Consider the following 224,993-nt stretch of genomic DNA (forward strand, 5'->3'; position numbering starts at 1 on the left):
AGAACACTGGAACACAAAACTCCTAGGACAAGTGTCAAATGAATGCCAAAAATTTTGTCTGAAATTTGGTGGCGCTAGGTGCAACGGCACTCTCGCCCAAGGACAGAGCCCCGCTAAGCAAAGCTTGTTGCGTAGCCCCTATCCAGCGCCGAGTGTTGCGAAAAATGCATCATACCTACATTAGGCCATACATTGTACAAGGCACTTCAGGGCCAAAAGTTAGTGATGTTCATAAGTTCTCAATGTAAAAGGCCTTGTCCATTTCCACAGTGAATGAAGTTTACATTCAAAACGAGCGAGTCTAGAACAAAAAATCATGATTGGGTGTGATAAGGTGGGAATAGACGCCTCATCGAACTTAACCTTAGTGACGCGTGCCCACGCCGTTTAAGTATCAAACATCTAAAAAGTCCTTTATCTCCAGCAATGCCAGATAGCTTATCTGATGCATCGTTTGGCAGCTTCAATGCAACAATACTTCCGCAATACGTGGCCTTAATATTGATCAGACAAGCAAGTAGTTCGAATGACGGCATTGAAGCGAACTTAAAGCTATGTGCCACGGTTTAGTGTTTAGGGTGATAAAGTAGAAAAACCTGATTGGTTGACAGTTTTATATCAATTGACCTAAGGAGAAAACATACATGTCAATGGATGTTTAAACGTTCGATAAATGTAAGCTTTCATATACGTAAGTCGAAAGGTTGGCCTATGGTAGGTACAACACACCTTGCTCTCCGATAACAAAGACTTTTTGGTCAAGTGTGCTTGGGTGAAGGAACGGATTGAGAGAAAGAAGCCCAACTTATCTACTTGAAAACGAAACACAATTATAAAATGGAAACACTTCAGGATCGGTGACCAACGATACTCGTTCAGTCCCCTCGTCTAGGTCACGATCATGACAAGCAAAGAAACGTATGTAACACGGTAGATATAATATTTCTTTAGCGATCTCTCGCAAAGCTATTGTAGACAACTGTCACTTTTTATGAAATTAGAAACATTAACCACTGAAGTCATACAAATCATGATTTAATGGCAAAAAACATCAGTGGAAACACGATTAACTACGATTAAACACGACATTGCCATGTCACATGTTATACGGCATTGTTCGTATAACGTGTGAAATGGGCTACTCATTTTGCAATTTGCATGTTAAACAGAAACCATCAATAAATTTAGCAGAAAACTGTCAAATGCCACTGCATGCAGGACTCGTGCAGTGCTAAATAAACGCCGGCACGGCCAGGCAAAAGGGACACAATCGACCTTCCATATCTTTCGCTACAATGATCTTGCCCGATCAGTTGATCTTTGTCACGCGGCAGACAGCCTGAGTACCTCCCAGACGCAGATCTCAGACCGTTACATGGTTCCGACTCTGATCACTGGTAAAATCAGCCCGCGACGAATTCCACTCACAGAGGCAATTTTCCTTGATGTGCTATCATAAATGAACGTGTGGATAAGGCCTGAGAACTCACACACACACACTGCTAACTAGATATATAGATGATGAATGGAACTGCCGACTTCCGTATCATGCATAAGTGCCTTTGTCCCGAGCGCACGGCTATTATTTCTTACCTCCTAAACCAAATGCACGCATAATGGTACGAGAATATCTAAAAGAGAAACTTTATCTTTAATACTTAAAACATAGGTTTTCATCTCTCGTTTCTTTGTCAACAAAATTTCATGGGCAATCAGAAGTGTGAGCTCAGTATGACCTTCCAGCCACTTGATATAGGTTATATAGTCGACTGCAGAATGATGTTTGACTCCTCAGAAGCTATCAGTTGACCGGAGCGCTAAGTTGTGCCGTTTATCACGCAATTTAGCGTGTCGATTGTGAGCATTGGAACAAAGCTATAATTTGTGTACTCAGCCCGTGTGATGCGGCACAGCCTACCACTCCAGGCAAATGTGGAACATCATTCTGTAGTCGACTTTATGTACTTCAGGCCCTTGGGCTCTATTTAGGTATATATAAAATCTTGCCCTTCACAGCGCTTGTATGCGCTTGAGTAGGTACCTAGGCATTCAGTTCTTAGTTGCCGATACGTAAGGCACTACATGTGCCTTTCGTGGGAAGACAAAAGTCCAGCCCCAACCCGGCATGGGTTGCATCAGTCCCCAACTGAGGCAGTTATGAAGAGTTATCTTACTGAGGAGTAATGTAATCTTGTCTAAAGATAGTCTTATGGATTATTAAAGAGTAGTTGGAAAGTAAAGACACTTGAGACGGAAAACTGACTCATCACATAATACGTTTGGCCATTTTTGTCAAATGTTGAATATTGGTAGAGACTTTGCGTCCTGGAAATTGGAATAACTAAAAATATAAGTGCAATCGTATCGCATTCATATAACCAGTAAAACGCCTTTTGGGCGAAGAACGAGCGAGCGAGATAGTGAGCCCGGCACGTGCGGAAGGGCGAGAGGGTACTTCCAACGGGCTTGTGCAAAGCACCCTTCTAACCGGTCGCTAGCGGTGTGCCAAATTTGAACGCAATCGGCCGTTCCTGAGATCTGGAAGCGGCATTCTGCACGTGCGCACGTGCAAACGGGGTCCAAAATGACTTTTGCACGGCACCCTACTAACCGGTCCCCAACCGTGTACCAAATTTGAGCGCAATCGGCCCAGCCGTTCTCGAGATCTGGAAACGCCCCCTGCACGTGCGCACGTGCAGTAGCACCCTAACCGCAACACATGGGAATGCATTGCCTGGTGGGTGCCTACCTGTATGCCAAGTTTCAGCGAAATCGCCCCAGTAATTACCGAGTTACTGAAATGGGAACAAATTTGGCACCTCTTATTGTTGTATTTTGCACGTGCACTGGGGGTGACCCACATGCATCGAGAGTATCCTATTTTGGGTAGAAGGGATGCTGCTGCCCTACAAAATTTACCGCAAGTCAATCGCCCAAGCGGCTGCTGAGATATGAGCCTCTCAAAATCACTACTTTTGCAAAACAGCTTGAACACCCTTGACTTTTCACGTGGCACGTGCCACGACGGTCACTGAGATGTATCAAAAGTAGTCAATTACGGGGTAGAAGGGATGGGGCTACCCAACAAAAAGGACCGCAGGCCAATCCGGCCAGCGGTTGCTGAGATATAAGCCTCTCAAAAGCGTTACAGGCCGGGCCGGGCCGGGCCGGGCCGCTCATACTGAGATTTTTCCGTTATATTGAAAAGACTCACTTCGCTCGCTGCGCTCGCTCGCTCGTAATAAGAAAATTACCACCATAAAGTGTGATAGGCTCAGCTATGGAACAAAAAACAAAGACTGGTAATTCACCCACTGCATCGCAACAAAAGAGTGACAAATCGCGGAAACCTGTAAGCTTTGTGTAGTTGTTATGTGCAGTGGCATCGCACGACAGGATACCAATATTTCATTTTGCATTGAAATTCTTTTGGGCCGCTTACTGATTTTCTATGATTGTGGATGCAGCATTGACACGCTACGCTACTACATATCTGAGAACTTCGTCGTTAAAACAAAGTTTTCGTCACTATAATAGACTTCATAGTTCATGACTACAACCGCGCATTGCTTCATCACTCGCTCAATACTAAGAAATGTGACGATAAAACACCCGAAAATAACAAGCTGCAATAGCACACAAGTATTCCAACACACCTTTTAGCAACAGGGTGGTATGCTAGTGTTCGCCAAATAAGTCACGGTCTTACAGCGATCGAAGTTTTGATAATCTCTCGACGTGTCGGAAATGGTCCAAACTATCCTTGTTCCGCACCGGCACTCTTGGGAGAACAACTAGCCCACGTTTTACGCTGAATGTCCGTTACAGCCGGCCGCCACACGGATTCCACGCAGAATTTGGCGATAGTTTTCCTTGATGGGGTCCCATGGGCGACGAGGGGTGGAGCTAGTTAAGGGTGGTGACTGGTGACGATATAAAATCACTGAGATCACTGACGCAGCATCAGTTGGCTCTGGACCTTCACACCACACACCAGGATGAAGGTAAGCTGGCATACCATTGCATATTGAGGTTCGAAGTAGAAGTAAGAGATTCCATGTTCATGTACCTTAATGTTAAGCTTACAGAGAAAATGAGCATCTGCTTCAATTTTTTTTTAGATTTTTTTTCTTCGACGTTTAGAACTTTGATTTAGAGAAGTCCTTAAAGTGTTCTATTTTTTCAAAAATCTTGTCAGATCCCACAACAATTTTCATGAAAATGGCATCTCAGCAGAAGGACTAAACAAATGACGCATCGTAACTGTTTTGCATTGAGTTTTATGCGTGGATGTTTGGCAGTGTATTCAAGACCCTAAATAAACGCAAACATAATTCCTCTCTCTCTCTCTTTCCCTCTCCCTCCCTCTCTCTCCTTCTCTCTCTCTCTCTCTCTCTCTCTCTCTCTCTCTCTCTCTCTCTCTCTCTCTCTCTCTCTCTCTCTCTCTCTCTCTCTCCCTCTCGCTCTCCCTCTCGCTCTCTCTCCATTTACCATTTCTTCTTTCCGCAGCTGATCGTTCTCTGCGCCGTGCTGGCCGTGGCCTGTGGCAAGAGCTACCCCAAGAGTGACATCAAGACGCCCTCCAAGACCTACGGAACTCCCAATAAGGATGCCGAGCTTGTCAAGAAAGCTGGCAGCGTCGCAGGACTCGCTGGAGGCCCTGCCGCCAAGCTCACCCTCGGGCGTCGGTCCCAAGGACTTGTCAGCAACCAACTCGGAGGGTTCAACGCCTTTGGAGGAAGATTCAACTCCTTCGGTGGCCTGAACTCGTACGGTGGATCCTACAACCCGTACTTTAACGGATTCCCCGGTCCGTATTACGGCCCGTACTATAACGGATACGGGGGAGTCGAAGGTCTGCCGTTCTCTCAGCTGTTCGGTTATGGCCCGTACGGGCAGGTTTACGGAAACTTCAACCAGAGGTTCGGAGGACGGTACGGATACTATGATAACTACAACTACGGGTTCCCCCTGAACCTTGGATACGGAAATGGATACAACAACTTCCTTCCGTACAATGGATATTTTTAAAATTGAGCTTAAAGTCTGCGGTCATTTTTAGCTGAAACCACTAGGTAAGGTTTCAGCGTATTGCCAATTGGAAGCTCGCTGGCAAAAATGTGGATCAGGTTCATCATTTACAGATGCATGAATCCAATCGGCGAATTTTGCGCTAACTACTTGACCAGCGATGACAAGAAATCGACAAGAGTTAGAAAAACGGATACTTCACATATGCTGCTACATCAAAAGCAGTGCTGCATGATGATTTACATTTTGCAGGATAGCCTGTCGAGATTGGCCCACATAATGTCCTGTCATTCATCCAAATGAAGGAACTGTTGCCACTGCCTGCTCACTTTTATTCATTCGTGCGTATGAGACACCAAGAGCGTGCGTACATGTGCCATTTAAGAGGATTCAAAATAGTTAATGCATGTTTCCCGTTATTTGTATGTGCCACTGTCCGTGTCCTGTTCAGTCAATAAGCATGTCATCGTCCAGATAAACGTGTTTTGTCTTTTGTGTGTGAGAAACACAGCGAAATAAATCCACCATCGCAGGGAAATGCATTATTTGGTCGCTAAGTGTGGTAAACTGATAGGCGTTAACATAAAATCGGATAATGGATACATATCGAGACTGTTGTCCCATTTGTTCGATAAACGTAGGATCAAGCCGTCACAAAGTTTCTTATTCCAAAACGTACGTTATATCCAACTGATACCTATGCAATGCATCAAACGCACCAAGATAGTCCCTGGTTGGTCTGAGATGGTCATTGATCGCCGTCGACATGCTAGATTCTCGGTCATTCATAGATTCCAGTTGATAAGTCTCAGGAGGGAAGCAGATCAAACGCAAATCTTCATTGCATAGCTCCTGTCACCGGGTTTCCACATTTCCACATTTTCGAACAAACAAAACACTAAACGTCATTTCAGGATGTAATGCCTCGAAACGTGTTCAAATAACACTATATACAGTGGCTCACAGTTTCAAACACTCACAAAACTCTCAGAACCTGAATGAATCTATATCACCTCCCTCCGGGTTTGTAAAACCGCCCACACCTGGAATGATAGTATCCGGAGGAGTTGTGAACCCTCTCAACGGAATATCACCAGGTGGAGGGTTAATAAATCCTCCAAAAGGAATAATGCTGCTATCCGGGGGTGTTGTAAAGCCAGTCACTACGCTCCTGTAGCCACTGTTGACGAGGTAGGAACTACAGATCCCTCCGGCGCAGGGGCCGTGCTCGGTGCCGTAGTCTACTTCAGAGTTGTGGGTAGAGACTTCACCGCGGCGGAGATGAACGCGAGATACGCCGGATGCAAACGCCGACGCTGCCAGACAGAGTAGGATTACAAGCTGTGGAGAGAGAGAGAGAGAGAGAGAGAGAGAGAGAGAGAGAGAGAGAGAGAGAGAGAGAGAGAGAGAGAGAGAGAGAGAGAGAGAGAGAGAGGAGAGAGAGAGAGAGAGAGAGAGAGAGAGAGAGAGAGAAATGGGGTCAGTCTTTGGTGAGGTTAGATATGAGGTCTGCTGCGCCAGAATCACTCTAAAATAACTTTTATCACTCTAATCCCTTAGATAGTGCACTCGCCTTGTATTCCTTCATTGCCGCCGACGCAAAACGAGTCGCACAAAGTTTAACAGTCAGCCAAACCAAAACAACAGCCCAGTCCAACAGTCCAGTCGTCTAGCAACACGCCCACACGCCCTCTGCTTCCGTGCTTCCAAATAGCTTACCGCTAAATCACTCAAAATGCGTCATACCTAGCACATGACAGAGCTCACCTTCATCCTTCTAAAACAGAGACAAAATTGACAGAATAGTGCAGGTGCTCTTAAATAAGACGCTGAAATGCGCTGAGTTGGTGTGCAGGAGCACTTTGACCGAAGCTTTGTGCATGACAGCCCAGTGCAGATCAATGACATCCAGCTTTTGCTGTTTTTTACCGAACAATGATCGTGCACTGAGTCAGATCACGATCTTTATCTCTTTGAAGGATCTTGTCTAACGCTTGACTGGCCTACCTATTTTTGGATGCTTTAGCAGCCTTTGCGGAAATCAAAAGATTGATATCAGATAATAAAATGATCGCGCGAGGTTTCCTTATAACAACAAGTTTGACTGCCCTCCCTCAAAGCCAGAAAGGTAGTTTTTAATTGAATAAAGTATGCGAAGCACCCTGATATGGGACTAACGACCGGAATGTCATAGGATCGTTTTACGTAGAAAAAATTCATTGGTCACCAAAACCCATTTTCATATTTCATTACACCCAATCGTATATAGTTTCAAAGAAACTATATACGAATGACAATTCTCTGTCTGGTGAACTATTGCCGTCCAAAGTTTATTGTACTTGTTGGTAAGATGATGGGGCTGCGGTAGATCAGACCAAGTTATGCGCGTCATATTTATTGAATAACACAAGAATCGTGCACACCAAATGTATTGTTCGACTTCATCATGGCATCGGAAACATCAAATGTTGCACATAACACTACGCACATATGCATTAATGATAGCCCATTCCACCAATGTCGCGATGGTTCATGCCTGAATCCATTTCCATGACTAATTGCATGAACTACCACGTATGGGCTGTGGCAGCGCCCAGTTTGAAAGCCTCCGCTGTTTTGAATCCACGGTAAGCTCCAGAACTGAAGCTGAGTCCTTGCCCAGTCTGGTATCTCTGTGCTTGACCCACACCAAGTCCTAGTTGGTGGCCAGCACCAAGACCAAGGCTGTGACTTGCTCCGAGGGTAGTCCCGTAAACTGATCCTGGAATAATGCTCGACACATGATCAAGCCTGTGACCCTGCCCTATACCAAACCCGTGACCATAGTTGTAGCTCGGTCCAGAGCCAATGCCGTGGCTCGTTACAAGACCAATCCCGTGGCTCGTTCCAAGACCCAGATCATGACCCGTGCCAAGACCGATACCGTGACCTGCACCAAGACCTATTCCGTGACCTGTTACAACACCAATCCCGTGACCCGTTCCCAGGCCACCAGTAAGACCTGCGCCCAGTGCTCGCGAGGGCAGGTCATTCGTAAATCCGCTGTTGACGACGTAGGAGCGACAGGCCCCTCCGATGCACGGGCCGTGCTCGGTACCGTATTCCACGTTGGCGTTGTGAACAGCGGGTACACCCTGCCACCGCTCCCGGCGATTGATTCGGACCTGCGAGAGCCCGGCAGTCGCCGCCACCAGACACATCAGTACCAGAAACTGTGAAAAAATGGGGGATTGTTGGTCAGCAGGGCAACGGAAAGGGTTAGTTTGATGGCAAGGGTTTAATGCTGCTTGAAAATGCGCCAAAAAGTAAGCTTGATTATGCAAGGTCATACTTTTAAACTTTGCTTTGCTCGGACGGAAACTTTGCTCTATACTTTTCATTTTTAGTTTTTACTTTCTGTTTACTACTTTCAGTAAGACTGACGTTATACGTTTAGTAGGTAAGCGAGTACAAGTTTATTCAAAAAAGTAGTCTTTGGGAGTTGTTACCTTCATTGTAAGCTGAGATACTGATCGGTAATCAATGATGCTGACTTTGAATGAACACTCTCTTTAAATATGTTGCTGCCTTTAAACGAGTTAAGTTAGGTAATCATATGCGCGTGCAAGTTTTCCTCAAATGTCGATCATAGCTCAATACCCGTCCCCAGATTTCTCTCGCATGTTTGAGTAGAGTTTGCATGTGATTACGAAGAAAGCAGGCCGTAGCACAGAGCAGCTCTGAGCAGCGAGTCTATACCAGAAGCCAATTGCTACGGTGAAAAGAAAAAGTTACATGTGCGCAATTAAGACAAGGAGGGCGCCATCTGCAAGATGACGTTGGGTAGAGATGTGTACAGTTGTTGCTGCATGTTCACATAGAGTTTCCTGTCATTAATGGACTTATGAAATATCTTGATGTTCTTTGTGAACACGAAACACGATTTCGGCCTGATTAATTGATAAATCGGATATCTGTTAATAAACTGTTGGCTTGGCATTGATAGCTAAATATTTATTCGGGCGACCAGTCAAAACGGATATAGAGGGGTGGGTTGTGTCAGTCTACATGGGTAGACGGCAACCGTTCGGTACTGGATACTGCACCAACACTTCTCATTTCTCGATAAAATACTTAATGATAACATGAATTTAAATGGTCTCTTTCTCCCTTTCTCCCCCCTCTCTCCCTCTCATCCTGTCTCCCCACTTCTATTTCTCTCTCCCTTCCTTCCTCCCTCTTTCTTTCGCCTCACCTCATTTTGACACACATTACACAACGTAATATCTGGCTCACTCGAAGCACCCTGCAGTTAGTTTACCGTCCCGTGACGGCTACTCCAGCGCAGCAGTTGGCGCAGCCAGTGACCTTCGGGAGCCAGATGAAGTTCTCACGCAGCTTGCAGATCGAGTGCACGCTATTGCAGGTCGCAGTGAACACCATGTATCGATTGCTGATCTAAGAAGTGATAAGTCAGCTTCCAGAAATCCGATAGAAGTGGAAGCTGCATGTCAGCAAACGAGGTGATGCTGTCAAGAATACGCCTGGAAAAGCAGAAACACACATGTTAGTTGTTGAACAAAGGTCACTTCCGTCTGATTATGTTATATCTGTGCCATTGTCATTTTAATCCTATTATTCATCATTTCAGTTTATTTTGGAATGAAAAAACATATAGATTATCGTCATAGTTGTCAGGAAGTACATTATTATAGACTTCATCTCTTGTTGTAATCATAGCATGTTTAGATAGCGATATGCTGGATTTCACACTAGTAGCTTTTGATTAGCAAGAGCAATGGGGCAAAGTCAACCTGACCTGACATAATTGAATATTTAGAATTGAATGTATGTTTTTATTTATCAGCATTTAGGGTCACATTGCATTTTTTTTGCATACCCTTCTCGCATTATCTTTTATGTGAAATGGCACGAGAAATATAAGCTTATTTATGAGGGATGCCAAGCTACCCGATTTATCACCTGTGAAAAGTAAACGCTTGACAGTGGACAGGCCACCGAGGCCGTCCAACGTCCATGCGCGCCTGTGAGTCCGTTTAAAACCACTTCTACGTTCGCTTTTTCTCCCTGACGAAATATTTTTTTGGGTGCCATTTCAGCAAGGGGTAGCACACTTACCGCGCACACTGAGTACCTATAAGATTTCGGGCGAACGCCTAGTATTAATTTAGCGCTCATAAATACACTGAACGCCCTGAAATGATGGTCAAGCAACGACTGTAGCTTCGCCAGTCCGAGCGAAACTGATTTATATTTACTAATTTTCATTTATGCCTGCGTTTATTTATGCGTCACTAGCATGAAAGCATTGTCAGCGGAAATTAAACAAGATGGCAGTCAAGCGGCAGTGAGGTCGATGCGACGTTTCCATTGGTGAATGCATAAAAAAACGAGGGCCATCTCCATGGAAAATTCGTCAACGCCAATGCCGGGCAGTCACTATCGCCAATTCTATTCCCTCTTGGGAGGGGTCAAAGACACACCTCTTCTCTGTTGCTGGTGAGCTAGATGTAAGAATGATGCCGAGTTTCATGCGAGTTATAAGTTCAATGCATGCTGGATCATAGCTATATAGGGATACGAGTGAAGTGAGTGTCTGTGAGTGAGCTTTGAGTAATACGTGTGTTGTGTAAGGGAAGCGAGTTTATCCCGCGCCCTGCTGGGGGGGGGGGGGTGTTTGAACAGCCCCTTGTGGTTTTTCGCGAATATCTCAAAAACGGCGGCGCGGAGCCTCCGCCGCCGTTTTTGGTACACCTTATCATACATCAATTCTACTCATGTTGTGAAAATTTCAGACGAAGGTCAATCAAGGTCAGGTCACCAGGTCACTTGAAGTGACCTCACCTCATAAAAAGTTTCAATGTCTGCCATAGCTACACCGAGTGACCGATCTCTTTGAAACTTTCAGCGATTGATAAGGTAACAGTATCTATAAAAAAAAAAATTATCTCGGAATTTTGATATCGGTGACCTAAGGTCAGGTCAATTTTGCGACCTCTCCATTATTGGGAGAAAATTGAAATGCGCCTCTTTTGGACGAAAGACATTATAAACACTCCCAAACACTGAATTACAAGTGGTTTAGACACACTTAACATGAAAATGGTGTCCGTGACCCCTATTTATGCCCCTGAGGTTATCTCAGGTCACGAATGGTGTCTAACAGTTTTTCGCAAATAACTTTTGATGGAGGCATGCTAGAGCGGTGAAAATGCCTTAGATGTGCTCAGCTTGACGATACGGATCGACTGATATGCAACATGACCCTTTCCGGTCAGGTCATGACCTTGACCCGAGGTCAAATTTTCAAGTTGACCTTTCAAGGTCAAGTTATAGTTCATTCGATGCGTCTTGACGAGAGAAACACGATGCCGGTAAAAGTAAGCTCGTAAAAGGCTTGGGTCAAAAGTTATTGCAGAAAAACTGTTTCCGAAAAATCGGCTATTTTTGCAGTTTTTGCCCCCTGCAGGCAAAACCGTTGACGTTAGGTCAAATCTGAGAGTATTACACAGAAAGGGCGTTAAGAGGGTTATCGAATGCGCTTTTCCGCGGCGCTGTATCTTTATTGGTTCCCGAGTTATGCGTTGGCTTCCTGGAAATTGTCGACATTCGACCTGAAAATCGGCGAAATTTTGCCTTCAATGACCTCTGGTGACCTGACTTTTGACCTGACCAAAAAATTGACTGGAGTGATTTCGTCATTATTTTTGGCGCTCTTTCGAACGCCGCCTTCCGCGTATCGCTAAGTGGCCCAGGAGCCGAGTTAGAAGGGGGTGTTCAAACACCCCCCCCCCAGCAGGGCATGGAAATCCAGGACCCCCAGCCGGGCGCGGGTTAAGGTGAGCTTGAGGAAAGTTCAAGGTAAGTTGGAGGTGAGTTAGAGGCGAGTTGGAGGTGATTTGGAGGCGAATTGGGGGTGAGTTAGAGGCTGGTCGAAGCGAAGTGATTTGGAGGTGAATTGGAGGTGTTTTGGATTTGAGTTGGATGTGAGTTGAGGATGAGGGCAACAAGGAAGAGACGGTAACAACATTTGAAATATTCCAAATAAATTGTCTGGAGTGTTTTTCGGTAGAAGAAAGAGCAGCTCGACACGTATTAAGTTTCGCTTGTTATCATTTCGTACTGTTCTGTTCTTATTCTATATCCGCTTTATAAATTTACATTCCAAGTAAAATGAGATAGATTAATCAGGGATTTGTGTTACAGCGAATTCGATATCCTGAGATTATCAATAAGATCACCCGAAATAAGATCAACAATTTGCAATGATTCGTGTGGAATCACGCATCCTTATGTGAAATGGGTAATGAGTGAGTCCTCTTTCATTTACGAACACATGTATTTCGTTACCCATGTGATCCAGCATTGAATTCCAATGTTTAGCCACGAAAGTTAGCTTGATATCATGTGTTCTGTGCTTTAGGATTTCCATTGTAAACTTTAACGAGTTAGACGTCCGGAAAAGTGGCCAAATTGCACGGAATAAGCCACAGGGTAAAGGCCTGGCTACACTATGCGTTTTCTGCGTGCGTTTTTTGCGTGTTTGCGGGTTTTCGTAATATCGTTTTAGAAAAATAAACGACATTACGTTTTTGTGATTTTTTTATATTCAATTGTAGTTAATATAAGAGTTATATTAACTTCTGCATATAACTAATGTAAAAATTATATAACTGTTTACTTTTTTCTAGAACGATATTAGGCAAAAAACGCAAACCCGCAAAAAAACGCACGCAGAAAACGCATAGTGTAGCCAGGCCTTTAGACGATATAAGGACAATATCACCCACGAGGCTAATTAATTCAAACTAACTATACATATAGAGCAGTTCATTCATGAGTAGCTCAGTTGGTGGATTCAAACTCCCATGGCGAAAGTCCGTGTTTAAGCCACTCTGGCGTTTGATACATGAGTATTGACTATTGGTATTGAGTCTTGGTGGGAGCAGTCGTAATCAGTTGAAGACAGTAAGTGTGACAGGGGACATGCTAGACTTTGCTTTAAATTCAACCCAGAAGCCCGAAACTTTCCCAATCGGACGGTACTTTGTCAGTACTGGTAACAGGCCATGCGCTTGACGAGGTCTCCAGAATATAAAGCTATTACCTCGACACTTCTGTCGTTCAATTTTCAAAAGCGTCGTGCCTAATTGGTAAATGACATACGATTCTATATACATTCATATATTGTCAAATGGCATGTCTGCAAGTTGTTAGTTATTACAGCCAATGCTTTCACCGTGATGAAATATGGTTCGGCCAGCATACAGTAACTAAGCGCCAAATGCCGGAAGCGACTTATTAAGCTTTATTAGTGTGGGACATGCACATAAGCAGTAATCAAGCCCGGACATAGTTGTTTTGAAATGTCAGCAATTAGTCATTTTTGCCTAGGTAGCTTCACATGGCTCCTGGGTAAAATCAAGGGAAATTTTCTGATTAATAATGCATATCCTTAGCGCTAGGAAACAAATGCAGTGGATTACTAAAGTTCTTGATTTCGGTCATATGTAACATGGCACAATGTCGACACCTAAATAATTAGTTAATTAGTTAACAGCAAAGTGACATATAGGTTACGTATATGCAAATAGATACAAAGCTGAATACCAAATTTACAACAGAGCCATAAACGTGCACTTGAGAGCACTCGCGCTCATGCACACTGCGCGTAGTATGCGTTTGTGTGCACCACTGTCGACTACTCTCTTATTTTGAAAAGCCGTCGGGAATGTCTTCAATGCACGTCCCTTCTCATTCCAGATTTATCACAATGAAGCCGTCAAGACCCGACTGTGGGGTACTGCTGCTGCTGCTGCTGCTGCTGCTGCTGCCGCGGCCCGGGTCTACCGCCGTCGTGCTGCAGCTCTCGGCCAGCGGACACCGTTTCACCGGCTCACCGCTACGGACCGAGGTCGGCGGCTGGGTCACGCAGTGCGCCATCCGCTGCGCCCAGCTCGCCGCGTGCACCGCCATCCAGCCGGGCGGTGACCGGTGTCTGCTGCTGTCTGCGGCTCCCACCGCCGAACAGCTCACCGTCGCGCCCGGTACCGACATCTTCGTCAGCCGGCTGGAGCTGGGGGTGTCGACGGACGCCGCCGAACCGACCTCGGAGACAACCACCGACCTCACTGCAGCTGAGGCGGCCTCAACGACAGTCCCCACTACAACGACGGCAGTAGCTTCTACAACAACCACCACTACAACAGCGGCGACAACCACTACAACAGCGGCGACAACTACTACAACAGCCGCACCAACTACTACAACAGCCGCACCAACTACTACAACAGCTGCCACCACCACTACCACAGCAGCAGCTAGTACCACGTCAACCTTTGCCTCCACCACGACCAATGCCCCCACGACCACAGTCATTGTAGACCCAAGGGTGCCGCAACCTTGTCCCGCCGAGGGCGACCGCGTCGGCAACGGCTGCTACTTTGTCGATTCGGTGTCAAGCATCGTCACGGCTTCTTGGAGCCAAGATGATCAGCACTGCAAGTCCAACCACGGAGAGAACGCCACACTGGCGACTTTTGACGACGCCGAACAGTTTTCGTATCTCACAGGCAAAGCCGCTAGCCTCGCATGGGTCAACATTCGCTGCTTGGATGGCCAGTTTCAGATGCTGGGTGGCTCTCCCTCCACCTACTGGTCGCAGATGTGGCAGGGGGGCTCTCCGCCGGCACCATCCGAAGGGCTTAGTGTGATCGTCTCGAAAGACGGATACATTGCCGTCTCGGATTTCCCAATCAGTCGCTCCAAGGTTATATGCATGGTGTTCGCTGGAGAGCCTTGAACGTCAGGTGTAGCTGACCAGCTAGCTGACCGGTTCGGCAGTTTCATCTAGTTTAGTTGTCTTGCTTTTGATTTCGTGGAGCTGATTGACGATTGCGGTAGAATTCAACCATGACCCATGGCCGCTCAGTGCAACGACTAAGGCAGGTAACACAGGCCCCTTTGTGCCCCTATACTGTATCCCGCATTTTTATCCAACTCCTTATTGTATTTTTACCTCTATTTCCCGTACTACTATTAATATTTTTTTGTATGCGCATTTGATTTGTGTAGCCTGTAGGTATTTATCAAAAAAGCCCATCAAATTTTCCCTTGTGGTTCTAACTTCTACCCTTCAGCCATGAGCCATACCTTATTGAGAACATTACCAAAGGCTAATTTTCTGAGCTGGGCGAAAGCTGGTCAGTGGTCCTGTCATCTTATCCACACGGCACACGGGCCTTCGTTTCCCCGAATGAAATGGCTCTGCACTCTGCAGTCTGTATTTTCTTCATTAGGGGCAACGAAACATCGCTTGGTCGCCACTCTTTTTAGATGTGGGTGAATATGCTTTTGGAGCGATAGTCGCTTTCATAATTATATAAGAATAACCTCATAATATAATTCAGAAATAGGAGCCAAAAAGTTATATTTAAAATGATCGAATATTTCGCTCCTGGAGCTTCGTCAGCGATGACGATGACGAAGCTCCAGGAGCGAAATATTCGATAATTATAAATATAACTTTTTGGCTCCTATTTCTGATTTATATTATGAGGTTACTGGTTATTCTTATATTATTATTATTCATCATGAGCCTCAAGCAGAGTTTCAGTCTTTAACCCGCGCCCTGGTGTGGGTCTGAGCCACCTTCGCCCTGGTGGGGGGGGGGGGCCAAAATGACCCCCCCCGTCTAACTCGAAAACGAAGAGGGCTAGGAAGACGCGGAAAAAAGCAAACGAAAGCCCATAACAAGTACGTTCGAAAGTATTTCGGTCATTTTTTCGCTAAGGTCAATATTGAGGTCGCTAGAGGTCATCATAGGTCAAATTTCAGTGTTTTCGGTGTTGCCGGACATATTCCGCTGTAGCTCGGAAACTAGAAGAGCTAGAGAGCCGCGGAAAAAAGCAATCGATAGCTCTTTTCAAGCTCTTTCGCCAAGGTTCGTCAGATTTGACCTCAGCTCAACGGTTTGGCCTACAGAGGTCATGCAAGGTCAACTTGGCAAATTTCGTTGAAAATGTTTTTAACTATAGCATGCATTCACGAGAAAATAGAGAAACGATTCATGCACCATCGTGCTTGGCTCGTCGAGACGCGTCGAATGATATATAGTTTGACCTCGAAAGGTCATTTTGAAAATTTGACCTCAGGTCAAGGTCATGACCTTACCGAAATAGGTCATGCTGCATATCATTCGATCCGCATTGACGAGACAAACACGATAAACGTCGAACGGAGTCTCTATCTCTATTCAATAACAAGTAAGTGCAGAAAAACCGCTGGTGACCTCTGGTGACCAGGGAGATGACCTAGCGTGACCTCAGCGAGGTCACAAGCAAATGGTTTCACATGGGCTGTGATTTGCTGACCCAAGACACTTCAATAACGAAATATAGGAACAATCACGCCCGATTTAGCTGAAAAACAACTACTTTTCGATTCTCCCATTGACTTATAATGGGGAGCAGCGATGACCTGACCTGACCTTAGGTCACATTTATAAAAAATCCGAGATAGCCATTTTGTAGAGCTGGGTGACATCTTCAAGTACTGTAAATTTTACATCGATCGGATAAAAGCTGTGCCTTTGAGAGAGCTTTGAACTTTTTTAGAGGTGGTGTCAGTTTTGGTGACCTTGTGACCTGACCTGACCTGACCCGAACCCCCAAAAAAAGGACATGATGTAAAAATGTTGAATAAACAGCTATACAAAGTTTCAGGGCGCTAACTCAAGTGGTTTCTGAGTTATCGCTGAAAAACCACAGGGGGGGGGGGCCAAAATGCCCCCCCCCCCCACCAGGGCGAAGGTTAAGATAGTCGCTTTCAGCATTTATCCCATGTTTATGCAGTAGTGATGAATAAATAAAATGTTTGGTTTACTTTTGACTTGTGACTGTCTTCACTGTTTTATTTGACACACGATGACGATAACAAGACGGTAGAAACACGCCGCGCTCCATCAAACGTTATAGATTGAGGCATGCCTAACATTTTTAGTGTCAGGACTCAGGCATTACTGCAGACTCAAGTGCAATGATGATGCATTTGAGAAATATGAAGTGCATATGCTACATATTCATATTTGATATTACATATATGTACATTTGCAAAATGCATACCTGTTTAACACAACTCAGCATCTATTGCCCACAGTAAATACATCGCTTCCATTTACATTGACACGATCAATCAATGAGAGAAGGCGAAGGCCAGGCCGAGAAGGCGAGGCAATTACAAGGCTCAGCCGTGGAACTGCCCCTGCCGACGTATACTGGTATATGACGCCAGTGCAGCGGCTACCGGTACCGGGATGGGCGCCGGATGCCGTGCTACTTGGGGGATGTGACCTAGTGTTGGCCTCTTGGCTCTTCATGTCAAACGGAGAAGAATGCCGTCGAATGGCATAGGTCGCGTATTCTCTACTCCAAGAGCTCTCGCTCTGTCTCGTGCGAGTTTCAGGTACATCCGATTTTCAAAGTGTTCCGAATCGGGGTCCCTCGCAGGTGCGCCCCCCCCCCCCCATAGGGTTTTTCACGATAGCTCCGAACACGCTGGCGAAAGAGAGCTGAAAATTGGCATACCTGACCTATGATTCAAGCCGGATCTTTTGACACCAACCGCATTTTTAGGTCAGGTCAGGTCACTGACCTATGACGTCATAAGTGAACCTCTGCACGGCCTTCAGATGTCGCAACTTCGCAACACCCTCACTGCCAGAGAAGATGTCACAGGGAAATGAAACTTGAAGGATCTAGTATCCATTATGAGTCTCACAGCTTGTATATCTCAGATTTTTCCTAAAGGTCATATGAGGTCAGGTCATTTTCGTGACCTCACCATATTATACCTAAGTCAATGGGGAAAAATGAAAACTGCTATTCTGGCGCCGGGAACGATCTCCAACTATCTCAAGCACACAGAATCGTGATTTGATGCACTCCTTGCCTTGCAAGGATACTGATGCGTCACTTTTGCAATGTTGACCTTGCTTGTCATCAAGGTCATACTAATCGGTTTTCGTCAATATCTCCCAATCAAATTGAGCTAGCGAGTCGAGAAAGCCGCCAATGGACTCAGGAAGACCTGCCGAATCGAATGACATGCGACAAGACCTCTTTAGACCGATTTCGTGACCTGGGGGCGCTGACCTGACCGTAACCTGAGGTCAACACCCTAAGTTGACCTGACCCAAACAAAAAGTATATCATTCGACGCGCCTGAGCAAGGCAAACACGATGCTGCCAAAATCTGCGAAGTTATTCACCAAAAACTGAACCGTACCTTGGGGCACCTGACCTGACTTCAGAGGTCACCGGTTGACCTAGGACCTTAAAATCGGGTACCAATCTCTGCGTCTCGTAACGGCGCACACGCTCCTTTTTTCCGCGACGCGCTAGCTCCACCAGGGGCGAAACAGCGAGGGGGTCGTTCCCGCCCCCCCCCCTCGGCCGGCGCGTATGTAGAAAACCAATGGGTCCGGCGAGGGTTAAAGCTGAGCTGGACCTTATGCTGTGAAAATCTGGGGTCTGTGACATTTGGACTTTACTGACCTATTTATATTTAGTTTGAACCTTGGTTTGATTTTTGAACTCGGCAGAAAGTTTGGTGGAAGTCAGTTAAACCACAAATGGATTCGACAACGCATTATCTACCCCAGGGGCTCTGTTGACTGTGTGCGAGTTCCAAGTCAAGGAAAAATGAAATGTTCCTATTATTATTATTATTATTATTATGTCAAACTGAATTAACTCCGACTCTCGAGCCGAATCTGGGCTGGGCGCTATATAATAATCCGTTTCAAGATTTCGTTACTACTCATCCGTAGGACCAACGTAGGACGGCCGCCCCAGGCATTACTTTACGAAGCGAGAACTTTTTGTATGCAGCTCATTGCTGCCAACTTCCGGTATGGTGCGTATTTGGCGTCCAAAGCACAAAATTGGCGCAAAGCTGGACTACTGTTTGTTGTCAACGGGCACTACTCCGTAAAATTGTTTATATTCAGGGGCTCCGCCACGGACTTTTGGTTGGGGGGGACGGTCTGCTCTTCGCCCATCCGCGCCCTAGTATCTCCTCTAAACCTAGGGTACCCCCAAATCCAGTTTTCTCATCGGATTTAGGCCACTTGTTTTTCGTCATAGCCCTGATAGTTGATACGATGATTTTTTAATTAGAAAAAAAGAAATAAAATAGAGAAATGGTAGGCCACCTTGTGGCTGGTGCCGTGGCGAGTCGTGCTCTAAGCCGGATGAAGCCGTTCCAGTGTTTGGGATTCGCAACTTGGGATTCCACACAACGACGGGCTGGGAAGTTCCCTGATGTGGAGCCGTCTCCCCCAAACACTTAGATCGGCCAAGGATAGCGATGTATTTGAATCAGCATGAGCAAGCTATGTAGTGAACGCAGCGATGAAACCATAGTTCGTTTTGGCAAAGTTAAAGACAGTACAAGGCAGTGAGAAAACGTATATCAGAGCGAGAGATACTTTCTAGAAGAGTGCGTGAATGCCCACACGATGATGAACATTATGATACATACACACGAACATACATTTCTAAAACATTAATAAATCGGACATAGAAAATGAACAAGTGGAGCAGAGCCATCTGGCGGATATCGCTGAACCTACGCCTCGCGTCAGCTGCGACAGCAGCGCCACGTTGAGGTCGACGGTGGCGCCGCCCCGCGTCGGAGCGCTCGCCAGTCGCCAGCGGCGGTAGTGCCGCGCCGCGTCGGAGAACGTGCGGCGATGCACTACATCACCCTCCCCCTAGAGACGGCACTGCGAACGTGACGTTAAGAAAACGCGTTGGTGGCCGTACAGCACGGCCGGAGCGGGTCGTCCGTAGGCACGGCGGTGGGGGCGCGGGCGGAGGCGGCGGCTGTAGCGGCAGGTCGCCACGCGGTGGCGGAAGCGGCGGCCTCGGTGCGCGAGGCACTGGCAGGAGGAGCTCTGGGCCGGAGGCCGGTGTTGCCGAGTCGGCGGAACGCGCCGTGTCTTGGACCGCAGACGGCGATGCTGTCGGAGTTGGAGCAGGTGGGGGCCGTTCCAAGTGCGCCGGTTTGACTCGGTCGATGGAGATAACGTCGGAACGACCGCCTCGGTCCACAGTGACCGTCTTCGCCGATCTGTGTAGCACCTTGTATGGTCCGTCATAACGCGGGGCAAGCGGCGGCTTCACTGCGTCGTGGCGCACGAACACGTGCGAGGCGTGGTCCAGCGCGCGCGGCACGTACGACGGCGCGCTTGGTGCTGGTCGTGGTGCCGTCGGGCGCAGTGCCGCCATGGTGCGCTGAAGCTCGGCGGCGAATGATTCCGGCGTAGGAGGCGCGGTGGCGGACGGGGTGATGAGTTCACCAGGTAGGCGGAGCGGCGCTCCGTACACCAACTCGGCAGTGCTGCAGCCCAGGTCTTGTTTGAGCGCCGAGCGGATTCCGAGCAGCGCCAAAGGAAGAGCCTCCGTCCAGCGGGCGGGCGCGGCGGCGCGCAGCGCGGCCTTAAGCTGCCGGTGCAGGCGCTCCACCATCCCGTTGGCCTGGGGGTGGTACGCGGTGGTCCGGCGCCGCGCGCAGCCCAGGAGAGTGGACAGCTCAGCCCAGAGCGCCGACTCGAATTGGCTGCCCCGGTCGGTGATGATCTCGTCCGGGACGCCGAACCGAGAGATCCAGCCGGAGATCAGCGCCCGGGCGACCTCTCGCGCCGTGATGCCACGCAGCGGGATCGCCTCCGGCCAGCGGCTGTACCGGTCCACCACCGTCAGAAGATACGAGTAGCCCTCAGACGGCGGCAGCGGGCCGACCAGGTCGGCGTGCACTTGTCGAAACCTGTCGGCAGGTGGCGGGAACGATGCGGGCGGCGCTGTCGTGTGCCGGTGGACTTTGGTGCGCTGGCACGGGACGCAGGTGCGCGCCCAGAGTGCGGCGTCCTTCTTCACCGACGGCCACACGAACCGCCGCGTGACCAGGTCGACGGTGGCGCGCACTCCCGGGTGGGCCAGATCGTGCACGTGCCGGAAGTAGGCGCGCCGGAGCGGTGCCGGGATCCACGGCCGCGGTACACCCTGGGACTCGTCGATGACCAGCGTGCGGCCGCTGGGGAGCCGGGCGTCTCTGAGTTTGAGCCCGTGCTCTGTCGAGCGGAAGCGCGCCAGCTCTTCGTCCTCTAGCTGGCAGGCTGCGAGCTTGTCGAAGTCGTCGACTGGCGGGCACGGTGCTGAGAGCATCGCCACTGTTCGACTCAGAGCGTCCGCAGCTGCGTTTTCTTTCCCAGGCACGTGCCTGATGTCGGTGGTGAACTGGGAGATGAAGTCCAGGTGCCGGATCTCCCTCGGCGAGTAGCTGGCTGACCCGGACGAGACTGCCGACACGAGGGCCTTGTGGTCGGTGAAGATGGCGAACTGGCGGCCTTCCAGAGTGTGCCGGAAGTGCTTGACCGCCAGATACGCCCCGAGCAGTTCGCGGCCGAAGGTGCTGTAGCGTGTCTCTGCTGGTTGGAGTGACTTCGAGAAGAAAGCCAGCGGCGTCCAGGTCCCGTGCGAGTGTTGCTGCAGGACAGCGCCGACGCCGGTGTCAGAGGCATCGACCTGCAGACTCAGCGCTGCGCCGGGAGTGGGGTGCGCGAGCTGCGTGGCCTGAGCCAGGGCAGCCTTCACGCGTTGGAAGGCGTCCTCAGCGGTTGGCGTCCACTCCACCGGCGCCGCGCGTTTGCGTTTCTGGTCCAGCAGGTGGTGAAGCGGTCGGAGGAGGCCGGCAGCACCAGGCAGGAACCGGTGATAGTAGGTCACCAGGCCGATGAACCTACGCAGTTGGCGTTGCGTGGTCGGCTGCGGAAACTCCTGGACTGCGGCGACCTTCTCCGGCAGCGGGGCGATGCCGTCCGGGGACACATCGTGACCGAGGAAGCTGATACGGTTGACGCCCAGCACGCACTTCTTTGGGTTGATCGTGACGCCGAACTTGCCGAGACGTTCCAGTACCTGACGGAGGTGACGGCGGTGCTGCTCGACGGACGTGCTGGCGATGAGGATGTCGTCGATGTACACGTAGCAGCACGTCAGCCCGCGCATCACCTCGTCTATGAAGCGCTGGAATGTCTGACTGGCGTTGCGAAGACCGAAGCTCATCCGCTGCATCTCGAATAGCCCGAACGGTGTGACGATGGCCGTCTTCGGGATGTCAGCGGGTTCGACCGGGATCTGATGGTACGCGCGGACGAGGTCGATCTTCGAGAAGATGGTACAGCCGTGCAGGTTCGCGGAGAAGTCCTGCAGGAACGGTATGGGATACCGGTCCGGGACGGTGGCGGCGTTCAGGGCGCGGTAGTCGCCGCACGGGCGCCACTGTCCGGGCTCCTTCTTAGGCTCCATGTGGAGGGGCGACGCCCAGCTGCTCTTGGATGGGCGGGCGACCCCGAGGCTGATCAGCTTGTCGAACTCCTGACGGGCGATGCGGAGGCGGTCGGGTGGCAAACGCCGAGGGTGCCCCACACGAGGAGGTCCACGTGTCACGATGTGGTGAGTGACGTTATGGCGCACGGGCAGGAGTTGCGCAGATGTGGCCGTCACTCGAGGGAACTCTCTAAACAAGTCTGCGAGAGTGGGCGCCGCGCACATGCGCACACCGACGGAGCCGATGTCGGCTCGGGTTCCCACGGCGCACGTCGTGCCGTGTTCAGCCTGGAGGAGCTGACGGCGCATGTCCACCAGCAGACGATGATGGGCGAGAAAGTCCGCTCCCAAGATCGGCATCGATACGTCGGCGACCATGAATGTCCATGGGTAGTCCACTGTTCCGAAACGCACCGAAGTCGAAATAACGCCATGGAGCTTGATCTCTGTGCCGTTGGCTGCTTCCAGTCGAGGCGCGTCGGGCGGCTGCACGGTGGTGCCGTCGGCCACGACTCGTGGTGGGACGACACTCACCTGTGCGCCGGTGTCGACGAGGAACCGCCAGTTCCGGGCAAGGTCGGTGACATAGAAGAGGGGCGCCAGTGTTGGCCGGCCCGTCTCCGCTGGCGCTAGCGCGGACAGGCGGGCTAGTTTCCCGACCAGGAGCACGGCGGTCTGCAGCGGTGGGCCTCCGCGCCGTACTTCTGGTGGTACCAGCAGTACCCTTCATCAGGTGTCACCGATGCCGGTTGAGAACTGCCAGACGAGGCAGGTGCGGGTCGGCGCGGACGGGAGCGGGAGCGGCCACGCCGAGGAGCGTCGGCACCGCCCCGCTGGAACACGGCTTCGATTCGTGCTACCGCAGCGGTGAGGGCGGTGACGGCAGCGGCCATGCCGGCGTTACCGCACCCGCAGGCGGCGGGCGGTCCGGCGGCGGCCACCGCGCTGGCCGGCGGGGCGAGCGTGACCCCAGGGCCGGCCGGCGGGCCACAGGCGGCAGCGACACCGGCCGTCGGCGTGCAGACAGCAGTCACGGCGGCGCCGCCAGAGGCCTCCTGGAAGCGGTCGGCCGCGCTGGCCAGGTCGTCAATACCAGTGTCCTCCGGCAGCAGCGCGAGGGCGGCGCGGGTCGTCGGCGGCAGGCGCTGCAGGAACAGCGTCCTGAGAAGGCCGAGGTCGTGGCCCGCGCTGCCCAGCATGTGCTGCATGCTGCGCAACAGCTGCGTGGGTCTCCTGTCGCCCAGCTGGTGGTCGCGGAGGAGTGCCTCGAGGCGTGAGGCGCGCGACTGGGCCAGGCGCGTGCTCAGGGCCCCTTTTAGTTCTGAGAACGAACCGGTCTCGGCTGTTATCACGTCTCGAACTTGTGAAGCGACATGGACAGGCAGGTTGGCCACCAGCAGCCGGAACTTGTCGTGGTCATCCGTGATGCCGGCGACGGCGAAGGCACACTCGACCTGCACCAGCCAGAGCTCGGCTTCTTCAGGTGCGTAGGCCGGCAGCCGGAACGACGCGAATGGCCGCGTCGGCGCGTCCTGGGCGGCACTCCCCGGCTCGATGGGTGACGGCATAGTCACTATATACAGCAAACACTAACACTAGAGGCACACTGAAAGACTGTCGGTAATCACTAGGCGCTCGCCGCGCTCACTGCGCTGCACTGCGTTGGCGCTCGCTGCGCTGCACTGCGTTGGGCGCTCGTTGCGCTGCACTGCGTTGGCGCTCGCTGCGCTGCACTGCGTTAGGCGCTCGTTGCGCTGAGGCTAGGCCACGTCACCAGCGCACTATTCACCACGTCACCAGCGCACTATTCACTGTTCGCGGCAGCGGAAGCCGGGTGAAGGTCACCCATTCTTGCCGAGGCGATGGGGAGGCCAGGTCAAAGATGACCTCTTCTTGCCGAGGCGGAGACGATGACTTCTTGAGCTACCGATCACGTCGGGGTCACCATTTGTGGCTGGTGCCGTGGCGAGTCGTGCTCTAAGCCGGATGAAGCCGTTCCAGTGTTTGGGATTCGCAACTTGGGATTCCACACAACGACGGGCTGGGAAGTTCCCTGATGTGGAGCCGTCTCCCCCAAACACTTAGATCGGCCAAGGATAGCGATGTATTTGAATCAGCATGAGCAAGCTATGTAGTGAACGCAGCGATGAAACCATAGTTCGTTTTGGCAAAGTTAAAGACAGTACAAGGCAGTGAGAAAACGTATATCAGAGCGAGAGATACTTTCTAGAAGAGTGCGTGAATGCCCACACGATGATGAACATTATGATACATACACACGAACATACATTTCTAAAACATTAATAAATCGGACATAGAAAATGAACAAGTGGAGCAGAGCCATCTGGCGGATATCGCTGAACCTACGCCTCGCGTCAGCTGCGACAGCAGCGCCACGTTGAGGTCGACGGTGGCGCCGCCCCGCGTCGGAGCGCTCGCCAGTCGCCAGCGGCGGTAGTGCCGCGCCGCGTCGGAGAACGTGCGGCGATGCACTACAACCTGACCCATGCAATATTACCCAATATTTGATTGTACCTTCCTCATATTGACACACCAGACAGAAAAAAACTTGAAAAACAAACTTCAATTTTTTACTGGTATGTAGCTCATAGTTTTGCGCTGAATCTGAATCCATTTTTAGCATTTGGCGAAGATCGGGTCAGGTTAGGTGAGATCAACAAGTGCGTGTCCCGCCGGCTAGCCAAAAAAGGTGTCAACCACCACAGACGGCTTCGTAAGTAACATGTTGCATTGGTACCAAAACTACTTCTTAATGTTCAAATGGATGCTTAACCCTCGCCGGACCTATTGGTTTTCTACATACGCGCCGGCCGAGGGGGGGGGGGGGGCGGGTACGACCCCCCCCCCCATCGCCGTTTCGCCCCTGGTGGAGCTAGCGCGTCGCGGAAAAAACGAGCGTGTGCGCCGTTACGAGACGCAGAGATTGGTACCGATTTTAAGGTCCTAGGTCAACCGGTGACCTCTGAGGTCAGGTCAAGTGGCCCAGGGTACGGTTGAGTTTTTGGTGAATAACTTCGCAAAAAAGGCCACAGGGCCGCGATTTTGGTCGCATCGTGTTCGCCTCGCTCAGGCGCGTCGAATGATATACTTTTTGTCCGGGTCAGGTCAACTTGGGGTGTTGACCCAAGGTCAAGGTCAGGTCAGCACCCCCAGGTCACGAAGCTGGTTGAAAGAGGTCATGTCGCATATCATTCGATTCGGCAGGTCTTCCTGAGTCCAGTGGTGGCTTTCCCGACTCGCTAGCTCAATTTGATCAAGAGTTATTGACGAAAAACTAATATGACCTTGATGACGCCATAAATGACGTCACGCAAGGTCAACATTGCAAAAGTGACGCATCTAACCTTGCAAGGAGTGCATCAAATCACGATTCTGTGTGCTTGAGATATTTGGAGATCGTTCCCGGCGCCAGAATAGCAGTTTTCATTTTTCCCCATTGACTTATAATGGTGAGGTCACGAAAATGACCTGACCTCATATGACCTTTAGGAAAAATACGAGATATACAAGTTGTGAGACTCATAATGGATACTAGATCCTGCAAGTTTCATTTCCTTGTGACATCTCAGGCAGTCAGGGCGTTGCGAAGTTGCGACATCTGAAGACCGTGCAGAGGTTCACTTATGACGTCGACCTGACCTGATCCAAAAATGCAGTTGGTGTCAAAAGATCCGGCTTGAATCAAAGGTCAGGTATGCCAAGTTTCAGCTCTCTATCGCCAGCGTGTTCGGAGCTATCGCGAAAAAACCCTATGGGGGGGGGGGGGGCGGCACCCCCCCCCCCTCGGCCGGCGAGGGTTAATTCGACATCATCCCCAAAACGTTTCCTAGTAACATGCCTAACTCGAAAAAGTGAACCAAATTCATCTAACGGTATAATGACCTTGACCTGATACTCATGTGACCTTGACACCTACCATAATTGCATGTGTCTACCGTCATTTCAACATGTTGGCTCGGTTTTATGACATAACAAGTCTGGAAACGTATAGATAATGTGCGCTGACATACACCGAATCGGTGTTTCGGCCTGACATGGTCTGGAGAAATAGGCTACAGGCCCAAAAGTCATGGCCCATGGGGGTTAGGATCATGAAATTTTCAGAGGATGTGTAAAATTCCCGGGAAATACTAATAGTTTCGACACGATAAACCACTTATTACGCGAGTTATGTACTTGCGAAAAACTGAGGGGTGGGTGTGGGTCAATCCGACCCACCATAAGAACGAGGGTTAACCTCTCAAACACTGGAAACAAACAGCTTCTCTCATCCTACAGTTCTGCGATATTCTTATTTGACAGCTGGAAGTTTCCTCTAAAAGAACGAACGCGTTTACCCGAAAGAATTATCTCCGTATTGAGCGTTTAATTGATTGAGAGATCCTTATCTGATATACCTACTGGATTACCTACTGGATATACCTACTGGATACCTATACCTACTGGATTCACCATCGGAATGGGCCGAATGATTGCGAACATTCGTCAGTAGACTCACGTTGATATACCTAACGCGAAAACGCCTGTCGATATGATCTACTAAAAAAAACCTGAACTCCTAGGCCCCATAACAGAAAAAGACTAAAAAAAGCACAGCGACAATAGGTATAGTTATCGACGACAGGTTAATTAGATTCTCATCACGTTTTTTCTTCGGAGATTCTTTGCACCTATGTTCTGTATTCGGTGTCAGGAACAAGAGTCGATTTATCTACCAGCGGGAGAGCCGATTATTGGGGGGGACAAAAGATAGTATGTCCCACCCAACATTTTGGTTGGGGGGGACATGTCCCACCCGTCCCCCCCGGTGGCGGAGCCCTTGTTTATATTTTCAGCCATCAGAAGTAGTTGAGAGTTCCGGTACGTCGTTTTAGCATGTATATACTTATTTGTGGTTGTCGTCATTGGTATTTTTGGCTTTTGTATTGTTCTTTTGTAGCAACATGGGCTCTTACAGCGTACTCTTTCGTAATTCGTAACGCAGAGTTCGGGGGTGTTTTGACTGGTTTCTTTTGGTTTTTATCGGTGGGTAGGTACCTACGAAATTGATAAATTCAATTATAAAAAGCAGTTTATTTCCACATTTAACCAGAAGTTTCATCTAAAAGCCTTTACATGCACTGTTTCCATTATGTGTAATCGAAGTGGATGAAATTTTATTTAGGGCCCATGACTGCGGTAACAATGTTGATCAGTTGAGCATAGCATCATTTTGATGTACTCATTCCATCTACTGTGCTGGATCCAAAGCTGAATATGATTTTGCTTAGATTGAATTTGCTGATCTGTTAAAATATAGTTTTTTTTTGTTTTGTACTTCCTTCAGCAATCAGTAGCTAATCACTTAACTCACAATTCTTTACCTATTCTTCCTTCCAACTAAATTGGAATAAATTGTTTCATTATACCCGATATTGTCTGTCAAAGCATTGCCACCAATTGAATTGTTAGGATGTTTGAATTGATTATGACTGATGATAATTTCACTTTTCAGTTTTCATTCACCAAATTGCAGGCTCATTGGATGAATTGTATCTCTTATTTTTGCAGTTTTCAGCTCCCAACTATTCATGGAATCCTTTTGACTTGGAAGCTAGGCTGTGCCTAAACTTGTGTTAATCCCTAATATTATTACTAGTTTCTTTATGCTGTAGCGAACTGCCAAGTGCAGTTTATGACAAGGACTGACTTGACTTGGCCCAACTCGTCTCAATGAGCAATAAATGTTTTAAATGCTGACTTATTGTTTCTTATTAAATTAGAGCTTCAGAAATAGGGAGCTGCTGGTGACTCTTAGCTTGTCTGGATGTGAGCTTGTGTAGATCATGCTAGTAGATATAGGTAGCAGGTTCACTTCAAACCAAAGAAAATGTCAAAATATTATGGTGAGCTGCTGGGTCAGTACTCCGTTGCTGTCTTATTATGTTCCTCAGCTACTTATAAGCATGACCTTTGCCATTCTGTTGGAGGATTCAGTCACCAGTCACCACCCATGAGCAAGCTAACCCTCAGCTATCATACCTACAAGCAATCTGAGCCTTGGACCCTGTCTGACTGGTATAATGCCAGCCATGAGCCTTGAATACATCCTCAGGCCTCTCACTTGAAACATATTACATACATCACTGCTCCTCAGAAATTCAGCCACCAAAACTGAGCCTGAAAAAATGTCAACCCTCTCATGCCCAAGCAGTTGAATCACTTACTCACTCTTCAAGAATATCAGGCTTTACCAAACATGGAAAGACAGGCCTAAAATCTTACACCCCAAACTAGCATGGTCCCTACTCCTGTCTCCCGCAAGCTAAGCCCCCAAATATGGAAAAGCCCCAACCTCTCCCCCAACTAGCATGACCCCTGTTCACTATTCCTCTTTCCAGCGAGTTATATCATCCAACATGGACAAGACAGCGCCGGATCCGACGGTGGCGGCGATAACGGGGCAGATGGAACTATCAGTTCGCGATGCCGCCGCATCGGTGCTGGTGGCGCTACTGTTCGGGTTCCTGGTGCGTCGCTGGGTAAAGCGAACGCCGCGAGTAATGGCCAGGGATACACGGCGTGGTCACCGCTGGTCCCATACGGGCATGTTTTCTCAGGTAAGTTAGAGCAGAGAAGGGGAGTGTGTGAGTGTGTGTGTGAGAGAGGAGAGAGAGAGTGAGAGAGGAGAGAGAGAGAGAGAGTGAGAGAGGAGAGAGAGAGAGTGAGTGAGAGTGAGAGTGAGAGTGAGAGAGAGAGAGAGAGAGAGAGAGAGAGAGAGAGAGAGAGAGGGCGAGAGTAAGAGTGAGGAAGGGGGCGAGATTGAGAGAGAGTGAGAGGGAGAGGTCGATAGTGAGAGTGGGAACTGGGAGGACGAGAGTGAGATTGAAAAGGCGAGAGTGAGAGCGAGAAGGTGGAAGTGGAAGCAAGAGCGAGAACGAAGGAGAGTTTGAACTGGCATATGACGTCATCGATGACCTCGATGTCAGGTAAATTAAGTTTCGATTGTCATTTTTGAACTGGAGAGTTTGAACAAGGAGAGTTTAAACTGGCATATGACGTCATCGATGACCTCGATGTCAGGTAAATTAAGTTTCGACTGTCATTTTTCGACTGTTATGGCGACTGTCATTTTTTTCCGGGACAATTACACGCCTTTGGAATTTTGAAAGTCGGACCATCAGTCTCGGAGATAGGAGTGAGTTCTGTCGAGGCCCCTTCCCTTCCCCCTAAGTCACTCGCGTTGTGGAAAATAGTTACCCCGGGCCGGGCGCATAGTACGTGAGATGCCTACAATGAGGACAACAATTTCGACTCGAAAGACGCAAAATTGTCATCCTCATCCTGCCACCTATTGTAGCCATGACCCATAGCCCAGTCCCGAAATGCAATAAATAAAAACAAACAGCCAAGAACCCATTACAATAAGTATTGCCAATAGGAACTTGAACCTTCGCGATTCCAATTTTGCCCCATGTCCTATTCGGAATCCGGTTGGACAAAGGCAGCAGGCGTTGGACAACATTGGACAATCACCTGCTTTACCCCAGCATTTGTACAAAGCAATCGTTTATAGCATTGATTCAGATTGGTGAATAGAGAGCTCAGCTCTCAATGTTGATACACTTTTGGGCTGTTAATAGTGCATTCAAGGCGAATTTTAAGAAGTGTTGAGAGTAAGTTATGGCGTAGTTTTCCGACATCATTGAACAAATGGCTGGCTTGGACATTTTTGGACGGAAAGTCAATGAACATACTGGACACCGGACGGACATTGGACATCCATTTTTAGAATCTGGCACCTCTTATTACAATACAGCGTGACAAGAATCCGAAAGGAATAATAAAGTCACGACTCACGATGCCAACAACCAACGACTACGATACGAACCAACCGATTCACAATATCATAAATGCCCCAAATATAAACAAACCAAAACTCACCGTTCAGGCAAACATGGCGCCTCGCCGCACGATCCGCGTCCTCAGCGCACGGCACTCTGGCAGTCTGACCCGGTGAGCGCATACCCTCGGGCGGTACACGGCGTCCGCTGATTGGCCGATGGTGTCCCGGCGCGGTCACGTGATAGAGTGGCAGGTTTACGGGCACGAGTCGCCGGATTATTCGATGCTTATAGGATGGAATACCTAAGCGTGTGAAAAAGTTGTTCGTATTTCGATTCGTCGATCTTTCTTGAAAATGAAGTGGGGATTTTTTAATGGACGGATTGACAGAGCTGGAACCTACGCTAAGCAGGGCTTGTTGCGTAGGTCAGTGGTAGGTCAGTCCATCGCCCCAGGTGGATACCGGTGCCGCTTGGGTTCACCAACCGGGCACCAGCTCATTGGTCTGCCTTAGTGGTTGCCAGTTACCGTCAACTCAATGTGCGTGAAGCGCGTAAAATCACAATGAAAAACAATTCCGACATAACCCGACTTTAGAGGAGCTCCTCCAAAAACTGTGCCTCCCGGGCTATACCAGAAACGTGTAGTAGTCGCGCCATTCGCGTGCCGATCGCGGTCGAGTTTCCCGTTTTGTTATGGAACAAATGTCATGAATCTTCATGCGAGACAGGCAGCTTCCATTGACCATACGTTTACTGTCATCACAGGTCACCGGACGGCGACCACCTCCCCCTCCCCCCCATCCCTCTGCAACCACTTCCCTCGCTGCGCCGGCTGCGGCCGCCTCGTGTCAGGCTTCGGTCAGTGCTGCCAGTGGCTCTCAAACTTTTCTTCTCAACCGTGGCCGGGACAGATGGCGCCCTCCCCTCAGTGGAGCGATACTTTCGAGAGACTATAGGCCTGTTCCAGTCGCACTTCCTAACACCCCTAAACTTCCTCCAAGATTGCTTCCCTGTTCCAGTGGCAGCTCTAGCCCCTACGAAGCCAAGGAGGGCCCTTCTCCAACCTCCTCTATCTTGCTCTTGGAGGAGTTTAGAGGTGTTAGGAAGTGCGACTGGAACAGACCCTATAGGTCTCGACCTCGACCCGGCGCACCGTCAGATCGCACTATTCCGAGAAACGAAACCATTGATGCCTATTCTAATTGCGCCAATCAAAGCCGTACACGGCTTGTCGACTGTCCCACCCAGCTGACTTCAACTGACTGGCTGCTCACACCAAGCATGGTATGGTAGATCGGGCCGACCGTCCCTGTCTGGAGTCTTGTATGGAACGCCGGCGCGACTCGAACCCGGGCTCTCACCAACGGAAATCAAAAACATCAACTTAGCTGCTGGGACGAACAAGATTTCTTGTTAACAGGCTAATTTTTTTGTTACATTCTGTCTTGAAAGTATTGCTCTCTTGCCTTTTTCATTACTTAATGTCAGCAATTTTTGAGCGCACGATGTTTGATCCGAGTCCCGATGAGACTATAAATCGACTATATTGACTGTCGTAATTGTTCTGTTTTCCGTTTTTATAACCGTTTTCTTCTTCTAACGGCGGCGCCCTGTTTCCAGCCGAGCTACTGTAACATCTGCGAGTCTCTGCTAATGACGTCACGTGGGGCGTTCTGTGACGCGTGCGGTGTCTGCGCGTGCCCCACGTGTGTGCGTCCGGCCAACAAGCAGCTGACCTGCAAGGCGGTGACGTCACGCGAGGCGTCCCACAAGCACCACTGGGTGCAGGGTGAGTGGCACTCACTCAATATACCCTGAGTGTCACAGCCGGGTGCCCTATGGGGATGAGGGTTACAGCTTTGGAGTGCTTGAGTGCCACTGGGTGCTGCTAGGTGCAGGGTATCGGTCCTGGCTGAAAGGTGCTGGTTGATAATCGGTTTTTGACGGAGGTCCGGGCCCTGTTTCACGGCATCGGGCATGCCGCTACCCGCCGCTATCAAGTATTCATGCTTCGGTATCTATGGAAACGTAAGCAAATCGGCAAAGCTGGTTACGTTTCTATGGGAAGCGAGCGTCGATACTTGCTAGCAACGGGAAGTGGTGTGCCGTGGAAAAAGAGCCCTGGGTTTCGGTCTTGGGTACCAAGTGCATGACTCATCGTTTGGGGCTATATACCTTCCTTATAATCCTCATAGTAATTCTCGTGTGGCTTTATTTCAACCCGCCGACCAACCCCTGCAGATATTAACTTGTCTCGTCCTGTGTGACTACATATGTATTTTCTGTAGCTACACACATACCTTGTGTTACTGAACGCTCGACATGATTGTCCCTCAGGTAACCTACCGTTCAACTCGTCCTATTCTATGTCGCTACCTCGTGTGACTTTATTCTAATCTAACCCACCGACCCATTCCCGCAGGTAATCTCCTGTTTGACTCGTCCTGTATAACTTTATTATTTGTTGCTTCACATTCACAAAGCGTCTCTGTAAGCTAACCCGCGGACCCATTCCCTCAGCTAATCTCCCGTTGACTCGTCATGTGTGATTATAATCTCCGTAGCTACATGTATACCTTGTGTAACTGAGCGTTCGATATGGTCGTTCCACAGGTAACCTGCCGTTGACTCGTCATGTGTGATTATAATCTCCGTAGCTACATGTATACCTTATGTAACTGAGCGTTCGATATGGTCGTTCCACAGGTAACCTGCCGTTCGACTCGACGTGCGAGGTGTGTGACTCCAGTGTGGGCGACTCTCCGGAGCTGACCGGTCAGAGGTGCTGCTGGTGTCACCGCACCATCCACGACCAGTGCCGCAAAAACATCTCAGAGGTGAGACTCACTGCCGCTGCTGGCTCTATAGGGCAACGCAAAGGCACATGATATCCGCATTAGCCTTTAAAAAAAGATAATGTGTAGACATGGCCGAGTGTCAGGAAACTTAAACGTTAAAATGAATAAGTTGCTAGACAACTAAACGTTGGATAGGTCACCTTTCTGATTTACATTTTGATCCGAGCGGTTAATGATACGGAGAGACTTCCGAAGCCAAAACACATGCTGCTATAAGCAGAGCTTGTTGCACAGATCCTGATCTTTACCACTCTATCGGGGAAGTCCGGGTGCGGGAAAGAATTAGTTGACATAAGCCTTGGTCCGTGGCTACAAGACTCTGTTTTTGTCCTCTCACACTCATGCATTACGTACTATTGAGCGCAGAATCCGCGCTCATACCGGGACCGAAGCGGGACAGGTCTGGTGTATCAGAGAGTGTACCGATAGTGCGCTGCGGAACAGTATCCCATCCAGGCGGCTGCTGTCTGGTGAACTTGGGTCAGCCGCCGCACGGAAGGCAGCCGCCCCGGCCTCCCTCCCCCCGAGTGGGGCAGGGAGGCCGGGGAAGGGGAGCGATTCATGCAGTCGCAGCCCGCGCGGAGTTAGTGCGGCAGTGTGTACTGTGTATATTGAGATTATTTCTCCAGCAAAGTTTTGGGTTTGCTTGAAGTCCACTGATCACGGTGGCTGTTTGCGGGGAGCGGGCCCGGGCGGTGTAGCAGATAGCTGTTCCCCTACACAGGCAGGCCACAGACATGGTGAAACGGTGTAGGTATTACTGTAATATGGCCGACCAGCCGGGGAAAGACCCCTTTCTGTAGGAATGCGATTAAAGAGGCTTCTGTATTTTAAGGTGTGCCGTTACGTAGTTTCGGATCGTTCTTAAATTCCTCGCCCTCTTTGCTCTCACCGCAACGTTTTATAGAAAAACTCCTGATGTTTTTGGCCTTGCTCCTTGCTCTTAACCTTGCTCTTCCAGACCATGAGCACACTTTTTATTAACTATAAATGGAAGTTTGCCATGTTTCTCAAAATGCTCAGCTCACCTTAATAAAAAAATCCGTCCCTATTAAATAAGTACCGGAAGCACAAATCTCACCGGAAGTCTGAGCCGAACTAAAAGCGAAAATGTCACAACTTCCCTATGGCCATCGCCATTCTGTCTGAACTAGACTTTTTGTTTCTCCAAACTAAATGGTAACATAACGTCAATGTGACATAACAATTCACATTTATTGGGCTGGGGCATGCGTCACGAATGCGTGCCCCTCGGTATTACCGTTATGAAAGTTGCCCGAATCGGCGCTTAAGAACTTTGCAATTTAAAAATTTAACCCTCGCCCGTGGACGGCATTTCGCCATCCTTTCCAGTGGAGGGGGGGGGGGGGGGGGGGTACGACCCCTTCTGCCGTTTCGAAACGCGTCGTCGTAGAGCTTAGCGGAAAAACAGCGCATTGCTCTCGACGAGAGCTCGCGATTGCGCGCATTACTTTTGACCATAGGTCAATATTTGACCTAGGTTTGGCAGGTTAAAGATCAAAGTTCGGGAAAATAGGCATTTTTAACTTTGCGCGCCTGTAGCGTCGCCGCTATGGCAGATATCGTCATGAAATTTTCAACATCGTATTTCTGGATGAATTTGGTGCATTTTGGTGTATAGTTTGTCACATTTCACGCGATAACTTCCGGGGCAGAGCGCCCGGAAGCCGGCGGGGTCGCGTTCGCGCCCCGGGTGGTCGAAAATGCCGTCTGACAGTTGGGGTCGGAAATGAGATCTAACCTGTCGGCGACTTCTTTCTCCTTGACCCTGAGACGCTCAATAAACCAAGTGCCCGAGCTTTATTTGGCCGTCAGATTCGAATTCAGGGCCAAAAATTACCGCCGGAAAGTCAAACTTCAAGAGGTCACCAGAGGTCACTGACCTGAACTAGACCTGACCTGACCTTGACCCTACATAGGTCAATGGAGGGTGTGTCAGTGCCATGTCAGGCACTTTGACCCAAACAATGCCAAAGTGTAACCGATATCATCGTTAAAAGCACGAAAAACTACGATTTCGTGCAAAATCGGCCTGACCTTGTTACCTTTGTGACGTCATAGCTCTGTTACCTGACCTGACCCAGTCATTTTTTCGCCAAAAGCTGCGCAAAGGATGGTCCATAAGGTAGCCGGAAAGCTGGCGGCACTACGTGCCGCCTTTTTCGCTATTCGTGAAAAACCTCAGGAGAGTGCGGCCCTTTCTTCGGGCGACAATTAAAATAAATATCACATAGTGCACCAATCTTCCTTTTCATCTTTTGCACAACCGTTTTAGGAATCCTCAATGCAAAAGATGTCGAAGCCGGAACCGTAGTCGGTCGGAGTGAACAGTTTTATTAGTAGTCGGAGTCATTCAAAATTTGTCGAAGCCCTGGGTGCTGATAAAACTCTCGCTGTCAATGAATTAGAGTTGACTAATTCATTGTTAGAGGAAATGACTCCAATAGAGGAATGACTGCATGCTAGTAGCAGTTACATCTAAAAACGAAGCTTAACAGTTTTTCAAATAATAAAAAAGACATCCCAGGAGTGTCAGCTATATATTTCTTCAAGTGAAGTCCTGGGATTTGTCGGAAAAAGGTTGAGTAATCAAGTCTATTCTCACTGCACATAATCCAGCGATGCTATATACAAGTGCTGCTGATCATAGCACTCCTAGCTCGCACTAATAGTTGAGACGTTTCAAGCCCCCTGAATATCACATCACGAAAAAAAAATCAGGCATCAGCCTCTTGTCACTGAGTCACATTTGTACTAATATACATCTTGCACACTTATCACATGTAGGTAACATAAAATTTATAAACAAAACACTGTTCTTTAACATAAGATGACAAACAAACAGAACGGTTTAGTAGGAGGTGTGGCCGCCCGCTGCCTCGGAGCACTGCTCCAGCCGCTGCCTCATCGAGGCCACCAGGCTCCGGAAGTAGCCGGGGCGGCGGCGGAGCTCCTCTCATTTCGCCAAGACGGCGGCCCAGAGCTCGTCCTGGTTGAGCTGCCGGGCCGGCTGGCGCAGCTCCTCCTCCAGCTCATGAACCATTAGAGACCACACATTTTCGATAGGGTTCAGGTCTGGGCTCATTGAGGGCCAGGGGATGGCACGAACCTGCGAACAAAACCATGTTTGTTACTCACTGTAACGTGATATAGGTTGACACATCGGTCATGACTATGAAGCTGTATGGTGCAACGAATAACACCTGTTGGAAAGTGTTTGATCATTACTGAGCAATTTTGTAAGACATCTTAAGAACTTTAAATAATTGTTTAAGTTATCTCAATAAGTCTATAACTGGCGGGGACGAGGCGACCAGGGGCAAAGCGGCCTCCCGCACATAGCCGTAGGCCTCGCCTCCTCTAATTGGGATGCATTGCTGTTGGGGTGAAAATGAATAAACAGATTAATAAATAAACAGCATCTCAATATATTTTTAAATAATGCCATCAGGTCACCAGTCACCTAGCTAAACCATACCACAACTTAAGGCCGCCCCACACTGGACCTCGCATGCGGGTTGCGAGTTTGCGGGTTTTGAGTTTGCGGGCATAATACTAACTCATAGGAGTAATTAGACCGTACCCTCATGGTCACTTCATGAATGCTGTGAAGCCGGTACACCTTCAGAAAACTACATATAGTCGCAATACCAGCATGAAGGAACCAAAATTCGACTCCAACGAAAAACCCGCAAACCTCGTAGAGCTTGCAGACCTCGCAGCGAGGAAAATCGGAAGTTGACTCAAAATCAACTTTTGGAATGCGATGCAAGGTAGCTCGGAAGCTAAAAACATGCAGACTCGCTTGTTAGATAGTAGTGTGGGTCGCTAAGCTAGATTGTATTAATTGATTTTGAAGAAACCCGAAAACCCAAAGACTCGCAACCCGCATGCGAGGTCCAGTGTGGGGCAGCCTTTAGAGTTAGCAGCCATGATAGGTTTATGATGCCACTTACTGAGTCTGCGTGGTCTTCGAACCACTGTTTGACTGCCCTCACTGTGTGGATAGGGGCGTTGTCTTGCATTAGAGTCCAGGGTCGCTCCTCGTCGGGGCGCATTTCCTCCACGGAAGGCAAAAACACCTGCCGGAGTAGTGAAGACATATTTAACAACAATGAAAAAATGCACATGTTAACAAGGGTATACGTCAACTCAACCAGTGACAACTTAACCAACGTGGTTTGTGACAATAGAGCCAATGCATTTAGCGCACTGGTTGAGTTGTCACTGGTTGTCACTGGTTGTCACTGGTTGAAATGTCGCTGGTTGAGTTGTCACTGGTTGAGTTGTTACTGGTTGAGTTGTCAATGGTTGAGTTGTCACTGGTTCAGATGTCACTGGTTCAGATGTCACTGGTTGAGTTGTCACTGATTGAAATGTCACTGGTTGAGTAGTTGTCACTGGTTTGACCTGCTTGAAATGTCACTGGTGGAATTGACATGGAATCGTTTGCAAGAGTGCGGGGAAGACGGCGTGCTGACTGCTGGGCAAAAACGATATCTACCTGGATATGATTTGTGCAATCGAACGTTTACTGGCATTTGACCTGTTACACAAAGACCATAAAACGTTTATCTTAGGTTTTGTCTCTTAGACACCCAGAGGGCAGGAAACCGCCAACCATTGTTCAGTTGGTTAGATTTTTTTATGTGCTCTGATTTTGTCTCACAAACTTAACAAGCATTCAACATGAACATAAAATGTTTGAGCTGTGGCTCTTGCGACATTAAGCGAGATCCGAAAAAAATATTCGCTATTATTATCAATCCTATCTTGAAGTAAATAGTTTGACACTTTTCTATTTTGAAAATGTTTGAAAAAGACCTGTGGTCGAAATAAATATTACATTCCGTCAAGTAAAGTATATATTTGTACAGCATTAGTTTTGGTAATTTTCGAGGAAAAAAGGTCATGTTTTTACATTTTCTACTATTTATAAACATGTTCCTCGTACAAGTACTAACCTCATTAACCCTCGCCCGCACATGGGGGGGGGGGGGGGTGGTTGCCACCCCCCCCAGGCAGTCTTTCTGCTCTGCACTCAACATTTTTAGAGCTAGAAGGCTGATTTTTCGTATAGCTGCTCCTCTATCCTTTCTTGATGTCCACTGAAAATTTCAAGTTTCTGTGATTTTTGGTTTCGGAGATATGACCTTGTTTTTCAGGTCATGTCATGACCCAAATGGCCAATTCTCAACATCTTGCGTTTGCCATGGGCCTTGTGAGCTTTTGACACCCTGATTTCGGCCTTTTTTGCCAGTCTTACCTCCCACCTATCATGGAACATGTTGTTCGACGATGTACAGGGGTCAAGGTCAACCTAGGTCATCTAAGATAATTGCGTTTTAGGCAAGCTGAATTTACTTTTTGTGAAGTTTTTTGACTGCATTTTTGGTAAAAGCTTCTCAGATCATGATTTCATGTGATATGGACCCAAAAACAATCGGTGCACACATCAGTATACACACAGACACACACAGACATACAAACACATATAATTGACCTTGACCTAACTTGACCTGAAATGACTTCAGCAGCAAAATTCTGGTCGGATAGTGTGACAAAGAGGTTCTAGCTGGCTTGGCACCAGAAAACAGCATCGTCATCGGTATTTGATAAGCAGCGCACTTGATATCCAACGGTGACCCAAAACAGCAACATTTTTTAGTTTGACCTGACCTGGAAGGTCAATGACTGACCTGAGAAGGTAAAACTGGGTATCATTGGATTCGTCTCTTCCCAAAGAATCTTTTTGGTCTTTACTGCTAAGCTCTATCTCCAACAGGAACGAAATGGCGCGGGGGGGGTGGCAACCACCCCCCCCCCCCCATGTGCGTTCTAGGATGGGAAAATGGCATGTGCGGGCGAGGGTTTTCTTCCACACTTATCATAGCGCGCTTTCAAACCCCTTTCCCCTTCCTGCTCATAACGGTGTTTCCACCGTCTGGCAGTAGTTAGAGCTACACCGAGAATCTCTGCCACCTGCTTGACAGAGTGACCTTGATCGAAAAGCAAGATGAACCCGCCCTTGTCACTGAGGTGTGCCATCACGCTCACGTTGACGTCTAGCCGCACACACTCCACGCGGGCTGCGGCCGCATACTGCGGCTCTCCTTCCCCGGCTTTCCGCCCCACTCGGAACAGAAACAGCCAGGTCATGTCATTCCGTGACCCTCAAAGGATACTGTGCCGCATCACACTAATCGGTACACTCTCTGATACACCAGGCCTGCCCCGCCGTGGCCCAGCCTCGGTCCCGGTATGAGCGCGGATTCTGCGCTCAATAGTACATCCCATTTCTAATTGAGCCACCCCCAGCTACACTGTGTCTTTCTATCCTTCCTGTCCGATCCCCTGTCTAGCTGTATTATCTGTCTAATCTACCCCGCACTAACTGCCCCCCCCCCCGCCCCCTGTCCTCAGGTGTGTGACCTTGGCGAGTTTTCCCAGTACATCGTCCCACCCACCTGTGTCAAGGTACGCGCCACGACCACCGTGCCCCGTCGACTGACCGTGGCTCAGGTCAGCCGGCCGGCCACCTCGACAGGGGCCGGCGCCGACAAACCCTGGACGCCGCTTATTGTGCTCGGTGAGTGAGGGTGGGTAGACGAGGCGGAGGCGGGGAGCATGAGGGACAGTGATTGGGCTGGGATACAGTCAGGAAGAAGGCGGGAGTGGAGGCGGGAAGGAGTTTGGGATAGAGACTGGCAGGAAGTGAGGAGGGAGATGTGAAAGCGATGTTGGCTTATGCGACTTTATGCATGGACTTGTTTCTTGGTTGTAAATGCAACCGGAAACGGAATATGGATCGGTTTAGACTCTTGATCACGTATCGTAACCCGTAAGGAATATATGATGTTGAACTCTTGAGTTCCACGCAGGGTTCACCAGCCTGTGGATTGAGCGTGGTTCACGTAATCGTTACGACTTTCTCATTTGTATCGTGCCCTGTTTTCACCGACAGGTAACAGGAAGTCTGGCAGCACGGACGCAGAGCAGGTGCTGTCTGCCTTCAGGAGGTACCTGAACCCGGCCCAGGTTAGTGTGGGGGAGATATGGTAGGGAGTCTTTGGGGTGTGTTCGGGAGGGCGCGGGGAGAGACGTGGTTAGCTAGTCAGGACGGGAGTTGTAATTAGTGAGCCTGCGGTGCAAATTTTAATTTGATATGTTTTGAAAATAGCTTTTATTTTTCGCTTATTTGTGGCATAAAAACTAATATTTTCTTACATATGAAAAAACATGAAATTTGTGGTGGAACTTGCAAAGAGATAGTCGATCAAGTAAAGGAATTGGTTTTCTGGTTGTTTACGCTCAGCCACTGACCACCTGTCCGTCAGTCTTGAACGATTAGTTCGCGTTCCGTCCGCCAGGTGGTGGACCTGGGCGACCAGCGGCCAGAAGACGGTCTGGAGTGGTGCCATCTGGTGGGACCGGAGAGATGCAGGGTCCTGGTGGCGGGAGGTGACGGCACCGTGGACTGGGTGCTTAATGCCATTGAGAACCTCAAACTGCAGGTGAGAGCATATAGTTGCTGGTGAGAACATTCATCTGCGGGTGAGAACCTTTAGGTGGAATACAGGGAGAAGGGGTGGAATGGATGAAGAGGATAGGCTAGCTTCATCCGACTGGCCGATTCCTAAGGTAGTGTTGTATCAGCTGGTGACTGAGTGTGAGGATGATGTTCCAGAATTCAGGTTGTTGAAGGTGATTCATTTATTCAGTTATTCAGTTAGTCAATCCTTCAACGAATTCGATGAATGAATACTTTCATCTTGTTTAGTTTTAACTTCTTGGTCCTGCTCATTCTCAGTAAAGGTTATCTCTCTTACATTATCATATTTACTCGTCCAAACGAGTCTCGTCCAAACAAATCCCCCTCCCTTTTTCAGCCGCCCCCGGCGGTCGGTATCCTGCCTCTGGGGACCGGCAATGACCTCTCCAGGGTGCTCGGCTCGGGAGAGGCCTATGTCGAGGTCGACCCTGAACAGGTGCTGCGGAGGCTGCAGAGAGCCGAGGTCATCAATGTCGACAGATGGCTGGTGAGGGGGTGGAGCCTGAACCGCCCCTAAGGCTGCTGTGAGGTCATAAGGATATTGCTGAAATATGGTATCACTGCTCGACGCTCGTCCTGGGTGAAGTTACCTCATAATTGTTTTCTGCTTGGGGGATGTCACGAGGAACTGTGATGATGCCAGCAGCCAGAATAATCATAGCATTTGACGCGCCCATGCCTCTTCGCCTTGTTCTTACACATTTAGCTCGTATTGACACAGGACGTTCCAGCAGTAACTGACTGTATTAACCGACAACAACGTCTGACAACGGTAATGGTAAGAAGGCACAACTTCACAAGTTCGCCAACAGATGGCGACATCTGTCACACTCCCCACGTTAAGTTTCCTCGTAACGTTTCCGACTGGGATCGATCACCAGGCGCGCCGGCGGACCGCACTGACGACGGGGACGGGAGTCGCTCCCATCCGGATCCCGGCGGTAAGCGCTCTCCGGGTCTTCGGATGTGGCGTCGCGGAGGCAGCCGTCGCCGTCGTCCACGTCGCCGTCGTCTACGTCGCTCTCCGTGCCGTCTGGAGCAGGTTCGGAGTGCCCGGACGACGCGTCGGACTCCAGCCGAGGGACCTCGTCGGGCTGGGCTGCGGGGCGTACCAGATCGTTGTAATGGCGGATTTTAATATCGGTTCCTTTGCCCGTACCAAAGAGTCGCGACACACGGTACGTCCACCCGCCTCTCAGTACCTCGACCACCTTATACAACTGTGAAAGGACCGGTGACATTTTCCCGCCCTTTCGACTCCGTTCCGCGTGGGTCAAACGTAATCGAACTGCATCGCCGACCTCGAATGGTTGTCCCCTCGCCCTTGCGACACTCTGCTGCACACGAGCGTTTTGTACATTGCGTACACTTACTTGCGTCTCACGGTGCAGCTCGTCTAGCAGCCGCCGCCGCTCAGCCACCTCACCGCTGTAGCCGCCGGCCGCCGGTAGGTGTCCCGGTTCACCGTCAGGGACACCCTCGCTGACGGCAGACTCGGGGCGACGAGCCGGCCTGGCGAACAGCAACTCGAACGGAGAGAACCCGGTGGCGGAGTTGACGGACGTGTTGTGACTGAACTGCAACTGAAATATTTTCTTGGGCCAGACCCGCACATCATTGCAACACACACAACGCAAGTTAGCGATCAACTGATTCTGGCGCTCCACCTGCCCTTGACTCTGTGCGTGCTGTGGTGCACCCATGCGGTGGCGCACTCCGGTCCGACGACACATGGCACGGAACGTTTCTGCTGCGAAGTGTGGTCCTCTGTCCGACGTGATCACCAGAGGGACGTCGAACGTGCAGATCCACCGATCGTAGACGAGCCTGGCCGCCGTCTCGGCCGTGTTATCCTCGGCCGGCATCAGCATCAAGTAGCGGCTGAAGACGTCCTGGACCTGCAACACATACCGGAACGGGTGATCGTCTGAGCGAGGAAACGGCCCGGCAAAGTCCACCTGCAGGTGAGCGAGTGGTCTGTCGGGAATGTCGGTGTGTTGCATTGGCGCGCGCCCCGGGCTCTTGGGCAGCTTGTTTCTACCGCACACTTCACAGCTGGTGACATATAAATATAGGTCTTGCTTCATGTTAGGCCACCAGAAATTATCTCGAGCTCTCTGCCATGTCCGGTCTCGACCCATGTGACCGCTGAGCGGCGCATCGTGAATTAAATGCAACGCTTCTGCCCTCAAGGACCTTGGGATCACCGGCAATAGTTTCCTCCCACCATTGAACGCGTAGCACAGCATGCCATCATGTCTGATTGCTAAACGACGGCGAAACCGATACAAAATACGGGCAGAGTCTGTGTACTTGCTTGGCAGCTTCTCGTCGCTGAGCAGAGCGACGCGAACTGGGGATATCTCCGGGTCCATCTGTTGTTCCGCTCGTATCCGGTCAGAGCTGAAGCCAGTCGACACCAGGTCCGGTCCCAGCTCTTGAGTCTCCGACTGGACCGATGCCACCAAACCAGCCGTTGCGCCGACTCTGGAGAGATAGTCTGCCATGGTCATGTCAGGGTGCTTCCCGGCCCTGTGCACAGGCCGAATCTGGAACTGTTGAAGGAAGTCAATCCAGCGCCCACGCCGGCCCCGTTCGTCGTACGGGTCCAACGAGTTAAGCCAACGGAGCGCTCTGTGGTCGGTGATAAGTTCAAACGGCGCGTTCGACAAATATACGCGAAACCGTTTCACGGCGAGCACCACCGCAAGCAGCTCTTTTTCCGTTGTACTGTAATTCCTCTCATGATTGGACAATGCATGATGAAAAAATCCGACTGGTTTCAGTTGGGCGCCGTCCTTGTTGGCCAGCATCGCTCCGGTGCCCACATCGCTCGCATCAGTCACCAAGGTGAAGGGCTTGCTAAAGTCGGGTATATACAACGCTACAGCATCGGACACCTGCTGCTTCAGCTTACCGAAGGCGGCCGTCATTTCGTCGGTCCAGAGCAACTTCTGCCTGCCGTCCCTGTCAAGAGCGTCGTACAGGGGGCGGGCCGTCTCAGCTAACCCTGGGATCCATCTCTGGACGTAAGCAAAGGATCCCAGAGCCCGACGCAGTTCATGTACGTCACGGGGAAGAGGCAGGTTTCTGAGCTGCTCAACTCGCGCTTCACTCATACTTATTCGCCCGTTACTGATGATCGCGCCCAGGTATTCTACAGTTTTCATGCCGAACTGACATTTTTGAAAAGACAGGGCTAGTCCAGCCTTGCGGACTTTCTCGAGGACCGAGCGTAGCCGTCTCTGGTGCTGCTCCCAGGTCTCTCCCCAAACCAACACATCATCCAAATAGCACAGGGCCTCTGTAAAGTTGGATTCTCCTAGAACAGCGGACATCATTCTCTGAAACGAGAATCCTGCCCCATGCAGACCGAACGGCGTCCTCTCTGCCCACTCATACTGTCCCCAGGGGACCACGAACGCTGTCATCTCGCTCTCGGAAGGGTTTAACGGCAACTGATGGTACCCACATTTAGCGTCTAGAGCAGAAAAGAATTTGGCATTACCGAGTCTGTCCAGCAGGTCCTCCATCAGCGGTATCGGGTGCAGCGTTGATGCAGCCGAGACTGCGTTCACTCGGCGGTAGTCAATGGCCAAGCGAAGTCGACCGTCCTTCCGGCGTGCACATACCACCGGCGCGGCCCACGGGCTGTGGGACTGCCGGATGACGCCCATGGCTTCCAGCTGCTGCAGCTCCTTCCGCACTTCACCCTCCAGACGGGGTGATAGACGCCTGGGCCGAGACGCCACCGGACGAGTGCCAGGAGTGACGTTGATTCTGTGTTCAACACCAACATGGACGACCGGCAGCTCGCCACCTGCGTAGAAAACGTCACTGAACTCAGAGATCAGACGATTCATGTCCTCACGTTGTGCGTCTGATAAGTCTGCACCAATGTTCGCTCTCTGTCCAGCCCCCTTTCCGTTAGGATCATGATTCAACACTCCTTCCAACGTGAAGTCCGTGCTAGCAGTGGCCACCACCTCATTTCTCCTCAACACTTCCTCAGTTAAACTGACATTGGCCACCCTCACCCACAGCGTGTCATCAGTGGTAGGCCTTATCACACACGAGGCGGCGCAAACCGGTGAGTCCTCACCTCCTACTGACTCCAGCAGGTACTCCCCACCTGGCCGTAGACCGCCACGCTTCACCGGGACGAGTGCCTCGGTGGCCGGCGGCACGGTGACGTCACGTCGAAGCTTCAGGTCGACTCGCTGAGCAGAAGTCGTGTCCTGCGGTTGGGAAGCGCTGAGCAGCTCGAGCTCCACGCCCTTCTCCTCCAGCAGCAGCCGGCGTGCACGCAGATCCAGCTTCATACTGCCAAGGCGGGACCAGAAGTCAATGCCCAATATGGCGGGAACGACCAGCCCGCGCACAACAACAAACCGCTGGTCACGCACAATCAGTCCGCCCACTTTAACGGTGCGCCATACCTCACCGAGTACTGGGATATCCTCGCTGCTGACGCCCCGACCACGAACATTTGACGGCCTGATGGCCAGCCGCTCACGAGCCGTCAAGTTCTCATCTGCAACTAATGACCAATCAGCGCCCGTGTCTACCATGGCGCGGCCATTAACCCCATCACCCCATTCAACGGACACGTATGGGGCGCTTGTGAGAGCTCGGGATAAACAGTCGCGAGCGGACAGATCGGACATGGCTGGCATCGATGCGCTACAGCTGGCAAAAGAAAATTGTACGACAGGTTTGTGCCGCGACCAGCACCGCACATCCGTTGCTCCCGGTATGCTCGGTCCCTCCCCGGGTTTTGCGACTGGGGGACTGCTTAGTAAAAATCCTGCTGCTCACCTGGCTGCTCGTTGAACACGGCGGGCGCAGCTGCACTCTCCCGACGCGGTGACCAGTGCGGGTCCTCAGAGAGACGCTTACGGCACCGGTACCAGCCGCCCTGATGAGGAATGTTGCAGTAGTAGCACCGGCCCACTGACCGACCGACCCTCCCCGCCCCAGCGCGCGGGCCAGACTGCGGAGCCGGCGTCCGACCCGACCGCGCCGCGGGCGGTCCGGTCAGCTGACCGGGCGCCGACCCGAAGCGGCCCGCCCCCCTCTGCCAGCGAGCGGGAGGGGGAGGGGAAGCGGCCGTCTGGGGCTGGGCGGCGAGACATGTCCCACCAACCTGATGGCGGTGACCCGTGAGAGCCGCCGCCTGCTTCGATGTTCTTGCGATCTCTGCGATTTTGAGAATGTCGTCATACTCCTTAGCATTTTCGTCATCCTTCATCCAGCGTTCACGAATGAGCCGTTCCCGTACATCTCTGTCGATTAGACCGTCCAAAAAACGCCAAACAACGCGTTTCCGTCTGATATCGGCCGACTCGCCGGCGAACGCATCCCCAGCTAGCCGCTGCAGCCGCGTAAGAAAATCAGCAAGGCTTTCCTCTTCCCCTTGTTTAGCTTCCTCAAATCTGATAATCCTTACCCCTATGGCTTCAGTCGTAACGTACCGTCTCTCCAGATGCTCAAGGATTTGCTCGTCGTTTTGAACCCATTTCGAATCTTGGGCGGCCTCCTCCCGTACGTATTCTGCTGGGGCCCCGGTGAGGCACAAACGCAGCTCAACACTCCGGTAGACCGCGTCCTGCCATACCGTCACTCCTCGTGCGATATTGGCCTGCTTCACCAGAAGAAAGTGGTCCTTGAAGCCTCTCCACGCTCCTGGCGACAGGTCGTCGCCGAAGACCCTGCTCAGCGCCACGGCGCGGTGCCCCTCTCCTGGCGTGGGCATGATCGGCGCTGCCACCAGTGACACAGGACGTTCCAGCAGTAACTGACTGTATTAACCGACAACAACGTCTGACAACGGTAATGGTAAGAAGGCACAACTTCACAAGTTCGCCAACAGATGGCGACATCTGTCACAGTATTATGTTTGAAAGGACGGGTTAATATAGTCAGAGCCCGCGCCAAACAAGATCTTCTGCACTGCCTTCGACCCTTGCTGTCGGATCTGACTATTCAGAGTTCAGTTGATTGGTGCCTAAATTCAAACTTACTCATCAAAACCGTGCGGTGGACTCAGTCCATCCCACTCAACTGACTTCGCTCTGCATTTGACCGCCCCCTCCCTTCCCCCTCTCCAGGTTCAACTGGACCCCGTGCGGCACGTCCACCTTCCCGGCTCCACAGTGAGGATGACCAACTACGTCAGTCTCGGCGTGGACGCGCTGGTCACCCTCAACTTCCACAAGACCAGGGAGTCGCCGCACTACCTCTGGAGCAGCCGACTCGTCAATAAGGTGTGTCGGATGGACGGGAAGGTAGAAAGAACGGTCGGCTGGTAAAGTTGTGCGAAGAGGGGGCTTCGCGACAACCCATGCAACAACAATTTGACCGCAGTTGTGAAAAAGGGATGGCCACGGCGGGCGTAGACTTTTATGGTCGAGACTACGCATTAACTTGAGTTTTGGAACCCAATATTTTTTTCTTTGCGTTGTGCCTTTACCGTCTTGGTGTTTCTTTTTATTGTAAGAATAGCGGGCGTTTCGTTTGGAGCAGTCTCCTATAAAAAATGCATACTAGTATGCATACTAGTAAAAATGCATACTAGCATGGCATCACTATCAAACTGCTGTGCAGTCGACTCCGCCTCCTCGATCGACACACAGCTCTGTTCTTCTTATCGAAGTACGTAGCTGCCCCGCGAGTGCAATATCTCCTACGTTCATCGCCAGCCTATCGGGAGCCTGCAGAGCTATCCCGAATCGACAGCACAGTTCGTCTCACGCTCCAGGAAGTTGGTAACGTGGCACTGACAGACGAGGCCTGGGAGCAGGCTGCACTGCCCCAGAGGCATGGCGGGCTCGGCGTGCGCTCCGTGCACGCTCTCGCTCTGCCCTGCTACTTGTCGTCTCTCACCGCTGCAGCACCGCTGGTGTTATCTATCTGCCCTTCAACCTTCACGGGCCCTGAGCCAGCGGCACTGCAACCAGCCACGGAGCAGTTCATGGCTGCAACTGGCATCGAGACTGTTCCAGAACGCCCGGCGGCCAGCCTCCAAAAGACCTGGGACGACATCGCGTCAACTGTCACCGCTAACCGCCTGATCACCGGAGCCAATCAGATACATCGCGCTCGTCTCGGTGCTGCTTGTATGCCGCATACTGCAGCCTGGCTGCAAGCACCTCCAATCCCCAGCCTGGGACTGTACATTGATGACGAGACCATTCGTATAGCGGTAGCCCTCCGACTAGGCCTGCCCATCTGTGAGCCCCACCAATGCAAGCTATGTGGATGCCCTGTGGACAGGCTGGGACACCACGGCCTATCATGCAAGAAGAGCGCCGGTCGCTTCCCACGGCACGCAGCCCTAAATGACGTCATTAAACGAGCACTGGCAAGCGCTGGCGTACCATCTGTCTTAGAACCTGTGGGGCTAGACAGAGGAGATGGAAGGCGCCCCGACGGACTGACAACGTTCCCCTTCAGTGCCGGTCGAAGCCTCACATGGGACGCCACATGCGTTGACACGTTTGCTGAGTCACACGTGGTGAAGTGTGCGGTGGATCCCGGCGCAGCTGCAGCCGCCGCCGAGAACCTGAAGCGCATGCGCTACGCCATTCTTGCAGACCGCTACATCTTCACTCCAGTAGCAGTGGAGACTACCGGCGTAGTCGGAGAAGCAGGGTCAAAGCTGCTTCGGGATATCGGCGGTCGGATTTCTGCGGCGACTAAGGACCCCAGAGAAGTGTCCTGGCTTCTACAAAGAGTCTCGATAGCAATCATCCGGGGAAACTCCGCCGCTATCCTCGCCACAGCCCCTCCTGAAGCTGGTCCCCATCACGTTGGGTGTGTCGCAGGACGCGCGTCTGGCCCGGCAGAAGAGTCGGACTCAGCCGTAGACGCAGAAGTAGCTCCACCAGCTTCTTCATCAAAATCCAGCATATTTGGCCAGCTCATCGAGAATGGGAGAAAGCTAGCCCCAAGCGACTTCGAGGTTCCATGGGGCGAAATATTTGGTGCAAAACCAAAGCACTAACGGCATATGAGTGGTAGTGTCTAGTGTGTCATCGAAATGTACCCTGTGGTAATGTGAAATACATCAAAGTTACGGCTGCTATTCATAATCCAGAATGAATTTCGTCAGTTTTTCCTCTCTCTCTCGTCCCTTTCTAGTCCCGCTAACCTCCCATCTCCACCCGCAGCTTATCTACTTCTGTTACGGCACCAAGGACGTGCTGGAGCGCGAGTGTCAGCACCTGCAGCAGAAGCTGACGCTGAAGATGGACGGCAGGGAGGTGGAGCTGCCCGACATCGAGGCGCTGGTGGTGCAGAATATCGCCACCTGGGGAGCTGGCGTGCGGCCCTGGGAGCTCGGACAGGGTAGGTGCAGGCGGCGGTTTTTATATCCAGTTACATGTAATGATATTGTAAGGTATCTTGTCAGCTATCATTCTAGTTTAATTGGATTTGGGGAGCATCAGCATGGGAGAACGGTAGAGTACTTTTAGGCTAGATTTCATCATTGGCTAAAGTGAGTATTAGGCTGTCAAGTTTTGTTTGAATGATTGATTGATTTTATGAATGAATATAGTGGACGCCCGACCTGAATTTTCTCCCTCCTGCTCCCCTTATACTCCCCTGACTCCAAGCTACCTCCGGCCTCCCCTCCTCTGGTCTAACTACCCTCCCCCGCGTCCCCAGGCGCCGGGGCGGCCGGAGTCCAGCGGCCCGATGATGGTCTACTGGAGGTGTTCTGCGTCTATTCGTCTTTCCACGTCGCTCAGATGCAGGTCGGCCTCTCCGAGCCACTGCGACTCGGTCAGGCACGATCAGTCGAGGTGAGGCTTCGTGTAGTGATTGCAGCCATCATGACGCTTTTGTTCTATCACTTTATTCTTTTCAACATAGGGAAGAGACATAAGACTTCAACATAAGACTAGGCGCGATCAGGGGGGGGGGGGGACTGAGTGTGTGTGTGTGTGTAGGGGGAGGGGTGAGGGATGGCGCGTAATGACCTCAGCTGCTGTCATGAGTCCTGAGTCTTTTTATGTTGTGGATTCAAGGCGCATGTAAACTTTTTTCTTTTTAATATTAACTCTACACTCGGAATAGTCTTTTTATTATGAAGTATGTTTGCCGTTTAATACCAGTATAATGCCTTATGGGCGACTAACGGAGCGAGCGAGAGGGTGAGCCTTGCACGTGCGAAATTTCGAGGGGGTACCTCCAGCTGACTTGTGCACGGCACCCTACTAACCGGTCTCTAGCGATGTGCCAAATTTGAGCACAATCGGCCAAGCCGTTCTCGAGATCTGGAATCGGCACCCTGCACGTGCGCACGTGCAAAATGGGTCCCAACTGACTTGTGCACGGCACCCTACTAACCGGTCCCTAACTGTGTACCAAATTTGAGCGCAATCGGTCGAGCCGTTCTCGAGATCTGGAAACGACCCCTGCACGTGCGCACGTGCAGCAGCGCCCCAACTCTGGCACATGGATATGCAGTGCCTAGTGGATGCTTACCTACATGCCAACTTTCAGCGCAATCGACCAAGTAGTTACCGAGATATTGCAACAATTACAAAACGGACACCTCTTCGTTTTGCACGTGGCACGTGCATAAGGGGTCACCCACATGCATCAGGAATAGTCCAATACTTGGTAGAAGGAATGAAGCTACCCTACAAAAATTACCGCGTGTAAATCGGTCAAGTGGTTGCTGAGATATAAGCCTCGCAAAAGCGTGACCACGGCCGGCCGGCCGGCCGGCCGCTCATACTCAGAAGTTTCCGTTAATCTAAGGAAAGACTACGCTCGCTTCGCTCGCTCCGTAAAAATACAGTGCCTCTCCTTTCTTTCCCTCACCGAGAAAATACGTACGTCCTATTTTCCGCACCGAGACAATGTCGCCGCTTTGTTTTCCCTTACTACTATGACACGCGTCCTCTCCGTTTTCAGATCTCCCTGCGCTCCAAGGTGCCGATGCAGCTGGATGGAGAGCCGTGGGAGCAGGGACCGTGCGTGATTCGGGTATCACACCATAACCAGGCGAGAATGCTGCGGATGTCCCGGGCGTGAGGCGGGTGTCTGTGACGGTGGGGTGAGGTTTGGGAGGGAGGGGAGGGTAGGCGCGAGATAGCTTGGCGGGTCTGTGATGGTTGGGTGAGGTTGGGAGGGAGGGGAGGGTAGGTAGGCCTGAGGAAGGGAGATATAAGTCAGGACGGGGAAGCGTAGAACTGACAAAGCTAGATGGTTTGTCAGAACAGGGGTGCTTAGGCTTGAGAAAGCACGACACGCCAGAAACGTGGGATGTGTTGTAACTAGGTTAGACCAGGCAAGGCCTCATGTCAAGTCAGAACAGAACACTCTTGGTCAGACCAGGTCAGACCTGCTGAAACCACATGAGACCAGGCTAGGCGAAGGCACATCGCCACACCAGCGTTAACCGAGTCAGACTAGACCCGAAGAATTCATATTACCGTTTGATCTCCAGGTTAGTCGGACACTGACCTGTATTTAACCTGACATGCCCTGAAGCCTGGCGTCAAGCGTGCCCGGGGCATCTCAGACCACATTAAACCAGACATGCTGCCTGTAGCAGCCCAGATAAATCGGTCCAAATAAAGCACGGAGCGACGCAGATAGAAGGACCAGTCTAGACCAGGTTCGTACACCTTACAAGCCCAGATCGGTGAATCGGTGACCTGTAGGTCACCTGAGATCGCTTAGAGGTTACTCAGATGACCCGAGTTTGTCCTGAAGCCAGTTTATGGTCAGTTTGGAAGCGAGCTGGGGTCCGCCTGCAGTCAGCCAACGGAAGGGACATTTCTGGCCCGATCTAGACAGCCGTGGCTTTTGGGTCGGTCAGAAAGTATGCGCTCGCTTGGATGTTCTGCACTTGTCTCTGTCGGATAGCTCGGGTCAGGCTAGTGTCGGTCGGGTCAGCCGAGTTCAGGTCCAGATCAGGTCGGTTTCAGTCGGGTCACTCGAGGTCAGGTCAAGGTCTGGTCGGTTTCAGTCGACTCACCCCTATTCGAGTCAGGCGAATGCTACTGCCGCAAGAGGTCAATGTGCAAGGATGCTAGTTGTCTCGGGCTTTGTCTTTGCTCTGTGCTAGTGAGACGAACACAGTCCAGGCATTGTTGTACCGTGTTAGTGTGAGCTGCTGTGTAAGAAAGGCACTGCCTACGTTATAGGCCAGACTGTTGTGCTGCAAGATGCGTCCGTGTCAAATGTAGGCAGTTGTATAGCTGTGTGCAATTTGTGCATTGTGCTGTATTTAATGTGCCACAATGTAACTTTCAAATGTTACCAGTTTCGTGACACTATGTATTAGATGGTCTTCTGAAGTGCATGAGTTCCTGACTGTCACACGACACTTCGCTCTAAGGTTTCTCTATTGAATGATGGACTTCCAATGAATTGCTCTCCTGTCATACCACACTACGCTAGGTTTCTCTATTGAATGGTGTACTTCCAAGTTCCAACTACATGTATTTGTACAGTAATGCGGGTTGCACGTCAAGTGCGTGTGGTTATGTATGTCAGGAGAATACCAAACAGGGTTTTATAGCCTAACGCAGATCAAGTCATGCAGGATACACACTAAATAGTTGCGTAAACTTTGGTGGGACCTTAGGTGGCCCTCATACTTGCAAGCGACTATATCTAGTTGTTAGTGTCAGCTGTTGATGGTATGTAGATTCGGCTGTTGTAACTAGCAATCTAGTTACAAGATTGCTAGTATGTAGATGATTGATCTTGCTAATCCATTGGCATAGCTATGGTATAGCTATCCTGTGACATTTGAGCTTATGTTATATTTTGTTTACTGCCACGGGCATGTAAAATATGCTGCTTTAGTTTCACATGTTAAACGTGTGCTTTGTTCGGGCAATTTGTTGGTATTTGACTGACGATTTTAATTTTGTAGATACAAGAGCGTGATGGTAATGCTTAATTTGATTTAGTTGTGTTCACGTTTTAAAAATGTGTTCACAACATAAGCTTCAGTCGTTTACATGTTCTCACATTTTCGCAAATTAGGGCGTTTTCGCTTCGTGTGGGCATCATTATTAAATGCGCAGCTTTAGTTACACTTGTTCAAAATGTATTCAGGTGATCTAAGTGGCCTTTACGTCCTTTGTTTATGTTGTGGATAACTTTCTATGAAATAGTCATTCTATCCCCTCCATACCTATGTTTTGACCGGAAGCATGGGTATTTCACAATTCAGTTTAATCTGCAGTAGTCTTAAGTAGCTTCGGTTGCTAAAAGTAATCGGATCGTCTTACCACTAAGCTTCATCTTTGTCTTTTAAATTATTCGGATTTTACTACGTGATGCAATTACTAAGCCCGTATCCCTGAATGCTTCAAGAGTATCCTTCACTGTATAAATATGTTATCTTCATTTCGTTTCTGCTGTGACCACTTTTTGTACTTTCTCATTTCTAAATATGCCGGGATTGTATTGGTTATAATTATTTGTATTAAATCACGCCATGAGCCTTGTTGCATAGCAATCAGTACCTCATGACATGCGTTGTTTTGTATGTTGCTTTATGTTGTGATTTTTATCTGCGTATGAGTATAAAGTTGAACATAGGTACTGTGTGAAGTGTGATTGCTGCGTGATTAGTCATACTGAAGTGAGCTGCGTGTAATCGTATCATATGTCGTACAGATTGTGTGAAAACGTCAATATAACGCATTCCATGGTAAAATTTAAGTGTTAGTTGGTTCGTTTTAGGTCTGACTTGTGATTGCAGAAATGCCGGACAGTAGTCATTTTAGCTTGGTTTTAAGGTAGTGTTTTATTCGTATCGAGCGCTAATGAAGCTTTCATTTACCTATGCATAGCGCTCATTTATTTGCTTTCTCGCTTGGTGCTTACGTTTTTCAGTTTTGTCAGCAGAGCCACATAAATTTAACTGTTTTATTCGTTCACAAAAATAGTGTGGGCATGCAAGTCTAACATAATACATACTTTTCAAGTTGTGTTATTGACAAGTGTTTCACTGGTAGCAATGGTTGCTTTGCTAACGAAACTTAAGTTCCAAGTTGCGTTTCTTGCGTTTTTTAACTTCCATTTCACTGTGTCAATTTTCTGACTCCAGGCCCACTTCTGACGGTTCGCGTAAACTTCAAGTAGAACAAATGTTATCGCGTAGTACGTTGTTAGTGATGGCAAAGGCCTGGTTGACATTTCTGCAGGCGCGCTTCAGAATTGTGTCTTACACTGGCAACTGTCACCCAAAGCACGCTTGTGTGACTAGAATATACAGACTAGCGCTGGGTAGAAGAAAATAGGATATTAGTACACAAACCACATACCAAAACACTCTGTTCCATCCCAGTGGGGACAAAGTAACTACCAGGGCCCATACAATTCTCGGCCAACCGACCGGCGGGGCCTTTCACACATTATCACAGGCTGCTTCAACGCTTGGGGAATAGTGTGACTGTGAATTGTGTTGTGCACACAACCTGGGTTAAAGGGACCCTCCCACCTTCAAAAAAGTTAATGAATTTGCATGAAAGTGATGTCCCTTGGTTCAGAAAGAGCGAAAACGAATATCTACCAAATTTCACCGAAAAATATTCACTGGTTTTCAAGATATTAGGCTTTTACTTTTGTTTACTTTTTGGGATCTCCCCTGTTACTAGCGACTTTATTTGGAAGCAATAATTTGGCAGCCTTAAAGTGCGGCAGACGTTGCGCGCAAAGCAGCGTATACCACCACGTGTTAACGATGGTTTTAGTCTAAGATTTAAAAATCGTTAGATCTCCGCTGACGTCACAAATTCTAAGGGGGCATTCCAATGCATTAGCCCCTTAGAATCCGAAAACTGCAAGTTTGAAATTCCATATCTTCGAATTAAAGCATTTTTCGATGTTGTGAGTGCCCAAACCGGTATTTGCAGGCCATGGCCACCAATTTGGCTATCTCAACTCAAAACTAATGTTAAGGTGGGAGTGTCCCTTTAAACGGCTTGGTGCGCAAAGTTCATTGTACAGTTGTACACGCAGTGGCAATCGCGATGGGTTGAGGGTGCCGGATTGGGGTTTTATATATCGATAGGTGATTTTGAGATCGATTTATGTGAACCTTATTTTGCGAATACGGGGATGTGTATGGGGGCGGGAGGAGAGTGCGGGGTACAGTGCTGGAACTCGGTGACACTTTCGCACATAACGGACGTATGCATCGGCATCGCACATTCGTTCACTTCACCCGCCCTCGCAGCTCATAACTTCACTAGCACGGATGGTTAAGATCTTAAACGATTTAAATTAATCGTCCAAAAGTAAATCAAAGCAGTGGTCGCTCGAAGAATGGGCGCTTTAGGGCAGGATTGACGGTGAACTTAAAACAGTGACTATGGGGTATATATAGCAATCAGAGAGTCAAAGTCGTTCGCAATGCTAACAAATGCCGTAAATAAACAACGGTCACATCTTGCTACCATACATGTACTCGTATCTATGTTGCTACCTGGTAGACAATAATTCGTTATAAAACAATATTAATTATCGTTGCCACTCAAGATTCTTGACATACAATCCTATTCAAATAATCAGCCTGGCAATGCTCAAGCCTACATATGTAACGTAGTGCTTAACGGTACCTTAACTGCACACATACACAGTTCACACACGCTCTAAACGGCAAACTATATGGGACAATGCGCAAGATAGGGCAGCAATATTAAATGTCTCGTCATCCTCCACTGTCTTGGCTGGGTGTCTTTTATCGGCGCATTTTAGACCAGAAGACGTTGTCGTTGATCTTGATTCCCATGCCGATGCGCTGTTCCAGGTGCCAACGTTGGTGCAGATGTTTTTTCAGACATTTGACTCAGTATGAGCCCGAGTAATCTGTGAAAAATAAATGGAGAGATAAAACGAGCCAACAGCCAAGTGGATTCAGCCTGTCGTTTTTACTGTAATTCTACCTCAATTCTTCACAAAAATAGATTGTTTTACTACGGAGGTATAATGTGGCAATGTTAGACCAGCAGACCGTCACTAAAAGGGCTCTATAGCTGAATTTGGCGTTTGTCGAACACCCAAGGTCAAACCGAGATCTCAATGAAACCGCACCGCAGCACCAGACCATACGGACGTGTCATACAACCGGACACCGATCACCGTTATCGGGCGCACTGAATTTCAAAATATAATCATGCTTACGGCATAACATATCGCTGCCCGCCCCCTCATTTTTGAGAGATCGCATAAAGACTGTTTTGAGGCTGTGGTCAGACTGAGGTTCTGACCACAGACCTTTCTGACCAGACGTCGTGTGCAATGTGCATGGATCTGGGTGTTGGATCTATGATCTTGGTGGATCTCCAAGAATATTGCGATGTGTGTGGTAGGTAGTGGAAAATCAAAACCCAGTCACAGTGGCCCGATGGTGACACAAGGCTAAAAGAACCACTCCCAGTTCTGTATGGGCTCTGAACTCAAAACTGCATCAGACAATGTCACACAGACGTTTCGAACCATGGTGTCAGCATGCTCGGCATGCTATTACATTGGCGTTAAGCATTGCACAATGAATTGAGCAAACTCGCCACAGCGGGTGCTATGGTTCCGGAGGAGTGAGGATGCTGTAAGTACATGGTTTTTTGGTTCTACTTGTACCGTTTCTGTGTGCTGATCTCCCTCGGACTCCAGTGGGGTGAGTGGGTCTCCTTCTACTCCGCTCCATCTTTTGGAGATTCTTCGGCGGCCGGCGCGTCTTCTTTGTTTTCTGGTTCCGCTTCTTTCTCAGGTTCGGGCTCGTCTTTTGGCTTTTCTTCTTCGTCTGGTTTGGGGTCTTCGTCTTCAGGTGGTTTCGGTTCCTCCTCTTCTTTTGCAGGCTCTTCCTCTTCTGGTTTTTCATCTGGCTTCTCCTCTTCTGCCTCCTCGGGTTTTTCTTCTGGCTTTTCTTCTTCGGGTTTTTCCTCTTCCTCCGGTTTCTCCTCTTCTTTAGGCTTTTCCTCCTCTGGCTTTTCTTCTTCCTCTTCCGGTTTTTCTTCCTCTTCTTCTGGTTCCTCCTGCTTCTGTTCTTCGGGTTTTTCCTCTTCTGCCTCCTCTTCTGGTTTCTCCTCTTCTTCTGGTTCTTTCTCCGCTTGATCTGGTTCGGGCACTTCCGGCAGCTCCTCAGGAGCCGGTGGTTCTTCCTCTTCTGGTGGCGGCTCTTCCGGCTCTGGCTCCGGCTCTGGCTCCGGCTCCGGCTCAGGTTCTTGCTCTGGTTCTGGTTCTGGCTCCGGTTCCGGCTGCTCTTCCTCTGGTTTAACTTCCTCCGCCGGTTCAGGCTCGGGCTCGGCCACCGGCTCCGGAGGAGCTGGATCTTCCGTCTCGTCAGCAGTGAGACCCATGTCGTCCAGCTCCGACACTGCTCCAGCAGCGTCTTCCACGCCCAGACTCGCCACGGCAACGGCAGGCACCGCGGTGTCGCCCTGCTTCTTCTTTCTGTGGGCTGTGGTTGAAGCAAGGATGTCAGCTGGGTGGCGAGTGGGTGCGGGAAGGCCTCTCGGGAAAGCGATAAGCATTGAAAGCATTGCACAAAGCGGTAATTCAGCGTTTAAGTTATATACATGGGCAAGAAGAACTACAGAAGACATTGTATTTGGAGCTAGCAGGCGAGCAACACGCAGAAGCACTTATATGCAACATTCAGTAGACACACACAAAAGCCTGCGTTTTGAGCAATAAGCGGGAACATTTGGTACAACATCGACAAGCGCTTGCATCATTTTTTTTTTAGGTAGCATGCAATGAGGCTATGAACCATGGCAGAAGAAGGAATAAAGCGAAGCAAAAGCAGTTGACTCAACGTATCCAGATTAATATTACTAGAATAATTATCCCAATATTATCGCTATTATACCCGTGAGCTTGATTTCCCAAAACAAAGTCAATAATCAGTACTTTACGACCATAGTCATTCAAAGCAAGCAGAAGATATTTACAGAGCAGGCTGTTAGCAGCAGCGCAGAGGGATTGTGCAGTGGTAGGGAGTGGGTGGTTACCTTTTGGATGTTTGATACGGTCTTTGAGGTCTCTGGTCTTGGCATCAAGCCGCTCCACGTCTCGCTTCAGCACCTCCGTCTCTTGTTCTCGCTGTCCCGAAGGATAACAGAGAGTCAGCTTTTTGTGACACGCACAATGCAACGAACCTACAGTGCTGATGTCATTGTGCTCAACGGCAATGATAGCCCGACCTTGGTCTCCACGTTGATGGAACACCTAGGACTGCAAAATTATGTGGAGCGTACTTTTGAGTTCCACAGCAAACGAAGTTCAGAAGAGACCAATAACGATTCGTAGGAGTTTTTTTTTTAGGTTGAGGTACTTTCGAGTGAGCGAAGGTGTGTATTTAATTCCTGTTAATTGGTAGTTAACACTGTTTGACCCAGTGGTTCTACGTACCATCTTCTTCTCCTCCTTAACCTTCTCCGTGAGCGTGACCTTGATGATCTGCATGGCCTCGGCCAGCTTGGTGACAGACGTCTGTGTGTCGTCCACGTCCTGCTGCACTCGAGCCTGGACGACAAGAGAACATGGTCAGCACTGAATGCTCGCAACAGTTACAGGCTAGTGGTCAACAATAAGAAGTTGCTCTTTGACCCTATTTGATGTTTTCGCGACAACATGTAACAACCGACCCTTAGATTAGTTTCTTTCTTTTTCCCTCGCTGCCCTGGATCCCAATTTTGAGGGGGGGGGGGTTGAGAGGGAACTCATTTTGGTTCTCATTAGGAGTCTTACTAGAATGACTCCATCCGTCTCCAATTCATCCTACTTCACCTTTCTGGAATTTACCAAGCTGCTTGGGCCCGCAATCACCATCCCCTATCTCATTGCACCTTTCCTTGCGTCCATGCCCCTTCCTGTTACTCACCAGACTGGTGGTTCCCGCCGTCTCCTCGTGTCCAGCCAGCCGCCCCAGGTCCCTCCTGACGTCCTCGATGTCCTCAGTCCGATCTCGGGTCTCCTGATCCAGCTTCTTGTTGAGGCGCTCCTCGGTTTCCTGGAGCTGCTCCTTGACCTCGGCGATTTCGCGTGGACATTCCTGCGAGGTCGGGGGCGAGGTTTTACCCGCCGCTATCGCTAAGCAACAAAAGCAACATCAACATTTCGATTTTTCATATCCCTTGTATTTCGCTAAGGAAAGTTGTGTCTGCCTGGCACGGGAAGACAACAAGAAGTCTCGCTTCAGCTCATATCTTTTCCATTTCATTTCGCCTCGAAAATCGCACTCTCTCTCTCCCTCTCTCCCTCCCCCGCTCTCACCTTCACCGAGTCCTCCAGCTGGTCGACCTGCCTCTTCAGCCGCTCCTGGGTGAACATGACAGAGTCCATCTTCTGCGTCAGCTTGTCACCCATCATGTTGTTCTCGTTGTCATCCGACCTCTCCGCCTGTAAGAGTTAGACACAAAGACATCGTTGATAAACAGCTTTGTGAAAGCACCATGGCAACGAAGTAGGTAACGCGTGTCCATAAATTATTTACTGTTGTTTAGGTTGTAACTTGTAACGTAGGTAGGGATGCCCCCAATCGCCGTCGCTTTGGAAACCAGCAGTGTGTCCTTAGCACCGACTCCCTTTCTGGTAATTATCAGACGTCGTGCCCCATTAGGTCCCTATTGTCCTACAGGTTCTTTCTAACGCCCGCTTTCCTTGCGGGTCCTAGGTTTCGCAAGTTCCAATGCAGGCCAAAAGACATACAACTGACACCAGGAGCCAATCGCCTGTGGATTCTCCTCTCGCCCGCGCCCTCGCCCTCACCTGTTTGAGTTTATTCTCGATGACTTCGTCCTGCTGCTCGACCCTGGTGCGCAGCTCGGCGATCTTGGTGTCCACCTCGGCGATCGACTTGGCCATCTGCTCCCGCACGCCCTCGTTGTTACTGTTCTGGAGTCGCTCGATCTGGAAGAACACGACATGATAAAGAAAACTAGGCGGTATTGGAAGGAGATGCAGTAGCATTCGTTGGAAACAAAACACAAGGCTTAGAAAAGGCTTCTGCACGGGGCTTAGGCTTAGATGGGGCCCGTAAATACACAGACCAACAGTCTTGGTTAGCATTCTTAAAATGAGTGACTCGGTGATCAGCCTTTCAACTCCAAACAGTAGTAATAGGGAATAGCGCACAAGCCCGAGGAGGCACAATGCATCCTTGCGTACGCTGAGTCGTATGTCAGGTTCATAGGGGTCCAAACCAAACTTAAAATATGGAAAAACGTCGAGGAAAGCCAAACGTACGTACTAAAGCACCTTTCCAACCGCACTAAATCCTCTATTCGCCACCCTATCGCCCACCTCTTCAATGGAGAGGCCGGGACCGGCGTGTCCAGTACCGCCGCGGCTGTTGGCCTCTCCAAGAGCGGACTGCAGGGACGCCATGCCGATCCGCAGACGGTCACTGAGGTCATCCACCTTGGCGTCCATCACCTGTGGACGAACGTTGGCGCTTCTTGTGAGGAAGGCGGAAGTTTTGGGGTGGAGGAAGACATAAATCGAGTTGGAGACACCATGGGCCACGATATTGACAAAACCGGAATATTGTGACATTGGCAAGAAAAAAGTCGCCGAGGAATAAGTTTGAATTATTTTTTAGACAATTCAGGCTATGAGGGCATCGATAACGTAAAACGTTTCCTTTGAAGTTCTGGAAGTAACTTTTTGCGGTAAACAAGGTTAACATGGTTGCTCGCAACAGATTTGACTGCATATATACAAAACGATGTTGTTGCCACCGACCTTCTCGAGGTTCTCTCTCTCCTGGGCCTCCTTGTGCAGCTTCTGCTCCGTCTCCAACTTGTCCTCGTTGAAGTTGCCCTCCAGCAGGTTCAGGCCGTCGCTGAGCTCCTTGAACCTCTGCCGCGTTTGGTCCTGCTGAGCCTGTGAGAGAGGATGGCGGTGTCCGATCATTGTGGAAATGTGTCGGAGTTAGATCATCGAGAAGATGGCGAAGTCAGAGCTGCATTGCGAAGACGACGGTGAATGCTATGGAACGGGTCAAGATGGACCAGGAGAAGGAGTAAAAGCATTGTAGAAGAGGAACCAATATGTGTTTTATATCTCATTCATCAGGTATTTCGAAACTGAAGACCGATATGCTATTCCAAAACAAAGGGTTCCGTACTGAGATCGATGATACCTGTGTAAGTAACTAATATCAGCTTTTGACGAGCCCTTAAGTTCCCAATCACTATCGCTATCACCCACCTCAGTCATCTTCCTGATGCCGTTGAGTCCCTCGTCGCTGTAGACCTTGATCTCGTCCAGTTTCTTTTCGACCTCGTCTCGGAGGGCCTTCTCTCGCGTGGTGCGTGCCTTCACCTCCTCATCCAGCGACCTCTCCAGCTGCCGCACCCGCTCGCCAGTCTCACCCTGCATCTTGTCACCTCTGTGCGGCGGGACGGGGGCAGGAGAGGATCAGTCTTTTTCGCGATGGATGAGTATCATTTTGTTTTTTTCATGTAAGGAATATTTGAGGATGAACGGGCCACCAAGCATTGCCATGTGCAGTCACTCAGTTATTTCAGTCCGCCTGAGCCAATATGAGGTTCAGATGTTCCTCATGTTATGTTATTAACGCTATGCGGCTAATCTTTAATGATTACGGAACATCGTGAATTAAATATGACCTAAACGGTCCGTGGTCAAACTAACCAGTAGAACGCGGATTGAATCGTACTTACCGCCCACCCGCTTCACTGCAAGACAAGGAAAAATTAGTTAGCAATGGGACAATTTTTACATCTGTTAGGTGTGCAAACCACCGGGCTTCCTACCAGGATGTTCGAGGTAACCCATACCCAAAGTCAAACAAACCACCCTGTGCTACTGCATTTGGTTACGATATTGCGATGGTGTCGCTTACACACGATGCCTGAAATCAAGGAAAAAACTGATGAACTGACGCCTTGTTTTCCTGCGGTTACTCGCTGAGACATTATTCGGTCTCGTCGAAATTGAGTGACTCGGTATTCAGCCCTTGAACCCCAAACATCTCACTTCCCGTAAGTCCCAAATAATTCTCAGTGCTGGAGATTGGTCTCAAATCCCATACCGAATAACTCACTTGGCCTTGAGTTTGGTCTCGAGGTCGTTCTGCAGACTGCTGATGGCCATCTGAAGGCGCTTCTTCTCCGATCCTGTCATCGACGACATCTCCCGGGTCTTCAGCTCCAGGTCCCGCAGGTCGTCCTCCCTCTTCCGCTTCACCTCACCCAGCTCTGCCCACACGTCGTTGATCCTGCCGAAGAACATGACGTTGGTTGGAAAGGACGTTGTGGATTCAAACAAGTCGGTGACGGTGCTGGCCTAGACGTATTGCGTCGATCGCATACGTTACTGCAGGCAGACACGTACGGAGCTTCATAAGAAGAAACACGTAGACATTCTACATGAAACCTCTTCCTTATTCAGGGTCACATACAGAACGATAATGTTTGTTTTTTATAGAAAATTCTGCAGAAGGAATACTTGTAGCTGAGCCATCATTTTATTGTGCCCGATTCTGAATGTGTCATGATGATTATTCCGTTTTTATATTTTCTAAGACGCCAACAGCCCCAATTGTCTTTCTCGTCGACTCCCTCCGCCCCCCCCCCCCTCCGTTTCTCACCGCTCCGTCTGCTGCTGTTCAGCCATGTCACGGTTCTTGGAGTCGTGAACCAGGCGAGAGTTGACGTCCATCACGTTCTGCTGCAACTTCACCACCCTGCAGGGATACGACATCGTCAGCGTAAAGCGGAAATGGACGCAGTTCTGACGTCCAATAGTCGCGCTTGGTACTGCGGTTTTATTTTCCTGAGGCAGTTGTCATTCGTTGATTTGTAGTATATCAACCGTACCTCTATTACCAGTGCCGCATTTTTACCGGAACATTTAAGGGGTAATCTTGATTTTAGGGTAGGCCTTGGCTACGAGCCTTAGCATAGCCCGATATAACTTTATCGTGTTTTGCGAAGGCAGACGATGACCTATGTAGATCCCAGGAAAATGACTCCACTGGCTTGTAGGTTGATAACTTATTTAACAGCAACTAGCGGGTTCTCACAGAGGGCTAGTTGTACGTAAAACATACATGGCGATAGGACGTTTTTAGACTTCGATGTGCTTTTTAGTTTTTAGTTTTTAATGAGTCGCATTGTTTTAATGGGGACTGATTTATGAGCATTCCTCAATTTGAAGTTAAGGAAGCCAATGCGCTAGCACTGAGCTCATGCTGTATTAATTTTTCATTCAACTACTGTCTTTGATGTCACATCTTTGATGAAATGTGACGAGGGTCAATTTTATTTCTTTTAGCATTATTAAATCCACCCAGATATTCTACATAGTCAAGATACTCGGCACTTTTGCATTCTTAGTTTCTGGTCTACCCCTGATCTTATCTACGCTTACAACCACAATCGCCGGCGACTTACTTGGCTTCTAGCGCCATGGCCACGGCGTTGTTCATTCCGCCTCCACCTCCTGACGCCTGCGCCTGTACAAATGGTGGGAGTCCTGTCAGAGAGTAATAACTCAATGGGAGGTAGGACCGAGGGTTTTTGAGGATGCATAGGAAGGCAAGAGGGTGACCAGAGAGTATTAAGTTTTGACGCTGATAAATGACAATGTAAAGTTAAACTGAGCTGTTAACGTGAAAGCTTCACAAGTTTGCCTAGGACCAAGACCCTAAGCGCACTGAACGAGCATGTAAATCAATTGTAAAGTGGAAACCATCCAGCGCACTGACGTTTTTCCGAGAGCCTTCCTCGATCATCCTGGACTGGAGCTTCATCGTGTGGTCGACGGCCTGAACGTCTCCTTGCAGCGTCTCAACCTGTGGAAGAAAGGTAAACGGCGTCATGAGGAGGATCGCCAACTTCGTGAGCAAGATGAGTCAGCGTTATGACGAGAATATTAACGTCTTGAGACGTTCGTGTTTTCTTTCTTTTTTGATGGTACAAATAATAAAAGAAAACGGAAGGTCGATTTACATGCGCCTACCCAAGGGTCTGACACGAACTTTACAAGTCGTTATTCACACACAAAAAAAAAAATACAATCTATCCTATTCTGCATTTTTATTGTCTTCGATTTTTTCCCGATCCGCTCGTACCTTCATGTGGAGGTCCCTGACGTCTTCCCTTAGCGAGTGTGTCATCCTGTCCAGCGAGTCCTTACTCTGGTTCAGACCGGACACCTCGTGTCGAAGCTCCTGTAACCTGTGGAAAGAGAGATGAAAGGTTGGTTGAAAGGAGATGAAAGGTTATGTTTCAATGCTTCATAATCCCTGAGCTAAGCATGTCTAGTCTCGCACCTCTCGCACGACAGTCTGGTCCGTCGTTTCCTAACCGCCTGTTCCCGGCCTCCCCATGGCCTTATCGCACACAGGCCAATCTTCGCCTGTTTATGGTCTGGTCTCTGGTCCTCGCCTAACATGGCCCGGCCCTTACCTGGCCATGGTCTAGTCATCACCTGGGTATGGTGTGGTCCCTGGTGCTCACCTGGCCATGGTCCCTGGTCCTTACTTGGCCATGGTCTGGTCCCGGCGCTCCCTGGTCTCGTTAGTCCCGTCCCCTATGGTCCCCGGTCCTCACCTGGCCATGGTCCCTGGTCCCGGCCCCTCGTCCCCTTTGGTCCCTGGTCCTCACCTGGCCATGGTCTGGTCCCGGCGCTCCCTGGTTTCTCCACTGCTCGTCATCACCGCTCTCTCCACATTCTTCGTGTGCATCATCAGCGACTGAATGGCGTTCCTGCTCTCTTTGAGAGCAGACTCTGTGCGGCCCTGGCGCTCCTCGATCTCGGCCATTTTGGCCTGCGTGGCGCGCAGAGCCATCTCCATTCGACCCCGGTTGTCTCGCTCTTCTGTTAGACTGTGCTCGTTCTTCTTGACGTTGACCTGTTGGGGAAGGGGGGAGGGGTCAGTAAATAGAGAGAAATTGGAGAGTAATATGAGTAATATGCTTATTAATAATTTCAATTCTTTTGCATCGTTAATATTGGTACAAGCTACTTGCATACACTCGCAATCATTTAACTTTGTATCACACTCTCAAAGAAGAGGATGGTCGCTAAATGTGTCAGGATGTGTTAAAAGGCGAGATCACAATTTTCAAAATGTATCTTTTAGGAGATCTGATGATGGGCTATGCCCGAAACTGTTATCTCTTTCTTCTCGGTCGTAATTTAGAATACATTCATTATTATGAGGCTTCGGTTTTCTTTCATCATTGTACTTATGAAATTGGAGAGTTTGCTTTTTTGCTTAAGCTATTTTTTTCACGGTGCTTCAGTGTTCCATCGCTTTCTCTGTAACACATACAGGTAATTCGTTTTGACATTGTACGAGTATGTATTGCTTTCCCAGGAAAAAAACGCAGTTCTAATATAAAATAAAAGTGGTATTTTTGGAAGCTTTATTTTCATTTTGTGCCTACATATCAAACAATTTTATGCGCATTATCTATTGTTCGTGCTTGCGTTCTTCTGTTCATACGAGTATGAACAGCTACTTACGCTTTGCTTCGTAGTCCCGAGACTCGGACCTACAGTTCAATTCCGAACTGTCAGTTTAATTTACTATAACAAATTCACTGTTATACTAAATCCACTTTTATACTAGCAGGCTTAATTGAAACGTGTATCCACCGCACGGTTACGAGCGGCAGTAAAGCTCCACACCGCAGCCATTCCGTGACTTAAGCCGGTGTCTGAGTGGATTAATCCTCATACCTCAGTCGCACTGGGTTGTCAGCTGACAATCGATTGCCAGCATGACGTCATAATTCAGTGCTGCTGACCCGACCCGCACGCAGCGAAGGAAACAGCAGCCAAACACTGGTGGTTACTATGGGCGATGTGGCTAGGGTCGAGAGGCGAGGCGACCTTGGTTTGGGCACATGACCGTTCGCTCTTGTTTACGTTGGTCCGGTATTGAATAAGTGAACCAAATATGTATCCAAATAAAGATCCTGATCAGCTGAATTGCAATAGAGAAATACCACGAACTCCATTCTTCATTCAACCTGCAATGATTGCTATAAATATGTGCTACTCGAGGTTTGAAGACATGTTTCATAATGGTTGCATGACAGAACTCCAGCGCTCTCCCTCTCCCGTCTTCGCCGTCTTCTGATCACAACAAACCCTGATTTATTTCGCCTTGTTCCATGGCACGGCTTACATCATAATTTTCCTTCCCCCATCCTTCATTTCTGTCACTCTCACCCTTTGCCTAATTTCACTCGCCTTTTCTCTCGCCTTTTCCTCGCCTTTTCCCTGGACTCACCTTGGTCTCCTGCTGCATCCTCATCAGTTCGTCGAGCAGAGACCGGTTGGCCTGTTCGGCGGCCATCAGACGCTGCTCCAGGGCGTCTATCCGACGGGCTGCCAGCATGATAAATAGACGTGACAGATAGGTGACAAGACAGGTGACAGGCAGATGACAGAAGAGCGGATGGCAATGAGGGACTGTCTGTTGGTGACTGAAATTATGATAGCGGTTTCGCAGCAGGCTGAGAGAAGGGCTGTACATCGCATGTAATGTTTTTCAATAAACGGGTATCAATAAACTCACAAATAAACAGGTAGGTGAACGTTATTGTTCAAATCTATAAACAAATCATGAACACGCTACGGACAGTGCATGCCGGTATTATGCCGGTAATTATCAAGCGGGCCTCTAGGGACACCTAGGGTCTAGGAAGTCCCGAAATGGTATCGATTCGTACGATGACGATGGGCATTTAGACAGTGAATTGACATGGCCCGTGAACATTGGCTGACATCTTGCCACTTGGCGAAGATGATTCACATCCACATGATACCATTTGCAATGCAAAATGCAACCTTACGTACCGCTACCGGAGTCTGGCATTGGCATAGGTGCCGGCTGGCTGAAGACGGGCGGCGGCGCCGGCGCCTGCTGCCGCTGCTGGTACCGCGGGCCGCTGTTGTTGGAGCCCAGGCCCGGCAGTGAGTTCGGATTGCCGAACATCGTGTTACCCTTGCGGACGCTGAAACATAGACGAGAGGTGAATTGAAGGATGGGGAGAGAATGGCAAGAATTATAACAGAACGAGGTGGACGGAAAGCTGGCGATAACAATCAATCCAACAACTAACGTAGGTATTATAGGATTACTGTGACCATCGTTTCCATGAATGCCGTTTATCCAGGTGACTAGCTTTTCATTGGACATTTGGCATCAACCTTCTCTTTCACCCGCGCCCGGCTGGGGGTCCTGGATTTCCACGCCCTGCTGGGGGGGGGGGGGTGTTTGAACAACCCCCTTCTAACTCGGCTCCTGGGCCACGTAGCGATACGCGGAAGGCGGCGTTCGAAAGAGCGTCAAAAATAATGAGGAAATCACTTCGGTCAATTTTTTGGTCAGGTCAAAGGTCAGGTCACCAGAGGTCATTGAAGGCAAAATTTCGCCGATTTCCAGGTCGAATGTCGACAATTTCCAAGAAGCCAACGCATAACTCGGGAACCAATAGAGCTACAGCGCCGCGGAAAAGCGCATTCGATAGCCCTATTAACGCCCTTTCTGAGTAATTCTATCAGATTTGACCTAACGTCAACGGTTTTGCCTGCAGGGGGCAAAAGCTACAAAAATAGCCGATTTTTTCGGAAACAGTTTTCCTGCAATAATTTTTGACCCAAGCCTTGTACGAGCTTACTTTTACCGGCATCGTGTTCCTCTCGTCAAGACGCATCGAATGAACTATAACTTGACCTTGAAAGGTCAACTTGAAAATTTGACCTCAGGTCAAGGTCGTGACCTGACCGGAAAGGGTCATGTTGCATATCAGTGGATCCGTATCGTCGAGCTGAACACATCTAAGGCGTTTTCATCGCTCTAGCATGCCTCTATCAAAAGTTATTTGCGAAAAACTGTTAGATACCATTCGTGACCTAAGATGACCTCAGGGCATAAACAGGGGTCACGGACACCATTTTCATGTTCAGTGTGTCTAAACCACTTGTAAGTTGTAATTCAGTGTTTGGGAGTGTTTATAATGTCTTTCGTCCAAAAGAGGCGCATTTCAATTTTCTCCCATCGACTTATAATGGGGAGGTCGCAAAATTGACCTGACCTTAGGTCATCGATATCAAAATTCTGAGATATACATTTTGTACATGCTATTGCTCTTAGCAATCGCTGAAAGTTTCAAAGCGATCGGTCACTCGGTGTAGCTATGACAGACATTGAAACTTTTTATGAGGTGAGGTCACTTCAAGTGACCTGGTGACCTGACCTTGAATGACCTTGGTCTGAAATTTTCACAACATGTGTAGAATTGATGTATGATAAGGTGTACCAAAAACGGCGGCGCTCCGCGCCGCCGTTTTTGAGATATTCGCGAAAAACCACAAGGGGGGGGGGGGTCGTTCAAACACACACCCCCAGCAGGGCGCGGGTTAACAAAACTTTGAAGTGAATGATCATTCCGTTGTTACGTCAACCTTTGTTTATTTGCACGTAATGTTTAGTTAGCTCTTAGTTGTAGCTAGTTAGCTTTTAGTTGATAGGCCGTCTAAACGGCATGAATAAAACTCTGCATAAATGACAATAGTATTATCTCTTTCAGTGAAGAGTTTTGGGAATTGTCCTACCCCTATAACATAGTCAAGATTATCCTCACTTTTCTCCATCTGCTCAGCCAGCGAGCCCCAAATCAGTGCCTGCCCGACCCTGCCTACGCTGTCTAGGCTTTTTCCCATTTCTCCGTTCAGCCAGTGAGCTCCAAACAAGTGCCTGCCCTGCGCTGCTGAAGTTTTTCCTCATTTCTCCATCCAGCCACCAAGCCCCAAATCAGTGCCCGCCGGGCACTGCCCGCTTGGCCGTGCCCGGTAGCCACCAACAGGCGGCAGGTACCCGGGGAACCACACAAACACTGACCGACCTCACCGGCGGCGCCCGAGGCGGTCGATAGGCTCTGAGCGGTGACCTCACGTGCCGTGGGGTGAGGAAAACCCTGACCGTGACCGGGGGATGGCTGGGGGGACGGAGGATGGGAGAGGGTAAAATTGTGGTAGGGGATGATAGTAAACGAGATTGACGGAGGGTGGTAACTTGGTGACAGAGAAGTAGTTATGGTAGACTGTAGGTAGAGGAACTGCAACTGGGGAGAAAGAATAGAAGCAGGAGATACCTACCATAACTATGGGATGCCGTCAAAAATCATTGACCTTACCTAACGGATAACAATAGATGGATGCTGACAAGTCGGGCAAAAGGTCGAGCATATGCAATATAAACCCTATCTCCAACATGCTTTGAGCACTCTAAAAACCTCTAAGGATGACACCAGACCCTAAATTAGGGGAATCACATCGAATATTTGATCTCGCTCAACTTACAGCCCGTGCAGGCCTCAACTGAATGCCTAGTGCCGTGCGGAACAGCCTACCCACTCAGGCGCAACACGTGCTGCCATCTAACGGCTGCCACCGGATTGATCGCGACTGCCCCCGAGACCGTTCGCAAGGCACTATAAGTTGTTTGGCTCTAAGTTTATAATCGAATCTGTCACGTGAATTGCGACAGCTTGTGGAGCTGACCCCTAATTCAATATACCCTGGAGCTGACCCACGAAACTCCATGGCCAATCGCTTCAGCCTCTTAGATCTTCTGAACGGTTTCGTGCCTAAATTAGGGGGCGGTCGCGGACCTAACGCGACTGCGATGCTGAACAGCTACCTACAAGACAGAAGTTGTCGTGTCTGGAAGACATTTTCCGTCGCCTTCGATTTTTGCATTCGTTATAATATCCTTTTTAAGATGAGTTATCGAACAACCATAGCCAACCTCATTTCCATTACGCTATGTCATGCTCTCATTCTCACAGCCTCAAACGCCCATCGATTGTCACGCAGCGCCTGACCTTCTCATGAGTCCAGTCTAGCGTGCGACCGCGAAGGTAGCTCTTTATCCCCTTTAGCAATCTTCAGGCACACACTGTCGCAGCCATCTTCTCTAATCGGTTATTTCTCAATCACTTGCATGACCAGTTGAACACAGATACGGCCAGAGCTAGCACAAGTGGACTCAGATTCGACTGACTCGAGTAGGTTCTGAATAAACACAGGGACAGCCGAAAAGCAACTGTCCGGAGGCACGGCTGGTGCACACTGAGTGTACCGCACCGCCACAAAGCACTGTGTGACGATCACACGGCGCATGCCGATCACATGACGTTCACACGATGGATTCACACGGGTCACGTGATAGGTTCACACGGCCAGATTGGTGACGCTCGTTAGGAGGTATCACTCTCTTGTACATACAGTGCCCTTCTTAGGTTAACGAGTTCTACCTATATGCTTCATATTAGCGGTAAAATACGGGAAGATACATTTACCCCTCTCGGCTCTTTAATTCAACAGCCCAGCCCATTAATAATATAGGTCGTTTTGTCCTTATCAGTTATTTGTTTGGACAGGTTCAGGATGCCGGTCAACCACCTACGACGCTTATGCCACATTTCTTCAATGTTTTTTTTTTCCACTTTCCAGCCTACTCTCACCAGCTACCTACATTTGATTGGACGACGCGTTTGGTCAGGCCGGCCGGCCGCCCAGTGGACTTATGCTCCGCCCGGTAGATGGCAGCAGGTGTCTGCGCCTGAGTGGGTAGGCTGTTCCGCACGGCACAATGTCACTTGTGAGCGACCGTTGGCGCGGGGCGGCAGGATCCAGGCATGGGAAATAACTTTTTGTTTTTGTCAATGATGATTCCGTTTCTTAATGCAACTGCTGAAAGTGTCTTTACTTGTAGGAAAGCAAAATGGATTGCGTGTAGAAGCACAGTTTATAGGGTGATATGCTACAGCATAGCAAAAGTTGATTAGCCTTAGCCGTCTCTTCCTTTGGCATCAGTTACAGTGTTGCATTGCTCTAATGCTTACCGCCATAGGCGGCGGAACGGGGAGGGCACCGGGGCACCGTGCCTCCCTTTGATTTTGGCATTTTAACATTAGCCCTATGGGCGTCGCATGGAAAGAATGGGACCAAAAGTCGGCAGTGCCCCCCCCCCCCTTAATTGAAGGTGTTCCGCCGCTACTGCTTACCGCCATTACCAATATTTACGAATAAGTTCCAGTATATATCTTATCTATCAGTCATCAGATAGTTCATAGCTACAGACTATACGAACACCCCACTTGGAATCGAAACCACACCCAGCAATACTTACAACATGGTGTCTGAGTGTGTGGGCCGGTGGCGGCAGGGCAGCTGTCAACAACGGCCGCTCCGCCGCGCCACTACATCCCTCGACCACGTCCCAGCACGTCCAGAGCACGTCCTAAGCACGTCCTAAGCACGTCTCCGAGCTCATTTCGGCCAGACACGGCTCGAGAACGCCTCGGCACGGCTCGGAAAACGCCCTATCACGGCGCGGCACGGCCCACACGTCTCGAATTTGATATCGCCACTGCCCAGGCGGGTCCGCCGGCCGACTGACTTCATCGGCGTGCTGTTGGTCGCCCGGAGACCGGTGGACGCGACGTAACCTGCGGCCCTGCCCCTCCCCCCCTCCTTGAGTCCTGAGCCCCGCCCCTGCCCAAGCGTTCGTATTCCATCAGCGGCGACGGGGGAATTACGAGTACTATCGTGCGCGAAAGTGGAGCAAGGCGGGGGGGGGGGGTGTTCTTTACGCACTGTCATCGATGTCATGTCAAAAACTGGGTCACAATTAGGGTTCTTAGTCTCGTGCCCCCTCCCCCCTGCGGTCGCTAGTGCGACAACTCGTCTGTCTTGCGGTAGATGGTTTTAATGACAGGGTAATTGTGGAATAGTTGACTTAGTGGCTAATTACGCTGTCAGCCATAGTCAAGGTTTTCTGAAAAAAAGATCATTGCATATGCTTTGAAACGTATGTAACGACTAAGGTCATCATGTGGAACAAGCCCCAAAAATGAATTGTGTAATGTGTAAGTGTGGTTTTGAAATACATATTTCCAACTTTACCTATGCCTTGGCCCATAAGCACCGCTTAAAAATGTTAGCGATGCATAAATTCAAGCGTCCTAAAAGTCTAGCTCCGTGAGTAATCTCCAACTTGTACATCCATTACGAACGTCGAACACTGATGTTTGTATTTGTAGAAATAACCACTGAACATCGCTAGCCGAAACCCCGAAGGAAAATAACAGGTAACCGATTCTCGCCATTTATTCCAGTACATCACATTCAACCGTGTAGCCTTCATAACAGCACTTCCAACACTGATATATCCGGCAGTTCCATCATTAATCACCAGTCCTGACGTCACTAATACCTAGGTGTGACGTCATCAGCACAAGGGTTAGACATCACCTGAGAGAACTAACCCCATGTTGTGACGTTACGTCAGCTAAAGGCGGCCAGCCCACAGTTGTGACATCACTAGCTCGTAAAGACATTACAAGGCCATGTGTGTAACGTCACATTCATACGTCATCAGTCCACAGATATGCCGCCATCAATTCACCAGTGACGTCATCAATCTCGACAGAGAATCTCGCCTGGGTCGAAGCGCATTCGAGGCACAACTCTCACTCATACGGACGGATACAAAGTTTCAGCGATTCTCACGGTACGGAAGCCAGCTTCTTACAACACACAGACGCGGGGTGCGGTTTGGGGGAATCGTGTGGGCGGTGATAGCTCTAAAGTCATAGGGCTGGGTACCTTATACAGGAGGGTAGTTTCATACGAGGATAAGTGCTATTGCCCTTTTGTAAAGGTAGTACGACAGCTTGACAAAATATCAAGCCGTTAACATCAACAAAAAAAAAGACATTAAATAAACCTTACGATGCAACAGCGCTAAGTCGCCATAACACCGAGCTATAAGTAGTAGTTATTCCTAATGATGAGCATTGCTTCTATCCATAATTAGTTCGAAAATGACAATGCTACAAAATATTCAAAGCGTCATATATACCGTTAACAAATTCATATGTTTCAACTGTTAAAAGACCATGAAACATCCATGGGTAAATTGTAAAAGCCTCTTCAAAACATGCAATGCCTGAGATGAAGCATACCTGCATGTGTTTCATTTTGAGCGAACGGAAACAGGACGATATAGTCTTTCAAAGAAGCGGTCAATCCGCCTGAATATACCAATAACTGAGTGACAAATATGCAATGCATGTGCTTATTACACTAAAAAAATGGTTACCAGTTACCAAACGGTTGTGAGCAAATATATCGTAATTATTCCAGTAACACATCAGTCTTACTATGCTACAACGTTAGCTGGCGTAGGTATTGCACTATTATTTGTGAAATTAGCACCACTTAAACCCTTAAATTTGAATTACAACAGGGCGCATGAACATCACTGGAATGGGAAATCAAACGGATCTCGGAGACGATAAATGCACTAAAATCACAAACAAAAATCGAGCTAGGATGACAAAGGTCAAGAAATTCTTTAGATCACTCGTCAATGTACTTATTATAGCTGGAAGTACAGAAATGTTAACTTAAGTGGCTACAAAAAAAATCCGGCTTCTTCTCAACATAAACCTAACCAAAATTCACAAAATACATCTGAGCAGGAACGTCACACGTCACTAGAAAAAAAATCACTACTGAAGTGTATACCTGGTAGTCTGGAAGTGTTCTCAGACGAAAGCATTACATATCATACCCACCATAAGCAGACAGTGCTGCACACACTTCAGGCAAGGGACAACCAGTACTTCTCACAAGTGGATTTTACGATACTTGTGGGCTGTGGCCGTCTCGGTATTAAAATCATACATTTCTCCAAACAGCTTCACGATTAGTCCCCTAGACATGCACGCAATAACATACTGGCCTAACAACTACCCGAGGTTACATCAATATGCATATATCCATCGTTGTGTGGTCTACTTCATATACGTGAATCTACAAAGCTACGTATCGCTACGCCGTACGGCGCTGTAAACTGGCGCCCCTACCCCTGGTTAATAATGCTGGAAGTACTGAAAGGCGCAGGCGGTGGGCGGCTGGTCACTAATGACGTCATACTGAATCAATGACGTCATTTTACGGTTCGCAGAGACCGCATTCACAGCAACTGAACTGGCTATGGGCAGTGCTGCGGTGCCCAATAATGGCACAGACTGGGTAAATAAGTACGATAATCGGTCGATGAAAATCTTGCTGCCAATGTCCCCACATGCTGCTGAACATTCTTCTTCTTTTTTGACGGCAGCGCATCTTTTATATGGCGCTGAAGCATCTCATCATGTGTTGTCCACTGTTCAGCAATTCGCAATAGCAGGGCAGGGCATTTATCGTTGTCTGGAACCTGTACAGTATATCATCAAATATATAGCAACTGGCCATAACTAATATCAATATCATCCCTTTTAGTATTGCAACAACTACGAACAATATCTGTGACACGTGAGTCCCAACTGAGTAAATATACCACCATCGAAAATTACAATATCCTACCTACCATGGATGTTTTCAGGCTACATCCCAACCCATACGAACAGTCGCTCGCCACTTCGTAGACGCAGATGTCGCTATAGGCAGCGGGCAGCAGCCAGGGCCGCTCCATAGGCGGCGCTAGTCTCGTCTGCCATCTGAAGCGGCACCTGGTAGGTCTTCTGGAAGGCTCGACGGAGGGCAGCGTTTCTGGCCAGAGCACTGCCTGTTCCCACCAGACGAGTGACGCCCCGTAAGGATAGCCACTCTCTGGACATCATACTGGAAACGGGAGGGGGGGAGATGTCAGTGGTTAACCAATGATTTGAGGACAAAGATTCGTATCGTAAAAGAACGTAGGACAAAAGTACGCACGCAAATGTTCATAAGCATACGTGACCTGACCTAAAATGACCTGATCCAATCAAACATAACCTAACCCAACCAAACATAACCTAACCTAGCCTAGCCTTTTTGTTTCTATGTTCTTTGCCTTATGGACATTAACGATACGTACTTTTGTTTTACGGGCATTTGGTGATGTCTATTTGCAATGAGGGCATTTGAGATATTGCCAGTCCCCCCTCTCTCTCCCTCTCCCCCCCCTCTCTCTCTCTCTCTCTCTCTCTCTCTCTCTCTCTCTCTCTCTCTCTCTCTCTCTCTCTCTCTCTCTCTCTCTCTCTCTCTCTCTCTCTCTCTCTCTCTCCCCTCCTCACCTGTCCAGGTTAGCAGCGATGCCTCTACAGATGGCATCCGTGACGTGACCCAGCCCGGTGTTATCCACCGTCACGCCCGTCACGGTGGCCCTCTGGTGTGGCGCGTGACGCTCGCCCCTCACGGTTGGTACGATATGGAGCTCGGTGCTGGTGGTGGTCGGTGAGGCGGCGGCGGAGTCGGCCAGGGAGAGAATCTTGGTCCATACCACCGCTGGAAGAGAGAAAGAGGGAGGGAGGAGATGGTGTTGGTGAGACGGCACCGCACAGAGACTTAGGCCTATCGATTGGCTTGCGCATCGAGGTATGTGATTGCATAGATCTGGAGTCTTTATGATAAGAAGCTTCAGGAATTTTGTGGTAAGAAGCTTTTAGGTATATCAAGATCGTGAAGCGAGTGACCTTACACGACATCTATGGTTCCTAAAATGGGTTAACCAAAAACAATGCGGGGATTGTGTTAAGTCCAACTCCCATCGTGCGAATTCTAAACCCAGCATCCTACCCGTTACTCATAATGCCCATTTCCCACTGAACCATCCCTTAATTCCCAGTCTCTCTTCCTCCATCCCCGCCCATCACTCACACTGCGGCACATTGAACCCCAGTTCCTGTGTCCACCTCTGCAGCATCTGTACAAACGCCGCCATGGCGTTGCCGCCGGTCAGGGCGGCCGCCACGGCCAGGTACCGTCCGTCCAGGAACGGCAGGTAGCTGATACAGCCAGTCTCGGCGGCCGCTGTCGGCGGCTGGAAACCCTGTGGACGGGCGGGGAGGAGCGGGCGAATGAGATATCTTGGACGGGGCCTTGTAGATGATGAGGGCTGAAGACCACCAGGTAGCGTATTCCATGGCGATATGTGATTGATTAAGCGATAATCTTGTTTCTTTTCTTGTCATTAAATGGGTGCTGTTTCAACCTTCCCGATAAGTTACGATTCGTCTTACTTTGAGCAGTTGCACCGGGCCATGCCACTGGCCTGCACAAAAAAGACTACATTGTTGAATGAATCGTTAGCTTTTATAACTGCAGTAACTGATATTCCCATCCCTTACAATCACTTCACTCTCCCGTTCCCTTCATTTTTCTTCATCCTCTCTCTTTCCCTTTCCCCTTTTCCTTACATCTGGCAGCAGCAGCGCCAGCTGCGCCGATGTCGACACATTCAGCGCCGCTGTGGCATTACAGGTGAGCAGCGGCAGAACGGAACACTGGAGATCCCCCAGGGCAGCCATCACTGGCGTACCGGCCGGTAGACCCAACCAGGACGAGTGGAGACGGCCGGCCGCCTGACCCGAGCCGACGACTGACGGGAGGAGACTCAGAGGTAGACCTGTGGGGGAGGGGAGGAAGGGAGAGAGTGAGTGAGAGAGAGAGAGAGAGAGAGAGAGAGAGAGAGAGAGAGAGAGAGAGAGGAGAGAGAGAGGGGAGGGAGAGGGAGAGAGAGAGAGAGAGAGAGAGAGAGAGAGAGAGAGAGAGAGAGAGAGAGAGAGAGAGAGGAGAGGAGAGGAGAGGAGAGGAGAGGAGAGGAGAGGAGAGGAGAGGAGAGGAGAGGAGAGGAGAGGAGAGGAGAGGAGGGAGGGAGGGAGGGATGGAGAGTGAGAGAGAGAGAAGGAGAGGGGGGAAGATCATCAGAGATCAGAGAGGGAGGGAAAGATCATCAGAGACCAGAGAGGAAGGAGAGACCATGGAGAGACCAGAGACCATCATGGACCATGGTAGAAGTTTGGGAAAGGATGGAAAGAGGATAGAAGAGACTAACCGGTGGCTATCTTTGATTTTCTAGGAAATGAGAGCAGAGGGGCGGGGACAGAGGGAAGTCGGGCCGGTAGGTAGAGGGATTGAGGGACGGGTAGAGGGCCGGAGATAAAGAACTTCGCGGTCACGGAAAGACATTTACTAGAGACCGCAGATGGATGGCCGAACTCAAATCGAACACCAAACTTTGTGACAAATGTCGGGGAGAGTTCTGACAGAAAAGAGCGAGCTGAAAGAGGACATTCTCAGATATCGGAAAGCCCGTCAACTGGTGGTACATCGTAGCAAACACGGAACGGACAACTTTTCAAGAATTCAGAAAAAGAAATGTTAAGTAAGCCGTAAGCGTTACACCAAGAAAAATGTCAAAACAGATATCATAAGATCAGAAATGACAGAGTAAAACTTTCATAAGCACACATAATGACAAGATGTTAAGCAAAACATACACTGCATACAGTTGTAAAAATGACACGCCACATCCAATTCTTCGCTGCAGTTGTAAGATCGCTTGCATTCTGAGTTCTTACCAAGTGGAAAAAAGAACATCGATAAACAACAAGCAGCTGAATTATAAGTTAAAGATTTATTAGCCAGCGGTAAGTTTACTGCGCTAAGAGTCAAAGCAGATGAGTTTTGGAGGACTTCCGTAAAATCACGTAGCACTTAGCAGAAAGCGGCCAGAGCATTCCATCAAATGCAAAAAATCGTGGATTTTCAGCTACCTGTCTGGTTTCCGCGACGTTCGACTTATTTGTACATATTCTTCATTTGCCATTTGACGTCTGAAAAAAAAATAACCAGCGGAATACTTACAAGTTCTTTTAGAAACGAACGGAATTAGTTCTTTTTCAGGCGTAGATAACGCAAGACAAACGTCTCAGCTTTTGAGGTTTCTCTCATATTTGGCTTAGTTAGTTCATCACTAAAAATTACCGAACTGCATACTTCTACATATTTGTGCTCTCCATTATCAATCATCGGAACTATGGCAACAACGGCAATGGCCATGCCGAACAACGCATGCCGTTTTTACGACTGCCAGACATTGCAACACGGCAACAAACTGACGCTATTTCTCACCGCAGTAATGCTATTACATTAAGAGCGTTCCCTCTCAGCCATCCGTACAAATGTGCCCGTACCATTACGTTATTACATCGCCCCACATCTCATTCCAGCACGTATTCCGCTTTTCGTGCGCGATACATTTCAACACAGAAATAGCATCCCGTGGGTTAATCAACAGCAATGGAAAACAGTTACTTTGATAATGGAAGTGTAAAATATGACCAGTCAAACCAACACACGCTGTATGCGGTACTTAACGTCACTCTCTGTGACATGCCCGCAAAATGATAGTGCAAAACCTATCAAATAATTATGGTGTGGGCCATTTACATTCGAAGGAAAAAAACGAACACAACTGGTTGCTAACCAATCAGGTAAGACGGAAACAATTTCAGCAATGGAAATTCCCAATTAAATACTAAAATTCTAAGTAATTACCAAGTAACGGTAACAACTACCTAAGTTGGGAAGTATGTATTCCATCTATTCATCGGTGACAACTGACAGTAACTGCATAAAGACTGGATTTTAAAACATACTTAAATATTTCGAACCCTTTCATGAGAAGTTCTAATGAACAATTATCATTGAAATACGCGATAATTACATATTAAATAGGCCATTGATGGGCTGAATGCCTAGCTGAAATAATCGGTCCTATTGAGTATTGATAGACCAGCCGACTGAACGGATTTAAATGAAGGAAAAGGTCGAGGCGTTAGGGCTGTTTGCATTGAGTTACAGAACAGCTCTGTGCAGTAACTTCGGTGTTACAATCGGCTACAGAGTGAGTCAGTTCACGCCTTGGTGCCTGACTTAGTGACTGAATGACTGTATTTAGTAGACCTACTCATTGACTGGCCTTTTTCAGCAGTTCGGCGTTCCACTGGGCAGTCTGTGTGTTGGTTGTGAAGTGTAAAATGACTGACCGGCTCCTTTCAGCAGTTCGGTGTTCCACTGGGCCGTCTGCGTGTTGAAGTAGCCCCAGCTGGCGGCGTTCTGTACGGACATCACGGGCGTGTCCAGGTCACACAACATCGCCACCACCAGGTCCTGAATCGTTCCTGAGGAACAGAAATGGGGTATCAAGGGTCGCTCTGGGGTAATACCGAGGATCCGGGTCGTTCATGAGGGATGGACCATGGTGAAGGCAGCTGTAAATTCACGGTTGGAGATTGAAGGGCCAAGCCATGAATGGGTCTTGTGAGACGGACAGACTTCTGAATGAGATACATGCACGCCATAAGCTGTAATCTGAGTAGATTTTACATAGTCTGAGGACTTGCCAGCAAAACGAGCCTGTCAAAAGCAAGCAGTTTTTTGCTGTACCGAGCCTGCTCACCTCACAGACCCACAGTTTTCGGGTCCGGCAGCCCGTAACGCACCTGACCTATCGTAGAGCTGCAGTTTTTGCGGCTTGTGTCGCAGGAACCAGAGCAGAGTGGCCACTCCGTACCCAGAATGAACTCCCAGATGGCTGTCAGGAGCCGGTAGTGACGAGAGAAACTCCGGGGTGCATCGTGTGTCCTGTGGAGAGGGAGGGGGTGGGGGGGGGGGTCAGATGGTCAGAAGAGTTAGATGTGCGACGGTTGGCAAGACATTCTCACCGCTAGACGAGTCAATAGAGAACAGGATCGGTAGGCATGTTGATGAGCTTGAAGTCTACTCAGAGTGGCTCAATTATTACATGCAGTTATGCAGCCAACCAATATGAATGAATACCACCATAGACTCTATCAACATTCTTTTCGTGTTACATAGGCCTAAAACGGACCTAAAAGCAACATGTTTCAAGTGGAAGAATATATATCTCTCGTTATACGTAAAACAGCAACAAATTGGCGCGATATAAAATAGACTTTCATTGACTAACATTTCACTTGTAAACCAAACACCTAAAAGCAAAAAAAAAATGAACAGCTACCGACCAAAGGATGTCTTTCTCACCATCTCTTTTTCCCGTCCCTCCTTCCCATTCCCCGGAGGTCTCACCTGCCACGTATATAGGTGAGAAACCTCATCGATATCGTACGTGTTCGTGTCGGGTTTCCTGCTCCAGGCCCGGCCGCTCTTCCATAGGACACAACCGTGCATCTGGCCACAGATTCCCACCTTTTCTACCCGTCTGGAATCAGGGGACGGTGTAATCAGCGGACCTTTTCTATCCGTCTGCAATCAGGGGACCTTTTCTACCGTCTGGAATCGGAGAACGGTGTAAATTGGCGGACGGTGTAGGGAGTAAGAAGACCTCCAAGATGAATGTGAAATAGGAGTGAAGAGCGAGACTGAGAGGTATGATGGAAAACGTGTTAAATTAGGTGATAAGTTTCAATGTATCGTAACGTGTAACCTAAAATACGTTGCTTTTGAAAATACTACGCGAATTCAGACAGAGCACACAACGCTCGATTGCAATACTGGTGTCACCATAGAGGAAACACTGCAACCCAACATTAAGTCCTGCACCTCGCAAATCTTCATCCATTGATTCTAAATCTGTAGATTTCCGACAGGTCCAATAATTGCCCTGTCGAGAAGGATCATTACAATTTCGACAAAACACAGCATTTAAGTTTTCACACACCGCCCGCCGCCAATCTGGACTCAGCCCTGCGTGCTATCAACACCCGATGAATAATTGGAAGCCCGACCCCGGCCCGCCGCTCCGTCCAATAACCACGCCCCAGTGCGATATCCTTGGTCCGGTGGATCAGTTTGCTTTAACATCACGTTCAGCTTTACCACGCAAAGTCAAGGTCATCGAAAATGTATCGCTTCGATCAACAACAGGATGGACCGCGACATAGCGAGAATATGTCTGGGCTAGAGCGATAAAACTTCAGCCCAGAATGCGACCATGATATTCGCCAGTTGTGCAACGATATATCCGGACATTTGGCTCAAATCTGTAAGCCATATGTAACTTCCTAAAGCTTTTTTAACAGGGTTTTGCCTTGCTTGTAAATTAGGGGAGGGCCTAGACCTCGCATTGATCGTTTCCTTGGAGACGAAAATGGTGCCGCTCTGGAGAAGGATACAAGTATTTCCAAAGAAACTTAGGCAAATAGGTATAAATGATATAATAAAAACATACAATAAATACAACAATTGTCCGGGGCAGCTAACTCGTTAACGGAAAGCACCCACCCCACCCCACTGACCATGCACACATGACACGATGAACATTCCCTCGGCTAGAATACCCAAAAGACAATGAATGCCAAACACCTCCCTTTGTGAACATTTCACTTGCGGCTTAGCAAGGTTAAACAACTGACCCCAGGCGCAACCTGACCTGAGTGCTTCGCGAGGCAGCCTGGAGATACATCCGTGAAGGGCACTGATTATTTTCGGTACGTGCTGTTTGTTGCCCTCACTGCCCAGTTCGCTGGGCACGTTGGCCTGAAATGGGTTATGGAGACGGTAAATTAAATGGTAAATGGTAACTACCGGCATTGATCGGTAAGTCACCGCGGGAATCCCCATAAACATTTGGTGACACCAGACCAAACGAAACAAAACAATCATCAGTATTCAGTATGCATCAGATAGGCCTATTATCAGCCCTCGTATCAAAAGGGTTGGCAACGTAAACAGTAGATTACAGTCACCAACAGACAGCAGTTACAAGATAACGTCAACAGCTGGCAAACCAGTGACAAAATATACCAGTGAGTCGAACCCATGTTCATGTAACCCCGACCGGCGGTCAGTCGAGGTTGGGCAGTCAGCGATAAACTGTTACGGCACAACCAATATCCATCCGAACACTCCGAGAATTCCCGTAGGACACGGCCACTAAATACCGACGGAGATAGAGGTCGGTTCCGACGGCTGAACACAGACAAATCGGATGGAAATTTCAGATTGTGCAGCATCGATCGGATCAAACGGGCAGCTTCAGGCTCAGCCGTCCGATGCTTGGAGACAAATCTGCATTCGACGGTCGAGACAGCTGGTGCATTTCAACAGAAGAAATATGGGATCGCGATGGTTAAACTTAAACAGTCTAGCCGTATCTGTTGAGCTTCCTAATACCATATGGATGACTATACTGTATAGAGCGAGGGCTATAGCTCGGCTAGTCACTGTGCTAAGCTGCGACTGCCTAACCGCGAAGTGTAGCATATGTAGCTGCGTAGCTAACCCACGCTCCGTGTATCTGATTACCGTCGGGTTGGCAGGCCATCAACTGTCTGCTGTGAGCTATACTCTGTCTGACAGCAGCTGGCAGCTGCAGCTCGTCTCCTGTCACCCTGCAGGGTCGTTAGAAGAGCACCAGGCCCGCCCACCACTGCCTGAAGCAACACCGAGACGCACCGCCCACCATTGTCTAAGACAATACCATAGCCTTGCTCATTATTTGAATAGAAAAACACAATGCTAACGAATAGCGTTTGTCTAACTTTCAACCAACCCGCGGTTACCTGTGTCTTAATTAACGCAGACACCGACCCCTGCGTCTAAACTCTAAAGTAACACTAGCCCTGTCCACCACTGTCAGAACTCAGAAGTAACACCAAGACATCCACCAAGCAGCCACACCACCACATCTCGGGCATCCTCGGAATATCGTGGAAATGTACAACCTCACTAAGCTGCAAAGGCAATTAAGCTACCTATCAGCATACAACGTCCCGATTTTCATTATCCAGCGCACTCTCCCGTTCCTCTCAGGTCAACGACCCTGCATAAAGATCCCCCGTCAGATCCTTCACTGAACACAATGCTCCGTCTACCACAAGGCTATCGCGCGGCGGTCTGACCATAGTCCACTCACCTGAGTATCCTTAGAGAGCTGCTTGATGCATTTCTGAGCGGCCGAATCGATTATGCAGACTTTGACGGACGTTGTGCCGATGTCTACTCCGAGAATGAGAGAACGATCACCGTGGAGGCTTGTGGAACTCTCCTGTTTTCGTAGTAATTGGTCGGCCATTGTGGAGTGCCTGCAAAGAGGGAATATGGTAATGACAATGGTGTTGCTATTTGCTAAATGTTGTTGCTGTTGTTTTGTTGCTACTGCCGATAATGCCGATAACGATGGTTGAGATACCGAATTACGAAAGAGGGAAACATTACAGGGAGGATAAAGAAGAAATAAGGAAATCTAAAGCAGGTTCGACCGTTCCGTCGTTTCCATCCTCAGGACAATCGAATCTTTCTCCTCCATCCCTCAACCCCCTGTTCAGGACCGAACTAACATTATCATTCCATGCGGAAAGCTCTCATAGGAGCACGCCCGTAGCCGGGTGCAGAAAGTATCAGTGGGCTGGGTGACTGGCCTTTCCATTTGGATGGGCTCAGCCCAGTCATGACTCACTATAGGGTGCCTGCCCAGACTAATGTCTTCCTCTAATTCCTGCCAACCTTCCGACTCTGCAACGGTAACAATTGACCGAAAGAGCCTAACCCAACAAGACAAACAAACAAACAAACAAATATAAAGCCCTCCGGATGCCCACAGACAGAGAAGTTCATGCCCCTCCTTGTTGGCTTCCTCCCTGCCCATCATCAATGTCTCGTGCCTGACCCAATCGAAACCCAATATCGAGTCCCTCATAAAACCTTTGCCATCCACCAGCTCAGCCGCCGCCATCCACAATCTCCGTTTGCACACCGCCGGGCGCGGCCCAGACTCCGGCAACTTACAGCAAATAGCCTGTCTCGAGGGGCAAGACCGGTCACCACCCGAGCTCATCTCTGAGGGTGTTCGATAGGGGTATTTTTACCACAGGCTATTGGCAAGGTCAATAGAGCAGCTGAACGCAATCGGGCTGCTATTGACAGCAATCAGATGAGAAAATGGAGAACTATGGCCATAGGGACACGGGCGGTAAATAAATAGAACGGAGATCAGATACGAATCTGGATAGGAAGTCAGTCACTTCGAAAAACTCTGAATCCATCGATTCGCGAATAATTGGATTTACTTGAAAAGAATAGCATTATAAAAGCAGTTTGTTGAAGAAACACGTAATCGTCTGCGGCTTACCACGCGGGTCACACGATTCGTCCTCCGCTCGTCCGTCACGATTACGTAACTCGTCACTCCCTCTCAGACTCCGTGATCGCTCAGCACAGCTCACTCCTGAAGCGCACCACCCTCACTCCGCACCGCCTCTCAGGTCACTGAGATGGGCCGAGCGACCGACTCAGACTCCGAGCAGCGCCCCGGGCGGCGCACGGGCGCGCCCAGGCAGTCTAACCGGGGGCGCAGCGACCTTATCCTTGGCGCCATAATCAAATAGCAAGACACTCTAAATAAGTGAGTAACCGGAATGAAAAGAACAAATACGTACCAGAAGAAAACCCACTAGACTCGAAGAATTCGAATATGTAGGTATGCCAGGACTCGAAGAGAATCTATGAGAGACCGTCAAATCACTGCACCAATCATATGCTCTGGACGAAGGCACACCACCGACTATTCCCTCCTGGCCATTCCAGCAGTGAAGGACCACCCATAGAGCTGACGAGACAAATCGATAGGTAAGGCCGGGTGGACGTGTGCGTGTGGGGGGGGGGGGGTCGATACGTCACTTCCACGTCAGCTGGACGGGGGGAGGGGGAGGGGGGCTGGAGGGAAAGAGGAGAGACGGGAAGTGGGGGTGAAAGCGGGTGATGTGATGAATAAAGCTGGAAGGTAGACGGTTACATTTACTGCTCGTTTATTTGCCTACATTATGCCGCATGCACTATGCATGTATCTGCTGAGTGCCGGCTTGCAATTAACTTCGTACTTATCTCGACCGACCAGCATTTCAAAAAAGACTATCCATCATCCAAAATACATCAAAAGTTCCAACCCTCAACCGGCTACCCAATAAAAATAACCCAGCGCCCATCCACGCATTCCCAGGCGCTCTCTCGCCCATTTGAGGAGCTCCCTGTGATAAAAACGGTGATAAACACCCATCTCCCTACCCACCATCATTCAGTGCAGAGTCAACATCACGGTGGCACCCGCCGCGTCAACGGTTGGACCCTGCCCGCCCCGCTACGAGATCAATAAACACCGCACGAGCCGCCGGCTAAGAGAAAGCCCTAACCAGCGGGAGGGCGCCGCGCTAACAGAAAGTGAGCTGCCGACTCGGCGGAGCAGAGTGCTGACGCGGCGATTGGTGCGCTGTTATGCTAGTGAGGCTGGCTCGGGATAGGTGTTGGAATGGGTAATGTCATGTCAGAGTCGGTGATGAAACGGTGACACTTTTGTAAGATGAGATAGAGCATTTGGTGCGGAACCTCGATGACAGGATCACTGATTTTTGAAAATGATGGATGGGATGCGGGAATTGTTAAATCCCCTACAGCATTTTTCAGAATAACACTGCCGCAGTGAATGAAACGACTCGCATTTATCAAGCACGATGACGGGTTTCCCCGGAAGTTATGAAGCGCTACCAAGAATCTAAGTGAGATAAAAACTCTTGGTTATATCCTCAAAGACGGCCACATCTCAGGTTCTCAGCCTATCAAAGCAACCAGATGTTGTGTCCTCAAGCTTAGTCACAGGCTACGCTTAGAAAAGGCGGTTTCTCAGTAGAGTCGTCCCGGAGTTCGTTTACCAAATCAGAATACTGGCCATGAGCAATGGCCTGCAGCTTCAACTCAGGGCTGAGAAAATGGATCGCATGTAACAAATGTCCGACATTCAGACATTCAGATTAATGAGGCAGATGCAGTTTTAATTCAAACGAAGTATGTGCTTTGATATGTGCCATTTGGCCATGACTTCAGCTTTATCAGTGACTTGAACATAGCAAAATGTTTGAATTTAAAGTGGCAATGTCTCGTAAATCACTCGTTCCCTCCCATAACTTAGAGGCAACAGCCGTGGATGACGTGATATTGGATGCACTGTGTTGCTTATAGCGTCACCTAGTAACCTCTCGCTTCTTTGCCTGAGCACATACACGCTGAATTTTGAGGTATTTATGTTCGCTGTTTGACCATTAATTCCTATAACGTAACAAATAAGCGAGATGTCTGAATGTCTGCAAAGTAGCTCGGTGAGAACGGGACCTACAGGCCAAGTGGCCATTTCTATCCCGATGACCTTCAAGGTAAGGTAAGGTAAGGTAAAATATGCGCACTGCATAATGTGCATATATCTTGCACTTGACCTGGCCGTGAGCTTTTGCATCTGAAGATATCATATTACGCGCTTAGTCGCAATGAAACAAACGGGATAAGTGCAGAATATCTGTCGGTAGAGAGAGGGAGGGAGAGAGAGAGAAAGAGAGAGAGAGAGAGAGAGAGAGAGAGAGAGAGAGAGAGAGAGAGAGAGAGAGAGAGAGAGAGAGGAGAGAGAGAGAGAGAGAGAGAGAGAGAGAGAGAGAGAGAGAGAGACCAATAACCATGTATGTAACCCTGCCCCGCCCTCCACTGGTCGTCCCTTCTGGCCGACAGTCTTTCATAAATGACCCTCAAATAGCCGAACGGATTACGTCTAATTAGGTCATATTGGCATCCCAGACGATCCCTAATGAGGCTCTATGAGATATCACCATCGCCAGTATTGACATGTGAAGCGTCCATGTTCGGTCTAACGGAGCTTTGGGGTCTGGGCTGTCCAGAGTGCCCTGTTACAGAGAGAAAGCCCCACTGACATTACTGCGATATTTGTTACAAATGACGATGAAATAGCATGTACACGTGGAAAAATTGTACGTCTGGAAAGCAATGAGAAAAATGTGTTGATAGTTCTTAGAAGACACGATGGCAATATTTTACCAGATGAGGCCCAATATGTTGATGAGATGCGAGATGGTATCATGAGAACCATTCTCACGCTGGCGACTTTAATGGCAGCCTATTTTACGGGGTCCCAGGGGTGACCATCGCAGATGGCGGCTTAAACCAGCACGATGGCTACAGGGTTGGCATAAACTTCAGTTCATGGCCTAATGTTTACAGTTGGCGGCATCTCATTTTTCAACAGCAACTGATAGGGTTTTTAAACGGTCCATAAATGTCCAATAATGTCGGCAATTTATTTTTAGCGCGGCCTGTAAACAGACAGGGATATTCTGAACCAAGCCTGTCGCTCCTATCCAAGAAATGCGCCTCAATTCTGCAATAGATCTTTCAACAATTCCACGAAGGCCTTTTTGCTGGTTTGACCAAGACAAGGCAGTAGGAATGAATTCAGTGATGTAGGTCGATGTTAGATTGTGTATGATTCAGGGGACGGCGTTGTGCTGAAGTCATTCTAACAGCAAGGTGCACGGAACATTCGAACAGATGAACAGGAAAACTACACGGGAGCAATTCAAACTGGCACCAATTGAGAAGCACAGATACAAAGTCGTAAAAAAGCTAATCGTAAGACTCGTGATGCCACTTCCCACAGCCGCCGTGCTATCGAGAGGGATTGTAAGCTGCGCGCGATTGAAGGCAGTAAAATTGACTCTCGGCAAACAATGATAAGATCGACATCAAATGCAGACACTGTAAGGGCGCAAGCACTTGAATTAGTTCTCTTGATCTCGAAGTTTCATGATCCTAGGTATCTTTCAATTGGTGAGCAGCAGCCGCTTCATGGGCTTAAGAGTTAAGATGAAGCAGGACATATAATATCCGGTTTAAAAATATGCTCATACATAAACATTACTTGAAAGTTGAACAAAGCCGACTCTATGATCACCACAGGTAAACACTCGATTTCAAGCCGGTAAGGTTTATTGGACTACGGCTAGCGGCGAACTAAAAGGCTCCGCTTTCGATTGGAGTTGGAGCCAGAGTAGGACATCAGAGATGCAATGGCTAAAATTTCGGATAACTTCAACCACCTACAGGAGCAGCATTCATTGTTGTTCGTTCAACCATCGGGACCATGAATAGAAATGAGAAAAAAGAGAATGACAGGAAATCACGACCTGTAAACAACAATGCTGTAACTGCTGACAAGTCTGCCGCGTTCTAACAGATCCAGAAGGTAGCAATTTATCTAATTGGCAAACATCCCAAGCAGAAGATGTTTCGCTTTACATGACAAGAGAGCATGCTGGAATGAGAAATCTTCAATTTAAGATGGTAATTCAATGTAATCAAGTGTGATTGCATGCAATATCATTAGCAATGCATTTGCATCAACAATTCTCATGCATAGGAAAGGTACACCATTTTCTCTCCTCCAAACATGGTCATTGGGCATCGCGCCCCATCCCCTGGCCATTACAAGCCACAACTCACATTAAAAATCCCACCCCTAGCCAAGATCTCTCCCAGCCGCCGCGGTTTGCATTCTCGTCATGACTGCTGTCCGCTCCAGCGGAGGCGCATGTCTAACAATAACCTCAATGTCAGTCGACGGTATGTCACCACGGCCGCCCCACTTGGCAGGGCTATAGGGCAGGACAGACAGTGTCAGCCTGCGGGGACGAGGGAGAATGTCATGGGTCGCTGTCAGGCGAGTATTCTTGGTCAGCTTTATGATGGAAGAACAGCCTCCCATATGAGCCGATGCCGGTCTTTTATGTGTTTTACCGACGGCGAAATGACCGGGGATTTCCGCCAGATGGTGACCGCTGTGGATCACTGCGAAATGAGGCTGAGTTGGTTTATTCAGCGGGGTCGTCTGAAAATGAGGCGGTATGGATGCTAATGTTTTGGTGCATGAAAGGTAATTTCAGGCTGAGAACTCAATCGTGCCTTTTTTCTTCTTATTTACGGTACGGATGAGTAAATGTCGGGAAAAGATCACATTCACGAATAAAGCTAAATTGTCGTCATAGTTATTCTATGAAATTTCTATACAATTCCTACCCTTTGATGCTCCAGGGCCCTGAAGCCTATCAGCCCATCCATTTCCCTGTTCTACTGACAGATAATAAATCAGCTAAACGTACGAGATAAACATGTTTTCACGTAAACAGGTGTCGGCGGTGATAGCCACCACTTGGGCCTTTTGCCGAGGCTGGGTTTTCGGCGCCGGCTGAAATGACTAGGTCAATTAGTCTAGCCGTCAGATATACAGCAAAACAAGTTTGTCGCCATCAACTCAACACCTGAATTTGTAATAAATATAGCTGTTAGATACTGACTAACGAAACAAATCACCATGCTTCATTGTATTTTAGTTTATACAATTACCGAGTGATTATGCTCATGAATGAATAAAGTGTTCGAAGTGATAGCCGCTAAGGCGTTCAAACTAGCTATATCGGTCGCAAAACATGTGCCTCTGTCCCAACAAACCAAATTAAATTGCACTGCAAACTACTGGTGTCGCATAGATCCTCTGCATGATGGTCAAGCATAGAATCTCAAATAATCGCAAGTAATAATGCAGTTTATTTTTTATGATACGAAACCGAGTTACTTTTTACACCGAGCAGGGTGGTATAATGGAAGCCTGACGTGTCATATTTCATAATGACAGTAAAATTAATCATATCGCGTAAACAGGACAGTGAAGGGAGGGAGGGGTGTCGGGGTATACGGGGGAGGGGAGGGGGCAAGAGCACACTGGGCCGGGGCGGGGCGGCACGGGCAGTCAGCTGTTGTGATCCGGTATAAATACAGCTGATATCAAGGCTCATGAATCATTGTCGAACATTTCATTTCAACTGGGCGACATGAAGACAACATTGAGCTACACATTGGTAAGTGGTAAAACATTTTGTCAGGTGATAGGTGACTTTCGACGCCTATTAGTTTGAGGTAAAGGAGTTTGTTAAACGTTTGATCAGTTTAGAGCTTCAGCAGCACGTAAATTCAAAAATGGGAAATCAGAATTCATTTTGAGCCGCACCTTATAGGACGGACCAGATTAGAAATACACTGCTTCGGCCTTCGGGTGAGCCATCGTGCTGAAATGAACATTAAGTATGATAATAAATCATCATTTTTAGCCGTTGATGGCTGCTGGCTTGACTTTGTTTCCCTAGTGACGTAGTGACATTAGCATATGCTTAACATTGCTTACCTATCACACAATGCATTGTCGGCATTTCCCTAATTGTTCAATCAAACACTTATTAAAAACCTCGAAAAACATCTTACCAAAAATGAAATAAGTCGTAACGTTATGCTCCATTTTCAGATGCTTCTCGGTGTTCTCTGCGCCACACTCGCAGTGACCGACGCCGGTGTCAATCGCCGCGGATTCCGCATTTCTGACAACGGTGGCTCCCATGAGCGCGGAATAGGCGGCGGAGTCGAAGGCGGAGTCGAAGACAGAATCGGAGGCGGCTACGGAGGCGGGTACGGAGGCGGAGCGAGAGGCGGATTCGGAGGCGGAATCGGCGGCGGATACTCGGGCGGAGACGGAGGATTCAGAGGCGGACTCGGAGGCGGATTCGGCGGCGGCGGATACGCGGGGGGAGGAGACGAAGGCAGAGCAGGAGGCGAGCTCACAGATCTATTTATATGCGGCGGGTACGGCAAACCGCTCTGTCCTACGCCATCCCACGACCCGCTGCTCCCTGGTACTACCCCTTCGGTTTCAATGGAAACATCTACAACGCAACTTTCGTGAATGCGTGACACACCGGCGTCGACAATTTTAAAGCCATGCCAAATCAGCATCCGACGAAGTGTTAGGTGAGAGACGCACAACAAAAACCGAATTGTAATGAACTTTTCAGTACCTATTTAAGTAGGACATAGGCGGCAATTAGGTACTACCTATACATGGGCAAACTACATGACATGAAACTTTTGAAGGTTCGGCTAATATATTTTCAACAACTGAATGAATGTTGATAAAATGCCTGATAAATCTAATCATCGTAAAAACTCCCGGAAACCATACAAGTATTTCGTTGTCACTCATGTACGATCGCCAGGTCAGATCCGTACATCGACGCCTGGTACGTCGCGTTGACCCGTATCTACCACCACTGGTAAAGTCTAACATGGCTTGTGGTTGTGCGCACCGCGCCTTCTAAATCCCTTATCAGCATCACCTCAGGCCGCAGAGGCGAGGGTCGCCTCATTTCGGCGGGAGTTTTCACGAAGAGCTGCCAGCGCTGCAGGGTTATTGGGAACGCTCTCGAATCAGCGGCAACAATATGAAATATGACCGTCGAGTGTCGTCTAGAGCCGGCGTGGAGGTCTCTCAGATTACCACTGAAACCTCGGGCACCTCTGGAAATGGAATCCGCTTAGGTCGACATGAGCCACTCCAGGTTTCCATCTAATTGGTCCATTGAGTTCGAGAAATCAGTGGCGGAACGAGCCGTGCGATTTAGTTGTTGTTGTCGTTATTTTTCTTTTCGGGGAGGCTAGGTAGCTCATGGCCGCAGGCTAACAGCTGTTGACCGGAAACCGATCTGTCGAGTCAGGGCTTGGGAGAAGAGAGTTAGTTCAACGTATAACCCGCATCCAAATAAATACGCTAATTTAGCCAATAAACGCATTTTGATTTGGAGTCAATCGCCCAAGCGGCTGCTGAGATATAAGCCTCTCAAAATCACTACTTTTGCAAAACAGCCTGAACACCATGACTTTTCACGTGGCACGTGCCACGACGGTCACTGAGATGTATCAAAAGTAGTCAATTACGGGGTAGAAGGGATGAGGCTACCCAGCAAAAAAGACCGCAGGCCAATCGGTCCAGCGGTTGCTGAGATATAAGCCTCTCAAAAGCGTTACAGGCCGGGCCGGGCCGCTCATACTGAGATTTTCCCGTTATATTGAAAAGGCCATGTTAGACTTTACCAGTGGTGTTAGATACGGGTCAATGCGACGTACATACCAGGCGTCGAGGTACGGATCTGACCTGGCGATCGTACATGAGTGACAACGAAATACTTGTATGGTTTCCGTGAGTTTTTACGATGATTAGATTTAGATCAGGCATTTTATCAACATTCACTGCCTAGTGCCTTTTCAATATAACTGAATGCCGATAAAGGGGCAAGGACGCATGCAGGTTCGTTCAATGACGACGGGACCCAGGCATGTCATTAGCACTCTTTTGACGTCCGAAACGCTTATAAAAGGAAAAAATCGTGACGTGTGTCCATCAACGTCATAACACCGTTATGCATAGGTACGAGACCACTGCTTCACAATGCCCGTATCTACGTGTTATGGCAGCATAGCTAAGTCCGTAGGCCGTAAAGAGTTGTCTACCAATGGTCAGTAACTAAATGCAACACATCACAATGCTGTAGATGGCAGAATTATTTAACCCTCGCCGGCCGAGGGGGGGGACGGGTGCCGCCCCCCATAGTTTTTTTTTCGCGATAGCTCCGAACACGCTGGAGATAGAGAGCTGAAACTTGGCATACCTGACCTTTGATTCAAGCCGGATCTTGTGACACCAACCGCATTATTGGGTCAGGTCAGGTCACTGACCTATGAGGCTATGACGTCATAAGTGAACCTCTGCACGGTCTTCAGATGTCGCAACTTCGCAACGCCCTCACTGCCAGAGGAGATGTCACAGGGAAATGAAACTTGCAGGATCTAGTATCCATTATGAGTCTCACAGCTTGTATATCTCGGATTTTTCCTAAAGGTCATATGAGGTCAGGTCATTTTCGTGACCTCACCATTATAAGTCAATGGGGAAAAATGAAAACTGCTATTCTGGCGCCGGGAACGATCTCCATTCTCCAACTATCTCAAGCACACAGAATCGTGATTTGATGCACTCCTTGCAAGGTTAGATGCGTCACTTTTGCAATGTTGACCTTTCGTGACGTCATTTATGACGTCATCAAGGTCATATTAGTTTTTCGTCAATAACTCTTTATCAAATTGAGCTAGCGAGTCAGGAAAGCCACCAATGGACTCAGGAAGACCTGCCGAATCGAATGATATGCGACATGGCCTCTTTCGACCAACTTTGTGACCTGGGGGTGCTGACCTGACCTTGACCTGAGGTCAACACCCTAAGTTGACCTGACCCAAACAAAAAGTATATTATTCGATGCGCCTGAGCAAGGCGAACACGATGCTGCCAAAATCGCGGCTCTGCAGCCGTTTTTTGCGAAGTTATTTACCAAAAACTGAACTGTACCTTGGGGCACTTGACCTGACCTCAGAGGTCACCGGTTGACCTAGGACCTTAAAATCGGGTACCAATCTCTGCGTCTCGTAACGGCGCACACGCTCGTTTTTTCCGCGACGCGCTAGCTCCACCAGGGGCGAAACGGCGAGGGGGGTCGTACCCGCCCCCCCCCCCCCCCTCGGCCGGCGCGTATGTAGAAAACCAATAGGTCCGGCGAGGGTTAATCATTCTAATTCTAGGTATATGCACACTGACCTTCTGGAGTCAGGATCACTCTCTGAAGGCTTGAGATGAAGATGCCCGATGCCGAATCGGGATACAAATAAATATCAAATCACAAAATGAGCTGATACAAGTAGGTACAACGGAAGACTGGAGTCAACAGCTAGCCGACTGGTCAAGTGATACCCCATGGAGTCTAATGCAGCATATTCTTATCCGCTAGGAAGACGGCAGGCAACGACCCCATGCACCGACATCCCCACCCCCACCGAATCTCGCATTGCACTGGATCGCCTGACTGGATCACTGTTGAGATTCCAGTGTAGTTTTCTGATAAATATCATACTATTGTGTTTAATATTGAGAACTTACCCTGCTTTTCATGGCTGCTAGGCAACCATGGTACTGTCTCCCCCATTCGCTGCACAGTGAAAAAGGCGTCACTCCTTCAGGGAGCACAGGCAAACCCTCATTTATGCTGCGATTGAACAAACTCTTCACAAATATCTCGAAACTGTTGCGTCATGTCTGAAACATTCCAAGCTTCAAATAATGACTGAAATAATTTCAGTGTTAAGTTGTGATTAGGGCACATCAAAATTTTGAACAATTTCTTTGAATTTTAATTGGTTAAAAAATATCCTAGCACAAACAAAATTACCCGAGCACTGGCCTTTAGAAATTTTTGACGCACTGCTTACATTTTCGGCGCACAGATTCTCACGTGCAAATGTTTTGATAGGGCGTTGTTATTTTGTTTCCAATATATCATTATCTAAGAAGAAATCCGAATGAGTTTGCTTGTATAGACGGTAAGTTTAAGATAGGCACCGTACCTATTGACAATTGTAATTCAACCCTTTTCCTGCCTGGCTCTCAGCGGCTAAGCCTTGTGCTACGGGACAACCCCTCGGCCCCTCCCCTATCTGATAGGATAGGGCTCTCATATTTTCTCAAGCATCTACAAACTAATTTTATTTCAATAGAACCATTTAAAGGGACCCTCCCACCTTCAAAAAAGTTTATGAATTGGCATGAAAGTGATGTCGCTCGGTTCAGAAAGAGCAAAAACAAATATCTACCAAATTTCATCGAAAAATATTCACCGGTTTTCAAGATATTAGACTTTTACTTTTGTTTACTTTTTGGGATCTCCGCTGTTCCCAGCGACTTTATTTGAAAGTGCGGCATTTGTTGCGCGCAAAGCAGCATATACCACCGCGTGCTACAAAACGTTTCAGTCAAACATTTAAAAATCGTTAGATATCTGCGCTGACGTCACACATTCAGAGGGGTATTCCTATGCATTAGCCCCTCTAAATCAAACTGCTGCAATTTTGAAATTCAATATTTCCGATTTAAGGCATTTCTCGATGTTGTGAGTTTCGAAACCGGTAATTGTGAGCCAGGGACCCCATTTTGGCTATCTCAACTCAAATCTAATGTTAAGGTGGGAGGGTCCCTTTAAGTCCCTTAAAGATCAAAATTATTAAAAATGAAAAGGCTATTTGAAAAATAAATCACTAACTGGCTTGTTGCCGTAATCGCCGTAATCGCCACGCCATATGTGGAAGGCTTTTGGTGTCAATACATACATACATACATACATACATACATACATACGTTGATCCTTATTTATTGAGTTATTTAATGCGTTAAATTTTGAGCAATTAAGCAATTAATTTTCGATGTTTTTGGTTTCTTTACTAGAAATAATACTAGAAATAATACTAGTATTGTCTCTAAATTTATGTTTTAACACCATAAATTGCTGACCATTCCAGGCTGCAAATCCACAAACAGCTGATTTATTTGCAAAAGTTTTCCCATGGCTCCTCTACAGCATTTTAGGCGCAATTTCAAAAAGTTAAAGACCAAATTCAAAACGTTCACGTGCATTTTGAATGTAAACTTTTTGAATTTGGTCTTTAAATTTTTGAAATTGTGCCTAAAAAGGTGTAGAATGGCTCTCCTTAAAGCCCATCCAACCACCTATAAGATTTTTTTATTTGCCACTGGAACATACCCAAGGAGTTTTGGGCTGACATAGCAGTTTTGTAGATAACATTGACAATAATGTGATTCAGAAGCTTGTATGGCCTGCTGCCAAGTCGCCCTAGCCAAAGCAATAAAGCAAAGCAATCCAGGATTCATACATGTTTGAGGTTTGGTGGAACACAGTTTAGCAGGCTCATATTATTAAGTTAAGTTTTAGTTAAGTTTGTTCATAAGCACAGATGCAGACCACAACTTGATATAAGTTTATTAATAAAAGATTATATGTTGGGAAGAATATTCCCTTAAATTTGCTGAGTGTAGTGTGAAGTGTCTGCTAGCTACTATTGATATTTCGTCTATCGATGTCTGCAACGGCCAAGACCCAGGTCAGCAAAATACAAAATGTAATACAGGTTGACATGTTGCAATATGCATACCCTGATTCAGGTCTGACAGTTTTCTCAACTCTCAAGTCATGTCAATTTTCCGCCGACTCCTGAAGAGGCACCCTCTGCTCAGTAATGCGGCTATCTATGGCACCATGTTTGTTGGTGCCGAAGTCGGACAACAGGCACTTCTGAGACGAGCCGAGGTAAGTAGATGGCAAAATTGACTCACGCTCAGGATACAACTGCAGACATGAAGTGACCATGGGCTGATGTTATCACTGTACTTTTGAATGTCCCATTCATAGCTTGGTACTTTGTTGCATCGATGGTGGCAGAGCGCAGTTTCTAATCGCTCCGGCACTCGATGATGGTAACGGTTTACGGTTTGCTAGAGCAGCTGAAGTCATTTGAGAAGGACAGACATATCGTCTCGATGGGCAATTGGTTGTGATGGGCTCGCTAAACTTTGGCGTCCTGATTCTTACATCACCCAAAGTTGCCTGCTCAGACGGTACGCGTCGGGCTGCGCAACAAGCTCTGCTTAGCGTAGTATCCCTCTCGGTAGTTTTGTTGCGAATATCTCAGCCTCTAGACGTCCGATCGACACAGCACAAACGCCAATTGATTCGAAATTTAAAGCTAGATCCCATCGCTACGAGAAGCACGCCAAGATATCTTGTCAATATTGTCATACTGGCAAGTGCCTACCTTCCACTATTTTCCTTGTTGTTGTTTCCCCTCAGGTAAAGAATGAGAAGAAGAAGCCAGAGCCCTTGGATTCTGCCTCCGTTGCACGCTACTGTGTGTTGGGCTATGCCATAGCGCCACCCCTCCTGTATGCATGGTAAGTCAACTCTTTTGGCCATGGTGAGGCAACTGTGCAGGCAGCTTCATGCATTTTTGATGTAGTTTGTTTGACTTCTGGTAGCAGGGGCGAGATTAAAACAATTTATTATAAAGAAATGCAGGTTTATATCATCATATTCCGTTGCTGGGTCCAACCTATCAATCTCACTGACGGGAAAGCCGACGTTTTGCTATAATTAGTGGACTTTAAGACAAGGCAAGCCAATCATTCTGTGTGATTTCGGCAGGTACAAATGGCTGGACAGTCGGTTTATGGGTGTCACCATGCGAGTCGTCTCAAAGAAAGTGTTTCTGGATGTCGCCGTGGCCGGGCCCGTCGACGTCTTTATCTTCTTCTACAGTAAGTGACAGTGTGTGAGATTAGCAACAATCACGGTAGGATTTAGTATTTACTTTGCGCCGTGCGGTCAATATTTTCGAAGCCGGCGTCACCAATGCACGACATAGCATTGTCACGATTTTCATGGTCATGATCATCATAGTCATCAAATAACGCGGAACCTGTACCTACGAAACTCGAAAGTTAGTTGTTCTGACTGTGACAGATGATTTTGTGATTGTGGCTGAGCTGATTTAATTTTCTCTCCATTAGGCATGGCAGTTATGGAACAAAGGGAGGACAAGATGGAGGAAATTCGAGAAAAATACATCCCGACTGTTCTGGTAAGAACGAATTTCAAACACAACCGTGCTGTTTTACCGGGTTTTAGTAAAACACTACGGCAGAATCCACAGTTTCCGAACTATATGCGTGACAGGTAAACATTTATTTCACGCACTGGCAACTATTATCAGAATAGATTGATGGAACACAGGACAATCAGTTAGTGGAATATATGTTGTCCAAAAAATGTCATCACGAATCTGTAACTTGTTTTTATTTGTCCAATTACTCTAGCCGATTTTTAACCAAAACCCATCATCCCATTTCAGAAACAAGTTTACTTCTGGGTGCCGGCCCAGCTGATCAACTTTCTCTTCCTGCCGCCTTCTGTGCGCGTGGCATTCGTCGGGGTCTGCTCGTTCCTCTGGATTAATATCCTCTGCTGGGTGAAGCGGGAGCCGCCTGGCTATACCGCTTCCTCGGACGGTGCCGAAGCGAGTCTGATGTCTGCTGCTGACTCGGCAGACGCGGAGATATACTAGACGATGGCGGTGGCGTCCAAAACGCGCTGAGTGAAAGCTGTGTTGAGTGACATCGCAGAGGCTGTGGTTGAAGCTCGAGAGTGCAAACTGCAAATGTATGAAGGGGGAGAAACCTCTGGGAACACAGTCCTAGATGTGACAAAGGCGAAGATTCGTGAGTTCATTTTTGAACGTCGTCAAGTCATTCTGTCTGAGGTTTTCAGTGCACTTGAAGCCAGACAGGTGTAAAAGAGGCTAGACCTTGCGCTCTGACCAGGCCATCGCGTGCGAATCACGTGCGCACCATTTGATTCGGTTCCCTTGGTGTGGAGTTGCTGCGATTTCAGAGGACGTTTCGAAGGCTGTGGGTCGTGTCATGGAGTTGCCAGTTGCTTCAGGGCATTCAGCGCGACTGATCGCAGCTTTGTAATATGCGTGTGATTGCGGTGATCTTGGAACTTGGAGTAACTTGTGTGTGTTCCATGGCGCATATTCCTTAGCCAGAGCCGCCATCGATTTTTTGACGAGTGCTGTGAATGCCTCCTGTGCAAGCCTTATTATCCACGATCAACCTTCGATAAGATGTCGATGCCGCATGTTTTGCTTTGATTTTGTTTTTGGTGGCATCTTCGACTTGTCGTTAGTCGCATTGCGACGTTAATCCTTTTCCAGTTATGCTTACGGTACATTACCAACTACGGATTTTGTGCTTCATAAGCATGGTTCCTCATCGATGTTTATAAACTCGTCATTGCTTAGTTTTCAGTCCTCAGTATAAGTACTTGCCAGTAAGTGTCTCACTTACTATATGCGTATGATATCGATTTAATTGCATTGCATAAAGTTTGCGCGTCCATTTGTTTTGTAAGGCTTCCATGGTTTTCAGGAAAGCGTGGCTCTTCAGCCTCGACTGGAGACATGGCGTTTGTGGTGCTTTGTGTTTTGTTTGAATTGGTGCCGGTGCTGGGTAACTTAGCCATGTATTAGTCAAAGCCAATACGTTTGAATTGGCCTCGCGAGTCGGGCATATATCACCCGTAATATTTGCAATCAAACGTTATTTTGTGAATAAGATATCGCATAATCGTAAGTATCGGCAGAGCGTGATATCACCAATGACCACGGCATTCAACTCTGTCCGGTAGGCAGTAGCATATCGTTATAGAAATGAATTTGAAAATACACGCGTTTTTACTCTAAATCTGTGGACAGTGCGTTTCACTTGACCTACGAGCTTGAGCGCCGGTGTGTCAGAGTTGGGGCGCTTGAGGCCTGCGTGGGCCCTAGCTCAGTTAACACCCTTGTGATAGATCCTGCGGTGATTACGGATTTATGAGAGTCCGAACGGGCATCAATCGTCTACGGTGGGTGACGGAACCGTGTCTGAGCAGCCATTAGATTAGAAGTCAGAGAATGGGACAGACAATGCTCGGCAATGTGGGCAGTGGGCACCGAATTCATTCACGCAACCAGCCAATAAGTTGCAAGTGATAAACAGAAGCTAGCAATTTTAGGATGCTTATAATCTGGCACCTCTGTAAAAAACTGTCAAAAATGTTGCGGCTCTAAAATGCTGCTCTACGCTCTACAGTCTACAGTATGGTATGCGTTCTACATTTACTAGTAACACTGCATTTCCAGGGCGCGACTTAGTTTGATTAAAAATTCCGGTCATTTTTTACACTGGTAATTTTTAATGTTAGGTAATAATACCCATTGAAATCTTAAAGATATTTTCCAAATTCATCACTATTTGCACAAATCAGCTGCTGCGCCGTTTCAGTATCAAAAATAATTTGCGACGAAACAGGCGCTCACTTTTCTCGTCCTTCTTCGCCCCGCCTTCCCCTTGGTGCTTGGGTCGGTTTAATTTATTTTACTTTCAAAAATGGCTGCCAAGAGGATTTCCAAGTCCGCTATCGACTGGGCTGCCTTTGCCAAAAGGGTGCCGGAAAATCAGAAACCTATGTACCTGCAATTTAAGGCAAAGTCAGACGGATACCTTCGCCGGTGAGTAGATGTTATGGAAAACTTATGAGTGTTTATTCTTCTTTTAAAAATACTTCATGTGCTTTCAATGCTTAAGCTTGGATTTAATTACATGTGTTATTTTTCTTGATGTCCTATCATCATTACGGTTGCATTTAATTCGATGAATAAGACTCCGCAGAATACCACAATGATTGGGTTGGCTTCAAAGCATGGCTGAAATCTGGCTTTCAAATGCATTATTTTGTAGAATGAACCCCCAAAGAAGAGCTAATAAAGGTTAATTGTGACCTGATTATCTTAAGGTTCAAGCACCTCATCACAGGTCAACTAAATGCAAGGGCATAATAACAGTAGTCGCTATGTGATGTCAGCGTGATTCATCCTAAATCAGATTTAAAAAAGCATTTGATCCGACCCTGCCTCCCCTGCTCTGTCGCCAGGGTGCTGGCTCAGCCAGAGTCTATGCCTGCCCTGGACTGGGCCTACTACTCCTCGCGGGTCTCCGCACCCGGCATGGTCGATCAGTTCAAGAAGCAGCTGGCGGCCCTGAGCATCCCCTACCCCGAGGATAAGGGTGTCTCCAGCCAGATTGATGCCCAGGCCAAGGAGGCGGTAAGTGCTGGTGAAGGGAGGGAGGGAGGGGAAGTCATGCAGGATGTTGGGTGTTGTCACTCTCATAAGATGTAGAAGCAGAAAGGTGAGTTGTGACTGTTTCAGTTCAGTTTTGGTGTCTTACTTAGTTGTAGACCTTTTTCTAGACATTGTTGGTATCGGTGAGGGTTTGAAAAATTCAAATGGCTTTGGATAATAATGTTTTTGTGAGATTTTGTTATGATCACACATGATGCCTAGTTATGGAAATGAAATTGATTTAACTTTAAATTAGGTTGACAACCAATTTTATAATTTTACCCTTCCAAGTATTTCAGAGTCCCTGCATTTCTCATAATCCCCTATATGACCCCACAGGAGAAGAAGGTGACACAGTTTGTCAGCGAGTCCAAGGCACGCATCGCCGGCTACGAGGCTGAGCTGGCCAAGTGGGAGGTGGTGCCGGCCTTCGACCAGATGACCATGGAGGAGTTCCGCGACCACTTCCCCGACCTGGTGAGTACTGAGTGGGAACGTTAGTTGATATGGTTTCGTCTAAGAGATTTCTTGGACAGCTAGAGAAGGCAGTCGGCTGTGAAAATCGAACCTGGGTTCCCCGATGCTTTATCGATATAAAATCCACTTTGGACCAAAACTGACCATTTTTATCAGCAAGAATTACGGCGTAGGTATGTAATTTTACACGCTAGAGGTCATATGCCTACCGTCATATGAGCGGTTAGGTATTTTTCGCCTGTCAGTAACCCGGGCGCAGTGTTCGCTCACCGTTTTTATATTAAGAAAGTTGCCAGCTTGCTGGCGTTTTTTCGGTTTCTCATAGGTCGAATTCACCATGGTCTTAGTCCGTGCGGTTTACCAATGAGAGGCCAAGAAATACCAGTTAGGAGCTTCCATATATGAGAAAACCAGCAGCATGGCGAAAATAAGCTGACATCGAACAACCTGTCTCCCGAGCAGTGAGAACGGCGCATGGTTTCTCGTCTTTCCCCCTGTGTTCTCACGCCCCTCTCCCCCGTCGCCAGGCCCTGGACCCGGTCAACCGGCCGACCTTCTGGCCGCACACTCCCGAGGCCCAGCAGCCCGACGAGCCGGCCGCCCACTGAGACGACCCAGTGACGTCATTTGTCGCCCACTGACGTTATTTGCCGGCCGGGCGGCGTCATATACGGTGGCGTCACACGCGTCGGTGGCGAGAGACAGTCTGTGCTGGGGTGGCGCGCTGATAACAGCTGATGATAGACGATTATGTGTAGAATATATCGTGAATGGGAACTGATTCAGCGTTTGGTGACTGGTGCGTGTTGCGAGTCGCCGACTTTTTCGGATGAACAATTGTGTGGTCAGACTCACTAGTCACTACTGGTCAGTCTATTTACCAAAGCAAGGGAATGCTCCCGGAAAGGCGAATTTTCGGCGGATCATCCGTAGGAAGATTTACCACACAGCCGTTTAACACTAGAGAGGGACACGCCAGATGCTCCTCTGCACCATAACGGAATATCTCTGGAAAATCCGAAGTGGAGCAATATCAATTTATGTTTCGTCCCCTCTCATTCGTAACATTCAATCGTTTTAATTTTAAGTCGTTTTCCTTGAAACCGGTTCAAATCATTGCTGCTCACAAAATGTCTAGTTACTGTGAATGTCGTTAACCATTGGTTTTCGGCCCGTTGGCAGATGCCAAATCCCGCTATATTTATTGTTTCACCTTTCTACAAAGACACGCTGCTATATTTTAATATATTCAAAATATTTGTTGACATGAATAACACGCCGGGTCATACAAACATTGCAGCATATGGGACCGATAAAAGTTCCGTGACCTCTTCCCAAGTTATTACGTCAGAATCATAATCCATATAAATCCTCTCCATTCCATCGGCTACAATGAACGAAAGACACCACAGAACTCAGCAAATCAGAATATTGCGAGCGAGGCTAAGTACGGTTCTCCAGGGTATTAGTCGTTGGTCGCTCGGCGAGCGGGAGGGCAACCAGTTCCGCCCCTGTATCGCGTGACCCCTTGCTCCGCCCAGTTACGCACGAGCGTACTCCACGCCGCGTAGTAGCGTGGGGAGGGGAGGGTTAGAATGGTGGCATGTGTAGAGGCTAGAACCGGTTGCCACCGCCATGCCACCGCCCAGCGACATGGAGCGGGGTCAGTGACCAGGGCACAGGGAAAGGTCAGAGGTCAGCTATAACGTAGAGCTTTGTGTCTCCCTCCCCTCCGTGTGTAACGACCGCACGACAGCGGCCGGCCGCCGATCAGGCTTGACATGTCAAGGTCACCCGCAGTCAACGGGCTCGGAGGGTTGGTCGAGTATGCGTCCGTGGCTGACGACAGTCTCGACCATGTGCTATGGTGCCGATAGACTAGGGTGGGTAATAAGCTTTTGTTGAGTGCATATGGCTGCTCGGGTGCGCCATCTGATATGATGCTTTGTAATGTGTATGATACGTTTAAAACCTCGTTGGTAGTAGCCGAGAGGAGAAGAGGGGGGCGGGGAGACGGGTGCCGCCTCCACATGTCTATTTACTGCGATAGCTGAAATTTTGTAAACCTGACCTTTGATTCCAGCCGAATTTGTATGACAGCAGCTGTATTTTAACCCTCGCTCATATTAGTGTTTTGCCAGCGTCTAGCGTAAAACCCCTTGCCGTTCAGCCCCTGATCGAGCTAGAGCTTCGCGGAAAAAGAGCGTGTTGCCCGTGACGAGAGGGGGCCGTTGATACCCAATTTTAAGGTCCTAGGTCATTTGTTGATAGGTCAATATATACTCAAAAGTCGGGAAAATCGGGACCTGTTAGAGCTTCTTAAAGTGAGGCTGTTGTAAGGTTTTGCGGGGGGTGCTAATCACGAATTTCAAGTTAACTTTTATCACAGATAATGTTTTCGTGCATTTAGTCCAGGTCAGGTCAGGTCAGGTCAGGTCACGTGTTACGAGGGAACCAAAACTACTTCGTAAATGTTCAAACGGTTTCTAAATGCGAAATCAACTCCAAAATCTTGAAACATGTAGAACTCGAAGCAGTGAACTAAGGTCAACAAAGGTCAGTGACCTGACTGACCTTCACGTGACCTTGACACCCACTAGAATCCATGGGATCAACATCCTTTCACATGTTTGATCGCTTAAAGCCACAAAAAAGACAATAAACGCGCTCATGATGTGAGCCGAAATACGCTAAATCGCGATTCCGGCCAAACCCTCGGAAAACAGGTCACAAGTCAAAGGTCTTTTGGTTCAGGGTCATAAAAATTTTAAGGTTAGGCGAAATATTGATTAACTCGAGGATACTGAAGGTTTCGTCGTAATCAGCCACTTTTTGCGAGAGTTATTTGCGAAAAACTGAGGGTAGGAGGTCTGTTCGACACCCTCCTAGTGTCGAACATCGTTAGTGCGAAGGTTAAGGTCAGGCCGTTAACCAATGACGTCAAAAGTGAACCTCTGTAAGGTCCCAAAATGTCGCGACGTCGCGGCGTCCTTCGTGCCAGGGGACTGTTCAACGGGGAATGAAGCTTATATGATCTAGTACAATCTTCCAGAGGCCTCACAAATTGTATGTAGCTATCTCGTATTTTTCTTAAGAGTCACCTGAAGTCAGGTCGGTCACGCAACCTCACGATGATTAATCAATTGGGAAATATAAAAGCTGTTATTTTGGCGCCGAGAGCCATCTAAAGCTGTCTCAAGCGCATTACTTCGCGATTTTATACAATCTTTGCAAGCCCCAGCATTAACTTTTCCATTATTAAAGTTAGGCGACTTCATTTATGACGTCACTAAGGTCACAGGAGTTTCCACCAAAAAGTCCCGATCAAATTGAGCTGGCGAGTCGGGAAGCCACAGTGGACTTGTGAGGACCTACCGAATCGAATAAGCGATATGACCTCCTTGAGCCAGCCTCGTGGCCTGAGTGGCTCTGCCCTGACATGACCTGAGATGAACGCCTTAAATTGACCTCAACAAAAACAAAGCGTATACTATTCGACGCGCTTGAGCATGCAAAACTCGATGGTGCCATTATCTTAGTTCTGTAACCACTTATGGTAAAGTTGTTTACCAAAAACCGATCCCGCGACTTGGAGCACTTATACTGACCTCAGACTTTATCAGTTGACCTGAGACATTCAACTCGGGTACCAGTTGCTGCATCTCATACGACGCACGCGCTCAGTTTTATCCTCAAGGCTCTAGCTCAATTAGGGACAAAAAGACGGAGAGGGGTCGTAATCGCCCCCCCCCCCCTCGGCCGGGGTATATACAGAAAACCCAAAATTCCGTTGAGGGTTAAGCACTGAAGTGATATATTATGATGCGAGAAGTTATAGGTCAAAACAAGTATGCACACGAGCGGATGTGAATAAAACTGTGTTTGAGGTATGCCTTTTTGTTATACATTCGATTTGCTTCAGTTATTGGTAAGAACAGATACAGCCAAGAAGAGCGCCCCTGAAGAAAAGGTGGCGCACCGGACGAGTGCGATTTTAAGGTCTAATCTCAGTCGTGGACCTCTAAGTTCGGATCAAGCGCTGCATGTTAGGGGTGAAAAAAATGGGGGGCAAAAATCCTGATTTTTCATCCTGATTTTGGCAGCATCGTCATGCTTTGTCACGGCACTCATCCACTCCCTCGGCCGAATTATTATTTCCTTTTTGTATGAGTTCTGGCATAATCCCGCACATTATGCTGCATGTTGTTTGCCATGAAAAAACGATGCATGTTCAGCTACGTTCTACGCAGTACGCACTAACCTAACCACCATCCTACCATCCACCACTAACCGCCATCCCGTTCTGTGTTCCCTTCCACCCCACACGAATCAGCCGAGATACTAGTCAGTCGGGCTAGCGCTATCCTATCCTCCCTTCATGACTGCACAGCGCTAAAACCCAGAGCCGAGACTTCCCGAGCGCGACCTCTGACCCCACGCAGTCCGAAGGGTCGGCCGATGCCTAAGGGCGCGCCGCGCGCCGGCCACCCGGATAGCCTCTGCCGAGTCTCCCTTTCATACGCCGTTTACTACGCGCTCGATTCATTCATGATTCTGTGTTTCCTCGTTCCTCTCGTTAGATGGCTCTACTGATGCCATAGGCGATCCCAGGAAGATTGCGGCCAGAATACCCCAAACGGCAGAAAATGAGGTTTTTGGTGAATATCTCGGAAAGTATTTGGCATACAACGATGCAATTTCACAGTCTCGTGGTAAATGTGCATACACATAATTCGGGTTGATACTTATGCATTTGAACATTATATAGGACCAGATATGTCCGAAAAAGAAAAACCAACAAGACTTTTACTGGAGAACCGTACGTACATAATACACGCACATCTGACATATATTGTAGCTCTTGATGATTAAATAAAAGTAAACGGACGGAATGTGTAAACTGATAAGGCGGGCCCGTTGAGAAAAGGACCACTCCAAGCTACGTTATCATACGGCTACTCAAAAATCTGCAAGTTTACTACAAGGTGCGAGCAAGCACACGGAAGGTCTTGTTAACGAGAAAAACGTAGGCATATCATTAAGTTTGTTGTGAAATAAACCTATTAACAATAGCAAAACTTTGGCGTTGTGAATACGTCTGGTATTTGTGCTTGGCAAGCGAGCTATAGTCCGTACGTAAACATTGAATGGTGGTTACAAGAACGGTATACTGTATGGAGCATTACTACAGGAGGCATTACACGTAAAAAGGACGACACGTGACAATCAATACACAGGGACAATACACAAATTGCGGCTAAATGCCGCAATTGATGCACATGAACGATTAACAGAGAACATTGAAGACATGTTGGCATAAGGGAAGATCTTGGCTAAATGCTGACTATTTATACCGTAATGAACAACCCAGCTGATAACATATGCTGCTGTTGGACAAACACCTAAACACATGCAAGAACAAGGACATGATAATTGATACGTATAGTATCTCAAAGTGTTAGGTACAACACAAACAAATGCTGAATATGCAAAGCTGCAATAATGATTAGGGTACGTTTCGAGACTACACGCCGCAACGCATTGCATTAACAAAATCCCAGTTATGACTATTGGAGTCTGGAGACGCTAAACGACCATATTTTTAATCTACAATCCCTCTAGATCTGACGACTACATTGCATTGCTGTTGAGAACAGCTCTACAAAACCCTCTACTCCACTCTTCTACCAGCCCGTTTCACCGAATCAATTCTCCCGCAGAGAACTAAACTGCTTCCCAATGAGCCTCGTCAGCTTAGGTGATTTCTTCGCTGATGCCTGCTAAACAATACCCTGGTGCGAACCATCAGCACATCAAGGTACGTCCCGACAAACCAAATTAGCCTCTAGTACACGCCCTTGCACATGCGGCAGATGTAGTCACAGATCCTGCCACACCGTTTCTCTGTAACCATCGTCTGGCAGGTGACACACGAGTTGGGATCTTCGACTCGATCAGTGATGGAGCTCGAGCGCGGATGCTTGTGGCCTACACCCTCCCCTTCCGACCAATCGGGCGTACCTGGCGGGACTCCCTGGATCCACTCAGCTCCTCCCTCCTCCTCTTCAGCGCCAGAGGCATCGTCAGCATCCTGAGGAGGGTCCTCTTCCTGCACGGGCTGTTTCTCGTCACCACTGTTGGGTTTCTTGCCGGGATGTTCACCTGTGACGTGTTTGTTGTCGACACGGCGAGGACCTTCGTTGGACACCAGTGAGGCGCTGACCTTACGTGCGTTTCTCTCCTTTCCGTCTGCGCTTTGGCCGCTCTTTTCCTCTTCCTCGTGCTGCTCGTCGTGCTTTCCGCGTCCCCGCTTCGAACTGTCGCGATCTCCCTTCTCTCTGCCCCTGTGTCGACCTGGATGGTCTTCACGTCCTACATGTTTCCCAGGATGCGACGACCCGTCAGACTTACTCTGTTCATGTTCCTCCTCGCTAGAACTCCCTCCATGTGAAGCGTCTCCCTCAGCTGATCCTTCGACATGCGCCTGGTCCTCTAACTCCTCCTCAGAACTCTGTTCGTACCCGTGACTCCTCTCTGTCGTCACAGGAATCAGGTTGTCTTCAATATCATCCTCGGCAGGCTGCTGGTGCCGGTGGTGATGCGGACGATCATGAGGATGCTTGTGAGGCTTCCGGTGACGTCCTTTGTGAGGATGTGCCTCACGAATGATCCCCTTTCCAGAACCTTCGTCCTCGTCACTAACAAAGACATCCTCGATGAAATCATCATGCTCTTCGTGCCAGACAAATCCCCCGCCATGCCATTCGCCATCGGGAATATCCCCATGTACCGTTTCCACCTGTACTTCATGAACGCGATTGTGAACGGAATGATCATCAGCATGTCCTGAGCCTTCTACAGTAGGCGTTGCTTCCGTGTGGAATGTTTCGTGAGGATGCGGAGACCTGCCTTTGCTGTTCTGAGCGCCGGGAGGCCGATGGTGGGTGGAGTAGGGACGGACTGAGTCGTGCTCGGTTGTGCCGCCGATTTCGTCCGCCAGTTGGGTCTTGAGTTCGTGGTGTGACAGCGTGTCCTGAGGGTAGATAGAAGGTGGGGTCAGAGGGGTTCAAGGGGTGGGAGAGGCGGGGAAGGGGTTGTGAAGAGAGCGGCAGAAAGACAGACATGCAGACGGAATGTACAGACGAATATGTAGTGACACTGAGACAGGCAAACATAGACAGATAGACAAACAAAAAGGCAGACTGATAGACAACGATCATACCATGGTGTAGTTACATGAACGAACGGAGACTCGATAGATCCAGTTCAGTCACGCTGACACTCGAGCTTAGCGTCTCTTAGAACAGGAGGCGGTGTTTTGTTTGGTATCACAAGACAAACAACGGTAATAAAACGAACACCTGGCCCGAAAGTGAATGTAAAACCTGTCCATTTGATGGATGGAGCTACCTGAACCTGCATCTCGGTTAAACAGACTGTCGCAGTACACCTTATTGAACCGAAAACGAGATATGTCACGGACTCTTGACTGTCACAGCAATGTAAGCCATCTCGTGACTCGTAATACCACGCCCTATTTGGTAAACTTTGGCATTTGTTGGTACAGTTATCGTCTGCGGTAGTTGACTCGCTCAGATATAATAAAACCGAATCAATTTTAAGCGAGGGACTGCTTAAATTGGCAGGAAGTGGTAACGTTCATCAAATGTCCATCGTTTACCATCACAGAGCCAAATTTCCATCCTACTTTCAAAATGTCCTCCAACGAGATGGACTCCAACTCACCTCCAGAATTTCCTCCAGCGGCATCCAGTCGAACTCGAACACCCCGATCAGGTACTCCTCGAACACGTCCGGAGCAACACGCTGGAGCCGCAGCGCCAGGTCGGTGTCAAAGAACAGCTGCAGCGCGGCCGAGAGACGCTTCTCGAGGTCGTGTTGCCGCTCGGGACGCACCACGCCGCGCCACATGAGCTGACGGAGCACGTCGACCGGTATCTTCTCCTGCCGGGGGGGGGGGGGGGGCAGTGAGAGGTAGAATGTGTCAGGCTGAGGAAGAAAGTCGCAGTGCTTTCGAAAGCTACCTTAACATAAAAAGTATCTGGTGTTTCGAACATTCGTCGATAAACAGGACAGGTTAGATGATTGGGAGATGTGAAAAGCTGATTTCCTGGATGAGTGTGGCTGATGTGGCCGGTATGAGATACGTCTATATTTTTCCGTCCAACGTTCCCATATTGAATTTTAAAATCCTTCCTTGCACCATAACCCAGCATTCACCGTTCAGCCCAACCTCGAACTAACCCACCCATCCTCCTTCATCAACCCTCATCTACCCTTTCTTCCTCCCCTCATCCTTTTCCATTCCCCATCCCACCCACACTCACCCCCTCTCACCTTATGTTTCTTGGCGACCCGTCCTAGTTTTCGGAACGTGTTGATCAGCACAGTCATGTTGTGTTCGCCGTACTTTTGATACTCGGCGTCCAGCTCATCCAGCCACTCTGAGTCGTCGAGGCGAGCGGCGATGGCGTCCAGAAGTTGGCTCGGTGCCAGCGCCTCGGCAGAGTCGGGCTTGGTCTGGGGGAGAGAGAGGGAGAAAAAGAGGGGGGAGAAGGGGAGAGTGAAGAAACATAAGCAATAATCATGGCAATAGTAAGGAACATAGCGTTCACGCTAGAACGATCTATTTTACATGCATTTATCATATGTCCATCCATTATCAAACCGGGCGTGATATTCAGGATCATTATAACTTAGGTATAAGCTGGAAAGTGCACAGTAGGAACAAAAAATGGCACACGTTAAACTCATCTTATCCGACTCCCCGACTTACGGCCTCATCGAATCTCGTCTTATCTACTACACAAATCTTTCCAGTCTGGTATCTTACCAACATATCGGTTCGAACAAAGAAGTCAGCGGCGGCCACCTCGTCCATGAAGTCTCTGAACTTGTCCCAGTAGTGAGAGCTGACGATGCGACCTTTCTCCTCATCGCCAGCCAGAACCTTCTTATCTGGAAGGGCGAGCGGCGCGGTTATTGGTATAGCAAGGTAGAAACTAGAAACTTGAAAAGAAAACTGCTTCGTCGTTGCTTTTACAGGAAATCAATTAATGCTTTCAATAATCTAACTATATCCTAATATTCCACTTGAACATCCATATTTTATTGCTCGGTTTCAGTAGCCAGTTTTTCTTGCAGCGCACTTCCGATCCTGACATTGACCACGAGGCAGATGGGAAAAATCCCTAAAACTACACCCGAGAACTGAGAAGACCGCCAGGCCCCAAAGACCCGTTCAGACGGAACACACTCACGATGGCCAAGGAAGCCGAGCGTCGAGGTCAGCATCAGCAGAATCAGCACCAGCGAGGTCAGCGGTGCCGCCATGCTGACCGCCTGAGGGAGACGTGGAGATTAGCTCGACGCTCAGTGGAAGTCAGGTAGAATGATACAGATCAACGCACAGGTCACACTAGAGTTCGGTCGTTAGAGTTCCATCGTCGATGAAGTTCGATGCTAGAGGTCAAACGGTCAGTTTTTGTGGGCAGCCCATCAGCCGTCTAACACCACAAGCTAAAAAGTCAAAACTCGAGGTCGAAAGAAAATGAGCGTCAAAAGAATACAAGCCAGGCACAGCGATACACAAACGTTAAAACGCTTACTTTCTTACACTAAACGGCAACCACAATCACAAGAAATATATCTACAGTCCTACACGCACACAGACACAACCACAGGATCTCATAAGGCCAGTCACCTACCGCCCGCCCTTACAGACTCATGAGTTAGGAGTTGGGACCTACCTGGCACACCGCCCCGGTCCAGCCGCCAGCGGCCACCGTTCACCTCCTACTGGATAGCTTCAGACGAGCTCCGGCCGCCCCGCGCCGCTTCGAGGAACAATACGGTCATAAGGGGTCGTGTTTCGGGGCACGTCATGAAAAGTCGTGCCAGGCAGGTGCCGCCGGGAGCGACGAGACGTGCCGTTCTGAAATGGTTAGACGAAGTCGGATAGGTTAAACGTGCTTTTTTGGAGGGAAGGGTAGGGGAGAAGAGGGGAAAGGGTACGTGTGTGACGTGTGTGAATGTGGTTGTGTCCAGGTAAACTTGTTTTCCCGGAGAGGCAGTGAGGAGAGGCAGTAGGTCTCGTGTGTGATCTGTGAATACCCAGCAAGGAATGGGGAAGTTGAATGTCCGCAAAACTGCACGGAGTGGTACGGAAGTAACTATTCAAAAATGTTCAGCACTTCGGTAAAGTGCAGTTGTGATTTTGTCACCCTTCCAGTTCCAACAAAGCGACACCGGGGGCGCGACGAAAATGACATTGCTCTAAATTTCTTTGTAAACTTTACCGACATAAAACGAAAAAACTCTGCTGCAATCCGCCATGTTCCAAATAACCGTCGAAGTTTCCAGTGCATCGTTTATTCCAAGTAAGCATATTCAAGTCAGACACATCCTCCCAACAACACCAGCTCATCGATTAGCTTCCTGGCTCAATTTGCGTGCAAAGTCGCACCGGCAGTACTCTTCTAGTCAGTGATATATAACCACATGCACTAGCCACCATCATCGCACCAAAACCCGAAAGGGATCATATTATATAATTATGCATACATACTCGTACATCAGCTGCATTGGCGATACTGGCCAAAGATAAAATATTTCGGGCAGTATCGCTCGGAATATCACATCTAAATTCCAGCGTCCTGATTCCAAATCACAAGTCAAAACACATACGCAGTACGCACAGCTTTCCGCCGTAACATTTGTCTCTCGGGGCAGTATTATATAGCGAAGCATCAGCTCACTGTTATTATTTGCAACACATCTACGAAAATAGACGTACAGTGTTAAAAAGCCGCGATACAAACATACCAAAATACTCCCAAAAGAGAAACTAGCACAAACGCTGCCTAACTGCCCATCCTCGTCATTCTGCCACACACACTTTCAGTTTCGTTTCCGGCGTACCCAACCTCTCTACCCAGCTCTCTCATTTTCTTTTTTTCTCCCACTCTCTTCTAAACGCTACCATTCACTGAGTCAAACAGAGTGGAAAATCAAAACCTCGTCTGTCTCTCAATGCTCTTTTTCAACTAATTTTCCCTTACAAACCCTCAAAGAGTAGACATACCTCCGAACTACCCCCTTCTCCAATTCTCCTCCACTGCCGCTCTCTACTTCGCCTTTTCCAGTCGCTTGTGGAGTTCGTCGACGTCATTCAGACAGTTTCTGCCGAGGATGACTCCGGCGGAGAGAACTCCGGCGTACAGAGCTCCCGTGACGCCTCCGCTCAGAATGTCCTGGCCCGTCAGGTACAGACCTGGGGGACAGAGGTCAGGTCAGGTATAGACCTGGGGGTCAGAGAGGTCAGGTCGGGTCAGGTACAGACCTGGGAGAGCGAGAGGTCAGGTCAGGTACACCTGGGGTAAAGGTCACGTCAGATCAGGTCAGGCCAGGTAAATTAGACTTGAAAATAAGTTTTCAAGTCAGATCAAATACATACCTGTCCTGGGGAAAAGAAAAGTAGACGTCAGGTCAGGGCAGCTTGGGTCCGATACAGCTGGAGGAGAGAGGTCTATACCATAAAGTCAGGTCAGGTCTGGTCAGTTAGAGTTGTTAAGAAGTCAGGTCAGGTGAAATACACACCTAAGAGCAAGAAAGGCTGCGGCGGGTCAGGTCGGCCTCGGTCATATAAATCTGGAGATAGAAATGTCAGATCTGATCTTTGACAACTTGCATTCAAATTATTTTCACGTTTTCTTTTATCCATTAATGAACCAAAAAAATAGGCATAGCCGTGTTTGCTTTATTCAGGAAGGGCGGAACACGTCAACACGAGCAACGAAAACAAACACATCATCCGATAACACAACACTAATATTGCACCAACCGGCCGTTTCAATAGGTTTCGCAGCAATCTATCAGAAAGTTGAATGAGGCCATTAACTCCCCTATTCAAAAAGAACATGCTTGTGTATGTGTTTTTTCTTTTGTACACCAAGGCGCTCAAGCTTCGTTTTCAGGCCACACTAACAAAATCAGCTACCCTTTTCAACGATTATCAACACGATCAAACGCTCACATGCCATCCCATCAGTCCTCACCAACGTCCTCAATCCCTTTCGCCGTCCTCCCTCCGAAAGACTTTTTCGCCCTTCCCTTTTATCAGCGCTTTCCCACCACGTTTTCACCCTCCTCTCCTCCCACCGCACCAGCCAGTTCACATGCTGCTCTGCCTTGTCATCACCACGACACCATTCGGCACCAGGCCGCACTCCCTCAGCGTCAGGGAGCCATCCCACAACATTCTCCTCGGGTAGGCCGTCATCAGACCATACGGCTCCGTGGGTCGGCTCCCTCCCGACTCAATCTTTCGGCGGAGCTCGGAGATCGTACAGCTGGCGTCTAGCTTGAGCGTCAGACAGGCGTCCTTTGGTGTTCGGACGCGGATTGTGGTCGGCTGGGGCGGCGGTGGAGGCGGCGGCGGGGGCGGTGGCGGGGGAGGTTGAGTAGGAGTTGGTCGTGCGACGGTAGCACTCTCTTCGTCATCTGCCTTCGGTGGCGGCGACACGCGACCGGTCAGCAGCTCTTCGACGGAGCGTCGGATCTCAATCAGGCGTCCATTCCGCACCACCGTCTTCGGAAGCCGCGCTAAGAAGCGAGAGACCGCCTGAGAGGGAGGTGGTAGCTGGGACGACCTCCCGTTACCTCCACCGAGACTCAGATCTGCTGCTGAAGCACTGTGACGCACAGGCGCCGGTGGCGACGTCTCCCGCGCAGGCTCGGCTCCCACCTTCGCCTTCGTCTTCTGCGCCTGCTTCTGTGTCTGCTGTCGCACCTCTGCCGGCTGTCTGGGAGGCAGGGGAGACGTGCTGCGGTCACACCCACTACTGCCCGCTGACAGATACCCCGAGCTGCTGGGTGTTCTCCGGCTGGTGGCCGATCCCGTCTTCCTTCCACCTGACGCGGGACGCTCGCAGGGCGTGGCCGGTCGCTGTCTGCGCTGTTCTCTCTCCTTCTGCAGCTCCCGTTCGCGCTGCTGGCGGTTGTAGTGCTCAGCCACTAGTCGGGAGCTACGTCTGCGGCCGCCTAGACGGTAACCGGGCCCAGAGAACACCCGTGCAGGTTGTGGTGGTCGGTATACCTCATGACGATGATCGCGCAGCTCCAGAGGTACACCATCAGGAAAGCGTTCCTTCAGCTCGGTGGGGAAATAACCGTCCTGTAGATCCACTACCAACAGCTGTGCCAGAGGGTCGGAATAAGGACGGAACGGGCCGCTCTCCAGGAGTAGACCGTTGCTGTAGAGAGCCAGGGGGAGAGGAGACACCGCCTGAAATCGAGCACCTCGAGGTGTTCGACACAGCTGCGGCTGACCTCCACCAGCCAAGAGGTTCAACTCCGCCACACGAGTAGTCACCAGGTCAAAGTCGACCGCGAACGGCTGGTCACGCTGTGAGATCGCCGGTGAGCGGTCCGGTTTGTCTCCTTCGCCACCACCTTCGTTAGTGTCACCGTCCGCTTCAGCATCTCGGTCAGCATCCCCGTGAGAACGCGCCGTCGTTAGATCGTCGCTACTCGCCCCAGATCCGACCCATTCGAGACCGTAATCAGCTAGGAACTTTTCCATGTCTCTCACATGCTTCTGAAGACGGCGACATTCACGGCGCAGGTGATCCGTCTCGCCGTCTGATGCAGCTGTCTCGCAGAGAGACTTCCTGCCTGCCTTCCTCATGGCGCTGGGTGGGCTTCCGCCGCTAGAACCGGCGCCTTCACAAAGCGCCCTCAGTTTCTCCACCTCCTTATCTCTCTCGGCCAGCTGATCCTTACTACGATTCAGCTGTGACTCCAGCTGTGTGACTCGAGTCAGCAGAAGCGTCACCAACTCACGGTCTGACGGTCCACCTGACACTAAACCGGTCGACCAGTACTTGTTCGACTTTCGCAGTCGATCCAGCGTGACACCCGCGTCCTCAGGACCTCCAGGACTAGGCGGAGGACTAGCCACCGGTCGAGATTGTCTATAAGCCCGCTCTCTGGCCAGTCGACGCTGCTCGGTCGCCTCCATCTCTTGGTTCTGCATCACTCGCTCCATCTGACAAATCTCACTCTCGGCTCGGGTAATCTCCATGAGTTCGTGCAGCCGACGGAGATCGTCTTGATCAGAGGCCGGCAGTGCTGGACGCCCCGGAGGAGGAGGCAGGGGCGGAGGGTGAGATCGTGATGGGGTGTGTTCATCTCGCTCGTTGTATGGCCAGCCGGGCGGGGATTCGCCGATTCCAACGACGCCATTGCCGATATCCCTTCCTACAGCCCGATCGGTGTGATTCTCCCGGACCTTTGCACAGTCTGTCATGCTTCCAGCATAATATCCATGACGATTTTCGACACGATTCTCCATGTCACATCCCTGTCGATTATTATACGCTGCACTTTGACTTCCTCCATGATTTCTGACACGGGCTCCACCACGATTCTCTTCATTATCACCACCGTTGTTTGCACCACGGCCAGTGCCACTGCCGACATCCCGAGCATTTGTCGTGTCTCTGCCAGGTGGGCTTCGTCGCTGCTGCGCCTGCTGATGTTGCTGTGTCTGCTGATATTGCGCTTGTTGCTGTTGCGCCTGTTGATGTTGAGCATGTTGACGTTGAGCATGCTGATGTTGCGCCTGCTGCTGCTGTTGCGACTGATTCACCAGCTGTGAGATACTCTCAATCAGATGTGAGCTGGACGAATTCTGCGCTCGTCTCTGCGGCGCCGGCAGCTGCGGCAGCTGCGTCCCCTGCTGGTGCTGTGATACGACCGGCCGATGTCCTGACTCGCCCTGAGGTGTACAGACAGCCGGTGAGGCCGGCAGGGGCAGCGGCCGGCGCGGGGGAGTCTGCGATACACCACTCCCGACCACACTGATGGCTCGCGGATCCGCCGAACAGCGCGCCGGCTGCTGGAACGGCTTGGGCGCGTATACACCCGCTGCTCCGGCGGGGGAGTCCGGCTTCCCCGGCTGTCGCGCGGGCACACTGCAGAACTGGGGGCCACCAGTCACCGCCTGCACGCGGCTTGTCAGCCCCGGCGGCACCGGCTCGCCCGCAGAGCTGCGCATCGCCAGGATCGCCTCCAACTTACGCCACTGCGGCGGAGCGTCCGCGAACCGGTCTATGAGTTGGCTGGGGGGCTCGCGAGGCTCAGATGTGTGCCGTGAAGCCTGCTGGGGTGTGGTGGACATCGTGGGAAGACACTACGCAGCCGCTCTACCCAAAGCCGACACTAGCGGCGGACCGGGCGCTGCTGATAGCTCGCCGAACACGCAGACTTCCGGTATCGATCAAACTGTACGCGGCCAGCAAACAGCGACCATCGACCCCTCAGTGAGACGTCGATTGCCACGGCTGATTAATCAGAAAACGCCCACAAGCTTGGTGTGTTTCATAGCACGATACTTCCCGAGGCATTAAAAATGACGCAACTTTAACGACCGCGTGCGAATCATAGCAGCACTGATTGCATTGCGACACCATTAAATATTAGCTGTTATTGATATTCACTGACGTTCTAACGCACGAAATAATGGAAAATAACAACTTCGAAGAAAATACGCAATGCGCTTTATATGCACACAAATCGAACTAATTCAGTAGTTTAAAAACATTCAAGAGCTGCTGATGCATGTCACGCACAACATTTTCGACGGGCGCCTCCACAAATGAAATTTTTAAAGACAAATGGATTAATCGTGGACAAATGAACAAAGAAAAATAAAAGCAACACGTGCTATGAGAATTTGATTTGATTGCATGAAAATACGTCGGATTTGCAGCTAAGGTGAACGAGGCCAAGGTCTGAAGAAAATTAAATCACCAACGCCGGAGACCTCAAAGGTCAAGTCAATGACCTATAAGCCAGACTTTGGCGTGAGCCACGAAGGGCAAACGTGGCATGCCGCTAAAACACTCAACAGGTCTCGACACTTGAGCCTTCGCCCTTCAACCCTCGCCACCAGTCGCATATAAACTACAGCCAACCGAGCAAACAAACAAATAAAACTTCAAGAACTATGACGGAACATGACCGTATCGTGCTACAATATGCAGTGTGCGCACGCCAAGCAGCTAGACCGCGCCCACTTCTAACATATATTCCTCAGTGCTGGGGGGTTCAAAATCACCTGTAGCCCGGAGGCCGAAATAAACGAAAAAGGAGAGGCATCAGATATAGGAAAGTCATCGCCGAGGGGAGTTCTCAAAGAAAGATGGCAGCCACGTAGGCCCGAAACCTCAACTACTCAGTTTCCAATCTCGCCGGGCACTCAACCGACCTCAGTATCACCTCCTCTCGACTTTGCCCTACCTACGCACCAGTCCCGGTCTACCCTAGTGCACCCGGACTCTGCTCTGCCTGTGCCCGGGCCGAGAGGTGTCCAATAGCGCCCGTTCGACTCCACTGGCGTCAGGGGCGGGACCTTTGACGCCGTCGGCCGCCGCGGCGCCGCCAGGACAGGAAACACCAGACCGTTTAATGGGCCTAAGGCACGTGGTAACCGGCTGTATAGGCTAGGGTGTTTTGATGCAGAGGTTCTGATGAAATGTGTGACGCGTTAGTCATATCTCCGGGAGAGTGGGTTTAATGGAATGGGGCGTAGGATCGACGACCTTTCCAATTATTTCATTGATTACCATTGTTCTGGATGTAGATCACATACGTGAGATACTTTGGAAGGACACTTCGACCTTGTGTGGTCAAGGTTCATGTAAAACTATTTTTGAAATTAATTACGATGACAAAATTTAAAAAGATATCAGGACCCATCTGTTCCTAATACACAGTACATTTATTAACGCAAAACCGTGCGATAAATCAGACAAAAGTCGTCCAGAAGTTCCGGAGTAATCAATTACCTACTCATCTCCAAACTTCTCTCTAAGTTTCTCTCCATTCGTCTCGGGTATCCCAATGCTCCCTTTATCCGCTTCCTCCCCCACCCAATGTATATTGGCAGCAGCGTCTCCTTCCTACCCCTTGCTCCCTATCGACCGGGTATAATCTGCATCCGTTCACAGCAGCACTTATTTCTTCCCTTCTGTCCTTCATTCTCTACCCCAATGGCTGCGTATACCATTATCCGATCGGAACAGGTTTCGGTTCTCTCTTCTCCCTTTCTATCTGTCCTTCCTTCCTTACTACTTCTTTCTCCCTTTCTTCTCCCAACAAACCAGGTACATCTGTATCTGGCCGCAGCAGAATCTGCTTCTCCCGTTCCCCCTTTCTATCTCCTCTTCCCCTTCTCTCCTTCCCAAGCCGAACTAACCGGGTATGTCGGTATCGGGTCGGAGGAGGATCTGGTTTTCTGCGCTGAACCGCTGCTGACTGTGATCCAGCCCGTACATCTCCCCCCGCGGCGCCGCCAGGTAGAAGTTGTTACTCAGCGGGCTGCCGCAGCTCACGTAGTCGATGTGGTCCTGTAAGGAAAGACGGGGAGGCAGGTGAAAGAAAGATATGGCACCGAAGTGTAAATGGTGTGAAGGTAGTGACTACAGAACAAATATTGTGTAAAACAATTCACGTTTCTCAACAATCCATTTGTGTTCATAATGGCACTTAAAGACTTCAATCTTTCGGAAGCAATGTCCCATAATCATACGATTTGGAAAACATAATTGCTCTTGCCCGATATTCAGAAGCACTCCGCTCTCCCGTTCCAATACCTGGGAATAGATCCGTTTCCATCCTCTTATCTCGATTCATAAGTGACTTCTAATGTCCCAGTCCTTGCCATATGATTTCGTGGGCCTCAGTTACTTTACATCTTTTTGCATCGGATAGCCGCCACACCACTTTCCAATCCTCAACACTCCTTCGACTGGCCAATATCGGTTCCCCATCTCGCCCTTAAACACGCGAATCCCATAAATCCCAACTAACCCTCCCCACGAACCTCACCACATGTCCCCAGTACCTTGATCTGCGGGAAGAGCCTGGTCGCCTGTGCCACCATGCGGTCTCCGATGGTGTTCTTGACTCCCTCGTAGTCGGCCCCGCGCTTCTTACATCGCTCGTTCTCCCACTGCTTGAACCAGTCGTAGTTGGCCAGGGAGACGATCGCCATCGTGGTCTTGCCTGGTCACGTGGACGTGATAGAATAAACATCGGTTAGCTGAGGTCATGTGATGATCACGTGCATTACAACGTTGGCCATCTAGTCATGTCACGTGGGCATGACCAACGACCATGTGGTCGATATGAGCGATGTGTACATGGTAAATTCCCTATAACGGACATGATCAAATTCTCTATAATAACACTTTGATAGGCGATTCGCCTCCAAAGTGGCATTACGCAGAAGTAAGGAAAGCAGTATGAATACAGGAAGGCGTGACGCTCTCTCAATATCCACACCGAATAATTCACCTGTCACTGTGACTACGGGCGGCCGCCTGGTGCAGTCATTAGCATTTCTCCAAAGTTCCTTTCAAATTACCTGGGTAGCGTTTCTCCCACTCGGGATCCTTGGTGGAAGGGAACGATATGAAGAGCAGCGGTACGTCGCTATCCAGAGCCTCTTCCACCGAGAGCGACATGTAGTCGTCACAGCACTGCCGGCAACGACACAATGACGTTAATGGTACAGTTACCAAGTTGTTCAAAATGGTGTTTAATGTCGTAACATGGCGCTAACAATGTCGTTGCGATGCTCTGACATATCCGGATCACAAAAACCGATCAGTTTCTTCATAGGACATTGATAAACTCGTGCGGCCATTAATTCAGTAAAAAAAAAAAAAAACAGCATGTACTTACCATTTTATTGCAGCACATACAAATAATATCACAAATTAACACCACTTAATTATAACGTCACATCACTGTTGTTAACGCTGTGATCTATCAGTCACCTCTCACCTTGGTCAGGTCGTTGCTGGTGAAGACCCACCAGTTCCGTGCCGAGATCCGGCTGTCTCCCTCTCCGCGGATTTTCTCCAGCGGCGCGTTGATTCCAACAAACACCGAGAAGCCAGGCAGAGAGTGGGGCAGCTTGGTCACCGGCCACAGACGTGATGTCTCGGCCACCGGCCGCGGCACCAGGCGCTGCATCGTGTTGTAAATGCCTGCGGGCGCGACCGGTCACAGGTCAGCCGAGTAGAGATGACGGATTTCAGGCTGTCGAGACTAGAGGTGGCAAAACGTGGACCCGAGGACCCGGTCCAAAGAACCAGTCTGGACCCATATGGGTCCAGACCGGTTCCTGGATATTTCCTGACGGGTCCAACCGGGTCCTACCATAAACTATACATCTTGCACACTACACATAATTGCAAAATATGAAGTGAATGTTTCTTTGCACACAGTATCTCATGAGTATTCCCAGTGGGAAATAGGCTGTTTTACATGATGCAACTAATGATTCCTTCAAGTAGTTTGTATTAATTGACTTTTGGGGAACGGGTCCGACTGGTTCCGGTTCCAACTAAGACCGGGTCCGACTGGTTCCAGAAATGTCCAGCCGGGTCTGGTTCGAGTCTGGTTCCCAAAATTTTCATCTTTTGCCACCTCTAGTCGAGACCATATGGTGCATTTTAGATCGCTGCCACCAGGGAAGTCTTCACTTGATACAGACGTTTCGTGTCGATTTGCTCTTAACAATGACTGTAACGAGCTATACTACACTTAAACTGAGACACATCGTGCCCTTCTATGACTCTGACCCTGGCCTTGATACCTTTCTGATCATGACCTGACGACCCCGAACCGACTCAAACTCCCTCGGACTCTGGCTCATACTACATCCAGAACCGACCCCAACTCCTTCAGATCCTGACTCCCGCCCCATCCTGGCTCGGACTCCTACCCGACTCTGACCTGCGTTGGAGATGACCATCGGGGCCCTGACATCCACCACCGCTCCGCTAGCCTTCTTCACCTTGACACCGATCACTGCGCTGCGGAGCTCGTCCATCAGCAGCTCAGAAACCTGACGTCAGAGATACGTCATACTCATATGTGATATACACGTTATATACACATCATATGACGTCACAACGACCACCGTGCTGCGGAGCTCATCCATCAGCAGGCAGCAGCTCAGAAGCCTGACGTCAGATACACATCATATGATGTCAGATACACGGCACATTAACGAGGCATAAATGTCGAATGTGCATTGAAATGAGATAATTTGCGACCAAACGAATATCCTAAAGATACCGATTGACGTTTGGTGATTGGGTGACTAGGCGAGTGAGTGAGTCAGTCAGTATTCAAATAACATCAATAGACGTTCATTGAGCGAGTGAGTGAGTGAGTTGAGTGAGTAAGTGAGTGAGTGAGTGAGTGAGTGAGTGAGTGAGTGAGTGAGTGAGTGAGTGATAGGTAAGTGACAGGAAGACTGACTATGAGCGAGTGAGTGCCTGAGTGAGCATGGTCTAATCTCTTACCTCCGCCCTGACCAGGACGCGTCCTCCGGCCTCCTCAATCACTGGGATCATGTGGAAGGCAATCTCAGAGCCACCGCCAATCGGGTACGCGCCGCCTGTACGACACAAAACTGGTAAACAAAGTAGACACAAAGGACAGCAAAGGGACATAAGGGAACGCCGCCAGGACGACACAGAGGGGGCGGCACGGGTGATCAGAGACTGGACACAAAGGACAGCACAGGGACATAAGGGAGCGCCGCCAGGACGACACAGAGGGGGCGGTCCGGGTGAAAAGACTGGACAGAAAGGACAGCAAAGGTGAAAAAGGAACATAAAGGAAGACCGTCTGGACGGCAGAGGGCGGCACAGGTGATCAATCTGGACACAAAGGACAGCAAAGGAACATAAGGGAAGGCCGCCTGGACGACACAGGGCGGCACAGTGAATAGAAACCTCAGGTAACGATACAATAAGACTAAGTAGAGGACAAATATACAGCTACAGCCTACAGTCTGGAACACAAGCCTATTAATTCATCTGACATATTATGTAGATACCAAGACTATCATTTGGTATGTCAATGATCTTCGCAAGTTTTTACCACCTTTCTAACATGTCTACCTCATCACTAACGTGGTACAGACTACTCAGGGATTCAGTAGATGTCAGCACCGGCGGCTTACCGTTCCAGAAATGTCCCAGTAGGGTGGCCTGCATGGGAAAGCCGGCCTTGTCCGGGGCTGTACCGTAGTCGCCGAAACAGTACATAAAGTACGCCTGAAGGTCCTTGTTCTTCGTCTCAGACTGAAAAAATCGAGTTTTTTTTAAATGCTAAGAATGAAAACTGGGCATGACGAAACAGCCGAGACACGCGGTTTTGTCTTCTACTGGTAATTTCACCCATAATACGTCAACAAAGTACAGCGAAACCAGCAACTCAAGACTAAATAAACAAATAAATAGTTAAATAACCATAGTTATTTGATGACTACATTATGTAACCATGTAAATCTAGGGCAACGAAGTTATTTTTGAGAGAGGATAACGAAATAGTAAAAATCTTCCCTCAACCAACCTAGTCTACGAGAACACGTCTAGTCTAGGAGAACACGTCCTTAAAAAAACATTTCCATCATTACCTACCGAGACGACGTCGAGCACGGTGCGGTCGTTCCATTTGAAAATGTCTGAGATGAGACTGAACAGACCCGTCTGTACGAGCAGCTGGCTGAGCCACACCGGCAGGAGCTTCACCACGGCCATGTAGAAGTTGCTCTTCTTGCAGCGGATCACGGCGTCACACAGCCTGGGGCGGTGTGAGCAAGGTAAGTCCATCGGGAGGGGGAGCTCCCTCAAGGAGGAATACAATGGCTGCAAGAGGGGAGACGGACTTCTTAGACTGGGTTCAGATTCAGGTCCCGACATCTTCTCATAGTAACAAGCACCGCATTTATCCGAAACGAGACAAGTCTTATGCGTTTATATTTCGTTGAGTGTGGGGGAATTAACTGCAAGAAGGCAGGAAACCGACTCGTCAACAGCTTTGTTAGTCCACATCAAAACATATAATTCAATATCACCAGTTCATTTCACCAGATCGTCAGTCAACTGAGATTTTCACATCGTATTCCACATCGTATACTAACCTGTCGACATCATCAATGTTGTCGGGGAACTGCTTCTTGATGTTCTCAATCCAGCGTTTGCGGCCCCCACCGAGCACCGAGTAGCGGTTGTCTCCGAACACGGCAGTGTCAAACTCATCATCTGAGAGCGAAGATGTCAGAATCGTCAGTGAGTGTGTCAAAGTTCTTTATGACAATCAAGCGTTGGAATTCGTCTCGTTCGTCTGACTCTTCTCATTCATTCATTCATTCATTCATTCATTCATTCATTCATTCATTCATTCATTCATTCACTCATTCATTCATTCATTCATTCATTAAATCATTCATCACCAACTCACTCACTCACTCTAATGCATTCATTAAATCGCCATCTGCCCACTCACTCACTCACCCACTCACTCACCCATTCACTCACCCATTCACTCACTCACTCACTCAACTCACTCACTCACTCAACTCACTCAACTCACTCAACTCACTCACTCACTCACTCACTCGCTCGCTCGCTCACTCACTCACTCACTCACTCACTCACTCACTCACTCACTCACTGTCACTCACTCATTCACTCACTCACTCACTCATTCACCCACTCACTCATTCACTCACTCACTGAAACTCACCGAGTGGCGCCCACTGCAGTTGGCCGTTGGTGAGTTGGTCCAGCAGGGTTTTGGAGGGCGTTTGTGTGTTCAGGTTTCCGATGTAGTGGATACCAACGTCGAACTCGTAACCCTTCTCGATGTAGGTGTGGCAACAGCCGCCGGCCTGTAGGGAGGGAGAGAAGAGGTGTTAGTGTGAGAAATGGAGAGAGGGAGAGAGAGGAAAAAATGAGGAGGGTAACGATGGAAATCTAGAGGGAAGAGCAGGTAAAGTTTAGAGAGAAGAATAGAGGAAGGGAACTAGAGAAGGCAAGAGAGAAAGAGATGAAGACGATGCAGACGGGGCTGGAAAGGTAAACGAGAGGCCCTAGAGAGATAGACAAATAAGGATGAGCGAGAGAAAGGAAATGCGGTAAAGCAAAGGGCAAGAATAAGCAGCATGTGTAACACGTGCTCATATTAACTACACTGATAACAGAACGCGTGTTTACGTGTCTCACGTTAGTTCCGTGGGAGTTGTTTGCATGCGGAGTGGGAGGCGAGGAGAGGTTATCCGGAAATAACACCGGTGGACCTCAATTTCTTTCATTTTATCTCACAGACAATGGCGGGAGATGTGGGACTAAACGGTCACGACATGCAGTGCCTTCCGTGGTGAATGCAGGCTCTACGACTAATCAACACAGGACTCAAGAACATGCGTTAAGTCTAGGCAGCATTTGGTGTGGTCGGAGGAGAGTGTAAGAGAGGGAGAGAGAGATGGATGGAGGGAAAGAGGGAGGGAGGGAGGGAGGGAGGGAGAGGGAGGGAGACAGGGCAGGAGGGAGGGAGACAGGGCAGGAGAGAGAGAGAGAGAGAGAGAGAGAGAGAGAGAGAGAGAGAGAGAGAGAGAGAGGGAGAGAGAGAAAGAGAGAGAGAGAGAGAGAGAGAGAGAGAGAGAGAGAGAGAGAGAGAGAGAGAGAGGGGGGAAGAAGGAGAAGCTAAGGGATAAAATGATTATTGGTCCTCTACCGAAACATAGCGTCCACAGGATGTCTAACAGATCGCCAGAAACAGCGCAGATATGTCCCATTTGCTTGGAGACTGCAACGAACCAAAAGAGGGTATCCGCAGCTTGGAGACTGCAATAAAGCATAACAAAGTATATGGAGCCCGGTATGCAGATCATAACAGAACATCTTTCGTGGAGGTCTTTCATAGTAAAAGAAACACTGCGTCGCACAGCTCAGTTCACGCTGGGCCAATGACCTTCCAACTGCCCACTGACATCACATATCACATCATATCACAAAACAGCACAGCACAGTACAGCACAATACAATCGGCCTCCGGACAGTGACCTAACCACTGAAGGAGCACCTCAACCCTCCCTCCTCCCTTCGCCCTCCACCCTCCCCACCGTCATATCTGGATCCAATTAGCACTAAATCACAAAAGACACGGCAACAAAAACAGCTGTAAATGTCTCACGCTAATTTCCGAGCGCAAATGTTCCGGCTTGAGGTTGATAAGTGGACGCCGCGATCGCTGGAGCGGAGAGATTCAAAGAGATTTGGATTTAGACGGTGCGGATTTGGTAAAGGTCAGGGAGGTCAGGGCGGTGGAGTTTTGTTATTGTTCGGAAGGGAGGCGAAGCATAAATGGAGGAGTGTTCAGAACACAAAACATAAGGCTGTTTTTCATCATTCTACAAAACTGAACCTGAAATAGCACTCTTCTTCGGCCAAAATGGTGAGCCCAGCTAAAATCAAACTCAATAAACTCGCAAATAACCCTTCGAGACTTCAGGGCATGATACGAGTGGGTGAATTCTCCGGTGCTAGTCTCCGCCAGTCTCGCCAAGGGACCGGAAGTGCCCGACTTCCGGTGGTCACAGAGCCGCACCCGAGCGTGGGTCGGCACCAGAGGACGGTAACACCACTGGTGTTGGTGTGTACGGTGGATAAAAATGGCGAGGCAGATGTTGGTGACGAATTTTACTGCCAATGAAGCAGTTTGTTGTCTACCTAAGGTGCTTTTATGCGATGGTGGGTGATTACGACGATTTATTGCATCATTGTGAATCTCCTTGAACTCGTCATAGATCCCCCGCAACAGCCTGTCTAGGCTCGTTGCCTTCATGAATCCATCACGCTCCTCCTCCCCCAAGACTCTTCCTTCAAACAACACGTTTCGTCTATCATCCCTCCACCCTCCCCTCCATCATTTCACGCCCTGTCATTGTCATCACGCAGGTGCTACTGACAGGACCTCACCACCACCGTGTGGAATGCGGCGACTCCATGCTGAGAGAGCTCATTCCTCACCGGCCGAGCAGGGGTCGTTTGCCACCACACAGCAGGGCTCGTTTAAGACAGCTGAGTTGGGCTCATTTGTCTCGGCAGAGCAGGGCTCGTTTGATACGGCCGGTCGGTGTCAGAAGGAAGTCATCAGTGCCGACTGGCCGCGCGCAGCTCGCGCGACAGAGGTCAGCGACGGCCCTGCAGTGTCTGAGTTGAGCTGAGTCCGGCTATGCTGAGCTGAGAGCAGCTGGACCGCTCCCGGCTGAGTAGTCTGGTTACGCTGGGCTGGGTTGAGTTGTCACAGCTTTACTTTTCTAAATAAATGGCTTCGGAAAAACTAATTCTCCGTTTAGGAGCCTGGATGTAAATTATATTATCGAGATCCCCATAGTTTTTTTTTTCTACGGAGGCCTGGTGCCTGAGTGGACACTATAAACACTACGCAGTACCTCAAGTGGACCCACCTCTTCCCAAAGAGCTCCAGCTCCAGCTCCCCCCACTCAAATCCATCAGCGGCTCCCGCCGTGCCGGGCTGCCGCTGCAGAATTAAGGAAGCCGTGAAAAATGACTACCTTGCGAAGGCCAACCCAGCCACTGTGTCTAACTACCGCTACAGGAAGGCGCAAATTGGAAGCAAGGTGTATTGTCGGCGGGACCGCAAGACGTAGTGACTGCAAATTTTCAGTTTTATGGCGTGTTTCAAGGAAAGTGGCCTGTATTAATTACACCCATGGACGCCTGTTATAATTGTTGGCAACTGAGGATGCCCAATAAAGTCATCGGTGTGAAAATATGCGACATTGCTGATAACTTTGCAATAAAGAGAAATAGCTAACACTAGACGAATCACAAGATAGAATGAAAAACAAAATATCATAAACCAAGATTATGGGGATATCAATATGCTAATTGGTATCGATTATCTGAGGGTGTCCAACTTGATGCGGTATACACAGATTTTTCAAGTGCATTCCAGAGCGTTAACCATCGTCTTTTACTGTACAAACTGGAACACATGTATGGTGTGAGAGGGTTGGCTCTGAAGTGGCTGTCGTCATATTTAGGAAGGCGGAAGCAACGAGTTGTTTTAAACGGCAAGGTGTCAGAGTGGGCCCCAGTCGTCTCAGGAACGCCGGAGGGCGGTTTGCTCAGTCCGATGCTTTTTTCGCTCCTTGTGAACGACCTGCCATCTGTCGTCAAGACAGATTGCTTGATGTTTGCCGATGATTTGAAGATTTTTCAGAAAGTTAGAAATCACGATGATGTACAAAAGCTCCAGAACGATATTGATGCTGTAACGGAATGGGCGGCGGTCTGGGGGCTCAAGCTGAATCCCTCGAAGTGTAAAACTTTTAAAATCACGCTCAAAAGAGACATATATCCATCTGTGTATCAAATCAGTGGTAGCACTCTGCAGGAAGTGACTTCGATTCGTGATTTGGGTGTGGTACTTGACCGAAAACTTACTTTTGCAGACCATACAAATGTGATTGTTTCAAAGGCCAATCGGGCACTAGGGCTACTCATGCGGAGCCTCCAGGCGACCTCTCCGCGGTGCAAACTGGACAGGAGAGCAGTGTTCGCGGCATTCAATGCAAATGTTAGGGCCATCCTAGAGTACTGTTCTGTAGTTTGGGCCGGTGCTTCCAAGTGTCATCTCGTGCGTTTGGAACGTGTCCAGCACAAGTTTTTGATTTGGCTGGCAAACATGACGAACGTTCACCATGACTCGATTGAATATCATTACCTGCTGAAGCTGTTCGACGTGAGATCGCTACATGCCAGGCGCATTGAGAGTGACATTATATTTTTGTGCAAGGTATTCAAAGGTTCGGTGTCATCCTCTCATCTTCTACGGTCGTTCTCGTTACACGCTCCGCTCAGAGCGACACGCAGCGCTGTGTCGACATTGTTCCATGTGCCGCGTGGGCGAGTGAACTGCATTGCAAACGGCCTGTTTACGCGCTGTCCTCGTGCCACCAACAAATTTCTGGAAGCCCAGCCTCAAACTGATGTGTTATGTGATCCTGTTGGAAGCATCAAGAGGCGCCTCGTCCTCTATACCGGATTCGTGAGACTCTAGGGCAATGTACATGAGAATACTGTTTTTATTATGATAGTTTATTGTGCATGTTTTTTTTCGTATTTTATCTTTTGACTTCACCTATCATAGGGATCATGCCTGTTGGTGATATTATGCAATACAAGAATACAAGAATCCCATTCAAACTGAATTTCTATCCTCACTGAATCTATGTTTTTCCTTCACATGTAACTTAGAGCTACAGTCGTACCATATATCTCAACCAGACCAAAGTCGCTCGCAGGCACGCACTGACCCGACCGCCACTTACAAAACCAACACGCGTCCTTCACGGCGAAATCTATGACAATTCATTGACCAATATGTCACTCACGCTTCTTCCCAGGGGTCCCCGCCAGGTCAGGGCGCGTGCAGACCGTTTACGCCACCTTTGTTCGCCTAGTTAGTCGGTGTGACGTGTACTAAGTCTACGTTACGCTCCAATGCACTGTTTCGGTCGGTGAACTGGCGTTAAAGCGCGTGCCACACCGTATAGCAGAACCGGTTACGGATGAATTGAAACGTTTGTGTGGCCGAGAAATCGGCATAATGACACGTGGGGTACGCCCAGGCTAGACAGGAAATAGTCAGAGGTGGGAAGCCACATAAGACAACCAAGTACCAACCAGGTTTGGCATGAACAAATCAATATAAATAGCTGGGAAAGTTGCAATTGACTCGTATTAGGTAGAAATGTCTAAAACAAATGCTTTCCAATGGTTAAGCAGCGAACTTCTCTGCCACATGTGACCCATTTTCTTTGGCATTTACATCTCAACACTGGGTCATTTTAGCACGGCCCGGCTACTCCTTTGTCTCCTGCAGCTCCTCACATACTTACCACGCCCGCACCACCCACACTAAATGCTGGGGTGTCACCAGGACTTCCTATTCACACGGCGTTTCTCACTTATTAACGCAGCGGCACTCTCAAAGGCGAATAACCGCTCCATTTCCCCGGTGGGAATTGTATGACGGGTGGAGCCACAGGTTCAACCGGTCAGCTAAACTAGACTAGACCAGACAAACCAGGTAGGCTGGTGTGTGAAAAGGAGACTGCTGGGCCGTCTTGTGTGGGAAGGGTCACATAGGTGGGTGGTTGGTGGATAAAGAGTGGAAGAGGGGAAAAAGGGGGAAGGGTGGGTCAGGTTGGTAAGGAAATGAGAGGAAAGGGGGAAGGCAGAAAGACGGAGAACAAAAGAAAGAGGAGAGGAGGAAGGGGATTAAATACGGCAAAGGAAAGGGGAGCGGGGAAGAGAGAGAGAGAGAGAGAGAGAGAGAGAGAGAGAGAGAGAGAGAGAGAGAGAGAGAGAGAGAGAGAGAGAGAGAGAGAGAGAGAGAGAGAGAGAGAGAGAGAGAGAGAGAAAGAGAAAGAGATAAAGAAAAAGGAAGGAGAGACCTGAGAAGAAAAGAGGGAGGCGTGCCACAGGCGTGACTCCTAGCCATGATATTCATATCCTAGCTTATGTAGCGCAGCCCTTCTGCGGTTGCCTGCTGGAATGCTGGAATAAACACGCATCCGCTTGCTCCAACCAAAGCGCGGCATTCGGGTGCACCTTCGACCCTAGAAAGCCGAGATAGGAAGTCGGATGGACGATTCGGGTCGGGCGGTGTTGAATTCTCTGACCCAGACACGGAGAGCTCATGATGGACGGGTGTGGTGAAAACGAGGTAGAGAGAAAAGGTCAGATCAGCTGCGGATTTATGAGCGCCGGTAAAAGCCGAACAAATTGATTGCGCTAGGTGGTGGCGATGAGAATGCTTAAATAATGGCGGACATTCGTTGTAAAACAACATCCGTTTCAAGAATATGTGAACTATGGTGATGCCTTACTGAACAAGCTGAAGGCACATATTCCATGATGACACCTCAGAAGCTCAACAGATGCGACTGGCACCGGCGGCACTAACAAGGAACGTGGCCCCGTTGATAAGCTCAATAACCCACGGTCCCTGCCCCTCAGTTACTGACCCCTGTCCAGCCGAGGGTGACCGGTTCATACCGACACCTTTGTTTGACTGAGTCACCGAGTAGAACCCCAAGTCACTGAGTCATCAGTCTGATCACTGGGGGAGGACAGGATATGGGAAATTAGTCCCGAACGATGCCCTGTGCCGTGTGCATAACGCGCCGGAGTGTGACTTCGTGCCTTTGTGACTGTGAGTGTTCAGTCGTATAATGATGATTGTGACGACTGTGGTTACAGGTCTCGTATGAATTCAGCTACGCTGGCAAATGGGCTCCAAGAACAAACTACAATGCACATACCACTGTGACGTAGCCAATTAAAGATAGCGCACTGTTCAAACGAGACAGAATGATAAAGTGGGGATTGCAGCACCATAAAAACGAAGAATGTCATTCAGAACAGGCCATGTTATCCGGTTGAATCTCCTTCAGCGTCGTTGTTCTCAGTTTGATGCGGCAACTGACGAGAAACAAACAATCTTATCCGATGAGGCAGCTTTGCATATTCATGAACAATGTTTTTAATTCAAACGGAAAAAGTATGGTAAAATACGATGATTTTATCAGCATTTGGACGAAGAGAATGCCTCCTCTGTTCAAGGATAAGCCCTGCGGCTTCCTTTGTTTATATATTGACCATTCAATCCATTTAAACAAAGCGCCTCTTCCACGTAACATGGTCATCAAAAAGATAAATGTGTCAGTAATTCATATTAGTTTCCGCAATTTTGACTGATAAATATACATGAACTTTAAGTAGGAATCAGAGATACGCATTTACTAAATACAAAATACTGGTATACGAGCGTAAGACGAACATGGTAGCACTTTCAACTTCGGTTACGCCGCTGCCTGATTCATACAAGTCCACTTCTAATCGGTGGTTTACCGCCGCCACTGCCCTCACCCTTGCCCACAACTCACAGTCCACACACAAAGGATAACCTAAACAGGTGCTGACCGGCGTCCACAAACGACCTCTTTGTGAGTCCCCTGGAAGAATGCAGTCATTTCCTACCCTCCCTCCCCTTCCCATCACTCCCACCCCAGCTACCAACACTCCCACCACAGTAGTCAGACCCATGACCACCCCTACTCGACGGGCAGGTGGGGACAAAGCTTTACAAGCGCAACTGAGGGACCGGTCAGCGTTTTGTCTTCGTTTGTGATCACCAGAGGGTAGCGAAGACCGCAGCGGGGAGGGGTGGAAGGGTCAGCGCTCCGAGCAAGTTCAAGATCAAGGTAGCGCGACTGCCGCGGTGGCCGCAAGGGTCACGTGAGCAGCCGAGCGGCAGCGGCACGGGTCACGTGATCTGTGGAGCGGCGACAGCGACGACGGCGGCAGAGAAGCCAGTCTGGCCCCAGACGCCGGCCGAAAGGGAGGTGAGATCGGCCGCTCCGCCACCGGCACTTTAGGTTCAACTCATAGCTGGCTGCGGGCGGCCACTCTTCGGCTAGACTGCAGACGGTGAAGTCTGCTGTAGTGAACTAAGTACTGAGTGGCATCCCTTCTGCGATTCGTGGCGCAATTCAGTGGAAACGTCGGAAGGGATCGGCAAGCCATAGAAGAGCATCGGTAGAAGATCAGGAAGATTCGGAAGTAATTTTGTATTCGTCGAAGTTCACCATCTATCAGTCCAAGTGCGTCATCATCGTGTCATCAGCGTACCCAACTGTGAATCATCGTGTTCCGTGATAAAATAATCTTCCAACACCTTCTATAAAGGCAAAATTAGCATATAGAACGTCAACGCAGGTTAACTTCTACATCTACCATCGCCCTAGTCAAGCCAAGATCACAAGCTAAACGAGCCACAAGCTATCACCGTCCTGGGCCATCGGGTGCTCGTTTCCAGACATCATGCTGCTACTCTGCTGCTACATCCTTCCACTCCTGGCATCCTTCCACACCCCTGCCGCGAACCCAGCCGCTCACTACACTGGCTATGAGCACGGTCCTGGCGTCCCATCAGCTTCAGTCGGTCTTGACATCATTCTCGGAGTAGAGGACGCAGATTCCGGAGACCGTGGCGCCGACTACCACCAGTTCCTAAACTCGTTGGCCCATCGCCCTCGCCCCATGGTGCCGTTCCAGTGGTATCCGTACTCGCCTCATGATCATCACAGTGGCGCAGAGGACGGCGGAGCCGCGGGAGGAGGAACAGGAGTAGGAGGAGCGGGAGGAGCAGGAGGACACTTCTACAAGCCGAGTCGCTGGCCGGAGGATCACGGAGCGGCCGGAGGATCGGGCACGGAGTTCCGCCCGGAGGGAGCGCACAAGCCGACTGTGCTGTACCTGGAAGGAGATGAAGTGCCGGGAGTCGAAGGAAGACCAAACCGTCCTGGACTTCTGCCCGATCCGCAGGCAAGACCTGACCGTCCTGAGATTCACGACCGACCCGGGCACCATGACCGTCCCGGAGGCCATGACCGGCCGTTCCGTCCGGGACGTCCGGGGTTCCCGGACCGTCCGGAACGTCCAGACCGTCCGGAACGTCCGGACCGTCCGGAACGTCCCCAGCGACCTCTGTCGCCCCCAACAGACGCCTTTATCTGCCCGGACCACCACTCCTGCTCTGACGAAGTGTGGGATCGCCGTGACACACGCCAGAGCCTCTCCTGGTCCGATCGAGGCTGCTTCTGTGACGCCGAATGCAGAAGATATGGAGACTGCTGTCGGGATGCTGATGCGCTCAAAGATGAAGAGGAAGAAGGAGAGGACACGGATGGAGAAAACGAAGAAGTTGGAACAGAGACGCCGCTGAGGTTGACAGCGGTCGGCGAAGACACAGAAGAGGGCAAGGAACAGGAAGAAGAGAAGGAAGAACTCGAGTGCCGTTCAGCGCCAACCCTGTCGTCGCTCGGTTCCACATCTGCCGACGAAGAGAACTGGTACATGATGTCGGCATGTCCGCGAGAGTTTGACCGCTACGACAACAAGGTGCGCTGTGAGGTACCATCCAGCGCTTCCGAAGACCCTCTTTCGGCGCTTCCCGTCACCAGCGTGACGTCCAACACGACCTACAGCAGTCTCTACTGCGCCATGTGCCACAACGACACCGCCGACATCGCCTTCTGGCAGCTGGCGCTGCGATGTCCTGACATCAAGGCGAATGAACCCACCCAGCGACAGCTCCTGGATCGTCTCCGACGCACTCGTACCGGCTGGGGTCTCGAGCTCGACTCTGGACGCAGACAACATTGCGAGCTGATCGCCCGGCCTCCAACCACCGTCCGCGCGCGTCCCTGTCGCGCTCTGCGCAACCACTGCTCACGCTCTTCACCGCTCCACGAGGCTTGCGGCAACCACACCGCCGTGGTCTACGTGGCTGGTCAACCATTCCGTAACGTCTACTGCGCGCAGTGTGCTGGTGCACGACCCGCCCAGGTGACCTGCAGTGCGCCTTGCGCGTCACTCCAGCGGCCTGCGGATATCGGCGGACTCAGGATGCGTCTCACCATCGCCCCCGGCGAAGACGAGCGTTGCGGTGAGACGGAGATTCGCGACCCATTCTCGCGACGCTGTCGTAGCGTGATCTGCAGTCGACCTGGGTATGATCTTGTTGATGGAGAGTGCGTCCGCACGGCGCGAGATGAGGACGAAGCCGACGATGAGCGTGAGGACAGGGAGAATGGGGAGGAACCGGGCCAGCTGACAGATCCCGAGGACAACTTCCTTCCATCGGAGGGTCTCCTCGACACGGAGAATGCCATTGAAGTGGAACTGGAGGAAGCACTGGCACAGGCCGCGGCTGGGGAAGGAGAAGACCAAGGAGAAGAAGCCCCGGGAGTTGAACTTGCGGAACTGCTCGCTACGGAGGCGACGACAGAAGCGGAGGATGAACAGCAGGGCAGTGGAGAAGCCGCAGAGGCGATGGAAGATGAAGACGAAGAGAAGGAGACAGACGCGTAACTCTGCTGCGTCTCGGCATTGCTCATTAGTGTAGTGTGTAAGTGTATGTTCCTAGAAAATAGCATTAGTGTCATTCATCGCTGTCATTCGTACTCACGTCCCATAGAGATAAATACATGCGTCGCGAAACAAACGAGGGTTTGAGTGGAAACAGATAACATAATTATCATGCAATCAACATCCAGAATTCAGATCAAATGCGTAGCGATTATTGTACCAGCAAGTCGTCAATGAACACATCTACAGCAGTTGGAACCGTTCTCACAATGGTAATCTTAAGTCCAAATGAACAAATACCTCACAAGCCATTAACAATAGACTTATTGCCTGCCACAAAATCACAACACGATCTCGCATCTGTATTTTATGGCGCCAAATATTTTTTTGCCGGTGATTGAACAGTGAACAGTGGACACGTTCTGAAATCGAGTACCGACTACCGAAAAAAAAACTAAGACAAACACCGTATATTCAAATCAGAATACACCCCAAGAATACTTTAATACTCATACACCCTACCGTATCATATTTCCTCTCTAACCCTGCACACTACCGGCGAGGCATACCGATGAAAACATGTGCGGAAAATATGCGTGTCTTATTTTGCATTTTCACCACAACACTCAACCACCAAACCATAACATCGAGAGGACGGTGTCGCACAACGACACGAAGGCACGATCTCAAAATCGCTTTCATTCGTGTCTTTTCTTGGTTGTGCGGCACGCGTAACATCAATTCACGCGACCCCTGCACGGAAAACGACTTGAATACAAGGAAGCGAGGCCACGGCTGACTTATCAGCGCACAAACAAGAGTTAAATCAGATGCAGTCGGCACCGGCTCCTACGGTAGGAATTACAGGACTAGTGCGGCGAAGGCCAAGGCCACACAATTTGGGTTCGGAGGGGCGTGTTGCAGAAAAGCAAGACATATTTTATGGCTTGCAAACGAATAACCTGTGTGCGCGAACGATTTTGGAGCAAATGGAAAGCCATCCCAAGCTGATCCTATGATCGCAACACATTTACGGAAAAGCTACCCTCTTGAAGTTCCATAAATGCTTGTCAGATATTTAAAATGGCAAATTACATGCCTGTAAAAGCCTCACCGTTTCCATCCATGCCCCTCTCAAAGAATGCGCCAGTAATTCCAACTCTGCCCACTTCTCAAATCCGTCTCGGGGCTCGTGCCATTAGTTTCGGCCAATTTACGCGAGTGTTTTCCAGACGCGTAGATCCGGTACTGGTGCACCTTCCTACACTAATGCCCGCAGTGACCACGCCCTTCGCGAGCCGTCATTACACTCATGGCTGACAGCATGGAACCGTCTGGCTCCTTCAACGATTTTGGCGAGCAGCAAACGACGACGGCGGCGACGCGGCTCGGCGCGTCGTTTCTCGTCACCGTCGCGCCACTAACGCCGCGACGCGTCTCGGCGACCGGTCACGACCTTGCAGGCGGCCGTGATGCTCAGTGGGAATCCGCGTCACGGATCGTGTCACGGTCTTGTCACGATCACGGTCACGATCCAAGTCACGATGATTGCCACGAAGAAGAGGCAGGATGTTGCCGGAAGGATCAGTGACAAGGAGTTTCGGGACTGGTAACGTGCGTGGTGATTATTGGAGCGAGAGAGAGAGAGAGAGAGAGAGAGAGAGAGAGAGAGAGAGAGAGAGAGAGAGAGAGAGAGAGAGAGAGAGAGAGAGAGAGAGAGAGAGAGAGAGAGAGAGGCGGAGGAAGGGAGGGGAGAGGTGGAAGAAAGATGTAAAAAAAAAAACAGGGATGGAGAAAGAGACCTCACGAGAAACGGGTCAATATCAACACTGTTTTTCCAATGCCAATTTCTTTTAGAATCGGAAAAAGTCAAACCAGTTCACAAAGAACTGTTTTTACCACGCCTATTTTTTTTTTCTAGAATCGGAAAAGGGCAAGCCACTTCATACGAGATAGAGAAAGAAACTGGGAGAACGAATGCTTTGATGGAAGTAGTTGAAGGAGACATACACTTATCAGGATAGCAACACCTTTATTAAAACGACAAGACCCAAGCCGGCAAGGACGGTACCGTCGGGTACAAAATGGACAGACGCACGCGAGGCCGTCATGAGTGGATGACGCTCCGAGGTCCTGATGCTGACGGCGTCATCCCGAGTATAAAACTCACCGGCTCACGAGACTCACAGAGAAACTCCGGGACAGTGGTTGACGACTCTTATAAAAAACAATTTACTGCTTATTTATCGACTATAAAGATCATTTGGATTTCTTGAACACTGTATATCCAATTTCAGAACCCATATTGAGAGAGCGGCGTTTGCTGCACGAGTCCTGAGCTCCGTGGCTTCCAGCGACAACAACATATTTGATGTCACCAGCATAATTAATGAATGGTCTTGTGAGATGATGTTTTTCGTACTCCAGCGTAGATGGGTAGCCATACATCGGTCCATTCAATGCATACCAGGCAACTAGCAGGTTTATATTAATCACACATACGATAAGCATGCAGCAAGGATTCATCCAATGCATCAAAGCGGAGGCATGCATGTGTTGCATAATGATTTGTGGTACCTATGTATAGGCAGAGGTCAATGCACTGCCCTGGCCATTACAAGACGACAGTTTGCAGAGCAAACCATCTAAAAACGAAACATTTTCTCCGCTGCAGCGCGGCGGACCGATACCGCGATTGTATCTGCATCATTCCATCGTCTCCATCTGCTTTTGGTGCACATTAGCATGCTACATTGCATTATGAAACATCGGCTATTCTAAAACCTTTCCAAAGGAAGAGCATGTATAACGTAAAAGAGGTTCAAGTTGGGTATCTGTTTTCAATATCTCCCCACCCCTAACCCCCCCTCACCAATAACAAGAACGTGACACTACGATCCTATTGACAAATATAATGACGTTCGTAAGTAAGCCTCGTTAATAGATCCTTGGCGCTTCCTTCCTGTTACCCTGTTACACACATCACACGACCGCCTCGACTCATGAGGTGAAATGACCTTTGCCTGACCTCGCACAGGATCGTGACCTCTGCTAGCGCCCTGGGCGGTTTGTCAAACGCCGCAGGCGTTCTGACGGGGGAGCGAGGGGCAGAGGATGACACCGCCGATGTCGACTATGAGCTGTGGGTCTTGTCATCGTGAGATGCACGTGACCAAGTTCTTCCGGAGAGCCAGAATGATTACTTTTTTCGCAGGAAGGGAGGGTGAAAAAATCGAAGCAGAGAAGATCAATGATGGCTATCACGGATTTAAGCCTTCAGTTTCAGTTTTAGGTTCAGCATGCGGGAATAAATCAAAGCACAAATAATCATTTTGTTTTTCAGAAGCCGTAGTTGGGTATGCGAGTAGAAAACCCCAGCGAAACAGATTTTCGAAATCCGACTTACGTCGATTTTACTTACATAGTCGATTTGCAGCCTAACATTCTGAGCAGTTCCAGTGCAGAACCAGTAATCATCGCGTGCCGTTTCTTGAAGCGGAGCTCCAGCGAGACAGAAAAGACACACGGGCCACAATCGCCGATTTTCTGCTCCGGTCTTCCATAACGACTGGAGTTCCGGTTTTATGTCGTAACTCGTATATCCAGCAAATACCGAATGCATTGGAGAGCTAGCAAATTGTGGCTGAATACGAAAAGGAATGAAGGATGGACGCACTTGTTGAAAATGCGAGAAGTCCCCTACGATTTCTCAATTCAATCAGTCTCCCATGATTCAATATCTGATCTGATGATAATAACTCCCTTAGTATTTCTTTCTGTCTCTTCGTTCATTCACCCCAAATTGTAAAGAAACGTTACCGTTTTTATGTGAATGCATACCGGCACTTTTCTACAATATAAAACATTAACCTCTCAGCTGTCCGTGGTCATTTGGAACAAAAGGACGGAAGTAGCTCCATCACATGCATCACGGCGCACGAGTCCAGATTGACGGATGTCATGGTGTGTTTTAAATACACGCGCTCAGCTGACCTTTCAGTGAACTTCAGCACGGCATTTGTTTCCGCGGTGTTTCAATCCTATTGATTGCAGATGCTAATGGATTTCGTACAGGATTTTGCGAGCAGTCCGACTGGATGCGAGGTTAAATGATCAAGTACATGGACTTGTTACAGAAGATTGCCAACTCTTGTGAGGCTCTTTTGAGCGAGAGGGGAATGTCAATGCTCAGTGTTCACTGCTCACCCTCCACGCTCCCCCATAAAAATATCATTGACTCCCCACCCCCTCCCCTTCCACAAACCAGCCTGAGCCATCATTCTCAAACCAGTACCTGATCGTGTTGTTCCAGCACCAGTACACGTTTGCCGGCCTTGGCCATGATGGCCGCCACGGAGAGACCTCCGATACCGCTGCCAATGACGATGGCATCGAGGTCGGACGGAACGCGGTCCGCCGAGAACGCTGCCGACAGAGACATCTGGTGAGCGAGGTAGGAGGTAGAGGTTCGGGATCCGGACACGGCAGCGCTGCTGTTGAAGAATTTCGCCCTAGGATACGTGCGTAGCGTCCCATTGAACTATTTATGTAATATTTATCCTCGTAGTGTATCACTGTTGTATCACCCTATCCGGTTCTTCCAAAATCATATTTGAACACAGCCAAGTGGCCAACGACAGTCCTACCAAGCATGATGCGGTGTCACTTAACGGTCACAAACTCGCGAGCCAACAGCTGACTGTTTGACATGACCTGAGTCAGAGCACTCTAAAAGTCCCTACCCACCTACTTGCGCCAATAAAGCGAATATTTCCCGTCTGCACGCTCATAGTTATAAAAATCGAAAACCAGAGCACAGAACACCTTACTCAGTACCCATGACACCCGGTATCCATGTGGTAACTGGTACAGGCATTAATTATGCACCGGAACTGGGTACTTACATTGTTTGAGCACTTTATCCCTCAGCTTTTGATCCGTCACTAGGGGCTGTACCGGCTTGCGGGTATCTCTTTCGAACGGGTTTCGAGAGGCCGGTTTTCTGAGCCACGAGGCCAGCAGATACCCGGCAGCGAGGGCCAGTCCAGTCAGAAGAATTCCGATGACGGCCATGGTGCTTCAGCTGTGGAGACATCGAAAGGGGAGGTCAGGGGCTGCACGGAATAGGGAACACTTCATCAAAGCGGCGGTGCAAGAGGTTAGCGAAGAGGCATCTGCCAGACAATTGCAGATACAATAGCACAAATCGTTTGTCAACATTGCACCAATCCAATCGAGACCTCGTAAGATCACATAGCCACGGCACAAACTGATGGAATACACAGCTATCTAAAAAAAGCCGAAACGGTATCGAAACGGGGCAAGTCACATCCACCACAAGTCAACTAATCCTCACGCAAACTGCCGGCCACCCTTGCATACCTCGTCCCGATATGGAGCACAGTCACAAGTCACAACTCACAGACACATATGCACACAGAACACAACCTACCACTTCCCCACTCCACGAGCCACTGCCAAACAAGCGACTGTCACCTCCTCCGCGGGACCCTCTCTCTCTCCCCGGTGTGGCTCAGACAGACGCGAGACTCAAGTGCCCCTCACCCAGCCCCATCTCCGCCGCCAAGCGCGCGTCAGCGACCGGCGTAGCGACTCGAGTCCCCCAGCCCCCCCCCCCCCCACTCCCCACCCCAGTCCCGATCAGAGTATGGCTTGTCACGCTTCCCTCGCCCTCCTCAAATCTGCGAACGTTAGCGTTTGCATAAATGCTTAGGTGGCATCTTGACCAATGGCAAATGTAAGCACATGGCACATGGCAACAGCCGATTCTCAGAGGTTTATGGTGGTCAGCCAGTCACGAGAGAATAAACGACAAACGAGCAGCGTATCTATGAAATTGACATCCTTCGTACGAGGCGTATCAAAGACATTAGAGTTTAGACAATAGCAAAGCCGGCATTGGCAATGTTACAATCCGGCTAATAGCTTTGTGTAGATGGTGTATAATTTCTCCCAAAAAGCGCAACCGCAGTAAGCTAAACCCCGCGTTCGACGGCGAAGATTCTACGCCGCCCGGCCAAACACGTTCCATAGCCGCAGCCGAGCCCCCGCTGACCTTGGATTGGACGGGATTGGCCGGACGACGTAGAATCTTCGTCGTCCGAGAGACATCGAACGCGGGGTAAAACTTCCCGTCTGGGTACCAGAGCGGATAGCGCGACCTTGAACAGTGGACACACCACTCATGACCAGCGATAGATGCTGATTAGCACTTTTATCGCACGCACTTTGGATCGGCTAGCGGGAGAGCCGACGTAGCTAATGCTGCCGTAGAAATTTAGATAGACAGATGGGCAGGCAGACAGACAGACAGACAGACAGACAGACAGACAGACAGACAGCTCCGGTGGGGTCACATACTGACTTTGGCCCCGAGTTTGACGGCTGGTGTCAGCGATTCGGATGGAACATTGGACCTTGGAAATATAACAGGCTGGTTTCCGAGCCCGCGTGATAAAAACGACCCTACACACGCAAACGCAAACACTAGAACATAGTTAGGGCTTAGTGTTATGGGTTTGGCATAGAGTAATTTATCAGGAGCTTACTGACGAATCATGGCCAAGCCTTTACTTTTGTTTCCCAGGACAGATTCAGAAATCAGCATGACGATTCAGTATTCACTATTCAGCCCAGGTTCACATTGGTTTATGACTGAAGTTCAGCCTTGTTTCCGCCATTGTCTGTCCAGGTCTAAGCGCCCAGCATTACCTATTACCTACCTATCATCCCATTATACATCAGGTCAAGCACTAGGTGCGCATTAGCTCTTCATGTGCAGCTCACTGAATGATTGGCATTGTATTACATAGAGTCGCCCTCCGTCGTCCTCATATTACCTCAACCTAATGGGGCACGAAGCGGATGGATCAGTTTGCATTGCACTCAGGGATCAGCTTCCCATCAGCGACGCCCACGACCGAAATGATCGATTGCGCTCTAATCTGATCTTGATCTGCGAGTCTTGAAGATCTCGTCTTCACGCGCGGCGTGTGCCGGTGTGGACCACCGTCTTATTCCATAACTAGCTGTGCAATTCATCTGAACAAATATAAATCAAAATTCATCCTGTGTGGTACGTGAGGTGCCAGAGTCAAAGCCGCCTGAATCGGCACATTTTGACCAGAGGAGGAGCCGGGGCTGCCAACATGTCTTACTGGAAACCGGATCAAGAATGCTCAACGCGCTATGTGCAACGTGGTGTTTATGTATAGTTTTAATGGACGCTGGTTCTCTGTATGAAATGTTTGGCGGTTTTCATATGTTTGTAGGCATATGAACTGTTTTAATGGACACTTGTCCTCTGGGTTTTATCCATCTAGTACATAAGACTGTGTCAATAAAATACTACTACTACACTACTACTTTTGCATCCCCCAATCCTGACTATTGAAGTAAAGGAAAAAATACACGAAGCTAAGAAGAAAATCCAGTAGCATCCAGCCTAGGCACCCTAAATGCATTTTACAAATAACTGTCATAAAAAAGACATAATAAGGTCTCAACTCAACTCCATAGTAACTTATTTCCCTACCCAGTATACAAACATTCACATGCAAAGCTGTTAAATGTTAATACAACACCTACAAACTACACAACTACGATTAAAGCTTGAGCTATGGTTTAAATCTGTGGGTCTTGATCAATTTATGCCAACAGTTCTAGTATGGGACTGGGGACCATGGGGTGAGTGACACTGGGCTGGGGGGGGGGGGGGGGGTCAGGGAGAAGCAGGAGGTTTTAGAGTTCAACCCAGGCATTTGGTGCCCAGGAATCAGGACTCGCTGATGCCAATGCCTAAAATCGACCTCTGCATACCAAAGTGTACCTATACATAGAGCTGACATCGAGGCTGGAAAAGGGGTGATCAGTTAATAGGTGGTCTATTCTTTTCATACGATCCTGGCACATTTAGCACTTTGACTTAGTTTTCATTGACGCTGAGCATTTGAATTTGGAACTCACCTTGGATTGGCAGCCCGCCTCGCCCCTATCCCCGGCCTCTCCGGTTTGTAAAGCCTTGGCCTCTCCCTAATACAAAATCACTACAACCCCCAGACAGCCTTGCCCCAGACTTGCCGGACTTGCCCCAGACCTTGCCCCAGACCGGTTCCATGACAACTGAACCAGTGACAACTGAACCAGTGACAACTGAACCAGTGGACAACTGAACCAGTGGACAACTGAACCAGTAGACAACTGAACCAGTAGACAACTGAACCAGTAGACAACTGAACCAGTGACAACTGAACCAGTGACAACTGAACCAGTGACAACTGAGCCAGTGACAACTGAACCAGTGGACAACTGAACCAGTGGACAACTGAACCAGTAGACAACTGAACCAGTAGACAACTGAACCAGTAGACAACTGAACCAGTGACAACTGAACCAGTGACAACTGAACCAGTGACAACTGAACCAGTGACAACTGAACCAGTGGACAACTGAACCAGTATACAACTGAACCAGTAGACAACTGAACCAGTGACAACTGAACCAGTGGACAACTGAACCAGTGGACAACTGAACCAGTAGACAACTGAACCAGTGACAACTGAACCAGTGACAACTGAACCAGTGACAACTGAACCAGTGACAACTGAGCCAGAGACATCTGAACCATTGACAATTGAACCAGTCACAACTGAACCAGTAGCCCAGCCAGCAATTTTACTCCGGGCCCAAGCAGGCTGAAGTGAGGCTTGCCCGAGGTTTTTAGTCGGGCGAAAGTCGGCTAGCGCTTGGGCTAAAGCCAGCTAGCGTTTGGGCAATCGGCGTATGACTAAAAAGCGCCGACTTAAACCAATGCTCTGCCGGAGGTATGCGCGCTCGGCGAGCTCAGGACAGCCGTAGTTACGCCCTAGCTGTGCGACGTTTGGCGCAAGCCCGATGTAAGCCCGAGCAGTCAATCCATTTATATACCGGAGATTCCTCTGGGCCCAAGCGGGCTGAACTCTGCCAAGCCCACGTTACATGCCCTGTCTGTCCCGAGTTACGCCATCAAAGTGAATATTATTTATACGTTGCTAACTATTCGGGCGTCCCAGGTGGGCGTAACGGTCAGTTCGCGACCACCAGGCTCTGTCAGCCCTGTCAGCCATCGTACGGCTCTCGGATGGACACTGACACAGATCAATTGGCAGACCGGCAGATTGGTACAGTCCATCCGTCCAGCCAAGGGCTATCTTATACCTATACAGCGCAATACGACATTAGAATTGTTTCTGGTTCAGCTGTCCACTGGCTCAGTTGTCCACTGGTTCAGTTGTCCACTGGTTCAGTTGTTCGCTGGTTCAGTCGTCACTGGTTCAGTTGTCTACTGGTTCAGTTGTCACTGGTTCAGTTGTCACTGGTTCAGTTGTCACTGGTTCAGCTGTCACTGGTTCAGTTGTCACTGGTTCAGTTGTCTACTGGTTCAGTTGTCCACTGGTTCAGTTGTCCACTGGTTCAGTTGTCACTGGTTCAGTTGTCCCTGGTTCAGTTGTCACTGGTTCAGTTGTCACTGGTTCAGTTGTCCCTGGTTCAGTTGTCCCTGGTTCAGTTGTCACTGGTTCAGTTGTCCCTGGTTCAGCTGTCACTGGTTCAGTTGTCCCTGGTTCAGTTGTCACTGGTTCAGTTGTCCTGGTTCAGTTGTCACTGGTTCAGTTGTCATGGAACCGATAGATGTAGGTAGGAGTGATATGCTACCATATCAGTCGGGCGCACTGTGGTATCTCCGATTCATTTATGGAGACGTTTCTATTATTGGAAACGTTTCCAATTTTGACTACTCTTCTGTTCCAAAAATGGAAACGCTCGTTCCATAAATATAAACGCCAACATCTCCGCACAAATTTTTTTGCCTAGGGTGGCTGGATTTGATGTATAACCGCTGTTTCACTTAAAACAAGCGCTGATACATCAAAAGCACTTGTTTTATCGCATGGAAAGCTGTCATATGCATTCAAATTCACCAATTTAAAATGCTCCTGAATCGTATCCATTTATGGAGACTTAGTTTCTAAAAATGGAAACGCCGATGTTCCAAAAATGGAAACGCTGAAGTTCAAATGTGTGCAAACTTAGCTCAAATGTTTTTAAAATTCACATGCAACTAAAATTTTGATGTTTTGGGACTGGTTCAACATCTCGGCTCTCGGCAGTTACCTTGGACGTCGGGTTCGATACTAATACATTACTCACCGCAACCTTAGCACATTCAAAAGTCAACTACAACTAAGATTTCCCAGAAATTACTGGACAAATGTGGTCCAAAGTGGGCAATACATAAAGCGTAGATATCATTTCAATATATAAAATTAATATCAATGTTACACATCAGCTAGAATGATTAAATTCATCGTCAGAATACGACGGTATTTGGTGTGACGACGGTGCAGACCTTATTTCCATCCTGCTTTTTACGTATTTGCACGGAGATTTATGATGATCCGAGCCTACGATTATATTCAGCACATTTGAAATATTATAAAATGCCCACTTAAGTCTCCAAATAGGGCTTTACAACAACATTCATGCGATTTAATCACAGATTGACGACCACCAGGCCGCTGGTGCACCGGAAAATGCAGCGTGAAAAAGAATGAAAAACTGAAGTTCCCGGTGATGTGGTTGTTCCAATCAATGGGCCAATCTTTCAGTAGTCTGTTAAAAACGTTATTTTTTGTTCAAAACATTCATAAATGTTATTATTTTTCGATTAGAAAATCGTGTGATTTTTTCATCACGTCAACATCACAGGGGAGCAATGCCGCTTCAACCCTTACCGGGGTTACATGAGCGATCCGTTCCAAATACGCCCTACGCTAATGCGCATCAGCTCCCCACAAACGGATCTACGGCACCGGTTACATGAGACTAATTCGTTTTATCTACGTCAAACGGATCTTGTTTGGCTCACCCGGGCTGACTCCTCGACGGCCGGTAATTCGCATCACAAACGGAATAGGATTAGCGTACAGTCATGGCGCAGTTGCGGCATTTACCGGGACGACTGAGCTAAATTTTTAATAATTATATCATTTGATAGGCTCAAAAACATTTAAAATTAACATGAAATCAAAAAATGAAAACAAAGTTTTCTTGTTTTAAGTCAGTGGGCACTGATTCGCCATGCAGCGACAGCAGGGTGGTCAGAAAAAATTATCTATCAAAATATTTCATTCATTTTATTTCACATGCAAAGACTAAACCAAAATACCAACATTTTTTTGTTATATTCTACGAGGCAGCCAATAAAAAAAAAATGCTTAGTATTTTGCATTTTGACGCTTCCAGTCAGCAAAGAATAGTTCTTGTGAAATACGGCCCGAATCGTGTGCCTCGGACGTTTCGGTTACATGAGCGATCCGTTCCAAATACGCACTATCGCTAATTCGCATCAGCTCCCCAAGAACGCATTCAGTGCACCGACTACATGAGCAAATTCGTATCAGTGACGTCAAACGGATCTAGTTTGGCTCTCGGCCGGGTAAGTTGCTCGGCCCGATGCGCATTACAAACGGAATAGCATACAAATGTGGCGCACTTCCGTAGCAATAGAGGTGACTAAATTAAAAATTTATTATCTTATGTCTTTTTTGCATTTAATCTGCTCAAAACATTCTCATTTAACTTAACAAAAAAAAAGTTGAACATAAAGTCGTCTTGCTTTGACTCATTGGGCAATTGCCTCTCTTGATTCGTCTGTAGTGCTGTCAGAAAAATGTTTCAACTGAAATTATGTGGATATGTACTATTTGGTTTTCACAATATTTATTGTTGAAAACTTGACAATATACCGACATATTTTTTAAATATTATTTCAAAAGAAGAAATTGAAAAAAATACCTATTATTTTGCATTTTAATGTTTCTTTTTGCAAAGAAATAGTTCCTGTAATACGTATCTTGGTCCTATTCGCTTCTAAGCCTGTTTCTCAACGTTCATAAAGTTGGCTTCAAATTCGGATTCGGATTCCAGCACCACATTCGTGGAAAAAATGACAAAAACGGACCCCTCAGAATCGATTTAAATTCACAGGATAGATAGAGCAGGACATGCTTATTATGAAAATAAATCACCTAGGCTTGGCACCCCCTAAGAACTGAGGAATCTCAGGTCAAAGTTCAAGGTCATTCTCGGCGGACCCTTTGGATTCTCGTAAAAATTGGTACAACTATAGTCCATGAAGAGCTGATTTCAAAAATATCAGTATCTTACTTTGGCAAGCAGCACGAACTGATATATAGTAGGTCAAAGGTCAGAATCAAGGTCACGTATGTGTAATACAGGAAGTGGAAGTGACCACGTGGTCAGGTGAGAAAGGTGGACCCCTTAGATTTCAATAATTTTATGCTCAATGATGCAACCAATGTTGGAGATGCTACTGCTGGTTTTTCTTGTTTTGGCAAGGTCAAACTACGGATAAATGACTGGTCAAAGGTCAAGGTCATTTTTAGCGGACCCTTTCGATTCACATATAAATTTTTATCACAATACAATTTTTAATTCTGGTTATTATTCTGCGTATTGTTAGGCTTGGCAGGTCTTAAATTATTTTAAAATATTTAAATAATTTAACCTTTAATTCACCTATCCCAACATGGCTACCGTGCGAGCACCTATCAAAACCTTGATGAAAATAACAAACCGAAAATCTGAGAAACGCGATTTGACCTTGGACGTGCCCCGTGCCAGTGCACTGGCCTTAGGGGTGCTGAAGAACTTGATTTGGTAGGTATAGTGTGTTTTGGTGTGGGTTAATGTAATTTTAATGTATTGCACGTTGCCTGATTTGCGACACAACTTACAAAATTGAAATAGCAGTCGTAAGTAGTGTCAGTGTCGCAAGTTGACCTTGCCTTGGGGTATACCGAATAGGTCACAGGTCATTCGGGTCATTGCCTCGAAATTTACGTGGTACGTGTAAAATTGTTTGAACTTGAGATCCTGAAAATTTTGTTGCAATCCATTGATGCTAATGCAAGTTATAGAGCTTGAACTGACAGGTCGTTTATGAGGCCTCCATCCATGCCAGCGAGGCAGCAAGAGTGTTGAAAATGGTCCATAATATGCTATTTCACATTTATTGGGGTATTCAGGAATTGGAAGTAGCCTAACACCATTCCAGCAACTACTGGCGAATCCAGAAAGGCGGTCTTGGACGCTGCAAGGGTCATCCCCCCCAAAAAATTCTCCCGATTCCAAAAACGTGTCCCAGATGACCCCCACGACCTCCAATGAGCTCTGCGATGACCCCAAGTTGACCTTTTTGACCTGATGTGTCCCAGATGACCTCTGTGACCTCCAGTTTAGCTCTGATAACTCTAAGCTGACCTCTGTGACCTGGCATGTCCCAGATGACCTCCATTTGAGCTCTGTGATGACCCCAACTTGACCTCTAGGACCTCACGTGTCCCATATGACCTCTGTAACCTCTAAGTGATCTCTCTGATGACCCCAAGCTGAACTCTGTGACCTGACATGTCCCAGAAGACCCCCAGTTGAGCTCTGTGATGACCATAAGTTGACCTCTGTGACCTGACGTGCCTCCAAGTTGCCCTTTGTGACCGACGTGTCTCAGCTGCATCAGTGGTCTCCAATTGAGCTCTGTGATGACCCCAAGTTGACATCTGTGACCTGACGTGTCTCATATGACCTCCAATTGAGGTCTCTGATAACCCCAAGCTGACCTCTGTGACCTGACATGTTCCATATGACCTCTGTGACCTCTAAGTGACCTCCCTCATGACCCCAAGTTGACCTGTGTGACATGACGTGTCCCATATGACCTCTGCGACCTCTAAGTGATCTCTCTGATTACCCCAAGCTAACCTCTGTGACCTGACATGTCCAAGATGACCCCCATGACCTTCAATCGAGCTCTGTGATGACCCAGGTTGACCTCTGTGACTTGACATGTCCCAGATGACCTCCGTAACCTCCAATTGGGCTCTTTGATGACCCCAAGCTGACCTCTGTGACCTGACATGTCCCATATGACCTCTGTGACATCTAAGTGGCCTCCCTCATGACCCCAAGTTGACCTGTGTGACCTGACGTGTCCCAGATGACCTCCGTGACCTCCAATCGAGCTCTGATGACTCCAAGCTGACCTCTGTGACCTGATATGTCCCAGATGACCTCCAATTGAGCTCACTGATGACCCCCCAAGTTGACCTCTGTGACCTGACGTGTCCCATATGACCTCTGCGACCTCTAAGTGACCTCTCTGATGATCTTAAGCTGACCTCTGTGACCTGACGTGTCCCAGATGACCTCCGTGACCTCCAATTGAGCTTTGATGACTCCAAGCTGACCTCTGTGACCTGATATGTCCCACATGACCTCCAATTGAGCTATTTGATGATCCTAAGCTGACCTCTGTGACCTGACGTGTCCCAAATGACCCTCAGTTGAGCTCTGTGATGACCCCAAGTTGACCTCTGTGACTTGACGTGTCCCATATGACCTCTGTGACATCAAGTGACCTCTCTGATGGCTCCAAGCTGATCTCTGTGACCTGACATGTCTCAGATGACCTCCAATTGAGCTCTCTGATAGCCCCAAGCTGACCTCTGTGACCTGACATGTCCCATATGACCTCTGTGACCTTTAAGTGACCTCCCTCATGACCCCAAGTTGACCTGTGTGACCTGACGTGTCCCAGATGACCTCCGTGACCTCCAATTGAGCTCTGATGACTCCAAGCTGATCTCTGTGACCTGATATGTCCCAGATGACCTCCAATTGAGTTCACTGATGACCCCCAAGTTGATCTCTGTGACCTGACGTGTCCCATATGAACTCTGCGACCTCTAAGTGACCTCTCTGATGACCTTAAGCTGACCTCTGTGACCTGACGTGTCCCAGATGACCTCCGTGACCTCCAATTGAGCTCTGATGACTCCAAGCTGACCTCTGTGACCTGATATGTCCCAGATGACCTCCAATTGAGCTCTTTGATGATCCTAAGCTGACCTCTCTGACCTTAGGTGTCCCAGATGACCTCCAATTGAGCTCTGATAACCCCAAGTTGACCTCTGTGACCTGACATGTCCCATATGACCTCCACGACTTCTAAGTGACCTCTCTGATGACCCCAAGCTGACATGTGACCTGACGTGTCCAAGATGACCCCCATGACCTTCAATCGAGCTCTGTGATGACCCCAAGTTGACCTTTTTGACCTGACGTGTCCCAGATGACCTCCGTGACCTCCAGTTTAGCTCTGATAACTCCAAGCTGACCTCTGTGACCTGACGTGTCCCATATGACCTCTGTGATGTCTAAGTGACTTTTCTGATGACCCCAAGCTGACCTCTGTGACCTGACGTGTCCCATATGACCTCTGTGACCTCTAAGTGACCTCTCTCATGACCCCAAGCTGACCTGTGTGACCTGACGTGTCCCAGATGACCTCCATGACCTCCAATTGAGCTCTGATGACTCCAAGCTGACCTCTCTGACCTGATATGTCCCAGATGACCTCCAATTGAGCTCACTGATGACCCCAAGCTGACCTCTGTGACCTGACGTGTCCCATTTGACCTCTGCGACCTCTAAGTGACCTCTCTGATGACCTCAAGTTCACCTCTGTGATTTGACGTGTCCCATATGACCTCTGTGACCTCAAGTGACCTCTCTGATGACTCCAAGCTGATCTGTGACCTGACATGTCCCAGATGACCTCCAATTGAGCTCTCTGATAACCCCAAGTTGACCTCTGTGACCTGACATGTCCCATATGACCTCTGTGACCTCTAAGTGACCTCTCTCATGACCCCAAGCTGACCTGTGTGACCTGACGTGTCCCAGATGACCTCCGTGACCTCCAATTGAGCTCTGATGACTCCAAGCTGACCTCTGTGACCTGATATGTCCCAGATGACCTCTAATTGAGCTCACTGATAACCCCAAGTTGACCTGTGACCTGACGTGTCCCATATGACCTCTGCGACCTCTAAGTGACCTCTCTGTTGACCTTAAGCTGACCTCTGTGACCTGACGTGTCCCAGATGACCTCCGTGACCTCCAATTGAGCTCTAATGACTCCAAGCTGACCTCTGTGACCTGATATGTCCCAGATGACCTCCAATTGAGCTCACTGATGACCTCAAGTTGATCTTTGTGACCTGACATGTCCCATATGACCTCCACGACCTCTAAGTGACCTCTCTGATGACCCCAAGCTGACCTCTGTGACCTGACATGACCCATATGACCTCTGTGACATCTAAGTGACCTCCCTCATGACCCCAAGTTGACCTGTGTGACCTGACGTGTCCCAGATGACCTAAGTGGCCTCTCTCATGACCCCAAGCTGACCTGTGTGACCTGACGTGTCCCAGATGACATCCGTGACCTCCAATTGAGCTCTGATGACTCCAAGCTGACCTCTGTGACCTGATATGTCCCAGATGACCTCCAATTGAGCTCACTGATGTCCCCAAGTTGACCTCTATGACCTGACGTGTCCCATATGACCTCTGCGACCTCTAAGTGAACTCTCTGATGACCCCAAGCTGACCTCTGTGACCTGACGTGTCCAAAATGACCCCCATGACCTTCAATCGAGCTCTGTGATGAACCAAGTTGACCTCTGTGACTTGACATGTCCCAGATGACCCCCATGATCTCCAACAGAGCTCTGTGATAACCCCAAGTTGACCTCTGTTACCTAATGTGTCCCAGATGACCTCAGTGACCTCCAATTGAGCTCTCTGATGACTCCAATCTGACCTCTGTGACCTTAGGTGTCCCAGATGACCTTCAATTGAGCTCTCTGATAACCCCAAGTTGACCTCTGTGACCTGACATGTCCCATATGACCTCCACGACCTCTAAGTGACCTCTCTGATGACCCCAAGCTGACCTGTGTGACCTGACGTGTCCCAGATGACCTCAGTGACCTCCAATTGAGCTCTGATGACTCCAAGCAGACCTCTGTGACCTGATATGTCCCAGATGACCTCTAATTGAGCTCACTGATGACCCCAAGTTGACCTCTGTGACCTGACGTGTCCCAGATGACCCTCAATTGAGCTCTGTGATGACCCTAAGTTGACCTCTGTGACCTGACGTGCCCCCAAGTTGCCCTTTGTGACCGACTTGTCTCAGATTGCCTCCGTGGTCTCCAATTGAGTTCTGTGATGACCCCAAGTTGACCTCTGTGACTTGGCGTGTCCCATATGACCTCTGTGACCTCTGTGTGACCTCTCTGATGACTCCAAGTTGACCTTGGTGACCTGACGTGTCCCAGATGACCCCCATGTCTCTCTCTCTCTCTTTCTCTCTTTCTCTTCACGTGCCGGTGTCGCGGATCCTATAGGCAAATTTTGTACATACCAGTGTTGATCCCCAGTCTCTGACCGGACATGTATTTTTCCTTCCCTTAGGATGCCGGCGGCGGCGACGACAGTGCGCCGGCGCACATCTCTATGGAGGTGGACACGGCGACCCGTGGGCGACCGCCGCTGCCGCGGTTTGCTACAGCTGGCCATGGCCACTAATCTTTTGGAGGAGGCGCCCCCGGCACAGGTCCCAACCGCCGGAGACGCGGCAGAGACCGGGCAGTGGGCTGGTTTCCAGTCGCGATACGACGCGGTCGTGACAGCGTCTCAGTGCACAGGAGCCGCGGCTGTGGACGGTTGTTGAGAGACGGCGCGGGGCACCGATAGAAGCTTGTCTGCTAGAGATCAAATCCTGTCTGCTGGTGGTATATAATGCCGCGTAGGCGCTAATGCCGCACTTCTCGCTCTCGATCACCTCCAGCAGTCGCGCGGCGTACCTACGCTCGCTGCTCCTCGAGTAGATGGGGCGGCAGCGGCGCGGGCGGAGCCTGTGGAGGTGGTGGCGAGGGCGACACAACTCTGAAGCTTTGGAAAAAAAGCTGATAATACATACTATATAATAATAATACATACTATATAAAAAAATGCTGATAATGCATACTACATACTAAAGCTGATAATACAATATATACGAGCGGAAGCGGCGCGCGCACAGCGCCAGCACCGTGTCGAGATCCTCCGGCGGCCTGCGCTCGTCGCTGAGCGTATGTAGACTACTTGTGTCTTGTAGACAGTAGAGCTCGTCTGGACGGCGAAATGCCATTGTCCAATTTTTCACTGTCCGGCGACTGCGGGATGACATTAACACTGTATGTCACGCCGTGCACATTATGAGCTGACCTTTCCGTGACCTCTCACTGGTAGCCCGGCCCCGCTACATAGCCATGAGGGGTGGTTGTGTCTGTCGTTAGGCGTCCCGGCCGGTCCGCCGGCTGTCTGGTTGACGAACGGCGTCCGTGGCGACCCCGCGCGGGACGCACCAGCCGCTGGCTCTCCAGCAGACGGTGCACAACCTGGGTGTTACCCGTCGCCATTATCCATTATCCATTAGCAATCCACATGTGCCTATGTCTGTTTTCGTTGTGAATAAATGTTTGCCTTGACAAGCGAGCTGTAACATCTTTCAATCGCCCAGTGTCATTCGATGCAATGCCCGATCACCTGCCGTCGAAAAGGTTATATCTCACTCCACGCTGGGGCTCCTAGATTTTCGCGCCTGGTGGGGGAGGGGCTGAACCGTGAACCTCCCAGTGAAGGGGCTGAACAGCCCCCCATCCCCGCGATTTCAACTCAGCTCCTTGACTAGATGTGTTGGTAGTATTAGAACGAGTATTAGAACTCTAACTGAGACGAGGCCACTTGAAGTACCTGGTGCCCTCACCCTGCTGACCTTGAAAGACACGAGCCTAAACTTTTAGTGTAGCACAGATGCATGCTAAGGCGTGCCAAAGAACGGCGGCGCTACCGTCTGATCGCTTTCAAAATGACCTCACTCTATTTCTCGTCAAAAGCTGTAGCTTGATCACCAGGGTTCTATATTTACTTTGAAACTGAACACGCCCAGCGCTGGTACACACGCGGAGCGGCTTCACATGCGTATACACTCGGTCATCACATGTGGGCATTACACGAGGCCCGGCCGAACAGAACTTGGTGCCGCTAGCGGCCTGGTAGTGCACGGTCAGGCACGGCTCGAAGCCGACGCCATTGACGACGGCGAAGCGCTCCATGTCCTTGACTAGCTGTGCGGGACCGATGCGGTCCACGAAGCGGAAAGGTCCGCCGGTGAGTGGCGGGAAGCCGAGACCCAACACGCTGGCTCCGAGGTCGCCACGTCGAGACCTGTCAAAATGCGGTGCACTTAAGGCCTACAACTGAGGCAACCACAATCACGAGTCAGGTTAATGGTGGCAATACGATTAATACAAATAGATTAAGCTAAATAAATCAGGCTATGAACTGAATAATTTGAGTCACATCCACCTTCTCAGCTAGCAATGTAATCTCTCACCGACGTCGGGCTCGTCTTCCATAGCCTGTTCGGTGAGCCCCAGAAGCCGGGCGCCATCCACAGAGCGGGCGACGAACGCGTCGGCGTACTGGGCCAGACCGAGAGAGCGCAGCCAGCAGCCCACCGGAACGCAGCTCCATTCAGAGACCTGACAAAGAACGGAACGGTCACTCTACCTGTACCATAGCATTGCAATATTTTCACTGTCCACGTAGCCATCGGGAGTCGGTGTGCCGAACCCTACCTGTGTGGTAGCAGCGCGAAGCGGAGCGCTGGGCGTCGGGTCCACCACGACCGGCGCCGGCACTCCCACCGGCCACTGCATCACGGCTCAGTCTTAACAGCCTAATATCAGCAAACATCCGTCTCTAGAAAACCAGCAGCACGTGAGTACCGCTAGTAGCCCTGTGGTGCTCGCAGCAGCGTCAAGCTCTCCTGGCGACCGACGAACAATGGACGGTCAAAGAAAGTGAGGGCAGGAATATGGTCAAGGTGGGATCAGATATACAACTTACGGGAGCTGACAGGAGCTGCCAGGAGCCTACGGCAGCTGTCATGAGCTATCGTGAGCTGCCAGGAGCTGAAAGGAACTTACGGGAGCTGAAAGAAGCTTACGGGAGCTGCAAGGAGCTTACGGGAGCTGACAGAAGCTGACAGGAGCGAGGTTACAGCTAGGCGAGGTCACAAAAATCGGTATAGGTCACAGGAAAACAAACGAATGTCACAAGTAGTCACACGAAGACGACGGGTCCTACGAGGTCACAGGAAGTCAGGCGAGGGTGGGAGAAGCCACTCAAAGTTCAGCGAGATAAAAGGAGGTTGAGGAAAGCTCACGTGGTCATGCGAAGTCTCTAGAGGTCATATGAGATCACAAAGAATCAGTAGAGGTCATCACAGAGCTCAACTGAGGGTCATTTGGGACACGTCAGGTCACAGAGGTCAGCTTAGGATCATCAAAGAGCTCAATTGGAGGTCATCTGGGACATATCAGGTCACAGAGGTCAGCTTGGAGTCATCAGAGCTCAATAGGAGGTCACGGAGGTCATCTGGGACACGTCAGGTCACACAGGTCAGCTTGGGGTCATGGGAGAGGTCACTTAGAGGTCACAGAGGTCATATGGGACATGTCAGGTCACAGAGGTAAACTTGGGGTCATCAGAGAGGTCACTTAGAGGTCGCAGAGGTCATATGGGACACGTCAGGTCACAGAGGTCAACTTGGGGTCATCAGTGAGCTCAATTGGAGGTCTTCTGGGACATATCAGGTCACAGAGGTCAGCTTGGAGTCATCAGAGTTCAATCGGAGGCCACGGAGGTCATCTGGGAGACGTCAGGTCACAGAGGTCAGCTTAAGGTCATCAGAGAGGTCACTTAGAGGTCGCAGAGGTCACACGGGACACGTCAGGTCACAGAGGTCAACTTGGGGTCATCACAGAGCTCAATTGGAGGTCACGGAGGTCATCTGGGACACGTCAGGTCAAAAAGGTCAACTTGGGGTCATCACGGAGCTCGATTGAAGGTCATGGGGGTCATCTTGGACACGTCAGGTCACATGTCAGCTTGGGGTCATCAGAGAGGTCACTTAGAAGTCGTGGAGGTCATATGGGACATGTCAGGTCACAGAGGTCAACTTGGGGTTATCAGAGCTCAATTGGAGGTCATCTGGGACACCTAAGGTCAGAGAGGTCAGCTTAGGATCATCAAAGAGCTCAATTGGAGGTCATCTGGGACATATCAGGTCACAGAGGTCAGCTTGGAGTCATCAGAGCTCAATTGGAGGTCACGGAGGTCATCTGGGACACGTCAGGTCACAGAGGTCAGCTTAAGGTCATCAGAGAGGTCACTTAGAGGTCGCAGAGTTCATATGGGACACGTCAGGTCACAGAGATCAACTTGGGGGTCATCAGTGAACTCAATTGGAGGTCATCTGGGACATATCAGGTCACAGAGATCAGCTTGGAGTCATCAGAGCTCAATTGGAGGTCACGGAGGTCATCTGGGACACGTCAGGTCACAGAGGTCAGCTTAAGGTCATCAGAGAGGTCACTTAGAGGTCGCAGAGGTCATATGGGACACGTCAGGTCACAGAGGTCAACTTGGGGGTCATCAGTGAGCTCAATTGGAGGTCATCTGGGACATATCAGGTCACAGAGGTCAGCTTGGAGTCATCAGAGCTCAATTGGAGGTCACGGAGGTCATCTGGGACACGTCAGGTCACACAGGTCAACTTGGGGTCATGAGGGAGGTCACTTTAAGGTCACAGAGGTCATATGGGACATGTCAGGTCACAGAGGTCAGCTTGGGGCTATCAGAGAGCTCAATTGGAGGTCATCTGGGACATGTCAGGTCACAGAGATCAGCTTGGAGCCATCAGAGAGGTCACTTGATGTCACAGAGGTCATATGGGACACGTCAAGTCACAGAGGTCAACTTGGGGTCATCACAGAGCTCAACTGAGGGTCATTTGGGACACGTCAGGTCACAGAGGTCAGCTTAGGATCATCAAATAGCTCAATTGGAGGTCATGTGGGACATATCAGGTCACAGAGGTCAGCTTGGAGTCATCAAAGCTCAATTGGAGGTCGCGGAGGTCATCTGGGACACGTCAGGTCACAGAGGTCAGCTTAAGGTCATCAGAGAGGTCACTTAGAGGTCGCAGAGGTCATATGGGACACGTCAGGTCACAGAGGTCAACTTGGGGGTCATCAGTGAGCTCAATTGGAGGTCATCTGGGACATATCAGGTCACAGAGGTCAGCTTGGAGTCATCAGAGCTCAATTGGAGGTCACGGAGGTCATCTGGGACACGTCAGGTCACACAGGTCAACTTGGGGTCATGAGGGAGGTCACTTAGAGGTCACAGAGGTCATATGGGACATGTCAGGTCACAGAGGTCAGCTTGGGGTTATCAGAGAGCTCAATTGGAGGTCATCTGGGACATGTCAGGTCACAGAGATCAGCTTGGAGTCATCAGAGAGGTCACTTGATGTCACAGAAGTCATATGGGACACGTCAAGTCAAAGAGGTCAACTTGGGGTCATCACAGAGCTCAATTGGAGGTCACGGAGGTCATCTGGGACATGTCAGGTCACAGAGGTCAGCTTTAGGTCATCAGAGAGGTCACTTAGAGGTCGCAGAGGTCATATGGGACACGTCAGGTCACTTAGAGGTCGCAGAGGTCATATGGGACACGTCAGGTCACAGAGGTCAACTTGGGGGTCATCAGTGAGCTCAATTGGAGGTCACCTGGGACATATCAGGTCACAGAGGTCAGCTTGGAGTCATCAGAGCTCAATTGGAGTCACGGAGGTCATCTGGGACACGTCAGGTCACACAGGTCAACTTGGGGTCATGAGGGAGGTCACTTAGAGGTCACATAGGTCATATGGGACATGTCAGGTCACAGAGGTCAGCTTGGGGTTATCAGTGAGCTCAATTTGAGGTCATCTGGGACATGTCAGGTCACAGAGATCAGCTTGGAGTCATCAGAGAGGTCACTTGATGTCACAGAGGTCATATGGGACACGTCAAGTCAAAGAGGTCAACTTGGGGTCATCACAGAGCTCAATTGAGGGTCATCTGGGACACGTCAGGTCACAGAGGTCAGCTTGGGGTCATCAAAGAGCCCAATTGGAGGTTACGGAGGTCATCTGGGACATGTCAAGTCACAGAGGTCAACCTGGGTCATCACAGAGCTCGATTGAAGGTCATGGGGGTCATCTTGGACACGTCAGGTCACAGAGGTTAGCTTGGGGTAATCAGAGAGATCACTTAGAGGTCGCAGAGGTCATAGGGGACACGTCATGTCACACAGGTCAACTTGGGGTCTTGAGGGAGGTCACTTAGAAGTCACAGAGGTCATATGGGACATGTCAGGTCACAGAGGTCAGCTTGGGGTTATCAGAGACCTCAATTGGAGGTCATATAAGACACGTCAGGTCACAGATGTCAACTTGGGGTCATCACAGAGCTCAATTGGAGACCACTGATGCAGCTGAGACACGTCGGTCACAAAGGGCAACTTGGAGGCACGTCAGGTCACAGAGGTCAACTTATGGTCATCACAGAGCTCAACTGGGGGTCTTCTGGGACATGTCAGGTCACAGAGTTCAGCTTAGGGTCATCAGAGAGATCACTTAGAGGTTACAGAGGTCATATGGGACACGTGAGGTCCCAGAGGTCAAGTTGGGGTCATCACAGAGCTCAAATGGAGGTCATCTGGGACATGCCAGGTCACAGAGGTCAGCTTAGAGTTATCAGAGCTAAACTGGAGGTCACAGAGGTCATCTGGGACACATCAGGTCAAAAAGGTCAACTTGGGGTCATCGCAGAGCTCGTTGGAGGTCGTGGGGGTCATCTGGGACACGTTTTTGGAATCGGGAGAATTTTTTTGGGGGGATGACCCTTGCAGCGTCCAAGACCGCCTTTCTGGATTCGCCAGTAGTTGCTGGAATGGTGTTAGGCTACTTCCAATTCCTGAATACCCCAATAAATGTGAAATAGCATATTATGGACCATTTTCAACACTCTTGCTGCCTCGCTGGCATGGATGGAGGCCTCATAAACGACCTGTCAGTTCAAGCTCTATAACTTGCATTAGCATCAATGGATTGCAACAAAATTTTCAGGATCTCAAGTTCAAACAATTTTACACGTACCACGTAAATTTCGAGGCAATGACCCGAATGACCTGTGACCTATTCGGTATACCCCAAGGCAAGGTCAACTTGCGACACTGACACTACTTACGACTGCTATTTCAATTTTGTAAGTTGTGTCGCAAATCAGGCAACGTGCAATACATTAAAATTACATTAACCCACACCAAAACACACTATACCTACCAAATCAAGTTCTTCAGCACCCCTAAGGCCAGTGCACTGGCACGGGTCAAATCGCGTTTCTCAGATTTTCGGTTTGTTATTTTCATCAAGGTTTTGATAGGTGCTCGCACGGTAGCCATGTTGGGATAGGTGAATTAAAGGTTAAATTATTTAAATATTTTAAAATAATTTAAGACCTGCCAAGCCTAACAATACGCAGAATAATAACCAGAATTAAAAATTGTATTGTGATAAAAATTTATATGTGAATCGAAAGGGTCCGCTAAAAATGACCTTGACCTTTGACCAGTCATTTATCCGTAGTTTGACCTTGCCAAAACAAGAAAAACCAGCAGTAGCATCTCCAACATTGGTTGCATCATTGAGCATAAAATTATTGAAATCTAAGGGGTCCTCCTTTCTCACCTGACCACGTGGTCACTTCCACTTCCTGTATTACACATACGTGACCTTGATTCTGACCTTTGACCTACTATATATCAGTTCGTGCTGCTTGCCAAAGTAAGATACTGATATTTTTGAAATCAGCTCTTCATGGACTATAGTTGTACCAATTTTTACGAGAATCCAAAGGGTCCGCCGAGAATGACCTTGAACTTTGACCTAAGATTCCTCAGTTCTTAGGGGGTGCCAAGCCTAGGTGATTTATTTTCATAATAAGCATGTCCTGCTCTATCTATCCTGTGAATTTAAATCGATTCTGAGGGGTCCGTTTTTGTCATTTTTTCCACGAATGTGGTGCTGGAATCCGAATCCGAATTTGAAGCCAACTTTATGAACGTTGTTTCTCAGCGGATTTTGTTCGGACCGCCGATTCGTATTAGCAGGTGGATACATGAGTCGGTAGTACGCTCCTGATTCGCATTAGCGGTGAATCCGATCGTGATACGTATTTGCTTTGCTCATGTAACCGCGGATCGGATCGCCGATTCGTACTAGCAGGTGGCTACATGAGTCGGTAATGCGTTCCTAATTCGAATTAGCGGCTAAATACGTATTTACTGTGCTCATGTAACCCCGATACCTATTGGCCGTAGTGTCTAACGGTGGCGGCCATATTGCGCAGACCAGAAACCGGCTGCCGCCTGTGTTGAGGAATAGGGAATTCGGGACCTCGATTTACGTTTGCGGCCGCCGTATCCGTTACGTTCAAGTTACGTAGATATGGAATCCGGCATCTTACGCAGAATTGAGTGGGGAACACGATCGTATCTTCAGAATTCTTCAAATTCACTCGCCTGACCTACATTTGCCCCGGCCGAGGGGGTTGATTGAACCCACCTCGCTAATGCACCGCTAATTAAACTAGAATTAAGCGGTAAAGTGGTCGTATGCGGCAAAGTATAATGCAGAGTGACTGGTAGGAACCCGCTGTAAGGGTCTCAGGTCAACCGGTGACCTCTGAGGTCAGGTCAAGTGATCTAAGGCACGGGTTCGGTTTTTGGTAAATAACTTCGCCAAAAATGGCCGTAGAGCCGCGATTTTGGCATCATCGTGTTCAGCTAGCTCAGGCGCATCGAGTGATATATTTTTTGTTCGGGTCAGGTCAACTTAGGGTGTTGACCTCAGGTCAAGGTCAGGTCAGCACCCCCAGGTCACGAAGTTGGTCGAAAGGTCATGTCGCATATCATTCGATTCGGCAGGTCTTCCTGAGTCCATTGGTGGCTTTCCCGACTCGCTAGCTTAATTTGATCGGGAGTTATTGAAGAAAAATGGTGACCCTTGTGACGTCACAAATGACGTCACGCAAGGGCAACAATGCAAATATGAAGCATAGAACCTTGCAAAGAGTGCATGAAATCATGATTTTATATGCTTGAGATAGTTTCAGATCATTCTCGGCGCCAAAATAACAATTTTCATATTCCCCCATTGACTTATAAGGATTTAACGTATTAGTTCCTTATAGCTGATGATTTTTTAGGATTTCATCTTGTTCTCCACTCAATTCTGCGTAAGATGCCGGGTTCCGTGTCCACATAGCTTGAGCGTAACAGATGCAGCGACCGCAAACGTAAATCGAGGTCCCGAATTCCCTATTCCCCAGCACAGGCGGCGGCCGCTTTCTGGTCTGCGCAACATGGCGGCACCGTTGGACACCATTTGGCGGCCGATGCGCATTCCACATTATAGAGTTCAGTGGTCAACATGCTATAATTATCGGGGTTACATGAGCACAGTAAATACGTATTTAGCCGCTAATTCGAATTAGGAACGCATTACCGACTCATGTAGCCACCTGCTAGTACGAATCGGCGATCCGATCCGCGGTTACATGAGCAAAGCAAATACGTATCACGATCGGATTCACCGCTAATGCGAATCAGGAGCGTACTACCGACTCATGTATCCACCTGCTAATACGAATCGGCGGTCCGAACAAAATCCGCTGGGAAAGAGGCTTAGAAGCGAATAGGACCAAGATACGTATTACAGGAACTATTTCTTCGCAAAAAGAAACATTAAAATGCAAAATAATAGGTATTTTTTCATTTTCTTCTTTTGAAATAATATTTAAAAAATATGTCGGTATTTTGTCAAGTTTTCAACAATAAATATAGTGAAAACCAAATAGTAAATATCTACATAATTTCAGTTGAAACATTTTTCTGACAGCACTACAGACGAATCAAGAGAGGCAATTGCCCAATGAGTCAAAGCAAGACAACTTTATGTTCAACTTTTTTTTGTTAAGTTAATTGAGAATGTTTTTAGCAGATTAAATGCAAAAAAGACATAAGAAAATAAATTTTTAATTTAGTCACCTCTATTGCTACGGAAGTGCGCCACATTTGTATGCTATTCCGTTTGTAATGCGCATCGGGCCGAGAGCCAAACTAGATCCGTTTGACGTCACTGATACGAATTTGCTCATGTAGTCGGTGCACTGAATGCGTTCTTGGGGAGCTGATACGAATTAGCGTAGTGCGTATTTGGAACGGATCGCTCATGTAACCGAAACGTCCGAGGCACACGATTCGGGCCGTATTTCACAAGAACTATTCTTTGCTGACTGGAAGCGTCAAAATGCAAAATACTAAGCATTTTTTTTTATTGGCTGCCTCGTAGAAAATAGCAAAAAAATGTTGGTATTTTGGTTTAGTCTTTGCATGTGAAATAAAATGAATGAAATATTTTGATAGATAATTTTTTCTGACCACCCTGCTGTCGCTGCATGGCGAATCAGTGCCCACTGACTCAAAACAAGAAGGGACCGTGTATATCACACCACGGTGAGATTTACACAATACCGGCCATTTGTGTAAATCACACCCACCCCGGTGTGATATACACAAAATCTACTACGTAGTGTAAATCACACCCGGGTGAGGAATACACAGAGAGGGCAGCTGTGTGTATATCTCACCACGATGTGACGTCATAGCAACGCTGAACGTCCATTGGTCAGAGCAGTGACTCTGCTCGCCCATTGGTCAGATCAGACTAAGCACTACGAATATTCCGGCGGGATTCCGGGCGTCCTCTCTCTCGGAATCAGCCGACCGCCTGGCCTAGTGGTGAAGGTGCTTGCACCATGATACGAATGTTGCGGGTTCGAGTCCCGTCGGTGCGGGCGCTTTTTCCCGCATTTTCGCTTTTCCTTGGTAGCGGTGGGTTCGCTGCCGACCGACAAGTTTAAAAGCACCAATACAATATGGAAAGCGACGTCTGAATGCTTGTGGCGAAGCGGTGCAGTGCCGAAGGCAATGCCTTAGGAGAGATTACAGGCAATGGTAAGTCAAATATTTTTAGGTTAAGTGGTTGTGTATCTGGCTTCAGGCCGAAGGCCTGAAGCCTGATGCACAACCACTTAAACTAAAAATATTTGACTTACCATTGCTTGCAATCTCTTCATGCGAGTACCTTCTTCCTCATCCACGGGTAGGCAAAAATCAGTAGGTCAGGTTAGGTTAGGTTAGGTTAGGTTAGGTTAGGTTAGGTTAGGTTAGGTTAGGTTAGGTTAGGTTAGGTTAGGTTAGGTTAGGTTAGGTCAGGTCAGGTCAGGTCAGGTCAGGTCAGGTCAGGTCTAAGGTTTGGTTAAGTGTCTTGTTACCGTGCCTACTGTGTAAATCTCACCCAGGTGCTGCGTGGTTTGACACCCAGGTGTGATTTACCCACTACCGAGCACACAGTGTATATCACACCCTGGTGAGATTTACACATTGGCTAGGCCTACTGTGTAAATCACACCCAGGTGCTGCGTGGTTTGACACCCAGGTGTGATTTACACACTAGGAGCACATTGTGTATATCACACCACGGTGTGATTTACGCATTTGCCGGGCCTACTGTGTAAATCACACCCAGGTGCTGCGTGGTCTGACACCCGGGTGTGATTTACACACTAGGAGCACATTGTGTATATCACACCCCGGTGTGATTTACGCATTGCCGGCCCACTGTGTAAATCACACTCCGCGTGGTGTGATATACACAGGAGTAGTGTATTGTGTAAGGGCCTGTTCCAGCGCCTCCAGTAGAAATTCTTGACTGGAGGCTCTACCAGAGGTTTCACTGGAGGCGCTGGAACGCAATCTGGAGATTTCTGGAGATTGGCATCACAGATACCAAAAGAATGACGATTGTTCTCTCTTGTAACACAAAATTTGTTTTCAATTTTAATAAGAAAGGTTAACAAAATCATAGCAATGTAATTTTCTTAACATTCAAGTTGTAAAATAATCAGTCAAAAGTCCTTTGTTTACATTCATGATTGTCACATGTGCGCCATAATTGTAGACCAGAGCCTCCAGAGAAATTTGGACCTCCCAACTCTCTGGAGGCTACTGGAGGTTTCTGGAGCTTTGGCGAGAGCTTTCTGGAGCTTTCTGGAGGCGCTGGAACGCTCTCTGGAGGATTCTAGAGCTTTCTGGAGCTTTCCGGAGGTTTCTGGAGGCGCTGGAACAGGCCCTAAATCACACCCGGGTGAGGTTTACACTACACTGAAAAAATTTTTACTCACTTTTCTGAGTAATGACTGAGTTGCCATTTTGTCCAATGGTAAAACTCACTCTAAATCCGCGTACTCAGGTAAAACTCAGGGCGGAACGCAGGTAAAACTCGGGCAAAACTCATTGCAAGTGAGTAGCATGTGAGTAACTAAGTGAGTTGCCATTTTGTCCGATGGTAAAACTCAGATAAAACTCAGTAAGTACTCATGCGTAACTCATGTCCTACTCAGACAACTCAGGCCAAACTCAGGTATTAGTAAGTCATTACTCATGAAAAACTAGGAAGTAACCCACATGTAACTCAGCTGGTACTAATGTAGAACTCAGGTGGTAGTACGGCCATAACTCAGTTGGAACTCATCGGCTATTCAGTGAAAACTAGGGCTGTACTCAGGACGTACTCACATCGATAACTCATACGATACTCGGGTGTTACTCAGGCGCCGCCTGAAACGGCTGATCTGATTCGTTTTATATTGGCTCAAGCCAATGTATAGGCTCGCCGCCCATGATAACAGCTGCCGCATCAGCATTATGCAATATGCATGCATGATGCTGATACAACAGCCACTACCAGGCAGCTAGTCTATATATTGGGATTGGCCAATATATAACGAATCATTGCCCAAAACCAGCATACATACATATCTGTATTATACCATGCCCGACCAACGCCTAGTCTTGCACTATTCGCCCCAGCCCTTACAAGAAATACATGTTTGTAGAAACGGTCGCATTGCGCTGTATTTCAATTCTGACACACGCCAAACTGCGTCGGGGGGGGGGGGATCGACTCCACGTCAGCTCAGCTTCACTCTTTTGCCAGCTTCTCGACCTCAGTCTTCGCGGCTACAGGTGGCTGGCGCTCAGCATTGAATGGTGTGTGGAGCACATGGATACACACAAACCACAGCGTGTTTCGCACTTTGTGCGCCGTTTGTTGACTGAGCACAAAGTGCGCCGTCGCCCACAGCAAAAGACTCCCTTCCAAACCATGGATCCCCACAAGACTTCCGTTCGCTCCACGATGAGGCGGCACCGTTCGTTTCCTTCGGACTTGTTATGATAGGGGTGATCCAAATTTTCGTCACCCGTGTACGCCACCACTGACGCCTTCTCCGCCAAGATGCAGAGGAGGCTCAATGGGCCGTTCCCTGAAAACACAATAAAAAAGTCAGATTTTCTTTTGCCAGTAAGAGAAACGGAAGTTATAGGGCATGCAAGTTGATTGAAATATCAAAAGTTATCAAGTTACTTCAGCTCAAAATTAATGTTAAACCGCGCCGTGCTGGTGCTCTGAGTTTACCGTGATGTACTGGGGGGGGGGGGAGGGGGTCGTCTTCACGTCCCCTCTTCTAACTCGGCTGTTGGGGTTGGGCCACGTAGCGACACGCAGTAAGCGGCATTCGAAAAAGCATAAAAGATATTTAAGGAAATACTTGGGTAATTTTTAAGGTCAAGTCAAGTGCCAGGTCACCAGAGGTCAGGAAAGGCCAAATTTTGCTTATTTCAATATTTTCGAAAAACTGGTGCTTAACTCGGAACCAAAAGAGCTGCCCGCGGAAAAATGCAGTCAAAAGCCCTTTCGACGTTTTTTTTTTTTTTTTGCTGGCGTTTGATCTCAGATTTGACCTCAGGTCAACAATTAAGCCTCCAGAGAGCAAAAACTCTAAAAAAGCCGTTTTTACCAAAATGTTTTCTGTAATACTTTCCACTCAAGAGTCACGACATTTATTTTGCCGTAAGCATAGTGTTCCTCTCGTCGGGACGAATGAACTATAATTAGACCTTGAAAGGCCATTTTTAAAACTTGACCTCAGGTTGACCTGACCAGGTCATGTTGCATATCAGTCGATCCAAACCGTCAAGCTGAACACATATGAGGTGTTTTATTGCACTAGCAAATATATTTTATACATGCCGTAAGGTTGATACTTGAGACATGGGAGTGGGACAGTATCAAAAACGCTATAAAATGAAATCCGTTCGATATTTTTTTGACATTTTACCTCAAACTGGTGTGAAAGCAAGCGGTGAATTCCTTGAGCGAAAATGACCAAAATATCGAACGGTTTCCATGGCACGTTGCGAACGGTGCGATCGTCAGCGACCATTGAATTTTTTTCTGATGTTAAGTCATTTGACGTGACCTGACCTTGAACGACCTGGGTCTAAAATTTCTTCATATGCAGAAAAAAATGAATGAGCAGGTGTGCCGAAAATGGTGGCGCTGCGCGCCGCCGTTCTTAGATATTCGCGAAAAACCTGAGGGGGCGGGGGGGGGAGGGCGTAAAACGCCACCCAGCACAGCGCGGGTCAAGGTGGGATGGTCACCTTAAAGGGACTCTCCCACCCTCAAAACAGTTTATGAATTGGCATGAAAGTGATGTCGCTCGGTTCAGAAAGAGCGAAAACGAATATCTACCAAATTTCACCGAAAAATATTCACCGGTTTTCAAGATATTAGACTTTTACTTTTGTTTACTTTTTGGGATCTCCGCTGTTCCTAGCGACTTTATTTGGAAGCAATAGTTTGGCAGCTGAAAGTGCGGCACTTGTTGCGCGCAAAGCAGCATATACCACCGCGTGCTACAAAACGTTTTAGTCAAACATTTAAAAATCGTTAGATATCTGCGCTGACGTCACACATTCAGAGGGGTATTCCTATGCATTAGCCCCTCTGAATCAAAATGCTGCAATTTTGAAATTCAATATTTCCGATTTAAGGCATTTCTCGATGTTGTGAGTGCCGAAACCGGTAATTGTGAGCCAGGGACCCCATTTTGGCTATCTCAACTCAAATCTAATGTTAAGGTGGGAGGGTTCCTTTAACAGACGGGTTTAAGTCTCGCAAAACACTTTCATGGGCGTCCAATATTAAAATCAGCTTGAAACAATCACATAAAATGTGTTATTACGAGCGAGCGAGCGCAGCGAGCGAAGTGAGTCTTTTCAATATAACGGACAAATCTCAGTATGAGCGGCCCGGCCCGGCCCGGCCTGTAACGCTTTTGAGATGCTTATATTCAGCAATCGCTGGACCGATTGGCCTGCGGTCTTTTTTGTTGGGTAGCCCCATCCCTTCTACCCCGTAATTGACTACTTTTGATACATCTCAGTGACCGTCGTGGCACGTGCCACGTGAAAAGTCAAGGGTGTTCAAGCTGTTTTGCAAAAGTAGTGCTTTTGAGAGGCTCATATCTCAGCAGCCGCTTAGGCGATTGACTTGCGGTAATTTTTGTAGGGTAGCAGCATCCCTTCTACCCAAAATAGGATACTCTCGATGCATGTGGGTCACCCCCAGTGCACGTGCAAAATACAACAATAAGAGGTGCCAAATTTGTTCCCATTTCAGTAACTCGGTAATTACTGGGGCCATTTCGCTGAAACTTGGCATACAGGTAGGCACCCACCAGGCAATGCATTCCCATGTGTTGCGGTTGGGGTGCTACTGCACGTGCGCACGTGCAGGGGGCGTTTCCAGATCTCGAGAACGGCTGGGCCGATTGCGCTCAAATTTGGTACACGGTTGGGGACCAGTTAGTAGGGTGCCGTGCAAAAGTCATTTTGGACCCCGTTAGCACGTGCGCACGTGCAGAATGCCGCTTCCAGATCTCAGGAACGGCTGGGCCCATTGCGTTCAAATTTGGCACACCGCTAGCGACCGGTTAGAAGGGTGCTTTGCGCAAGCATGTTGGAAGCACCCTCTCGCCCTTCCGCACGTGCAGAGCTCACTATCTCGCTCCCTCGTTCTTCGCCCAAAAGGCGTTTTACTGGTACTTAACAGTAATGGAAATAATTATGTCACGTCCAAACGCGTCTCACCGCGGTATCTAATAATCTAATATGTAAGAAAGGTTGAAAATGCTCGCTGAAATCGAATAGTGTACGAAAATATGTGTGTAGGTATAAAAAAACAGTCGGAAAAAAATAATAACAGTCGGAAAAATAGTAAGCACAAACGAGGCAAAAGAATCTTAAACGGTTCAGCGAGCGGAATGAAGACCATGGGCTCCACCACCGGGGGGGGGGAAGGGTACGGGGGACGTGTCCCCCAATATTTTACATTTTTAACATTGTGCCTATGGGGAAAGAATCGACTTCAAACAACCTTCGCCCCCCCCCCCCCCCAAAAAAAAACATCGGGTCGTGACGGAGTTATTGTTTAAAGAAGTAAAAAGGGTCAAATGAACGTTCTTTTAGGATAAGGATAACATTATCCCACAAACATGTTTTTTTAATGTACCTAAATATAACATAACTCACCTCTTCTTTCTCGAACTATGCCGGGTAGGTATCCCTCAGTTTCTCGATCGATCTGCTCCGCCGTTCACGGTTGGCACCGACCTCCTGACGCCGGCGGGGAATGTCTGCTGGTCCATCAGTTCACCTCCCTGTTCTCCGCGGCGCGTGCGATTGATAAAAGCTTCATCGACAATCACCGAGCTCTTCACAGATAACTTACCCGTCCCATCCTTCGCTGCACGCCTTCCCCGCTCCTGCACTCTCCTGCACAATTTCACAATAGCCTCAACAATTCAACGTGAACTACGCGACTCACCTCGCCACAACGGACTGAAGCGCGCGCCGCGGTTTTCGAACGCAACGGCTATAATACTCATCACGCGAACTCACGCATCACGCAGGAAACTCACCCTGCCGCGCATGCGCGCATCTTCAAGCCGGGGGTACCTCACGCACAACTGCACGTGAATTCGCGAGAACTCATGCATTGCGCAGGAAACTAGATTTGCCCAAGCAAAACTCATTTGCGACTCGGTTCGAATTCACGAAACTAAGCACTCAGAACTCACGCATAACGAAGTCGCCCTGGTGATGTGAGTTAGATCAGCCAATAAGTGAGCACCACTATCGTATTCACTGAGTTTCTTCATGAGTTATTACTGAGTAATGCCTGGCCTGAGTAAAAATTTTTTTCAGTGTACAGTGCGATGCATTATGTAAATCTCACCGTGGTGTGATATACACGCGTCCAAACAAGAAAACTTTGTTTTCATTTTTTGATTTCATGTTAATTCTAAATGTTTTTGAGCCTATCAAATGATATAAGTATTTAAAATTTAGCTCAGTCGTCCCGGTAAATGCCGCAACTGCGCCATGACTGTACGCTAATCCTATTGTGGCACGGCTGAGAGTAGCCGGTCGCCACTTGAACCGCTAACAGTGTATACCGCTAGTAGTTCACCTCTCGTTGTGAGAGGGAGTGAAAGGATTGTCAAGGCAGAGTCTACCATCCGCCACCGTCGGCACCACACAACTCCAAGGGAGGAGGAGACTCCCGATGTGGGCCCGTGTCGGTAGCTCTGAGCTTGACTAGGATGAACGAGTTACCGATCGTGGATCGTGCTGATTTATTGAACAAAAATTGGCACACTATATTTCTAGCAAGGCTACCTTGCATAGGTAGTTTCAGCGTCTAAATGGTAATATTACAAATTACAGTGACAGTTGGACAAAGAAAAATTACTCCACACCTGCGCTCCTAGATTACCCTCTTAAGGCGTGACAATACAACAGCTACGGTTACAAGAGATAACATATAAGGCAGAAAACAATCACAAGACATATGTGTCAATCAACCACTGACATCTGCGTGCATCAAAAGGATTTACTAGTTTACGACGCCGCCGCTGGGTTGCACACGCTACGGCGCCGTCGCTAGCAACGGAGCGCTGTTGCACCCGCTACAGTATACCCCCTCCCTAGACACGTCACTGGGGAACGGAGAGGAACGTGACGTGTCGGAACCGGAGAGGCGGGCGGACTTCTCTACCGGAGCGGGTACGGAGGGCAGGGCGGAGCGGAGGCGCCGCCGGCATGGCACCAGGCGGGCACGACGAGCCGGCCGCCGCCGCTGACTGACAGTCGGCAGGGGAGAGCGCAGGAGGACCGTTGGCAGGGGAGGGCGCAGGAGGTACAGGGACCGCAGTGGACGGAACGGACTCGATGGGTCGGCGTGGAGTCTTGGATGGGAGTAGGAGCTTAGGTCCCGAACCTGGCACCGCAGTGTTGGGGCCCGGCGCGTCACGGGGCGGGTCGCAATGATTCGGAGTAGCAGTCGGCGCATCAAGAAAGGCGGGTTTGACACGGTCCAGCGAGACAGTATCATTACGACCGTTACGGAACACGGTGACAGTCTTGGTTGAACGGCGCACCACACGAAAGGGACCGTCATACGGCGGCGTCAGCGGTGGGCGAGAGGAGTCTCGCCGAATGAAAACATGCTGACAGTCCAGCAGCTCACTCGGCACAAACACAGGCGCGGAGGACGGAGATCGAGGGGCCGCCGGTCGAACCCGGCGCATGGCCCGGCGCAGCTCGTCCACGTAGGACGCCGGATCCAGGTGCGTCGGACCTGACGCAGCAGAGACGAGTTCGCCAGGAAGGCGCAGAGGCTGTCCGTAGACGAGCTCCGCCGGCGTGCAGCCCAGGTCTTCCTTCAGCGCCGACCGGATGCCGAGAAGAGCCATGGGCAGGAGGTCGGTCCAGCGGACCGGCGGATCAGCCGCACGCAGTGCAGTCTTCAGCTGACGGTGGAAACGTTCCACCAGACCGTTGCTCTGCGGATGGTAACTGGTGGTGCGAATGCGGTGGCAGCCGAGGATCTGCGACAGGTGGTCCCACAGGTTGGACTCAAACTGTGCACCACGGTCAGTAGTGACGCAGGACGGCACGCCGTAACGGGCCACCCATCCGGAGACGAACGCGCGGGCGACTGTCACTGCACGAATGTCCGGCAAGGGCAGCGCCTCTGCCCAGCGCGTGAACCGATCCACACAGGTGAGCAGGTACTGGTTACCGTCCGACGGGGGCAACGGACCCACGAGGTCGATGTGCACGTGGTCAAACCGTGCCGCCGGCAGCGGAAACGGTTGCACTGGGGTACGCGTGTGACGCTGCACTTTAGCCCGCTGACACTGGAGACACGCTCGCGTCCACGTCGCGACGTCACGGTTCATACCGGGCCACACAAATCGCTGGGCGACGAGATGCTGGGTGCCACGGACGCCCGGGTGTGACAGGCTGTGCAGAAGGCGGAAGTAGGGTCGCCGGAGGTCCTCTGGCAGCAGTGGCCGAGGGCGACCTGTAGATTCGTCCACCAGCAGCGTTGAACCACTGGGCAGCTCGACGGAGCGCAGGCGGAGGGAGTGACGAGTGGCGACGAACGCCTGGAGCTCCCGATCGGTCTGCTGGGCCGTCGCCAGAGTCTCGAAGTCGTCCAGGGGTGGTCGAGGTTCGGAGAGCACGGTCGTGATCCGAGAGAGCGCGTCCGCCACTACGTTGTTCCGTCCGGGAACGTGACGGACATCAGTAGTAAACTGGCTGACGAAGTCCAGGTGACGAGTTTCGCGAGGAGCGTGACGATCGGAGCTGCACCCCACAGCCGACACCAGGGGTCGATGGTCCGTGAACAGGATGAACTCCCGGCCCTCGACACTGTGGCGGAAGTGCCGGATGGCGAGGTAGCAGGCCAGCAGCTCGCGCCCGAAAGTGCTGTAGCGCGTTTCGGCAGGCTTGAGTGTCTTGGAGAAGTAGGACAGCGGTGTCCAGCAGCCGTCCACGAACTGTTGGAGAACCGCGCCGACGCCGACATCCGAGGCATCCACTTGGATGCTGAGTGGTGCACCTGGCAGAGGGTGTGCCAGTCGGGTGGTGTCCGCCAGGCGCGCCTTGACGGCGGTGAAGGTCGACTGGGCCTCGTCAGTCCAACGGACGGGCCGAGCGCTCTTGGCGTTGCGTTGTGTGATCAGCCGGTGCAGAGGGCGAAGCAGGGCGGCGGCGTCGGGCATGAATCGGTGGTAAAACGTTACCATTCCGATGAAACGCCGAAGGTCGCGCTCGGTGCGAGGCAGCGGGAAGTCCCGGACGGCTGCCACCCGGTCCGGCAGTGGGGCGATGCCGTCACAGTTGACGTCGTGTCCCAGAAAGTTCAGCCGCGGAACGCCGAAGACGCATTTGTGGACGTTCAGTACCACGCCGTACGCGTCCAGCTGTTGGATCACTTTTCGCACGTGTCCGATGTGCTCCGTCTCCGACGAGCTCGCGATCAGTATGTCATCGACATATGCGAAACAGTGGGTGCAGTCGCGCAAGACCTCGTCAATAAAGCGTTGGAAGGTCTGGCCGGCATTACGCAGGCCGAAGGGCATGCGGACCATTTCCCACAGGCCGAAGGGTGTGGTGATAGCGGTCTTCGGCACGTCGGACGGCTCCACGGGTATCTGGTTGTAGGCCCGGTGGAGGTCGAGTTTGGTGAAGATGGAGCAGCCGTGCAGCTGAGAGGCGAAGTCCTGGAGGTACGGGAGAGGGTACCGGTCGGGGACGGTGGCAGCGTTGAGAGCCCGGTAATCCCCGCACGGGCGCCACTCGCCAGGAGTGGCCTTCGGTTCCAGGTGGAGCGGCGCAGCCCAACTGCTCTGTGACGGGCGGATGACGCCGAGCCGGTAGAGCTTGTCGAACTCTCGGCGAGCGACAGCAAGCCGGTCAGGAGCGAGACGGCGAGGGCGTGACTTCCGGGGCGGGCCCGTGGTGACGATATGATGCGTCACCGAATGGCGTACCTGAAGCGGACGGGAGGTGTCGGCCGTGACGCCCGGGAACTCCGCCAGCATCGACTGGTAGGGCGAGGCAGTGGGTCGGAGACCCAAAGAGGACACTACTGCAGTGGTGCCCCTCGCTCTGACAGTTCCATTGTCCTCACACAGCGTGCACCTCCTCACATCCACCGAGAGGTAGTGATGGGCCAGAAAGTCGGCGCCGAGGATGGGCACGCCGACTTTGGCCACCACAAAACGCCACGGCAGAGGCGAGCCACCATCCAAAGTCACACAGTGGTCAAACAGACCGATGACCGGCACGCTGGAGCCATTGGCCGCGGTCAGTCGGGGAGCCTGTCCGGCGGCTAGCACTGCGCCTCGCGGGAGCGCGTGAGGAGGCAGGGCACTCACTTGGGCCCCAGTGTCTATCAAGAATCGGCAGTTCAATTTAGTATCGTGCACATAAAAGAGCGGCGCCAAGTCCGGTGTCGGGCCTGATGCGGGAGGCGCAGGCCGGCTCAGGCCTCCGAGTTTCCCGCCGGCGTCCACGCACACGGCCCAGTGCACTTTCGGGCCCGCGCTCCGTAGGTGCGGTGGTACCAGCAGTAATCCTCCCGCTCGTCGCGGGAGGGCGAGGACGACCGGGAGCCACGCCTAGGCGTTCCTGGCCGCGAGCGGCGACCAGCAACTGCCCCCTCCAACCGCCGATGGGAGGTGTCCAGCCGGCTGATGACGGCGGACAGGGAAGCGATGGCGGCAGCCAGATCTCCGTCCCCAGTCGTGGCCGCAGGAGCCGGGCTGGAGTTCGCACCTACGGCGGAGACGGCGCCAGTGGGCCGAGACGCCTCCAGGAAGCGGTCAGCCGCCTCTGCGAGCTCTGCCAGCGGAGTGGCCTCCGGCAGGAGCGAGAGAGCGGCGCGGGCGGACTGCGGCAGCCGCTGGAGGAACAGGGTCCTCAGTAGGCCACTGTCCACCGACGAGTCGCCAGCCGTTGAAAGTTGTCCTCTCATATCGCGAAGAAGCTGGGAAGGCGACCTGTCGCCGAGCTGTTGATGCCGGAGCAGGGCCTCGAGGCGGCTGGCACGGGACTGGGCGAGGCGCTGGCGGAGGGCAGTGCACAGCCCGTCGAAGTCTCCTGGTGCACTGACGATAACGTCCCGTACTTGGGCCGCCACGTTGGTAGGCAGATTTGCCACCAGCAGCTTGAACTTTGTGACGGGATCGGCAATGCCAGCCACGTCGAACGCACATTCAACTTGGAGCAGCCAGAGGTCCGCCTCGTCCGGGGCAAACGCCGGCAGTCTGAATGAAGCAAGCGGTCGCGCCCGCTCGTCCGATGCAGCCGTGGTGGCAGGAGTGTCGGCCGACGCAGCCTCCTGCGAGGTGTCGCCCTCCATCACGGGCATGGTGTACACGTCACCGTACCGCGCCGCGTCCCCGGACCGGCAACTCGTCTGCCCACTGCGCTCGCTGCGCTACCGTGGTCCGGGGGTTAACACTGTACACTGAGAGCCCGAGACGACGCACTGCTCATCCCGGACCTGGCCGCTGCCCACTACGCTCGCTGCGTTACAGAGGTCCGGGAAGGCATCACAATCCGCTGGCGTGTTGATGGCGTACCCCCAGTCAGCGGCGAATCCTGCGTGCCGCGGCGAATCCTGCGTGCCTTGGGGGTCCGCACCGCGGCGAGAGAAGGTGGAAGTCCGGAAGTGGCCGTCTGGCAGGTGAGAAGGCCAGTAGTGGTCCGTACCACAGCGAGGCCAGTGAGACGGCCAGAAGTAAGTGTCTGGCAGGTGAGTCCAGAGTCGGGTGTCACCAATGTGGCACGGCTGAGAGTAGCCGGTCGCCACTTGAACCGCTAACAGTGTATACCGCTAGTAGTTCACCTCTCGTTGTGAGAGGGAGTGAAAGGATTGTCAAGGCAGAGTCTACCATCCGCCACCGTCGGCACCACACAACTCCAAGGGAGGAGGAGACTCCCGATGTGGGCCCGTGTCGGTAGCTCTGAGCTTGACTAGGATGAACGAGTTACCGATCGTGGATCGTGCTGATTTATTGAACAAAAATTGGCACACTATATTTCTAGCAAGGCTACCTTGCATAGGTAGTTTCAGCGTCTAAATGGTAATATTACAAATTACAGTGACAGTTGGACAAAGAAAAATTACTCCACACCTGCGCTCCTAGATTACCCTCTTAAGGCGTGACAATACAACAGCTACGGTTACAAGAGATAACATATAAGGCAGAAAACAATCACAAGACATATGTGTCAATCAACCACTGACATCTGCGTGCATCAAAAGGATTTACTAGTTTACGACGCCGCCGCTGGGTTGCACACGCTACGGCGCCGTCGCTAGCAACGGAGCGCTGTTGCACCCGCTACACTATTCCGTTTGTGATGCGAATTACCGACTTTCGAGGAGTCAGCCCGGGTGAGCCAAACAAGATCCGTTTGACGTAGATAAAACGAATTAGTCTCATGTAACCGGTGCCGTAGATCCGTTTGTGGGGAGCTGATGCGCATTAGCGTAGTGCGTATTTGGAACGGATCGCTCATGTAACCCCGGTAAATCATCGCCTCGTTCGTCAATTTTCGGTTTTCTGATCGGAAAGTCGGAAAACAGGAACATAAACTAGAATGCTGGCTGTCGATTGGTGGCATCCTGCACATGCCAAATTGCACCAATCAATGCCCAGTTTACTTTAAAGGTGGAGATGCACACAGCGTCTCCATTTATGGAACAGACCGTTTCTATTTTTGGAAACGGCGTATCCATTTTTGGAACATTGTTCCAAAAATGGAAACGTTTCCATAAATGGATCGGAAATACCACACTTGCCCGACTGATATGAAGTTTTCCTTTCTATGAATGCTGCACCTTATTTCCGGTTGTTTGCTACGCGGGGGGCGATTGCTCTTATTAATATTTTGCTACTTTTTGACAGAAGGGAAGCGATTCATAACTCTTTGATCCATTTTTCGTAGTTTGAACTTCTCAAGCCTGTTCTCAAGGAAACAATTTGATACTCCAAGCATCGGTTTCCACTCTCCTCCGATCTTCATCTCAATCTCCGACTTCGGTAGGTATCGACGTTTTTGTAAATTGGAGTTGGGGTGAATGGCTGTGATCCAATAATGAATTTGAAATGAAATCCTGAAGGACATTCGATGATTGTTTTAGAAAACATGTATAGTATCATTTTGATTTATAGTTATTCAACAACATGTGCCTGCTTTTCAGCTGTTGTCCTGCGCTCTCCTGTCACCGCGTATTATTAGCATGCTGCTGGTTTTCCATTTAAAGGGACCCTCCCACCTTAACATTAGTTTTGAGTTGAGATAGCCAAATTGGTGGCCATGGCCTGAAAATACCGGTTTGGGCATTCACAACATCGAAAAATGCTTTAATTCGGAGATATGGAATTTCAAACTTGCAGTTTTCGGATTCTAAGGGGCTAATGCATTGGTATGCCCCCTTAGAATTTGTGACGTCCGCGGAGATCTAACGATTTTTAAATCTTTTACTAAAACGTTTGGCAGCACGCGGTGGTATATGCTGCTTTGCGCGCAACAAATGCCGCACTTTCAAATAAAGTCGCTAGGAACAGCGGAGATCCCAAAAAGTAAACAAAAGTAAAAGTCTAATATCTTGAAAACCGGTGAATATTTTTCGATGAAATTTGGTAGATATTCATTTTTGCTCTTTCTGAACCGAGCGACATCACTTTCATGCCAATTCATTAACTTTTTTGAAGGTGGGAGGGTCCCTTTAAAGGAAGTTCATTGCTGATTTCTATTGGCCTCTCATTGGTCAACCACATATATTACATGAATTTGACTAATGAGAAGTTAAGTCAATAAATAATGAATGGCATGCTGCAATGACCAAACAGCGTCCAGGCCCCATTCTTTTCAGCTGGTTTGCTATGGGCCAGCCAGCTTGTCTTCAAAGCTTAAAGTTTTGTGTCTCATTGGTGAAAATATTTGGCCTGCGCTGTTCATCAATGAGAGGTCCAAAAACAGTATGAGGTATCTTCCACATTTGCAGAATTGACATGTGTGCTGTTAAACACTAAATGATTAGGAGTTCAGGGGCATAGGATCAATCTTTTCCATTTTTACCAATTTACATGTAAGAGCTTAACATGCATTAACTAATTTTTATGTATTTTAAGCATGAGCTTAACATCATTCCTTTATCATTTTCAATCAGGATTTCTTGTCACATGGCCTTTGGCTTCCAGAACTGGCCTATGGTTAGTGCCCAGTTCTAGTGACTTCATGATTTTTAGCTCACTGCTTGCTCAGGGACAATTTGTATGCCACTGGTCCAGGATCATTGCTGTCTGTGGTCATAGAACAGACCAGATGAAGTTGATGAGCTGAGCACATTTTATCCAGCAGTGAGACACATTGCCAAATGCCATGAATCATGGTGAAGGCTCTAAACCTAAAGTCTCCAAATTTTGTTAGGCATATTCCTGATCTCTTACAATCTGATGGTCAACCTTCAGGATAGGCTACGCTTCTTATGATTATTGGCCTTCACCTCACATATCCACATTCACCCTAGAAAAAAGATCACATTTTCATGAATTAGAGGTGTAAGAATTTGGCTCCTTATTATCAATATAAGATGAAGGATGCTCTAGTGTAAATAAATAATATGAGTGTTGATAATAATATGAAATATTAATGAGGTTGCATCCAAGGCATTTTACCAGAAGTGCATATGCATAGTTATTAGTGTGTCTGCTCATATGGAATCAGTGAAGGGAAAGTGGAATTTTGTGAACATACGAGTACCACCAGTCACAGCCAACATCTTCATCCGCGCGCCTCTGAGTCGAGCCAAGCCGAGCCTGTTGCTCTGTTTCCAGCCGCCATCGTCTTCACCACCACGATGGCCACCGTGGAGCTGCGTCTGAAGCGCGCATCCAAGGTGTATTCTGAGGGCGAGCTGCTCTGCGGTGTGGCCGCCGTCACGTGCCGCTCTGCGCTGCGTCACGAGGGCGTCTCGCTCACCGTCACCGGATCCGTGCAGCTCACACACTCAGGCAAGTCGGCGGGAATTGTGGACGCCTTCTACGCCACGCCGCGCTCGCTGAAGCTTCTGGAAGAGCGTCTGGATCTGGCAGCTCCTGGGCGATTCCCGTCGGGAGTCACAGAGATTCCGTTTGAGGTGGCGCTGGCTGCCCGGCATGGCCGGCCGCTCTATGAGACATACCACGGACTGTATGTAAGTGTTCAGTACACTCTCGGGTGTGAGGTGCGACGAGGAATGATGGCCAAAGACATCCACACTCAGCTGGAGTTTATGATCGAGCAGGCGCGGGGCGTGGCACCTCCTGCAGCGGAGCGACCGCTGCAGTTTCTCGTCACTCCCACCAGTCTCGTGAAGGCGGAGCGAGCGGAGAGCGCTCCGACGCGTCCTCCGCCTCGGTTCCGCCTGCGCGGCCGTCTGGAGACGACTGAGTGCGTCCTGAGTGAGCCGCTGCGCGGAGAGGTGATACTGGAGAGCTGCGACGCTCCCGTGCGCAGTCTGGAGCTGCAGCTGGTCCGCTCTGAGGCGTGTGGACGCCAGGAGGCGCACACTGTACAGTCCTCTGAGGTGCAGAACATTCAGATCGGGCTGGGGGATGTGCCGCGAGGCCTGGCTATTCCAGTTCACATGGTGTTCCCGAGGCTGTTTACGTGTCCGTCAGTTAGCACGGCACATTTCCAGCTGGATTTCTCGGTGAATGTGGTGCTGGTGTTTGAAGATGACCACCTGGTGAGTGAGAACTTCCCGCTAAAGCTGATGCGCTATTGATGGGTGAAAAGTGCCCTATTTGGTGGCCAGCGATGGTATGCTGAGAGAGCGCCATGCTTTGTGGAGCTGGTGCGATGCTGAGAGGTCAATATGTTTCTTGAAGCAGTGCTAAGCATGTTTGGAGTTTACTGGCTCCGGAAGTAACGAGGAGGTGGTTTTGGAGCAGAAATAGAGGTTGGTATGTTTATTGGATGCTTTTAGTGACCTATTAAGCGGTAGAAGGCATTGCGATGTAATCAGCTCATATGACCATTTTACTCATCAGTATGAAATATGGCGTGAAATGGCTAGTACCAATGGGATCTGTAATATGCTGGTGTTGTAACAAGTGATTAATGCGATGATGTGATATGGACTATAACAACTAAGCAATGTGATCAAATCGTGTAAATCTCTCCAGTGTCTATGTTTATTCTACTAGCGATATTATCTCATTTATCCATTGAATAGAACAAAATAGTAAAGCCTGCTGTACCGATCAATGTTTTCCCTACATCGTTGCTTGATTGTATGATGCTTTGGGATTTGATGATTGCTTTGTATGAGGAGTTTAAGTATGGATAATGTGCTTGTGTGCTGGGGTTACTTTTGTATCGCACATCTTGTAACAACTAAGTGAAGGTTGTATTTTAATCACGCTCGTATCGGAGCAATATTCCTCGTATGCCTGTAGTGGTATGTATATGTTACACGTTCCTATACTTCCCATGCTTTTCTTTCAATTTCTTGGTTTATCCCTTATTTCTGATTTGCAATATCTATCTCATTCTTATCAGTGCTTTAGAACGACATGATGGAATGGAATGTCGCACAGGGTTTATTGGGGATGTCTACGCACCACTTACGGCACTTATTTTTGGCGTGTCGCTCAATACCTATGGAATGTTTATCGATGATGTTTTACGGGGACCATATCAGCACCTCTGCTTGTCGATGGCATTTATGTAATTGCTTATTTAATGTCAACGTGTCTCTCTTGGCTAGTACTTGTCGCAAATTTATGTGAAACCGATGTATTTTTAACCATGCTGAAGTAAATGCACAAAAATAAACGATCGAAACTCAAAAAACGGATTTATGGGTGCCGGATGCAACTATGTTGAGATCCAATTAAGAATGGTGTGGAAATTGCACTGTTCAACAAATTAAATGTCTTTTTTCGTATCTAAAAGGAATTCGAACGTCCGAACACACGACTGGAACTACATTGTGAAAAAGTAGTTATATCACTAGTCACTACGTTCAACATTCTCGCCGCTCATTTAGTACATGCAGCGCATGGATTACGTATTCGTGCAGCGGAAACAAGCTTACTTCAACACCTGAACCCCATTTTAGTAACTACACCAATTAAATCGTCAAATCGACTCGCACAGGGAGTAGCCAATAGCCAATCAAGGCCACAAAGAAGTCCGCATGGGGTTATGGCTTGTGCGTGAAGAAGACATGTGTTACACCAATTGATGGTGAAAAGGATGTCTCTGGTCTCAGGTCTGCCTTGATAACTTTCCTTAAGCTCATTTTTTGATCGATGATCCGGGGTGATAATTATTTTCTTTCGATCACCCCAACTTGCTACCCCAAAAGCAGCCTTCGTAAATTTCTTAAATCGTGTCCAACTTTGTCCCAGTTTCACTAGACCGTTTTCATCTACAGGTAGCCCCGTCTTACTCTCGCTGCATTGCCTCCAATAACGTCACTACCGTCTCCACTGACGTCACTACTGCCTCCACTGACGTCACTATCGTCACCCGCTGACGTCATCGCCCTATGGTAACGGCCGTGGGCCGCAGCTGCCGGCTGCCCATCCTTCTCCGGCAGCTGTGGAAGCCCTGCTCTCGGCAGCTGCCGCCGCGCCGACAGCTGCTCACCATGCAGCTGTCGGCTGAGCAGCTGGCGCCGCTGCGCACGCCGGAAGTGACGCAGCTGGCGGAGATGTTTGGTCGCCATGGTTACGAGCTGCGACTCGCCGGCGGCGCTGTCAGAGATATGCTCTCAGGTGGGTGCTCAAGGGGCAACAGGCTCCGTGAGGGTCCTCTTTCTAACATCAAGACTCGTCTGTTTGTGTACCAACTACCAGCGCTGCACTCATATAAATTAGTATCAACCAAGTTATAATAGCACACGTCTCAGTTAGTAAGTACTAAGTAGGAGGTACAGTAACCGTTGCAAGTCTCACTCTTTTGTTGATGATGAACTATGAGCATTGAGCATGTCATTACAAAATGTCCAAATGGTGCACTGGCTCAACTCATACATTGCTTTCAAGATAGGTGTCCCCTAAAACAATCCACCCAACGGCCAACACTCCTCTCTTTCACCCCCTCCCCACCCCCCGACAGGCATTGTTCCAGCCGACCTGGACTTTGCCACACCGGCCACCCCGGACCAGATGAAGGCCCTGTTCGCAGCCGAACAGGTCCGCCTCATAAACACCAAGGGAGAAAAGCACGGCACGATTACAGCCCGGGTGAATGACGCCGTAAATATGGAGGTGACCACGCTGAGGATTGACGTGGCGACGGATGGAAGACATGCCGAGGTTAGTGGAAGAGGGTGAAGAAGGTTCGGGTGGGAGGGAAGGATGGGAGAACGGGAAGGAGGGGCAGGGTGAATAGAGGAAGGCGAAAAAGGAGAAATGGCGCTTGTAGTTGGTGTTGAACACAAAATTTTCGAGACACAGCAAAAACAGGCTAAGGAGCTGTGACATTATCTCATAAATCAAGCATGGCTAGAATCACTCTGATTCAGCGTTTAAGTTATCTGCCCTCTCCCCTTGGCTTGCACTATAAGTAACTTTTCTCGATTGAGTCGTAATCGACCCCTTCCGTACCCTCTGTCACTTTCTCAATTCCCCTGCGGTTCAATTTACACCAGAGCCTTACCTCGATAAATCGCGTTTTCTAACCCTGGCTTCTTCCCCCATTCTCTCAGGTTCAGTTCACCACCGACTGGCAGCAGGACGCTGGCAGGCGGGACCTCACCGTCAACGCCATGTTTCTGGACCTGAACGGCACCGTCTACGACTACTTCAACGGCTACGAGGACCTCCAGCACCGGCGCATTAGGTGGGGAGAGTGGCCCGCAGGACACTTCGTATGGGTAGAGACTTGACGAATATTTCATTATTTAGGAATATGTGGCCATTGTCACAACTATTATAGGAGGCTTTCGAAGTTTATTTGTGAACTCTGAAGGTAGTCCAAGGGGCAAGATAGAAATTAACCGCTAAATTCCCTGCATTACGAGCTCATCTTTTGTCGTCATAAAACTAGAATGACTTTACCCAGACCACAGTCTGGGCTTGGCCTACCCACTCAAAAGTGTCACAGTAAGTAAACAGTTTAATGTTCTGCTCAATGTTCAGTGTTTCAGCTGATATTTTCCCTCTCCAGGTTCGTCGGCGACCCCTCCACCCGTATCCAAGAGGACTACCTGCGCATCCTGCGGTATTTCCGTTTCTTCGGCCGCCTGTCTGGTTCGGCCGACGGCCACGAGGCGGCAGCACTGTCGGCGGTGCGGGAGAACGCCGCCGGCCTGGCCCGGATCTCTGGAGAACGGATCTGGTCAGAACTGAAACGGATACTGGCTGGACGGTGAGTGGAGAGTGAAGGAGATTTGTCCCGTCTTGATAGGAGGCTGAGCTGCGGGAAGACCAAAGAAAGTTTGGTGGAGTGATACAATTGAAAATAAAACGTGTTTTCTCCATATTCAATATTCATGTTTGCAGATTATTTGAATTTCTAGATATCACCTACTTCTAAGGGGTATAATCTGTTTGTTACGGAGGTCGAGTTAACTAAGTCATTTTCTAATTACCTCCAACAAGGAAGGTAGCCAAGCAAAATAAATCACTAGCTGAACAGCTAAAATGCAATACGCCCACAATGAGAATCATTTTCAGAATGTTCAATATGTTGTTGCTTTCTATGATAGCGAGTCCTAAACTCCCACCAACCGTCATCGCTCCATGTAACCCTCTGTACCTTATCTGCCCAGGTACCACCGTGAGCTAATGCTCACCATGCTTGATCTCGGCGTGGGACCTCACATCGGTCTGCCGCCCGACCCAGACACGGCAGAGTTTGGGAGGATATGTGAGAGGATGGAGGTGGTACAGGAGCCGCAGCCCATCACACTGCTGGCGGGTCTGCTCAGTAAGTTCACCTGGGCCGGGGGGGGGGGGGGGTAGGTAAGGGCTAGTTCGTGAGTTTGTAAGTGGTAGGCTTGCTTCTGCACTCGGTGAGTTCAGGGGCACGAGAAGGTTTTTTATTGCTGCCACTGCCCTATGTATTGCATCATGATCAGTCTCTTTTTTTGCAAACTTAGCCACTTTTTACCAGCGTCGGCGAAACGTTTTGAGAAATCATGTCGCATGGGTTTACTTTCCATAAGGTTCTTTTGATTCATTTTCTTCTTTCTCTGCAGGAACCCTAGAGGAGATGATGGCTCTTCACCAGCGTCTCAAGCTCTCCGCCTTCGAGCGGGACCTGGGCCTGTTCATCGTCACACATCGAGAGGATACTCCGCCGCCGCACCCGCAGCCTCTGAGGCCCTATCAGCAGCTCCTGGCCGACTACCGCGCCTCCAAGCGGGTCGGGAAGCTGTTCATAGTTGAGCTGCTGCGCTATAGAGGACAGCACCAGCTGGCGGCCGAGTTTGACGCCTGGGAGATGCCGCGGTTTCCTGTGAATGGGGCGACACTAAAGGTAAGAAAATGGCGATATTTTGTTGGCATGCTGGTGCCCATTCTAATTCAAGAATACTGAAATAATCGGCACTCACGATATTCCGTTTATAGATCGTAGTAACTTTTAAATCGAACTTGAAGACGCTAAATTTCCCCGATTCAGCAGTTTCAGTTCCAGAAGCTGAGCCTTTATAAAACTTCGAGTGCATGTAAAATTTTTATTAGCCCCTCATTTTTTCCTAAGTACATACCAATGACTCCGTTTGGAAATCCAGTGTAGGGCTAAAACCTAGCGTGGTACTAATTTGACCCAGTTGTAGTATTCCATTCCTCCTGCCTCCATCTGACTGTCTCTTCTTCCCCGCTCTCTCCCAGGAGGCCGGTGTGCCGGTCGGCCGCCACATGAGCCGCGTGCTGGACCGTCTGCGACAGATCTGGATCGACACAGACTTCCAGCCGACGGAGCAACAGCTAAAAAAGCACGTGCCTGCGGTGATGGAAGAACTGGGACTGACCCCAACGTCAGCGGGGAAGGGAGAGGGGAAGAAGGGTGAGGTGAATGGGACGGACGGTGGAGGGGGTGGCGAGGTGGCGAGCTGAGTGGGGAGGGGAGGCTTGTGGAATGTTTTTGAGAGAGAAGACATGGGAGAAAAGAGGGTGGGATATGTGATAGACCAGACATGTTGCGATGTTTTTGGAGGTGTGATCTTTCAGGGTTATCGGTGCATTGGCGGAGTTCGTGCAAAGTTGAGTTTTTAAGCACTCGCATCTGTTAATCTGGAGAATTGATCCCGCTTCTAGAGGACAATGAGTTTCTAAGCGATTAATTCGTTTCTGAAATGCATTCGTCACTTTTCTTCGTTTATGTTACCTACATAGCCAAGTGAACGTGTGGAAAGCCCAGTCAATTCGCCACCCAAAGATACTGATAGTTGCTCGTGGACACGCTTGAGTGTTATGTGAGGCGAAGCACCTTACCCCCCGTTAGTTTTGCGAAGCGTTTCTGAGTCAACATGCATCAGTTGCCCAGCGTTCCAGTTACTTTGTGATAATAAATACACAAGCTGAACTTATATTCTGACCTGTTTCATCGCCTGTTCGGGAGTTTTGAGAAGCTGGATTTTTTTTCGCGCACGGAAAGAGTTACGAATTCGACGATCATTTCAAAGGACCACTCAGGCTGGTCTCCCGTTTCGTTGGCGCGATTTTGGTGCTGATAATTGTTGAGGTTGAGAGGGTTGCCGGACGACCAGTAGAGGACGGGCACGATCTTGCCCTTGTAATGATTGAGCAACATAACGTTAGCCAAACATTGGGCTAATGAAGTGTATAAAAAAAAAAGATACGCCAACTCTAGTTCGGACCTTAATGTGTGTAGAGGCCGCATTTTCCAGAACTCGAACTGTATGACAACCTTAGGATTAGGTGTCATAAATATTTCTGAAGTTATAAAAAGTAAAGCAGTTACGGACCACCACTTTGATGACAATATAAGCCACTACACCGGACACAACATAACCTGCAGCCGCTTCAATATCCTTTAGCCATGGTGCGCCTGAGCACCCTCCCCTCCCCTGCCCGCCCATGCCATCCCCACCGGTGGAACCGGTCCGACTGCCGCCGAGGTCGGCCGACAGCGATGACCCCGCTGACCTCTCTCACGACAGGTCAGCGGCAGTGTCGACTTTCACCGCCCCAGGGCAGGGGGCAGGGTCACTGGGGCACCGGGGGTTGGGTGCGATGACTCGTGTGAAATGTTGATTGTAAATGCAGCTGCTGGGCTGAGAAGATATGTTCTGAGACAGCGTATTGTTTTACGCTGGACGGTCGTGGTGGTGACTGACGACACTATCAGACCTCAGGAAACATGCGTTGCCATTTTCTATTCGAATTTGACACTGCTGGACCCGAGTTTCAGTAGTTGAAATTATGATATTTTTATATACTTCTCACAAAACGATGTGTCAACCGATGGCTAGGATTCACGCGATCTTTACGACAAAAGAACATAACATATTGTGTAACACCGAGATGTCAAATGTCTACACCGAGTACGCTAGGCAAGAATGACCGATTGTTCTCACGCTTGCTCATGAAACTCGTACTCCCGAAGCTAAATCACATTACGACGCTCGGAGACTATCCCGTGTAACGGTTGCCAACTCGCCTACCCTGACTGGCGCCGAGGTGGAGTTCCGTTCCACTCCATAAGTTTCCTTTCGCCGTTACTTGATGGTCATGTAAGTATACGGCCGGGGCAGGCTTGCGAGATGATTTCCCTCGTCACATCGTCATTGAAAATCGGCGAGGGGCAGTGAAAGTAATAAGAGCGATTTGGGAGAAACGTCCAATAGCGTTACATGCTTTGGCAGTCGAGGCAGGGGAGCCGGCTATTGAGAAAAGTCGCTCAGCCGAGCCTTTTCCTCAAAGGTGTCCCCAGCGAATGTAAAATATCTGGGTCAGTTGTCTCGCCTCACTGAATGGCGGCTTTTGGAATAGAGGCATAATATTATTTTTTTTAATATTTTGCTAGGTAAGATCTCGTCCTTGTAAGTACCTATACCTTTACAGAAAACTATTTTGTTGTGGCTGAAGGACCCTTTCACTCATTCTTCTCAAACCTTCTGGGGCATTCCACGATAGATCGACCAAAAATAAATAAAATTTACATCCTCATATTTTATTTTTTGCTTAAAATTGGTCTAATGGGTTGTGATGGGCGGGGAACCCAGCTGTGGCAAGGATTTTTTTCTTCGAACAACGGTTTCCGAGATATAGCCTCGGGCAGTTCCTGGAGGTCACACTGCAACCCTATGTTTGGCGGCTTATAACTCAGAAACTATTGGTTTTCTATGGTAAAAACTTTATATGGTTCAACTCGCAATCAACCAACAAACGTTTTGGCTATCTCGGATTTTCGATTTTTGAAGATCTTGATCACATGACATCTTGACCTTTTTTTCGAAGAGTGACCTTGATATTATCCCAACTGAAAGTCGCAATTTTGTCTGATGACGATTAAAGCCTTATCAATTGTCATTCATATGCGATAATAAAAAAGTGGCTTTCGGCCTGCGTTGACCTCAGATCAGGTCATTTTTATGACCTTCCCATTATTACGAGCGGGAGCGACAGCGAGATCTCGAGAACAAAGCAAGATAGCGACAAGTGGTAAACGGCACAAAGTACACATGGATAAGGTCTACAATTTTTCTCAGGTCATTTTCAGGTCAGGTCAAAGATGACGTCACAGGGGTAAAAAGAAAGTCTAAATGGCGGCACTACATATATATGAAGTTTTTCTCGAATAACTTTCAAAGTATCCCATCTATGAACAAACTAATAGCACCATCGTGATTCTCTCGTTAATCCGCATCGAAACATGTGTATGTTGACCTCGAAAGGTCAAGGTCAAAAGTTGACCTTAGGTCACGTGACCTTAAGGTCATCATATATATCATTCGATGGGCCTTGACGAGCTGAACACAATGAGCCTATCCGCGCGGCTGCATCTCAAACCTGTAAGGAGTTATTAGCAAAAAAAACATTTGGTGACCTTTAATGACGTCACATGACCCAAGAGCAGCGTCACAGTTGACCAAGAGCAAAAAAGGTCTCAAGGTTGTCAAAGTTAGTCGTAGGGAAGTCACTCATGGTATATTAGGCAATTCCGACGCGTTTTAGTGTAAAAACAAGGGAGCTGATTTTTCCCCAAATGACTTATAATGGGGTGGTCAAGAAATTGACCTGATCTTAGGTCATCGGTATTGAAATTCAAAACGAACTGGCGCTAGGCGAAAGCAAACACAATGGTGCCTGTTCCACGTCTCTCTCTTTATTAGATCAAATGGTACAGCCAAAACTATTTTGACTTCCTTTTTACCCCTGTGACGTCATCGTTGACCTGACCTGAAAATGACCTCCGTAAAAATTGTTGACCTTATCCGTGTGAATCCTGTACCGTTTACCGCTTGTCGCCATCTTGCTTTATTCTCGAGATCTCGCGTCGCTCCCGCTCGTAATAATGGACAGGTCATAAAAATGACCTGACCTGAGGTCAACGCAGGCCGAAAGCCACTTTTTTATTTGCGCATATGAATGATAATTGATAAGGCTTTAATCGTCATCAGACATAATTGCGACTTTCAGTTGGGAAAATATCAAGGTCACTTGTCGAAAAAAAGGTCAAGATGTCACGTGATCAAAATTTTCAAAAATCGAAAATCCGAGATAGCCAAAACGTTTGTTGGTTGATTGCAAGTTGAACCATATAAAGTTTTTACCATAGAAAACCAATAGTTTCTGAGTTATAAGCCGCCAAACATAGGGTTGCAGCGTGACCTCCAGGAATTGCCTGAGGCTATATCTCGGAAACCGTTGTTCGAAGGAAAAAATCCTTGGCACAGCTGGCTTCCCCGCCCATCACAACCCATTAGACCAATATTAAGCAAAAAATAAAATATGAGGGTGTACGGCTTTGGTCGATCTATCGTGGAATGCCCCTTCTATAATAGCAAATAACCGTGGACCCGAGTTGACCGTTGCTTATAAAATTTTACTCTTTTATCCAGTCCAGGACCAATAGCTGAGCAAAAAGTCGGCTTGAACTGCTAGTGACGTCATAACAGTATTTCTCACACGTCATCATCAGACCAGTGGTCCTAACGAACAATTTTTTATAGCCACTCCACATGACCATACGGCAACTCGGACTTCTGTTCCGGCGGAACACCGGAGCTCTCACTGTTGACTTTTGACCCGTACCCGTGCAAAACTAGCGCACCAAAACGTGCCATCGTCGCTACGGCGCGCGCGCTACTGTCTGACGGATCAAGAAATTGGACGCTGCGTGGGGATGGTTTACAGGCAAAGGCTATCAAAAATTGTTCGTAAAAGAGTAAAAACCCTCCGAGTTTCATACGTTGCTGTAAAAGTCAAGCGAACTTCTCAGCATTTTACTCTTCTGTCTACGCAAGAAAATGGCTAATATCACAATTTCGGACGCTGCGGGAAGGGATATGCACACCTAAATACGTCTCCCTAACATCCATCAATGGCCATGTCTTTGGCCTAGCCGCACCCGCAGCCACCACTCCCACCGCCCATCCCGACCCACCGCTTCGTTTAGCTGCGACTCAAACCACCGGAAACAGGCACTTCCGGTAACGGAGGAACCTCGCGGACCTCCACTGTGACCCGGGCGGTGGAAGGCGACCCGGGGGCTGTTCTAGCAGTGAGGACGACACGGTGATTTTGGCTGTTTGGCAGCTCGCTGGCGAGCGGTAAAGTGGGCCACCCCGACTGGCAAGACGGGTGGCTTGTAGAAAGCGGTCAGTTGACTTGACAGCGGTGGCTATTTGTAAGTACAGGCGTGCGGGCCGTCATGGCACGAGGAAGTGATGAAAAACGGTACCATCACGCATAGACCTATATCTCGTAAGCCCATATTGGCTGCAATTGCTTCTTACCACCGCTGGAAACTGCAACCATGCACATGCGTCTATATCTCACAATCCCTTGGAGACTGCAATGACGCATAGGTGGCTATCTCAAAAGCCCATGGAGACTGCAATCACGAATACGTGTCTATCTCATAAACCCATGGAGACTGCAGTTACAACTTACACATATGTAGATGTCTATCTCAGAAATCTACGGAGACTGCATTGTTGCATAGGCACCTCCACCCCAATTCCAGTGGAGACTGCAATCATGCATAGGTATCTAGCTCACTTGTCTTGGAAACTGCATTCACACATTCAAGAGTAACACCAGCTGAATGCCGATGCTAACCGGAGGTTTTATATATATTACCGGATAGGTTGGACAATGGGCATCTATAGTATGTTCCATATCAAGCTTGCAGTCGGAGTTTCTTCGGCAGATCTGGGCAGATCGCTCCTCCGCTCAAGAATTTGTGTCTTAAAATGCAAGAGCTGTATATACAGAAATCACGCACTGCCTTCAGCAGGGCACTTCGGCTGCAAACTTGAAACGGAACAGAGTATAGATTAGTATCCAAATGTGTTCATGATTGCAATTTTAAAACAATTTTTGGAATGGCTGATGAGAAGTTGTGTGTTGTATAGGTACAACTGATTACCATTGGAGTCAGGCACTATAGCAGGTGTTTCCCGGCATAGTGGAAGCTGTATTTCCTTATACCCCACTCTAAACATGTGATTAATCTGTCGCCTTCTTGCCGACATCTGCTACTTAGGTACCCCTTTGGATGGACAGCTGACACAGTTGCCCGTCATTTGGTCGGGAAAGTCTGTCATTTGAAGAGACGGGCCCTGAGAAGGTTACTGTAGACAAGGGATGGAAAGGTTTACGCCGGTGGAAAGGCGATGTGACGGTTGGCCTTTGGAGACATGTGACGTTCTAAAGTAGAATTTCTGTTGAGCACAACACGGAGTAGTGTCGATCGATCAAAATAAGTTTATAATAGGAATGCATGGGCTTTGACCGACCTGTTTCAGCTGTCCTTTCATGTTCATTGGAAAGTATTGGTCATTTGACGTTGTATTATTTCGCAACTGCCTTCAGCGAGGTCGTTCGGACATTACATCTCATTTGAACTATCATATCAATATCCCGCTACATATGAAAATATACCCGCTGTAGGGTTGTGCCAACTACATTTATGGCTATCCGTTCCGGTGTCAGATTTCAAAGACAGATGTGAAGCGACCGCGGCACCTGCAGCGCAGCAGCTCAACCGTGGCGCAGCGGCGGCAGCTGCGGGGCACTGCGCTGAAACCGGCGCGTTTCCTACGGCGGCCGTGGCGCGGCGGGTTCAGAATCGGCGCAGTTGCGGCGAGCAGCACGCCACCAGCGGCTGTGCTGCTCTACTTGCGCCGGAGGCGGTCGGTACGGTTTAATTAAACCACTGTTTAGCTTAGGAGACACTTCCCTACTCTCCCACCCTCCTCTAACTCTATCCGTCTCCACACTTACACCCCCACCACCCTCGCATCGCGGTCGCTGTCTCAGACCACGCCTCGGGCTACAGGCAACGCCTCCGGCGATGTTTCTGTGGTCGATGAAAACTGCTCCAGAAAAATGTCCACTGTGCGGCGGTCAGTAGGACAGAGAGAACGAACACAGCCAGTGGTGGTCACCGACATTTAAACCGGCGGCGAGTGTGGTGATTGAAACCACACCCCTGAGGATACTGGGAAATGAGGATCGCTGTTTATGGACATAGAGAAGTGATTTCGTGGGATTTGTTAGTGGACAATCAACTTTTACCGTTCAGCTGGGGAAGAGTGGCAAATGTGCAATAAGATTTTGAATAAGAGTTGGTGAAATGTTTCAAATGTTTTCATTGATAACCAAACTTACTATAAATGCACCAATGCAGAAGAGCAAGCTAAATTTCAAAGCTTATGACCATAAAACATTACAGCAGCCATCAAGCATTGTCTGCAGGGCTATGGATAATAGTCAATGGCGATTGGCAATGAGGTGAAAGTGGGTATGTAACTATTCTACACATAACTCAATACACGTAACGCCACATTTTCTGGCTAACATTACGGCAACAGCCCACTGCAACACACGATTGGGCTCCTTTGAACCGTGATTTTTTCACCGCCCGACTTGCGTCGGCTCTCACGGTTCCCATGGGAACCCGACTATGCATGAGCCGTGATTTCTCACGGTGAACGATCCACGTAAGGCGGGGGTGGATGTCCTGTCCAGAGCGGTGTCGCAGCTACGAAACGGGGACATAATGGCTACGAAGTGTTGGCTTTCACTGTTGTCGTTGGATTTGCGTTATGGGACCATATGACGAGGTATAACGGCAAGGATAGGTATGTGAAAGCTAACTTACCTGCCCTTCTTGGGTTTGGAATTGGATTTATAAACCGAATATGATATAAGCCTTTACGTGATCGGTGATACGATGTAGTGATGTTATAATTTTCGTATAGCAAGTTACAGCAAAATTGACATACTAGAAGCATGCGTACCTATCTGCACCGCTAATCTGTCTTTATATACTTTCTGGCTTTTTGCAATACGTTTGCCTTTGTGTCACCGAAAAACATATTTTTTATGGCTTCTCCCTTCCGCTTTCTTCACGACTTTTCATGATCGCTGCCCCACATACCACAGGTTGCCGATATAACCAACTATCATTTGTATTATAGTGTCGTCGACGTAGTAGACTCTCGGAGCACCTGGCAGCCTCCCCGTTTCTAATCAAAGTCGTGGGCGCGCGTGCCGACTGCCGGGCACACTTTCCCCATCGGCTGGCTCGTGACACCCCGGCAAGGCTGGGGCAGTTTCTCCCGCGTGGAGGGTCCTCCCTAAATGGTCATCAGCGAGCACAGAGGCACGTCGCTCGGCTTATCAGGTATTACAGCTCGGAGCACTGGAACTTGTGATCTTGATATTTATAGTCACCGTGCTTGTGATTACATAATAACAACAACATGTCGACTTGCGACTTGCGTACTATCTTGCCGGTGTTGTATTCCCGTTTATTTCAGATTCAGGTTGATTTTAGCCGCTACGTTTCAGGAGCAAAGTACCAAAGAAGTAGCCTGAGGAGGCAAACTCTCATAGCTCACCTTTTCACTTTTCATATGATGAAATGAGCGCAGACATAGCATGGCTTGATGAGTGCTATCGCACCCACCACTTTCGGACGCACCATGTCTACCGGATGCATCTTAGCACCGCCATTAACCGAGCCATTGTTTGTCCAAGCTGCTACATTCCCCTTATCTTCATTCCCATTCTCTCAGAACAAGACCGAAGGACAGGGGGACAAACACCAGACAGACACTTACACTCCACGCCACACGCAGACACACACGGAGAACACGAAGAGATGCCGTCGCCGCGGGCCCGTCGCCGAGACAGACTGACAGACGGAAAGAGAAAGTGTTCACGCGGACGCAGCTGCTCCCGGCCTCCGAGAGAGCGTCCCGCGGACTGCGTGACTCGCTTTACGAGTTTTACTCGGAGGAGCTGCTCGGAGGAGCTAGGAGGAGACGGTGATCGCGGTGATGGACCGTCCCTGCCTCGCTGTGCTACCTCCCGTCAGCGAGAGGTCCCCCACGGGAGACCCGACCAATTACGCGATGAGAGAAAACTCGAGACGAAAGTGGCGTTGGCGGCGTCTGGCGGCGGTCTTGGCGCATGGGCGACGGTCATGGCGCGGCGCCGGCGGAAATTTGGCGGGAGAGGACGCCGGAAAGCGCGCGCGCCGGCCGCACCCTGGGGTCACCGAGCGATTACCGAGGCAAAACATCGGCTGCGGCGATTATTTCCAGATGTAGAAAGTGCCGGGAGAAATCCGAGCCTTTTGGTAGAGCTCATGGTGGGATGCATAAGTGGATTGAGTTGAATCATGCACATGGGATAAGTGTTCAGTCATTCGAAAAGCAAAAACGTTTTAGCGCCAGTGGCACAGATGTAAGGAGAGAACATGCAATGTGCGATGTGGATACGCTCTGGGTTCTTAATTAACCCGCGCCGGGCCGGGGGGTTTTTCGTGGTTTTTCGCAGATATCTCAAAAACGGCGGCGCGTTCGTGCATTTTTTCCGCACATGTTGTGAAAATTTCAGACCCAGGTCACCATAGATTAGGTCACCAGGTCACGCCAAGTGACCTCACCTCAGAAAAAAATAAGAATGCTCGTCATAGCTACATCGATTGATCGATTGCCTTGAAACTTTCAGCGATTGATAAGAGCAACATTATCTATAAAATGTTTATCTCGGAATTTTGATATCTGTGACCTAAGGTCAGGTCAATTTTGCGGCCTCTCCATTCATAAGTCAATGGGAGTAAATTGAGAAGCGTCTGTTTTCCACGAACGCTATTCACTCTCAACCATCGAGATGTAGGTGAAATTGACACACTGAACCGGAAAATGGTAACTGTGACCCCTCGTCATGTCCCCGAGGTCATCTCAGGTCACGAACAGAATCTAACAGTTTTTCGCTAATAACTTCTGATAGAGGCGTGCTAGAGCGCTGAAAACGCCTTCAAGATGTGTTCGGCTTGACGTTGCGGATCGACTGATATGCAACATGACCTTTTCCGGTCAGGTCATGACCTTGACCTGAGGTCAAATTTTCATGTTGACCTTTCAAGGTCAAATTACAGTTATTTCGACGCGTCTCGACGAGAGGAACACGATGCTGGCAAAAGTAATGTCATGGTTCTTTTGAGTCAAAAGTTATCGCCGATAAACCGATTTTCGTAAAGACGGCTATTTTTGGAGTTTTTGCCCTCTGGAGGCTAAACCGTTGACCTGAGGTCAAATCTGAGAACATTGCTCAGAAAGGTCTGTAAAAGGGCTATCGAATGCGCTTTTCCGCGGCGCTGTAGCTCTATCGGTTCCTGAGATAGCCGTTAGCAGTTTCCAAAATGTTGAAATAGTCAACATTTGTTGCGAACGAATCGAATCCGGCCCCGATCGACCGGTAAAGTTACGAATATGCAAAATCCGAATAATACGGAAGTCGAATTAAAACTTGTTCCGAATCGATCAATCTATATTGTCCGCCATTTTCTCCTTCTAATTTCAACGAGTTCATTCACACGACAACAATAGCACCGACGAAATTCCGACTGCGTGAAAATATGCAAAATGGCGCGTGCCATAAAACACTGGAGCCGCTACGGCGGCGACATCCTCCCCCCCCCCCCCCAAGAGTGACCCGCTGTCACCCTTGGCACCATGCCCATCGATACACACACTGGGCAGAGCGCAGTTGCACCACTAATCACCATCATCATCGCTCCCCTCGAGGAGACACACTTTGCTCGCAGGACGGCGGAGACGTCCCCTAGCGGTCACTATATCCACAGAACGGACACGACCATCGGGTCCAGGGTACACCTGAGCGACTCGAGCCAGCGGCCACAATCCCTTTGGCGTGTCGTCGCCGGCTAGCAGCACCAAGTCTCCGACGCGCAGGTTCCGAACGTCTGACGTCCATTTGGTGCGCTGAACGAGGGTGGGGACGTATTCCCTGAGCCATCTTCGCCAGAACTGTGTGGCTATGGCTCGTGCTTGCCGCCAGTGACTCCTGACATTCATTCGTGATGAGTCACTGAGCTGAGACGGCAGGAGACACGCCGGTCTGCCGAGAAGGATGTGACTGGGAGTGAGCGCTTCAAAGTCACTGGCTTCTGAGCTGACGTGCGTCAAAGGTCGACTGTTGATGACTGCCTCTACTTCTGCGACAGCGGTCAGTAGGGCTTCTTCATGAACGATGAAGTTTCCAAGGACTACTCGGAGTGCTCGTTTCACGGTTGCCACCATTCGCTCCCAAATACCTCCCATATGGCATGCGGTGGGAGGATTGAAAAACCAGCGGATATTGTCTTGGGCGAGCCGATCACTGATGCAGCCTTGATTTAGGCCGGTTAGAAGACGTCGGAGTTCAGCTTCCCCTCGGCGGAAGTTGGTTCCGTTATCCGAGTACACCGAAGCTGGCCTACCGCGACGAGCGACGAAACGCTGGAAGGCCATGAGGAACGATTCGGTGCTTAAAGATGTCGATATTTCGAGGTGGACTGCTCTGGTAGACATACATGTCACCAGCAGACAGTATCGCTTCTCCGTCTTCCTGCCTACTTTGGTGAGTATCGGGCCGAAGTAATCGATGCCGACGTTGCAGAATGGGTGTGTCACAGCTAAGCGCGCTTTCGGAAGCGCAGCCATTCTTGGCGTTTGAGGCTGGGCTCGTCTTCGTCGACAGAGCGGGCAGGCTGACAGGATCTTCCGCACTGTCGCCCGTGCCCTGGGGATCCAGTACAGCTGTCTGGCTTCATTGATGACGTGTTCGGCGCCAGCGTGCAGAAGCTGGCTGTGGAAGTGCGTGACTACTAATCGAGTCACTTCACTGCTGCGAGACAGGATCACTGGATGGCGAGCCGTGGCTGGGAGTGGTGCGTTGAGGAGCCGACCACCGACCCGAATGACACCGTCTTCATCCAGCCAGGGTGAGAGTGCCAGCAGACTACTCTTGCTAGAGACCGATCTGCCGTTCTTCAGGTCGATCAGTTCCTGATGATACTGATCATTTTGCATCTTGCGCAGAATAAGGTTTTCTGCATCGTTCAACTCTGCCACCGAGAGCGTGCCAGCACGGCGCCATTCTTGCTCTCCTTGAGAGCCGTGTCTGGCCACGAAGTTGCAGAGAAACCGCATCAGCCAGGCGACGGAGCGTTTGTAGCGAGTCCAACTTGAGAATCTGCTGGGGTCAGGGAGAACAATCCCTGTGCTGAGATCAGTGGAGGTGAGATTCACGACCCTGACCTCGGGATCACCATCGTTTATGGCCTTTTGGCGAACCTCTGAAGGCCATTGATCCGGCGGCTGGCGAAGGAAGGCAGGTCCTTGAATCCAGCGGCTATCCGGTGTCAACTGAGAAGCCGGCAGACCCCGCGAGCAGTTGTCCGCCGGGTTTAGGTATCCTGGGACATGCCGCCACCGCGATGGTTCTGAGCCTTGGCGAATCTCTGCTATTCGGTTGGCGATGAACGTGTGGAAGCGTCTGCTTTCGTTGTTGATGTATTGGAGAACCACCATACTGTCGCTCCAAAAGTTGACTCCATCAATTGCGAGCTTCAGTTCTCTTCTGATGGCGTCTGCCAGTCGAACGGCTAGCACAGCCGCTTGAGTTTCAAGCCGAACGATAGTCATCTTCTTTAATGGAGCGACTCGAGTCTTGCTCATGACGAAAGAGACAGACACAGTGCCGTTAGCCGATGTCTCTCTGAGGTAGGCCACGGCTCCGAAGGCGAGCTCGGAAGCATCACAAAATATGTGAAGCTGCCGATCATGTGCAGGTGAGTCGCATGCTTTGAAGCTCCGAGGAACGATGAGTGCTTCTAGGCACGCCAATTTTCCTGTCCAACGAGTCCATTCCTCCGCCGTCGTTCCTGTGAGCTCACAGTCCCAGTCGAGCTTCAGTGCCCACAGCTTCTGCATCACGATTCTTGCGAGAAGAGTGAATGGAGAGGCGAATCCGAGTGGATCGTAGATGGAGGCAGCCATCTGAAGGATACCCCGTTTTGTAGGAGGCACAGTTCGGTGATGAACATGCAGCCTTAGCAGGTCAGTCTCTGCGTCCCACAGCAAACCGAGGACGTGTTCTGTCGGCAGCTGCACGGTCAGATCTGCCGCTGATGGCGTACGTTCGGACTCTGGCACAGCGGCGAGGACGTCACGAGAATTGCTGAGCCATTTGGTGAGTCTGAAGCCTCCTCGAGATACGAGTGCTGTCACTGCTGTGAGGCTAGAAATAGCCGAGTCGCTGTTTGGCTCCGAGCTGAGGAAGTCGTCCATATAAAAGTTACGGAGGACCGCTTCTGTCGCCGCTCTGTCCGAGTCAGTGTCAGCGGCCTTGTCATTGGCGGTCTTGCGAAGGGCATACGATGCCGAAGCCGGTGAGCACCGGGCTCCAAAGATAATACGGTCCATTTGGTACACATCAGGAGGCCGGGTGGTGTCCAAATCTCGCCAAAGAAAGCTGAGTGCCGGCTGATCGTCCTTCACTGCCGCCACCTGATGGTACATCTGTTCGATGTCGGCCGAAACACCGACTTGCTGCTCCCTGAATCTCAGAAGAACGCCGGGAATCGTCTGAAGGAAGTCAGGGCCAGTGAGAAACTGACTGTTCAGCGAGGTTCCTCTGTAGCTGGCTGCAGCATCGAATACCACACGGATCTTTCCTGGCTTGTTTTGGTTGACCACTGCATGGTGCGGCAGGAACCATCGTTTCTTGTCTGCTCTCTCGAGTTCTTTTGGGCATAGCATTCGAGCGTATCCCTTGTCCAGATACTGTCGAAAGGTATCTTTGTATGCAGCTGCCGTCCCTGGTTGGCGGAGAAGTCTTTTTTCCGTGCTCTCAAGCCGATTCAGTGCTGCTGTGTAGTTGTCTGGCATGGAGACGTCGTCTGATCTCCACAGTAGACCGGTCTCGTACCTGTCCCCGCGCCATTTCGTCGTCTCAGCGAGCAGCTTCTCCGCGCGCCTATCTTCAGCTGATGAGGCGACGTTCTCGCTGAATTTGGTGCCGAAGGACTCGGTGGACCACCATTCCTTCACCAGAGAGCTCAACTCTTCTTCTCGAGTGTCAACTCGTGCCATGTGCATGACGTGACGAGCACCAGGTGAGACCAGCTGTGTGATGTTGCCGCTTAGACACCAACCAAAGGCTGTACGAACGGCCACTGGCTGGCCTGGCCTACCAACGCGTGCCTCGTGCTGCACTATTGCTTCAGTGACGTTAGCGCCTAACAGTAGTTCGATCGGCTTGTCACTAGTGTCTGGAATGTCGAGATCCGAGAGATGGAGCCACTCGTGTCGCCGACTCCAGTCGATTGTTTGCGGCTGCACGTTCAGCTTAGGAACGGAATATACCTCTTGTACGGTAATATCCGCTCTTCCGTTTCCATCCGACATTGGCGATACCTGCAGTTCAAATCGGTGCACAGTTCTCTTCTCGCCGGCCCCTTCGACGTTGTTGAGTTGCAGCTCCTGGCGTTCTCCGATGATACCCAGGCGCTGCCTCAGCCGATCGGTGCAGAGAGAGGTTTGTGCTCCGGCGTCCAGTAGTGCGTGCGTGTCACTGTACTCGCCGTCTGGCCCGTACACACGCACTGGTACGACTTGAAGAAGTGTAGACGTTCTGCAGGTCGCATTCAGCGCGGCTCCGATCGTGCGATTAGTTTAGTGCTGTTCTGCTGGATCCATATGTTGGGTTTGCTCGAGCGCGGCAGCCTGCTCCGTTCCACGACGCTCGAAAACACGCTGGCTGCCATGTAGTAACTGGTGGTGTCTGCCTCCACAGCCGGCAGAACTGCACTGTTGGACAGATGTGGACGGGCACCTTCTCGAGATGTGTCCCGTCTCCAAGCAGCGAAAACATCTGTCATTGTCAGCGATGTATCGAGCTCGTTCCGACACCGACTTTTGGGCAAATGCATTGCAGCGAGCCAAGCTGTGTCGGCGATTGCAGAGGGGGCACGCCGGCTGGGAGCCATGCTGAGTGGCCACCGTGGCGAGAGCCGAGCGCGCACTCGATCCATGCCTCTGACGCGACGCCGGCGGTCGGCGCTGACTGTCTGCCGCTGAGCTGATGCCGCTGTTTCCTTCACGCTCAGACATTGAGCTGCTGAGCAATATCCGGACTTGTAGAGCTAGCCAGTCATCCAAATCCGACAGTGTGACTTGCCTTGGCTCCAGCTCTACTGCTCGTTTTCCCCACTCGTGACGGAGTTGAATCGGCAGTTTCACGACTGCTCGTCGCAAGTTCTCGCGGCTCGTGACGTCACCATGATAGCCGAGCGATTGGAGAGTCGTAACCGCGGAATGGAGACGAGCTTGGAACTTTTCTAGGGCTGCTGCGTCGAGGTGCTTCAGAGGCTGGCTCTCGAAAACAGCCCTCAGGTGTGCAAAAACGATATCGTCACTCCTGCCGAATCGACTTTGGAGAGCTTGTAGCGCCTGCGGGTAGAGCTCGCCATCATATAGCATGCCTTCGATTGTTTTCTGCGCCAGACCAGTGACTGCCGACTGTAGATGAACGATTTTTTCTGCGTTTGACAGCCCTGGTTGCTTGTGAATCAGCGCCTCGAAAAGTCCAATCCACTTTGGCCACTCCAGAGGCCAGTGGCGGCGGAAGCAGGGGGGCAAGGGGGGCAGCTGCACCCTAAAGCTATGGAAAGGGGCGCCTCGAAAATCTGTAGAGGAGGAAGAGGTGCGGCAGCCATAAAGCTGAGCAGTGCGACACCGCAACTGATAAAGGCAGTGACTTGTGACACGAAGAGGGTGGCAATGACGTGGGAAAAGTATCTTTTAATATGCTGAAGAGTGGAGGGCATCCTTATCTGAAGCAAAGGCAGATGCTGCCGACCCTGTCGAATATAATCTTGCCAGGCGATAAAGGTTAGGAGGGCGCAGCCACTCGAGAAGCGCGCCATGCGGAAGAGGGGCGCCTGCATGCGAAAGAGGGGCGCGAGGTCCGAGATTGGGGCCTGTAAAATTGCACTGTCCGTATGGGCGGTTACATCCCTAGTGCTAGGGCGTATTTTGCGTTTTTTTTTTTAACTGGGGAGAAGATTATGACCAGGAATAGCACTCTGCAACTTCTATGGGCGCCTGTATAGGGGCGAAACTGATTTTCCAGTGCAGGGACGGCCATCGGCATTGTGGGGCGGCATTCATTCCACTGGGGCATCTGCCAGTGTTGAAGGGCGGTATTCATTTCAATGGGGCGCCCGTTGGTGTTGATGGGCGACATGTATCACCTGGGGCGCCTATCGGAGATTGGGGCGGCATTAATTTCACTGAGGCGCCTATCGGCGTTGACGGGTGGTATTTATTCATCCGGGGCGCTTATCGGTGGTATAGGCCGGCATTCGCTTCACTGAGGTGCCTATCGGTGTTTTAAGGCGGCAGTAAATCCACTGGTGTCTGGGGCGCCTACCGGCGTCGAAAGGCGACATTCATAATTCATTTCACTGGGAGGCATATTGGTGTTGATGTGTAACATTCATTCTCCTAGGGGGCCCGGCAATGAGGGGGCGGCATTTATTCCGTTCCCCTGGGATGGGCCCCTATCGGTGTGGAGGCGTCGCCGTCGTATTAGTTTGAAATGGGGGCACTCTGGGTGGTAATAGATGCATTCATTTCACTGGGACACCTACCAGCGTTGATTGCCTGTATTCATTCATTTCGGGCTCCTATCGGTGTTGAAAGGCGGCATTTATTTCACTGGGGCGTCACAAACCTGCTACCCCACCATAAACCTCAGCCTATTCACTTCACGTTAGCAGTAACTAGAAGTCTCTTAGTCTCGGCATAGAGTCTCGGGTTCCGAAGGGCTGACGTGATACTGATGACACCACTGAATGCAATAGTGCAGTGCAGCCCAGGCGGCATGCTGCTTACCGGCCTGCAATTCTCTGTCACCGAGTTAGTGTTATGGATTCGGCGCCTTATTCACTAGTCCACACGAAGTATTGGAACCGTGGAACTCTTTTTGATATGCCTTATTCGGAGAATCTTATGATATGGTGATGAGGTTGTTTCTAAACGAACATTATGAAGGTTACATTTACGCTATGGAATGTACCTAACTATTTCTCGTTACATAAAAACTGTAATTCTGAACGTGTTAACAGGTACAACACATTGTCAAACGTCTCTTCACTGTTTGTGTTACGACAACCGTGTACATGGTAAGGGGCGCCCAGCGGGAAGGGGCGCTTCAATATCGTTTGCACCCCTATCCTAGAATACCTTCCGCCGCCACTGCCAGAGGCTCACCCGAGAACTTCGGCAGTGCTATGCGCGGCACGCTGTGGAGCTCGGTGTGACGCGCTGTCGTCTCTCTCTGTTGAGCTGGTGAGGCCTCAGGACTGTTCAGCCTCCTGATCCAGTCTGCTGTTCTCAGGTTGTTTTCACCAACGTTCGCGCGTTCATGCTCAACTTCACAATCGGCAACAGCAGCTTCGTCTCTGATGTCATCAGTCCTATCCAGATTGACTGTCCCTGACTCAATGGCTTCTTGCCGCAGTCGAGCTTCAAGTTCGGCTGTTTCAGCCGCTTCTCTAGCCGCCTGAATCTTCAGGTTAAATTCCTTTTCGCACTGAAGACGTTTTTCTTCCTGGCGACTCTTCAAGGCGGTCAGACGGGCCTGAATCACAGCCTCATGTGACTGAGCCACAGCTGCCGTCGAACGATGGGACGACGCTGCACCAGCTTCAGAAGCGGCCTCGGCAGATCTCGATTGAGGGTAAGTCATTATCTTTTGAACGATACTGTTCCGCTGCGCTTCGATTTCAATCATGTATTCGTTTGCCTTCGATTTCTCTTCCTCGTCCGTCAATACCAGCAAGTATGACTCATTGGAGTCCGTCACTGTGTCCATTGCACGGTCAATATCACCGAGCAGCTCTTGGAGAATGGTACGACTGCCTCGAACTGCGATCAGATTCTCGGCTCGATTGCAGATGCGTGTCAAACACGACTTCTTGTTTGCTCGGATCCGCTTCAATCTTGCTGCTTCGGGTGATTGATCCATGTTGATTATTTGCTGATGTTGAGCAGCACGATCATTCAGAGCATACGTTGTTATGCTTAGAAGCCATGCAATGCGCGGAACGTTACGTTATCTGTGGTCATTACATTAAGTGCGAACGATGCGAAACTCAAAAACGTAACTTAATTCACGATAATGACGTTAGAGCGAACGACGATATAACGCTCAAAGGTTGTTATTCGTGAACATTACGTTAGAGCGAACGAGACGACACACAAGTCACAAATTACGTTATCCGGCCCGGAGGACCAAAAAATGTTGCGAACGAATCGAATCCGGCCCCGATCGACCGGTAAAGTTACGAATATGCAAAATCCGAATAATACGGAAGTCGAATTAAAACTTGTTCCGAATCGATCAATCTATATTGTCCGCCATTTTCTCCTTCTAATTTCAACGAGTTCATTCACACGACAACAATAGCACCGACGAAATTCCGACTGCGTGAAAATATGCAAAATGGCGCGTGCCATAAAACACTGGAGCCGCTACGGCGGCGACAACATTTTACCTTTGGTGACCTCTGGTGACCTAACCTTTGACCTGACCCAAAAAATGACCTAGTGTTTTCGTCCTTATTTTGGACGTTCTTTCGATTGCCGCTTCCCACGTGTCGCTACGTGGCCCAGGAGCCGAGTTAGAAGGGGGGTGTTCAGACACCCCCCCCCCTCCGGCCCGGCGCGGAATCTCAGAGCACCGGCCCGGCGCGGGTTAAATAGGCCTAGGGTTGCACCTACATAAAAAGAGATGCACAAAACTAGCCATCCGCACCATGCCACGCGCTAAATTTTTGTATGCCGATGGCGCTGAGTCGTACGTAACAAAACGGACAGACGTTTTATTCAGCTCTTCTTCGTGCGTCTGTTCGCCGAGTACCGCTATTCCTGACAGCGGAGAGGAATTCGACAGCAGATGACTTGCGCGAGAACCAGGTATTAAGCCGGCACACAAACATCAAACTTCTGTCGTAAAATATTTCCGTAATTGTCGTCCATTATAGTGTAATTAGCAAACAGTAGAGAGAAGTTCTTTGCGCAGAGAGCTGACTAGAGAGCTAGGGTTTCTATCATGACTCGTTGACCTTCTGTTACAACACTTGTAGGTATGTACTGGTAAAAAAGTCATTACTTCGCCATAAGCATGGCGTAGATACGATTCCTAATTGGTGTTTCAAACTACAGCGATCTATTTTACAACATAAGAGTCGAGCCTTTTTAGCGGCAGCACTGAAGTATCGTTTAGCTTCAATTAAGTTAATGTGTCGAGAGTTTTTCACGAGGCCATTTGAAGAATTTTATATCTGTAACTGTTTTTTTATAGTTTTCATTATATAAAAAGAAGAGGTAGATAGAGGAGCGACGATTAAAAGTCAGCCAATAAAATGGCAAAATTAAAGACAGGAAAACTTTCATACTATGCTGTTATACCGTTCGTCGGGGCATCAAACGAGTGCGTCCCTGAACCACATCTGATCCATACGAGAGTAAATCCCATTCCATTGCCCCATAGTCCACCACTAACTACCAACCGACCCACCCGCATACCACCACGCCGCCGATCTGTCTTCAACATACCAGTGTCGCCGGAAGTCATACCTGAGCCATACAGGAACGGAAGGCACGCCAAAAGACACTCCTCGAGGCAGCTCAAGGCAAGCACGACCAAGGCTCTATGGAGGCACGGCACGACACGTCATACTCCACAAGCCTGGCGTAGCTGAGAGATGCCACTGTAGTTCCACCGGTATTGGGTCGACGCTAGCGGTATTCGACGAATAATGTCACGTGTTGGAGTGCCTGAGAAGCCGGCCTGTTCAGGTCACGGTTGACGATGAATGACGATTGAATGTACGAGTATTGTGCCAGCGCTACTACTGCTGTTGTGAAGTGGCCGAACGGTATGAGTGGGTACGAATGAGTGAGATGACTTTTTTAGCGGAATCGGCCGGGTGGAACGAGGTATTTGTGAGCGAACAAGGAGCTAGCGGGATCTGAAATCATGCGAAAAAGATAGCTTGTTGACCTGAGCTCTTCGGACTGACAGTTAAATCAACATACTTGAAGTATTCGCTTTTTTTCTCGAAACGACGCCAGCCCATGGCTCATGTGCAACTTTTTATCATTAGGGTTCCTGAACAGCTTGCTGTTTGTTTGTTTTTTTTTTTCTGGCAAAAGTATGACATACATTCTATTTCCTCCACGTCCAACCTCGATAAATCTTTAGGCCGACGACCGCGAACCAAAGTGGGCTTATGTCGTCTCACTTCGTGAGCCTCGCATCCGTCATGGGGAGATGTGTCACCCCTCCGTGACGTATGTGCGCGCGCAGTCACGGGACGCGTCACCTATCCAGCACAGTCCGTGACGGGACTGTGATACGGCTCGTGACGGCCGGGTGACGGATCCTCCGTGTGGTGATCCTTGTGATAGGACCTGGGATGTCACGGGTTCAGTGAAATGGGGGAAATGATGCTGTTGTCGCGGACAGTTGATGTTCAAAGGAAGTAAGCTGAAGTTGTTAGTTTCGAATGGGACTTATTTGACTGACAATTCAAAAGAAATTTTAAAGTTTGTGAGCGATATTGCATGTTAAGTCGCATAGAAATAATGAGACTTAATTATATGAATATACCTACCTAAGTACAAAAGATAATGCACTAAATTGGAGTAATGTCACATTACAACGGTAGGTAAGTAGGTAGCTATATAAGCAGTTAGCACACAAAGTCAACGGTCTCAAAGCTATGAATTCGCAACACATGGTGTGTCAAAAGTGGAAATAGCCGGTGCGCCGTCTGGCAACCCGGCAGCCCGCCGCCATAGGGAAATTCATGCTTTTTGTCGCTTTTTCGCTCCTTGTGAGTCACTTGATCTAATTAGAGCTTAACTAGGAACGAGGCGGGTCACTTGGACGTATTCGGGAGCCGAATACGGTGTTTTGGAGCCAATACCTGGGAAACCCTACCCGCCCAATGCGATTTTCTAAGAGTCTGCATGCCCAAATTAACGTTGAGCGCGGCCGTTTTCGGTCGGTTTTCCGCGACCTTGTGGCGAAATCGCCTTATTTATTCAACCAGGGTGGGCTAATTCGCTTAACTAGGAATGAGGCGTTGAAGAGAATTATTCAAGGAATAGAGCTGTGCAAAAATATTTTTTGTATTGTCAAAACTGTATCCGCCCTCGAACGATAAATATTGTTGACCCATCAGAAACATATCCCCTGGAAGGCGTTTGGACTTGGCTGGATCTAATATTAGCGAGTATCTGCTAATGCAGTTTCTTGGCTTACACAGTACGCACACAAGCATACATACCTCCTGCCCTTGGTTATTCCTCACTTGAATGAAAATTTTGCTATAATAACTATTCCAAACAGTTAACAGGTTTTAGTGCAGTGCCAAGTCGGAACCGTTCAGCGCCGCCAGTCTCCCAGGCGGCGCGTAACGGGCGCCGCCGGCCGCCGCGCCGCCGCTCTGGCAGGGTGTTTGACTTCATATCTCTGTCGCTGGAAAAGTTGTGGACCGATTTACTTGATTCTTGCATGAAAAGATCCGCCATTAAATTCTTAGCAGATAACGAAAATTTGACGTCAATTGCACGATCAGCTGCCCATATTGTGGTACTGCCATCTATTGACAAGGCTGGCGAACTAAAGCCGGGCGGCTATTTCCACTTTTGACACACCATGACTTTTGCTCTCAGCCTTGGAGACGTCAACCCCTCAGATCCCACTCTCTTACCCCGGGCATATTTGCATATGGGAGTGGCACCCCTTCGCAACACTGTTGCGCAACTCAATGCATAACCCCCGATAAATCACTCAAACATCCATGGCAACCTTCCAACCATCCTACCCATTCAATTTCCCCACTGGGTGCCTCCGAGCACTCGTAAGGTCGTCGGCCCGCCTGCTCAAGCCGTGAAATTGGCCGTATGGCGGCGGACGGTGTGCTCGGGCGCGCCGTCTTGGCTCTGCGGCTGAAAGTCGGCGACTCGGCGCGCAGGCAGTCGAGTGCGGACGGTGCGGCGGGAGGGGTCGGTGTGGAGCCAGTGCGTTGCGGAGGGTGCGAGCGAGGCTGAGTAAGCGTGTGAGCAGGAGGTGGAGGCTTGTGTGTGTGTGATTGAAGGAAAGTGATTATAGAAGAAAAGGTTACGGAGTGAGGAACGTGGCATCGAGAGGTTGGAGCTGGTCAGGTGAGGAACCAGGGAAGAATAAAACTGTACTTTACACTGATATAACCATTTGCCATTGATACTATTTTAGATCTGTTATCTATCACCTGCTGCAGTAAAAGAACGTAAACACAGCGTTTCTCAAATCGGTTTTAAAGCACGAGCACTGAAAAGTGAATAAAGTGGAAATAAAGTCTGCGGTGACAAGAATGTCTAATGGGCAGTTGACACAACAAGCACTTCATCATTGCTTTATTTGGCTCACAATAGCTGTTTTCATCCTTCTTCTCACCCTCTCAGCTATTCCTTAACAAGAACCGCCACACATCACCCGTTTATGCATCCTGTCGGAGCCTGCGGCACCTAGATGATAATTTACGACTTCAACCAGACTCAACGTGTCGCTAAGCACGGACACGGGGCGGGAAGAACAGCCATTTATCTTCTGTAGAGCTGCCATGGGAACCGTTTAGTTCGGATCATTTATCCAGCGGAAGGTGAAGAATATGCTGGAAGTTTGTACTGGTGAAGATAATTATCCAGAGAAGTGTGAGTGATGAATGTTAATGTATCCGTGTGTATATGGTTTCGAAATCCCGCCATGAATGTGTAATCTGGCTTTTGGGGCTCTTTGCCCTCTGGAGTGTTATTCTAAGCAGAAACTTCAATGGCATCGTTCCACTCGATGCTTATTTACAAAAAGAAATAATTGTTTTATTAATCGATCCACACTTCAGACTTATGGATGTAAGCAATGCAGACTTATGTACATGGCCTTATTCGAATGCAATTTGAGACACTTCATGATTTCCGTGTAATTTACCAAGCTTACAAAATCAATTTTGGCGGAGTGTATTTGAATTTTTTACAGCAGTGTGGCTAATGACACGCACTCAAGTAAGATAATAACACTCCTTGACAGTGTCTAATAGACAATTCGGTATTGATAATGTATGTCATTTGCATTGAACAGTTGCAAGCACGTTCCCTTTCAACGCATTTGGTATTTATAGAATACACCCAGCCATGAACCGATCCTCAGGCTTCGCCAAGCCTCACACCTCATCAAAATTCTACACCATCATCCCCCAACTCTCGATTTCTATTGCCTGACGAGGCACGATCTAAAAGCCTCATCGACTCGGCAATCGTTTTCACCGTTCACTAGCGCCAGCCCCCCCCCCCCCCCCCATCGGGAGATAAGCTGATTGGAGTACAAATATGGCCGTGATGGTAGGCAGAGGCTCAGCTCTCAAGCAGGGAAAGTTTGGGGTCTTGGCGCAGGCTCGATCATTGCTTACATAATCAGTATTATCTGCTGTATAGTGGCGGGTCCGTCACTTTCACTGAGTCATTAAAGACGGCGTGTTAAATGGAGGCTGTTAGAGACGAGTGGCCTGGGCAGTCTGGGCAGCGTGGATTAGTCATAGGGTAGATAAGTGAACAGATAAAGGTTACACTTGAGTAGATATAACGGGATCTGAAGGCTGGCTGACCACTGAGCTGGAAAATAAGATTCTGACCCGAAATGGAGCCTGTCGTGTTATTTGCATATCGGTAAAAACGGTAGACAAAGTAAAGCTACAAATTAGAGGATGACACACAACTGCAACATATGCCGCATGACATGAGTAAGATAATTCACGCACAGTACTGACGGTTTGACCCCTCATCCCCGCCTGCAGTACAAAATCCGATAGTAATTGTGCATTTGTTTACCAAAGTACTAATGATGTGCCTCAGATTAGCATAGCATGCATCAATTTATGTCTTTCTTGTAGTCCAAGCTGATAGGTACCTATGTGGCTTGCAATGACCTTTGTGAGGATCCTTCATTTATTAGCCACTCGAAGTTTACCACCACTCGCCATCCATCACCACCTTACTGTGACCCATCCCGCGTGACCCGGCACACCGTCACGCTCGGCCGTGACGCCGTGACGGTGTGCCGTTACCGCTCCGTGACGCTACCCGTGACGGTAACCGTGACGGGCATCGTCTTGGACTGCGGGCACCCTCAGCGGTTCAGTGCGGGGCCAGGCGGAGTTTGGGGTCAAGCCAGTTTTTTCCACCGTTTATTTCAGTGGGCTATCAACTTCGTATAATATTGAAAAGGTGTATTAAATGGTATAATATTTGAATTGAACTGAATTTTTCAGTCAAGCGATTCGTATTTAAATATATTCTCCAGCAAACGAAATGTCTTGTGAGCTCTTATTAACGTTAAGTATGAAGTGATGAAGTCATACAGTACTAAGATCCATAAGCTTAATGTATTATTTGGAATTTTCATTTACGGTGAGAATGAGTGGTGAGCACTGAGCGCCGAACGGTGCCCGGACGAGTGACGCGACTCCAATTCGAGACCCATTCCAAACAGTCCAACCAGTCCAGACCCATTCCAACCATATTCGTGTCCACATTGCAAGCCTGTTTGTCTATGCATTCCAACACACCTGTTCTTGATCGTTAGCCAGGTGTCAACGCCAACTTTCCCTACACAGCCACCTCGGCTGCGAGCCAGCTGTCAGCTGAAGGGGTATAGGGGGGGGGGGGGGGGGCTCATGACGAGACGGTGATGGGAGAAAGTTGCGACAGCTCGCCCCTCTCGTCTCGTCGTCTGGCCGTCTCGCCTCACGCATCTCGCACCGTCTCGCTGTCAGATGCTTATCGCTGCTTGCTCAGCCTGTCGTAACCTCTCGACTAATCCCTGCTTCTTGTTGTCCTGGCTGACAATTGGTGGTGGTGGACGTTGACATTGTGTTTGGGTCAGCCTGTTATCCGTTGATTAGGCTACGCTCGGCAGGTTCGGTAGATCTTAGATATACTCAACATCCGAGAGCAATTAAGAATCCGGTTACTCTTCCTGTAATTAGTTTATCTGGCTGCTTATGCAAGCCGTGGGTTGGATTGGCGAGCAATGGTTACGATTCTACATAAAATTCCCGTATTTTTACCAGTAGGCATAAAGTATTAAGTAGGTAGGTAGGTATACCAAGTTAAAGCACTAACGACTTTGGCAAATGTATGACGTTTTCAACAGAAGATACGTCGTCTGTGGATCATATGTTACTTTGCCATGCTGGCCGAATGAACTTTGAAACACCTGGCACCGCGATAGACAGGAAGCCAGCCAAGTGGTGAGTGGCGCCGATGACGGCTCTAAAGGCCGTGGGACACTGCGGCTGACCCGAGGTGGCAATCTGGCAACCGCCGGCGACGCCAGACGCCGAAACTGGAGCCCACAGCCGCCAGTTAGGTGGGAATTGGCACTCGCGTGAAATTTACCGCGATGATGAAAATGGACGGGGAAGTGCCATAACAGTATGAGTAGCCACACCATTAATGGCTTCAGATGGTATAGAGAGACTCTGATATTGAAAGTCTCTTCTGTTGCGCATACATCAGTTTAATGTTGTAATATTTGTATAGCCTCAGAGAAGGTATCTAAACTGAATGCACCTTTACAAAGGTGAAATGCCACCGAGACAGACAAACTCATGAGGAAGACCGGCCATGCACAAAGGACGACAATCTCAAGCCTCGATAACTTACAGGAGCACAAGTCTCGCAAACAACGCATCGGCACAACACACACCCACACAGACACCTTACACACAAACACACAAACACCCGACACACAAGCGTACTAACGAATGTAGGAGCTGGTGCTCGTGAGAGTCGACACCGCGCTGTGGTTGGATTTTGTCGGCCAGTGGCACAGTGTCGGACACCAGCTGGTGGCGTCGTCTGGGGAGCGAGCTGGTGCAGGGACTGGTGCTGGGCCTTTGTGGCGATGGTGCCGGAAAGGTCTGAAGAGGTCAGAGTGTTTACTGACTGTTGGTGATTGAGTTGGCACGGAAATTGTGCCGAAAAGGTACCGAGTATGCTGCTGGAGTGGTGCTGGGCTGGTGCGCAGGCCATATGGTGCTAAATTATAACTGTGAAATGGTGTTGTATCTGGTGCCAAAAATTGCGAAGAGTTGGTTTGGAAATATGTCGAACCAATGATGTAATGGTGAGACGATATTGGAATAATGTCGTGCTTTCGAGTAATAACTGAACTGCGAATCAAAATATATTTCAGTCTCACTCCGCTCCGAATCATCATCTCCTTCGATCTATGCTTTCCTCTCTCTACACCTTCTCCCTCTCCCTCTTCTCTTCCTCACCCTCTCCTTCCCACCCCACCTCGTCCGGTAACCAACAACACCTCAGCAGCAGCCAGACCGCTCCGCTGGCCGCCCTAACTACCCTGGGAACTGAACCATCCTCCACCTAACGGTGTCTTCCGTGCAGAACACACCGGCAACTTGTGTACTGCGCCGGGACGGAAACAGAGGGGACGCTCCGAGGCTAACAAACGATGCGGATGCTATTGTGACTTTGGGTCCCGTTCTCTTCAGAGCTGGAATTAGAGTAGATGCTGAATAGTAATTAGGAATGTCACAGGAATGTCTGAATAGGAACATGTATAGGAAGGTAGTTACGCCGATGTGAATGTTGTTATGTTTCGTGGTTGTTACGGCTGGCTTTGGATGCTTCGTAATTGGCGGAATAGTGCTGGCGAAGTTTTTGGGTGAAAAGCGTGATAACCTGGCCGCAAAACCGCCTGTTTTTTGCCACATACCAGTGGACAACAAAGCCAGGAAGCGCGCTTTTCTGGGTCATTGACTGAGCCCGGGCCCACTCCCCGGCGAGTCTTTCAAAGTTCGGGCTGGCTGCGTGGCGCTCGCTTTTGATTGTCCACCACGCTATACAGTTCGCATTGCTCACGGTTCGGTCACGGTAGGCATGGTCGTGCCGCGTCGCCACGGGGTGTCTGAGGCTGTTTGGCACGTGCTGCGCCACGTGCTGTGCGGTCACGACCGTGTCCGGCACGGCACATTGTCCGCGCACGTGCTTTGTTTGATTGGAGATGCGTGACCCTGTCTGTATCTGCGAGGAGGATGGTCGGTTCTGTGCGGCTTCAGGTGACGTGCAGTTGGTGTGTTTGCTGTTGCAGTGATTTTCACCGAGCTATGAGAGAAGACTGCTATTGCAAAATATATTAGAAATGGCGTGATCAGCATGTCTACCTTTATAACAAAGCCCGGTGAAGTACAACAATCATTGCTTATGTCCCTTTTGCCTCAGTGATCTAGATACAATCAACAACTCATCACTGTCGTCCTCCTTTGCACGAGGCTCGAGAATCCTCCCTACCCAGCTAGCTGACCAACCCAGTGCCACTGGTTAATGTGAGAGTAACCCGTCTGACCTGAGCGAAATTTGCTGGCTCAGACGACTACCTAACCGGAAGTCACTTCTTTCCGGTGCAGCGAGCGGCGCCAAGTCGGTCACGGCAGCGGAGGCGGTGGAACGATGATGTAAAGATAATGCAAAGCAGAATGATACCAAAAAAGAACATACCTAATTGGAATACAATAATAAAGTCAATCACTGTAGCTTGATAATATGCAATAATAATAAGCCGCTTTTCATCCGACACTTCTTAGGCATAGATAATCAGCGCAATATTTATCAACACCTCTGTCTTACGCAAAAACTCATTGATAAAATCACTAGACAGTGATGTGCCCATAAAAAGTTTCACAATCCAGCAACATTAATAAATTAAAAATCATAGGTGCGTTATCCGCAATACCCAATCACACACATTACACTACAATGACCATAACTAAACGCCTGGTCACGTCACGGGTTGCTGGGATCCCCTCCCCTCCCCCACCCTCCCCTCTCGTCTGCAACTGACACCAGTCACCGTCTCAGTTTGGGTCAAGGATGAGTGAACAGTCGACGAGCAGTCTGCAGAGGTCAACGGTCAAGGTACAGACTTGCACAGGCGAGGCACGGATAAATTCAAGGTGCGGCGGGCATTGTTCTGTCGTTTGAAAGGTTGAGTGAGTGGCTGTGGGCCAAGTTGTGCCTAAAGAAATAACCTCGAAATCGCTCGTACTTCTGCAGAACGGTGCCCGTTAGCTGCAAAGCAGAAACTCAACGGAAATGGAAACGATCAAACTACACCAGTGAAGGGCTGATATTCGTATCATGATCTCAGTTATTGAAAGTCCCCATTCTCTATTCTTTTATGGCAGAGAAAAGTACTTTCCCAGTTGCATTGCACCGAACTAGTGTCTGCGCACCAGGAAAACGAGCAGTTGTGTGTCTCGTTTGTCCGGTTCGGCTACTACAACGTTTCCGATTATGGCTCAGTGAAAGCTTGTGTAGGTGCCTATGTACAGTAAAGCAGCACTCGAAAGCGTGCTTCGGCAACTATAATAGTTTAGTAGCTACGTCAAAGTTTGTATGACTTCGCTAGATGGAGCTAATCCAAATGGTCTGGGTCTGGTTGGGTGGCGGCTTCTCAAAGTCTTTTGCAAGCATAGGCGTTTTTTAGATGTCCCCAATATAGAAAAATAAGTGCGCTGTTTCCACACAGTGTTTTATGCTACAATGCAGGTAGCATCGCAATATAGTCGCTAAGGCAGGACAGCTTCCATAAAAAGAACAATCAAGCTGGAAGAGAAGGGTTCTGGTTCTTTTTGGGCTGTATATTGAATAGAAGAGAGAACGCATATGCAGCCTGCAAAGTGACGAGATTGCGTCTTACTATAGCGCAATTCACAAACACGGACACGACAATTATTTACCACACAAACTGACGGTTGCTGCCACTTATCCAGGCTTTGTTACGTCAGTCTCTTACCAGCTGCACAAAAGCAATTATGCTGCTATATGGCCTGTCTCCATTATGTCATTGATCTAGAGTATAATCGTTCTACCAGGGAGAAAAGACTAGCGATGTAATTATCAATGTCACGCTGTCATGGTATTGTTTGGTACGGTCCTCATGCTCTATTCAATCTTTTCTGTTACGTGAGCTATGGACCCATGTCCCATGAACTCATTCTTCGGAGGCTTGTGTAAGTGGTGGCTAGACGGATGTCATTCGAATGTCTATGACATTAACTAAGGGGTTTTAAGATATTTTAACATTGCGTTTTCGTAGTTTACCGACCGGAAAGTGTTAGGAAGTCACATAATTCAAGTTGTGGCACGAAATTAATACCGTCAAATATGCAGGTAAGACTAATCGAATGCCGACAAGCTCGTTAACGAAATATTTTATGTCGATATTAAGCACTTATGTCGGTAGTGATGTACCGATAGGGCGCCAGTAAATTTGTTAGGCATTAAGATGATGTTTTATCACTCGAATGATAGGTAGGTAAAACGAATATCAAAAGACTTGTGTCCACAATGAACAATCCGGCTATTTTCTTTCTCTCTTCCATTATTTCTCTTTTCCCTCTTGCTCTAACTCTTTGTCTCTCTCCTCTCTCTCTCTCTCTCTCTCTCTCTCTCTCTCTCTCTCTCTCTCTCTCTCTCTCTCTCTCTCTCTCCTCTCTCCGCCCACTTCCCTCTCTCCCCTTCACTTCCCACTTCCTCTCCATCCGCACCCTTCCCTATGTTGTAACCGCCGGTAAAGTCACCGACCCTCGAGCATGATTTCAAAACAAACCGAGTAGCCACCAGAGCCCCGGGCACGACAGTCGAGAAAGTGAGAGTGAGTCGAGAAAACTTGTCTGGAATGCGGCCCGGAGAGGAGAGAGGGGAGAGAGGTGTGAGGAGGAGGTGGTTGGCAGGCGGAGCACGTGCGCTGGTGGGGATTGGATGGGGGAGGGGAGGAGGGAGGGTGCTGGAGAAATAACCTGAAACTCACGGGAGATATATGATAAATAGCTTGCCTTTTTGCTGTTGATTCTGACTGATGCACTCTTGTGGGTAGCCGTCTTCTTTAGCAAACGAGAGTTGAAATAACCGCTCATCTTTCTGCCCCTTAGGTGAAAACGCAGTCATTACAACTAAGAAGGAGTTTCGCACGCATCAACTTCTTAATAAAACGTAAAACGCTTGCCTCGTCGGAAACTTTTACGTAGCCTGTCGCCTGATTGCAGAACAATAAAAAACCTTTTATCATATCAACGGACGTTTACATTTCCCCATCTTTACTTACCCATCCTTGTAATCGGACCTATGGATGCCGTCTCACAAAAAGGTAACGTAAGAGAACAGCTTCAACAAGAGCAAAAATAAAACACAGCAATTAATCAATGAAAAACCTCGCAAGGATCGTGGGTTGAGTAACTGAGAAATAAGTAAGATTTTATAATGACGCTATTCTTTCTTTCTGTTTCAGAGTTTGGCGCTGACGCCGCCTGCTATGAGATAGACCATCCATTGCACGAGGACGTTCTTCAACCAGTGACGTCACAACTTAACGACAACCATGACGTCATCAGGCCTCAAGGCCGGTTCGGGGATGAACGATCTGCTGATCTATAACTCCAGCCAGGAGTCCCACGCCACGTCGAAAGGGTCACTCTACCCGGCCAAAGTCGCCTTCAGTCTTGGTATGGGCAAGGTAAGAAAATAAAGGTTTTCCCCCTAATCTGGTAATCATAATTCTCATATAAATGTAACGCACGCTGAGCTGCTCAAGCAAGAAAAAATCCAAAATCTATGAATGAAGAGGAGAACCCATCGTTGCATTAAAAAACAAAACGAGCCATCACTCATTATAAAACTATATACTTATACGTTGCGGGCGAGGAATAAGCCGTTCAGGTGAATCATGAAGGCAAATGACAATTTAATGCTAAACGGGGAGATAATTACCAAGACTAAGCCCGGGCCAGAGCACAGCGACGCATGGTGTAAAACGTCAAGCATCAACCACCGTCTAACGGTTCTCGAGTTCCGTCGACTGGGTGTGTTAACGACAGGGGCAGGGGCGGGAGCGGGGGCGGGTCGCGGTGGGTGGCGGTAGTCCGGCGGTCACTAACCCTGCGTTACGTACACACACACACACACACACCACCCCAGCTCTGTGGTACCGTGGGATAATAAGGCGGCGGGCTCCCACGGAGGGGTGGCCGGTCAGCACCGGAACAGAACGCGGTTCGCTAGAGCGGTGTTGGTTCAGCGGCTCGTAAACTCGGATATTTATATAAATATTCATTTGCCAACGCGATGATACCCCGTCAAATCGGATCCATTGCTTCTCGGAAGTTTCCTTTGTGGCATGTAAAATATCCGAAACTCGTTGAAAAGTGAATTGGATGTGACGTCAACTTGTCATCTTCACGGATGCGAAAATGCCGATCGGACCTGCCGATTAAAATTGAATAAACTGATCCAGAGGGATGCTTACATGTATGCAGGACTTTCAGGTACCTAATGGTGTTTTAGGATTAAAATTGCTCCGTATTCTAAGCGTGTTCAAGAACTCGCCCAATCACCTCAAAGGTGTTTCAAACTCAACTACATATAGCGTCTCACGCACCCTCTATGTATATGTGCTCGGCCCCTGTCTCCGATGCTTCCGGCGATTTACCCTCAGCCACCCGCCTTTTCTTATTCACGCTCCCCCAGCTGCCCGTCTAACCATGGCAATTCACGCTCCCCCGCAGCCCCATCTAACCCTGTTCCCGCTCCCTCAGCTACTTCTTGGTCTCCTCCTGCTGGTGTTTGGCGTGCTGGCGCTGCTGCAGGGCTCGTCACAGGCATACCTGGGAGGCGGCCTCTGGGGCGGCGTCTGTGTCATCGTCTCCGGCACACTGGGCATCATGTCCAGCCGACGACCCTGCACCTACTTCTATCTGGTGAGGAGTTCGTAGTTTCGGGAGAGTTGAACTCTTGCAGGTTTTATAGCAGAAGTTACATAATTATGAAACCCTTGGAAGTTAAATTTGTGGCAAATACCACTGCCCCGAGACAAGCAAGAGGGAGGTAGCGACTGTTGCTTATGTCTAACTATCAAATGCCCAACTCATGTGTTGTACTTTCAAGCCATACTGTAAACTATGTGGTGGCAACGATTCGAGCAAGAGTAAGACTGCAGTGATAAGGTACAGTGTTGTTGGTCAACTTTTTATACATTTTATCGAATGTGTGGTTTGACATCATTCCTTCCCTCGCCTGCAGGCGAGCTTCATGGCCATGTCGATCGTGTCGCTGGCCGTCTCCGGACTGGTAGTCATCTTCTCCACCATCGGCTTGATCCGAGACGACGCCAGCTCCAGGGCCGTCTTCGTCAATACGGTAAGAACCGGCTGATTCCAGGATTAAAGGGAATGATCTGATCCGCGAGACGACGCCAGCTCCAGGGCCGTCTTCGTCAACACGGTAAGAAACGACCGATATTCCCGGTATTGTTGGACTGAATCTGGACGACGCCAGCTCCAGGGCCGTCTTCGTCAACACGGTAAGAACCGGCTAATCCCAGGATTCAAGGGAATGATCTGATCCGAGACGACGCCAGTCTTCGTCAATACGGTAAGAGTCGACTCATGATTGACACCGGTGTTGTTGGACTGATTCGGGACGACGGCAGCTCCAGGGATATACTCGTCAATACGGTAAAAGTATTTTCCGCTTCCCCTTCGAGCTGCCAGCAAACATAGAGACAATTAGCTATACTATGCGTAACCAATCTCAACGCAAACCTCACAACCAAGTCCCTCCAGGAAAACACTGTAGCTGTACAAAAAGGGGCTATTGGTATATTCAGCCCAAATGAACACGACACAAACATACTAGCAAGTATACAAGTCTCAACCGAGACTGCCCTGCCAACGGGCCGCCACCCCTCCCCCCGCGCGGCGCAATGGTGTCCCCACCCAAACTAGAAACCCTGTCGTGTGTGTCCTCCCCCGGAAAAAGTCCTAACTAGAAAAAAACCGGGGGACCTAGCTGGGGAAAAACCACATTTTGTGGAAAAAAAACATCTTTATTTAAGAGTGTGGTGCGTGTAAAAAAAAGTCCCAAAAATGGTGGTGGGTGGGTGGGAAACGCAAAAACATTTCAGAGCGAGAACACTGCTGACTTGCGTCAGACCGGACGGCTTAGAACAGAGTGACCGCGCAAATGCACTCAAACCCCGCGCCGTCACCGTCACGTGACACAAGTCGCTCCACCAATCAGAGGAGGCCGCCGCCTTAGCGGCCTTGCCGCCCGGAGGCGCAGGCGGCCGCTCGCCTGCCGCCGAACGCTGCTCGCCGAGGCCGGCCCGGCTCCGGGGCCGCCCCAGAGAAGACGCTCGTAGTATCGCGGAAAAACCGGTTATATCTAGTCATATATAACCGGGCGTATTTTCCGCTTCCCCTTCGAGCTGCCAGCAAACATAGAGACAATTAGCTATACTATGCGTAACCAATCTCAACGCAAACCTCACAACCAAGTCCCTCCAGGAAAACACTGTAGCTGTACAAAAAGGGGCTATTGGTATATTCAGCCCAAATGAACACGACACAAACATACTAGCAAGTATACAAGTCTCAACCGAGACTGCCCTGCCAACGGGCCGCCACCCCTCCCCCCGCGCGGCGCAATGGTGTCCCCACCCATTCAATACATCCACCCAGACACCAATGCGCCATAATAAAACACCCCCTTCCCGAGACCAGCAGACCGAGTGGGGGATACAAATTAACACAAAAGACCTACAGTCGCCGCCAGGGTCGAGACCAGTGGCGGAACCCACCCAAATACGTGCTTGGTTGAAGGTAGGTAATTATTTCCTCAACCTGGCCCGAAGCTTACCAGAAACGCCACGATCCCTTAAACCTGCCAACATGAATGTGAGCGATACAGCGGTCACTAATGAAGAACAATATTACGGCATTTATACCGAAGCCCTCACATGACTAACAACCAGAAGATTAGCCACTACTGCGATGATAGCCTCCACCAAGTAAAGGCCCTCGATATACCCGCCGAAAAAAACAACCATCCATGAGTTCTGAGGCATCTGCCAACGGAAGCTGTATTTTCCTTTACCTTGAACCCTATGCACATGCCTATCAGCGCGACCATTAATTTTCCCAGAACTTTGGAAGGGGTTAGAACAGTATCAACGAAGGTCGTTGACAGCCGCCCAGCAAAAAAGGGGAGGGCTCTCAGCCCGCTCCAGGAATCAGGCTGTTGTAGGAGGGACGCCTGCGGGCAGACTAGCGAGCTGCCCAGAGGCCGTGTAGAAGGGACACCCCCGGGCAGACTAGCGGGCTGCCCCGAGGCCGTTGTAGAAGGGGACACCCCCCGGGCAGACTAGCGAGCTGCTCCGGGGTCGTTGTAGAAGCGGACACCCTGGGGCAGACTAGCGAGCTGCCCCGAGGCCGTTGTAGAAGGGGGCGCCCCGGGCAGACTAGCGAGCTGCCCCGGGGTCGTTGTAGAAGGGGACATCCTCCCCCCGGGCAGACTAGCGAGCTGCCCCGGGGTCGTTGTAGAAGGGGACACCCTGGGGCAGACTAGCGAGCTGCCCCGAGGCCGTTGTAGAAGGGGGCACCCCGGGCAGGCTAGCGAGCAGGCCCGAGGCCGTTGTAGAAGGGGGCACCCCCGGGCAGACTAGCGAGCTGCCCCGAGGCCGTTGTAGAAGGGGGCACCCCGGGAAGACTAGCGAGCTGCCCCGGGGTCGTTGTAGAAGGGGACACCCCCGGGCAGACTAGCGAGCTGCCCCGGGGTCGTTGTAGAAGGGGACACCCCCGGGCAGACTAGTGAGCTGCCCAGGGGTCGTTGTAGAAGGGGACACCCCCCGGGCAGACTAGCTAGCTGCCACGGGGTCGTTGTAGAAGGGGACACCCCCGGGCAGACTAGCGAGCTTCACCCAGGACTTGCAGAATTGGGCATCCCAAGATTCTCCGAATGTCTAGGGCAATTACCCGACCTGAATACCAAAAATACCCGCTTTTGAAATCTGATAGTATCCGCATCACCCGCCACGGGCAACAAGCTTGCCTTTCCGCGAAGCTCCGGATTGATCAGAGACCAAATGACCGGCATACAGACAGCCCCTACGCTGTAAACAGGCCAATATGGGTATAAAGGTTGCTGTTGCTTCCTAGCTCGACACGTTTAGGAGGAGCTTACTGCCTCCAAACGCCGAGCTGGCTCAATGTCACCCATAGAAAGTACAGTAACTCACCCACCAACCAACCATAGGCAGGTCCTGAGTGACGTCAACACTGATGCTGGCGAGGGGTACCAGTGCCCCAAACTTTGCTGATTTAGGTGGGAAACGACATCCAAATGAAAATCATTTTTCACTCGCCTCCATTTTTTGAAGCCCATTTTCCACTCCCAATTTTACCAAGAAAAAGCATTTGCATGGATCGATAGCCATTTTACTTCCCATATACCAGCCTTGTATTAAATTTTGCTGTACATTCTTTTTCCACTCTTTTTAGGCCTTATCTGACCATCAATTTTGCACCCTTATCCCTTATTTGGTGAATAATTTTCATAGACCCGGGAAACAGGTGGGCAGCGGGGGCCCTTGCCCCCCCCCCCCACCTGAGAGCCGAGGGGACGGCGCCCCCTCAACATTGAGGCAGCGAGAAAGGATCTTTCCTCCCTTTTCCGGACTTCCTTTTGTTTCCTTTATACATCTAAACATCAACACACGGCATTTTCCTTGCCATCTGAATGGTTTCTGCTGTTACAGTATCGATTTGACATCTGCCGTTGCCATCCCGCTTTTGTTTGGGCCTGGCCTTGGCCATAAGTTTGGCAGGCCAGCTTTTATACTGGACCATTTTGAGTCAACCTTGAGAAATACCCAACGTACAACGGTGGTAAAATCGTTGCTACAGGTATAACACAGGTTACCCGCTCCGGGTGTAAGGGAGGGGTGTGGGGCAATGAGTGCACTTACGTGGCGTCCTTGGAAGGCCGGTATGGGATTAAAAGCTCAGCGACACTAAGGGCTTGTATGGTGTCTTCGGTTATCGTTAGCATTCTCAGAATCACCGGCGTAGGGCCCTCAGAGCCGCCGGTAAGGGGCCTTTAAAGGCACTGGTGTGGGAATGTCATGCAGGTGCCGGTGTGGGCGCTCAGAGGTGCCAATATGATTCTCTCAGAGGCGCCGGTGAGGGTCCTTACAGGCGTTGCTGTGGGCCCTCATAGACGCTGGTGTGGAGCCGTTACAGACGGGTGGGGGGCCTGAGCTGGTGACGCGAACCCTCTACAAGCCGGCAGGGGGTCTCAGTGACCGGCAAGAGGCCCTTAGGCCAGCAGAAGAAGTTATGTGGGGTCCTTAGAGACCGGCATGGTACTATCATACGCCGTGGGGCCCTGAGAGTCACCGGACCGGTGTGGGGCCCTCAGAAGTCACCAGTGGGTGACCTTTAGATGCGCAGGTATTGGGTAGGGTAGGGATTCGGGTCCTCGCTCCGAGTCGCCGATATAGGGCATTAATAGGCACTAGTGTAGGCACTCAGAGTTGGGGATGTGAAACCCTCAGAGACACCGGTGTGGGCCCTCATAGGCGCCGACTAGGGCCCCCACAGTTGCCGTTATAGGGCCATCAGAAAAATAATTGTGGGACCATCACAGGCGGGAAATGCCCCTAGAACTGGGCCCTCATAGGCCGGTAAGAACTTTCAGAGGCCAGTAACGGGCCTTTGGAGACCACTGAGGGGCCCTTATAAAAGCCCAGAAGGCCCTCAGAATCCGGCGTGGGGCCCTTAAAGAGGTCTTAGTGTGGCAATTAGGGTCCATGAGGAGCTCTAACGAGCCCCATGGGGCCCTTCTATATGGCCATTGTTAACCCCCAGTGGTCAAATGGCGCCGCAGGGCCCCTCGGACCCGAGGCTCCCTTTGAACCCGATGGGGAGGTGGGGTACGCGTCCCCTTAGACCCCTAGCTACGCCACCGTTTCACATGCATTAACGCCAGGTATTTTATATGCTCGCCCCCCCCCCCCACACCTTGAAAATCGTTCCCGGGCTCCTAGGAATTTTCCTTTGACACCCAAGCAAAATACAATTTTGTGACACTGAGGGAACTCTCAGTCCTAACAACGCATACTGACTTCCTTCATTTTAACTATTAATGATAGTACCTAACCTGTATTGTTCAATGTTCATTCGCTGTTTTGCAGGAGAAAGGTCATCTCATATTTTATAGCGACAAGTAGAAATAATTTGCTAAGAAATAGACCGCTTTGAAGATAGTTACAGACGATTTAACAACCCTCAGCAGCAGCAGCAAACCAAAGTTGAAAACACGTCTAACGTTAGACTTGATATAGATTTCATTGTTTATCTTCGGGCTTCGCCTAACGATTTTATCACAATTTTATATACTATCATAGTATCTTACTTTCCACCAGCATTGCCCTCATGTCCCTATTGGTGGAACCAAACATCCCCTCAAAAATGCCGATATCGCCCCTGCCCAAGCGTTCACAATCCACCCTATCGAGTCCCCTAGAACCTCCATTAACAGATATGTACGGGGCCCCGTACATGGAATAACGTACCTTTCAAAACCCCGGCCACCCTGGCCTATACCTGACGATGTCCCGTAAGACCTGCTAGGCAGCACCACTGGAGCAAGATGAGCTGGGAGGGGTCGGAACTCCCTCAGCTGACACAGGAGCTGTGAAGGAATCCTTCAGCGGCCAGAGAAGACTCTGGCAAAGCGGGCCGGCCCCGCCGAGTGTGCCGATCCGTCGCCGTTCAGAGTCGGATGCCAAACACCAAGCCATGGAAGAAGAAAAAAAAAAACAGATTGTGTCACATAACCATTTTTAGCCGAAATCTCGTATCAAAAGGGGCTATATATACCGGGGTCATTTATCTGACAATGCGTGTGATGACATAGCGGCAGGATATGCATATTGCATACCAATATTACTATGATGATTGTCGCTTATGCATGCCTAGGCAATGCTCTGTTGACCAACGACAAGAAAGGCACCCCAACCTCGCCAAAAAAAAAAAAAAACGATTTACAAACGACACTACCATAAAAAAACGAAACACAGTTAACTCGTACCTCAATGCAGAGTGAGAGCCACCCAATCATGGGCTATACCCTAAAATTGCATCCTAGAAAATTTGCATGCCTACCTACTGCAGCCTTTAAACATTGACATGGGTGTGAAAACTTTCTCTGGGTAATAGCCTGTAACTTACTATGCTATCGCTAATGCATCCCAAAGCCATCTTACATAATTCCCCATCTAATCCATAATATCCTAGTCCGCCGAGACTTATCACACCCAAACTGGGTTCCACCGTATCACCGCTGTACCTCTGTATCTAACACCAGATAACAATACCAATTAAGACCAATACCATTGCATTGGTTATCCTTAGCATGAACTCCATTTACCATCTCAAGTCTCACCCGGTAGTTGGTACCCTTGTTATCAACAATCCCTAACCCACTAATGAAAACCCCGCTCGGACACGCTCGGACAGAGCCAACATCACCAGCAGCTCATTCTCCACGGGGTACGCCCACCTGGCACACCTTACGCCAGTAACCGTTCACCTGTATGGGAACCACAGTTCAACCAACACCAGGCACCACAAACGGCAATTCTACCAACTCCCTGCACAACCACCGGCCAACACCGCCTGGCCACCAAACCCTACGCCGGCCAGGCCGTGCACTCTGAGCTGCTACACCGAGAAAGCATGAGCTGATTTCACTCACACGGAGTGTAGAATGGCAAAGTCCGGCGCTCCGTTCCAGGGAAGAAACAAAAAACAGTTACAGCTATGTTACACCTAGCAAATACCTACACCCAATCTCCCAAAATCTGAAAAACACACCAAGCCTATTTCTACCAGCAGCCCAAGTTTCGTTGTCTCATCTAACCTTCAAAGAACCTATAATACCGGGCATTTGCCGACCCATTGCTCATCGACCCTCTTCTTACCGTGATAGCATAACATAAACACAAAAAAACAGACCCCCTGCCGAAAATGAAAAAAAAAAATCAGACAGAAACAACAAACCAGTAAAAAATAAGCATAAAAACCCCGAAAGGAAAAAAAACTTCCTCGTCAATCAATAACATTGATATAAAACCGAACTTATACTCCCCTTGATGTCTTCCAGTTTCCACTGAACACGACCGCAGTAAACGCAAAAACAGTTCAGAGCGAGAACACTGCTGACTTGCGTCAGACCGGACGGCTTAGAACAGAGTGACCGCGCAAATGCACTCAAACCCCGCGCCGTCACCGTCACGTGACACAAGTCGCTCCACCAATCAGAGGAGGCCGCCGCCTTAGCGGCCTTGCCGCCCGGAGGCGCAGGCGGCCGCTCGCCTGCCGCCGAACGCTGCTCGCCGAGGCCGGCCCGGCTCCGGGGCCGCCCCAGAGAAGACGCTCGTAGTATCGCGGAAAAACCGGTTATATCTAGTCTATATAACCGGGCGCATTTTCCGCTTCCCCTTCGAGCTGCCAGCAAACATAGAGACAATTAGCTATACTATGCGTAACCAATCTCAACGCAAACCTCACAACCAAGTCCCTCCAGGAAAACACTGTAGCTGTACAAAAAGGGGCTATTGGTATATTCAGCCCAAATGAACACGACACAAACATACTAGCAAGTATACAAGTCTCAACCGAGACTGCCCTGCCAACGGGCCGCCACCCCTCCCCCCGCGCGGCGCAATGGTGTCCCCACCCAAACTAGAAACCCTGTCGTGTGTGTCCTCCCCCGGAAAAAGTCCTAACTAGAAAAAAACCGGGGGACCTAGCTGGGGAAAAACCACATTTTGTGGAAAAAAAACCATCTTTATTTAAGAGTGTGGTGCGTGTAAAAAAAAGTCCCAAAAATGGTGGTGGGTGGGTGGGAAACGCAAAAACATTTCAGAGCGAGAACACTGCTGACTTGCGTCAGACCGGACGGCTTAGAACAGAGTGACCGCGCAAATGCACTCAAACCCCGCGCCGTCACCGTCACGTGACACAAGTCGCTCCACCAATCAGAGGAGGCCGCCGCCTTAGCGGCCTTGCCGCCCGGAGGCGCAGGCGGCCGCTCGCCTGCCGCCGAACGCTGCTCGCCGAGGCCGGCCCGGCTCCGGGGCCGCCCCAGAGAAGACGCTCGTAGTATCGCGGAAAAACCGGTTATATCTTGTCATATATAACCGGGCGTATATCTACCTTTCGTGGGATTTTTGGTGTCTCCCCGTATGTCGCTCTCCAGAAGACGGGTGAAATCTTATTCATCCATCCCTCCTCCTCTCCTCAGGAGACTGGCGAGCCTCTCTCACCCCTCTCTAACCTCCCCAAGGAGAGCAGTGACCTCATGCCAACTCACCATTCCCTTCTCTTTCTCTTCTTCAGGAGACGGGCGAGCCTCTCGCCTTCCTCGGCGACGTGGTCATCCGTCGGCCTGCCGTCATCTTCAGCGCCGTGCTGCTCGGCCTGGCCGTGCTGGACATCCTGTTGTCCCTCTTCGCCATCGCCATCTGCTCCAGGGAGGTGTGCGCGGCCTCTTCGGCAGCGGGCGGGACGAGACCAGTGGGACCCGGAGGAACAGAGCGACTCTGGCGCTGGCTCGGTCAGCAGAGGAGACAGGGAGTGTATGTGCAACAGGTGAGAGCGTGAGGAGGACGGGAGGGGAGGGAAGAGATGAGGAAGAGGGTGAAGGGAGGATAAGGTAGGGAGAAAGGATGTGAAGTAAAGAAGATAGAGAAATACAGGGAAAGGGAGGAGGGGTAAAGATGAGCAGACTAGAAAGATTGGGTGAGATCGTGAGGCTCGGTGGTGATTATATTTTAATATAGCTTTAGAATATCACTCATGAAATCCTTTTGAATTGGTTTATTGTGGCATTCATTTCATTTCATAGTGATTATGTTGAGCGATAATATTTCCGCATTCAAACCACTCATGGCTGTCGACGGCTCATTTCACGAGGTCACCTCTCCCTCGAGCAGGTGCCGCCGCCCGGCTCTCAGCTGACCAGTGTGCCGGCCTGGCTGCCGGTGCCGGCTCCAGTGCTGCCACCTGGAGCCGTGCTCGCCCGCCCACCCACCGCCGCCTCTGCCTACCGGCCGGCTAGTGAACTAACCGCAGATGGCGCGCAGGTCGTCTACATAGACGGCGCGCGCGTCGCTGTGCACCAGCATCAACAGGTACCGAAATAATGAGCGATGACGCCAAGTGGTTCAAACTTCCAGCCGAGCCGTCACATAAGTCAAGTGTGTAACAAATAAATTGAGCTCGACATCCGCCGAACTTTTAGTTCACATACTTCACCTCGGAGCTAATGATTTCAGACTTCTGTTGTCCGAAGCCGATTATGTAGCTAGGTTTCGCTCGTCTGCTTCTCAATTTCCATTTCCTATTTTTATAAGTCATCCAACGTTCAGTGTTCACTACATGACAATGTAAACCCATTGCAAGACCCCTCAACTCAGACAAGTATCCAACACTGTCCCACCCCGCCTCTGACCTCCACCCCGTTCTCCAGGATCTGGAATCAGGCCACGGAAGACGGGAGCGGCGCCGTCTGAGGCGAAAGACGGCGGCCGCGGAGGCAGCGGCGGCCTCAGGTCCCTCCGATGAGGAGATAGCCTCGAGCTACACAGGGCTGGACCGAGAGATCGCCGAGCAGTTCATTTCGGCTAGTATGGAGCCGGGCTTGACCCTACAGCGAAATGCAAGGCTACAGGAGATAAGCGATAGTCTGCATTCCAGCCTGTAGGGAATGCACTACCGTGTGGGGGAATGTATTGAAATGTAGGGGAATGTATTGTACAGTGCTGTAGGGGAACGTAATGTGGTTTGTATAGGAATGTGCTGCTGTGTAGGGTAATACAAAGTGGTGCACGGAGAAATGTACTTACTCCAGGTCCAGTGTGGGGATACACTGTTGGGTGAATCGCAGCGCATGAGAAGCTTGTGGTATATAGAAAAATGTCTTTTGGGATCCAGGGAAATGTGGTGTTATTGTGTTGAGCGGATGACAGTTGCAGCGATAGGGACGTAGTGAAGCTGGTAGGGAAATCGGCTGAGTTGGAAGTATCTGTGACAGACTATGATGAACACACTGCAGCAAATAGGGAATGACTGAGTGAGCCAGTTGATATTTTGTTTACGAAATGTGATTTACGTTTTGTTAAGTGTGGAAACGTCGTAGATAGTCACCGCCCTAACTCCATACGATTGGGAATAAACGAGCGGGATCTAGACGAGTTTTCAGAGACAAAAGTGACAATTAATCCCGTCACCAAAAATCAACTCAGTAGCATAACGAAGAAGCGTTTATTGCTGCGCGCATCATCCCGAACACTAAGCGGGAAAGACATGTGCATAAGCAAATACATCCGAGGGTAGCAAAACCTCTTTGACGAGCGCGTGGCTAAGCATGCGTGCAGCAAACGGATGTTTGTCATGCACAAACAAACGACACATGGAATGAGTCATGGCATCTCATGATCCATCAAATGGTATCCTACAAACACATCCAGTGCATCCAGTGATCTTCAATGATGAGTGTGATCTGTCATCTGAGTTGTAAATATGACAACGGCGCGTGTCGCGTGCGTAACTCCTTAGTGAGTCTCGCGTTTTGGAGCCGGCATCCTGAAACAGGCCGGACGGGGTCAGTCCGCGTGTCGGCTGACAGTTACACATGCCTGAAGTGTTTTACTAGGTTATTTGGTTTTTTTTTATAATTGTGTTGTGATGTGCTATAATTACCATATGTACAGCACACGCTTTAATAAATGCCACACGTTTGCACACTGAATACTAATATCTACACACTGATGAAAATTGCATTGCAAACTACATTGTAGCCTGTTGAGGAAGTGAAAACTGAGATATCCGTCACAAAGTCGGGCATCAAGGCGTTACGCAGTTAGAAAGCGTACACATGTTCAAAGGAATCGACCCAAAATCCACTCATTTTTTCTTTCCTTCCTTCCTACATCCTTTATATTCTCGTCCTTTGTTTGTTTGTTTGTTTGTTTGTTTGTTTGTTTGTTTGTTTGTTTGTTTGTTTGTTTGTTTCGTTCGTTCCATCCTACATATTTCCTCACGTCCTATCTTCATTTTTTCCCCTCCCATCCTTCCACTTCCCTCTCGTTCCCCGCCACTTACTGCATGAGCGAGATGCGGTCATCGTCCTCATGGCTGCCCATGATGGACAGAGGCGTGAAGAACGCGAACTGGCTCTTGAGCGCCAGCGCGTTCGTCACCAGCATGTCGTGGCCCAGCCGGCGGTTGGCGTCGTCCTGCCGGAAGAGGGCAGCGTTGTAAGGCACGTGGTTTGCAGTGGATGGTCAGTGGTCACAAACAAAAACCGTAGTCGTCATAAGGAGAAAGCCATTACAAAATCGGAAGGAAACACCCTAAAACACTCTTATTAGCTTCAGGTGGTGGGGATGATTCACACAGGTCTTTTATGGCGACAATTCCCTCTTTTCCTTTAGGCCATAACACTCTGATAAAGACATTCACCAGTTTTTCGGCATACTGCAAGCTCTGAGGCCTCTTGCACCAAAATCCTCTTGCACCAATGCTTGA

At 49.5% G+C, this 224,993-nt stretch overlaps 11 protein-coding genes and 4 long non-coding RNA genes across 45 annotated transcripts; 8 read left to right on the top strand and 7 right to left on the bottom strand.

Moving 5' to 3' along the window:
- Positions 1-3,998: 3,998 nt before the first annotated feature.
- On the top strand, positions 3,999-5,031 carry LOC122363205 (heterogeneous nuclear ribonucleoprotein A3 homolog 2-like). Its single transcript, XM_043332181.1, has 2 exons — positions 3,999-4,004; positions 4,510-5,031. The coding sequence occupies exons 1-2, from the start codon at positions 3,999-4,001 to the stop codon at positions 5,029-5,031; spliced, it is 528 nt and encodes a 175-aa protein (XP_043188116.1).
- Positions 5,032-7,444: 2,413 nt separating this feature from the next.
- LOC122363227 lies at positions 7,445-30,517 on the bottom strand. Of its 2 annotated transcripts, none has more exons than XR_006253332.1 (3): positions 30,366-30,517; positions 9,332-9,554; positions 7,445-8,243 (listed from the first exon to the last, which is right to left on the bottom strand). It is a non-coding gene; the product is annotated as an uncharacterized LOC122363227 (long non-coding RNA). The 2 variants fall into 2 exon arrangements; XR_006253331.1 differs by having other exon boundaries at positions 9,266-9,554; positions 30,366-30,441.
- LOC122363226 (diacylglycerol kinase epsilon-like) lies at positions 25,005-53,679 on the top strand. Of its 2 annotated transcripts, none has more exons than XM_043332226.1 (12): positions 25,005-25,155; positions 28,823-29,041; positions 31,889-32,057; positions 32,975-33,105; positions 39,571-39,736; positions 40,112-40,185; positions 40,518-40,661; positions 41,037-41,186; positions 46,810-46,965; positions 48,871-49,048; positions 49,370-49,506; positions 50,627-53,666. In XM_043332226.1, the coding sequence occupies exons 2-12, from the start codon at positions 28,841-28,843 to the stop codon at positions 50,744-50,746; spliced, it is 1,626 nt and encodes a 541-aa protein (XP_043188161.1). In that variant the 5' UTR covers positions 25,005-25,155; positions 28,823-28,840; the 3' UTR covers positions 50,747-53,666. The 2 variants fall into 2 exon arrangements, with proteins under 2 accessions (XP_043188161.1, XP_043188160.1); XM_043332225.1 differs by lacking the exon at positions 25,005-25,155 and adding an exon at positions 26,534-27,302 and having other exon boundaries at positions 50,627-53,679.
- A 981-nt stretch (positions 53,680-54,660) lies between these two features.
- LOC122363228 (myosin heavy chain, non-muscle-like) lies at positions 54,661-71,017 on the bottom strand. The gene is made up of 19 exons (XM_043332227.1): positions 70,869-71,017; positions 66,527-66,684; positions 65,958-66,055; positions 64,321-64,568; positions 63,786-63,891; positions 63,420-63,506; positions 63,106-63,167; positions 62,301-62,396; positions 61,755-61,928; positions 61,372-61,386; positions 60,896-61,076; positions 60,428-60,568; positions 59,987-60,118; positions 59,453-59,593; positions 58,958-59,083; positions 58,566-58,736; positions 58,094-58,207; positions 57,694-57,784; positions 54,661-55,549 (listed from the first exon to the last, which is right to left on the bottom strand). Exons 1-19 carry the CDS (start codon positions 70,871-70,873, stop codon positions 55,530-55,532), a joined length of 2,166 nt encoding a protein of 721 aa, XP_043188162.1. The 5' UTR covers positions 70,874-71,017; the 3' UTR covers positions 54,661-55,529.
- Positions 71,018-71,832: 815 nt separating this feature from the next.
- LOC122363229 (sedoheptulokinase-like) lies at positions 71,833-93,144 on the bottom strand. Of its 3 annotated transcripts, none has more exons than XM_043332229.1 (10): positions 92,856-93,144; positions 82,413-82,581; positions 80,928-81,034; positions 79,625-79,757; positions 79,018-79,159; positions 78,562-78,696; positions 75,928-76,136; positions 75,389-75,560; positions 74,806-75,016; positions 71,833-74,371 (listed from the first exon to the last, which is right to left on the bottom strand). In XM_043332229.1, exons 2-10 carry the CDS (start codon positions 82,569-82,571, stop codon positions 74,188-74,190), a joined length of 1,452 nt encoding a protein of 483 aa, XP_043188164.1. In that variant the 5' UTR covers positions 82,572-82,581; positions 92,856-93,144; the 3' UTR covers positions 71,833-74,187. The 3 variants fall into 3 exon arrangements, with proteins under 3 accessions (XP_043188164.1, XP_043188163.1, XP_043188166.1); XM_043332228.1 differs by lacking the exon at positions 92,856-93,144 and adding an exon at positions 83,628-83,780; XM_043332231.1 differs by lacking the exon at positions 92,856-93,144 and adding an exon at positions 83,677-83,748.
- On the top strand, positions 89,134-90,333 carry LOC122363230. Its single transcript, XR_006253333.1, has 2 exons — positions 89,134-89,241; positions 89,682-90,333. It is a non-coding gene; the product is annotated as an uncharacterized LOC122363230 (long non-coding RNA).
- A 262-nt stretch (positions 93,145-93,406) lies between the features above and the next one.
- On the top strand, positions 93,407-98,402 carry LOC122363208 (mpv17-like protein). Its single transcript, XM_043332198.1, has 6 exons — positions 93,407-93,634; positions 95,268-95,412; positions 95,953-96,053; positions 96,304-96,416; positions 96,669-96,739; positions 97,010-98,402. The coding sequence occupies exons 2-6, from the start codon at positions 95,296-95,298 to the stop codon at positions 97,220-97,222; spliced, it is 615 nt and encodes a 204-aa protein (XP_043188133.1). The 5' UTR covers positions 93,407-93,634; positions 95,268-95,295; the 3' UTR covers positions 97,223-98,402.
- A 401-nt stretch (positions 98,403-98,803) lies between these two features.
- Positions 98,804-101,081, top strand: LOC122363209 (ATP synthase subunit d, mitochondrial-like). The gene is made up of 4 exons (XM_043332199.1): positions 98,804-99,211; positions 99,634-99,805; positions 100,163-100,300; positions 100,828-101,081. The coding sequence occupies exons 1-4, from the start codon at positions 99,090-99,092 to the stop codon at positions 100,906-100,908; spliced, it is 513 nt and encodes a 170-aa protein (XP_043188134.1). The 5' UTR covers positions 98,804-99,089; the 3' UTR covers positions 100,909-101,081.
- Positions 101,082-105,135: 4,054 nt separating this feature from the next.
- Positions 105,136-110,237, bottom strand: LOC122363210 (sarcoplasmic reticulum histidine-rich calcium-binding protein-like). The gene is made up of 6 exons (XM_043332200.1): positions 110,071-110,237; positions 109,582-109,663; positions 109,155-109,279; positions 108,659-108,841; positions 108,047-108,265; positions 105,136-107,333 (listed from the first exon to the last, which is right to left on the bottom strand). Exons 2-6 carry the CDS (start codon positions 109,652-109,654, stop codon positions 106,146-106,148), a joined length of 1,788 nt encoding a protein of 595 aa, XP_043188135.1. The 5' UTR covers positions 109,655-109,663; positions 110,071-110,237; the 3' UTR covers positions 105,136-106,145.
- Positions 110,238-110,672: 435 nt separating this feature from the next.
- On the bottom strand, positions 110,673-144,676 carry LOC122363231 (all-trans-retinol 13,14-reductase-like). Of its 10 annotated transcripts, none has more exons than XM_043332241.1 (14): positions 144,551-144,676; positions 138,066-138,244; positions 137,456-137,586; positions 122,939-123,083; positions 122,334-122,454; positions 121,831-121,993; positions 121,371-121,491; positions 120,706-120,800; positions 120,131-120,242; positions 119,174-119,379; positions 118,752-118,866; positions 118,230-118,390; positions 117,582-117,732; positions 110,673-111,593 (listed from the first exon to the last, which is right to left on the bottom strand). In XM_043332241.1, exons 2-14 carry the CDS (start codon positions 138,232-138,234, stop codon positions 111,448-111,450), a joined length of 1,836 nt encoding a protein of 611 aa, XP_043188176.1. In that variant the 5' UTR covers positions 138,235-138,244; positions 144,551-144,676; the 3' UTR covers positions 110,673-111,447. The 10 variants fall into 10 exon arrangements, with proteins under 10 accessions (XP_043188176.1, XP_043188173.1, XP_043188175.1 ...); XM_043332238.1 differs by lacking the exon at positions 144,551-144,676 and adding an exon at positions 144,086-144,179; XM_043332240.1 differs by lacking the exon at positions 144,551-144,676 and adding an exon at positions 143,952-144,115.
- LOC122363232 lies at positions 130,610-133,297 on the top strand. The gene has a single exon (XM_043332243.1). It carries the CDS (start codon positions 131,113-131,115, stop codon positions 133,162-133,164), a length of 2,052 nt encoding a protein of 683 aa, XP_043188178.1. The 5' UTR covers positions 130,610-131,112; the 3' UTR covers positions 133,165-133,297.
- A 7,360-nt stretch (positions 144,677-152,036) lies between the features above and the next one.
- LOC122363207 lies at positions 152,037-167,246 on the bottom strand. 4 transcript variants are annotated; one of them, XR_006253328.1, is made up of 4 exons: positions 166,789-167,246; positions 152,774-152,964; positions 152,530-152,677; positions 152,037-152,360 (listed from the first exon to the last, which is right to left on the bottom strand). It is a non-coding gene; the product is annotated as an uncharacterized LOC122363207 (long non-coding RNA). The 4 variants fall into 4 exon arrangements; XR_006253326.1 differs by lacking the exon at positions 166,789-167,246 and adding an exon at positions 157,372-157,449; XR_006253327.1 differs by lacking the exon at positions 166,789-167,246 and adding an exon at positions 157,372-157,441 and having other exon boundaries at positions 152,774-152,897.
- A 5,995-nt stretch (positions 167,247-173,241) lies between these two features.
- On the top strand, positions 173,242-182,463 carry LOC122363206 (CCA tRNA nucleotidyltransferase 1, mitochondrial-like). Of its 14 annotated transcripts, none has more exons than XM_043332192.1 (9): positions 173,242-173,319; positions 173,834-173,968; positions 178,494-178,699; positions 179,043-179,242; positions 179,635-179,768; positions 180,096-180,296; positions 180,700-180,857; positions 181,129-181,409; positions 181,766-182,463. In XM_043332192.1, the coding sequence occupies exons 3-9, from the start codon at positions 178,573-178,575 to the stop codon at positions 181,988-181,990; spliced, it is 1,326 nt and encodes a 441-aa protein (XP_043188127.1). In that variant the 5' UTR covers positions 173,242-173,319; positions 173,834-173,968; positions 178,494-178,572; the 3' UTR covers positions 181,991-182,463. The 14 variants fall into 14 exon arrangements, with proteins under 14 accessions (XP_043188127.1, XP_043188132.1, XP_043188121.1 ...); XM_043332197.1 differs by having other exon boundaries at positions 173,269-173,319; positions 173,874-173,968; XM_043332186.1 differs by having other exon boundaries at positions 173,295-173,319; positions 178,357-178,699.
- Positions 182,464-203,463: 21,000 nt separating this feature from the next.
- Positions 203,464-223,654, top strand: LOC122363212. 2 transcript variants are annotated; one of them, XM_043332207.1, is made up of 7 exons: positions 203,464-203,670; positions 211,853-212,077; positions 213,156-213,317; positions 213,640-213,756; positions 221,802-222,053; positions 222,398-222,595; positions 222,934-223,654. In XM_043332207.1, exons 2-7 carry the CDS (start codon positions 211,943-211,945, stop codon positions 223,165-223,167), a joined length of 1,098 nt encoding a protein of 365 aa, XP_043188142.1. In that variant the 5' UTR covers positions 203,464-203,670; positions 211,853-211,942; the 3' UTR covers positions 223,168-223,654. The 2 variants fall into 2 exon arrangements, with proteins under 2 accessions (XP_043188142.1, XP_043188143.1); XM_043332208.1 differs by having other exon boundaries at positions 203,487-203,664; positions 211,847-212,077.
- A 54-nt stretch (positions 223,655-223,708) lies between these two features.
- Positions 223,709-224,879, bottom strand: LOC122363213. Its single transcript, XR_006253330.1, has 2 exons — positions 224,568-224,879; positions 223,709-224,048 (listed from the first exon to the last, which is right to left on the bottom strand). It is a non-coding gene; the product is annotated as an uncharacterized LOC122363213 (long non-coding RNA).
- Positions 224,880-224,993: the final 114 nt, after the last annotated feature.

The sequence above is a fragment of the Amphibalanus amphitrite genome, unplaced genomic scaffold (assembly GCF_019059575.1).
Source record: "Amphibalanus amphitrite isolate SeventyFive unplaced genomic scaffold, NRLGWU_Aamphi_draft 000610F_arrow, whole genome shotgun sequence".
Taxonomy (NCBI): domain Eukaryota; kingdom Metazoa; phylum Arthropoda; class Thecostraca; order Balanomorpha; family Balanidae; genus Amphibalanus; species Amphibalanus amphitrite.

Bases quoted from the DNA above. Each gene is read 5' to 3' on its own strand.
- LOC122363226 (XM_043332226.1), top strand. From the start codon at position 28,841: ATGGACAAGACAGCGCCGGATCCGACGGTGGCGGCGATAACGGGGCAG. The intron at 39,737-40,111 runs GTGAGTGAGGGT...TTTCACCGACAG, and splicing joins GACGCCGCTTATTGTGCTCG to GTAACAGGAAGTCTGGCAGC. The intron at 40,662-41,036 runs GTGAGAGCATAT...TCCCTTTTTCAG, and splicing joins TTGAGAACCTCAAACTGCAG to CCGCCCCCGGCGGTCGGTAT.
- LOC122363228 (XM_043332227.1), bottom strand. The intron at 59,594-59,986 runs GTGGGCGATAGG...GTGTTCTTCCAG, and splicing joins CCGGCCTCTCCATTGAAGAG to ATCGAGCGACTCCAGAACAG. The intron at 57,785-58,093 runs GTACGTAGAACC...CCTTCGGGACAG, and splicing joins TTAAGGAGGAGAAGAAGATG to CGAGAACAAGAGACGGAGGT.
- LOC122363229 (XM_043332229.1), bottom strand. From the start codon at position 82,571: ATGGCCGACCAATTACTACGAAAACAGGAGAGTTCCACAAGCCTCCAC. The intron at 81,035-82,412 runs GTGAGTGGACTA...AACCCATTTCAG, and splicing joins AGCTCTCTAAGGATACTCAG to GCCAACGTGCCCAGCGAACT. The intron at 75,561-75,927 runs GTAAGGAAAAGG...GCCCGTCCACAG, and splicing joins TGGCGCTGCTGCTGCCAGAT to GGTTTCCAGCCGCCGACAGC.
- LOC122363208 (XM_043332198.1), top strand. From the start codon at position 95,296: ATGTCAATTTTCCGCCGACTCCTGAAGAGGCACCCTCTGCTCAGTAAT. The intron at 96,054-96,303 runs GTAAGTCAACTC...TGATTTCGGCAG, and splicing joins CCACCCCTCCTGTATGCATG to GTACAAATGGCTGGACAGTC. The intron at 96,417-96,668 runs GTAAGTGACAGT...TCTCTCCATTAG, and splicing joins CGTCTTTATCTTCTTCTACA to GCATGGCAGTTATGGAACAA.
- LOC122363209 (XM_043332199.1), top strand. From the start codon at position 99,090: ATGGCTGCCAAGAGGATTTCCAAGTCCGCTATCGACTGGGCTGCCTTT. The intron at 99,212-99,633 runs GTGAGTAGATGT...CTCTGTCGCCAG, and splicing joins TCAGACGGATACCTTCGCCG to GGTGCTGGCTCAGCCAGAGT. The intron at 100,301-100,827 runs GTGAGTACTGAG...CCCCGTCGCCAG, and splicing joins GCGACCACTTCCCCGACCTG to GCCCTGGACCCGGTCAACCG.
- LOC122363210 (XM_043332200.1), bottom strand. From the start codon at position 109,654: ATGGCGGCACCGCTGACCTCGCTGGTGCTGATTCTGCTGATGCTGACC. The intron at 108,266-108,658 runs GTGAGAGGGGGT...CCCCCCCGGCAG, and splicing joins GGGTCGCCAAGAAACATAAG to GAGAAGATACCGGTCGACGT. The intron at 107,334-108,046 runs GTGAGTTGGAGT...ATCTACCCTCAG, and splicing joins CGCTGGAGGAAATTCTGGAG to GACACGCTGTCACACCACGA.
- LOC122363232 (XM_043332243.1), top strand. From the start codon at position 131,113: ATGCTGCTACTCTGCTGCTACATCCTTCCACTCCTGGCATCCTTCCAC.
- LOC122363231 (XM_043332241.1), bottom strand. From the start codon at position 138,234: ATGGCCGTCATCGGAATTCTTCTGACTGGACTGGCCCTCGCTGCCGGG. The intron at 137,587-138,065 runs GTAAGTACCCAG...CTCTGTCGGCAG, and splicing joins GGATAAAGTGCTCAAACAAT to CGTTCTCGGCGGACCGCGTT. The intron at 122,455-122,938 runs GTGAGTTTCAGT...CTTCGCTCTCAG, and splicing joins ACTGCAGTGGGCGCCACTCG to ATGATGAGTTTGACACTGCC.
- LOC122363206 (XM_043332186.1), top strand. From the start codon at position 178,471: ATGGTAACGGCCGTGGGCCGCAGCTGCCGGCTGCCCATCCTTCTCCGG. The intron at 179,243-179,634 runs GTTAGTGGAAGA...CCATTCTCTCAG, and splicing joins CGGATGGAAGACATGCCGAG to GTTCAGTTCACCACCGACTG. The intron at 181,410-181,765 runs GTAAGAAAATGG...GCTCTCTCCCAG, and splicing joins TGAATGGGGCGACACTAAAG to GAGGCCGGTGTGCCGGTCGG.
- LOC122363212 (XM_043332207.1), top strand. From the start codon at position 211,943: ATGACGTCATCAGGCCTCAAGGCCGGTTCGGGGATGAACGATCTGCTG. The intron at 212,078-213,155 runs GTAAGAAAATAA...CCGCTCCCTCAG, and splicing joins TCAGTCTTGGTATGGGCAAG to CTACTTCTTGGTCTCCTCCT. The intron at 213,318-213,639 runs GTGAGGAGTTCG...CCTCGCCTGCAG, and splicing joins CCTGCACCTACTTCTATCTG to GCGAGCTTCATGGCCATGTC.